The sequence below is a fragment of the Phalacrocorax carbo genome, chromosome 1, assembly GCF_963921805.1.
Source record: "Phalacrocorax carbo chromosome 1, bPhaCar2.1, whole genome shotgun sequence".
Lineage (NCBI taxonomy): Eukaryota > Metazoa > Chordata > Aves > Suliformes > Phalacrocoracidae > Phalacrocorax > Phalacrocorax carbo.
The window spans coordinates 66,663,226-66,951,583 of record NC_087513.1 but is presented as its reverse complement, the minus strand read 5'-3'; the positions used below and the strand labels follow the sequence as shown (position 1 = coordinate 66,951,583).

The 288,358-nt window shown below is 43.4% G+C and overlaps 6 protein-coding genes across 19 annotated transcripts; 2 read left to right on the top strand and 4 right to left on the bottom strand.

Annotated features, from left to right (window-relative positions):
- Window positions 1-3,559: 3,559 nt before the first annotated feature.
- CAPRIN2 (caprin family member 2) lies at window positions 3,560-38,617 on the bottom strand. 4 transcript variants are annotated; one of them, XM_064457992.1, is made up of 20 exons: window positions 38,555-38,617; window positions 37,095-37,357; window positions 35,077-35,139; window positions 31,312-31,398; window positions 28,560-28,798; window positions 26,030-26,112; window positions 23,905-24,066; window positions 23,353-23,396; window positions 21,123-21,968; window positions 16,792-16,923; window positions 16,510-16,594; window positions 15,738-15,793; window positions 15,001-15,111; window positions 13,205-13,315; window positions 12,421-12,573; window positions 9,275-9,458; window positions 8,032-8,217; window positions 6,744-6,844; window positions 5,937-6,003; window positions 3,560-4,477 (listed from the first exon to the last, which is right to left on the bottom strand). In XM_064457992.1, exons 2-20 carry the CDS (start codon window positions 37,341-37,343, stop codon window positions 3,909-3,911), a joined length of 3,528 nt encoding a protein of 1,175 aa, XP_064314062.1. In that variant the 5' UTR covers window positions 37,344-37,357; window positions 38,555-38,617; the 3' UTR covers window positions 3,560-3,908. The 4 variants fall into 4 exon arrangements, with proteins under 4 accessions (XP_064314062.1, XP_064314073.1, XP_064314078.1 ...); XM_064458003.1 differs by having other exon boundaries at window positions 8,032-8,214; XM_064458008.1 differs by lacking the exon at window positions 13,205-13,315.
- A 25,190-nt stretch (window positions 38,618-63,807) lies between these two features.
- SINHCAF (SIN3-HDAC complex associated factor) lies at window positions 63,808-82,927 on the bottom strand. 5 transcript variants are annotated; one of them, XM_064457952.1, is made up of 8 exons: window positions 82,662-82,721; window positions 78,092-78,191; window positions 76,277-76,353; window positions 72,022-72,169; window positions 69,764-69,863; window positions 68,676-68,802; window positions 67,123-67,273; window positions 63,808-66,250 (listed from the first exon to the last, which is right to left on the bottom strand). In XM_064457952.1, the coding sequence occupies exons 4-8, from the start codon at window positions 72,147-72,149 to the stop codon at window positions 66,088-66,090; spliced, it is 669 nt and encodes a 222-aa protein (XP_064314022.1). In that variant the 5' UTR covers window positions 72,150-72,169; window positions 76,277-76,353; window positions 78,092-78,191; window positions 82,662-82,721; the 3' UTR covers window positions 63,808-66,087. The 5 variants fall into 5 exon arrangements, with proteins under 5 accessions (XP_064314022.1, XP_064314031.1, XP_064314050.1 ...); XM_064457961.1 differs by lacking the exon at window positions 78,092-78,191 and having other exon boundaries at window positions 82,662-82,728; XM_064457980.1 differs by lacking the exon at window positions 76,277-76,353 and having other exon boundaries at window positions 82,662-82,722.
- On the top strand, window positions 81,129-81,863 carry LOC135315143 (proline-rich protein 2-like). Its single transcript, XM_064461771.1, has one exon. The coding sequence runs from the start codon at window positions 81,129-81,131 to the stop codon at window positions 81,861-81,863; it is 735 nt and encodes a 244-aa protein (XP_064317841.1).
- Window positions 82,928-101,445: 18,518 nt separating the features above from the next.
- Window positions 101,446-217,067, bottom strand: DENND5B (DENN domain containing 5B). 2 transcript variants are annotated; one of them, XM_064457924.1, is made up of 22 exons: window positions 216,725-217,067; window positions 169,296-169,361; window positions 164,075-164,184; window positions 158,227-158,893; window positions 145,794-145,981; window positions 141,856-142,389; window positions 140,202-140,433; window positions 137,934-138,084; window positions 127,256-127,349; window positions 123,842-123,973; window positions 122,857-123,009; window positions 122,288-122,366; window positions 120,775-120,856; window positions 115,629-115,757; window positions 114,183-114,304; window positions 112,445-112,590; window positions 110,569-110,687; window positions 109,209-109,396; window positions 107,508-107,590; window positions 107,216-107,342; window positions 106,228-106,402; window positions 101,446-105,362 (listed from the first exon to the last, which is right to left on the bottom strand). In XM_064457924.1, the coding sequence occupies exons 1-22, from the start codon at window positions 216,834-216,836 to the stop codon at window positions 105,179-105,181; spliced, it is 3,873 nt and encodes a 1,290-aa protein (XP_064313994.1). In that variant the 5' UTR covers window positions 216,837-217,067; the 3' UTR covers window positions 101,446-105,178. The 2 variants fall into 2 exon arrangements, with proteins under 2 accessions (XP_064313994.1, XP_064314003.1); XM_064457933.1 differs by lacking the exon at window positions 169,296-169,361.
- Window positions 217,068-231,604: 14,537 nt separating this feature from the next.
- Window positions 231,605-239,766, top strand: ETFBKMT (electron transfer flavoprotein subunit beta lysine methyltransferase). Of its 2 annotated transcripts, none has more exons than XM_064457860.1 (4): window positions 231,605-231,700; window positions 234,459-234,907; window positions 237,991-238,121; window positions 238,853-239,766. In XM_064457860.1, the coding sequence occupies exons 2-4, from the start codon at window positions 234,591-234,593 to the stop codon at window positions 239,215-239,217; spliced, it is 813 nt and encodes a 270-aa protein (XP_064313930.1). In that variant the 5' UTR covers window positions 231,605-231,700; window positions 234,459-234,590; the 3' UTR covers window positions 239,218-239,766. The 2 variants fall into 2 exon arrangements, with proteins under 2 accessions (XP_064313930.1, XP_064313938.1); XM_064457868.1 differs by lacking the exon at window positions 231,605-231,700 and adding an exon at window positions 232,929-233,119.
- A 720-nt stretch (window positions 239,767-240,486) lies between these two features.
- On the bottom strand, window positions 240,487-260,955 carry AMN1 (antagonist of mitotic exit network 1 homolog). Of its 5 annotated transcripts, none has more exons than XM_064457905.1 (7): window positions 260,735-260,955; window positions 256,197-256,329; window positions 252,393-252,537; window positions 249,986-250,203; window positions 247,023-247,079; window positions 244,291-244,402; window positions 240,487-243,641 (listed from the first exon to the last, which is right to left on the bottom strand). In XM_064457905.1, exons 2-7 carry the CDS (start codon window positions 256,236-256,238, stop codon window positions 243,568-243,570), a joined length of 648 nt encoding a protein of 215 aa, XP_064313975.1. In that variant the 5' UTR covers window positions 256,239-256,329; window positions 260,735-260,955; the 3' UTR covers window positions 240,487-243,567. The 5 variants fall into 5 exon arrangements, with proteins under 5 accessions (XP_064313975.1, XP_064313949.1, XP_064313958.1 ...); XM_064457879.1 differs by having other exon boundaries at window positions 260,797-260,946; XM_064457888.1 differs by having other exon boundaries at window positions 260,740-260,857.
- Window positions 260,956-288,358: the final 27,403 nt, after the last annotated feature.

The window sequence follows — 288,358 nt, the reverse complement described above, 5'->3', positions numbered from 1 at the left end:
AACAGCAAGTTAGAAGAACTACAATGCCCTTTGTAAGTATTAATTAGATCTGATTATCATCTCTATATAGTGAATGCACGCAACTTCATGTAACTACTACAGAGGCAAAAAGTATTGGCAGACAGTATTTACGTGAAGGCTATACTGGTCTTACCTCAAATATTTTCAAGTTTTGAAATTCACCTGTTAAATGCTTCACCCAGAAGTAGAATATGGATCTAGGTCCTTAGTCTGGACATACTGAGGTAGTCTAAACTGTATCAGTTCATAATAATACACTGAAGTACTTTGAGAAGCTTTCAAAACAAGTGTTAACCTAGAAACATAAAGAAAGAGGATTGAAGTTTCAATATCCTAGTGTTTATCATTATGGGAAACCACATGAAGTCATATTTCTAGTTATTTTGAAGATCAGAACAGCAATTTTCTACCAGTGGATTTTGGCCAGCTATTGGCGTGAAAAACAGGTGTTTTGCTTGGTCTTTTGCACTATTTTTTTTTAAATGTAGCTTTATCGTTGAAGGTTCAGTTACTAGCCTTTTGAGTCACATCTAGTCCGAAAACTTTTTTATGACAGCACCTGCTCAATTGTACCCGTGTTCCTTTTTGTACCAGGTTAGCGAGAGCTGTGTTCACAGCTCCAACTAGAAACGCAGTGAAAGCCAACAGTTCTGGCTAAGGAGGTGCTAATCGAGAACGCTACAGGGTAAAATTGATCATATATTCAGTTACTGTATGGAAGAGACTTGTCCAGTTGTGTTTTTTTAAATAACAAATATCAGGGGAAAACCAGATATTTTAAAGTAGCTGGTACTGTAGAAGTGATTCCAATTCAGGCTCATAAAGCTTATAAAAGTATGACGTCTTTTAAAGCCATCCTGTCCTGGTTTTGGCTGGGATAGTGTTAATTTTCTTCCTAGTAGCCAGTATAGTGCTGCGCTTTTGATTTAGCCTGAGAATAATGTTGATGACACACTGGTGTTTTAGTCATTGCTCAGTAGCGCTCACACTAGTCAAGGACTTTTTCAGCTCCCCACGCTCTGCTGGGTGCACAAGAAGCTGGGAGGGGGCACAGCCAGGACAGCTGACCCCAACTGACCAGCGGGATATCCCACACCATATATCGGCATGTTCAGTGTATAAACTGGGGGAGTTGGCCGGGGAACAATCACAGCTCAAGGACAGGCTGGGCATCAGTTGGCAGATGGTGAAGAGTTGCATCGTTCATTTTTCCTGAGTTTTGTTTTTCTCTTATTTTAATTACAATTTATTATTATTAAATTATTTAAATTATTAAACTGTTCTTATCTCAACCCACAAGTTTTCTTACTTTTGCTCTTCTGATTCTCTCCCCCATCCCATTGCAGGGGGAGGGTAAGCAAGCAGCTGTGTAGTGCCTGGTTGCTGACAGGGGTTAAACCACAACACATCCATCCATTACATAATTTACATTTAAGTTTACTATCAAGAAATGGTGTAATGATTAGATTGCATGCTTCATCATATCTTCATGCTTCTTGCTGTGACAGTGTGTATTCCTTTAGCCGGGAACTTAAGAAATCCATCTTATACAGATAGGCAACCAGCTCTGAAATTGAGATGCGCTTACCTCGTATCTTAAACACACGCAAGCTAGAGATACATGAAAGCTTTGCTAGATCTGCCAGTAAGTAATGAGGTGAGTCTCAACCAAATGTGTCCACCAAGCAATTGTCCAAACTTGATTGAACTAGAGCATTAGAAAGCAACATGCGCACAACAATCACATCAGAGGTTGCCAAAGGCCAAGCTTATTAGCAACGCTTAGAAGTACCAGTAACAACTTCTTAAAACTAAGAAATCCCCCATACAAATACATAAAATAAAACTACGTAGGAGAAGCTGTATGGTAAATGAAGCAGCCTGCACTACGGCAGCGTGAAGCACAAGGGATACCCTGCTACTACACACAGAATAAGGCTCATTTATTTACTAGTCCCTACACAGACAGCATGCAAGGAGTGACGGGGTCAGTGCTCTAAGCATCTAAAAATCAGAAGTGGCAGCTTTGTCAGAAAAGCTATTAAGTCTGTTTGTCCACAACTGCAGAGCTACCGCAAGCTGAAAATTATCCTAGCTCTTAGGCCTATCTACTGTATTCCCATATTAATACAGGAGAAGAGTGAACAGTTTAAGCAAAAAAGTGCTAGTCAAACACCTGCCACTTAGCCTTTGAGTGATCTAGAAATAAGCCTCTTCATTGGCAAAAGTCAGAATTAGCATGTTTAAAAACACAAAATACAGGCTTAGTATTCAATGGTTAAGGCTTGATATTTTTTTCCATAGTGGTAAAAAACATAGGTTTCCTAAAGCTTTATCTTATGTCTCATCTTGGAACTTGCAAAAGGAATTAAACCAAGACTTGAAGTACAATCACCCTCTAGAAATCTGTATGCAAAAGAAATCTGAGCTTGGAATAAAACTAAAGATCTTTATGGCAGTAACTTCATGAAGTCATGCCAGACAACTTTTGGCATCTGCATGGTAGCAGGGGAGAACTGTTTAAAGTTGGAAGTTGTGAAACCAGTCACCAAGATGCAGCAGATTTATATGGGGTCTGAAGTATATTCCATTCAAGTTCTTACTTCAATCTAAATACGCAGATAGCTGAACTGCATTTACTTTGCATAGTACTAGTTCAGCCTTAGATACACCAGTCAGGTTTTTGCACTAGCTACCTTAGCATGCTCAGATACTGAGTACTTCCTATGCTAAAACAAGCTCTCGAAGCTTTTAAAAGTAGGAAGACCCAGTGACCTACAGTCTTACTAGTTCATACCTCCATGTTAAATATTGAAACGCTTTACAGTATTTGACATGCTGCAGCTTAAACAAGGACATAGATCACAGCTTTTCAGTTCTCTGGCCACAAGAGATTGCCAAAGGCCAGTCACACAGCCCTTTAGCTGTAAGAAAGGAATTTCATAAATGCTTCCTAGCATTTGTATTCAGGTTTGATTTAAAATGAAAGCAGCAGGCTTCAACTACAAATACAAAGTTTTACAGCAGTTCTCTAAAAGAAGGGGATAACTTGCATTACAATCCATCTTATGGGGGAAGAAGCCATCCATGTTTGTGCCTCACAGGGTTTAAGTTTTAACTTAATATATTGCAGCTAAGTAGCAGTGTGAACCAGCCCTTCAGTGACTGCTTTGAGGTTTAAGAATTTCAACTACATGACTACTGAAGGACAGGTAATGTGACAAACCTAGACTTTGCCCAGATGTAAATTTAAAATAATTAGTCCTAATGAAGTATGTAGCATTTCACTAACTTCTTGATCTTTCAGGTAAGGAAGCAGGTAGGTAACTAAATCTTGACTGTGTTTTGATCAAGGGCACACTCTTGACAATGGCATCAAGCAAGAACTGAACAAACAAGTAATTCCATTTAAACTACACAGTTTACCCTGAATTATTGAAACTCGAAGACCAGTTCTATGTAATAGCATGCAGGTACTCCCCACATCAGGAATAAACTCTGATGTATTTTAAAAAATAAAGACCACTGGCAAGATTAATACTAAAATGCATATTAACTTGTTTTATTGAGGCACAACAAGGCATTGTGAATAGCCCATACTTGAGGCAATCAATAGTGTAGTAAGCTGGACATTAATACAGTTTAGGGTAAGTGCAAACAATATACATTCACAGCTTTACTAGCAAGGCTACATCACAACTGATAAAGTGCCAAATTAGTGCTGATTCAGTACCCCAACTCCATGATTTCACCTTGCACCACAGGACCATCATTTCCCCCAATAATAATGGAACCACATATCTTCTATAAAGTCAGAAGTGCAAAGCTAGTCCCACCCCCCTCCACCAAGGTGTTTGGAGCAGCTCTTGTAAACATCGCACTGGATTTTAGTCCTGATAAAGGAGGTATCCCGAAAAGGTCGAGTATTTCCAGCTACTTCCATAGATGGCTCCACGATGCAGACGCAACCAGATCTGATCTCCCTGGAACAGCTGCAGGACCGCATGGTTACTAGCGGTTTCATGATCGGGAGCCCCATCATTTGCATACGCTGACACTAGGACCTCTTCATTCTTCATGAGATTCACATACAGGGGAACATTTACAGCCAGTTTCAGCATGTGGAAGATGAAGACATATGTACCATTCACTGGACAGTTGAACCTACCAAGCTGGATATCAAAAGTTTCTCCAAGGTTGTTCAGCAACAGATCAAACACAATTGGCTGGTCAAGAGTTCCAGGGGCCAAGTTAGATGTTCTAGCAGCAGAGAAGGCAACTCTCATCTGCTGCGGAAGGGGGTAGACATGCACTGGTAGTATGGTGGCAGCTTGGCTCGTCACTGGCATATCAACAGGGGTGATGCTGCGGGAGTCTCCCTGTCCAGAGTCCCCACTGTTAAAGGTTTCATTGTCTCGTTCTGGACTGCTCACCTGAGAGGAATCACTCCACCCTGCTGTTAAAGATCATTAGCAGTGATACATAATTATTACAACAGAAGGAGACCCTTAAACCCGCAGGCATAATCTTAAGCAGCAAACATATAAGCTTTGCAACAGATTTGTCCTTCAGCTACAGGAAGCTGTCAGAGGACCCCTGTGAGAACAGAACTTTGAAGCTGGTTTAAATTCACCACACTTGCAGCATTCAGCAGGATAGACCATAATTTACTTATGAGCAATGACTTTTCATACTTTTAAGTAAGAGAGGGCACTAGCTTGGAATAGTTTTAGCTTTAGTATTTACCACATACATCTATTACCATAAAAAAGCATGTGCTAGCTTCTGAGCTGAGATAAATAATTTCTGGAAAAAACTGGCAGGATTACCAAGACCCAAGTAGTCATTTAGTCACCATCAAGACCCGAATTTGCACTTCAAGCTACCTCATTTCTGTTCTTCTGGAGCTGCATTCTCAGTAGGTCATATCAACTTATGATGCTAGAATATTTTAAGTTTGAAAAACTAGAATTGCTTTTAAGCTTGCTGCACCCCACTCCCTAAAATGAAGCTGTTTATCTTTTCATTCTAGACCCTTTGAACTTGGATATTTGAAAACATTAACAGATGTAAGAAATTTAAAGCAGTCACCTTCAAGTTTCAAAGGCGCTATTATTTCCGCTGGAAAGGAATACCTTAGGATATAAAACAAAACTAAAGTTGCTACTGATGTCTTACTGATATCTACTGTTAACTTGCCACAATCTCACATTTCTTTTAATTCTCTTTTGAAGTATATTCTATGAGTCCTGACAAAGCAGACCTGCTTTATCCTAAAACAGTTTCCGTGATATGCCATAATTTCCTTTTGTTCTTCAAAGTAGTGATCTGTAGTTACTGTTCATCTTTCTTTTCACCTATAGCACTGCAAGTCCAGCTTTTTTCCCCAGCAGATTTTCCAGGATTAAATCATCTTGTTTACAACTTTTCAAAACACATGCCTGTTCATGTTTGGACCGAAACAGCTAGTCTTATGTATTTCTTTCAGCATGGAAGTACAAAGTAAACCTGTATTCCCAAACAAAATTTTCTATGAAGAATAGTATCTTAAAGTTTCTGGGATCTGGTAGCTCACCCAGAGTCAGGGAGACCACACAATTAAGGGATGAAGCCAAATGCAACAAGGGAAGCAGCCTGTGCTTATTTCCTGGTCAGCGTATTTGTGAAGCAAGTTCAGTAAGGTACTGTTGCGTCAAAACTTTGGCATGTGAAGACACTAAATTGAAAGTGACATTAAATCTGCTGCTATGCAATGCTGAATGTCTAAGAACAGTACTTAAGCTTTCACCTATCTTGGTTAATTTATACCAATTTTGATCTATGATAGCATGCTGCTTCTCGCTATTAACAATAACACTTCACTTCAGATGCCCAACCACATACATATACCACTGGAAACCTGATGTTAGCCTTACCTCTTGAATTTGCTCGAGGGCCAGTAGTTATCCCACCTCGTTTATAGCACTGCTGGTAATTAACATCCTAAAAAGAACATAAGTATTAGTAAGATTGCTATGAGCTGAAGACAAGTGGGACTACCAAATACAGTATTTTTTCATTTGCACAATTCAAGCTCTAGACTAGACAATGATGAGTTCAGAACTAAGATGCAGATAAATCTTCTACTAAGGCTGTTTAATTTCATACAAGCTATTGTAAAAGTAAGAGCTATTTCAATGCTAGTTCTAGCAAGTTAGTTTCTGAACTATACATTGTTCAGTTCATTAAGCATTACCACAAATCTGAGGTCTGTTACAAGTCTGAGTCTGTACAAAATAATATATTTCATTTCAGAGCTGAAAACCCTCCTCTCACCAGGAACCTTTGCTTTCTTACACATTGGTTTTTTGGATTCACCACCACCCCCACCCCCCAGTAATCCATTTAGAGTTCCTTATTTTATACTACAGAGGCATTGAGGACTAGCTTTAAAATCCACAGTAAAATGGACTCATTATGCCACATCTTATTTGACATGTTTGTATTTGGAGATTCCCTTCAGACTAAAATCAGCCTGTGATACAGATATGCTAGCTGTCTGAACCGAGTTCCTATTTCAACTGCTGTCTACTGTCCCAAAAAAGGGTTTCATCTAGGAAACAAAACTAAACTCTAGCTTTTAAAGAAAAATGCACCTGTTAAGATAATGAAGAGCTACCGTATTCAAAAAATTTTCCCATACAGTGCTCAAGAAGGCTCCTGGAAACAAAGTCAATGCTTACCCTCTGAGAATATGGCATTCCAGCATAGTCTCTACCCGGGAACTGCAGCTGGCCATAGCTGCCATTAGTTATTGAAGGTGAGCCTCTGTAGGCATCAAAACCTGTTCAAATAAGGTTGATTATTCTATATTATTTATGGTTTGGTTTACAAGTACAAGTCCAGAATACAACTAGAGCTCGTTTTGGCAATTATCACATGTATTATGTCATGAATTACACATCTCTTCCTTATTTCAGAGTATCACTACTCCTAAAAAGAATGCATTTCATTAGCTACTCTGAACTACCCAGTGTATGCATCAAAATTACATCTTCAGAAGTATTACCAGACCTTAACAATTGCATGTTTGATATTAATGGGACTTCACAGAACAGCTGAGAAACTTGCTAGATCCAGAGACAGGATTTAGCAGAACTAAGAAATGCTTTCTTTTGCTATTACAGATGCTTAGCTAGGACTGTTACACATTTAAGTACTCTAATATTTAATATCTTTGCTACTAAACTACCAAACCCTTAACTGCTGGTAAGTTAAAACTACATAACTCACTTTCCGGTACGTGTTCCTACTAGGCATTGAACAGTCTGAGCTCAGTAACTGAAACTTCTATCACAGACTAAGCGCCCTTCCACTTCAAAGTGGAACAGATCTTGGCTATCAACAATCTTCAGCTGGTATCTGCTGAGAGTCAGCTGAAGCTTTCCATAGTACTTCAGCTAGCAGCAGAATAGCAACTGATTTGCAGAGACCAGACAACCCTTCTCTTAAAACCCTTCAGTTCGTTATTAATCCAGAAGGGTTCTCCACTACTGAGAACCTCTCCCCCAGACCCAGTTTCTGCTCCTAATATTAAAGCCAGGAGTGCTAAGCAAAGGATATCTTGTTTTGGGCAAATACTGCAAGTGACATCTGAAGAGATAATACCTGCTCAGAATATTCACAAGACAGATGCTAAGAGGAAGAATAAAGGGGGTAAAAAGTCCAGAAAGGTAAATGAAATAGGAAGGAGAAAAGTTTATACAAGTCAGTAATTTAACAACCTATTAGTGGAAGTTTCTACTTTATTTCAGAAGGCTGTGAAATTACTCTGCCAGTTCACCTGACACCCAAAGTACAAATAAAAAGTCAGAATGAACTTGCTGAAGTTCTACAGAGAAAAGCCTCACTCTCCTAAAGTCTTGCTTTTAGGTTTCACCTATAGAACCTAAATCTGATATCACGTGTTAAATCCTGTTCTAGTGTTACTACATTAGACTTTTTTTTAGGTGGTAGTAGACACATACATACCTTTGTACCCACTAGGGGAACGATAGGAATTAGCCAGTGACCTTCCACCTCTAGCAGATCCTCTGACAGACCCACGACTGTTAAGGTAAGGCTGAGGGGGTCTGGGAATAACATTAGTCTGTGCTGGGTAAAAGGCAAGGCTACCATTGCTAACAGGAACAGCTCCATCAGGTTGATAATTCACTGCTTAAAATAGAAGGTACAGATGAATCAAAAGCTGTTATAACTGTAATAAGTTACCACACCTAGAAGCAAGGGCAACATTAGGAAGTTCAGAGACTGATTAAGCTGCTCTGAATATCCTGTTCCTGTGCCCCTTCATTACTCCAGATAAGTGGGGATCCTCCCCTTTGTTCTGTAGAGTGTAACGCTTGTTCAAGCATAGTGTAGGTAGCCCAGGCTGTCAGTGTCAGCCTCTAATGCATTCAACAAGATTCAGTTGCCTAGGTCAAAAAAAGCTTGTTAGCAGCATCGAGAAAATAACCATGCTAGGAAAAAAAGTCAAGTAACACCTGATTAAGAATTTTCACTTAGAACCAACAGTTCTACTACAATGCCCTTGAGTAACTTGATTAGCCTTATAAATCCAGATCCCTAGTTTTCAGCTTCCTTTCATCCTGGAACCTGTATCAGGCGTATTTAGGGGCTAGTTTCATTTCAGATTTAGTGTCAGCTATATAGATTTACCTGGTACAGTATCTGAATGTCAAGCAGGTCAGTTTTGTGTTGAATAAGGCAACTCAAGACCCCACTTATCAGAAATTTAGTTTTCCTCAGGTCAGACTGAAAACTTATCCCAACTTTCTTATTTAGTATTCAGCAACTCCCATCACTGGATGACACTAGTGCCTATTACTAGAGACCAAGTTAATGGTCCTAAATAAGGGTATTTCATCATTGCTTCAATTCCAAGCAAACAACTGACTGACAAGTACCACTGCGTACTTGAATTTCCCACCTTCTGGAAAATTCAGGCAGTAAGTGACACTGTCTAAGCAACTAGTATAAAAACTAGTTTGAAGCAGCTTTTCATGCTGCTAGCAGTTTTGAAATTAAGTTTCTATACCATACAATCAACTAGATTAGAGTTGATGTAACCCTAATGTTAACAGGTGCTACGTAAGTGTTTAAGAATTTCACTAAGTAAAAAGAACTCACAGCACATGTTAATGAATTAAAGTACCACTATAACCTGAAGATCTTTAAAGACTACTTGAAATACAGATACAAGTACAGTTCTCACCTGAAGACACAGGTTCTTGTGAAAGAGAGGTTTGTTCTGCAACATGTGAAGATTGCAGTTGACATTGAGGAGGAGTCTGCGTACTTGCTGTAGAGAAACTCTGGTTATATCCTGCCGAATACGAAGAATCCTCTTTAATCTCCTGGTCTTTACGTGGAGGCAGTGGTGCATTCACTTTAAATACCTACAACGTATTTCAAGACAAGTGCTTAACACTACCAGCTAAAGCCTCTGCCTAATGCCACCACCCTTCTCTGCCACAGTTTAAATCCATATGCCTAGATCAGTTTCTAGAACACCAACTGTTTCTTAGAAATAATCAAGAACATGCTCTTTAAGCCATCCTCTTCCCTCTCAGTAAACTTAAAAAACTTACTCCTGTTTATGTAGTTGCTACCCAAGATACATAGCTTGACGGACCACAGCTACCATATTTGATCAACAGAACAGCCACCGTACAATAAGCTAAATCTGTTAAATTCATTGACTGCCTGTCCTACAGCTTTTGACCTGAAGCTGGGACAGCCTATACCAAGAAGAGATATTCACACTTGGGAAGAATTTGGGTCTTTATACGTGTCTTGGAACCTGATGCAACACTACTATCCGCTCAAATACCATATTAGACAGCCTTCACCCCCTTTGGTAAATTGAGCCTCAACTTTTCTACTCATTTTAAGTTCCTTCAGAGTAAACATGCAACCTAAGTAACAGTCTTGTAATTCAAATTTTAATGTTATAGCCTGGACAGTAGGGTGGTGTGCAGACATTGCTGCTAGTTAAATCTAATCAGCCAGAGTTCAGTCACTCCAGTGACCATATTGCTTTCAGCCAATAACCCAAAATTAACACAACTGATGCCATCAAAAGTGACTAGTATCAAGACAAAATTGGAGTCTATTTTGAGTAAGAGGATCTAAATTTCACATAAAGAGCTGTCAGCAGTACTGCTACTGAGTCGAGGCATATCTGAATTTTCCAAGACTAAAACAGTCTTAAGATAGACCAGGGCAAAACTACAGCTAGATACAAGGAACAGCTTCACAGCTTGATAATTCTTGTCATTTGCAGAAGCCTCTAAAATTAAAACAGGAAGTGAACACTTTTTCCAGGGTCAAGAAACCAAGTGCTGCCTCTAAATGGAAGCCAGCACAGAAACACCTCGATACTTAAGTGTTGAGTATAAATTTTGAACAATTATAAAATAAACCCAACACCTGAACTTGTGTTAATTTTACCAGATGAACTGATCAAAGTGATCCAAAGCAATCCTCTTTCTAGAAGAAACTTGAGGATGCTGTGCTGTCAGGCTGTCAACACACACATCCTGAAGTATTTGTAGGAAGTGGCCTACTTTTTCCTACAGTGAGGGTTACCAGTGGAATTCTAATAAAAACTAGGGCTACAGGCAGGATCTGCCCTTAAGCTTCCATGAGTACAATGGCAGCAACAGGATGCTCAGACATCTGAGGACATGTAATCAGATGCTTCCATTACTGTCACTCTACTACCACTATTTGGCAAGGAACCATCTGACTCCTGGCTGTCTACTGAAATCCAATGGCTGTGTTTTCCTGGCAGCAATGAGAATCTAAGCAATACAGGGAAGAAGAAAACCCTACACTGCAGAGTTAAAGATTGCTACCACTATAAGAGGAATTAACATTCTAGCAATAGTGACAGATGCTTGCCAGTTTGATCCAAAAAATACAAAATCTCAGAACATTTAACATCTCTGAAAACACCACAGTATTAATTCAAGTGAACTTTCAGTAGTATCATTATGATCAAAAGCACTCTGAACACAGGCACTAGGCTCAGATATGATCAGAATGACTGAGCCAAGACTCTATATTGATATCATGACAAATGTTTATCTCAGACTGGGTTCCCAGAAAGACTCTGGATTCCTTGCATAACATGCCGCTATTTCTCCACTTCTGTGAAAAAACCACCACCTAGTCACTTTGCATAATTTAAATAATCTGGCTTAGAAAGAACTACCTCCTACCACCACTTGTAAGGCATATTAGAATTCTGTACCTTTGAGGAAGGTTCTACTTGAACTTTTCCAAATACAGAAAACAAAGGAAAAAAATAACAGTAGTGATTTATTACAGACCAAACCAGGATGTCATAGATATTTTAGTCATTAATTCCTGTGCTTTGGAAGGCTATTAGCTACCTTCTTCCACCAAATCCTACTAAGTAGGTCTCAATACTGCAAGATGTAGACTGTTCAGCAAATTGTAGAACTGCACTGGTACATTTGTTGAAATGAACAACGCCTTTGGAGAATCTCAGTGACCTCTTTCCTAAGCTTGCTTTTGAGCAGAAACATTAAATGAAAGTTTCCAGCATCTTCTGAAGAAGGTATCAGAGGAGTAAATATGACCAAGTACAGGGAAGGGAATACTAAAAACTAGATGGAGACCTTTCCTCTGAGACCCTCTAAGCTTGCACTGCAGATTACCAGACAGTAGCAACATTAGTAACATTGCAGACCATTAGTAATGAACAGCCTTAAAAAATAGTATCTATTTACAAGAACCACCACTCAGTCTGTGCAGACTGCTCCCTACACATCTATATTGACGACTTGTTAACAAGGTAGGATAATGAGCTACACCAGTCTTTGTCAAGGACACATTTTCCATGATTCTAGTGGACTGAGTTTTACTCCACTACAGCAAACACTAAAAAGCAACAAGACTGGTTCAGGCTTCAGAATGCTTTTAGTCCTAACAGCTATGTACTTCAAGATTCCTTCTCTCCTCTGCAGTCTTCGTTATTTGAAATCTAGGCATATGACCAGCTTAGAGTCAACTTTACCTTGGGGTACAGCTATAAGTCTGTTGATTCATGTCTGACTTTTCACTCTTAGTTCCTTGAGGCTTCTAAGATATCCCAGTATTAGGTTTTGGGACTATACAAAGCAAAACCAGGACCTCTGTTCTCAGATTATCTGTTTTAAGTTTTGAAGGCATTGGAGAAGCAGAGTTCTAATCTAGGTTTTTAACATTAAAACATCAAAATGATCTATCAGGTTCTCTTCTATATCAAGAGGAGCCAGTTCCCCAGTATTAGGGCAAAGTTGTTCGCATTATTGTCAGTTATTCTTCTGGGGCCTCAAGTTGCATACTTACAGTCTGCATAGCCTGAAAGGGAGCTGCTGTTATTGTGACAGAACTGCTACTTGCTGGAGGAGCCTGAAAGCTTTGCGCTGGTGGTACTGACGACATGGAGGTGCTTGAAGTAGGCAACGGTGCCTGTGGCTCACTTGGGAGAGGAATAGTTGCCTGAGGGAAGAACAAATGTAATGAAAGGTCACTTGATAGTTATCAGGCAGTAACAGAAGCAGTTAATTTGTTCTAAAGCCTAGACTGACAGAAGTCAGCAGTTTCTACAGGACGACATTTGGACATAGCGCTACAAAATAGCTTTTGCTTACAATTTCAAATCTTGCTGTGCATCCTCAGCAAACAGTACTTCTATTGCAGTCTCTGCTGATTAAGTGAAATGTGCCTATGAGCTACTATACATACCACTCATTGTAAAAATTTCACAATAAAGAGGAATTAGGTATTTTCCCTACCACTAAGGAAACAGAATGCCTTCTGTTCCATTTATTGGAAGGTGATTCTCTGGCTGATATTAAAAGTGATTTCTCTTTTCCAGAGGAACTCAGGAAGTTTAGGGGATTTGGTTTTTTCCCCTCCCAACTTAATCAGTTATGTTTCCGATTAGAAACAATGCTGAGTAGCCCAGACAAAGTATTAACCAGCATTAAGTCTCATCTGTGCAAATGGCAAAATGAAGTGTTGATTTAGAATACCAATATTTATAGGAATCAGAAGTCAAAAGGAATGCAAGGCTCTAGACACATTTCAGCAACCAATATATTTACCTTACCCATTTGTGATAGCTCACCTGGGCAATTTCAATCTTTTTAGTTATCAGTGGCTCAGAAATACGTGAACTTGTCTGATACAGTGGCTGGGAAGTATATTTCTCAGTATCTTGAGAAAGCGGTGCTGATGCCTAGAAGAAGCCATACATGCACCTGCTATTATATGAAGTATTGCAGAAAGCAGGAGGTTCTGGTAGAGCTATGAAACAGCAGGCTGAAACAAGAGGCTATTGAAAAACTATGACAAGCATTAAGTCCAAAGTAAATGTACTAAATAGTCATCTTAACCAAAAGCTTCAAGTAATTAGCTTTAGAGTTTCAGCCTTAGGTTACTGTTCTTACACAATGGGTTGTACAATAACCCCGCAAAGTCAGATAATTTTAAGAACTGTAGATTGCTTCAAGCAGTTATTTACTATCAAGTCTGTGATACACACCCATCTCATTGGATTAAATGGAAAGACATGTCTGATGTTAAACTTCCGGTAAACTCTGTCAAACGAGGCTTCAGAGGCAAACTTTGGTTTGCTTTTGCAAAACCTGTGTGTTCTATAGTTTGCTCATGCTTGTAATACTAAGCTTAGGAGTTGCTTATACTTAGATACACAGCCTAGGACTAAAGACTACCAGTCCCATTCTCACCATCACAGGCACAGACAGAACTGCACTGGCATACCAGAAGAGCACACTCACCATGGAGTGTATTCCTTGGTTGTGCTGGAACCAAACAAAGCTTATCTACTGCTTTCCATGAAAAGCAGGACTGGAAAAGACACCACACTTCAAGCCTAAGGGACTAGAGAGAAATGGGGCACAAGCAACCCTAATTCCAAACAGTAAGTTCGCAAAAAGCCTCAGAACATTCTACTAAATCAGATGTTCCACTTATGCTGTACTGTAATGTCTTTTGGATGCATATTACACAGCAAAATTATATAATCCTTGTCAGCACAAGAAGTGTTATGACACTGTAGAAGCAAGAGCAGGTGCCAAGAACCAGGCCAAAACTGCTGATTCAAGAGGCAGCAAGACTGTAACATCCCTGTCAAGACTGTTATATTCAACAGCACAGTATATTAAGGAGTAAAGTGACACGTGTGCAATATAGTGATAGCAAGTACATCAGCAAAAAAGCATTACAATTCCCCATTATAATCTTCACGCACTGTATTAGAGAGTCCAACAGGTAAGACCCAGCTGTGTTTCTGAACACAGGAACACTTAATGAGATCTTTAAGACAGTCATCTGCATAAATTTAAACACTATTTTGAGCTCTAAAGAATATTTGAATGCTAGTCAAAGATTTAACTGCACATAAATAAAATTAAAACAAAGTTTGAGGCCTTGGCTTAACATCACAAAGTCAGATTCCCAGCATTTCTTCCGTTAGCACTCAAGAGAACACATCTCAGTCTTCAGCTTACACAGAAGTCTGCTGTTTCATGACAATATCCGTCCCAATCAATGCATCCTCTATATTTTCATTAGAGGGAATATTCTACACTGTAACCAAAGCAAATATTTATGCTGCTCCTATGTTCCCACAAGAATATGCACAACACTTTCTAGCCCACTTTCATCCCACACCCTTCCCATCTCAAGAGACTGTTCACCTTGCATTCATGCAGTATTAGGAAGACTTTTTCAACCATCTTTAAGTATTCCAGAACATAGACTATAATATTGCTGCTATTTGCATTCTATCCCTGTATGTTGTTCAAAAATAGTTATTCAGGAGAGGCCCCACCACAGCTTTCTGTTAGGGATGGCTATCGCACAAATCTTTGAATGCCAGAGAACCCCAGGATATATTACCTGTGGTGTCACCAAGTCCTCAGTTTCAGAGCCAGAAAGAGTCTGATCAGCAGATGCTAGGGAAGTATTTGAACCATGCAGCGTCATGGATGAAGAAGCAGCAGCAGCAGCCTGGCAAGAAGAGAAAACTGAAATAAGGTTTTGAAAGATTATCTTAAACATTTGGTTTCACTGAAACTCACTCTGGGCTTTTCCAAGCAAACTTCAGATGAAGCAGAAGCCCAAGTGCTTTGACCACTTAGTCCAAGTTTCCTAGGAATTCTTGTTAGTGGCAAGAAAACCAAAGCCAAAGTAGCAAGACATGCAGGCACGGTAAGTGAATTTAAGGTTCACTTAACCATGGCTGCCAGAGCTTGAGACACTATCTTTAGCATAAGTGAGGATCTCAAAGATGAAGACATGCACTACCTAGTAAAGAAGCAGCATGTTCTCCTGCACACAATTACTGGCTATTACTTGAATCTGTGAGTTAAATATTCAAACTATTTCAGCATGCCTTCAACACACTGTTTTACTTCAAGAAAATTCAAATGTTTGTTGCTGCTTTTCAAGCACCAGAGCAGCCAACTTTGTCAGCATTGAAGTAATCTTAGACTTGCAAGCTGTAAGTTATATGAAATGTTACAAAGCTACTGACAAAGAGAAAAACAATTAAAACACTAATTCTAGTGAATAACCTCTATATCATTCCTGGGCTACAGCCCTGCCTCTTCAGGGCAGTCTTAACTTCAACTTACTTGAAGGGGCTGTTGAAGAAAATCACTCTGACTTGGCAGTTTCTGTTCTTTTGAAGCTGGAAAAAAGAATGCTTTAAGCAACATTTACTTTTAAATTCAAACACTACATATAGTTTCAGTGTTCAGTTCTACTTTTTGAAAACACTTGGTGTATGAAGATGCACACTATTTTTTAGTGTATGCACTGCAAATATTTAGACTTCGCATCAGTAAGCTACACCAAATTGAAAACTTCAGTTTCTTTTTTGTAAAAGAGGACAGGTAATGTCAGTGAAAAATATTTATACCACAATAGAGATACCCACTTTACAGGTTAAAAGCAGCACTTAAATATTTATTAAACTGGGTAATTGTGTTTTATAGCCCAAGAGCCACCCAAACTGTTTCTTGACATGGCCCATTATAGAAAGTTTCAGTTTTCCAAGTGTAGCTAGATAACTGCTCTGCATTCACAGCTTCTGTCTATATATACCACCTCTAGACAAGTTTGTTACAGAGATACAGCACATCAGTTCTGCAGCTGGGTTCAGATGCACATGGCAGTCAGTGATTATACAAGCATTCTATTTCTAAGCAGATGCACCAACTCAAGCCACCTCCAGCAACAAATAAGCAGGTTAAGTGGCTCAAGCTGCCTTTTTTTAAAGCCAGCCATTGGCATTCTTTATAACAAGACGAGCTGCTTTCACCACACCTATTGATCTACAGCCCAAGCAAACCCTGTTAGTGTTTGCAAAAGATACATACAATTTACACTTACAGCATTACCTACCTACGGGACTACTTGGAGTAACTGAAGGTGGTTGGGATGAACCAATGGCACTTGGTGAAGCTTTATCAAAATCCAGAATGGACTCCTTTTGAAAAAAAAAATCATCAGTTGACAGAAAAAATTAAACTCTAAGATACAAATGAAACATTCTCATTTGACAAGGTGCTGTTAGCTAGTTAGAGCTAGATTCCTTCATTCAGTGCAAACACACATTGTCAGCACAGTTTTCCCTAACTCGGTAGGAGTTGGAGCTTTGTGCTACAACAGCAGAGAAAAACATACTTGCATGAAGTTGTACGTCCCTTGTATCTGAGTCATCAGGTCCTGAAGTTTTTCCCTTCTCAATACTGGATCTTTTGGAAGAGTTGAAGTAGAGCAAAACTCTGCAGCAGACTGATGGACAGGTTTAGGCACCTAATAAGGAGAAGAGATATTAAATCTAATACAGGAAGCAAGACAAGCTGCCTTACCCAATATACTTCCAGAGCAAACTGTAAGTGTCAGACACCATGGGCCAAGGAATTCTGTGCTGTAATTGATATTTGCTGAATCAAGCTTTCACTTTGTTAAAAAAAATATCAGCTTACTGTTGCCACTAGTTAACTAGTTAAGCCACAGAATTAATTCACTTCATTCAGCTTTGTACAGTCAAATTACAGAAGTTGCCTGGATTTAATGCAAAATTCACACCACCATCTAAGGAAACCCACATATCTAAGTTGAAGGCCAGAACAAACTTAAAAGTAAAAGCTGTGTCACTCAAGGTTTGACACATGCTTCCTCACAGTAGAGCCCCTGTTAGTGAATACAGATCTTATTAGGATGGCATTTCCAAACATTTTGAAGAAACTGCACCTAGGAGATGCCTTAGAAGTAGGTTGCTCAGGATTAGACCAAAGTGCTTCCACTAATGAGCCAGGTACTCTTACTGCACCAGCTCCTGCAGAAAATATTACATTAAACTTTTCAAAGTTTGGCATGAAAAATACACTTGTGTTCCCACATAGGAGCCTAACCTTGTACCTAAATAAGGACCTCTGCAGGGCCTTAACTCCTTGACTGTTTCAGATGGTCTCTTTACAGTTCATCACAACTGGTTCTCACTTCACTTTGGAAGAGGGAAATTCATGAGAGAATAGGCAAGTCTAAGGTATCAGAAAAGTCATGATAGTGAACACCTTAAATAGCAGAAGCCCTGTTATTCAGAGTGACAATAATATTAGACTGTCTAGATAGTCTAACACATCTTTGGAAAGCAGCTTGACGAAGAGGTAGGCTTGTTTTAAAACTGTAAATTTAAAAAAAATCATATTTTGAAGTTTTTTAGTAATTCTGTAAAGCTTTATTGTTCTTATGTTTATCTACACAGCTAGAGGCAAATCTGAAGACATTAAGTAGTTTCATTACTTCAAATGGCTGAAATGTTGAGAGACAGAGGAACACATGAAAGCCTTTATTTTCCTACTGTACAAACATTTGTCTTTTAATAGGAGGTTACTACTTGCATACACTGTATGGCAGTATAGTTGAGTATTTGTATAAAGTCATTAGAAGACATACATTTCTGCCATATAATGTCATGACATTGACTTGTCACACTAAATTAAAAACAAGTTGATGAAATGCTCTTTATCCAGTTTTAGGACAAAAAGCCCAAATACACTCTTGCATTTCCTTTTCAATAGTTACCTGAAACTGATCACTAGCATTTGCAGAAATTCCAATAGCATGCACAGGGAAGAAGCTTGCAGGGTTTAGTGAGTTTCACAAAGAAACACAGGAGGTACCTGACATCCTTAAGATGGTTTTAAACCAAGTTTTCTTTCTAGCCTACAGTTAAATGCTGTTTCTAGAAGTCATTACAAGCTGGGAGCAGATTGAGTTTAGTAGATTCTGACCTGCTAGGCCAGCTCACACCAAATTTACAGATGCCGAGATCACTTAACACTGGTGGTTCAAGCAACATTTGGTTAGTTTTACAGAGCACCAACAAGTCCAGGGTCTAATTTGTCATAACAATGTTTCTGAATGTTTCTGAAACACAACACTACTTATACACTCAGCAAAAACTGTTTTGACATATCCAGAGAACTAACTAGAAATGCAGTTGAAAAACCTAGAATTTGTTTTAGGATCAGTTAACCATTGCAAATAAACCAATGTAAAGGCACACTGACCACTCTGGAGTTTTACTAGTCAAAGTGCCAATATACTAGGTACTCCTAGTAAAGCTTGGTTTTTTTTTAAGAGACTGAAGGTCTACTTATACATAACACTAACACACATTTCAACCAGCTCATATACTTGTAATACTCCATCCTATTACACACGACCTCAATTCCAATTCAGGTTTGTTAGCCATGGAGTACTAAATGAGCTGGAGCAGTGATACCTAAGCTGTAATCACAACAGTGATCACCAGCTGGTGCCATGTAGATATACAATTAGCATTTGTTTTCTACTCAGAGCAGCATTCACAGCAGTTATTAATTAAATGGCACTGGATGACAGCAAAAGCCAAACTGTTTTGCTTTCACATAGCAGGCCACAAAGTCAGCTCTAACCACATTTGCTAGTCCACAGGTTGCACAAACATTTACATACAGTAGCAGTTTTAACAGGCTTGCACATCAGCTCACTGCTGCCTTAGGCCCAACTTAGGTATTGCACCTTATAGTACCATAAGTTAAATAAGCATATTTTAAGATCTTAGGACCAAGCTATTTATTGAAAAAGTCTCAGAGCTCTAACAGGTATTTCAGGGAGTAAAGAAAGGTTAATTTCAGCTCCAGAAAGCAGCAGTGACATACACATTTTATCTACCATGCCCAGATCCTTGCACACGGTCATTTATAGGTTCCCCCTGGGAGTGAAGTGGATCCAGCTATAGCATTGCATTGCCTCTTCTTTCTTCATATAAAGAAAGGCAAGGCAAGTTTCATTATCTAGTAAGTTTAAAATATAATTTTAATTTTTCTTTATATGCATCTCAAATCAAATTAAGACCTTTTTTTAAAAGTGGTTATGGAAGCTAGCTAGGTTGACAGTACACTATTTTTAGTCATTCAATATACTTTTGATATTAGGGTTTGTCAACAGCTACTAAGCAGAAATAGAGCCAGCTGGTGTTTCACTATGGTCTGCTATGTAAATCAAAGTTTGAATACTTTAAAAATACACTTTGTATACTTATTTCAGGAATCCAGCTTAAGCAAGCTTACATTCCAACATTCAGTTTAGTTTAGTCTGACACACACACCTGCACATTACTCTGAAGATTTCTAGGCTGTTTGCAAGTTTCTCCAACTGACTGGAGACCCTCCTTTTTCCTTACTGCATCTAAGTTTTGTCCACCACTTAAGCCATCCATCTTTCCATCCTACACAAAAATAAAAGCCCCATCTCATTAGGAAGCATCTTGCCTTCAAGCTTCAAGTTAATCTGACACCAGAAATTCCAAGGCACCTTGAAGTGCTTGAGACTATTCCAGTACATGATGTTTCAGTTACAGTAATACTATGTGTAGTTGGGTGCACAACACCTACTTGTGCTCAGAGCTACTTACTGTGAGGCAACCAGGTTTTGTACTTGTACCACCACCACCAGTGGATGCAACATTCTACTCAGCTTGAGTGTAAAGATGAATCAAGTTAGAACACCTTAATCCCATTTTGTTACCCAGTGCTGCATGTTACCTACTCTTTTAATTTCATGTTCAACCTTCAGTTTGCGCTCCCGCCTCTAGGCACAAAAAATTTTCAGTTATGCCAAGTCTACTGACAAAATTTAAGCTTAATCATTTGCTATGAGTAATATGGAATGAATTGACTTCTCCTTTCTTGGAGAAACAAGGTCGTAGTGCTAACAACATTGTGTACAAAAGACAAAAGTCTAACTCTAAATTAAACACTGCTCTTAATGACATAATTGAACTCTGCTCTGCCTACCATCTTAGCTATTTTCACAGTATCAGATTTGTTACTACCCAAGCACAGGTGAGAAAAAGTAATGTAACCAGAGGCTAGCAGCCTGCTCAGCTGTAAGCACTGCAATAACTTCCATTTTATATTTCTACAATAAACTATGCAATTGCTAGACTCTCCAGGACAGCTGTATGGCTTATGCATTCATCTGAAAATACATATTTAAGTCCCCGTGCAGTTGGTATTGCTTGATCTAGATGTTAGATCTCTCTTGAATCGGCAGCTATTTTAATCAAAAGCCTAAAAAAATTACTAAAGTGCTATTTGTGTGCAGCCACACACAAAGTATTTGAACCCTCAATGAGTCATACCTGCTTTTTGTACTGTTAACAGTGGACAGAGCCAATAGCTGGGGACAAACTAGGTTAATTCTTCTGTCTTATGCCTAAAGCAGTTATTCAAGGCTCAATCACAGCAATACTGTGTTGATGTAAAAAGCAAAGCAGACCATCTTGCTATTCACATATAAACTTTAATTGCCAGAATTATTTCCCCCAAGAAAGAATAAAATAGGAGTCTAAATAGAGGTCTACAAAATGCATGTTATAAAGCCTCTTCTAGCAGGTAGCTTTAGTCCAATACACTAGCGTGGAAAGCTTATGACAGGTAATACTACATATGCCAACTCACTTCTTTGGGTTCCATATCAAACTTCTTTGGCCCCATCTGCTCCTTTGGCCCAACACTTGCAGCTCCCCAGGGCTTCGGAGGGTTCTGTAACTGCTGTGATGAGACTTGCTGCTGCCTGTCAGCTTTTTCCCAAGCCTCTCGAGTCTCCTGCTTCTTTTGTTCTGGCTCCTCCCTAACATGTGCAGCCCAAGCCTTCACAGGCTCCTGCTTCTTTTGCTCTGGCTCTTCCCTAACAGGCATTTCCCATGACTTCACAGGCTCTGGCTTCTTTTGTTCTGGTTGCTCCCTAGTCTGGGTTACCCAAGGTTTTGGAGATTCCTGCTTTTGTTCTGGTTCTTCCTTAACCTTTGTTACCCAAGGTTTCGGGGACTCCTGCTTTTTCTGTTCCTGCTCTTCCCTAACTTTTGCTACCCATGGCTTAGGTGATTCCTGTTTCTTCTGGTCCTGCTCTTCCCTAACCTTTGCTACCCAAGGTTTGGGGGACTCCTGCTCCTCTCGGACACGTGCTACCCAGGCCTTTGGAGCTTCTTGCTTCTTCTGTTCTTCCTCCTCAGCACGGGTCTCCCAGGGCTTTGTAGACTCACGCTTCTGTTCCTCCTCTTTAACACGAGCTTCCCAAGGCTTTGGAGAATCTGGTCTTTTTGGTTCTTGCTGCCTAACACGAGCTTCCCAAGGCTTTAAGGTTTCTCTTTTCTGCTTCTGTTCCTGCTCTTCAACATCAACAAGCATTTCCCAGGACTTTGGAGGTTCTTGCTTTCTAGTACACTCAGCTTCCCAAGATTTGGGCTCTTCTGGCTTCTTCTTGACAGAGTATTCTGCTTCAGGCAAATAACGCCTGTTGAGAAACTATATAGACCAAAGAAACTTAATGGCTCCCAAGAAAACATTTTGCCACTACAGTTCAGGTCAGATAAGTTAGGTCACGCAGCTACTGAAAGTATCTCACTAGAAGCAGAACGTAAACAGTTTACACACTAGCCACAAAAACTACGTGGGCAGCTTTACCCTACAACACTGCAGACTAGCTTTGCTTGGCATGCCACAGAGAAGCATGAAACAGTCCTGAACAGCACAAGTGAAACATACTTGAGCTGAGTGAATCTATTACCCTTATCCTCAGTGCTCACTATGTTCCTAGGCAGTGACAATATCAAGGTCAATTATGATTTTTATAAAGGCACCTCTCCCCCTAAGCATCTAAAATGCTATGGTACTGTATTAGCAGACATTCCGCTAAGTGTAGCGGCACCATCTCCCCCAAAATTTTTGACCCTTTCAAACTCCAGTAACCAAGGATAACCATCGTTCTTAATGGAGTTTAAATACTAAGAAGCCACCAGATTCTCAGTTTTAGTACCACTGGACTTCAGCTCCAGGCTGTGTTTACTGTCAGTAAGTCTGAGAGTTCAATGGAGATGTCCTAAAGTTTTCCCAAGTTACTACTTTGTCATAAACAGGAAGTAAATATGAAGCAAAGAATGTGCAAGGCTCAGTGGCTGAGATTTTTCCTGATAAGTCACCAGAAAAGCTTTAGAGTCAGGTAACAGTGTTACCAGTAGGTTACAAAAACTTGATCTACACTACACCCTTTAGCGGGGTACCTGGGAAATAGGGATTCAGCATTTTAAGAACCATAATTTTCACTTACAAAAGGACACCCCTCCCCATCTTTTGGACCAAGTCTAATTGTTTTTATGCTACTGCCAGTTGAAGCTTGAATATTTCACTCAAGTCTGAAGGGCTGTTGAAACAGATCTACACACCCCTGTCCCCACAAGTCTGTCTTGGGATCCCTACTTTTCTGTCAAATCAGAGCAAGGCCTACATCATTCTCAACCCCACCAACATCAAGTCTACTTGAATAAACTTATCCTTCAGAGACAGCTTTAGTAGATGTATATTTTCTCTATCCTGTAGTACACAAAAAAAAAAAATCAGTGTGTTTCCATTCTAAAGGCTGATGCTTCGGTTTATTCAGGAAAGTGCCAGAGCATTAAAGTACTATACTGCTTCATGTAATCCTGCCCCATTTATCCCAAAATACCCCAGAGAAGCTATGAATTTGGGGTTAGAAACAGAAATGCAACCAGCCTTTAATGCTTCCTACATAAAGCAACACCTAAGTTGCTGTTCAGACTCCCTTTTTAAGTTAAAAGGGCTGCAGAAGTGCAGTTATGTTTCTGGTAAATCACAATACTAAAGGAAAGCAATTAGTGGTGGAGTATCTTACCTCCTGTGGCTGTATTTCAGACTTCATAAGCTCCATAATGGATTCTAGAGAAAGGATGTTAATTTGTTTCAACTGATCAAATGCAGAAAGGCAGACCAAATAGTAGCAAGTCTTTAATGATATTTAAAGAGTAGTGCCAACTGCTAAACCAGATATTCTGAAAGCTCAGGTTGACCTCCAACATGCAATTTTTAGACAAGCTTTTACTTTCTGATTTGGTTTTACATTTGCAGAAATTTAGAGTTAAGCAAGAAACATTTTATGGTATCCATAATTTTGTTATTGTAATACGTAGCGTTCCCTACACCAGACAATTATCACATCTTCAGCCTGGAGGCTTGCTCAGAATGCAAAAACGCATTATAAATTAGGGGTTTTTCTACAACACTAACCAGAAGAGGGCTGCAAGCCTTGCAGGTTCCATTTTAGTTACTATACTGCAAGTAAGCTATAGCAGAGGATTAGATTTCACATGAAGCTATGCAAAGTCAGTGCTCAGTTCAAACTTATCCCAACATTATGCTACAGAAATTGAACCCTCTAATATTCCACCTGGTTCTTTGACAGACTCTCCCTTTGACATCTGTCTTGTTCTCTCAGAGTTTCTATTTACTTCTTCCAATTCTTTTACTGGCACAGTGGTGCGAGGAGTCGGAATACTTTCAAAGTACCCAGAGTCTAGAAGTTTGGATAACAGGTCCTTCATGTGTTTATCTGAAGAGAAAAAACCATAAAGAGATGAAAATCTGAAATTGAGTATTTAGATTATTTAGGTTACAGATCAAGACTCCTTACTTTCTCCCTTTATATAAATTGCAACTTCTCCAAGTTCATGTATCTTACTGAGTTACAGCAATAAAATGCTTTAGTAAAAGAAAGTATGTTAAACTGCTTTACATATTACAGCTGAAAACATCTTTGCAATCCAGAGGTAAGACTGCAGTTTGTGTTTAAATGCACACAAGGAAACACTGAGCCACCTGGTCTCCCACATGCTTAGAAAGGGTTTTGTTTACTGTTATAAATTAGCCAACATTGATACTGAAATCACATTGTGCAGACTCTAGCATAGGTAAAGCTAAAAAATTCACTATGGAACTACCCTACAAGATTCTCCTCCCAGTGTAGGATGGTAAATCTCAGAAGGAAAAGTTAAGAACTGCAAAAACAAGTGGGGAGAAGACAGCAAGAGATTGTTTCAGAGTGAACTTCATCCTCTGAAGTTCCGGGGTGGGGTGGGGGGGAATCTGACATGGTTTAAGAAAAACTTCACTATGTACTCTTTCTAATGAGCATTGTCCAGTGCCCTTTACACAAAAAAAAAACCCCAGACAGCAGCTTAGAGTAGAAAGGCCTCAGAAGTAGCAGTGATACTAGAAGTTGTTTCAGAGGAGCTAGAGACAAGGCAGCCTTGAGGACAGGAAGAACATTCAGCGAAAGATTACTCCTACAAGTGACAACCATATAAACAAGAACAATAGCTAAAACTTAAAGATATTTAAAAAATGCCACCCAAGGCAATGAATGTTAATGAGAAGTCATAACAGCTTTATCTGAACTTTAGCTTGCACATAAAAGGATGGAAGACTGACACAAAAGGGATATAGACACTGACAAAATAGTCAAAGTTTAGATGATAGCCAAAAAAGCTACAGAAATTTGAAGTCCAAGGTAGCCAGGCAGCTATCAGTTCACATCAACTGATAACAAGGCTGAAGTTACCAGCTTGTAGCTCTACAAGGCCAGCTTGCACTTCGTCCACAACTATGAAAGGAGTTAACAGTTATCAGTTCAACAGTGGAAGTTAGGGTACATTAGTACTCTCGTCTTACAGTTTCAACAACATTGTTGTCAATGACAAAAAAGATCACTGCCACACAGCCATTACAAGACTGGAGTAAATGGGACAAGCAAGGTCTGTTTGCAATAAGAAAGATACTACAGCTTCAGTAAGGACAGTGCCCTCATAAGCAAATTCTAAACAGGAACACAGAACATATGTTAGCTTACAACCAGGGTTTCTGAAACTAAAAGCCACAAAAAAAGAAAATATGTGCAGTCCCACAGATTGTGTGCTTGAAAATGAGGACATCTGCCACAGGTTAAAGCAAGACCACGCTGTGCATGATTAGAGATCACAGGAAGTTCCATTAACGACTATCCTTCCTCAGTGTGGTATCCTGCAGTGTAGTCAGGCAGTGAGTATGAGTCTGGAATTCCTACAAGAAGAACGAACCTTCAATGCTGTGGGACTTCAGCCTGGGGCAACAGAAAATCTGTAATACACATCAGGATACCCAACTAAGCATTTCATGACTGGGAACAGTGTTCCAACCATAATCCATTTGCATGTAACTATCCAAAAGCTTCCCACTGCTGGTTCTATAAGGTACCCGTGCATCGCCTTTTGAATTTCTACCTTCGTTGTTCCTCAGAAAGGTGCTAGTACATTGGTAGGAGAACATGCTTTCTTTTTCCAGGGGAAGATTTATTTTATCATTTTAATCTGTACCTAAAGACAGAACTTGAACAAACAGCAGTTCATCTTTGGATAACTGTGTTAACACACAGCACCTGAAAGTGCCTAATTTAGTAGCCTTCCATGTATATTCATTTGAGATGTTTAAACAACACATGAATTTCAGATGTAGGTTATTTCTCTAGATGAGACACTTACATGTTGTTCCAACCACAGGTTTCTCACTTCCTTCTAGAAGGTCCCAGAAGTAGAGAGATGATTGTTCCATCTGGTCTTCCACACTAAAACAAGTGACATTTACCAGGTAGACTCATAGCCAACATCAAGTCTTGTAGTATCCAAATACCCCTCATTTTAAGACCCTGACTAATGTTTAGCCTTCCAAATTAAGGCTGTATACACAGAGTGAATCCTAAGCCCATTATCCACTACTGAAAGTGATTCATCTGTATCTGTTTATACATCACCTAATCTAGCAAACGTAAACTCTTCTGTTAGTAATTAAGACAGATTAGACAGTCTAGCACTATCCCACAAGACAATATGGCTGGTCTTCATTCCAAGCCCAGATTCACAGACAGGAAAACGAGTGCTGTTTAACCAGCTGATCATCTTGTTTATTGGATGCACATGTGCAGGGGCAACTACCAACACCTCCTGCCACTCTGCTAGTTATGAGAAACTCTGATATAGGTCCATTATCCACCCACCCCCTCCAGACAATCAGTTTTAAAGTCCACCATGATGAAATTTAGTATCCCAAAGGAAAGGATTATGCTTCCTGTAGAAGTGTAATAAAATGATACAAATATAAGCTAGAAATAAAGTTCTTTCACTGGGATAAGAGACTCCTATTGTGTGGCTTTTTGTAAGCAACTGTTCAACCATGATCAACAGAGCAGAATCTGGATAGAGGCCTGTAACTAGCAGTGTTCCCCAGGGGTCTGTGCCGATCCAGTCCTGTTCAATATATTAATCAATGACCTGGACAATAGGATGGAGTGTAACCTCAGCAAGTTCACTGATGATACCAAGCTGGGAAGAGTGGCTGGTACACCAGAAAGCTGTGCTGCCATCCAATGAGACCTAGACAGGCTGGAGACCTGAGCCTAGGGGAACCTCATGAAACTTAACAAAAGCAAGTGCAAGGTCCTGCACCTGGGGAGGAACAACCCCCTGCACCAGTACAGGCTTGGGGGCTGAACTACTGGAAAGAAGCTCTGTTGAGAAGGACCTGGGAGTGCTGGTAGACAACAAGCTGACCCTGAACCAGCAAAGTGCCCTTGGGGCCAAGAAGGCCAATGCTGTCCTGGGCTGCATAAAGAGGAGCGTGACCAGCAGGTTGAGAGATGTTATCCTCCCCCTCTACTCAGCCCTAGTGAGACCACATCTGGAGTACTGTGTCCAATTTTGGGCCCCCCAGTTTAAGGACAGGGAACTCCTCGAGCAAGTCCAGTGGAGAGCTACAAAGACGATCAGGGGCTGGAGCATCTCCCATATGAGGAAAGGCTGAGAGACTTGGGTCTGTTCAGCCTGGAGAAGAAAAGACTAAGGGGGAATCTCATCAATACCTATAAATATCTAAAGGGTAGGTGTCAGGACAATGGGACTAGACTCTTTTCAATAGTGCCCAATGACAGGACAAGGGGCAATGGGCACAAGTTGGAACACAGGAAGTTCCACCTCAATATGAGAAAAAACTTCTTTACTGTGAAGGTGATAGTGCAGTGGAACAGGCTGCCCAGAGAGGTTGTAGAGTCTCCTTCCCATGTCCAGGTGGGTTTTGTGGAGTCTCAAAACCCACCTGGACTTGGTCCTGTGCACCCTGTTCTAGGTATACCTGCTCAAGCAGGCAGGGTTGGAGAAGATGACCTTCAGAGGTCCCTTCCAACTCCTACCATTCTGTGATTCTGCTCTTTAGAAGTTAACTTAAGAGCAAAGATTAGTCAAGGTTAGTATATGACAAGTGAATCAAAGTTTTAGGAACTTAAGTCATGTTTGAATATGGAAATAATTACTCTTATGCATAGTGTTTCATGTTACTACCTAATAAATAAGTACTTTTACCATATTTAAATATAATTCTTACTACATGATCTTAACAGGTAGGCTGTCATGCTAAACATAAGCCATCATAGTACAAGCACAATCCCAAGTTAGTACTGACATACATTATATCTGTTGACAACCTGTTACCTAAAAGTGTATGACATTTAGTGTAGAGGTATAAAAACCTTCACATTTTTAAAACTACTTTGAAGCTAATAGCAAGAAAGCCTCAGGACTACTCTTACATTCCTCTGGAATAAAGCAGCACGAGGATCATCCATGCGATCCATGATCCAGCACACCCATGTGACCAGAATATAGAAGTTCTGCGTTTACTGCACTTTTTTCATTTCATGAACAGTGAGACCTCAGGGAAGCAGCACACCACCACCCTCCCCGCTTATGGTGGTATTGGACTATCTCCCCATAACACACAGGGAGACATAAGATGGCAGGGCTTGCGTGTAACTTGCACAACTGAGGCTTTAATTACTGCAGCTTTCCTTTAATGTTCATTGAGCTAAATCTGCTACATTCCTAGTCTCAGACTACAGCAAGTGTACCGAATAAAATTTTAATTAGTGTCCCAAAACATATTTCAAGACATGGCAGTGTCAAACAGAGGACATTTACTATAATGAATGAAGCGTACCAATTAAGACAAAAATCTTCAACTTACCTCAAGTTCTCATTTCTTTCTGGACATGTCAGTTTTGCAAATCTTATGAGGTAGTCTAGTTCTTTAGAAGGCAAGTATATTGCACCATTCATACCACCTTTGAAATCTTTCTGAACATGCTCTTGAGTGAAGTTCTGCAGCACATATTGGACTTGAAGTATTGTGCGCAGTTTCTTCTTCTCTGCTTCAAGCTTCAGTAGACTCTCTCTTCGCTGAGCCTTCCTCTGTGCTTTCAGCAGCTATTTCAATACATGAATTCAGTTAAACACAGTGGTTTAGTAACAGGATTTAGGCTAAAACACTCTGAGTTCTAGTACTGATCATCCCACATTGATCAAAACAACCATTAATTTTGGTTAGATAACAGAAGCTCCTAATTATCCCCACAGATTTCCAGAGGAGGAGCTTGAAAGATCTTGGGTGAGTTCTCCATTTATCTACTGTACACATCTAGCTTTTAGTCAAACCGGATACTGGTAGCTTCACTTGTGATATGCCTTTATGATACTTAGATCCTGATTATGCCTGTTAGTTGCTTTATTATAACAACTTCTGCAACTGAATATAAGGAATTTATACCAATGCACAAATCCAAGCCTAGCTGACCTTCAACATCAATCACATGAAGTTAGTAATGTAGAAGATGTCTCAAATTCCTCCTAGTAAGACAACTGCCTCTTCACTTTTGAATACTCCAATTTAAATGATACAGCAGAATCCTACAGTTACTCTTACTTCTGTTGGCAGAAGACTGAAGCACTCATTAGATAAGCAATACAAGTCACAGAACATACACAGCATTTGAGGAGAAAATTCTCATCATGTACTAATAGAATTATGCAGCAAAAGCTATCCAAGTAACTGCAGAATTTAAAATGCCTCAGTATGGGGTATCTTAAGTTTCTTTGCAAGATCTATGAAAATTTAGTATACTAGAACACACTGTAAAGGATATAAGGAAGTTGCTGCCAGAATGTCCCCTAGTGTCCCAGTAATGTGTATTGGCTGTAGAATTCATACTGGTAGAAGTAGAGCCAAGGAAAAACCGAAGTGGGTTAGCCTTCAAATATAGCATAAGTTCAAGAACAAACATGAACTGGTAGAAGTTAATGCTGGATTATTAAAAACACCTACAGAAGTATACACTGGGTCACAATGCTTCATTTCTGATATTATGGGCAGCTACACAGAGGAAAGCAATAGGAAGCAATCCAAGTTTTGACATTCAGCACAGTAGTTTGTATGTTCAACATACAATGACTGAGGGAACCCAAAGCAGCAACACTGATGAAAAGGCTCTTATATCTCTGCTCATAGTGCTTTGAGAAATGTACTGCACTAGCTGGAAATACTACATATACAAGAAAAGCTTCTCTAGCAAAATTGTTTGGGTCCCAGCAAGCACCAAGACAAGCTATTTTACCAGTCCTTCAGCATTCTGTAAGAGACAGAGAAATAATGCCAGAGCAGTGACTAATCATGTTTAGCATACCCAGCACTACCTTGGATCAGATCTTTTCATAAGGATAGTATTTGCTTGAGCCAAGAGACCAGTTTTTCCTAAGATAAAACACTTGCTTACAGAAAAATTCTGTAGTGCTTTAAACTCTGAATAAAGACCTAAATAAAGCACTAAACTTGTGACTTGACATAATTAGAGGCAACTACAGCAGAATAAGTTGTAATCTCCACAAGCTTCAGTAAAATTATACTGAGAGCTGTACTTCCCACTGAAACCAAAGTGATTTAACCCCAGCACTTTCCCTCACTGGAAACATCAGAACATTCAGTTTGTAAGGGACATCACCTAGCCCAGCCTCCAGGACAAAGGCTACACTGAATCAAGGCCAGACTGCTTAAAGCTTTGTGCATTCAGGTCGTGAAAAGATCCAATGACAGACTTTACTACTTCTCCAGGAGCCCACCCTAGTGCTCAGTTATGCTCAGAGTGACCATTTTCCTCCTATCTAGGTAGAAACTATTATTTCAACTTACAATCATTCCTTCCTCTACTACATCTCTCGGCAAAAAGCCTGGCTCCATCCTTTCAGTAATTGCTTTGGTATTTGAAAGCCAATATTGCACTTCCCGCCAAGCCTTCACTTCATCAGGCCCAACAAGCCCAGTTCTTCCAGGCTCTCCTCACAGGTCTCGTTCCCCAGCCCCCAGCCATGCAGAGGCCCACCACTGGACTCACTGAAATTTACCTACAGCCTTTGTGTACCAAGTGACCAATAGACACAACTGGTTAACAAGGACGAAATAATCAGTTCTTCTTAAGGTAGTGGCCCTCAGCCTAAGTCTAACCTTCACTGGTCCAGAGGTGCACTTAATTTACTTTGCCTCCTGCCCACAAGGACCTGCATGACCTTTCCAGTAGAGCTGCTCCCCCACCAGTCTGCAGCTATGCAGGGGATGAGTCCACCTCAGCCAGACAGTTAACAGTTTCAAACCTAAACAAACTGGAGCCATCTCAGATAGCTGAGTTCCAGTGACTCAATTTACTTAAGCACAAACTCTTACAGCAGTACACAGTGAATAACTATATTGTGGAGGTGAGTGGTAGACAAAATTGTCAACATTTACTCTGCTCTACTCACTACTCCAGACAGTTTAAGCACATTGTTCCCCCAAGTACCAAGGCAGAAACTTCCTAGTATTCTGTGTATTGGCATAAGTGTGGCCATTAGAAGAGTAGCACAAACCTTCCAATTACCTCCTGACAATAACAGGAAAAGCATTTTATACTTACATCTTGGCTAAGTCCTGAAAAAGTCTTCTGAAGCTCCTTGGCAAATTCTAAGTTGTGTACTACTTCATCATATTTCTCTACTGCCTCCTACAAAGAAATAGATTTTTTTAAATGTGGTTTTTATGTTTAAGACTACTGGTTGCATCTCAATCCCCTTGTACTCAACTTCTCATTGAGGACTAGTCATTCAATGTGTACTTCTCTGAAGTTGTAACTTTTTTTAAAGATACTATGCCTGTAACAGGTGCTTTAAATTAGTCATGAATATCATTCACCCATGACTGTCTGAGATGCAGTAGAAAGCCAGTGCACACTACACAGATATCCTATAAGTTTGTCTGGATTAGACTTTCCAGGCAACATCTTGTTCAATACTTGGTACACTAATGTTGAAATAGGAAAGCCTCTATAGAAGTTATTTCATTCCCCCCCCTCCCCGCCATAAGTCTCAGCAATCAGAGGTAAACAGCCACTTAAAACCAGATACTGTTGTGAAAGCCTGGAAAGAATACAGGAGACAGACAAGTTCAGCACAAATCTTTTACCCTGATGCTCAGCTGAATGCCCCAACAGGTAGTTTGTACAAACTTCAGAAAGAAAACAACATAGAAAGCAAGTCATGCTTTCAGAAAAGTCTTTCAGATTTAGTTTCCACAAATAACAGTGTTTGTCTTCACTAATGACTTTAACCAATATTGTCTAGCCAGTCTTCAAAAAGACTACTTAAAATAGATTAATTGCATTTTGATATACCCTATTTTTTATGAGTTCTTCCCCACTAAGGAGACAGATGTCTCTGACAGCTCTGAAGATCACAAAATGCTGTAGTTAAAACATGCTGCCCATATCCTCATACCATAAGACATGCCTGGGAAGTAACAAGTTAAGTTTAATTTCAGTGTTCACATGTGCTTTACACCCAGATTGGTTTGTGCTCATGACATGGTATCAGAAGTTTTTCTAGAATGGGCCCATCAGTCTAATATAAAGCTCTTTCAAAGTAGTATTAGTAGTGTTTCATTGGTGCAGTGACAAAAGCTTAATCTACTGTCCCAATAAGATCTGGGACTTGTGCCAATTCCATATGTGTTCCTAAGCAACTGGAAAACAAGTTACACATTCATTTGTTCAATCACTTGTATTCACTGATTTGTAGTATACTGGACATGATTAGGCCTAAATGTTATTCATCACAGCAAAGTGCAGGAGTTACTGTAAAGCACTCATCTGGTAGTTTGAGTTGTCCTCAAACAATTTATCAAGCAACTTAGAACTAATTAGCAAGATCACTTAGCACTTGGGAGAACAACTTCTAAGACTAACGCCCACACATCTGACACGTGGGGAAGACCCACAGTTTAACACCAGCAACTTACTAGGCAGATTGCAGTAATCATGTTCTTAACCATGCAAATCCTAGAGTAAAACTCCCCACCTGAAAACACCAAGAACAGTTACCACTGCTCTGATGACAAGCTATAACTTAGCCTGCAGAAAAGCGATAGCTTTCTCCTGTCACACCTGTTATTAACATTCATTAACAGTATGTTGTAGTAACTGTACTGAAGAAAGTTTGCTCAGCTTATGAAACAGCACAATGTTGCCAGTGAGAGTATTTAACTTGCCAGAAGCTCCTCATTTTTGAAGCAAGTGTTTCCTAAAGTAAGGCTAGCACACATGGTAGCTCTGGCAGCCATGCACCGTAAGTAACTACAGTTGAATCCAAATTGCCTGCAAAACAAGTTCATCACCAGATGTGCACTTCTTCCTCTGTGTGAGAAACAATGCAAAATGTAGATGACATCAAGTCACACTAGAGCTCCACTGTGTTACAGGCAGTTAGATTTCTTTAGACAAGTGTCCAAACTATTAAGCTCCACTCTAACTTCAATCACCAGGTCCCAGTATTTGTATATACATTTGGAAATGCAGTATTTCTGTATCTTAAACACTGAAATAGGGGTCTTGACTAGACCATTAGGTGTATACTGGGTTGATATGTACTTCTACAATAGCCCTCTGACCAGTTTGACTACCACTGGTCAGTTCAGTAGCAAGACTGAATCTAATTTCCCATTTTAGACGCCTGAGATATCCCAGAAACTGCACTAAAAATACTAATACTTAAAAAGTTAAGCTCAGCTGGGAATACTGAAAGCCAGTAACTCCCAAGTGCTAAGTTGCCTATATATTTTCCAAAGTTAGTGCTGCTGGATGCATTTGCAAGAAAAACATCTACAGAATCCTTTACCTCTTTAGTTCCCAACATCTTAATTTCACTTTCACCTAACAGCTCTCCACAGGCCAGGGTGTATACAAACAGTCAAATTTAGAAGTAGCTTTAAAACATGTTCAAGACTAATCAAACTTACACAGAATGCTGTTCAATAGCCTCACTGTTAGTAACAGAAGAAAACTGATCGTATTTAACATCTATGATCTAAATGCAAAAGACTCTCGCCCACCCAATTCCAGATTGAGTTTCAAGGTACTAAAAGGTCATCAACTACTTCAAACCAGCAGATTTTATTCGCTTACTTCTGCACTTGGGATGGCAAGAGACTACATCACATTTTGTAGTAAGTGCTAAATGATCATGCACTCCAATACCTCTAAGTAGCAAGTTAACATTTCCCCTCTCACCTGATTTTTGTCTAGTTCTCATTTACAAATGATTTGGAACAAGGAAATAGTATTTGTGTTCTCATACCACTGCACTGTGATAGGGCTAACTGTCAATTGAGTATTTTTCCAACTGGTTCGTTAGCAGGATCAGCACTACCACTGAAGTGCCAGTGCCCTTTACCACACAATTGTTCCTTTGGCATGTGTATGAAGTACATTTTAGAAATGTGATTCCTAGATGATTAGAGCAATAAACCCTTTGGATTATTTGGATTAGGTGACACTGCATAAGATTTGATAGCTTTTGTGTTACAGAAACCTGGTTTCAGTCCTAGAATCCATTCTAGTCCAAGACAGAAAAAAGCCAGAACTGCTGTTTTAACATCAGGGAAGTTTAAGCCAGCCCCACAAAGTGGATCACATTTGTTGATCAGTGATCTTGCATCCTGGTATTCCAGACTCTAGCAACCTTAGGTACAATATAGACATATTGTTCTAACAGCATTTGAGAGTGCTGGCAACTCCCAGCCATCTAAGAGCAGCACTAAAAGGACAGGAGAGTATTCCCAACTAATTCAGTAACTCATTGCTAGATTCCTATATTATGGAAGCCTTTAGATCCCATGCAAGTTAAACCAGTGTCTTCCTCAGTACCATCAGGGACTGTTGGTCAGTTGTACTTTAACAGCTACTTGTAACCAACAGCACTGTGCAGCCAACAGGCAATTTTAAGTAACACCTGTTAATGAAGAAGTCATGAGGATTAATTAGCTACCCCAGAAGTCTTGAGGTTTCTGTTTGAACACTGCAATGCCTTGTAGGTAAGCTGCATGCAGGCACCTCATCAAGAAATAAAGGTGCAGGAGCACTGAATCTGAAAGTCTACAGAGCAAAAATAAACGAGGACCTTCTGTTACTCCAGTACACAACATGAAGCTTAAAGTCAGAGACTTAAAGCTTGTAGGCTCACCATTCAGCTTAATTACCAACATTTGTCCGTTTGGTTTTGTGAAAAACTACTAATGCAAGCCTGCAGGCATGACTTCTGTAAAGCTACACCATGACCTCCGCCAGCAACCTATCCCTTCTGACATGTTTGAAGATTTTGAGGCCACCTACTCCTGCATAAAGCAAACTTACCAACTGGTCTTGATTGAGGGCTTCTCCCTTCTTCAGGCGATCTTTGTAGTCTTCTAGTTTGAGCTGTAGGAAAATCCAAAGTAAGCTTTTTTATATTGATTTCTGTCTAATTTGGAATATGGAGTACAAGAGATATTACATATTCTTTCCATATTTAAAGTTATCCACATACTGCAACAGAACCAGAATTTTACTACTTCCTCTCATTTTCAAGAGAAAAGAACACAGAAAGTTTTGCTATACCTTTGATTTGCCAATCTCAGACTGCAGGACTGCCTACTTCCCTTTCTCATATTTGATCTTTCATTTCTTACTTGCTATCTTTGTTTCATTTAAGAAATACTAACGCATTGACCCTAGATCTTTAAGGGGCTCCAAACACATCCAGTGTCCTCATTTTAAATTAGGCTCTTTTAGCTTTTCCCAGTTAACACTGGAATTTAGTTATCTTATCCTTGAATAATCCTTAGTTTTCCAGAGCATGTCTTTCAAAATCTGGCTTCAGTTATGTCAACAAGATTTTATAGCACTAGTTCCTAAGAAAGTGAACTAATGTCTTCAGGAATGAAATAAGATTTATTTCTAATATACTGAAACAGCCCTTAAAAGCTGATGTAAGCTATACAAAACTGAACTATTAGTTATTACAAGGTTCTTTATACACACAGGGAAAAGAAAGGTGAGTTCACTGCTATGAAGTTGAATACTTCATTTGTATATCTACCCACATAGTGTTTACTGACACAGCAGTACCTATAGGAGCCTAGGACTAGGAATACTTTCTACTCATTCTAGTAAGTCACACTTTCACTTGCTGGTGAGGCCATATTGTCATTTGTGTGAAAGAATCAAAGATACTTGAGAAATTAACAGTAAGCTTCCCTGGACAGAATTAAAATACAACACGAAGCTGGTAAGTCACACAAGGAAAACATGCTTATCTTACATTATTCAGAATTAGAGCATGATGCATGACATGAGACAGCAGTTACACTGCATTTCCTGCAGGTGGATCAAGTCCCCTGGCCACATGGCCAGAAGTCTGATCTATTCCCTCTTCTCCCCCCCAAGACATAACACAAAGCTTTTCAGACATTTAGAGAAGCACCACATATTCATACATTTGCTTTACTTGTAATCCTGACCCAGTACCAAAAGCAACAGCACCATTACTTCTTTGATCTTACAGAAAACAGCGTTCTCCCCAATTAAAAAAAATCATGCACATAGCCTTCAGTCACCTGCCTATCAACCGAAAGTCTCAGAATGCAAAAGCCTGACCAGCTATAACCACAGCATTTTAGGTGTATCATTACGTCAGTTCTTATTAACACTGTTCTGTCCCCTCCCATGCCAGAAAAGCACAGTTCAAAGCCAAAGAGCAGGCTTCGGATGCTTTTAAACAGAAAGCTTTCTGGCGAGTAACATTTGCCTACATTTAAAATGTAAAAGTCAAAGATTTATGCATTGCACTTCACTTTGCATATGTAACACAACTTGACACTTCCATGGGTCAGAGGAAACACTGTTCCTAATTTCAATTTTATATACACCTCTAAATTCTAACATTAGATGCATGTAATAAATACAAGAAATATGAAGATTTCCACAAGACTATAAACCATCTCCAAATCAGTTTCAAGTTACTTTGGAACTGATTGAGTCTATTAGAGAAGCATCCCCAGTTTTCATCAGCATTCAATTACTTTTGCTAACCATTGGACATGCACTGTAAAGAACAGGTTTACAGTTAGCTGCATTCCTGATTGCCTGAAACAGTAACATTATGCTCACACAATGTCAAATGCAAGTAGCCCATTTCAGAACATTAAAGAATACCATTCTCTACCATACAGGGGTTATAAGTTATAAAAAACCCACTAACAAATCCACATTTAGGTCTTTTCAACAGTTATCTAAAAAAATGCAATGATTACTCTCTATAAATATGCACATCCTTATTCCAGTTATTTTAAAATAGGCACAGACTTTCACAATTAGCAATTAAAACAAGGTACCTTCTTTTTCTCAATGTTCCTGATCTTGTGTTTGAGGCAGATAAGCCCGTTATCAATGTAAGTCTCATATGCCTGGGAAGGAGAGGCTGCCGAGTTCAGCGCAGACTGCAGGGGGCTGGAGGCAGGTTGGCTCTCCCCAGACGGGTTCACCTGCTGCTTGGCAGCCTTCATGCTCTTGTCCTCCCCCTCCTCTGACCGGCCTGAAGGTGATGATGGACGACAGAAAGGGGCTTGGGAAAGCTGCACCATTGAAATGGATGGAGCTGGAAAGAAAGTCCTTTTATTTAGCTCTCTCCCCCCCCACCCCCACCCTTTAAGTTACATCTTTTCTTATCACACATTCCGAAAGTGTAGCCACAGAATTGAGCCTCAGTAAGAATTTATCACCGTGTCTCACTCTTCTCCCTCCCCCTTTCAAAATATCTGAAGCAGGAATTTCAAAGCAAGGCAAACTTTGTATTGTTCAAGTCTCCCCACCCACCCAGACACCAGAAATCCTTTACATAGGCAGAATCAGACAGCACAGGGGATGATTCCAGAAACCCAATATAGTGTCCATATAAAACTAGGCGGGTTTCCTGCACACATCACCCACAAGGGAAAAAACTGCAAGCAAGCAATTGCAAATCACGCCACCAGCCTCGCATCCAGGCTGCAGCCTGAATGAAGATTTGGAAGTGGCATGCCTGAAGGTATAGCCCTCCTTCTAACCCGTTAAATCAGTTCTATCCCTTCATGACCTTTGCAGCAATCCAACGGGAGATTTAAACTAAAAATATTTCAATTGGAAAAAGCGGAGACAAAAAAATCGCTTAAAATGGCTTCATAAAGCAAGCAGCAATGCTCAGTTACAACAGCATCATTCTTCATGAGGAGCTGGTCTCTGCCCACACCCACCCAAAAGATGTGCTTGTGCCATGGCAAGACACCAGCTTTGATGGGAGGGGCTGGGCTTTAACCTTGAACAGGGAATTTCTGCAAGAGATGCTCCACCACCCCCATCCTCAACTACTCACACCTGCTCCTGGAAAGCAATGACACCACATTTCTGCCTCCCGGCCCGCCGGGAAGGCCCGCAGCGCATGACCCCGCCGGGCACCGGTCGCCCGCGGCGAGGAAAGCCGGCATCTCCCCAGGGAGCCCGCTCAGCCCTTACCGCAGCCCCCACTGGGGGCGGGGAGCCCCCTGCGCACCCCACCGGCCCCCGGGGGCAGCCCCTCATCACGCCCTTGCCGGGGACAGCGAGGAAACACGTCCCGGGGAGGGGAGGGCACGGCCGCCCCGCGCGCCGCGCCGCAGCTCCCTCAGCGCGGCGGCGGAGGAGGGAGGAGAGAGCAGCGGCGGGCTCCGTCCTGCGGCGTCACCGTCCCGGGGATTCACCCCCACCTCCTCCTGCGCCTGCTCCCGCTGCGGGGGCCGCAGCCGGCCCCGCACCGCCTCGCTCCCGCCTCCCCGCTCACCTCGGTGCCCGCACACGCTCAGGCCCGCCCCGCCGCCCGCCCCCCGCCTAATATAGCGGCGGCGGCGGGGTGGGGCGGGGCGGGGCGGGGCCGGCGCGGAGCTCACCGCCCGCCTCCCAATGGCGCGCGCCGCCGCACCTGCCCGTCCGCCTTCCCGCGCCGCGCCGCCGCGCCTCACGTGACGCGGGGAGGGGCGGGAGCCGTTACCCGTCAGCGTGCGCGCGCGGCGCGGCGTCGCCCCGTGAAGGTCAAGGTACCCCGCCCGGGGGCCGCCCTTGCAGCGGGCTGTGGGGGCTGAGGTGTCAGACCCCGTCCCTCCGGCAAGGCCGGGAGCTTCTCCGGTGTGGCGTGATATCGCCCCGTGCCGCGCCCTGGCCGCGGGGCAGGGGTTGGCGCGGGTACCCGGTGGGCCGCGAGACGCTCTCTCGTCGCCCGTATCCCAACGGCCTCTTAAAGCAGGTGGCCCGGGTCAGGCTGGCCTCGGGCTCCCGGCAGCCCTGAGGAAAGGGCCTCGTCACCCCTGTGCGAGGGACCCCTGACCCCACCAATTCACAACATGAGGCCCAGTCGCTCCCTTCTGCTGGCATGGGTTGGGCACCCGTGGGACAAGAAGAAATGTTGGTCTGTGCCTGTTTAACCCAGGAGAACGGTTCCTCCGGGCCGGTACAGACCCTCTTGAGGACGCTTATAGGACTGTGGGTCATCGTATGTAACAAAAGATGTGTATGTCCTCTATAAAATATAACCCAACCATGAGGACGCTTGATAGCTGGTAAAAGCACTTAAGTCCATTGAACACAGATGTTGAAATTATCACAAACTTTTAACTTCTGCTATCAGCACCGCACAAGGTATCAAAGGTTGGAAGACGTGAGAAAGCAGACCTTCCAAAGACGAGAAGACTAAGTGGAACGATGTTTTCTGTGTTTCTCTATTGTGGCCATTACCTCAAAAAGCAATAAAATAGCAAGTTCAGAGACATTCTGAAAGTTGTGGAAGTTATGAAAATAGAGGCATTTTGAAAGAGACAAAAACGAGTAAGGAAGGAGTGTGAAGAGAGGTTTTACAGAACAGGGAAGGTGCTCGTGCAGCACACAGCTATATCCACGTAGCCGTGGATGAGACAACTGGAAAGGAAGTGCTCATACAAAAGGAAGATCACATTTAAAAGTAAAACCAAGCAAATGATAAGTGATTCAAACAATAAAGAGAATTCACAAGAGTATTGCAGAATCATATTCAGCCCGGTGGAACCACCTGTAGCATCCACAACCTTGCCACTTCTTCTGGTTAACCACAAGTCTCAAAATACTTTATTTTTCTTAAAGCCCTAACTCCCAGAATAAGGTCACTTTGTGAGGCTAGTTTTCATGACTGAGAAGAAATGCTAATGAATAAGACACAGCTTGTGTCCAGGATCAGCAACGTATGCTGAAAGTCCTTCCAGTAGATTTCTGTTCTTTGCATGGTTTTGTTCAAAGCTAGCACTGATGGGCTAGATCCGTGCAAAGTAATTATACAATGAATGATCAATTAATGCATATATTAATAAGTCATAATTAATGTGCAGACACTTGGGACTATTCTATAAATCATAATTACGGCCGGCAATCTTCTTTATAGTGCACTTCCACAATTATATATATAATGTATAAAAGATGAAAAAATTTAAAGGCAGATTCATACAACCAAATCCATATTTCAAATTGGGATATTTGAACTTCATTTTAAAACAAATACAGAGTAACTATTAGAGACTGATGCTTTATACATTTATAGTATATGTGTGTAGTCTCTAGAGTACTGTAGCGAGCATTATTAATGTGGCAAGGTCAAACACACCAAAATTAGGAAATGCCAGGATTAAGAGCAGCCTAAATTAATTAGTTTAATGCCATTTTGCGATCCACTGTGAGATCATCTTTAAGTAGATGGTTGTAGCTTACCACAGTCTAGCCACCCATCGATCACAGCCACGGAGTCCTAGACTCTCAGTATTCCTAACCCTGCGCTCTGGGCTCTTTACTCCAGGATCAGGAGGGGACTGCACTCAAATGGCTGAAGAAAAACATGCTGTTCATTTTTTCATATTTGTCTGATTCTATTTATCCCCTCCAACTGGGACAGCCCTCATTTTTTTCCCAGTCCCAGAAGTTTATCCCACTCTTACTTTTCTTGTATTCCTATTTCCACTCCTGGACTCCAGACTTGGTCTTTCTGCCCCAGTCTGCATGCTGTCCAAGTCACAGGCTGCTCTGAGAAGCAGCATCTCCTTTGCACACAATTCCATCCCTTCGCCCATCCCTGTGCCCAACCACTTCCAGTTTTCCACGCCTGACTCTTCATCCAGCCTACGAAATCCCTTCCTACTGCCAGTAACAGCCAGGGTCAGCCTGCCTCCCTCCAGCGACGGCAGGCCAACCCCCCAGCTGGCTGTGGTGAACACTGAGACCAAGTTCCCACTTTCATTCTCTGCTATCCCTTTTATTATTGTATTGTGAGACACCAGAAAGTAAATAGATGTGTAGAATAAGATTGGCTGCTTGTTAACTTTGAGAGAGTAGTAAATGTGCTGCAAAGGTTGCACAGTGATGGACTAGAGAAGCCTGCTTCAGTCATGGAATGTCTCTCAGAAAGGAAGGCTGAAGAATTCTGGAACCAGCAACAGATGAGTAAATTAGATTTCACAAGAAGGAATAAATCAGTCAGAATTGCACCCAAATTATTGGAAGAACCTGGAGGGTCTTAGGAAATATGTTGCTGCAAGGCTATGCTATGCTGCAGTCATTTTTTTTTCATGTACACCCTGTGGCTACCTGTCTGCTGTTCAGAAGTCAAAGCCAAGGAGTCTGGTGAAAGGGTGCTTCAGTCAGTGTCCAGCATTGCCTTACACAAGCTGCTGCACACCATGATGACTTTGAACTAGCTTTTGCAAATGCTTCTTAAAGACACAGTTCTCCCTTTACACTCCAGCTCCTTGTTTTCTGTGTTTTCTTCACAGGATCCCAGTTTCAGTTTCCTTGTATAGAAGCTTTTCCTCCTTCCTTTTTAATTCCATATTCAATCCTGCCTAGCAAACTGGTTCACGTTCCTGCTCTTCTCGTACAACAAGTGCCAGGCGCCCTTTCCAATTCCCAGCCAGTTTTAATGTACTCACTCCTCACCTCACCAGAGTTCTTGATTCTATTGACTTCCTTCCATTCCCCTCATTTTGCTTTTTTTCTCTCCCTGCTTTCTGCATTCTCATCAGACATTTTATTCTTCCGTAATTTTCAAGGGAAAGAGAGCCATGAAAGTAGACAGAAATAGTTACTGTGCCTGGGAGCAGCCATTACAAGCTTAGGCAAATTTCACCTACGTAGCTCCAGGCCAAAGTATGTTTCATTAAAGCCCATGTTAACACCTATAAGATCTGCGAGGGAACAGAGTTATGCTCCCTGGTAGAAGCATCTTTGCAGAATTTACAGGTTCAGCTGAAAGAGCTCTCTGTGGTGTATGTGCCGGCTGCCTGCATATAAGCATATTGCACAAAAGCCACTCCTTGACAGCAAAGTTGAAATTCCTGTTGCCAGGCTGTGGGTTTATGGAATTTCAGTGAAAGCGCAGAATGGACTCCGTGAACTGCTTGTTTCTTCAGTCCCAGCCTTGAAAATGGTTCACACAGTGGGTCTTAAACTCAGTTTGAGGCAGACAGCTAGAATGGAAGATTTCAACTGGAACTGAAAAAGCTGTTAAAGCAAAATAAAATTAAAAAAAAAAAAAAAAAAGGGAAATGCTGGGCAACCTTAGTAGTAAGAGGGGCCAGCTGAGGAGAAAGATGTGGTCCGAGCAGTGCAAGTAGCAACACCTGTTTCTGTTACTTTCTCTGTCCTCCCTTAGGAACTCATCAAACCTCAGCCACAAAAGGTGAAACATTGCAGAGCTGGCATTCATATGGCACGTGAGTGAAAACTTCAAAAGAAATCCACTAATTTCCAAGAGTGAGATTAAAGGGAACATTTGGCCATAAATGCTTTGCAATAGGAACTGGCAGGTGAACATGGATTTGTTATTTGTCTCAGAAGCATTTCTTTCATTGACTCCCGTGAAAAAAGTTTGCCTGCTCATAAGTCTTGGAGGCTGCATCTCACATCTGTGCTTGTTAAGTTTTTTTGGCAGCTAAACTCTCTCCAGAGTTTATGTGCAGAGGACATGCAGATTATAAATCTTTGAACGGCTGCTGTGAGGACTGCCCTCGTTTTCGGATGGGAATCATACTCCTACGTTTTCTATGTTTCTGCTACTGGGTACATGGGCAAGAAGATGCTTAACTCAGATGCAGAGGAGACAAAGGGAGATAATGTATGAGACAGAAGAGTAGACTGATTAATAGACTATTGGGGAAACCTTGGAAATTTGATGTTGTATTGGGTTTGCATGGCAAGGTGTTGGTAGCGGGGGGGGCCACAGGGGTGGCTTCTGTGAGAAGCTGCCAGAAGCTTCCCCCATGTCTGACAGAGCCAGTGCCAGCTGGCTCCAAGATGGACCCACTGCTGGCTGAGGCTGAGCCCATCAGTGATGGTGGTGGCACCTCTGAGATAAGATATTTAAGAAGGGTGACAAAAAAAAAACAACTGCACAATTACAGCCGGAGGGAGGGCTGGGAATATGTGAGAGGAACAACCCTGCAGACACAAGGTCAGCGAAGAAGGAGGGGGAGGAGGTGGTGCAGGCACTGGAACAGAGATTCCCCTGCAGCCTGTGGTGAAGACCATGGTGAGGCAGGCTGTCCCCTGACAGTCTGTGGAGGTTATCAGTGGAGCAGATAGCCACCTGCAGCCCGTGGAGGACCCCACGGGCTGATGCCTGAAGGAGGCAGTGGTCCTGCGGGAAGCCTGTGCTGGAGCAGGCTCCTGGCAAGACCTGTGGACCCATGGAGAGAGGAGCCCAGGCTGGAGCAGGTTTGCTGGCAGGACTTGTGATGCCATGGCGGACGCACGCTGGAGCAGTTCATGAAGAACTGTAGCCCGTGGGAAGGAGTCGTGTTGGAGAAGTGTGTGGAGGACTGCCTCCCAGGGGAGGGACCTCACGCTGGAGCAGGGGAAGAGTGTGAGGAGTCCTCCCCCTGAGGAAGGAGCAGCAGAAATAACATGTGATGAACTGACCGCAATCCCCATTCACTGTTCCCCTGCACCACTCTGGGGGAGGACGTAAAGAAATCAGGAGTGAAGTTGAGCCTGGGAAGAAGGGAGGGGTGGTGGGAGGGTGTTTTAAGATTTATTTTTTATTTCTTGTTATCCTACTCTGATTTGATTGTTAATAAATTAAATCAATTTCCTCAAGTCAAGTCTGTTTTACCTGTGATGGTAATTGGTGAGTGATCCCTCCCTGTCCTTATCTTGACCCACGAGCCTTTCATTGTATTTTCTCTCCTCTGCCCAGCTGAGGAGGGGGAGTGATAGCACGGCTTGGTGGGCACCTGGCATCCAGCCAGGGTTAACTCACCAGAAACATTAAAATACTAATATAGTAAGTTTGTAAAATTAAGCACTCAAAGATTAGAAAATAGTAAAGGTAAATTTTCCTCTAAAACCAACATTAATTCGGTTCATTTTGTGTCTGTCTGGTGGAATTTTGATAAATTGATAAATTAACACAGAGTGTTATCGTCTCCATGAACCCCCTCCCTTCCCCCTCTTTTGTTCTGTGCCTGGCATGGATGTGGCCTTAGAACAAAACTGGATTGTGCATTAAAACTGTTGATGAGTTCAGGACTCGTATCTATTTTTTTGCAGGATTTAGAAGACTTACAGTGAATGAGCGAAATAACTGCAGGAAAAGATGTTTTTATGAATAATGCAGGTGAACACTGACCTTTAAGCTAAATTTATCCCTATGTCTGCTACAGAATTCTGAAGAACTGTATATGGGTATGATCTTCATTTTCTAGAAGGCTTAGGATTGCGTTGTAGATACACAGCATTCACAGTTACAACTAACATAAACAGGGGATGCTTTGCGTATAAGGTAGTCCTTTGCATACAAAGTGTTCTGGAGAACGTGGCATGTATCTCATTACACACAAAGTAGCATGTCACAATTTCTCCACCTCTCAACTTTTGCCTGTAGAAAAGGGCAATAATCCCACCTCCGCCATGCAGAGGTATGCTGATAAAAAGCTGCCCAGTGTATTTCCCCATTCAAAACCAACCCTGTTTCCAAAACAGACCTTTTTATTTAGTTTTGGTAGTCAGTGGAAAAAATGGTTTCTTCTTCCTAAATGTAAATGAGAGTTCTGCGATGGGAAGAGTTTATTGCAAATAGGAACTGTAGAACCGCACATGCTCACTGTTCTGCATGGGGATTAATTACATGATACTGTGAGGTAAGTGTGCTGCCTTCATCTGCTCCTCCGGCAGAGCCCAGAGAGTCCAGTGCTTCTTTGCTTTCCAAGAAGTGGCTATAAATTGCTCAGTGACCCTGTCCTTCCATCGCAGCCCTGAAGGGCCCTTCGATGCTGCAGGTCTGCATTAAAACATTATTCTGTTATGGTGTATTTCTCTGTTAGAGCACGTTTTTGCTAAGGCTTTCATCTCCATTAAAGTAGCTTCCCAGTTGTTCTTTTTAAAACCTTCCTCAAACATCTGCAGTCCTTCTTTTTCAGATTCCTGAGTTCTTACATGAACACATTTTCTTCTCGCAGCATTTGATTTGCTTGCTTGTCCAGCGACTCAGCTGTAGGATCCTGAATTACTAATGGCTCCAGTCTCTGTGTAGCAGAGGATGTCCTAGCGTCTCACAGGCATGAATCTCTGGCTGGCTGTACCCTTATGACCACAGGTGCATGGCTCAAAAATGTTTAAGTCAAAAAGATCTTAGAAATATAACAGCCCGACTTGTTTTCTTTATCCAGTTGGTCATCTGAGGTTTAGATAGTAATGATTTGGACAGATTAGAGGCTATCATGCCTTCCATCCTATGACCTATAACCCAAACTCCTCCAGAGAGCCTAACGGATTTTTATTATTCCCAGGGAAATACTAACGACAGCTTTATTTGTTTCTTATTGCCACCTAAACACCTTTGATCTCAGGCTTTTCAAGTGGTCCTGTAGAAAATATTTTCACTTGTGTTTCCCTTTGAATCTTACTATGTCACAGTTGCATTCTGGGACTCAATTAAACTTAAAGTCTCATTTCAGACCATTGCAGACTATCTCTGCAATCAGCACCTTTCTCTGCATCATTACCCAATAAGTTGTAAGGAAAGAAAAAAATAGGTCCCACTTTCTGACTTTTTCTCATTAGAAGGAAAGGATGAGTGGCAGACAAACTGACATTCCTGAAGTCTGCCTGTCACCTGAACTCAGGACTCCATTTCTGTGGCTTCATGTTTTTCTTCTCCAAGTTCTGAGTAATTTCACATGCAAAATGTTATGCACCTGTATGTAATTGAATAAAGAGAGGGGCAGAATTTGGCAGCTTCACAAAGTGCTATTATGAGATTCAGTCATGAGGGAAAAAGCAGCCAAAATGATCAGTGAAGAGAGCTTGAAGACTGTAGATATTTTTATTTTCAATTAGCTTATTTCATGAGCTTATGTTCCTGTAAAAGCTTACAATTTGCATGAAATAATACAGTATTTATTTGGGGAAGATGTTAACAGTAGTTTAAGATGTACGGTAAGTAAGAAGTGATAGAAAAAAAGACAATAGAGACCCAAAACATCCTTCTGACAGCTTTAATAAAGTGGAGAGGTGTCTTCTAAAAATGTACATGTGTGTGCTTAATTTTATGTTGCCCATTTTCCCACAAAATAAAACAATACTGATTGCATGAATGCAAATAAACACAGTATAAATAATTATAGGATAGTGCATCTGTTTCTTGAAGACCTCCAATGATTTCTTGTAGTATTCAAAGTATGAAAGCCAATTTTTATCAGAGTCCTTCATTTTCTTACCTTTTAATAACATCCAGGCTCTTTATTCATTTGCATTCTAAAAAGATCTTATTTCTATTGCAACCATGATTTTCTTAGACTCACTAGCAAATAAATTGCTTAAATCTATATCTTTAAAGAAATAGAAATTGACTTTATCAGGCACAGGAAGACCATTGACAATATCTTACAAGGCTGAAACCACCCCATCAATTTCATAAAACTCTTAGCTAGCAGGATGTGTTTATCCAGGAATCCTGACAACGTAGGCCTTGATATTTTTTATGCTATTACAATGAATTAAATATTGGACATGGTTTTAATCACCCTCCCCACCTAACTCCCATTTCCATTTACTCTCCATATTTGTTACGAACAGTAGCCGAAATGTTCCCTCTTAAAATGTCTGCATAGAAACTAATCTGTTTTTCTCTTACCTTATTAAGTTTTGCCACAAGAAGCAAGCTTTTACTTGGAACAATTTGATTAAGTACTTTGCATTCTTATGTTGGCTGTGTTCATATGAGCGCAGCCATTCACACCAGTGTCAGAACGTGGCAGCCCAGAGCCACAGGGAGCATAAACTGCAGGTGAGCCCGCAAATTATTTTGTTGTTGAGGACCCTGGCTAAACATGTGCGTAAGCCCATGCTTAACTTTGAGCATTTGACTAGTCCCACTGACTTCATTAAGACAATATACTCTACAAGTTTCATGTTTATTAAACATTCGTATTGAAAAGCACAGGTTTGGGGTTGGGATTTTTTTGCATTTACTGTTTTCCTGCTCACAAGAATTGTGATCTTAATGGGACTGTTGACTTCTTAAGAGGAGCAGTAAGTGCTTTGTTGAGATAAAAACCTTGACAGCTTTTCAGCACAGTATTTGTATGCTAATGGAAAAGTGACATGAAAGAACTTAAAGTGTTTATGAATAATTGAATGAATAAAAACAAATAGTGTTTACTCTCTATTATTAATTTAATTCAGATACATATGTATTATTATATTTTAAAAGTTATGAATACTGCTCAGTTGAGAGATCCTGGTTTAAAAAAGGGACACCAAAAACCTAGTATTTCTGCAGCACTTGGAACATGCAGAACTGTAGTTACAAAAAAGCAATGAATAATGTTGTCAAAAGCATACCACCGACATTCCTCCCCGAGCCCATGGAATATGAGGAATATTTTCTGGTAACAAAAACCAGAAGCAGCTCTGAAGCTTGCCAGAATATAGGAGAATAATTTCTCTAAATTATTTTAAATTTTCCTGTTTTTCAGCACTAGCACAACTGAAGACAAAAACCTGTGACATAATCAGAGCCTTCAGTCAAGTTAATGGCAGCAGAGTGTTTTCAGAATCTCAGTAAAGCAGACCAACATTAAACCCCGGCAGCACGACCACTGCTGATTAAGAAAACAAAGAGCCAGGGGTGAGACTGGGAGAGAGACAGAGATTTAGTGACCATCTCACAGCTTGGAAGGAAAACTATAAAAACCACATTGAAGCACAACCTTGAAATCTCTTACAGTAAGGCTGAAAGGCAGCATGAACAGAAGTGGTTATCATCATGTTTCAGTGATAAATAAATATGCATTCATTTACAGACTAAAATGGCCTAAATTGACTCAAGAGTCAACAGCATAATAATCAGGATTGTTAGCACAATTTGAAAAAAAAAAGAAAAAAATTCCTTTTTTGAATGCTGCCCTGTCTTACACGCCTGGGTTATGGCCACGTTGTCCTTGCCACCAGCATGTCAACAAGAACACAAAATCCTGTGCACAAAATCGTGTCCACCCTTCCCAGGCCCCAGAGTCCTTTGGAAGCACTTGAATTATTCAGTGTTACACATACGGAGGTGAGCTGATGAACGCTAGCCTGTTTTGCACTCGAGTTTCCTCCTGAGATAGGCAGTTGCACATGCCAGGGCAGAGGCTGGGCGCACCCCAGTGCAGGCTGGGTGACTGGTGAGTGGATCAGATCTCACGTTAGAACCAGGACCCAGTCCAGCTGAACACCCTTCAAGTCCCCCGGGGCAGGTAGGACGCCTGGTAGCCCTAGACCAAGCAGACAACTCCGTAGCTAAAAGCTTCTACTTCCAGAAATGCTGAGCCACCTACAGCTCCCTCTGACATCTGTGGTAACCACAAATGCTCAGCCATTCTGAAAATAAAACCAAAAGCCCCACGGTCTGTAAATATTTATTCACAGGTTTATCTTGATGTACATAAGTAATCCTGCAAGACAGCATCCAGCTGTCATTGAAGCCATTGGAATTATTGCCACTGGCTTCTCAGAGGTCAGTATTTTACTCCTCACTCCTACTGGGCTTCTCATGTATTGAGAGCAGGCCTAAATTTGACTTACGTACTCACAAAAAAACCCCAAAACCCAAACCTGAATATTAGGATATATTTTATGAGAGAGATCTTAAATTTAAAACTGCCACATTCCCCCTTAGCTTGCCCTAATGCCTACCCATGATGCTGCTGTTAATTTCACACTGCCAAAGGTTTACTAGTTTCAGCTTTGCATTTTAGTTTGCTCCTGTCAAAAGCTTCTTTTGCTGTGTAGCTCAAGTATATTATGCTTGAGGTCCCTAAAACAGTGGCTGGCTGCAGTTAGGTGGATATTTCTGCTCTCTGCAGAGAAACAGAATAGAGAAACATAGTGTAAAAACTCAGAGGGTCTTAAAAGTCCATTAGAAACTGCGTTACTCACCTTGATTTTATAAAGAAGATATTCAGATATCATGGCCATATAAAATGCCAATATAATTTATAACTTCTATTTTTTATTTATTTGTCTTTCTTCAGTGTCTCACAGGCTGAGTCTCAGTCTCTCCTATTTAATAGCTGTGGGTTGTTTGGTTTTTTTCCCAAATGACACAGGGGATTCACAGACCTGGCACATCCCCAAGTATAAAAGGGCTCCACACAGGGCAATACAGTGCCACTCGGCTCCTCTTCTGCTCTTTGCTTTACATGGTGGGATGTAGCAGAGAAAACACAACATGTCAAACCCCAACAATTATGAATGACCCTCAAGGTGGAACCTAAATTAGTTATCTAAATTTCAACTGCAAATTAAAATATTTTTATGAAGCTTCCTCTCCCCAGCCTTGCAGCAAATGACCTTTCTCACAGCTAATCAAGATATGCCTGTTTATTCTGAAATCCTATAAACAGACTTCAAGTAGAAAAAAATATAGCATTTTAATGGACTACAAAACACTTCTAACCTTTTTTCTTTATATTTCGCTGATGTTACTGTTGCGGTTAGAACACTATTCAAGCCTGCAGTTGGGGTTGAACAGAACTTTACATGGGAATTTCCCTTGAAAATTGGTGTCAAGGATAAAAAGTTATGTAAAGTAGCAGATTGAACTTTAGCAAATCGACCAGATGCCTTCTCAGACTTCCAGACAGCCTGCCCCTCCAAATATACTGAAGAAGTTGCTGATCTTTTACATTGCAATTACCAGAAGAGGAACGTGTGCTTCAGAGCGCGTGTGTGCGTGGCAGGGGACCACTCACATCTGGTAGACTGAGAAGAAATGCGGGTATTTCCAAGTAGGTGCATTTTATGTGATTACCATGTTGCCAGTCCAGCAAAGCACGTACTTAAGCGCACAAGAAATTCAATGGACTCCAATTTAAACACCCTTTTTGTGAATTTTTAGTTTCTTTAGACTTTTAAAAAGTATACTGGTCAGCTAATAAGTGGTTTGTTAGGCTCACTTTAAGTATTGTTCCAGCAAATCCTGTAAATGCAGCATTCCACACACAGAGCTCAGTTAATTTTATCCAGCACTTTCTATGGGAATCTCATGGTTGTCCGGAAGTTTCCCACCCTAGGAGAGAACACTTGTGGTGACAGGTAGCATCCTAATGAGGGAGGGAAGTTAAACTGCTTTTTTAAATAATCTGTTGATTAGTTTAATCTTGTTTCCTTTTCTATCCTTTGTCCTTAGGGGTAACACCTGTGTCCAACATTTTTTCATTGACGCTGCTTCTTTTTAATAGCCCTGGGCTACCTGCTTCCCTTCTTCATCAGACAATTACACAATATGAAGTGTGTAGCATGCAGATGAAGTGTTGTGAAGGAAAGGATGTCTTGAACTCATTATTTGGAGAGATATGTAACAATGAACTATTTGTGATGCTGTTGGAATAACATATGAAATAAATTAAGAGGAACTGACTTTGCCATTTTGCATATAATAATGGAGAGTTTAAAAGCAATGTCTTAAAAAATTATTAAGTTGATTGGAATTATTATACATTTATTTTCTACCTCATACGTTAATAAGAGAGTTGTGACAGTGATTTCTAAATAGATAATAGAAAGAGCGAGCTAACACACATGCTTTAAAACCATGATTTGAAAATTTCCCACTTTGTTGCATAGTCATGAGGCCTGTTACTTGCACATTTAATTTCCTTTGAATACTTTTAGCCCAGTGAATGATAATTATTAAATGAATGTACGGAAGACTGAATCATTTTTTATTTTTATTCCTATCTAGATACTAAGGCAGGTAGAAGTGATGATGAATGTGTGGGGTTTTTTTAAAGCCAAACATTTTATTTATTCTGTTGGTCAAAAGTATTCAACTAATTTGAAAATTTACATGAATGAAAATGTAAATGAATTTACAGATGACAGAAAGACAGTCTTAAAAACAGAAATCTCATTTTCCATTGTGTCGGGTTGCTCACAACCAATGTATTTAAAAGAGCTGTGGCTGAAAGCATGCAGTAGTGGTCAGCTAATTTCCACAATTAATCAATTAATTTGCATGTTTATTTTGTTGTTTGTTTGTTTGTTTCTTTGGGTTTTGGGTTGGTTTTTTGTTTGGGTTTGTTTTTTTTAATGTTAAAAGATCCAAGCTTTTAGAAAACCTGAAATAAAAACCAAATTTTGAAATTAGGTAGAAATTCCAAGGGTTCCAGAGGATCTCAAGTACTGGATAATCCTTTCCTATTTAATCTCACACTACTACCAATAGCCCCTACTGACAAGCCGTTTTACTTATGTTGATTTTAAGACATTTCCATAAATATTTTAAAGCCCTGTGCTAGACAGCTCCAATTCTAAAGGGTATGTGGCCTGATCCACCCCCCAAATGGCTACACATGGGGGCTATGATGTGCTTCCAGATCCACATCCTAAATTTGGTGGCTTCAAAGTTACTTGCTGTAACAAGCAAAACACTGGAAAAGACAGAGTAGAAGGGACAGTACAGCATCAGTCCTGTGATTACCAAGCCAGAACGGGGACGGGACCTTCTGCATGCGCTGCCGTCGCTGGGTTTCCCTCCTACAGCCCTCCCTTCAGTAGCCTCACCTCTGACACGTAAACCATGACAAATAGCTTGTAATGAGCTAGTAGTGACTTCTGAGACAGTAACGTCTCAGACAATTCATCGTTCATCAGTGCACAGGCATCTAAGCCCAACAAATTTGTAAAAGTAAAAATAGGTAGTTAGAGTGTACAACCCACCGAGTACCTGCTTCCGGTGTTTCAGTGGGCTTTATTTGTGTGTATGTTATGGACGTGATTAAGACAAACTGAAATAACTCATTGTTGTAACACAGCAAGAATGCTCTTTCAGTGGGAAATGTGATATTGTTATAACTCTATTGTATTTTTAGATATATTCTCCTAGCCCTTGAATATCTCATGCTTTCAGACATAGGACCAATCAAGGGCAAAGGAACTAATGAGGAAAGAGAAGAGAAAGACAGTTTGAAGTCAAGGGGGACAGCTTTAAAGTTAGCAAGGGCCCTGAGTAAACACCCCATCCCATGCACATATGCATATAACTTACACTATTGCTGCATTGCAATAGTGGGCCCTGCGCACATAAATACTGATTTACTATCTGTAAATTTAACATGTATATTTACAGCCAGTTTAAAGGCCATTTGTACAGCATATTGTGATCTGAGTGTAAACAGAAATCAGGTTCTTGGTCTTTCTTAATTTTTCAAATAGCTGCTTATCTTCAAAGACTATGAAAGGAGAGAAAAATGTGAAACAGAAGCAATTTTCACTTTGTTCCAGTTCAGACAAAAGCAGAGCCGACAGCATAATTTTTGAACTCTCTTCTCACTAGGTTTGGCCAATAACCTGACAGTAACTGGCAAAACCACTCTAAACATGAGACAGGCAACAATTTACACAGTTTAAAACCCCATCTCCATTCTCATTACAGAATATAGAGCTGGGAGGGATGTCCTGGCTCATGGAGCAGGTTTCCCTGTGGCCACAGGCAGCCAGAAAGCATAATCCCTCATATAAACACTGCCCTTTTATTTTGGCCAACTCATAGGTACATCATCTCCAAGTTAGAAAACTAAGAGAAATCTCCCTCATGGTTCACAGCTTGCAGACATTGCTGCTTTTAACCTAATTCAAGCAATGTAGGAAACAATAAAGAACTGAAGTGAAAGGGAGAGACTTGACTTTCCTGAGATTTTTGTATTAGAAAATCAAATCTAATCTAGCTACATATCAAACTGCCAGAATCATCTTCCAAACTCTGTGGCAGAAACTTCACATCCATAACATCCCCCTTGCCCCTCAAAGCCTACAAAAGTCTGAATTACACTTTCCTGCATGTTTATTAAATTCCTATTCAGTTTTAGTTTCTTTTCTGTTTTCCCTGCAGGTAAAACGTGCTTTGAGGACTCTACACAGATCACTGTGGATGAAGATTTTGCTCAAGGGAGGACATGTGGGAAGCCAGCTACCTTCACGCTGTTACTCCAGCGGACCTCTGCTCGGCTGCATGCCTTCTCCGCAGCCCCACGCTGTCACCGCGCAGCCATCTGCAGCTCACAAGCTTCCCATCTAAGCCTCGGAGCCATACATTGTGTTGTACAGAGCACGGTTCACATAGGCACAAACAATAGCTGAGGGTTAGCTTGTATAAACGATGAGAGGGGATGGGCTCTTCACTCACCCACCTTCAAAAGAGGAGAAAGTGCCTGCCGAGCAAACAGCCTGTCTCACATGGAAAGCTGGTAATACAGATGAGGTGAAGCTCCTGCTTCCTGTCTGCTGACAAAGGCCTTCCAGAAGCAAAAGAGACAACACATGGTTACTGTATGCTAACACCACTGAAAATCTGTTCAGGTCCTGATATTTCTCAGATCTCCCTGTGTTCCATGTTCCCACATATCTCCATACTCACTTAGACCTTTCCTCACCTGCAATAGGAACCTGCATTATATGAGTGCCACCACTTACATTTAGAAAAATCATCTTTTCCTTCACTTAGAAAACTTACTCCTTTCCATTTCTTCCTTAAGAGCCACATTTTCTCAGTCTTCCTGTACTGAAATCCACTTGGATACTGTCTGTTCCCATTTTAATTTGATCTTTGTCTTAAACATTCAACTCGTATCAGGACTCCTGCCTGCTCCCAAAGGTGCAGAGTCAGCAACAAAAACATTAGGATTAGTTATCACTCAGACTTCAAAAGCATATCCAACAGGCTAGAATAAATGACAGAAACAACAGAAACATTAAAAGAGACAAAGTTGAGAGAGAAAGAGAAAGGGCGGGGGGGGTCAAACAAGGAAGGTGATGTTACTTAGGGGAGCTAGTATATAACATAATTAGATTTTACTCAGTTTTTCCTCCTAGGGTACGCTGACCTCTGTTCATGACTATTTTAAAATTTATAGAAGCTCTGGAACTTCTGAAGATTAACAGAAAAAGGAGCAAAGAGGTTCCTATATGCCCAATTTATTTGTATCCAGTGTAAAGGAGGAAAATAAATCTGCTGCCCCTTCAGGACATAAAATAGCATGTTAACTCCAGTAGTCTCTGTGCTACAGCAGCTTCAAGAGCAATTGCCCGTCTTGTTTCCTCCCCTGGCATTTCCGTCCCTATGGCTGCTTCAGCAGGAGCCCATGGATGGGCTGCGTGGCACTCGGGGCACGCATGGCACTGCTGCGCCCCAGGCACACACAGAGCGTGCACACACAGAGCACGCTCCCGTGGCTATACCCTATCACACTCATACGCTTGCCAGCTGCAAGGCGGCCATCCTGTCCAGCGCTGCACTGCAACCCCTGCCAACTCCCCCAGCGTGGTTCTTTGGCACAGAGTCCCCTGACCCCCAGGGGTGCGAAGGGATCGGACTGTGGGGATTTTGATAAATCAGAGATAAAAAGGAGGCTGCGTTCACCATTGGTTATTTACATAGATCTAATTAGCTCCTTGTGAATTCACCCTGTGCCACCATTACAAGGTGGCAGCCTTTCTGTAAAGGATTCTGGCCGTGATTTTCTCTCTGATTCCTCACAAGGTGGCCTTGCCATGAAAGCAATCCTTCCACGGAGACATTAATGACTGATCTGTGACGCTTCACCTGGATTAGATCCGCAGTGTTTTTCCCATTACTTAGTAAGGTTTCTCAAGAGGTGGAAGACCTCGTCATACTAGATCAAATTTCTGCTTCAGTACCAAACTGCTGTGGAATGCCGTGGCCTAATTAAGGCAATGTTAACAAGCAGCAGCAGCACACAGCTGTGAAATCTCATTGGAGTGGAACAAAAGTTGTTGATCCTAGTTATGTCGTGTCTGAGAATCAGCTGTAAAATTCACACCCATTTAATTTGCATCTGTTCTCAGATGAAAGAACAGGGTCTTTTGACTCAATTGAAATGGTCTGCATCCTTGAGCAGGATTTGGCCCTTGATACTTAATGGACTCCACAAGTGATAGATGCTGTGCGTGCCTCCTGCATGCCCTACACGTTCACTTCTTGAAGATAAAAACCTCAGAAGGTATACCAGTGGCTTAGGGGCAGTGAAGAATGCCAGAGCCTCTTGATCTAGCAGCAAGGCCCACCTACCTATTTATGGCCCGATGTGTACCCTCCCTAAAGCAGAATTGAAAAAAGGCTGTAGGTGGGTACGAGATCTGTTTCTCTCACTGTCACAGAAGGTGGGAAAGAGGTCATGGTCCCTGGTCAGCTCCCTTTCAGGCATCAGGGGAGCCCAAAGGTCATCTCTTAGAGACAAATACCAAGGGTTAAGCTCCACCAGATGAGGCAGAGTCATCAGGAAGCAATTACTTTCCTAGATGTCAGATGGTGAAACACTCATCATTTGCAGCGTTGCCGATCACTAAGGCATCATTCTGTCTCACAGTTTAAATACTTGGGAACAGACCTGGCAGCAGGGAAGCATCTCTAGCCCGGCTTCTAAGAAAATTGCCCGCCGCATGTACCCTTTGCAGCGGCACTGGGACCGTGGCATATTTTGCTGTGGAGGATGGCCAAGTGGAGCACTGCTCCCACAACCTTGCAGGGCCACCACATACTGAGAACAAACGCACCGGGGGCCAGTATTACCATGAGCATAGCTACAGCTCTCACATCACGACACTCCAGCAGTGATGAGGCAAGGCAGACATGAGCATCACCCACTGAGATTCTTTCTCTGCTAAATGATCCTACTAGCAGTAATTCCTCTGCACCTCTTCTAGTCTCCAACTACTTTTAGTGGGCCAAATCTTCAACTGGTGCCACCTGGCTTGGATGAGACAATGACACTAATTTACAGTGACTGACAACCAAGCCCATCACATCTGTATTTTGAATCTGTATCATATTCTGGGGCTTGATGGTTTGCTAGCTGCCTGCTGGGGGAGCATGTGTACTGTTCAGGAGGAGTGCAGCCCCTGTGGTGCTTTAATCTCTGCACTCTGGAAGCATTGGAGAAGCGTGTGTTAAACCACGCTCTGCTTCAGGGTGAATTACTGTTTTGAGTTTTTCTGTAGTAATTATTTTCTAGCAATAAAGAATCTACCCCTGGGAATAGTAAGAGTCCTTTTTATCACTCTGGTAGTGTAAGGTTCCTCAAGATCAATGCACAGGGAACATACACCCTAAGTTCTGTAAAGTAGCCTAGAGCAGCTGAAAGTTCAGGCACCTCCATAGATTTACTTAACCACAGTCTGTCTTTTTTCTTTCTCTTCCTTTTCATCATATACTAGTAAACTCTTAGGACTAAATCCTGACTGATTTTGTCCATCAGCACATTTGGGATGTGATTCCTCTGACTGGTTTAGATTACAGGGTAATTCAGGTTGGGAGAGATCTCGGGTGATCTCTAGTCCAGGGTCAGTTATGAAGTCAGACCAGATTATTCAAAGCTTTGTCCAGTCTTATCCTGAAAATCTCTAGAGGCAGAGACTGCCTAGCTGTCCTTGTGGTGAAACAGCTTCATCTTACTCACAGCTTGTTTCAGTTTATGCATCTTGGTTTTTATGCTCCTGTCACAGACCACTGGGAAGGGCCTGGCTCCGTCTTCTTGCTAACCACAGGAAGGCTGCTGCTAGGTCTCCCCTAACACTTCTCCAGGCTAAACAAGTCTAGTTTTCTCAGTCTTTCCTCTCAAGGAAAGTGCTCAAGCTCCTTGACCATCTTATCCCTCCACTGAATTTGCTCCAGTTTATTCATGTTTTTTCTCATATTGGAGGGCTCATAACTGCACATGATATTCAAGTACTTAGACAGGAACCCTTGAGACCGTAGGCAGAGGTCTTGTGTGCTGCCTCTGGGCAGGACTGCCCAGGCCCAGGGGGATAGCTGCCCTTCCCAGCCCCACCTGAAGCTGCCAGTCTTGGGGTGCGCACAGGTGGGCACCAGCCCAGCCCAAAGGAAACCAACTCGAGAGGTCTGTTCTTCAGGATCAGAGGACCAGACCACAGAAGAAGCAATGGCAAGGAAGGGACTGGGATGTACAATCGGTGTTGCTGGTTATTTTTCAAAAAGATCCTTTTTTATTTAGATAACACCCCATACCATCTCTCCAACCTCCCCCCAGCATAACATCATCTCTTTTAAACCTGTCCCCTGTGCTATTTCTCAAACCCTTGTGGTGCCTGATGGATTCAAGCCAGTTTTGTGGCTGGATCCAAGAGGAAGTTATAAAGTGAAGAGTTATTTCTTGACTGTTTTCATTAAAGCCTCACTTCTGGACACTGAAACGTTTTCAAACTACCACAGAAAGAATTATAAGTGATGTGTATAAGTGTCTGTGCTAGCCCTGTAGGGCTGTCTGTCCCATCTCCATCCCCTTCCTCACCTAAAAAGGCTTTCCTATCATCTTCGAAACAAGAAGCCGGGCTTCTGATGGGTCCTCAGCACCCATCAGGATTAGACCTGCCTTAAGGCAAAAAAAAATTAAGGTACCAAATCAAATATACTAGTTGATCATTTGCATTTAATTTGGAAACCTATAGAGTGTGCACATTATAAATAATTTCACTCAACCACTCTGTACTTTAAAGTGCAGACTGTAAAAAAGAAAATTCAAATTAGAATATGTAGGAGGATTTTTAGGACTTTAACCGGAAATTTGATTGACTGAACTGCTGATAGTCTTAAACCTAAAGTGTCTGGTGTCAGCAAGGACATGAACTTTATGGCTGAGTTTTACAATCTGAAAATAAGAGTTTATGTGAAAACATGTGAGAGGTCCTTAATGAAATTGTTGTTACCAGGCACTGCTATAGTAATACTAATGCTTCTGTGTTCTTACCTTTGACCGCCCTCCTCCCCTGGCACCTTTATGTCTAACTAGAAGATTTGCTACAGTACAGAAATTTTGGATGATGACTCTCAAAGATAATGGATTTAAAAATTATTTTATAATAGTGCCTCTGGGCCCTCCAATTTAAAAAAATAAATAAAAATCTGTGTATTTCTGTCTTTTATCGATCATCTCATACACTTTAAAAGCTAGATTGTAGTTAGGGACAGAGTGTGCAACAGGGGCACCAGCCTCTTCAACAGCTTACCTCTGGCCAGGTTACAATCAGGGAACCGTGTCCAGGGGAAGGAAGAGACTGTCCAGCTCGTGCCCTGTAAAGGGTAACAGCCCGGCAAGGGTGCCAACCCAAGAGCAATCATGCAGATGACATGGGGAACAAAAATGGAGGGAGAATTTAGATCCAAAGGAAAGGGAGTCCTTGTGCCTAGCAGGGTGGGGAGGGTACGCAGAATGGTGCTTGGAGAGTTTCAGCTGGTTTGCTTTTCTTGGTTCTCAAGTGGTCATTTAAAAGACAACGTGTGATACCCAAGCAAAGGGTCTGCAAAGGCCTTAAGTCTGGAATTTTACTCTTCCTCTCCACAGCGGAGAAACAACCAATCATTTAACACTCCTTCCTTCAGGAAGGCATTTAATGATGGGCATCTCCATTTCCATACAAACATTAACCCCCTCACCTTAATGTGTTTTTAAGCCTGTCTCATTTTGCCTCAGGCTGCCCTCTAGACGTGGCAGGCAGCTCTGGGAAGGTGGCAGGGAGAGATGGAGAGGGAGTGAGGAGAAGCTGCTCCATAATCCACCACACAGGCCAGCTGAAGTCATCCCGAGAAAATATCCAGCCACTTCCTTCCCTACCACACAAGCTTTTCACAATCTTTTCAACAGACTGGGAGCACTGCTCCTTTCCTTACCCCCTCACCATGTTATAGTTCTTAAGATGTGGGAAAGGGATGAAAGACAGAGACAAGACCAGGCCAGCAGCGTGCTCGAGAAAGCATGGTAGCTCCCCAACCTGCTTACCACTGCTCCAAACAGCTGCACATTGAGAAGTCAGAGGACACAACACTGAGCCTGATGGAACAGTCAGCATCTTGTGGTGTCCAAAATCATGCTGGCTAACTGGGATCAGCCCTTGATTTGTGCTGAGCACTACCTGGCCCCATAATGCTTCCTGCTCCCTCTTCACCTCTTCTCAAAAGCCTAGGAGCCAATGTGATGCTCACAATAAAACCCACATAAGGAACAACTGACCATCACTAAAACAGAATACAAACAAATAAATAATTAAACCAGATCCTGAACAGTTGCTTTATTCTGCTGATGCCAGGTAAAAATCTCTAGGCAACAAAGAAGCATCTCCCATAGCCCTGAAGCTGCTGTCAGAGCTTCTTAATAGCAGTCACAGGTGTACCTGTGACTGTGACAATATTACCTGTAGCCACAGTGGAGCCTTTCCCAGCCAGGCTGGCACTCTTGGTTATACAAGTGGTCTGAAACTCCCGGTGGCCAGAGAGACACAAATGCTGCCTCTTCCTTGGCCTCTTGCCCTCGCTCCTTGTGTACCCAGAGCTCCGTCTGGCTGCTCCTCCTCAGAAACCAGCCCCACATCCAGTACTCCCCCCAAACTCCCCTCGGTTTAAGCACACCAAGTGGCTATTCTTCACAGGCAAGAGATTACCGAGACAGATTAAATACTTTGCTGAGGCACACTGATCCAAGCAGAATAAGAGATGCCTGTTACCTACATGATGCTCTGCCTCCATTTCCCTTCCTCAGGGTTTGGCGCACAGCCTTTCCAGGATGCACTCTGCATGCTTTCCTTAACCTGGCCAGCGAGGAAGAGCTACAAATGGCCAAGTTCAGCTTTCTGCAACTTCCTGCCCCATCTGCCAGCTGATTTGCCTGGTTGGTTTCAAACCACGACCAGGTGGTCAGAACCCCACATGGGTATGATCTGTCAGCCAGTTACAAGTCCCGCCATTAGGTTTTCCCAGGTAAAAACATTTTTTTTCTTATTTATCTGCTAACTCATCACTGAGATGGAAAGCAATTAAAGAATCAGCCTGGTGCGCTTCTGCCGCAGCAGAAAACTGGCTCCTGCCTGTGCGCATGAGGAGGAGAAGATTTATGCTCTTTTTTTGTGTCTTGAGAGCAGAGCTGGCGGGCTGCGTAGGTGCAGCACGGAGAGCCGAATACTCTGGGGTGACTCAGCTTTCGCCAGTGCCTGACGAGCAAAGGTGCCGTGACCGGACGAGGGTCCCGTGGCTTGAGGAGGGTCCTCCCGCCAGGCGCCGTGACTGCCATCGGGGAAAGGGACCCTGCGTGTGAAACCCCTACCGCCGCAGCGCGATGGTGCCGGACGGCGGAGGCCGCCCGCCGACGGCTGCAAGCGCCGCTTTCCGCCCCTCACCGAACACTCCGCCGCCCCCGGCCGGGCCGGCGCCACCTCGCGGCCACCGGCGGGGTCCCGGTCCGGGCCCGCCCTCGCCCTCAGCCCTGGGCCTCGGCCTGGCCCTGCCGCCGCGGCGGCCCCTGGCGGGAGGAGGAGCCGCTGCCCCGCGCGCGCCCCCTCGCAGCGGCACTGGTGGCGGGCCGCTTTCGCGCCCCACGGCCAGGCCTGGCGGCTTTCCCGGCTGGGGCACAGTCAAAACTTTTACTTACCCGGTCTACTAAGAGCTCCCAGCAGTCACGTACTTGGTGGGGCAAGGCCCGGGTGAGGCGGCTACCAGCCATGGGGGTGTATGGCCTCAACAAAACCTACGACGGCATGACAAAAGTTAGCAGCACTGGCAGCTTCGCCAGGAATAAATTGTTTGTGGCATTGTAAAGGACATAACTGCACTAGCAAGTTCTGAGCTCCTTGCTCCTGACGGGTCAGCTGTTTGACAGCACGTGCTTGCACCCATGCCTCCTGCAGTGCCCTCGGGTACTGAGGCTTTTACGCCTCCTCATAAACATTTTCCCCAGTATCATCAGGCCACATTGTAAAGGTCGGCAATAAAAGCCACCTGCACTCCACCTCTCTGCAGCCCCCAAAGGTCTCTATTCCCCCATCTCTTTCTAAGAAGCCTCACCCATGGCAAGCACAGTTCCCAGTCCATTTCCAGCTCTCCCAGTACTGTGCTGGGCTTCAGCAGAGACCCGAGGCCAGGTCCTCACTGAGGCTGAGACTGCTTGAAACAGCATCTGTGGTGAAGTCTGCAACCAACAGCCAGGGCAAGGGCTGAGCCAGATCACGAGTGGTCCCTTGCTGTGCCCAGAACTGAAGGCTTAGGACACTTGAGCAGTCTGTCCCTTTCCAGTCAATCTTCTAGTGGGCAGGAGGCTGGGGCAAAGCAGGTGTCAGTCACCTGTAGCAATAACCTCTCTCCCTCGGGTACATTAGAAAATATCCTCCAAATAACTCTCACTAATGAATATAAAAGAACAACAGAGCTTAAATTCTTTATGATAGATGGCATGAAATGTTACTGCCACGTTCCCTTCAGATATATTCAGGATTTGGAAGTCCACAAGTGTTTTGCATGCTATTTTTTACTCCCAGAGTATGTCACTCCCTCTTCTCTGTAAGCCCGTAACCATGTGACTTACCTGTTCTTACCTTACAGGATTCGAAGCTATCGCAGGTTAAGGCAAATGTGGACTTCCTAATACAAATACCAACTGCAGCCTCTCCTCCAAACAGCAAAATGGGGCTTGCTGAAAAGGCAGGATTTGCTACCTGATGCCCATCACGACCAAACAGGTACCTCAACAGCTTACAAACCCTATGTATAATTATCCTGCAAGGGAGCACAGGTTTTGTGTTTGTTTATTGTAGACTGCTTACATGGAGGAAGCCAGCAGCATTTCCCTGGTGCCACTTCCAGTGTCTGAAAAAGGGGACCTGGACATGCACTCCCTTTCCCCCTTGTGGCCACATTCCCACGGGAAGGAAACAGAAAACAAGAGCCAAAAGGGAGCTTCGTCTCTGATGTTGGCAATCACAGGACCAACCAGGTCTGCAGAATACATGGCAGACTGCTCCTACTCCTCATCTGGACAACCTAAAAATGACATTATGGGCTACAAGAACCATTTAGGAGGAGTTTCCCTTTTTCTTACACATCATATTGAAACAAAATTTTTATACAATTTCACAAGAGTTGTAACTGTTAGTCACTAGGGCTGGGTGGCACACGGCCATCTGCTCAGAAAGCAGGTTATAGGCTCAGCCTTGTAGAAGTCACAGAGGAAGAAATTTCCCCATTGTACAAATCAGAATAAAATTACTCCTCATGCGACACCATACAAAAGCAAACAGAACCTGCCATTCCATGCTTCAGCAGCAGCACTGGGCACTCAGCTCAGGCTTTGGAAATCATGGATCTGCTCCCTGTCCTTGGTGACCTCCAGCAAAATACCTTCTTGTCACATCTTGTTTTTCTCATCTTCTGAGTATAATACAATCTTCTGTAAAGCATCTTTATAATGCTTGCACTGGAAGGTATTTAGCAGCCGCCACACTTGTCATTGCGACAGCTGGTTCAGGTGAAGCACAGGAGGGGTTTACCCAGGATTTTGCCTCTTGATTTCATTCCATGTTGCTCTGAAGATGGCAAGTCCTGCCTCCCCAGTGTTCCTATAGGAGCTTCTGCCACAGCTGTGGCCCTCCATCAGGTTATCTGCCCCACAAAAGAAAAATAAAAATAAGGCCTCTTGTCCATCAACATTGATGTTCTTGGCCCCCAGAGGTTACCCAGGCAGTACCTGTAGTCACTGGCACGCAGCAACAGTGTAAAAGAGAGAAGGAAAAGGCATTCATTATTTGAAAAAGGGTGGAAGTTGCAAAAAGTGGGACACATACTAAGTTTACCTGCTTTAAACTACCTTTTGGTGCATCTGCTTCTCTTAAGTGACTTTACATAGACCTTTTCATTTTAGGTGAATCAAATCATGCCCAAGGTATGTTTAGGCATCTACAGCAGATAATGTAAATACATCTAGAATAGATGCTATTGTACCAAAATCACAGTCTTGCAGTTTATGCAAAGCTTTCAGTGAAATTCTTTCTAGATTAATCTTTGGATATTGTTGTGCTCAATTCATAAGAAACCAGCCAGCATATCAGCAGGAATACATCAGTGTCTCCACTGAAGCCCAAAGTAGTCTCTTGCACCAAGCCATCATGCTTAAGATTGCATGTTTTCCCCATTATCAGTGAATAGCCTCCTCTTCTGAACTCAGTTACCCACTGCCATCTTCTGCTGGAGACCTTACTCCGACCAGTCTGCAGGAGCTTATCCAGCTGACTACGCCTGTCATGGGAAGAAGCGCTCTGGGCTCCAACTTCAGTAGAGGAGCACTAGTCTCTTCCGCCGACTCTGATGGGTCCAGAATGGGATGTTTCCACATGCTGTCAGCTCAACGCTTTAACGCTTGCTTCAGCTGGCCTTTGCTGAATTCCAGTGAGCTGGGCAGAGAGCAAGCCCCTGGGGAACCCCAAATGTCAGCACCACCCATTGCCAGTAAAGGAATGCCTGACATACAGGCAGTGCCAAGGGAAAGCTCTGTGATTCTGCCCTACAACAGATGTCTATCATAATAAACAGCATCTCCTTCCCTTGCTCTGCTCTTCTTTCCAAATTAAATAGGAAGAGAATTATCTCACACACAACCACACGCCCCTGAAAAAGTCTTGAAGTATTTTTCAAATCGAAACACGGGTTGCCTGGGCTGGTTCCAACACTAAGGCTAATTAACAGAACAAAGCTGAAGTAAACAGTGGAAAAGTTGTTTATTTTCTAAATAAGTCTAAATTTATTCATTATTCTAGTAAAAAAAGTTTGGATTACAAGTGTCTGAACAGTATAAAAGTACAAAACAGGTTCAATAGATTTCTAATACATTAATACAAAGTGCATGACTACATACAGTTCATTTTGCATTACTACTGGGAATGGAAGAGGTGGGAGGGAGTAGGGGAAGCAGTTGGCAGTTGAAATCTAGCAATAAATAAATAAATACAGAAGAGATGATCCATATCAGAGCACATCCTACCACCAATACTGCAGCCTTAGGTGTACAGAATTACTGATGCTGAAAATACAAATTCAGATGAAAGCAGGTGTCTGCAAGAACAGCTAGGACTCTTGCTCAAGCCCTTGTTAGACATGACCAACCTAGTTATGCCGTTATACAAGCAAGTGTCCTTATATCTATGGTTGGAACTCAATGATCTTAAAGGTCTTCCAACCAAAATGATTCTATGGTTCTATTTGGTTGCAGATGAAAGCAAGGCAGGCAGCTTTGTCCTCCCTTTAGAATCTCAGGGAGTCTAGGAAAAGCAAACTAAGACCAATGAAAGCTCTAAGCTGTAAGGCTGTGATAAGTCAAAGCCCTGTTTCCCCTGATGTTCTCTCCAGACGTTCGCTTACCCAACGGAAGGAGGGGAAAAAAAGAAAGAAAAAAGCTTTGAGGGTAGAGGCTCCTCTTAAAACCTGCATATCTTTCCCTACCTATATTTTCATTTGCTAAGCATTCCCATTTCAGGAAGTGAGATTATATGGAAAACCAGTCCTAAGCCCTACCCACCACAGTATTATGCTGATGACTCTCACAAGAAGGAAAGCTTCTAGCAATGCACTGCAGAATATACCAAGAGTAATAGTAAGAAAAGTCCCCCCTCCCCCTTGGAAACAGAAACAAAAAAAAAGCAGAATTCCCAACTTATACAAGTTAAACCTTCATAAAAGGAACATGAAGCAAGTGGGAGCTAGAACTGCAGCACACTCTTCTGGGAAGCTGCTTCCACCCTACAGTCAAAGAGGAGTTTGAAAGAGCGTCACAATTGTTTGCACACAAGTTTGTCTGGGAATCCATGTAAGAAATACTACCTTTTGACCGTGTATGCAAACAGAGCTGCCTTGATTCAGTACAGCACCCTTCTTAACAGAACTTTTTATATTCAGTATTCACAAAAAGCATTGATCTGGTGGTTGTTTAAACAAACAAACAAAAAACCAAAACCCAAACACAGAGAAGCACTGCAGGGAAAGGGTTCCAAAACAGCAATCGTGAATCCAGACCCCAGGCTGCAATCAGATTTTGTCCCTGGACCAGAGCCTGATTTGCTTAGCAAGGGGTTTGGTTCTACCTCAGGTCCAAAACAAGCAGGAAGTCTGGTCTGTGGTCACATGTCAGCTGCACTTGGCCAACAGATAGCAGCTACTCAGTTTTGGCCATCATCGATGTTTTCTTGGTCCATCTCTAATCACCAGTCAGTTACTACATGAAGCCCGGGGTGTCTGCTGCTGCATTAAAAAAAAAAAGTAGCCTCCCATTTGTGTTCAATTCTTCAGTAAATCTTCCTCCTTAGCCAAGGAGGGCAGCTCTCCCAACCCTTCTGAAGAGCATTTCATGTTGGGGGCCTTCTCTGATAACTACCACTTGTAGTAGAGATGTCTGCAGTTTACCAGTCTGTGTCACATAGGAGGGGCAAAATATTTGTTACGTCAGTAGTATAGGGTGAGATCTCCACACCTTTAAAAAATATATATTTATATAACTAGAGAGGTGACTTATAACATTTCTATGTATTAGTTTATCTTATTGACTCATACATGTCTAAGAATGAGATATTTTCTTGGGGATTTAAGGGAGGTTACCAATCAACTTAAAAAAAAAACAAATGCCTTACACCACTGCTTCTTTCAATACAGAAAGATGAACTACATATACTTTAATATACAAAACCCCACCTCATTCACTTGTGAAGCGAGTGGCAGGGGGAGAAGGGGAGAAGATTAGACAACCTTGCAGCAGCATTCAGCTTCGCCAAGTGTTCCATAGCATCTTAAATATTATGTACAGTCTTTCTGAAAGGATACAAACTGGCTTCAGAGTTTGTGGAATTGTAGCAGTAGAACCCAAAACAGTTCTAGGGAATAGTCTTTTGGCAGCATAGCAGGTGTCCAAAGTGAACAGTCACTTTTCTAGTATTTTTCCAGAGAATAGGAGGATCTGTATAACCTTCTGCAGCTATCCAAGGAAGTCACCACTCCTCTTGGGTGGAGATTGCTGGAGATTGTGGTCCTTCTTGTTCTGGCTTTTCAGTGGCAGACTTTTTATTGCTACAGCAAGGTTTGAAGAGATGAGTGTCTATGAGGACTTCACCAAAACGCCCTTTGTAAATAATTCCACAGCAGACCTTTTGCCTGGAAGAAACAGCAGGGAGAGAGACAAGATAGTTTGTGTGTTTAGAATATACAGAATTTACAGAAATGCCATAAATCAGTTTGACCAAAACACTACTTTTCTGAGTCTCCAGCTCAGAGGATAGGAGGGAAAAGGCTGCTCAGGAAGAAAAAACAAGTCTCTGTCTAAATCCACAACACCACTTTGAGAAAAGGAAGAAAAAAAAAAAAATACCCAAACACACCCAGGTCTATACATAACTAAGTCTCCCATTTTGCTCCCCAGAGAAGTTTCAGATACACAATCATCTGGGCTGAACTAACCTTGACTACAATGCACTTGCAAACAGTATTTGAGAGGAGGCAGCAAAGTCACAACAATTTCAACAGAGCAATTAGCTAAACAAGGGATTACTGTGTCACAACAGGCAATAAAAGATAAAAAGTTCATCAGCTCCCAGAAAATCTGTGAGTTTCCTTCTGCTCCAGATTTTTTTTTAAAAAATGACTACCATCACAGGTCAAACAAATTAAATGCTGTGTTTTGCTGGCAAGCTGAGAGCACTGTTGTGCTGGGAAACACATCACATCTATGGAGCACAGCTTTAAGACAAGGTAATGAGAGTATTATCTGTTACTCCCCAAAACTGGAAAATATTTTCCAGCAACTCTATTAGTATTTAGGGAACTGGAGAGAGATAGGGGAGAACGTCTCAAACTCATGGCACTTCTTTCCAAAGACAGACAGATATTGTATAATGCTTTGTGAGTTAAATTATATCCTTAAACAAATTAAGTTCAGCGGCAGCAAATTCCTGAAGAAGCAGAATCAAGCACTGTGTGCGTGAAGTGAATTGCTATCTGCACAGAACACACGTTCTGTTGCTTTTTACCTTTTCCAATATGTGAGATCTAAAAAGGAGAAAACTGGCGTTCTGCTGGACCCAGCGCTCATCTCTGTGTCAGAGCCATCGTCAGATTGGTTACTGTAACAGGGCGACTGAGCTGGGGAGGCACTCGAAGTGGTGCTGTGGGCATCGGAATCTGTAGGGGAAAAAATAAATGCAAGAATCAGGACGTGCATCTGACAACTTATACTCTTCCTGACTTGTAAAAGGTCACATGTGGATTGGGAACAGAGAGACAGACTTTTTTTTAATTAACAAGAAAAACTTCACAACGACAACCCATTTTCCACTTGCCCCTGCCAATTTCAATAGAGAGACTATCTGCCAGCATTTGGGAGACAGACCTTGGAACTAGAAGGGGTTCTTGTACATGGGGGACTGGAAGGAGGTTCAGGATCAGGCTTCTGTTCCTGGCTCTCAAACATAGCCTGTGCATGCCATGCTTTGGACAAGATTGTAGTCCCACTCTGGAATCACTGGAAGATCCTTGGAGATGAAGGGGATCTGCCCTTCAGGCTTAGTACTTCCTCTCACACTGTAAGTCTTCTTTCTTACCCATTCAGTTAAAGTCTTGCAAAGCTTTTCTCACTAGTGCAATGGGTTAGGTAGTATTGAGCTTTTGCTGGATTGAGACTACGAACTATTGACTCTGTGCAGATGCACACCTTAACAGGATATACTAGCCTTTTAGTTATCATCTCTAGCACCTACAGTAACACCATTAGATTAATTACAGCACACTAAATGAGGACATACAAGTTGTTTGGGTCAGGGCCTTTACCGGTTCATTGGAGAACTTTTCCTTCAGGCCAGGTAGGATAATTGAAAGTGAGAAGACCAAGTCAGCAACCGTTAAGAAGCTGGAAGGTTTGCTTTAGATGAAAAACCTAAAGTACCAACATATATTTATAGCATAACTGGCAGATGGCTTTGTTGGAAAGCTATGAAGAGCCTGAGCGTTAGTGGAAAGAAGTTGCCAAGACCCACAGAGGAAGGTGTAAGGAAACTATAAATTCCTAGCATGTTTCCTCTGTAAAGGGAGGCGGGGGGGAACCCTAGGCTAAAGAGAAAGCCTGGGCTGAAAAACATGCATGGAAGAAAAAGACTGATAGTGATAGCAACAGAACAATGCTCCAGGGGAAGAAAGCACTGAAAGTGGCCATAGTACATTACTGAGAGCAGGGGGAAACCTCTTCCAACTTCCGTTTCAATGAGGGTCTTGCCCAAGAAGTTCTTCTTAGAGACATATCATTTAAGCATGGGACATAAGCTACAACTGCCTACACTTTCAAGCCAGGCTCTCCTGCTCCCTCTCGCTGCTTTCCCACCTGTCTCACACCCCGCTCAGCAAACAGCTCTTTCTCTTTATTCCACCCCCTCCCCAAGCCCATGGAGGATGAGGGGCTATGAAAACAGGGAGTACCCAAATGTGTGAACTTACAATTGAATCTACATGGTGATTCAGCTTGGCCAGTTAACAGTAAGCTATGTTAGGGAAGGCCAAAGTTTATATCCCAAATCTCTTTGGATCCACTTACTGTGCCGCTTGAATTCCTTTTGCAGTTTGCTGATTTGATTGCTCTTTATTCTGCTTCCAGAAAGGGTTTTCATTTTCTTTGGTTTCAATGTTGTTTTAAGACTGGGTCCAGCCCTGGCATCTACCACCTAGAACACAGAAAATACATGCATAATACTTCTGCATCATGCCCAGATACTGCCCTAGTCATGGTACCGGTACTGACTTAGCTAAAAGTGTTCAAAACCAATTTAGTTAAACCAGGGCAGCTCTGTGCACAGGCACTCTTATGTTTCATTTAAATCTGGTTTGTAAGAGGCTGAGTCTGCAGGAAAATGCAGCAATTAGTTTAAAAAGCACATTCAGTTCAACTTTTGCATTCTTCCTATTTTTGACAAATTCAGTTTAGTCAATGACCGTTGTTTAAACCAATACAAGTTCAGGGAAGAGTGTCTGGCAAGAATTTGCCTGGGATTTTTTTTTCTTAAAAATCATCAATTTAGCTTTTGAATAAAGTTAGTGGTAGTAATAACCATAGTTCTGGCTCCCATTACCATCAAGGCTTCCTGAATAAAGATTATAACATACACAAAGAATCCTGATCATCCTCCCACCCCTAAGCCTAAAACTGAATTAGATGTATCAAAACAGAATACATGAGTGGGAATAGCTGCAAGATGTTCGCCACTGTAATTATCTGACTAAATGACATTGATTTATGTGTTGCTTAAGCAAGTCGCCTTGCTTGTTCAAACTATCAAAAAAAAAAAAGGCAACCAATTTTGGGTAGAGGCCAAGTTTGAAATGTTTTCAGTGTCATAAGAGACTTTTGGACAAAGTTATAAGCTTGTGAAAACAAGGAATTACAAGGTAAGTTAGTCTGTGACTCCATCCCGGGCTTGTATAATCACCATTTGCACGTAAGCCAAATGAAGACAGGTAAGAACCATGTAACAGGAAACACTCCAGGAAGGATTTAGAGGTGCCGAGGGTGGGAAGGGAGAGTGAGGGGGAAATAGCAAATCCCAAATCCTTGCCAGCACCTCCCCTCTCTAGCAGGATGGACTAAAGCAAGTTAGTTTTAGGGTAGAGGAAAAATAAATAACTAACGTGATTCCAGTTTTTTTTGGATCCTGCTGGCAATTTTTTCCATCTTTTCACCAAAAGGACACAGGCATTGCAAATATCTCCTGAGCGGGCCTCATGGAGCCTAGTAAAAAAAAAAAAAGCAACAGTTTTTATTAACAGTTAACAACAGTTAATAAAAGCACCCCCCTGCACTTGATAACAGCAAGAAGCATGAAAATTGATGGAAAATAATGGTTCTCAAGTTCTGTTTTTGAGGCATTACAATTCATCCAGGGCGCTCAAACATTGCCATTTAAAGACCAGGTCTTACTTTCAGAAAACACTCTTCCATATAGAAATAAAAGGTGTTGTAACCTGCCTCCAGAGGCACTAAAAACAGTCCCATCACCTTCAGTTGGTTTGGTTTTTTTTGTTTTGTTTTGTGGTTGGTTTTTTTTTTTAAAAGCAACAAACAAAACTAAACAAAACCCCCACCAAACAAAACCACCAAAAACCCCAACAACACACAGTTCTAGCAGGCTGACTGGTTTGATTTCAGAGGGAGGGAGGAGGAATAATCATACTCCTTGAATGTATATTTGGGAACAGAACTCGGAGATCCAACAAAAGCTTACTCAGCTCTTAACTTTCTCACAGAGCTCCAAGGTTGAGTAACAAATACCACCTAACACACTCCTGCATACGCACAGAATAAGGTTTCAGAAACAGCATTCACTGGAATGACAGCAATATTCAATTCCCTTTAACGAGCTTTCTTCAGAAATCATCTCTACTGCTAATCCATGCTACAAGAAATATGAAGGGGATACACTGTATAATTTTTCAGCTTTTTAAATGGAAAGACTTTGAAGCATTTGTAGATGAATGGGGGAGGCTCAGATAAGCCATTATTTGCTTAGTGTTAAGACTGCATTTTTACCTTGGCAAACATATTTCAGATAGCACAAGACCAAAGGCCCCGATATAATGTAAGCTGCTTTATGGCAGTTAAAAAAAAACCCAACCAAAAAACCAAAAGAAACCCAACAACAACCCACAAACATGATGGACCTTCACAGAGTCTTCCCACTGCCAAGGACAGTAGCCAAGAAATATGACATGGAAAATGGTCAGCACCATATTTATGTACAAAAATCTGTGGTAAATACAAAGCAGTATAAAGTTTCGGTTTTCTCCTTTCAACACTTGATAGGAGTGTTTCTAAAAAAAGGGAAGGAGAGGGAAATATTTCTGAAGATTGCAAAGATTTACACATATGAAGTTAAGCACTTGAGACGAGAGCAGCAATACTGATATGTATCTATAGCTTTTAGTATGATGCATGGAATTTCCACTTGGACCTAAGGTTTTGATGAGAGGTAATCCAACAAGACCAGAAAGAAAAAGCAAAATAATATCTACTGACAACACACTTTTTTCCAAGGGAAAAAAATTTCATGGAAACCTAAAGCATGAACAGGAGCAATTCTTATTGCCTCAGAAAAAAAAAATTAAAAATAAACAAATTAAAAATAATTTCAAGCTATCACAAAAGAATTTGTTTTGCTGCCAATTCAGGGGCACAAACGGAAACAGAATTTCAAAGTTCTTTGGAATTATTTCAAAAAAGTTAAAGGTCCCAGCAGCTGGTACAAGAAATCAGTTTATAATTTTGCTTACCAATGCTTTCAAGTAACATTACGTGCAACATTACCTCATTGGAAAGAGAATTACTTGATGCTCATTTTCCAATGAGAAGTTTTAATAACATCTTGATATGCCCTATTTGAACAAAGGCACCACTACCTGAAACAAGGTACTGCGCATAAACCCTGCTGGAACTGCTAAATATTTACCCATCAAGTTCTGCTTAACATTCTTGAATCTTTGGAGCCACAGAAAACCTCCATGGACCCGTGCTATTTACTATCTTGTGTGGGAGTTTACACATCTAAAGAGCAAGTGCAAAACGCACAGTCTGAGAAGGGTCTAAATCCCTGCACGTGCTGTGAGGTGGGAGAGGCACGAGCCTGACCCTTCACTGCTATGAACTATAGCAGCTCTCCATTGGCAGCAACAGCAGACTGACAAAGAAATGGTACCGTACACAGCAGCCGAAGACCCAATCCTTCCTGGCCTGGCCAGGAATGTTGTGAGGAAACTGAAGACAGCCTTCCCCCAGCCACCCACCTGTGCTAGCCTAATCTTTCAGTCTCTCAGAGCAAGAGGGACAGCACATCAGGTTCACAGCCCCAGGATCACCACCATGACTGACCACAATGTTGACTAAAGAATCTTACCCAAAACAATTCTGGAAATCCTTTTCGTAACGTTTGCTGTCAGTGAAACGAGAACTGGAAGACTTAGCTCTGCAAATACAGCAGCCCTCTATACTCCGATACATCTTCGGTTTGTGAAAGCCAAACATCTTTTCCTCCTAGCTGTAGCCTGTGAAAACAAACAGGAACTGGTGTTACTTACCACTGTTAGATACTGAAAGAAAAATCAGGGCAATTCACTGGGCAAACCAGAAGTAAATTGTAATTCAGGATGGGAAACTGCTAGATTAGGCCACTCCCTATCCTGTGTTGCCCCAGAAGAGCAGATGCACCTAGAAAAAACACTTTCTTCCAAACAAAAAAAAAAAAAAAAGAAAACAACAGCTGGAATATTAAGCAATACCCAGCAGGACTCATGACAAGCTCATTTACTGCACAGTTCTACTCTAAGGGCACATCTACAAGAGCACAACCCAGAGCTGTGAACACAGCTGACTTGGCTAATGAAAGCCCTATGTATGTGGCAAAACAGGCTGCAGGACAGGCTGCGTCAACCTGCCCGAGCCCCTGGATAAGTAGTTGGCAGCTGAACCCTGGGTCACTGGAATTACCTTGTCATCATCATCAGTGTTTGCTGGAAACATCCCTGCCAAACTTTGTTGAAAGTGAGTAGGAGTCATTTTAAATGAGCTACAGTCATACCTCTAGGCTGTAGGGCAGACATACCTGAAAAGCCGCTCTAAAGAAAGCAGGGTGGAGTCCCACCCAGCCCTCGATGGCCCTGTCTGCGCTGCAGGACCCAGGGGCACTTCTTGACTCTCAGGCCTGTGTGAGCATCCCAGCTCCATGTCAGCTCCGTGTCAGCACAGGCTCAGTTCTCACCCGCCTGCCTTCCTCACCCTGCTTTCCATGGGAAGGAAACCCAGCTAGAGAAAGGCCGGGGAGCAGGACCCTGGGGCACGTTTCAGCATGCGCCTACCACACATCCCAGCCACCTCCAATGACGCCGGAGCAAAAGGTACTCCATTTACAGGGAAATTGTTTCTTCTTAACCACCGGCTCTGCAAACTCAGCACCAGCTCAAAAAGCCAAAAGCCATGCTGCTCTTAGAGGTCTGCCTATCCTTTTCAGTACACCTGGGCTGGGATTTGCTGTCGCAGCAGGTAATGTACAGTGGAGGTGTTTTCCAGGTAGAAACTTTTAAAGTTAGTTGCAAGTGGATTTACAGCAACATTTAGTCGCCACAACAAAGACCCCTTCAACATATGATGTCCCCTCCACCAATTCTCCCCAGGCACCAGTTACCCCCCAGGGCAGACTCCTGTTAGGCACTGTCTGACATGGCATGAGAGGCTGTCAGAGCAAACAGAGCTCCCACAGCACTTCAAAAAAAACCAACCAAACCAACAACTAAGCAAAGCCCATGCTTTCCTGGCGCTGGGCCTGGACACACAGCAAGTCCTCACAGGCCACACAGCATCTGTCTTATACAGGTGGGGACCATTCCAAGAGGTTCTGCTTTGAACAGACTATGGTGCAAGATTTGCCTCAACCACCTGCTGCAGGGAGCGAGCAGCCACCTCTGCTGCTGCTTATCACACACAAATTGCTCAGAGAAGGGAAGAGCAGGAAGCTCCACGAGAAGAGGTACCCACTGGTGAGAACTTCTGCTTTTACAAAATTAAATCAGATGGAGCCATGCAAATAACAAGATTTCTCCCCTCTTCCCTTAACAAAAGGCCAAGTCATTATATTCTTGTAGAAGCTAACAGAAAACTACCTCCCCCCCCCAATACTACTGAAAGACACAGCAGTCAGAACTTTTGGGAGAGCAGAATCTCCATCACTTATGGGCAAGTCTGGTGAGAGGGAACTCCTGGTCACTTTGCAGTCCCAGGGACTGCCAAGTCCCAGCAACCCAGCTTGGGTTACTGGTGAATGTACGTGGCATCGGGATCTGTCCCCAAATCTTCCACCTGCAGGAAGGTAAGGGATGATAATTCTAATACCCTCCAGGGGGAGCTAGAAAATTAACCTGAAATCTTCAATCTACAGCACCAAGACTTGCCACATCATTACAGCAATAAAATAATTTGAACAGCAACTGCAGGCGAGGTCAAAAATAGGTGTTCACAAAATGGCCATACCTAGCATTGTGCTTACCGTACCGATGACAGAAATTGCATGTGAAGCAAAAAGATCCTGTGCATTTGCGCAGGACCAGAGCAAAAGCTAGTGAGGCACCCAGGCCTAGTCACAGTCCTCCACACAGATGTAAAAATACAACCCCCCACCTCAGAGGGGAAGATCGGAGCATGGTGGCTATGAAAAATAAACACACACGGTTCCACGAAAGGTTCCCAGGCTCCTGAGAACAACAGAAGAGCTAAGATTCTATCTAATATTGTTGGTTAACACTCTTACACTAAATCCATTAGGGAGCCCATATCCAGCTGAAGGTGCACGTTTACATTTCAGTCTAGCATATTTAATACAAGACCACTTGGTGCCCACTGAGGTTGTGCCTGTGGCAATTACTACTACACAAACATGTAGAAATACATAAATCAACTCTCCAAACAGCTTGTCTTTAACAAACCCCTTGCAGAGCCTGTTGACGGCAAGAGACTTAGAGATCGAGGGGATAGGTCTTTCCTTCCCTCCTGTCCCAACTCATGCTGTTTGCCACAGTGCCGTATTTCTTCCTTCTTCATGTACATTTACAGCACAAGGCGCTCACCTAGGGCTGGGTTCTCGCAAAGATGATTTGTGCAAACACCCAGCAAAGTCACCCCAAATGCTGCCAGGCTTCTTAGCAGGCTCATTGCCCCCTCTATTAGCACAGCATTGGCCTGAAGGCCGGGAACAGCTGTATGAAGTAAAATAAGGTATCCCACTAGTGACCTGCTGAATGGGTTTTTTGACGGATAGTTAGACTCAGAACTACTCTCTGCTTAGGTATGTTTTTAGGGACAGGTAGCAAGTGAACTTGAATGTACAGCCAAAGCAGGTTAGTATCCCATGACTGTCAAGACAAATAAACAACAGAGTGTCCAGGCAAACACTCAGGAGCATGTATTTTGTTTCTTACCATCCCATGTGCTCTTTCAAGAGGCAGTCTCTTGAGGACACTGTGTTTAACAAGTCTCTGGAGATCCAACAGCACGTTCACCTGGGAATTTCCAACTACCAAACAGCTATTTCAGATTTTGCTTGACTTCCCCAACATTAAGTTTGTGGTCTGGTGCTTTTCTTTAGAAAGTCAAAGACTAACTGCAGGCACAAAACTTAAGCAGCAAGAACATCTTGACTGTTACAGGGCAAGGCACAGAACTGATCTCAACAATTTGATTCAGTTTCTAAGCCAGTTTCTCCCAGAAATCCAGACACTGATGAGATGATCTCTGTCACCAGCTGGTATTTACACCACAGGAGAACAAGATGCATGTTTTACAATTAATGTTCTGGCAAAGGCTGGCACCAGAACATGTATATTCTGAAAATATTTTGTTTTGCATCATTACTGCCATTCTCACAGAAGCAGCCTTTCAACACAATCTTTTCAATAGAAGGGAAACTAGTGCCATCTGTTTCCCACTTGATGAATGGTCAGCAACGGTATTACCATATATCATGCCTGAATGGGGAAGAGCTAGTAGCAAAACCACAAGTAAAACAGATTTCTCTGACAACTGCATCGAAGTGCAGTTATAAATGGAAGGCGTCAGTCCAGTTACACATTTAATCCTAAACAGTTGCCATTTGACCATTACACACTAAATATTCTGTCAGCTGGAGAGCTTAACAGGTAATGTAGAGGCATTTTGAGTCTAGAAGTACTTATCAGCACTGCTAAACTTAAAGTTCCGTCTTGGCTTCCATTCTAAACCATATTTTTGCATCTAGTGCTGGTGTTGACACTACATTTCCATAGACTTAAGTGTACTTAGAAGTACATATGACCAGGCCCTTGAAAAGGTTTAACTTGAAAGCTTTGCAATTTATATCTCAAATTAGAACCAGGGAGTTGGACTGCCAGCTACTGTACCACACCACGTAAAATTTGGGACAGATAAAAAGATAGCGAGTAGGAACACAGCTCCACAGAAGTTATGAAGCATCACAAAAGATAATTTTGCTAAATTTAAGCATGTTATTGAAATCTATGACATCTTTTAAAGCAGCAGTGGCACGGAAGTGAAAGGGACAGCTCACCAGCAAAGAATCAGAAATTCTACTGAAGCATATTTGTCATTCTGCAGAAACAGAGATTTACCTGCACTAGTAGGAGAGCAGTATTTCTCCAAGTCAGGGGAAAAGTCCTCCTCCTCCTCCTCCTCCTCCCTGGTCTCCCTGCAAAAGGAGAAGTTGCTATTCCCCCAAGTTCCGCTTTGAACAACTGCTTTAGCAACTTGAATGGACTCAGGAAAGACTGGAGGAACAAGTTCTCTCCATCTTTCTGCCCTCTTACTTTTGGAAAAGCAGCACCAAAAATAGAGACTTGTATTGGAAAAAAAATTTGGAGTCAAGCAGAGAACAGCAAAGTAGGTGGGGAATAAAAAACCCACAACCTGCTTATTACATTTGTGAAAGGCTGCTACAAAGCAGCATGCATCATACCCGTGTGAAAACAGTTTCATGCTTTCATTACCTGTCGGGACTAGAATTTGGTGCTTAGTTTTCTTCACGAAATTGAATCTGATGAGCTAATTTAAAAGGAGGTATTGCTTCAGATGCTCATTAAGTTTTCAAGTTAGGGAAGAACTTCTGAACTCTCTTAGATTTTTAAAGTAAGAAAAGCTGAGCCACTTTCGTTTGTCTTTCCAGATTCCTTTTGCATTCTTTCTGATCACTCAAGAATGAAAACCTTTTATAATAGGAAGGAATTCCTAGAAGGCAGGCATGTCTCCCTTTGTAACACAATTATCAGGCCAGTCGGAAGGAACTTGCTCACCTGCTTCTTGCAAAGCTGAAAGAGAAACATTCCCTGGGGTTATGGGAGAGCAGAGAGATGCCAGTCTAGCTGCTCAATACCTTCCTCTCTTCCCACCTCCTCACTCTGACCCTAGAGCATTCACCTTTTGTACAACCCAAAACTGCCAGTACTTTATCAGAGAGGAGGAGAACTGCAAATAATCTGATTTCCCCTTCTGTGTACAAAACAGCCTTGGCACAGCCTCCCTGAAGTTAGGCTACAGAAAAATACGATCTAGCCTACATACGTTGATGCAGCGGGTTCCTGTCCATAAAAAAAATCTCACAATATTCACATCTACAGCATTTCACTGGAACTAAGAAACACAGCTAAAATGGTATGTTGTTTTTTCCTCTTTTAAAGGAAAAGAAACAAATGCCTTAATATAGAAAGAATATACATGCTCTGGCTCCTACATCTGCAAGTGCATACACCCAGGCACGTGCACACACACGAAAAACGCTTCCAGAGCTGTCTATGGCGCCAGAAGCAGAGCTGCTTGTCTCGCTAATAAATTCTTGGGCCTGTCCCTCTGCTGAAATAAATTGCAATACCTCTACTGAAAAGTCAACTGTAGGACGGAGAATTGTACGTGAACAGAGGAGCTGATCTATATCAGAGACTCAATGTAAACATACCTCCCCCCTGAGTTTACATGCTGCAAAAAGCAGCTTTGGAATAGAAGATAAAATTGGACCCCAGAAGGGCGTATTTTGACATGCCCAAAGCCAGAATGTTCCAAAGAAATAAGAAACCAAGCTAAGTGGAGTCATCTGAAAATGTAACTTCAGTATTTGTAAAAACATTTTTTCACCATCGTCTGTTCTTATACCTCAGAACAGAGTGACTAATTTCCAACAACCATAACCTTAGAATTGTGCGTACCGTACACTCTTCTGGTCCCCTATACCCTCAGATTTTCCTTCCACTTCCCTCCCTTTCTCTACCCTTAACAACTTTACTTGGAGGAAAGCTGTATTTGGGCACTACAGCCCAGGCACATCTGAATGAAACAGCATCCTGCAGAGCTTTCACTTGATGAGCTGAGCAAGACTAGTAAAAGGTCAAAACTACATCTTCAGGAATCCTTCCTCTGCCAAAGCAAGTAAAACTCACTCTTTTGCTGGTAGTCGTCAGCAGCTACTGTTGTGCGCTCAGTGCTGCAGTGAAATCTTAGCACACCAAATGCAACTGGCAGCAGCCATCAAGCACATATCTAAAAAAAAAAAAATCAAACTAGACATTTCTTTCCCATGTTTGAGCCTCCACAACATCCTGGCTGGGTCACAAGCTGTTCTAAGTGAAGCTTTCAGAAGCAGTCAGGTCACAAATGAGCCTACTTACCACTGAACTTCAGTGGGAAATACACACCTAACCCATTTAGACAGGAGAAGTGAAAGGCTAAGCCACTTGGGTGTTCCTCTAAATTGCCATGCGGTTAGTGCTCCAGAAGGGATAGGCCAAAGCATGAAAACAGTAATCAGTAAGATTTGCATAGGGGAAGGAAAAAAAAAAATCCCAAACCTGTCCCACCTGCAGACATTCCATCTTGAAAGAGGACTTCTCCCCCCCCAAAACTCCTGTTGCATAACTAACACCATGCTCAGCCCGATCAGGAGCCCTACATGGAAAGCCTGGGATGTTCTCAAGCAAGTGCTGGAGTTCAGCCTGCGATGATGCTGCTCGCAACCACCTGCTACTGAAAAAGCATCACAGACACTTGAGATCATGAGACATTGAACAATATTTTGGGGGGTTTTTTGTTTGCTTGTTTTACAAAGAAGGTGACATACCTGATGGGGACTTGAACAGAAGTAGTAGTGAATAGCTGAAGTGACTTAATGAAAAAGGATACCTTTCCACATCCTTAAGTAACATTACTGGTCATTTTACTTGGACTTTGGACTGAGCACGTTCCACAGAAATGCAAAAGCTTGAGTCATGAAATGGAGTCCTGCCCATGCGTTCTGCATAACCACTCAGTTTTCAAGCCCCAGCTCACTAGCTTCTTTCTGTTAAAAAGCAAGTGCTACAAGGGGTGCCAATCTGGAGGAGAATTTGGTTGTCAAGTAGGACTGTGCGTGGCATGTCGTTCATCTGATTGTGAAAGATGTACAAAGCATCAGGCGTTAAGAATCAGAGCAAAGCAGAGTTTGGTGACACAGAAAGAGCTGTTCAGCATGAGTAAGACAACAGACGCTCACAGTTTTAATGTTTATTTTTAACCCGTGCAAGTCTGTCAGCTCTTTTAACATCATCTTCTACTGATAAGTCAGTGATGTTTTCTTTTTAAAGGAAAGACTGCAAGTGTAGGCAATTAGCTCCTCTTTGAGAATCTCTGGGCTGGGAAAGAAGCAAGGAAGAATTTTTCCCAGAGGCTCTGGCACTCAATCCCACCTACTTTCAGTGGGAACTGGATGCTGCATGCCTGTGGGTGTGTTTGAAAAATCCCACGACTTGTTAGTTGCTGATTCTCTACCACGGACCACAGATCCCAAGAAACCTGGAATTCACCTGGGTGCCAAAGGAGTTCAGTGTCCACCGGTGCCAGCAGAAAGGCCTCCAGTTCACTGTCTGAGTTCGTGCAATCTTTTTCTCTTTATTTAAAAAAAGCCACAAACTACGCAGAGAATCTGGCTGTGCGCAGACTGGGGAGAAGGGGGTTTCCACAGCACACACCCTGCACACAGCTGACAAACGGTCTCACCTTTGGAAGCAAGCACACAGCAGTAAAGGGGTTCGCTAAGGGACCGCCACCCTCCCGGTTTGCCTTGTGAAGTAGTTAAAAACTGATGTCTCCACGGCTGTCAACCTGCCACCTTCCAGCAGCGCTGAATTAAAACTCAAAATGAAGATGACAGCGTTACAGTTAGGTTGTGCTCAGGTACATTACTCAGTCTCCACCACAGCTGCGATGCTGTTGACGTTCTGGGCTCAGTGCAGGGCACCGGGCCTACCCCTCTCCTCTCCCCTCCCCAGCCGAGCGGGGACAGGGCAGGGGCCCTGCTTTCAGCCCAGCCGAGACACACGTGCTTTTAGCACAGCAGCAGGTTGAGGGGCAGCATCCCGCACCAGCTGCCTACGGAACTAGAGCGCTGAGGCGCAGCTCCGAACTGTTTTGGTTTTTTTTAACAATTGTAATGATTATTTAATGATTTAGTCCAAAGGACTGCCCGGGACTGGTAGGGACAAGGCTTTTTGTAGGAAGAAGCGGGGCCGTTCCCGCCAGGAGAGCCGCCGGGGCAGGCGGGATCCAGCCCTCCTCGCTGCGCTAAGGCACGGCCAAGTAAACAGCAGGTTTAGCAGGTCCCTTTAAATCCCTTTAGCTACAGGCATCCGGAGATGGGTGTACGAGAGGAGACGGCGACTTTTATCTGGTGGAAGTGCGAGAGCGACTAGGAGAATTTCCCTGGCCCCAAACTGCAAGTTTCAAAAAAAGGTAACAGTGATGAAGTGATAAAAGATGCCCGAAAAGGCAGAGTCCGGCCGCGCCGCTGCCGCAGCCCCCCGGGACAGGCGCGGAGCGGGAGGCGGCCGCTGTCGGCCGAGCACCGCGTGGCGCGGGTGAAGCGCCGGCCACGGACACGGCGCCCCGCTCCGCTCCCGCCCCTCACGGCCGGCGGCTGGGGGCCGCGGAGGCGCGGCAGAGCCGGGAACAAAGACACCCCCCTCCACCCCACCCCACCCCACCCCCCACGGACGACCTACTTTCGCGGGCGGCCCCGCCGGTCAGGTGGAGCCGCGGGAGCACACGGCCGCCGCCGCCCGCCCCCCCCCCCCCCCACCCCGGGGCTGCCAAGCGTTCAACTCGGCGAAAGACGACTGAAATTAAAAATAAATGAGACCAGCAGAGGAAGGGGAAGGCGGCGCGCCGGGGAGGAAAGCCCCGAGCTCGGAGGTGGGCGCTGCGAGGCGGCCCCCGGCGCTGCAAACGCCGCCCCACCACGCGGTCTCGGTGCAGCCGCCCCATCCGGCCCGGGGAAACTGGGGGGGGGGGGGGAGCGGCGGGAAGCGGGGCTCGAGCCGCAGCACCCCGCCGGGCACCCCGACCCCTGCCCCGGCAGGGTGGCGGTACCCTCCCGCCGCCCCCGGGTCCCGTCCCCCCGCCGCCACGCGCTGGTTCCTCATGGCTCGGCCCTGACGTAATTCAAACATGGCAACAGTTGCACTTCAAAAAGGCCGTCGCAAACCTCCCGGCAACGCGGACACGCCGCGGCGGGGGCGGCACGGGTCCCCCCCACCCCACCGGGACCCCGACCCTGCGGCAGTCCCGGGGCGGCCGGCGGGGCTCGCCCACCCGCGCCGTGCGCGCAGCGTGGTACTAAGGGGAGCGCGTGTGCATCCCAAGTTTCACCACCCCTCCAAAGTCCTCCAAAAAACCGGCAGCCGGCCGCTAAAGCACCACCGTCCCCCGCGGGACAAGTTTTACCCCCACGTCCCGCTCCGCGGGGCCGAGCCCCCCCCCCACGCCGTGCGGACAAGCGCTTTCCCCCGGCGCCCGCAGCACATGCGAGCCCTTTGTTTTCCCCGCAGCCGGGCGCTGCCTACGTGCGGCGGCGGGGGCACGCCGCCCGCCCGCCCGCCCCGCTCGGCTCCGCCGCCCCGCAAACCCCGCGGAAGGCAGGAGCTGAAACTTGTTGGCGCCGGGCGCGGGCAGAGGCGGACGGGGCCGGGAGCGACCCTCACCCGCGCTGCGCTGCGCGGGCGGCAGGGCGCCATCGCCGCACCGTCCCCACGCCGCGCACCGGGGCGCCCGCCCGCCGAGGCCCCACGCCGCGAGAGCCGTGCGACCGGCAGCACGTGCCACGGCAGCTCGCAGCCGCGCGTTCCCCACCCCCCACCCCCTCCCAGGGCGCGCACGGACCCCGACCCCCTCCACCGATGCTAGCGATAGCCAGAAATAAAACCGATTGCCCCGCTTTCCCCCCGTGAAACCCCGGCGCGGGGAGGGAGGGGTCGCGGCCACCACCGAGCCCCCCCCCCCCCCCCCCACCGGCACCAACCTGTGGGCGCCCGCGCTACAGGTGTGCGGTGCGTGGCCGCACCTGCGCCACGCGCTCCGCGGGAGGGGGGGAGGGGGGGAGGGAGACAGACGCTCGGCCGGTGGGGCCGCGCCGCCCTCCCCGGGGGCTGGGGGGGGGCTCAGCGGTGCCTCCTGCCCGCGTGGCGCGGCTGGGCAGCCGCGGCCCGGGAAGGCGCCCTGCAGGGCGGCATCGCCGGGCAGCCCCGTTCCCCTGACCCGCTCCGCAGCCCGGGACCGCTTTTGGAGTCAAACCGCCGGGAACGCGGCTGCGCTTCCTCCTTAAGACTTGGGGATTTAATCGTAGGTTTTTTTTAAGGGGTGGGGTGGGGTGTCAGAGCTCTCGGGACGCGTTTCTCCCCGCCAGCACATCCTTCAAATTCCACTAACTGAAGGAAAGAGGGAAAACGCCGCGCGCAGGAGCCACGCGTGTCAAACTGTTTCAGGCGGCAAAGTCTCTTCGCCGCGGCAGAACTGAAGGCAGGCTTCGGGATTCACCTGCACTTAACAGAAACCACCGGCTGCTGCTGCTGCTGCTGCAGGAAAAAACACCAACCCCAACAACGCAAAAACAAACAAACAGCCCCGGTTTAAACCTCCCGTCCCCTCTCGGCTGCACTTTTCCTCCCGGCCCCCCCTAAGGAGAAGGAGAAAGGAGTCACTCACCGCTGCGCTGCGCCCGCCAACAAACGTGCCGCGCCGCGCCGCGCCGCGCCCCCCACCGCCGCGCGCCCTCCCCGCGCTCTGCCGGCCAGCCCGGGCGGGCGCGCGAGCCCGCACCCCCCTTCACTCCTCCCACCTCGGCGTCCGCCGCTCTGCGCATGCGCCGTTCCCACGGCTCCATTCTCCTCAATCGAGCCCTCTCTGCTTTGCGCGCCCCATTGTCCTTTTAAGGGAGAAAGGCCGCGCGGGAAGCCTGGGAGGAGGGAGGTGCTGCCCATTGTGACGGCGGAGGTGACTTCACGCACGCGGCCCGCTCCCCCGCCCCGCCCCCGGCCGGCCGGTGGGCGGGCCTCGGCCCCAGCACCGGCCCCCGCGGGCCCGCCCCGGGCACCTGCCTGCGCGGCGGCCCCGCGGGACGGGACGGGGCGGGGCGGCGCTGCGGAGGGGCCGCTCCTCCGAGCGTGGCGTAACGCCGCTCCTCAGCCGCTGACGGCGGCGGCCGGCGCCTCTCCGTGCAAAGCCCGGCTGGGTTTGCACCGGAGGCACCGGCGCTAAACCTCCGTGCGCTCGCGGGAGGAGGGTCACGACCTCCGGGAGTCGCGGGGAAGGCCTTTTGCTGGTCTGGGGTTGGTTTTCTCCACGTAGGGTTCGTTTTAGCGTGCTTTAAAATACCGTCAGTGGCTCATGCAATTTTTCCTCCTGCGTCAGAATGACTGACTGAAAAATTTGCATCATCACAGCCTTTGGTTCATGCTCTTTGCACAATATAGGAAGAGCTGCATCACAAAACAGGTGGTGGGTGATGCTGAAATAGATTTCCTTTAAAAACTAACTCTGTCAGAAGGAGTAGCATGTGACATACAAGGTAACGCTTAGGCAGTTCTGACTTAGCACTGCTGCAGCCTATAACTAGAATAAAACCATAAGCCTGCTTAGACCCTGCCAGGCTTTTCACTCGAACGGAGCTTGAATGATGAATGCCTTCCTTTGAACTATTTAAAAGATAAAAAGTTTCCCAGAGAATGGACATTCGCTCAGGCATGGTGGGCAGTTGTTGGTTAATACTAAAAAACGTTAAAATAATGGGGGATGAGTGTTTTTATAACAAAGTGATTTTATCCCGATAGTGACCTCTCCGGTCTGATCCTAACTTAGGCGCAGATTTCGCAGCCCACCGAGAACGCTTGCTGAAATGATCCTTTTGCTTCCAGCAGCGTCAGGAGCTAACCGTGGGGGATTTCCAGGAGAGCAGGTCAGCCTGCTTTTCCTTAGTCTGAACACTTCACATAATCTCTACTTGCTTGTAAATCCTTGGTAATTCTACACCCTCTCCTTCCTCAGTGCTGCAAAACCAGTTGATTTGGCCACGGAAGGCAGGAGGATTTCTCATAAGGAAGTCTCAAGGTTTATTTGTGACGTGGGTTTTGGGTTTGTTTTTTTTTTTGTGAATGATCATAGCGTGCTGCCTTTGTTACCAGCTCTTCCTTCTAGACACAGCTAAACCAAATCACATTCAACTTGCAAGACACAAGTGTAGTTAATGCTGAAGAATTTCTTAAAATACGTATACAATTTTACTGGTTTTAACTAGTCTAGGGAACTCTACCAGCTCTTTTAGCAGCTTTCATTTGCATATAACATGTCTGGTTTTATCTCCCTCTTCTTTTTCATTTGAGGGAGCAATTCTCCCAGATTTTCTCCCATTTTTTTCCTATTTCAGCTTCTTCACCCTCTCAGGGCCTCTCAGTGACATTCGTTTTAGTCCAGCGCCATCTAGTACAGCATTTAAACGACCAAACAAGAATGAAATGGCATTTTCAAGGAGAATCCTCATAGGTATCAAGCCACGTGCTGCCTCTCGGCACCCAGTTGAATAAAACTGATCTCTTGGTGCCTATCATTCGCTGCCCTCCCTTACCGCCATGCTGAACGTTAAGGGAGTGGCTCAGGGTAGGCTTTGGTTGCATACAAACCAGGGCCAGGGCAACTGATTTCACGCCTTTATGCCCTTATGCTCCAAATCTCACGCAAGCCCCAAAACTCAGTGGAGAACGGAGGCTTCTAACTTACAATAATGATAACAGTTGATGCTGTAACCTGGGAAGGACGTGAGTTGCCAAACACTCTACTGCTCTGGCCTGCGAACAGCTTGGCTGTTCCCGCCCTCGCAGAGGAAAACAACTTCTATCCACGGAAGTCCAAATGGCAATGCAGAGATGAAAATCGTGGTCAAAACCTTCATTTCTGAAATGTCTCCGGTTCCCTTGAAGATTTGCTGATGACGTTTCAGGGCTACCGTACAACTTGACGGTGGTTTGAGTTCCCTTTTTTGGCTGATAGCCAGCTTGCAAATAAATAAAAGGCACTTAAATAGCTAACGAGCTTTCATCAAGGTTCCTCTAGACCCTTCCCTTTGAGCAAGCCACTTGTTCTCCCCACCCCATCAGAGGGATGCCTCGTCTGACCTCACTGCATGGGAAAGAGGGTGATGAAAAATAGCCCCAAACTTGGAAAACAAGCCTAAGGAGATTAATTTGGAAAATGCAGGCGTCTGAAACAACGCATGCACCTTTAAGCTCGAGGTAAAGCCTCATTTGACAAGGCTGTTTTAAAAAATTGAGCATCTTCCTTTCCGCTCAGAGCTTGGTATAAAGGAGGAATATGGGCTTTCATGGAGATCACAGGTGGCCTGTGATACGAGCTTTAGACCAGAGGATTTGTTCTCATCCAGGTCAGTTCTAAAAAAACATTTCCTTTAAGAAAGCATGTGGTCTCTGGAAAACTAATGGGACCGTTGCTGCTTTCCAGTTAAACTGGTACCTTTCCTGGGTGGAATCAATGATTTTATCTGGGAAGCTGAATTATGTCGATTGTGTAATAATAAAGCCAACTGCAAGGGTTTTTTAAATATAAAAGATACGTGTATCATGAATGCTGAGGCAGAGGCGCTCACACAGAGGAAAAGTAGGGCGTTTGCCAGCTAAGACATCTGATCCTATTGTGTTATTTCTCAATATTAATAAGTAAACACAAATAGGCTACTTGTTGTTAGGTGAAGAGCAGCTGTCAAAACCAAACCCAGGCAGCTGTTCCTGCTTTGAGATTTTACTGTAAAATGTATTTTTTACAACTTGAGTAATTTAAAATTTTGCTTTATTGGCTAAATGCCTGGCCAAAAGATTTTGAAAAAATTAGCAGGAGTTCTTTGAGGGGAAAAAAAAAAAGTGTTGCTTGACTTACAACTGTAAATACGATTTTGCTGAGGAGTACAATTTCAGAGGGAGATACCATCAATAGATCAGTTCTCTAGCTCCTGCTTACACCAGTTGTCCGTATAAGTAAGAGCACATTAATTTTTCAAAGGTGCAAATGCTCACAGAGCTGGTAGCTTAAAGCAAGCAGGTTAAAAAAGAAATGTGATTTTCCCCTCTGCTTTATGTTTTAGGCCAAATGACAGATGGCTACAAATAAACAGTGACAGCAAAGTTTGATGATAATAAAAATAGATGTTTTGGTATTCATGCTGCCAGAATGATGTACTCCAGCTTTGTGGCTCAGCGAGACAGGACCCTGAACTGGTTTACTCCTAGGGACAAGGCAGATAATTTGTAGCCCAGCCTAAGTAAGAAAGCCATCAGGGCTTAACAGAGAATAATAATCTTTCTGAAGAGTTTTAAATTGATATTTCATATTCCTTAAGAGGAAGATAATTCTCTTACATTCTTAAGGATTGCTCACAATCTATAGGAAAATGATCGTTTCCCATTGCTGCCTAAACGCCTTCAGTGCAGCGTCTCAAGTGCTACTCATTTCTTTGCAGCGCTATTGCTTTCATCCCTGTTAAAGCCAATAAGACTATTCTATGAGGATTTATATTAAGGCGATTTGAAGATGCCCATAAGAAGATCAGCACTCTCTGCCTGCCAGGCTGTTTCCTGTCAAGAAAGTTGTCCCCCCTCACCCTGTCATTTGGGGCAGTTCTGAAAATGGAGACCAAATATTTGGAAACCCAAGAAAGATATCCCCTCTGAACCAAGACCTTCATCTTTCTGAGCAGCCTGGGGAGAAGTTCCAGACGTTATGCTGACAATTTCAGAGTAACCCTTAGGGAAGAGAAAGTTATGAAGTGCTTTGGAGAGCATTGTGTAGGCTTGGTCTCGCACGGGATCATTTAGGGAACAGAATTTGCTCTTTGAAGCTTCATACTGAACCTAAGACTCCTGACCAAGCGCATCCATCTCCTTAACCCTGTCTGCCACTGCATGGCCTTGAACACAGCCGTAGCTGGCTGGGAAAGAGAGAAAAGCAAGGGTAGGTGGTTGGGCGAGCATCCATGGTGGATAGAAAGCAATGCTTCAGTGTGACAGGCTTTTTTTCAACCTCTCAACCGCTTTCTCAACCAGAATCAAACAGGTAAATAGGAATGCCTGGGAATAGAAAGACCTACAGAAGTTAAATGATTTTTGTCATGTCTCAGGAACAAGATCATATCCTGATGCCTGAAATCCTTTGCTAGGGAATAGCCAGCATGGTCAGCATGGGGGGCAACACGGGGCTCCTGGGGGAGCTGCCAGAAGGGATTTTCTTACAGGTGTAGGTGCTCCAGGTTCATACCCAGAACTCTGCTAAATAAAAACAAGCAACCCGAGGTGTTAGCTTTCCAGGTTAAAGTCTTCACCCATCACCATCCTTTCCTTGGAGATTTTCTAGCCTACAGGTCTGTTCTCAGTGACACTGCCTTTTAATCTACAGTACCAGCAGCCAGAACAAAGGTCCAAAGGTTCTGTTTTTGGGGGAGAAGGAAAAAAAAAAAAAAAAAAAAAGCTGTTCCCAGGTCAAGGAGGAGCTAACTGAGGAATGAGATCAACCTAACACTGAGATAGGCCTAGGAAAGGAAAAAGGCACTTTCTGGAGGTGAGAGAGTTTCATATTTAAGACTTTGACTGCAGGGAGCCACAGAAACTATGGAGAAAACACTGTGGGCAGAGGTTTGCTCAGCCAAAGCAAGGCAGAGGATAGTGATACCTCACTGAGCTCAAGTACAAATTACTAGTCTCATGGGGGGGATAGCATCTTGCTGACCTTATTGCCAAGCTGCTGAAGACGGACACAGTACAAGTCTTCTGGCAAGAAAGAAGAGCTGTGGGCAGACCTGGTTAGCCAGGGAAGGAGGCAGTGGGAGGAGATGGTCCCTGCAGGAAATCTTCAGAACCTGGAGCCCTGATCACAAGCTTTGAACAAGCAGCCAGGAACCAAGTAGAAATCTACCACCGAGATCTGGAGGGAGGAGCCGGGGGTAAAATTTTTTGCAAGCGTAAGAGGGAACAGAGTTGGCTAACAAAACCACCATATTACACAGATAACTTCAGATAGCTTAATTGTATTGAATCAGCTAATTGGACTGCAACAAATCAACCAAATTTGACGCTTAACATCCTCTAAAAAACAAGCCAAGGGCAGATAGAGGAAAAGGGCAGGCAGGGAGAAAGCAGCGTGAAGGGAAGAGGCAGTGGGGAGGATGTAGGATACACCCCTCCTCTTCAGGGCAGAGGCATTCCATTCTGAAAGTGAAAAGAAGATAAGGAAAGGTGAAAGACTTTCCAGGAGGAAAGTCTCTCACAAAACCATGTAGATAAGGGGAGAGCAGAAGCAGGATGTGCAAGCTTCAGGCAAAATTTGAGTAGATGTTGATCACAGGGATCCCCAAAAGGAAGTTGATCCCATAATGGATGGTTATGGTCAGGAATTAGCTCTACAGGGTGATGAAAGAGGCTTAAATAAAGCAAAACCAGGACACACATCTGACCTTAGTGACTTCCCTCAGGTCTGACTGCCTGTTCATATTGCAAATTACAGCATGCAGGGGAGTCAAGGGACCCAGATGCCTCCAAGGCAGAAGTGGCAGAGCCTGAGCCACAGAGCTAGTGTGCAGCATGAGCCCTGTGCTACATAGGCGCAGAGTGATCTGATAGACATCTCGGGGCCAGCGGGAAAGTTCCTCTGTCTTCACTAACCCCACAATGCAGACACACCAAGAAAGCTAGCACCAGTGCCACATGGGTATGGGAGAGAAGGGATGCAAAAGGGTACTGGCCCTGCAGGGCTAGAGGAGGTATTTTGCAACTTATCTACATCTCTGGAAAAGATGTATGAAGCCTCTCAGAAGGAGAGGACAGCTTTTGAAGCAGGAAGGTTTAGGACTTCAATGCCATGTACCTTTCAGCTTCCAAAGAATCACTTTAAAGAGTGATTATAGACACACTTGGGCTTTTCTCTTTCCCTCTGGCCTGGATTGGCATGACTAGGCTTATATGAGAGGTGTTAAAGCTGAGTAGGTGCTGTGGCAGGGGACATACCATGGCTGGGACTGAGGTCACCTGAGCAGGTTGGGGCACCAGCCAAGCAGCAGTGCCCTGAGTGTGTAGGAATCCCAGCCTTACAGGGGAAGGCGGGTGAGCACATGTGGAGTGGCTCCTTGGGTGATGGCATCCCCAAATGAGTTCCCACTCCTCTTACGAGCCCCCAGGGGCTCCTGGGGAAGCTGAATGCCCAATCTGCAGGGATGGCCAGGTCATGAAGAGATGCCCTGAGATGGCATCGTCCTTCAGGCATGAGCACTCCTCAAAAAAACCAGCTAAACAAAGTGATTGCTATTTACAGAGTAGTGAGCTGACCGGTCAGCGACACTTCAAAAACGGGCCTTTCTAAAACCAGCTAGCAGTGTGTTTTCTGAGATGCTATTTTCAGCATGCTGTCAGAACAAATCTCTATCCATAGCTGAACTGACTGACTCTTCTTGTCAGGACAACTACCCTTAGCAGTGGCTGAACCAGTCCTAACACAAGGTTTCAAAACAAAGAGCAATATTTACTGGTTGATTTGTGTTATCTGTAGGAGGGAAGAGGGCAAATTGGATAGCTATGAAAGTAACCTCTTGAGCTGATCCTTCTTTGCCCTGTGAATGCCAGGGCTGAGTACGCGCACTCAGCATTGCTTGGGGAATTATGAACATCTAATTCACACCATGTAATAAAGAAAAAAGGAAAAGTTTGAGCGAGGAGCTAAATCCCTCCTGCTTAGGCCAATTGCTAACTGCTTGATGGCAAGCAAAACAGTTCAAGGATTTAGCCACTTTTCTCTGTGACATCTAGTACCAGCCACAGTCCCAGATGTACCTGAGACTGCAGGTCTGACTGGCCTGGTGTTTCCTCTACTTCTAGATCCTCAAGCTGTTTCAGAACAGAGAGGCCCAACACATTTAGACACAAAAAGGAGGCAGGAGGAGTGGCTCAACTGCAGCCTTCAGGTGTAAAGATGTTGGTACCCATCGAGCAGAGATACATATGCGTGCTGTGAAGGTCCAGGTCTTTCCCTGTTTTTTGGGTGTGTGTGTAAGCATTCAAATGTTTCTTACTTAAATAGTTGGGTCAAGTTTACCCTGTTATAAAACACATCCTGCTGTAAATTAGAATAAGTAGTCATTCATAGGAGGCCTGCAAAACAGGAGGGGTTTTCTATGTGCCATTCTTTAAGGCAGCAGCAGCCCTTTAAAGCCTCTTTTATAAGCAGTGGCAAATGAGCTCCCAGCATGCTCCTTATGCTGAGTCAGCATGTAGGTGCTGAAACAACCTTTTGAGGGTGTGCTGGGAGGCTTCGGGGACAGATACCAATTGCTAAACTCAAAAGTCCACTTCAAATCGGTAGCACCTTTCTATCTATCCCTAGACAGACCAGGATGTCAAGTGTGAACATTGTGCAGGCACAGCATGCCAGAGACTCAGCTTCTTGGGGACCGGCTCTGGAATAGGTCAGTGCCATAGTCCACTTTCCTTCAAGCCTGCTGTGTACGTCCCCCTGTCCTTAACAGAAGACTGTTTAGCTCTGGTACATACCGTGTTGCTTTGTAATCTCTCTGCCATGACAGTCCCCTTCTACGCTCATGGTCCCAGGCTCTCACTGCTTCTTGTCTTAAGGCTGCGATGCTCCTGTGCTGGCCTTTACCCTCATCCTACCTTCTGGGGAACAGCAGGGCTCAGCGATGCCTCCACAACTTTTTGCCTTCCAAATATTTTGGTGTGTCTTCATGCTGGCCAGCTTCTGTTCTACAACAGTACACCTCCCTGCTAGGTTTATATAGTCTACCATCATTACTGCTTCCTGCTCCACATGTTTTTAATGCTTTAAATGCACAGAGGAAGGCACAAATGCCCCTCCAACTTGTAGATGCAGACATGTTTCAGACCAGCCATACTCTAAATGATTCAGGTCCCTATATAGGGCAACTGTTACGAGAGCAGTTATTAATTTTCCATTCTCCAAATCTCAAATGTCATGGTAAGTAGACAGGAACAGAAAATGTCATTTGCCTTTGTGAAATTCATATAGGGTCCTTGCGAAAACATTGACAGCAGCCAGCTACAGCATCTTAACTACATTCCTCATAGAAATTTAGACTTTGCTGCTGGAGTGCAATCTGTTACCATCAGTGTGGAAGCCCTACTAAGTGGTTAGTCTGACAAGGCGGGGTAGCAGCTGCTTTAGACTTGAAAACATCCATAAACCTCTTGAAGAAGCATGACACGTTCCCTTCACTGCTAGTTATCTGTTGGCATTGAGGGCTTCTAAAACTCACCTATATTCTATGTATGGTCCTAAGAAAGCAGGTGTTTTCCTCTCCATAAAGGAAATGGGAGTAGCCAACTTCCCTGAGATCACTCAATAACCTGTTGCTAGAAAAACTCCTGTTTCTCTCTCAGGTAGGATTGATAATGCCCATAATAACAGCAGTCACAGGACATTAGAAATAGTACTCAGATCTAAGCAATTGTATAGTATATGTATCATAAAATGATCTCACAACAGAACACCTTCCAAAGTATTCATCAAGTGAGTGACAGCATCCAGTCCACACAATTGTCAAAAGAGCTATAGGACCACACGTGGTGTCTGAAGCAGAGCAGAGAATCTCCTGTCCTGGGAAAGTAAACCGCATCATTGTGTCCAGAAAAAAACCCTGGTCTCCCATCAGAAAGCTGGGGCTGGCACAGAGACCATCCCTTGTCCTCAGGTTGTGAGGTGTCTCTGACCAGCATGACCATGTCTAGGGTGGCTAAAGTCAACAGGGATTAGCTTTTGAAGACAGAAGAAAGCAGTACGTGTACTTGTGCAGATCGGTTCTAGTGCAGAGTGAGATAAGCACATTCCAGTTATTCTCTGTTAAGGAACTGGAGGCTGCTCTCACGGGATGAAAAGCACCTGGTCTAGATTGTATTGGATGTAGCTTAGTAGGAAGGGCATAAAATACTTGCCAGCTTTTACATCTCATATTGTTCACCAACACTGGATGTTCAGGGCCTGACAGAAAGCAAGACTGATAGAATAAAACTAACGGATAACTACTACCTGATATCGCTTCTGGACTGTGCAGCTTGTAGCTCCATGAGCAGCTTACTCTGCATGGACTCATGTTGGTTGTAGTGCAAAATCTGAGCACTAGGCAAGGCTGGATTCAGACCAAAAAGCAACATCTTGGACCAAAGTTTTTCTCTATACACAGAGGTAGAATCTTCTTCCAACACTAAAACAAGACAGAAACTGTGATTCTTGATTTGCCAAAGGAATACAATGATATCTTTGGCCCCGGTCTGCTTGCAAGATAGCAAAGATATTGACGCAGTAGGATATTTGTGCCTGTAGATCAGATACTTTGGGACACGTAACTTAAACTGAGGTCATATGATAGGATGAACTCCTAGATGATTCAAAGAAAACAAGTTTTAGAATATCTGTTCTCATTTTTAATTTTTACGTACCCTTTATGAATTGTTTCCAAAAGCTTGCCAACCACAGGAGTATATAGGCTCACATTTACCTGCCTGCAGAAATCCTGCAAGACTGTTCAAAACAGAGAAAACAGAATTTGCCTCTTAAATAAGCACATAGGGTTAATGTTTTTTAATGACACAGAGGTTGATGCTAGCTGTCTGCTACTGGTTTGGAGACTTCAGTGCTTCAGGTGAATAAATGCTTCCTGTTCAAACTAAATTATATGAAGTTGAATGAGCCTATGAGGGCAGTAACAGAAGCCTAACCCAAGAAGCCCAGAACTGGAGGTCTGCCAGTCTTCTCTCACCTCCCAACTGGTAGCAGGTGTCAGAGCAGCACCTTCCTCACTGATAACGTGACTACCGTTTAAAAGAAATAACCTACACGAGCTGTCTATACTGAAGGGTTTTGACACTGGCCTTTCAGCAGAGAACAGATCTGGACTATGTTATTGAGCCGAAGTGCACAAGATTCCTACTTAGTCATCTAGCATCTTGACGGACTTTTAGGTCTGGTTTATCTTTGCATTTCAAAGGTTTCACTTACATGCTGTTCCACTGCTCATCTGTTCGGAAAGAAATATAACAGTATATCCTCGCTCCAGCTCACACCTCGGAGGAGGAGGGGCCACCCCCACCTCTGCTGACGTGCTGTTGCTTTCTCTGCCGTGCTGTTGCAGCTCTCGGCGGTACTGCAGCACAACAGCAGCACCAGGGGTGCCGCGACAGACCTTCCTTCCCCGCAGCCAGGCCTCTGGCTTCTCCTCCAGCTGCCCCTGCCTTCACCGAGGTCTCTGACTCATGCTCCAGCACAGTAGCAGGGAACGAGCACTGACGTTTTGCCTACTCTCCAAGCACTGCTTTGTTGCCCCTTGCCTTTTCCGCCTTAAAAACATTGTGGTAGAGTGCTGACTGTCCACCTGCGAGCCTCGGCCCTCTACAAGCCCCGGCCTCATCCACGCAGGCCACCCCAGGGCTGGCGGCCATGTTGATCTCCAGGCTGCACCATGAGGTTCACAGCGCGGTTCACCTATCCCACTATAACATGAGATGCGGGACCTTTTATTAAATGGGAAAGGTTTTGTTTCAGCTTGACAGGGCAGTTTGCTGGCAGCCTCAGTTGGTGGTTTCTTCAGGCTGGCACAGGGCCCAGCTGCCCCAGCGGCTCATGGTTCATCAAGGCCATGGCCCCTTTGCTACCTTGAAGAGGTTATGGCTCTGCTTTCCCCCAGGCATTTGCATAGTCCCCGTCATGGCTCTCTAGAAGCCCTGCAGGTGTCCGCCGGCTTCCTGCGGGCACTGGCTGAGGTGGGCCAGTGGAGCACAGAGGCCTCACAAAGTGGCAGCCAAGGAAGAGGCAGCAAATTCTTCGTGCTCAGTTTGTGGTTTTGTTTATGGATCCAGACCTGCTGCCCCTGAGCCTGTGTGGTCCTCTCTAGCCCTGGCTTCCTCAGCTCTCCTTCTCTTACTAGTTATTTTGATCCTGCATTGTCCTCCTGCTTTTTTTTCCCCCATTTATTTTTCATTTGATTTTACACCTTCCATAACTGCTTGGCCATCCTGCTTATTTTGTGCTCCTTCCTCAGCGTAGCAGCTCTGGTCAGATTCCTCCACGGTGCAGCTGCCAGGATCAGCCAGGATGGCTCTACCTGTAACATGGATGCTTTAGCTCCAGCAGATTCTCTGGGCGGACCAGGACAGCCAATCCTCACTTCCTACACAGAGCTAAAAAGCAGAAAACGTAATCTGTTAGAGCACAGCTGGATTGATTGCAAACACTGAAATATAAATTTGAGCATGTTTTAGGACTGAGAGTTTGGCATTGCCCATGCTGAGTGAAAGCTAAAATCTGCAAACCTAAGAAGCCAACAAGAATAAGGCAACATATTAATATGTGACTTTGTTGGTGAGCCATAATTATCTGTATAGATTTGCATAAAAGCAAAACCACCTCTCTGGATGTCTCCATGATTTCCGCTTAAGGAATGGGGGTTTAGGCTTGCCGTGCTCCAGCCCATTCTGTTCAGCTCAGCAAGGCTAGAACATGCACTTGGCTTTACACGCTTATGTAATTTCAGAGTTCTTTAGTTATCTTTAAAGTCACTTTTAAAGGTTTCATAGACTCAGATTAAAGTGCTCAGAAGTTGGATCAAATCCTTTCAAGCAAGTCTGGCATTGCTACGACTGGAGAAGAATTAAATCAGGCCTGTTCCGTAACGTCTTTATCAGGGGCAGGGAAGAACTAAGAAGTTTCACATGCTTGCTTTTGCATCAAGGGTTCACTTTGTGCTCGTACAAAACATGTTTGGGTTTTGATATAAATGTGAATACACAGGAGCTGTTTGTCCTTATATTGGCCTCAACTTTGGTCTTGGCTTCACATTCACATTTTGTCCTTTTATTTTACATTATGGCAAATCTGCTGTTGAACACACATTGTGCCTTGAGCCAGAGATTCAAGAACAAACTCCTGTTTCATCAAAACTTTTTTCTCCTGCTTCAATGTGTTTTTTCTTTCAATTTCCTTGCTACTTGTGCTAAGAACACAGTGCCCTTGGAAAAATCTTGTTTCGCTGCATGTACCACACCCTTTATATCTGTGCTAACTCTAGAGACAGGCAAAGCACAATGCAAAGGTGTTCAGACAGCTTTGGCCTCTGCCAGCTGTTTGTCTTTGTGCATTTCATACATTTTTAATTGTACACACTTCTGTTTGTCCCCAGCTTCATGCTTTCATGAAGAAAGCCTGGTATTCACTTGGTTTGCAGCCATCCACTTCTTCGCAAGTAAATTCTGTTTCATAACAGCCTTTCTGTAAATTGGGTGCTGGTTTTACCACAGAACAATGTTTTAATAAATGTTATTTACATTTTTCAGGGTAGCTAGAGGGGGTTTGGTTTTAATTAGCTGAGTAAGAGAGCAATGAGTGATTATACAGACACAAACAGAGCTGCTACCATCATCTCCCAGCTCCTTACCCAAGGTTCCTGTGCCAACACAGCTAAAACAAGGAAAAAAACTAGTGCAGGCCCTTGCAGGCAAATATTTTTTGGAAGGGGGGAGGGGAAAATCGATTAAGATGTTGCAGTGTATATCATGCCTGGAGTCCTCAATAGTTTTTCCTTACCTGATTAATTGCCTAAGCCAGAGGCAGAATGTGTCTTTTAGATTTGGGAGGAGCAAAGAGAGTGCGAGCCTTCTTGCCATCCTCCCCCAAGCAGTAATTTGGCAGGGGGACAGTCAGAGAGGTCCTTGTATGGAAACACTGCCTGCTGAGAAACAGTTTAATGAACTATGGGCTCCTTCCTCCCTCATTTTGCTGCTGCTTATGTCTCCTTTCCTCCCTAACACTTCATCTCAGCACAAGTGTCACTCAGAATCCCCCTGCTTATGAAACCTGAAAGGAGCAAGGTCCAAGGGAGAGAGGGGCATCCCAGGAAGCTCTTTGAGGAGGGACCTCACTCAGTGGCTCAGCCTAGGCCATCTCCAGGAACGTGGCCAGCTTGGAGGGTAGTAGAACCAGGCAAGGCATTAGGCTTGCAGTGCTTGGGAAAAGTTGCTAGTAGCCTTGCATCATTTTTTGGATGAAAGCTTCTTGACATTTTGGACACTTGCAGGAGCTGGCCCCACTGGAAACAGCTTTAACTTCCAATGTCAAAGGAAAGCTTCATTCGGCTACAGGCCAAGAGTGAGTAAAGGACTGATGCATGCAGGCTCTAGCTGGCAAAGTGCTTCTGGTAACTACAGCCTGGAGTGGCTGTGGAGGGGAGAAAAGGGGCATGCCTCTACTGTTGCTTGGTACTGCTAGGTTCTGCTCTACCATGGAGAATGGGGGCTCAGATTTGCCCACAAACATAATCTGTGGTACTGGGCTGGGTGAGATCTGTCCAGGACACCCTGCACTTAGTGGTAAGACAAACCATGCTGTTCGCAGCCCTACCCGGAGTAAACACTGGCAAGTCTTCACAGTTAATCTCCTGCTTGTCAGACACTGCGTATTGCCACTACTGTCTTCTAGGCTATCTTAACCAAAAAGGTGAACACAAGGCTTTTGAATATCTTCATTAGCACAAGCCTGGCCCTTCACAGAGATAAGCATTTCTACTTAAAGTGCTGAGATCACCTAGAAGCAAACTCTTATGTGTAAGAGTGGGACTGGCTTAATAAACATTGTGTGTCGAAAGCTGCAACAATAGTCACTTTATTAGTTTCCCAAAAGAGAGTTGCTTCTCTTCTGTACACAAACTAGTAGGTTAGCAGACTACAAGGCTCATGATTGCCTGTCTCAGCTGATCATTTTTAGGAACTTCCACTGACTTCAGCAAGCCATGTTGGATTAACTTGTATTTGCACTTTCTAGGACACACGTTTGAATTGAAGATCAGCTAGTTCATTCCTCACTTCTCAGAATTGTGCCAGTTAACAGAAATGCCTAAGCCCACACTACAAATTCCTGCTGACATCTGAAATTCTCTTCTAACAAAGTCCACGCAGAGGATGAACTAAATAGCTTTTCTGGTCTGCAAGTTTTTCCTGGTTCTCCTGTGTTCCTGTTACCATGGATGGAAACCTTTCCCACAGCTTTAAGATGAAAGCTGGGTAGAGCCATGGGGTGATGTTTCCACTTATGTTCCCTGAATGCAGTTTTTCTGAAAGTCATTTGTGGGGGGAGCGGAGGGGGGCAGGGGGAGAATGGGAAATGTCCAGTGCACCACACCCACTTTCAGCCAGCTTCACACTATTGATACAGTCAGGAACCACAGACCATCTGCAAGAGGTTTAGATCTCAGGGCAAGCCAACAGCCACACTAATTCCAAGCTGGTGGGTTCATATTATGTGGTCCGATGTAGAGCACATCCTATTCATCTCATGGGGTAATGGCAGTTCAAAAGCTGCATGTGTGCAAGCAGGTAAACTTAATTCAGGTAAGAGCATTGAGTAGCAAGAAACAGGCTAAGGACACTTAATGGAAGAGTTTGCAGCTATCTCAGGTCCAGGAGCACAGTCTTTGGGCTGGCTTTCCAGTTAATTTGAAATTAATTCCATGCCTTTTAAAAAGAAAACAACCAACCAGCAAGAACAACAAAGATGACTCTCGGCTCTACTGCCTATTTCTGAGTACCATTGGAAATCTGTTGCTAGCACTTCATATGTCTTCCACCATGCATTTTCTGGTATGGGTGATGATCTATTTGGGCTTGCAGTGAGCAGGGACAGGTTGTGGGGCAGAGAGGAGATAAGACTAACTTGAGGTTAATGGATGGCTGTACCTCCTAGAAGAGCTTTGGACTCAGGATGAAAAGCCAGGGAGACTTGCTCTTGCAAAGCCTCTGTTTTCTCTTCCTCCCTTTTGGTAGGGAATTGGTTGCCATCATAGAATCATAGAATGCCCTGAGTTGGAAGGGACACAACAAGGATCATCAAGTCCAACTTCTTTCCCTGCACAGGACAACCCCAAATTCACACCCTCACACAACAGACAAGCAAGTATTTGTATGCATTTCTGTAGCACTTACAAATGTATCTACATTGCAGATAGTAACCATAATCACTGTATTGTAGCTGAGTATGAAGAAAGCCGGTTCTTCTGCCCTAATGATTACAAAACTCTCTAACCATACACAGCTAGACAGACTTGCACATGCCCACACCACCACGAATCAACAGGTTTTACCAATGCCTTTAAACTGGAATTAACCACAGATGAGACCTCAGGGTATTCCTGTCACAGTAGTATTGAAAAGCTGCTCTCAGTCACACACCAACAGATGCTGGATGAGCAGTAGCTAACCCCAAGGCTGAACAGCCCAGATTGGCAAGGCAGAGACGGCTGAAGCGACAGTCCCACCACTCTGTACCTCAGCTCCCTAGATGCAAAATGGGATATGCTGTAATCAGATTGCTTAGAGGTCTTGGTGGAAGTCAGGGAGACCTAGGAATTGAAGCCACATTTTCTGGTCTCTGTCCCGTGCCTCTGTAAGACAAGTAAGGAATTTGTTGTCATATCTACATTATTAATTTATTGTAAAAAATACAGCTACCTCAGTCTATCACCCTTAGATTTCAGTCTTGTGAACTCTATATTTTTGATGTGTAAAGAACATGCTAGCATATCACTTGGATGCCTTTGAAGAAATGAAGTCAGTATGGGAGGACAGTGCTGGGAGGGATATTAATAAAGATTAATGCTAGCTTAGCCTCCACAAGCTGCCTCTGCTGGATTTCTCTAGGCATAATTAAAAGCAGCCAAGTGAGGTTTCTCCTCACTAAGCCTACTGAAGGAGCCTACCTCTTCCCTCTGGCTGCAGAGGCAAGGTAAGGAAAATGGCTTCCACAGGCTAACACCAGCCTTTGTGAAAACCTCTTGTTGAAAGCAGAAGAATGCAAGGATTGCAGAGCAGCAAACCCAACATCTGTCTGCTATTGAAGGAGGAGTTCAATTTTGTTTTAGTTTAGGCTTGCTATCAGCTGGCCGTGGGAGCGGGAGAGAATCTGGCACTGAATGTGCTGTGCAAAGATTGGGATGTCTCTTGCATTCTCCATGCCTGCCTCTCGCTGAGCGAATAGATGCCCTGTGATAAGCGTTTGAACTGCTCGGGAGTTACATCTGCTGCACAGTCCTGCCAAATGCACTTTGCAAAGGAAACTCAATTGTTCATTCGCCACGTTCACTTGTTTAGCACTTCACCCTGCAGCAGGGCTTGAACACCCAAGGCTGGGTGAACAGGCCACTCTGCGATTCACCCATTTTAACTTGCTGCTCTGGCCAGGTCTAAAAGTAAATGGATCATTCAAAGGGTTCATATAAAACTACGGGGTCCACGCTGGGCAAAACAGTTATTTTCCACGAAGAGAATGAATTGTGTTGGCTATCTTCTACGTTTACCCCTTGTGCAAGACAAGTAGACTTGCACAAGTCTTGGGTAACCGCTACGAGCGGGAGGAACAATATCTTACAGTTTATTACTCAGAGTAACTGATGTGAATACTTGAGCCTCTCTGGCACAAACTACAATTAGTTTACATTTATGGATCCCACTGAATTAATTATTGAATGATAACAAGGTTGTCACTAGATCACACAGCAATGAGGTCTTTCACAGGAATGTCTTTTGAAAAATATGCTGTGGGTAAGGATCAGGGGGTTTTGGCTGTGCTTTTTTTTTACCCACCCTTCTCCCCCCTTCCCTTCCCTGAGACAAAGGTGGACTTGGTTAAAGGAGAAAATTATTTGTCTGGTCACATCCTTGTCTGACAGAAGAAGTTCTTCCAGAAGAGCTCAGATGCCCTGTGAGGTCTGCAGAGAATACAGATGGGCCCATTAAGATGTCAAGCTTTCCTGCAGAACTACAGCTTTCCACTGACAAATCGGCTCTGCAGTGGCTTTGGCAGATAGCTTACCTTAACCAGCCACTCGTTAGGAGACCTGTACAGAAATTTTCCCATTCTCTTCACATCCTGTGCCAAGCTCAAACCAGCTTATAACGATAAATGTCTGATGGAATAGCAGGAGAGAAAACAGGAATGTCAGCAATGAAATGCTCCCTGCCTGCAATGACAGGAGCCTCAACCTCTGAGCTGACGGGGTGACAGACAGGTAGCGGCTTCTTAATTTGAGCACAATTTGTTCCAACAGCTTACCTGAAATGCTAGGAAGGAACAAACGAGATCGGTGAGCTATTTCAACTCCTACCCATGCAAGTTTTCTCAGACAGTTTCCTTCTACTTGCCCTTTGCAGAAAACATAGTGTTCCCAGACTGCATCAATGACATCGCAGTGGAGAGGAAGTTATTCGCACTTCCTCATCTGGACAAGTTTAGTCCTGCTTTACTTCAGGTACTTACCGCCTTTAAGATGTCAGATCCCACTATCTCTAATTTACATACTTAAGCCTAACACATTTAGTAAGGAGGTGTATGAGGTATGGCCACTCCTCCTATTGAAATTTGACCACAATCAGCTCTATTGATTTTATTCACATCTATGGGATCCTATAACTTTGCTGCTACACTGTTGATAAACATCACTATCATGAAACGATGTATTTCAGGATTCCCACATATAAGGTGGGAGTATATAAGGCTTTGAGACTTCCAGTCCCCTCCTGAGAGTCTCTGCCTTTTCAAAAGCAAGAGTTAAAATGAATGATCAGACATGCCCCACCTCACACGAACCATGCACACACACATGCAGGGAGCTGCATTTCAGCTACGCGGTTTTCAAAAATTCTCATATTTTTTCCAATTCTAGCAGAGCGAGAGCTGGGAGGGACAGGGTGGGTGGAATTTCTGAAAATCCAGCCCAACTTAGAATTACTAAGCAGGGTGTTTCACTATCATTCTTTTGCACCATTTTTCTTGAAGGCACCCATCTCTCTCTCTATCAAACTCTCTTCTTATGGGACATGCTACCTGACAGACTGGGGGGCATGAGTTTCATTCCAGCTTTTTAAACCTGTGTTCAAGTATCAGAGCAACCCATGCCACAAGAGGAAAGAGACCCTCCACTGCAGTTAATCCCACACTTCCCATTTTGCTGCCAACAGGATCCCACCCGCCTTCTCCCCACTCTTCCCCATGCGCTCCAGATATTAAGGGAGAGCAACCCAGGCTGCCTAGCAAATGCCACCCTGGTAAGAGCTAAACTTCACTACGGTCCCATTTCTTCCCTTCAATCAGCCATGCTTTCCACTTAAGCCTTGAAAATGAAGAGCTGGTCAGGCTCGGCACCGTCAGACTTTGGCGTCAGGGGAGGCAAAAGGGCAGGTTTTGAGAGTGGACCCTCGCACCCCCTGTCCCCATCTTTGCTCCCGCGTGTTCCCAGTACCAGGAGTCGTTATCAGCTGAATCACTTTGTTCGACTTGTTGCCTTTACAAAACATGCCCTCCATGTTCACATCAGCTCTTCAACTTGAGACTCGAATCTCTCAGTTCCTCTGCAAGGAGAATGTGACACCAACCATTATTGTCACAGTTTTATTTGTAAAGGACATAGCATGAAAAGCTGTATTTCAATGTACTTCAAAACCTGAAAAACCCATATCGGTTTGTGGTATGTATGTTAAAGTGCTTGATATAACAATACTTTTACTAATGTCGTCTTGAAAATAATCCAGTTCTTATTCAGTTAGTAATAATGTAAAGACAAAATATACTTAATGGAGACATTTAAGGATCATTTTAAGCTATACAGGGCACATTTGTACATTTCAAGTGTAACATACAATATTTCCCCTTAAGATGTGCACCTTCATTTGACTGAAAGAAGGAATTTTCTCAAATATGCCATTGCGCAACTATTCTAAAAAGACAATGATACCTAATTACACAAACCAACTCGGAATAAACATGAGTAAATTATTCACTAAACAGTAAAATTTCATTCGTTTCAGAGAATTACAAATACACATTTTTTACATAGTGAGGCATTTGATTCTCTGACTCCCTCAAGTTACCATGCTGGATGTAACAGGACTATGCAAACTCAGACATCTGCAGACGGGTGTTGGATAGGAAGGTGTTTTTTTAAAAAAAGCAGATACCAGAGAGCTTTGGTCTTTTCCAAGATTCCCTTTCTCAACCAAAGAAGGTGCTTTAACACTGAAATTAGCTTAGAAGAATCCTGATGGGTTTCTCACCATTCTAGTGGGAAGAATGATTTCTGTAAACCTTACAGAAAAAACCTCACAGTTTTCAATAAACAAAAGTAGTCTATTAAAAAAAAATCATAAGTGGTAGAATAAAAATTCACTATAAAGAACCGTACTCCCAAGGTTGTCAAATAACCAGTCTTCTAGGAATCTGAGGCACTCAGCTGTGCCCCTTTCCACACATCTTAGGGTGTTTTATTGCCTACAAGGAAATATTAGACATACATAATTTTTATTGTATTATTATAAATATGATGTGAAACCTGACAACACCAAACAAGTCAACACTTGCTGAAAAAGCTGACGTGAAGTTGTGTTGAAGTTAAGTGCTAAAGATTCCTTAATGTAGTTTGAAATGGGGGAAGGCCCTGTTTTGAATTTTAAAATTTCTCAGGTTTTGACTTATTTTAACTTAAGAAAGACTTTGTGTAGTTATTGCCCTTTCCTCTGTGTGTGTTTTACTCATCTATGCCTGACCTTTAGAGGTGCCCACATTTCTACTTTATCCTGCTTGCACTTAACCCGTGTCATGTCAGATGAATGTTACGACTGCTTGAGTCATAAATAGTCTTTGGAAAAGTATGCAGCAGTATACTTCTGAGAAGTATCCAGCTAGCAAATGCAGATGATGCTGCGAAGAAATCCAAGGACTAAAGAGGTTATTATTTCAGTAAAATGAAAGTCACTTAGACTGGGTTGGGCGTGAAAAAAATCATGTATAGCAGTCATTAGACATAAAAGGCCTGAGCTGTAATAGAAATCAAAACATCCTAAGCAGTCATTACTGAATAATGCTGCCACATGGTTTCTGGTGCTAAATGTATAATTTATTGATAGAGTTAAGTACTGGGGATGCTGCATTCTCAATTGCTGCTGAAGGGTTGTCTTGCATTTTCTGCTGACTGTAAGCAGACTTGCCTGGCCACACAGAAAACCCTAACACCCCAAATTTCACATTTCTGGAAATTAAGAGAGATGTCACACAGCCACGGGCTCTGCCTACTAACTCATGACACCATTCTCAACCTTTACATTAGTTACTCACACCCACAGTAGTGACATGGCAGTGCTGCCTACAGTATTTGGGATGAGCTTAGTCAGTTTAAGGAAGTACAAGCCCAGGAGGAAACAACAGTTATTAAAAGCTGGAACCCTCAATAAAGTCAGTGACTCCCTGACAGTGCTATTTTACTTCTTTCTTAGAAACAAAAAAAGCTTCTTTAACATAAAACTCTCCCTTCTAATGAAACGAAGTCACACAAAGAGTTTTCTTCTGGCTGGGAACATGATGTGAAACTCTGACACTAATGTGAGTGCTGCTATAAGAACTGGACAGCAGAAGGACCACAGGAAAGTAAGGTGAGAAAGCAAACCCTGATTTTAATCCTCTTTCCTTTTCCTTGGCTGTCATCCCTCTCTCCACCACGTGCACACTATACCGAGACCTGCTACTGCCCACCATTCATTCCCAGTCCCTCCTAATGCCACTTGAGAGCACAGTGCAGGGCAATACACTTACAGTCCCCGTTAGGGGCCTTTCCCAAGCCACAGCTGACAGTGAGACAGCCACAGAAATCCACTGATGAAATGGCCATGATCATAGGGAATAAACAAGTGGAAACAAACACCTATATTTAAACTAACCTCCTAAAACTAAAACCAGATGAAGCTAACTATGTCCTCAGATTCTTCCAACTCCCATCCACGAGAATGGAAAATACACTCTGTATTTGCTGCATGGTATCCACAAGATGATTTTAATGTAATCTCTTGTTAAATTTTTAGCATACAGGATTTCAGTTGCTCCCAGTTCCTCTTCAAGAGCTGTATCTATATATACACACTGTATTACTAACACATTAACTGGAAAGAGTATAGGAAGGAGCCTCAAAATACCAAAGTGAGAGTCTTTTTTTCCTCCTTTTGCTTAATTTTTTTTTTTAAGCTGGATAATTAAAAAAAAAAGAGTAATCAAAGATCCTGTACTTCCTAGGAACACTCATTCTGCAGGATAAAGGAAGACTCATAACCTGTCAGCATTTCAAAACCAGCTGATACAGTTCAGTAGCACAGCAACATCGGTGTTTGTGGCTCTACAGCAATGATTCTTCTCAAGTACAGCAAGAATTTGGTATGAACCAAATTCCTCAACATGAAAAAAAAAAAGGTCATCCACAACACAAACTAGCTGAGGGCAAGGGGGAATCATCAGAACATCTAGACAGGCAAGGGACACACCGAGCGAGTCAAACAAGCCATCATTCCCCATCTGAGGCTGCAGCAGCACCACTTAAACAGGTCTCATACCCTCAGAGCTCCAAGGCTGACAGCAGTCCTCTTCTCCAGTGTTTAAACATTTCAACACTTGTCTCCCCTTCTGAGATCAACAGAAGTGACACAAAAGACCTTACATAAAAAAAAAATGATGACGCACAACTTCCGTGCATGAAAAGGGTTGAGTCTCCAAACAAAACAAAAAACTAACATGTACAGTAGGGTAAAACAGCATATGCTTACAACATTTCCAAGAGTAAGACAATCACAATGGCTACGTAAGGATATTTGCTGTATTAATTTGCAATACCTGAAAAAAGCCCTGCTGAGTTTGCGCTGTATTTACACATTGATTGGCTTCTTCCTTGCAAGCAAGTAGCAGCGTCCCTTCCCACCTTGGTCCTTCCCTCCCCCCGTCCTTCCCCTGGGTTTAAGCTACTCATAGTCGGAACGAAAACATTCAGTCTAAGAAAAACTTCTTAGAGTAATATAATTTCTTAAAGAAGATAGCATATTTACACACATCTAACACATGAAAATACTCTATTTTATACTAAATTTCTGTTTCAAATAAACTACAATACTGCATCTTAGCTTTCTGCAGCTTTAGAGGACAGTCCCCATCGGGCACAAACTGGGCTTCTCACGCCTGCTCAGAGCGGCAGCTTTGCCTTACAGTGGTGCACTACCATCGCGTTCGAGTCCTGACAGGTCTCCAATTGTGGTTTGCTTGCTTGGGAAAGGAATAACGAAGTTCTCAGCAAAGCCATGCTAAACATCCACTCCTTTAATGAGCAATCCTTCTAGGATGATGTTGAAATCTTGCAATGTCTGTAGGACTCGGATAAGGGAGTTGACAGTCATGCGGTCCCGCAGGAGAGCGTTCTCCTCGTACATCCTTGTAATGGGCGGGCACTCTGCCAGCAATGGGATCCAGTGAGAAAGCAAGTGGTCCCTGCAAAGGGGATGAAATGAATTACTTCAGCACCAAATACAACAGATCTCAAACTGAAATTCTTCTGCAAGAACACAAACCAAAACATGCAGTTTCTTTTTGCAAGTGATGCATGTTGTTCGCACACACAAGTTTCCCGTGTAATCATAACCCTTGATTTTGTTAGTAAAATACAGGTAACAACATACTGTAGGAAAGAAGATGGAAAGATCTCAGCAGAATTGGACAACTGACTTCGGAAGAACTCAGCAACATTTCCAGATCAGGAACAGGGAAAGTAAAACTCAGGAAAAACCAATAGACTCTTTCCCAAGTGATTTTCCATGTGACCAGACAGACAAGACAAAAATGGTACTTATTTCTAGACATACCAACTTCCACCCTCCAAAATACAACTAAGTCCCCCCCATCCCTCCCCAGGTGCAAGACAGAAAGCATCCTGTTAGGAAAGAAAGATTCATCTAGAATAGTTTTGTCAAAATTATAGCAGGCATCCCATTTTCATAGGCAAAGTGATTCAATGAGGATTTAGAAATGCACCAGCTCTTGCAAAAGAACTCTGCATTCCCAAAGCCAGCACTTCATCAAAAATACAATTTCAAGACAGATTTCATACATATGACTGTTAAGCTAGCAGTTATAAAAAAGCTCAAAACGTTTTTAGCAGTTTAGACACTAGCCATGTATCATTACTGCTTCTTTGCCCCCATTTTTCATGTAGTATTAAAGTTGCCTAAAATGGGTACTGGATAATAGATAGGTAGGAGATGTCTTAAAATGGAAAACTAAAGGTAATAACAATGGTGTAGAAATATTCTTCTAGTCTAATGCAAGAGGACACATAAAATGAAGAGCAGTTAGGTACCTTGTCCCCAGGCAAACCAGAATTTGGAATTTGCCGTCCTTTCCAATGTTCCTTGGAGCTGTATTGATGGCATTCACATAGTGACAGAAGGTTTTGCATGAAGATCTCTGAAGCAAAAGGGCCTCCTCATTGTCTCCAATCTGGTCACTGGTTTCAAAATAAGCAACAGCTTTCTCTGTGGTAGGGAGAAAATCAGAACCCAGTGAGCGGAAGTACTTCATTGTGACATAGAATTACACAAGAGAATCCTTAAAAAAAACAACCCGCTGAGAGCTCTTGCACAGTTTATATAAGGATTCCTCACTCTGAAGACCATAGGTAGGCGGTGATCTCCACCTTTGCCACATAGCAGTGGTCAGCAGACTGGCTGATGTCTAATACAGTTAGGTAACATCAAGGAGCCGCACCAGAGTACCTATCAATGGTTTCATTGTAAGCGATACCATCAGCTTTGATTTTTCACCTTTTCTGAGTAAGCACTTACCCTTAGGCTAAGTATCTCAACTTGTGAGCGTGTTTTAAGGGAGTAAGTACATCTTAAGTTACTGCAGCATAGGCCCACAGAGAAGCATCACCAGAAGACCAGTGCAGTGATTAGGAGAGTTCTCATAAACAACTAGAAATACAAACCTTTCACTCCCTGCCCTTTCCCAACTCTCCCCCTAACATGGATTGCTACTCTACCCCAACTTCCAGCCTACTTTCCTTCTGGGTAGAAAAGCAGCTGTTTGAACATTCATCTATGAATAAATGACCAGAATCTGAAGTGCTCTTAAATCTCTGCACAGATTCACACTCATCCCTTATATAGAGTTTAGTATTTCTCATCTTCCATCTTGTTTTTCATTGACTTTAAGCAACCTGGAGCAGGTGCTAGGCAGGAACTAATGGCACCCTAGCTGACAAGAATCCGAGGTCTATGCATGAGTAGTCATTTAGCTCTGTAATCTTTCTCCTCCTCCTGCCTCCAAAGCACATACCAGCTTACCTATGAAATCCCAGATGAAGACATTCTTATGAAAAATGCGAGCTGACTTGAATCCATGGTGGAAGACTTGCTCCAGTGCTGCGACCAGGCCGTTTTCTCCACACAACAGAATGGTAAGGCTCCCTCTCTGTGGGAAAGGGAGAGTCTGTAAGTACAACTTGCCTTGTTTGTATGCCAGAAGCTTCAAATCTAAAGGTTAACAGTCTGTACCAGTACTTCAGCTCCATTTCTGTTTACAAAAATATTTACATGCATTGTAGATAGCAGGCAAGTAATGAAAAGTAGGTAGTACCTCTTTCTCTGGCTTGTGAAAGTGTTTCACAATATTGTTCACGGCTTCCCCGATTCCCTCTTGGATCTGTCCTGCATTAGGCTCTGCGAAATGATGGAGAGCACAGTAGCTGAAGATACCAACTTTAAAACATTCATCAAATTCTCATGATGACATAGCTTGAACTGCAGGAATTATTCTGTATCTTTAACAGAGTTCAGGCAATCATTTGCCTTGGGTAAACCTAAACCTTAATTACAAGCAGCTGATGAGCAACACTGGAATAGTCCAATAAATCTCCCTACTTAAAAATGTACTACCCAAGGATCCGAGTAGAGCAACCTTCACACAGCAAGGCACGGGCTGAAAGGTTGTAGCCCAGTCATTTGACTCACTTCTACGTGACAGAGGCCAGAAAACCCAGCACTCGTTAATTCCTGACTTGAACCCACAATGTTTTATGAGCCAAAACATGCATCTATTTTAGGTGCATGTCTAGTCATTGTACCAGTGTGAGGGGCCACAGGCAGAGAATATTCCTGATTAATGGTTCTAAGAGTAAGTTATCTTGTGTGTTAAAACATGCCAGGCTTCTGCTCTGAATCTGTTTAGCTGTATGCCTCTGCTACTGAGTCATGCTATGCCTCCATCTGCTGCCACCTCATCTTCCTATGCAGGTATCTGCAGAAAATTATCTAGTCCCTCATACACTCTGATTAAAACAGACTGAACTTTTCAAACTCCATTTTAAACAGGTGTTTTCCAGACTTCAGTCATTTTCATGGTTCTTCTATGAGTCCTCTCTAGTTTTCCAGACATATGCAGGTTGCTAGTAGCTTGTCCTACAACTGTTTTTTCAGAAGCATGGAGTAATTCAGTATTATTTTAGTACATGATGACCTCCGCAGTCTTTGGCAGGTCTAACACAGAGCCTCATGTAGCTCACAAGACAAATGAATTATTGGGCCTTAGTGTTCCCAGGCCTAAGGAAATGTTCTGCAAGTAGCTCTGGTGCCCACTCCCCCAGCTAATGTGGACTCACACATTTGAAGAGCTGCAATGGTCCCATGGTGGTTTTTAAATGCTGAATTACTCTTGGAGGCTAACCTTGACGTTTCAGCAGTTTTGTCCTCTAATTTTACAGGAGCTAGACAGATTTATGAACAGCATCTACGCTGTGCTCATCCGTATGCTTTAGCAGAGAATGCCTCATGTGGCCCTTACAGTCCCATGCCCCGCTGTAGCCAGGTGCAGTTACTCATAAAGGCTAATTTTAGGGACATGAAGCTGATGTCCCCTAGGGTCCCTCTGGAGATGTGCTCCTCCAGAAGGCAGTTTGCAGCATCCACATCAGGCTCTGAACTGCCCTTCAGAGAGGACTGTCTTCCCAGTGACTGCAAAGCGAGCCAGGAAGCTGACCAGCATCAGCTCCTGCAAACTCTGCTGCTGCCGCCTCCTCCTCCCTCATCTCCTATTGCCATGCTCCAAGGAAAGAGATTATTATCTCTCAACTGTCAAATGGGAACACTGAAAGAGGCAATGTGTACAGTCCCAGAGCAAGCTGCAGCCAAACAAACCGGGGCAGGAAAAACTCATCAGCTCGCAGCTGTTCCCCTGCACCAAGCCTAGCTTCAGCAGGAGCTCTCCTGTTCAGATGAGCTTTATTTCTCAGCAGTTGTTGCCCCCTTCTCTAGGGCCCTGGGGAGAAAGGAAAGGACTTACTGGTGTTCTTCCCTGTGAGGGAAGTGATGCTCAGTCGTCGAGCCGTGGTAGGAGATTTCTGCTGGGGTGGGGTACGGCACTGCTTTCCCAGCTCTTCGTCAGATGTGGAGGACACCAGCTCCCCAATGAGTATTCGCTCCAAACTGCCATCATCGACGCCCTTTCCCAGCCATCGCCCGCAGGGAAACCTGCCACGCAGCCAGCACAGGCACAGGTCAGCCACACAGGCAGTCCAGCTTGATCTCAAAGTTAGAGGGACAGCTAGCACCCATGAACGCTGCTAAAGGGCAGGGAATACTCAGCAGCCAGAAACTTTTCACAAACCAGAACTCAGCAGGGAGCATCCCCTGCACCACAACTGATAGAACCAAACATTCACCTCCATCCTTAGGAAAAGGGAAATACGCAAAGCTTGCATGAGAGCACGGGACAACAGAAAGTGTTATACACATTTCATGGGCCACATCTTGATTTCTGCTGTTATTTTTCACTTGCAACCACAACTGATATTCAGCCTTTTAAAATATTTGATGATTAACAATTAAATTCCCACACAGAGCTCCCACCCAGCTGAAGCTGTGACATCTCCTCATACTCAAACCTCACCTCATATTTTATTGCTGTACTTTTTGACCCCACCCACAGTCCTAATGAAATCCATGCACATCTCCATACCCCCAGTCCTTGTATCCCATTTCTTCCTACTTTCCCCCATACACTGTGGCCAACCCTGAGCTCTGGATTATAGTTTTCCAAGACCACATGTAGGAAAAAAAAAAATTAAGTCTGCTTAGTCAGACGTTTTGTGAAACCAATGATGAGTTAGGAGATCATTTCAACACAAGAGGTAGGTACTCAAAAGACGACTAAGAAATCACCAAAACCTTTTATTTTCTTGTAATTTGAGTTTCTGTGCATTTGTTACAGTACTTAGATGTTTGAATATTTTTTAAAAGAAAAAGAAACCAAAGATTTGCCCTAAACTATCATTCCAGTTCCTGGGGGTTTGAGGAGTTCATTTGTGCACAATTTTACCACATTACTTTAAATCAAGAGGTTTAATTAGTAGACACAAACATATGAATCATTTCAGAAGTATCCATACTGTCTGTCCTGTCTCAGAGAGATGGAAAGAAAATCCTACATTCAAGTCCCATTTAATATTTATCAGATTATTTGACTTCAACTTGGGCTTCTGAAATGAGGGAACCGGCGGTGGGAGAGACCAACCCAACCCTACTGATTACCCAAATCAGCCCACAGCGCTCCACCAACAGAGGAGGAGACAAATGCCTTCTTGCTTTCTCTAGATTTAACAAGTACGAATTTCAGACAAAGAAAATTAAAACTTGTTGCTTACTTGTACGTGTGTCCTGTTATTTCATTTCTGACCATGACACAATCAACCAGCCACTTGGCTAGTAGCCCTGAGTTGTCATGACCAATCTGAACGGTCGTCAGCTTCCCTAAATTCTGGCACTGAAATGAGTAACAGTTTTCACTTAATTTAAAACACAACAGACAACATACACCCCCACCACATGCACACATATGGTCTCAAATGTGTGTTTTTGTTCAGCTTCCTTTGATTTACTCAGCAAGTATTTTCAACCAAACGTGCAGAACGTTTTGAAAAGCAGAATAACTATTTTAACACAGGAGAAAATAAATACCTTGAAATAGAACTATTAAAAAGCTTGTGAAGAGATTACATTCTTTGTTGTGAGCACTCACTCCGAATACTTCTGAGAAGTGTTAATTACAAATTTCGGAGATAAGGTGATAAAAAGGGGTGCTTTTGTAGAAGAAATAGATCTTCAGTACAAACAGCTTTTAAAAAAATGCATTTTGAGCATACTGACCTTCAGCCGACTCGCTCTACACTATGAAGCCGTCCCTAGATCTTTTATTATTTTCAAAGATTGATTTGCTTAATGTTGGGCAAGACAAAAATCACTAACATGAGATTCTTAACATCACAAAGAGTCAGAACAAGGAAAAAAAGGAAAACTGTGAATTCCAGTGCAATATGTAATTGTAGGTGGGGCTGGCAGCAACATCTATTAACGTCACCTAAACATTTCCTTTGCAGGACCTTGGTTTTCATTGCTTCTAGTACTGCCAAACAAGCAGCTTGGGCTGACATTTTCCGTAGTGGGTGGCTACCCAAGTTGATATTTTAGGAAAGCTTCAGCCAAAGGAGTATTCCAGAACAGTGTTAGTCTGGTCCTTAGAAATGTCCAAATATGTTATTTTGCTTGTTAGAAGCCTGCAGATCTTTTCTACAAAATACTTGTATCTGAAGGAGAGCCAGCCATTCATGAAAATATCCTCTCTGTCTCTGTCAAAATCCACCTATATTTGGCAAGAGGTTTGGGTTTTTTTTACTGTTGTTGTTGAAGATCAGTTTGCATATGCTCAATGGATGCAACTTTAACTTTAGTAGCAGATTTTCCTACGAAATCACTCCTTACTGGATATGGTACAGCCTGGAGCTACAGGAGCCTGACGGGGCTTCCCCTGCAATTCCTGCTACCAGCTGCTTTTGGGTGGCACCAAGCCGACCTGTAACTGATGGGTGGGAAAGCAGAGGGGAACACCGGGCAGTCAAACACAAACAGAAAACCACAGCAAGCACGGAGGAAAAAGCCTGATGGGGGTGGTGGCTCTGCGGTTTGCTGGGGGTAGCACATGGAGCTGGGAAGTTGAAGAACACAGGAGTTAGGCTGGCTGGTTGAAAGGAAAGCAACGTCAGACAAGGAGCTGGAGTGGGAAGAGAAGAAATTTGGGACTGGCCAGAAGAAAGAAAGAGGAGAAGAAATTTGGGACGCGGGTGGTGGTAAGTGGAAGTGGCAGTGGAAGACAAACTGAAAGAAGGAAAAAGACACTAGGAAGGGAAATGAGTTAGAAATGAGAAGATTAGGATAGCTGGCAAGGAGATGTGGAAGGGAATGAGACATGGAAACAGATTGGCTAGGTGTGAAAAGAGGAGCCCTGCAGCTGGGAGAGGGACAGCAGTGAAGCCCATGGTTGCAAGTGGTACGTGCTCACAGGAAACTTTCATCTCGCACAGGAGGGGCCGGCAGCACTGTCTTCCAGATTTTGAATGTACAAGGACCCTGAACACCTGGACAGAATCTGAAATGCTGTGATCTTAAGTCAATAAACCCTCCCCAAATATAATATTTATTTGGAAGCACGTTTCAAATTGAAAGGTAAAAAGAGCATGTACTCACCTCAAATGTCATTTCTAGGTGGTTTTTAGGAATCTGCATTACACCTGTGTCTCCTAGTTCTCCTGACACACAAATCCATGGGTTTGATGTGGTTATTGCATTGCTTAGTTTTTTGATGGGAATTATCACTGACCTGTAGGGGATCACTGAGAACAGAAGAGGAAAAATAAATGAGTCTTGACTTTTTTTCCCCTCACAGTAGACAATTTCTGAAGTAAGCCACGCCTCTCCCTTGAAGATAAGCTCTTGTCCCACGTCTCAGCAGCCTAAAACCCTGGTCTGCCTCTCAAGGGTGAGCCAAACCTGCAGAGCGCTGCAGCGGCAGCGAATCTCCTCCCAGGGACGGTCGCATCAGCGCTCACGGCTCCAGCCAGCCCTAAACCAGAAGCAGCTGGCTCTGCAGCGCAGCTTTGGGGGATCTCCCACCCACGTTGGTTACTTCAAGCAGCCTTGTGCAGCGGCTCCTCCAGCCGCTCCGGGTCAGGCTGGGGGCTCGGTGCCGCGCGGTGGAGCTGCAGCCCCGCCGCTCAAGCGGCGCAAACCCGCATCACCCCCGGCTGCGGCGAGGCACCCGCAGCCTGCAAGGATAAAAGGGGCAGACGGAAGGTTATAGGGGAAAAGGGGATGTCAGAAATACTGGCGTGGCTGGTAACGGCATAGCCGAAGTCTCAAGCCTCTGTGGATATTTCCCCCCTTAATAAATATTTTTATTTTTCTTTTATGTGCTTAAGACAACGACTGCCACCCACCCTGATTTGGATTTGACTCAGATACTGCATGCTAGCACTGCAAGACTCTCCTTACGTTTCACGAGCTGCCTTTTTGACTGGGTAAGATAAGCCAGCCTTTTTTTACTTTTGGCGTGCCATACAATGATATTGCGCTCAAAAAACCCAACAACCTCAAATTCCAAGCGCTTGTCTTACAGGGGAAAGCTATCAAGCGGGATGCCCTGCAGAAGTAAGGTAATCAAGGATGAATAAATCTCTTTGCGCTGTGCTAGTTCTCAGGGGATTTATTGCTTTAAGCGGAGAAAAAGTAGAATGAGTGCCTGTTTTGACAGCCACGTAAAACTTGCCGCACGTCACTCTGAACAGGCAGGAAAATGAAGACTAGGGGCTGCCAAGGTGAATAATTAGGCCCTCTCATGGGGTCCTGCTTTCTCTGCATTGCCCAGTGCTGCAGAGACAAAGATTGATTTTCAGATTTTGATCCGACCTCTGCTCTTCATCTTACAAGAGAGGAAGGGAGAGGGAATCTCTTTGGCATTTAAGGAGTGACAAAAAGAGATTTAAAATATACAGCAGAGCACAAATACACAAAGTGCCTTGTACTTCATCCTCCAAGGCTTCCATTCCCTTCTCAGTCTGCAGAGAGCAGGCTGTTAGGATGCACACTTAGCAGACTGGGAAGAAGCATTAGGACGTAGAGGTCTTGTCTGGGGGGAAAGATGAAAGACACTAAATAACTCAGTGAGGAAAACCAAGTATTACAGCAGCACACTCTGCTGATTACTCTCCTTTGTGCAATGCTTTTCTCCAGAGCGCTCCCACACAACCTTGGCTCTCCAGCGTGTTTCCCAGAGCAACACCCAGCACCCGTGAGCCTGGCAGCAACAACCAAGGTTCCCAGATAAGGGCTCAGCTACTCAGACACCACCACCAACATCATCATCTCTTACAAATCATGGCAGCAACTAATTTTTATTCAGGGAGAAAAAAATTATTCTCCAACTCACTGATTGTGGTGAAGACGCTTGTGAAGCAGAAGTAATCCACAGCGTTGAGTGACAGCAGGTGATAGAGAAACTGTTCCCGTTCTTCTTCACAGCGCAGGAAAGCATAACGCTTGTAAAGTTTCCTGGTAGAAACAAATACATTGCTTTCTTGTGGAAAAAGCACCATGTATCTTAAAAGGTGTTTGAATCTCAAAACACCAAATGAAGAGTGTTCATACCTTCGTGGGAGGTATGAACAGTGAGATTCTGCAGCTAACACAAGCTGCTAGAAACCCATAGGGGGCATTTACCCTCTATGCTACACATGCTTTACAGACCACTCTCAGCTCCATGCTACCATAGAAAGGCTATAGAGTTCATCTCATTACAGGATCAGTTTTGGTTTTGCTGCAAGGCACAGATGTAAACTAACGCTGCTCACAACAGCAGACCTGAGCCAACATACAGCAACCTCGTTTCTTCCCTGTATCTTCCCACTGCAGAACAGCCTTGCCTAACAACCTAATCTTACTTAGAAAACTAACCAGAAGGTACCAAACCACGGAAGGCACCAAGCAGCAGCAGGGGTCCTCCGGCCACTCTTACATTTCCACAAACCCAGTGTACGTCGCTAGCTGCCCAAAGGCACACCAGGAGTTAACCTGGGCCTGCTCGGAGAAAGCACAGAGCTTGCGACACCACCTGCAGTCTGAAGGCAGCAGACTCCCAAAAAGCTGCTAAGGTAGACAGATGTAGATGAAACTTCAGGAAGAGACAGGTCTGCCACCGTGCCTTCAGCTGATCACCCAAGGGGTGACTGTCTCCAGCTACTCCCCTTTCTTCCCTTTAGCAGACTGGAGTATTTGTTAGCTTCTGGCACAATCACGCGTGTAGCATCACAGACCCAGTTCTGCTAAGAACTGCATGCAATAGCTACGATGTTTTCATAAGGTTTGGGTTTTTTTTCCTGAATTCATTGCTTTGAGAAAATTAAGTCAGGGAACATCTACACAGGCAGATCCTTAAGTGCCTGTGCTTGCAAAAGGAGGCAAAGCTGGGGAAGCTGCTAAGTGGCTGTGAGGACTGGCCTCTAACCCAGCCCATCGGCAGTCAGGATGGGGGCCTCTGTTTGGCTTGAATCAACATAATGCAGGGCTGCTGTGAGAAACAGGGCATTCCGGCCCCTGCTGCTTCATTTGCACAAGATACAGCGATTGTAGGGTTGCAAAGTGGCTTGGATCAATGCACTGATCTGACCAAAACCTAATGCCTCCTTCCTGAAAATTGTGATTTGTTTTTCCAGGCAGATGAGCAGACTTTTTTTGCTGCTGGATGTGCAGTACCTCCTCCCCCAGCTACCTGCTGCCCTTCAATCACTTCTAGCTGGAAACCACGGTACCCGAACAGGGTGCCTAGCTGTGCGCCCTCAGCCTGTGCAGCATCTTGACACAAAAAGAGCCAGCTTACTTGGCAAGTGGCTGATTGGAAAGCAGCTGCTTCAGGTGCTGAGACAAAAGCTTCTTCTCCAGAGAAAGCCTTATCCAGGCTCGGGCTCGCCCCACATCAGTCTTTATCTCACTCATGTTCTGAACGTGCCTGAAACGGGGGGGGGGGGGGGGGGGGGAGGAAAATAATAGATGAATCATAAAAATCCTGCATGCTTCAAACAGTAACATCCAGTGTGATGCAGCAGCTGAACAGGAAAACGTCTTCTGACATCATTTCTAGAGAAAGAGACCCCCAGCAGGGCCCCGCTCTATGGCGCTGAGACCCCTGGCAGCCCCAGGCTGGCGCAGGGACGTGGGGCAGCCCTTCCTGGGCACGGCAGGTTGCAACTCAGATGCAGTACAGCCTGCATTAGCTGCTCTGTGTCCCGGCATTTGCTTGGCCAAGGTGAGCAGGGGTAGATCTGCTCATCCCTGCATTGCCTGAGGTAGACGTCCTCATAGACACTGCTAACACTAAAAAAAAGCAGCCACCTTGTGAGACCCAGTTATATTACAGCTTGTCAAGCTGCTGACAGGAATGGGTATGTCTGGAAGGGCAGAGGACAGTACACACCTTAAGGAGTTTCTCTAAACCACAACCTACTCTGAAGGTTCTAACAAACCTCTTGGTGGCAGCAGCAATGGGACATCTTAGAAAAAAGAGGATTGTTGCACGAAAAACAGCGGCAGGCAGTCACAAGTAGAATCAGTTTTTGAGGGATATGAGGCCCTCATATAAGTGATAATCTGAACAGCCTTCCACGTGCTTGGTCTGTAGGAAAGCACAACTGCTCCATAGGGGCTTTCTTCTATGGTTTTGCTTTTCTTTTCTTTTTAAATTTCCCATATTTCAGTTTGGAGAATGCCAGAAACTCTAGTTTTAGAGCACAGGGAGCTTTAGAAGAGGAAGAGAACTGCCATGCCAGGGCAAGGCTGCTTCCAAAAAACCCCCACTTGGTTAAATAAACAAGAAAAATGAGTAACAGTTTCCAGCAGGGGAAATAAAAGGCTGCAATTTCTTAATTTTCGCACAGTTTGCATGTTAAGTGCACAAGTAATTCAGCCCTTTGTGGCAGGCTCCGAGTATCGCCAGCTGAGTCTGAACCGATCTCTGTTGTGATTTACTTTCCAACTCCTGCATCTTCCTTGAAGGCCCTCCACGCATTGCTGAGCATTAGGGAATGTGGCAATATTTACTCCAAAGAAGATCCAACAAAGTCATGCTGTGACTGATGCTTTTTACGTTGACTAGTATAGTCTCACTGTCTCGTGCTTTCCCCCATCTGTTATACCCAAGCGCGTGCTTTGCATTATATTTAGACACAGCATTATTTGAGAAAAATACTCACTTGTTGATAGAGCTTCTAACGTAACAGGGCTACGGCCTTAAGGGCAAATTTGCAAAGTACAACTTAGTGCTGTCCAGAAATATGGTTCGCTCTGCCCAAGTGCAGTAGATACCAGACGTAGCTCAGAAGCACCCTTCTCCACCAGGCTGACCTACCGGAATTCTCAAGATACAGGTCTACCTTTGCAGTCCAAGCTGAGGGGTTTATGTCACCCAGCTCTGTACTGCATGTAAATATCTGAAGCACCATCAGGAAGAAACAGTCAGTAGGAGCAATAGTAGCTTGCCAATGGCAAAGTCTAGGTTACTTAAAACCCCTTTAAAAAAAAAAAACCCAAGAAAATAAAAGGAAAAAAAAGATATATTTTTAGAAAATAAAAAGAAACTTTCCTCCTGTTTCCTAATGTGACACATGGATAGTTCTCTGATGGAGCAGGTGAGAAGTACTAACTCTCAGTGAGTTGTAAAACAAACCCAGGAGGGCACATTACACTCATGTATAAGTCCTTGCCTTTTATAAGCAAGCTCAGCAGCCTCCCTCCGTCAGCAGCAATGCCTGCTGGCTGAATCACTGCCGAGAGCCTTGCTCCTGGCATTGGAAAGCCCTTCCTGCTCGGTGTGTGGCAGCCAGCATTAGACCTTCCAGCCCAGACAGCTGGGCACGTGATCCGCAGTCCTTGAGAAACAGGATGCGCACTACGCTCAACTCCATCGAGTTGAGCGACTCTCCTCAGACACTTCATGTCTCTTGAAATGAGAAGATCAAAGCACAGACTATCATCTCCCTCCCTCCCCTTCCCCCTAGTGCTCAGCTTGAATTACATCTAATACAAAACACTGAGTAGATGATGTTATTTTACTGTGAGAAGATTCAAGTACAGACGGACTCAACCTTATTCCATGCATGCTCTGTACCTCCTCATTACCTGTTTCTGGTTCAGACCAGATTGGCATTAATTGTGCATTTGGGAAAAATAAGGATCTGCAACCACACAGCTTGCCATAAACATTAAAAAGATTCAGTAATCAGTCTTGCTGTCAGCAAAAGCAGAGTGTAACAGAACAGAGCATTCAGGAACTCAAATTTATTTCGCTCTCAGTCATGAGAGTTAGAACAGCTCTATTTTTATCAGTGACCTAAGTGTAAGCACTGTATGCTCAACACCACACAGCAAACTCTTCTTGTCAGGGCACTGAACAGCAATTTCAATGCAACTCCCTAGGTTGGGACTTGCTTTTAATCCCATTAGTAATAAAGAAAAATCTATTTTCCCTGTCAAATGTGAGCCTGGGGTATGGTGAGACATACCCTCTGCAAATAGCTGTGCTGACAGAAGAGGTTACAGCTGCTCAGTGTCACCATGCCCCTGAGGATGGTGTGACTGCTCCTGATCCCAGTGCAGTCAGAAACGAGCCATACTAGCTTGTCCCATGTAGGTGGCAGGTCTTTGCGAACCCAGCTTCTTTTGACTGCAGCAGGTTAAGCATCACTCCGTGGGCGCAGCGCCCAGGGCTCGCATCCTCTGCTGCAAGCTCCCTGCAGGAGGGGAGGCATGACATGAGCGAGGCATGACATGAGCATGAAAGCAAGCGCTGGTAGCAAGGGAGAGCTTGCCTGAACCCAGCTGGACCAAAGGTTTCGGGGAGTTGCCTTGGCACTGACTGGTCCGGCTGGATGTGCAGTGATGTGCCCCAGGGATGAGGCCATGGAGGAGGCAGGCTGCAGCAGGACTCTGCCAGGGAGCTGGAAGCGGGGTGGGAGAGATGCTGCAGATCCTCGCCCAGGGAAAAAGCTGAAGGGCATACCCCCAAACACTTGTGCAGAGACTCTCCGTGCAGAGAACCAAAGTAAACATCTTGAGCATCTTCCTGACCACATCTAAGATGCTGGGCTTTGTGAGGGAGGCAGAGGACATATGTTATCTGTAGCACAGGCTCATCGCACATTCAGAGCGTGACGGTGATTCAGCCGTGCTTTTAAAGTTGTTTACATAACCTTGCATGAGCCATCAAAAATAAGCCGTGCTTAAGGCAATGCTTAATCCTCTAGCCATTAGTTCAGTTAGCACCGCAGCACCAGCAATTAACAATTACCTATCCTCCTAACTTCACCATAAATTTGTGTGTGCAAACAAATATTAAGCAGCATTTCTTCCAAGCAGGAGAAAGTATGCCACGAGATTACGGATGACAAAGTCAACTCACCATCCGCCCAGCATTTTCTATGACCAGACATGTTTGTGGACAATCATGAATACCCAAGGCATTACAAAAGGTAGTGTTCTGCTTCTGTACTTTCTCTGAAAAGCAGCAGAAACACTCTTGTGATTCAAGCAAGAGAGCTCAGATCTGTGCTGGGCTTTCACTACTCAAGTAGAAGTATGCGGAAGATGAAACCCATGCACGCAGCAGCGAGCTCACGCAGCCTCCTCTGTCGGCAATCCCCCCCAGCACGTGAGTTTCCGCTCCAGATCCTCCTTCATCCTTTCCTCAGACTGACCCCCTACATGCCCATCAGCCTCACAGGACTGAATTAAGTAAATAGCTGCCACGTCCCATGAGAGGGATGCTAAAATGACGACACGTGTTCAAAACGACCTCTTGGCATTATATTCCTAATTACACTGTATATATTCTCCCTCCCTCTTTCGCATGTTGTTTTAGCCTTATGTGGCGTGTCATATTCTTTGAAATCAGAGCACAAAACTCAGACTACATCGCATCAAACAAAAAGATTGCACGCTGCAGGTGGGAAGTGCAGTCATTTTCTTTCAGAAAAGTCTGACTAATCTGTGTGATCTCACATCAGAAAAAAAATCTGTAATAATACACAAGATAAAAATCACATCACTGTAATCATGTTTTTGTGAACTAACTACAATTAATCTTATTTTTACCATAAGATTTTTTGCCATATTTTTACATGGAAGAAGGGCATGGTATTACAAGAAACAATACTCATGTTATCTCACACACTGAATTGCTAGCGGCTCTTTAGAGATGAGCATTATTGCATTGATCCTCCCCTCTTTTCATGGCACTTTTACCCCACTGCAATCCTTAGCCATGGCAAGTGAAGTGTCAAAACAGTGGCCTGACCTGACAGTGGCTCGATCAAGGAGATGCCCTGAAGAACTTCTGCCTGGTGGTGTCACATCAACCTCCACCTCGTCTTTCTCTCTAATCCTTCCATTTCACAACCAATGCTGCTTAAAAAGCCCTCCAGAGCCAGGCTGTGGTCTCCTACAGAGCACCTCCCCTTACTTCACGTTCCAATTTTAAGCTCACCCAAATGCTAGGTTTGATTATGTTTCTAAATTTGTACATTTATTACTATCTGCCGCAAAATGCTAATTGAAAAGAAAGAATATTGCTCAGGCATTGTGAGCACGTTTCTTTGTCCCTTTGCTTTGCCTATCAACTGCACTTGCTTGGTCAGTAATTTAAAACAAAAAGAAACAAACTCAAAGTACCAAGGAATTCAACATATCTGCTGTTATCTGTAGAAACAGACTTCACTGTTAGAAGAAACCCCCCCAGGAAAACAAAAACCCTGGTAAAAATTGTGTGGCTTTCATTGTCTTTTAGCTCAAATAAATCAAGTAAACATGCAAATAATTTTTGTAAAACAAAAAGGAAACACTTTGTGGATTTGAAGATGGGATAAGGATAAGGTTTAATTCTCCTTAGCCTTTGTAAACCCAAGGCCAGTGAGGACCTTTACCTTATGCTACACAATTAAACCCACAATTAATGCTTTAGGAAACAAATTGTGTACCTCATATCTTGTATCAGGGAAACTCTCAAAGTAGGCAGAGTAATTCCTGTATCAGACTTTCGTCTTTCTGTTCCAACAGCAACTACAGTAGAGAAAATATATGAAGTTAATACAAAATTACAGTAATCGTCTGCCATGCATTTGTTTTACATACAGCTGAAAACAATCTTAAGTGGCTGGTAACTGCCATGTTTCTGTGCATTATCATTAACTCTACCCTGGAAATGTAGAAGCAGACAAAAATCAAAACTGCTTAATACATTAACTATTCCTTCCTTAATCCAGCACTGAACTCAGAGTTTTAGCTTCCTTTTTAGTATGTGAAAAACATTAACATAAGTCTGTATGGCAATGAGTTTTATTAGTCATGTGTTTTTATGGAAAGCTCACAAATGAGAAGGACGGGATAAAATTAAGCTACAGTAGCATATTTGATGCTAAGAATGCCATGCATTTCTGTGTTCCGCTACTCTGATCAAACTGCTTTGTGGTGACACATTTTGCTCTCAGGAATTTGTGCCTGCCAGCCAGATTGCTTAGTGCATTACTCATTGAAGCTTTTTAATAAAGTCTTTTCATGAGTGAGACTAGTTTGTCCATAGATGTGTCTTTGAGGACTGATCATACAACTTCCCATCTGCAGGATTTGGAGGATTGCAGAGTCCTTGGAAGGTGACCCACTAAAGTTCAGAGACTTTTACTATAATAGCCAGCAGCAGCCTTCGCGCAGGGAGGGCTCAAGATCATCAGAAAACCAACCTCTCTCACAACACAGAAGTAATTTAGTGATTGTAAAGGGCCAAACCAAAGCATAAACTGAGCACCTGGACTGATGGATAGAGATTAATTACACAACCTCTGAATCATACAGTCCACCAGTATAAATATTTATTGAACATGGAGTTATTCACATTAGGATTTACGAGACAGATTATGCTCATGAACGAAAAATGTCAGCTGTCTTAGCCACAGCTTCACACCTTCAGTTACTTCATAGAATCACAGAATTGTTAAGGTTGGAAAAGACCCTTAAGATCATCGAGTCAAACCACTAACCTATCACTGCCAAGTCCACCACTAAACCATATCCTCAAGCACCATGTCTACCCTCTTTTAAATACCTCTAGGGATGGATACTCAACCACCTCCCTGGGCAGCCTGTTCCAATGCTTGACAACCCAAAAACTCAGAAATCATCTCTTGCGGAAGCACTGCTTCTCACACCTCACCCAATGCTGATTAAAAGGGAATGAAGGTAGTGAACAGTCATCGCGTGATTTTCTGGACAGGGATAATAAGTATGTTGATATGCCTCCAAAGATGTCAATCTTTTTTGTCCAGACATCAAGGCATCTTCATAATGATTATGAAAGATCTCAAAATGTGAATGTGATATTAGCAAGCAAATCCATCGAAAATCCTGCACGGGTTTCGTGTGGTTAGACTGTTCCTCCCAGGCCTGAGTTCATTCGCTGTGATGGACCCTTCATGGAGTAAACTGCTGAGTACTCACCTGGGGACTCTGCACTATGTTCCTGCTTCTCTTCTCTTTCCTGGTACTGAAGTAAATGGGACCACAAAGCTGATTTCCCCTGAAAATTGAATATGAAGTACGTAGCTTTAAATAAATGAGGCAAAAGAGGCCAGTGAACATAGCAAAATAATGGGATGGCATTTCAGTGGGCCAAAAGTTCAGTGGTGACAGTCAATCCTCCTCTCTTGGCCCATGAGACCTCAGGAAGAGGAGAGGACCATCCCACTGACCTAGCACTCACACCACCCACATTGTTTCTTTGTCCTCTCCCTGGGTTTCCCTTTTGAAGGTTAGAAGAGAAGAAACCAAACACCTATTTGACGTCATCATTGTTATTCCCAGAGACACCTCTCAAAAAAAACCCCAACAAACCAACCAACCCCACAAAACACCCCCAAGCCCTCAAAAGATATGACCCAGGGACTCTGATCCCAAAGACACGTCCCACTTAATGTTGGAATGACACCACTGAGTAGCCACAGTAGAGATGGCATTCAGTATCTGCTAGAGTGCTGTACGCACATAGTCCTGAGTTTCCAGTTACCAACCTGCTTAACCTGCAGACCATGGCTCCAGATTCTTTCTAGCAGATCACAGAGGCTAGCAATCAATGTATTTTCCTCCAGACCTGTTATGTTGGCTTCTCCATGCCCCAGTTCAACTGCTTCATGGCCCATCTTCTCTACCAACATGCGTTTAGTCTTTAAAAAAAAAAATTCCCAAAGTTTTCTAAGAATGTTATCCAACAACAGATGGAATTTTTAGCTGAGTTTACTTAAATGCTTAAGCTAGAGACCATCACTAATGGACTGACCAGAGAAACTTCAAATCTCTTTATAGATACTGTAAATAAAAAAAAAATAATTGTAGGATTACTTCATACTGGCCTATTCTATACCCTTTATCTATTGTCCTATTCCTACACAGCTGATCTATTACCGACCCATATCAAAAACAGAGTACAGAGCTAGATACATTTTCAGTCTTATTCAACATCTGGTTGTCTTCTTGGAATAGTTATTGAAGTTTAAAACTCAGGTAATACAGTATACCACCAACTGCAACCAACACAAAGACACAAAGAAATTATTATTTCCATGGCTATAAAAGCTTGCTTAATATAAGAAACTGCTGTACTTCCTTTGCTGTGCATAAACAACATGCACAGCAGTCAGACATGCTGAACACTTCGGTTTTTGACCGTAGGTCTCGCCCGTTAGGTTTAGGCTACATTTACGTATGAATGATTAAAGGAAATCCTCCCTGAGGTGTCTGATCATGCTGATTCTCCTTTCTGTCCTTTTTACTCATTTCACCAACTTTTGACTTGATAAACAGAAGAGCAATAATATGTTTCTTTTCTAGTGGTTGAAAAATGTAACACTAAAGGGACATCCACCCTGCAATAGCCTGGTACAGCATCAGATGAATGCCATTCCAGCTGTGAAGGACTTTCAGGACACCATCTACAGACGCTGTTTAGGCTCAGTGTAAGCAAGGGGAGAGCAGGTGGCGGGGAGGAGGAAGACTTACCTTCATGCGACATTCCTTCAGTAACCCTTCCACAAATTTCCAGTTGGTCTGCGCAATCACAGCTGGAGAGAGATCTGAGAGCTTGGGCTGCCTTAAATTTTTTCCTAAACTCCTCGCCTCCTGCATGTATTTCTAAAAATAAAGAGAATAATTTTAGATGTTAGAGGCCAGAGGGATTCTCCTCATCCTAATCCTAGGCAAGCAAATGCTGGTGAAAAGGAATGAGCTAGTGTTAATCTAGGAACAACATCATGACTTGTATGATGCTTAGGTGTCGGGCTGGAGAAGCGGAACACTCCCTTTTGATAACAAAAAAAGCAAGATATTTTCCTGTGTGGAATCAAAACAGTCAAGTTAGCTAGTGAACTGTGCTGTTAGCCACTAGCATGAAGTTAGCCACAGCAAGTGAATCACAGTGCGATACCTTCATTCAGCAATAAAGTAAAAATACCAAGTAAAGTTTCTTTCCATTGTTATTTGAGTCTCACTTTAAAAATAATAAAAAAATTAAAAGCCATTTGCCTAATTTGTGACCAAGCTATATGAGAATTGAAAAAAATCCTTTAAAAATAAATTACAAGAAGCAGAAATACACTTAGTGAAGGAGAACGATTTCATCCATTACTTTTCATCTGGATAGTTTATGTGGGAAAAATCAGACTTGATTTTATTTTCAATTAACTTCTTCATTACAAGTGAAGCTTGTTGTAAACAAAACTGACATTTAGGATCACTCATGTTTTTACTGTGGGGTGATAATTGAGACGTATGGACAAAAATTGGTGTGCTCTTTAAAAAAAAGGATCCAAGTTATAACAGAAGACTTGTAAACCTTTCTGCTCCCTTGCCTTCTTGTTCAGGGCTTTTTTATTGTTAGGTTTTTTTTGTTAAGCAAAAAACCCCAAACCAATCAAAGTGTCACCTGCCCCCATCATCAGTGAGAGGGCCACATGCTTCGCAAAGCTACAAAGTGGACCACATTTAGGTGTGCAAATATGAAGCCTATTTAAAAGTTGCCCAAGTATTATTCATACAGTTTTTGTTAAAGAGTAAAATAATAGGATGTTGCCAAATAAAACAGGTCTTGAAGCACAGCGCTCATAGCCTCATGTGGGAATGCTCTATTTCCAAAGTGTGTTTTTATCCAGTCAATGCTGCCTCTTTGGCGGACGGTTGTGACAACGACCACTCTTCCCCCGAGAGGAGCAGATCACACTCCTCCAGTGACTTAGCACAGCTGCTGGCTGGGTTTTGGGGGAACTGAGAGGACACTGTGGCTGCTACTTTCTCAGAGCTTTCTATATGGGGAGAAAATAGTTTATTTAGCAAAAGCAAAATCCAAACACATTGAAGTTTCTTGAAATTGCTCACTACTTGTTCCTTTTTTTCTTTTTCAATGGGCGAGTAGTTTTTCTGATACATTTGGGTTTTTCAATACAAAATTTGGACATGAACCACTCAACATCCCTCCCACGGGCCAGACAAGAAAGTCGGGTTCTGGCATGGAAAGCTGTGTTCAACAAAAGTGCTCTGCTAGGTAGTCACAGTTTCACTGATACTGTAAGGACTCTAAAAATAGCTGAAAAACTACAAGTGTGAATTAAAAAAAAAAAAAAAAAATCACAGAGGATGAAAGCGTGTTGTTCAGCAAGCAATCTCACAAGTGACTTCCATCTAACTCAGTGCAAAAATTAGCAATGAAAACAGTGAAAAAGTAATACAGGGAATATATAATTAGGAAATCTAATACTTCTTTTTAAATGTAAAGCGATAAATAAAATGCAAAGCGTGGTTATAGTCTGAAGAGTACAAAACATGGATAACCTTACTTTATGCGTTCTATGTCTTGTTATTATGATAAAAAATTATTAGCTCTTGTAAGTTCAAGAGAAGAATAAGGGTGGGATGAAAGATCCAAATGATTGCCCTTTGCCTCTTCATCAGCATCCACACACCACCACCCTCTTCCACACTGGCATGGGACGATCCAGCAGTCAGAAAGCAATGCCTTTGGGTTTGACACCCTCAGCTAAATTGCCAGGCGAGCAACATGGGAAACAATGAAGCAAAACAAAATTCTCGTCTTTCAGCCTTGGAGCCGTCACGTTTGCCAGGGAGCTGGCGTGGGAGCCTAGGGCTGATTTCCAGCTACTTTTCTGATTATAACCACACTTCCAAGCACTACAGGGACGTTTTCATACTCTACGAGAAAGGGAGAGGTTTGAGACGCAGCGAAGACAGCAGTTCCTCACGCTAACAACATCTCAAAAGCAGCTTTCAACAAGAAAAACTAAAACATACCAGGCAGCATTCAGAGAAGGATTTTTTAGGAGGCCGTGCAGGAGGGGGTGGTCCCTGATCCCACTCCCAGAAGGCCATTGAGTTCTGACGAAGCAAAAGCTCCTCCGATGGCTAAGAGGAGGCAGATGCCCCAATGGCAGAATAGCCAGGAAGAAAGAGGAGACAAAGCAAAAGAAGCATGCATATGATCCACAGCCAAAAAAAGAAGAAAGTAAATACATGACAAAGTATTGAAAAGGCTCTGCTGAGATATACATCTGAGGCAACATTTAAAATATACTTGCAAAGCCACGCTAGCAAAAATAGCAACAAATATGTACAAGTGCTGTTTTGCTGTGTTTCCATGAAACATCGTTCGAAGCTGCGGTTCAAGAGTCCACTCATCCATTCGGGGTCTTTCAGAGTACAAATGCCAAGGCTGGCCAACATTATTCAGCAAGATTTACCACAAAACAGCACGACTGTTTTATTTTTGCTAGTGACATACAAAAGAAACACATGGACATCAATGGAAAAATATGGGAGAAAGTATTTAATGAAGGACAAGAAACTGAAAAGATGGGAAAGAAATGTGTGTGACTGACATTTATAAGATGCATGGGAGTTTCCAAGCTTTAGGCATAAAAAGGCCCCAAAGTCTTAACCTTTCAAAGAGGCTTACTCATGTCAGGAATCTACGTAAGAGAGAGAGGAAAAAAAATTCCTTTAAAGAAGTCCTGCCTCATTCGCCTCTACAGCACTGACATTTATTCAAGGACTTGACTTTTGCAGAGACCTTCACCCTTGCCAAAGCTTGGCAGTTGCACCCAGGCATGCACCAGGGCTCTGCCCTCTGCATGTGGTTACGTGACTGGGGTCTATATCAGCAAATAAGGTGTTTTACTGATGACAAGGGGGCTACCTTATTCCAAAATTTTATTTCTGTTGCGTGCTTTGAAGTTGTACAACGTATATAGGCGTCTGTAACAAGCAGTGTCCAAATGAAATGGCTGCAGAGACTCACACCAACCTTATGGTAGCCACAAAACTGCCCAAAGTAACAAGGCATTGTTTGTCTAAGTTGCACCTCCTGGATCACAAAAGCTCGTGCCGCCTGCAGATGATGCCACCTACCTCCCTCAAATCATTGTCCAGTCCAATGTGCTCTGAGTGCTGCCGCAGGCGGTCTTTTCTCCGCTGTGTGGTCGTGCTGCGACTGGCCCAGCGGCTGGAAAGTCAGAGAGGGAGGAAACACGTGAGTGGAAAATATTGGGAAGGAAAGCCTGGGTTGGGAGCCAGAGGACATTGACAGGTCTGCAGTGGGAGAAGCCAAAGTGCTTGGACGTTGCAATGGGCACGGGTGCAAGCTGGTGCCTGACCTCCCCGAGGGAAGCTGCCTGGCAGGTGACAGGCCAGCATGCACCCAAGGGATGAAAGCCCTGATGGAAACGCCTGCTGCCTGCCAGGGTCGCCAGTAAGAGCTTCTGTGTTACCCAAAATGCAGATCATTGATGCCACCACCAGGAAAATCATTGTACTTGGTTACCCAAGACCACCGTTGTTTGCTGCATTTGCTGAAGTTTGGTAAAAATGGTGTCTGTAGGAAGAAAGAAAATACAATGGCATATTTTAAGTAACAACATCTAAAATCTTCCTCTTTTGTGAGAGATGGTACTTCTCCTTTCTCCACTTTCTGTGGTACTTCCAGGAATTACTTCAGAGAACCTCGTCATTGCAATAGTAACTACTGTGATATTGGCTGTACCTATATTTAAAGGTTATAAACAATGTTGACTTCCTGCGATTAATCATATTGCTTTCATCACCGTATCTTTTTTGGCACTGGGTTTCCAAATACCACAGAAAGCCTGTATTTTTTGCTACATGTTCATATATGTCCAGCTGAATTTTTTCCTGGCTCCTGAAAGCAGCCACTTGGTAACAGGTTTGAAACTGAGCAACCTTGAAGCTCCCAAGTGTCTAAACTCCTTTATGCCAGATACTATAACAAAACACAAAACAAGATAACTCTGTCCCAAGGAATTTCTAGTCTTACTGCAGGGTTTCTAATAATAGCCTTCTGCCAAATCCTTGAAAACAAAAATGCTCAACTGGTGCAGAGAGTAAATAAGTTAATATGCTATTTATAAAAGAAAGTTGAAATAACACTGAATAAAGAAACCTATCAAGCATTAAAAATAATTATCTTAATGCACATGAAGGCTACATCTTCAGAATGATATTACTTAATTACTGTGGTTGTGTTTATTAAAATTTAAAATATCTTCAAATACAGTAAAAAACAGAAAAAACCCTTTAAGTGCACAGCCTTTTGGTTGCTTCATTAAGTCATCTGTTCTGCCCCTCTCTTGCTCTCAGAAGTTAAAGAGCAAAACCAAGGTGAAGCAGAACACAAAGCCAGCTCAGAGCAGTGCTCCAGCTCCAGAGCCTGGTGGAATGCATGAATATGTCTGAATGTCTGTCTATGGGAGGAAACTGCCTGGCAGAATTTGAAGAGGGAAAAAAGGGAAAAGAGGGAAAAGAGGGAAAAAAGGGAGAGAAGAGAAAGAAAACCACCATGAAAACAAGATCCCACACTCCCCAGCCTCAGTACTTGAGTCAAAGGGACTTTCCAAAACCTGTCTCCATCCTGGCCCCTCTACTCCAGACTGAAGTGTCCATGCCAGGCACCATGCCAGAATGACTGCTGTGAGATGGATTTTCCTACAGGAGATGTGATCAACAGGCAGAGCCCCTGGGGATTTGGCTTCTCTGCTTTTGATAGATCTATGCGGAGGGAAACCTAGAGGTGCCCACACTAGAGAGAGGTGTGTGTGCTTGGTGAGCCTCTCCACACAGGTGGTATTGGCAGGGACAATAGTCTCCAGATCCCAAACCCACCCATTTCTGTGTGCACCCCCAACAGGAGCAAATACAAATAGGATCTGGGATCTGAACTATTTGATCAGGGAGTTTCAGCTGGCGACGCATAGGCAGATGCATGCCTGGAGGAGGAGATCCTTGCACTGAGCTGGACTTGGGTCCTGACACGTCCAGCAAGCTGTCAGGGATGTGCAGGGAGAGGAACCTGACCCAAGAGAAGTGCAGGGACGTGATCCCAGGTAACCAAACCCTCCTGCTTCCAGAGAGAAAGACTTTGCATACATATACCTAACTATCTCTACCAATTCCTCCAGCGAGGTGACCAAAGACTGAATTTTGGCTAAATGCACAGGTAAAAAGCACCAAAAAAAGAGTCACAGGAACTACAGTTTTTATGGTCAGAATCAAAGACCCTTCCTATCTTCCAAATAATGTCAAGAAAAAAACTCAAAGGAGGAAATAAACATCTGAGTCTGCATGTAATTATGGTTCAGCACCTTGCCATCCCATGAGACAAGAAATTTATTTTTAAAGCCATGTAGCCTCAAGTCTCTAGTAACTAAACAAAACAGCCCAATAGGTGCCTGCACAGCAAATGCTGATACCTTCTCAGAGGAATACATTACTGACATAAGTGTCTTTGCACCTCCTCAGAAGTCTTAAAAATATACAGCCCATGAGTTTAAATAAGTGACCACCTTTTTTTTTTCCCAGATGCAACACCCAACACCTCATTAGACGACTGCGAGGGGGGAAATAAAGCGCTACATTTTATAAATCTCAACAAGTAGAAATGCAGCAGAAAAAACAACCCCTCAAGTGGAGGATAGCAGATGTAAAAGTGACCTTCATTACCTGGTTTTGGAGACCTTCCATTTATTGCAAGTTAGTACCATGCTTACATTTCACATGATACAATGCCAGTAATACATTGGAAAGTTAAGTTATAGGTCAACTATTATCCACATCATATTTTTCTGCATCAATTTATATGACATCTTCTGAATTACAGACAAAGCTTTGATCCCTTTCCACCTGCATTTCTGCAGTTACTAGAAGATTCAAGGATCGCTGTAAGTGTCCTTTGAGGGAACACATCTCACTGAAGGTGAAAATCAAATAAAAGCCACAGAATAATTACAAGTAATACACCATCATTAAAGTGTTTTCAGTTAATTCTAGCCCCGTACTCCATCTGGGAGAAGGCACAGACCATTCTCCAGATTATTAATCAGAACTATTTGAACATTTTCAGCATGCTAACGTAAAGATGATTGGCCATTTATGAAAAAAAGACCACTGCTTGTTAGCTGGAGCAATGACAGATGCAGCAAGCTGCACGCTCTCTCTTCCCCAACCTCTAAGCTAGGGAAGAGGGGAGCTGCTGGGGTGCCGGGTGAGGTCTGTGCGTTCGGGTGCTGCTCTGAATCTCTCCAGGAGATTTTGAGAAGATCTAACAGCAGATAAGCAGGATTAAGCAGCTAAATCTTCTAAAGCCTCTTCTTTCCTGGGCCACATAGATTTTTCCCAAAATAATAGGAAATTATTTTTTATATATAATATATTATATTAAAAAATAATACAGTAACCATTTCCTCTCCCCCTCATTAGCAGAGATTTCATTTTAAATGATTCCTCCTCTGCCTTTGGTCACTCAAAGTGATTCTAAAGGGGTCAAAGTCCTCCCCAGTGGCTACACTACCTGCCTTGCATTGCAGAAATCCCATGGGGTGCCTCTCCTGGCCCTGCCATCAGCTGCTTGTCTTATTCACACCTCAGCCCTAGCGCTGCTGAAGCAGCAAGGAAAGCTGTGCTCACAAGGGCTAACACCTGCTTGTTTCCAGCCCTTACTCATGGGCTTTTCAGCTAAACCACTACTGCCCGTGCCCCTGTGGAGTGGGTGCCAGAGGAGACAAAGCCCTCCTGGCTGGTCCCTGCCTTGGGATGATGAGTCCTGAGCTGCCTGGCACCTGGGAGCACACACAGAGTGCTGCTGCCCTGCCTAGATGTTGCCCGAGTACTCCTTGACCCCAAAAAATGCCCTCTCCCCTTTATTTTTTTGCTTGTAGAGCCACAAGCATGGACTACTGGCATATTTCATTTATTCCTCACAGCGGAGGCATTGCTACAGGCACCAAGTCTCTGGGGATGACGCTGCTGCAGCTTGGGCACTGTGCTGCAGAGAGCCCAGGGACAAACTGCTTACCTGGAGAAGGGAGAAAAGGCTCATTTCAGTAGTCTACCTGTATCTAACTCCCACATCCAAAGACTGATACTCTTCACCTCCAGGAACCGCAAAAAAGCAGTGACATTTCAGAGGAGGGACCAGGGAAGACCACGCTCTGCTCAATATAGAGAAATGAAATGAAGACACCACCAACTAAGACCCTTTTAACATGAAGGCAGTGAAGTCAGTATTGTTTAATATCAAATTAGACCCAACAAGCACAGGAATACATTTGCAGAAGTTGGAAGAAATGTAAAGATGACACTTGGAAAATATGACACTTAACCTGTGATACTTAATTTCTGTAATAAAAATGGTAAGATAGCATCAAATCTGTCATTGATGTCAGAGGCAAATCTAGCAAAACAGCAGCCTCACACCTGGGACTGGCCATGCTGTACTGCAACTATATGTACATATCTCTCTCTCTCCCCCTACCTCCCCCCCCGCTCCACCCATCTTTTTAAAGCTCCATAGAGAAATGAAGAGATTATGTCTACCCAAACCAGACACGGGTGTAATGGGCAGGATATATACTGCAGTACTGCTGCTAAAGAACAAGAACACAAGACAGCTTGATTCACAGACTGATTTAACCAATATTGCCATCACCAGGAAAGTCACTGTCGTAATTTACAATCCATTTACAGTGATAGCAAAGAACAAAGGAAGGAGAAAAATGCATTTGTCTAATAGGACAGAACCTAGATCTCCTCATATAGATAATTTCCTGAGGCAGTCTGCTATTTAGGTCTGCAAATCACAACAATACCCCTTTTACCTCTACATTTCCATCAAAAGAGTTATCTGTGTTTCTGTGCCTCCAACAAATCCCCCTAAAGCATGCACGCAGCCTGCACACATTAAATACACACAGTCTGCACATGTAATCTGCTCGGGTTCAGGAGCAGTCTGACACAGAGATTCCAAGTCAAATACATGTTGGACCGAACAAAATAAAAGGAAGGTCGAAAGCAAGCTCCACCTGATCACGGATGGGATGATGGGAGATGGATCCTGCACTGTGAATCTGCTCTGCACACACTGCTCCATGGTAAGGAAGACGAAGGCTCCAATAGAGACTAATGCACCTTTTCCACCTCCGTTGCTGGGCTGAACAGGAAAGCTTTTAAACTGCTGACTGGGTGGACAACAATGAGCAAGATGCCTTGCAGGGAGTGGTCTTGCACTGACAGGCAGTCTCATCAGTTTATATGGAAAGAAGTGATTTAGAAGGGTGGTACCCGCAACCACCATCCTCTGCAAGGAACAGCGGCAGCAATTTACCAGCATCACCCCCTAAGCCATGATGACCCCCGGTCCTAAGTGGTATTTAATTTGCAGGCTCCCTTGAGACAGTAACACTGTTCAGGGGTGAGTAAATAGAATAGAGGATGCAAGAATTTGGCACACATTTTTCCCTCTGAACTTTAATTCTGCATAGCTCTCTTAAAATTATATATTAACGAAAAGAAGTTAATTGCCCTTTCACCACCTTGCACCAGCTGAGCAGATGATCAGTACTCAGGAGACTCACCCATCAGGTTCCAAGTCCCCATAGCACAGAGTTTCTATTTCAGAAACCATTTTTAAGCACAGATTGTCAATCATGCTTTATTCCTGAAAATGAATGTATTTGAACACAAGTGGTTAATATTTTCATTGCACCTGTCAGTGGGTTGCTGTATTAGGTTACCTAATGTATAGTAACTGCTTGTTCCAGATTTTCATACGTAAAAGGTGAGCTTCTAATACTTGCAAAGTTTATATAACATCAGTGTTGTGTGTGGATAGCCCATTGCTGACTCATTTCTCTTTCATTTAGATGCACTGCAGAGATGCTACTTTATACTACTTGAAAATGCAATTGTTTGGCTTGATTTTAAAAAAAAAAAAGCTTAATTGAAGACAGCCAGCCTTAAAATAGTACCCAACAAATAGAGAGGTAGAAAAAGTCTATCCAATATGAAGCACTCAGTACAAAAGACAGACTATTTCCCATAGAAAAAATAATTTAGTTGAAACTAGAATGAATTCTATCATCATACAGAGATTCAGCAACCACTTTGCATTATATATATATCATACTTTCTTTAAAAACATTAACCGATGTTAATGTTAGTGGATAAGCGAACAGTTACCCTATTTTAAAATGAGAACCAGAGCACCAGGTAGACAAACCCTGGGCAGTTCACAACTTGAAGCAGGGGGGACAGTGATGGAAGCAACAGGGCGGTGCCCACACAAGTCGTGCCATAAACTGGAGCACAAAAATGAACCAATTTTGTACGTTCCTAATGCATGGTTTTTACAAAGGAATACCGACACAGTGGTGAGGTCGGCAGAACACAACACAGGAACAAATGCCTGGAGAAAGCAAACAAATACTTTCGAAATCTGCTTCATGGGTAAGAGCAACACATCACGTAGCTGAAGTGGGGCTCAGATAAAGAAGGTGGAAAAACCAGGGCTAAATAGAGAGAAAGGCAATAAAGGATAATTTCAGCCATTTTGTAAATGTGCAACAAAGCAAAACCTTCCTTTGAAAACAAAAAGAAATGAAGGGGGTGGGGGGTGGGGAATCAGTTTAGCTGATCTTTGCAGGCATTCACTACAAATTGCCAGAATATAATTATATTCCCATGCTTGGTGTGCAATCAGTGTTTTTCCTCTGCAATATTTAATCTCATTTATCAAGCTTCTTAGTATCAATTAAGTTACAAGGTAATCAATTAGATTCAAAACACAGCTTGTTTCATTGTTTTAATTTTGCACTGTGAGCATATTCACCCTAATTTAACAATTAGCTAATCAAAAACCGTTAAGTTTTTATGTAGCTTGGCTTTTTGTCATTCAAATTCTTCTCCTGGATGACTGCAAATGCATCAGCCAGTGGAGTCCCAGCAATTTTAAATTTTAAAAGCCTGGCAGAAAATGCACACGGGGAAGGAAGAGGGGAAGATGTAGAAACCACAATGTGGTGCTGGGGTTTGAAAAATGAAAGGACGACTCCGGAAACTGCTGCTCATTTCCAGATAAACAGACAAACTGCCTAAGGGACTGCAGCCTGCTTTCTCCTGGGATGCTTTCTAGGGGGACTTCTGCAGAAGCCACTGCTCTACAAGGTTAGGGCAGCATGTATGGGCCATTTCTGAACCCAGAGGAAGCTGCAGCTGCTCTCTGCAGATTCAGAAAGCTTTCCCATGAAGTGGGGGAATGTATTGAAGGCAACGAGTGCAGAGGATGTCCCTCAAGTGGGACATTGATGCCTGATGGAAAAGAGGACAGAACTGGATGGGGTGGGTTTTGGTTTTTTGGTTGTGTTGGGTTTTTTGTGGTTGGTTTTTTTTTTGGGGGGGGGGGGGGGGGGTGGGGGGATGGATGGGGTGGGTTTAATTGCTGTTAGCTGGGATGAATTGCTCTTTACAGAAAAATAATGTTTCTTTTAAAAACATTAGAAATATTCTAGAATATTGGGTACAATAGTTATAATCTTTTGCTTAAGTTTAGGTCTGCATATTCTGCAGTTAATGCCTTTTCATGTTCTGGCAGTTTTGGTCAAAAAGATGATTAGGGAAACTGTACACCTGGGAGCTGCCCCTTCAGCTTTACAGAGGTGAGGGTTTAGGGTGGGTTTTTTTTTGTTTGTTTGGGCTTTTTCTTGTTCGGTTTTTTATTTGTTTGTTTTTAAAGTTTCCATTTCTTTTCAGTAAAGTGCAGTTGGGGAGTTATTTTCAGTAAAGTTCTTGCTTAGCTGAAGAAGTCAACATTTCCTTACCGCCACAAGGGAGGAGGTAAAGACAAGCCCTGCTGACACCAAGCATGCACCTGCAGTCTGGCCAGAATAGGAGCAAATGTAAAAGGAGGCTCTCCCAATCCACAAAAGACGAAGCAGATGAGAGAAAGCAGCAAGCAGTGTCTCTCTGGCTGGGGCCAGAGAAGCACAGGTTCACCTGTGTCCAGTCTTTTAGACAACATCTTGAGGGGAAGCGAGAGGAGGCAGTAGAGCGACAGAAGTGGGGCAAAGCATGCTGCTGAGCATGGCCGCGGGCTGACAGAGGAAACATTATTAGACTTTGCTTCTATGACAGACTTCGGTGTTTTAACACTTACACATGGTAATGTGATCTACACTTGCTTCCAGCTGCGTTTAGGTGGAAGTGATCCAATATGACTGCCAACCCCCTCTCTGTCCCCAAGCCCTGCTCTCCGTGCCCAGCAAACAAGAGCCAGACACCTCCTCTTCCAAGCACAATTTCTGCCTGTCTAGGCAACGTGGTTTTCTGGGATCACATACAGGATCAAGGGCTAAATGATCTAAAAGTGCTTGGTCTTTGCATTATATTGCTGATTTAGATATATTATACGCATTACAGCCCTGTAACAGTAAGGCAGTGGTCTGCCTGGCTACAGGAAGGGAATAGCTAGATAGCATTACGAGCTAGAGTTTTTGTTAGTTTATCCGTCCAGAAAGGGAAGCAATAAAAATCTGATTGCTGACCAGTGAGGACAGGTGTTCATTAGAAGAGCTTTGAATTGGTTTATTTGCTATTGTCCAACAACAATTGATTGTAACATGGGAAGGATCTCCCCCACCGCCGACAAATACACTTCCTTACAACATTCAGGACAATATTTGCTATGTAGAACTGAAGTCTGCAAAAATCATTCTGATCAACATAGCAATATCCTTTGCATTAACTTTATGAACACACAAATAGCTACATGTGAAGTGCCTGGGAATGTAGCTGAAATGTTCTCTTCCACCATCCCCACATACAAAGGCCCAGTCCCGTATGCAAGTCTAACACACCCCCAAGAAGCACACGCTGGGAAATTCAAATTAATGGAAGGCTATACTTCAATTGATTTTGTGGTCAAAAGAATTATGATGTATTTGCAGAGAGCATGAAAAGGCTATCTTTTTTATACGTGGGTGTAAATTCAGCAGAATTACATGTCTTAAATGAGAGAGAGAGTCCTCTCAGCTGCTCACATAAAAAGCCAGGAACCAGAAAGATATAAACAGATGGTCCTGAGTTTTTCCAATTACAAACCTTTTTGGCAATATACAGCTGGAGGAATTCCAAGCATTTGTCACTCTGACACCGCTCTGCGGTAAGTAATGGGATTTTGGTATTTACAAATTCTGAAGCATGCTGCAATCTGAAGACCAAAACCAGCTATCTGAATCAAAATTAGCACTCAAGGAGTTAAAGTCACGTTTTAGAATAGGTACCAATCTAACAGAAGCATCTCAAAAGGCATAAGGAAAACTATTTTTAATTTGATGCTTATTCATGGATTCAATAAGATTCTGCAATTGAGCCAGAAGATATAGGCACCTTCAAGCAGCCTGGGCACGCTCATACTGTTGCTGACACTGTAAAACTGAAACCCACCATAAGAATAAGAGGCAGACTGCTAAACACAGCCTCCCGCAAATGAAGAAATCCTCCATTCCTCAAGGGACCATTACCCATAAACTTTTGCCTCAGTTTGCAAGAAGACTGCAAACAAAAGAACTTGGAAATACGCATTCCTCCTTTTATTTGTTTTTTTAAATTGCTTTTAAAGAATTGCAATTCTTTAAGTGTTTAATGCTTAAGGCTATCTTATTTTATCATTTGAGTCTTATGCCTTGTAGGTTATTAAAAAGGGATTAGCTAGCAGTGGGGTGCACAAAAGGTCTATAAATAGAATTGAGTGGGTACCTCACACAGGAGCTCAGAGCAGCCTGTATGCATGCACTTGCCTAAAACAAGAGCTAGCTTTAACATTTGGACAATCTTAGCTTTGGAGCTCTCAGATTTATCTCTGCTCCCGTTTTTACCTACCACAGAAACTGGAAGCAAGGGCCTGAGCTAATAATTTCATGAAGCAGTAGTGATTGATGTGCAAAACTTCCATTTCTGAAGGGGGAGAAAAACGCCCTCTTTCCATGGTTTTGAGGGAATTTAAAAAAGTAACTTAGAACTCCTACTCTATATTATAACTGTATAAATTTAAAGTATTAGCTGCTCCAGGTTCTCATTTTACATTAGGCAAATTAACCATGTAACGACACGGTCAGTTCCACAGCTATAGGTACCCCTACCTTCATATGAAAGTGCACTACAGAACCCTACCAGACTGAGAATAGTAATCCAAGGTATAGAACCACACACTTTCTACCCTCGCCAGGTTACAATTCCAGGTTATTCCAACATGGAAAATGAAAGAGAGCTATACAAATCTCTGTGGCATGTAATAACAATTAAAGAAAAGGGAGGAAGAGAGTGGGCATTAATTTCATTCTTCATGATCATGTGGAAGCATCAATACTAAAATTTCTTTCAGGATCTGAATTTTGGCTTGTGTTTCCAAGTTAGCCCATTCAGTGCAAAACATTGAGGAAATGAATTTTAAATTTATTACAGCAATGACAAAATTAAAAATATGTATGAGAAGACGCAGTACTTCCCACTTAACAGAAAACAGTACTGAGAGATCTTCCCAAAACCAGAGCTAACACTTTCTAACATAACCCAAACTATGGCTGTAATTTCAAAATCACAGCCTGAACAAATCAGAAACAGGAAGAGTTGCTAGGGTTCGTTACACTGTCTGGAACCCATCCAAAATTAGGACTACTGTCCAATTACGTGAATCTTTTATATTAGAAACCTGCTTTCAAATCCAGAAAATAAAACCTGTGCTTACTTGTTATTGGTAGGTCCCGTTGCCAAGACATCTGATTGCAACTTTGGGAAAAATCCTTGTTCGTATTTCCCTTGACCGATCTTCATATCAAGCAAATGCGGGTGGATGGCTGTGTGATCGATCTTCATCAACCGCTGCTCGATGGACTGGGCTGCAAGTTACAGTCACAGGAGAACCACCATGTTAGCGAACCACCTGAAGGCACCATGCTAAAACAATATTAGTGGTCATGCTCCGATCCCTGAAAACGCTCTAAGTTAAACGGTGACTTTAGACCCAGAAATCGGTCACTTACAGAAGTGATGAAACATCTGTGCAGTTATTTTGTTATTTTGCTTTTAGTTTCTTCACCCAGCACAACTAGCATTGTCACAAGCAAGTTAGCTGTTAAGCAGGCAGGTCTTTACGGGAGCCTACGAGATGGGTTATGAATTGGCAAGAGCTGGGCAAACTTTCCCTGCAATTCGGTGTTTGGCTTTAACGCTCCTTCGGTAGAATGGAGGAGATCTCTGAGGCGGGCCGCAACTCTCTGCAGGGTCAGGCACTTCGCTTTGCCCCGGACATGTCTCCTTGGGTAGATGCACGGGGGGGCGATACCAGAGTTTTGCAAACATCTGGTACCTATAAAGATCCTGCTCCTGAAATTAGGTATGCCAGCACGGGATGACAGGCCTTCAAAGAACATAGCTAACTGTAGCAAGGCCTGAGCAGCATCACAAAGATGAACAGATGCTTGGAAACAGGGGAGGCTACAGCAAGACCAGAGAGGGCTCCCTGGGAATCTCGGCTCCGCTGAGGCTAATGCGGTTCAGTGGTTTGCTTCAAGGATGTGAGGATTTCGTCTCAAAACCCGAGCAGGATGTCAATAAAATCTGGCACCCTCTCAACATTGAGTCAGATGCACTGTGAAGGAGAGGGGAAAGGAGGTGTATGGGGGAAATCAGCATTTAATTAGCAACTTTAATATTCAAGTCTCTATAGCCCATCCATTAACGGGCAGGCCCCTTCTTTTCAGTATATCACGACTAGTGAATAAATATGCAAAATGTGGACGCTAAATCCGTTTTCCATTTGCCAAGAACAACACAGAACTCATTTCCTACTTTATAAAACTGTGATGGGAAAGAAGCTGTCATAAGATTTACATACATTACCATTAGAAACTCAGCAGCTTTTTTTTCCCCTCTTAAAAAAAGAAATTTCATATGGTTTTATTTTGGAGAAAAGGACTGGGTAGCGTGGGGTCAGAGGGTTTGAAGGGTTCCAAAAATAGTAGATTAAACAAACAGGTGCTGGATCGGTGCTAGGGTTGCATCCGCTGTGAATGGTAAATATGAAGGAAAGTTGGTATTACTATCAGTTTGCTCCTTTTCACAAGACAGAAAATGAGGTTCCGGTGCCACAATATCTACCAAAATTAGACGCTGAATAAACAGTTGACCTGCAGATTAGAATTGGTTTTAGATAGAAAAAAATAAGCAGACAGGATTTCTATTTCTGCCACATTTTTAACAAGTAAAACACTCTGAAGGAATTAAACAAGCAAAAAACCCCAAAAACCTAATAAAAACCATGAGAAACATGTTTGCCCCAGTTCATTAATTTGTCCCAAAAAATTTAAGATTATGATTTCCCTGTATTACTTGGAAATGAAATAAATACTTGCACAGTAAGAAACTCAAGTATAGTTTGAAAATGCACCCTGTGACTGTAATGGAAGAAAATCCAAGTCTTCAGTACTCGGCATATTGTTCATTACCACTGAGCATCTATTGCCAGAACTACTAAATCTGCCACACAGGATTACGTCCCCGGCATCCCCCGTTGCTCTAACCAAACGGTGTAAGGCAAAAAAAGGTCTTTTTATGGGAAGGGGGAGACAAGGCCAGTGGAGCAGACACCAGGGCTCAGCTCCTCAGTGTGGCTGACATTGGTTGGTCCCACACCCACGGTGTAAAAAAGCTCTCCTGGCAATGGAACAGGAGCTGCCTGAAATGAGAAATGGTGAGCCCAGCTCCATGGTTTGGTTTGTGTTTATTAAAGGCACCAGTCTAGGAGAGCCTGAAGGGAAGGTAAAGGCTTCTACTGGTTTTGGTGTTTCAAAGCACGCTGAAGATTTTGCCTAGGGAAAATAACGACACCACTGAGTCCTCCTGAGGTAGCTCTAGGGCTTCCTCATCAGCTGCAACACTCACATGACTGAGGGCCTATATTTCTTTGTGGCTGACATTGTACTTCTGAATATTTTACTAGCCCATCAGAACGTACCTGCTTCTTTCAAAGTGCTGCATTTCTGGTAGTTGGATGTCCGCAGTGCAGGAGCCCTTACATTATATAGCCTTATTTTCTCAATTCGGGAGTCAAAAACTCGTAGAAAAGGGTCCTTCTCTTCCCACTGGGAGATTATCTTATTGTCTATGAAGGTTGCAAACATCTGTGTTTCGATGAAGTGTGAAAGGAATGGGAGGTAAGGCTCAGGTTGGTCCGAAAGAAAGGAAGCCTGAAATACAGAACAGCTCATTAGTGCCACGTTCCCGCCCGGCGCTGACACGATGAGCTGTCCTGTGTCAGAGAACCGATCCAGCAGCCAGCGGGAAGGCTTGGACAAGGCTTCCCCACCACAGAAACACCTCTCAGAGAGGTGCGAATCCATCTGTGAAGGGGTTTGGTTCACAGGTCACCTCTTCGGTCACAACTGTGAGAAATAAGCAGTTGGGAAGGCTTCGTGACAGATGGAGTGAAGGGAATACGGAGTTACTGAAGCAGTGCCCACGCTGCCGCTTTTTCAAGCTACCACCCGCAGGAATGAGCCCTGTGCAACCCATGGCTGACCCCCGCCATATGTGCCCACTTGGGACCTCTGGTCTGTGCATCCCTGCTTGGCACCGGATCACTTATTAAGGTGTCATACGTATCAAGGGGTGAACAGTGCTCTCCAGCTAATGCTCTTTTGTGAAGCTACACAGGGCAATTAATCATGACTTTCCAATTAAAACTGAGTGTGTTTATCGAACCTAAGAGAAACCTCTAGTCTCTTCTCTAGAGAACCTAAGTCTCTGAGCTTTGAAAACCCTAACCTTAACAGCCCATTTTATTGTAGAAGTACTAACACAGATTGCCTAAACAACCCCCTCCTTTTAAATGCTGCACTGTTCAACGCCTGAATACAAACAAGACCAATAAAAGGCATGGCAGCAATTTCTGAGCAAAAACTGACTCAGATCAATATTTAGTCTATTCCTGACTGTTTATCCTTCTATCATTCTCCTTAGAGAAGGACTTTATCTGAAAAAGCTGATGGCTAAGAGCCCTATCTACTTTGGAAATTAACGCTGAAAAATAACAACTGTGGAAGCTTCCCAACATTTCTCATTCCTTTTGCTAGACTACAGCCTCTTTATTTCCCCATTTCTAAGCTCAGCTTCCTTTTCACTCTTGCGTACACACTACAATCGAGTCATAACAGTACTCTTCTCCCATAACAGTGTGATAACCTTCTACAGAACAACACTACCCATTAACAAAAAGCTCTGCTGTGAGATTAGGAAACAAGGAGGACTGGATTTGTTTTTTGGCCTGTGTGTGCACCTCTCCTCTCAGCAAACAAAAAAGAAAGTAAGAAAAGTCACTTTCTGTTGCTACCTTTCCAACAAACCCACCGGAGAAGCCCCATCAGCTGGGCAGAAGCCTGCCAGCTTGGTTCACACAAGCCAGGATGGCTCTGACCGGCTCAGCAGATCTGCACTGATTTACTTTGGCAGGTGATCTGGCCCTGTGTAATCAGAATGGACAAATCTCTCAGTGAGGCAGATGAAGAATGGCAGATTAGAGAGTACCTAGTCTACATATACATAATATGGCTATTCTTCCTCCCTCCCAAAAGCACTTTCAGATGGAAAAATGAATACACGGCTATCTTTACTTTGTCAAAGTTTTGCATTTGTTCTCTGTTTGTCAGCCACGACTCCATATCGGGGGCAGCCTGAATGACGAAAGCCTCATAGTCTGCGAACATCTGTGTGAAGCGGTTGGCGAAAACCTCGCGAAGCTGCACGTTCAGTTTGTAGTCTCTCAGCTCCACCTCCTCACACGGCAAGTTCCCGTCCTTCTCCTTCTCCGCGAGGGGAGCTGTGATGGTCATTTTTTCCATTGTCACACCTGTTCTCTTGGCGAGGGCTTGCAGACGGGCAATTGTCTCGTTGCCTTTCAGCAGCTCATACATGTTGAGGGCATTGCCAGGGATGTTCCCGTTCTTGTCATTCACCAAGTCACTAAGAACCAGGTTCTTGAGTTTGGTGGCACTGTCACTGCAGTGCAGGTTACCTTCTGGTGGGATCCCGAACTGCAGGAGAACCTCGGAGATTTCCTGGATAAACTCCAGCTTGTTGGGGAATTGGGGGAATTCCTCTGGCAGTTCGATGAAATGGTTATCGATGTCTACAAAGCACAAGTTTGCCTGAAATAAAAAGAAACTTTTCAGAATGGATGCTCAGCACTGGAGTTGGCTCCTCTAGTAAGTAGCCCTATTTTCCCAGGGTGCTTCCAGGCAGAAGGATAAGAGCGCATATATGCGGAAGACTTTAGCTGTGTTGTCTAGCCTGTGATATTTCAGACTTCAGTAAAGCTGAGGGCCAACTGGAAGGCAATGATTTACTGAATAAATAAAGTCCCTGCCCTCTCCTGTTCCACCATGATTTGCAGATCCCAAACTTCCCACTACAAAGATTTGATATCCCCTCCCAGACCAGCCAAGGACACACCAGTGCGCAGGGTGTGCAGCACTGCTTCTTAGCCCACGTAAATACTATTTGTGTGAATTACTGCATCTCAAGGGCATGTTTATTTTACCAGGATCCAACTGCAAGAAGCCTCTGTAGCTGTGCTACCAAGGAATGAGATGTTCAGTGAGAAAGAAAATGCTGCTATGAGCAAAGCTACAAAAGAGGGTCCCATGCAAATCCTTTGGGATCATGTCTAAGTATAGCTTGTCCACTGGAGGTCAAGCCGTATTTCCCCCCTACCCCCTCTTTCCATGGAGGCTTTTAATCTTGACAATTCCTCTGCCCAAGATTTAAACAGAGTGCTCTTAGACAGCTTTGCTATGAATGGAGATAGATCTCAGCCCATAAGATTAAAGCTAAGTGAAGACATGAATCTAGCAGAGCAGATACTTTTACTAGGAAAGTGTCAATGGGGGGATGGAAGAACCCTACATAAAAATTAATTACATTGCAAATGCACCCTCAGGAATAATAGCAGAATGAAAAACAGTAATTGATCTTCTGAACTGTGGCTTACATCGGAAATTCTCTGAGTGCACTGTGCTGAATCAAATCTTAAACCAGGTCAGATTCCCAAGGTGCTGAGCTCCGAAGGGTTTTACCCTGGCATAAAGCTGCAGAATGAGAGATGCAGGAACCCACAGGGCAACAGGAGCAGCAGCAGCAGCAGGTCTTTGTTAGCCTGACTTGGCCGCTACCACAGCTCCTCCACCTTCTCCAAGGCACTTTTACTGTTCTTTACTTCTCACCAAACACTGTAGACTAATCTTCAGATTATGTGAACAGAATGGATTTATTTTCCTCCTTTTCTGAAAAGGTTAATTGTCAGTAGGACAATACATTCCACAGCAAACATGGTTGTAACATATTGGATATTTCAGGGCATGCTTGAGATTAATCACCTTTCACATAGATACTTTAAAGGGTATTAGGATTCATTTGGTAAAGCAGAAGCGTCCCTTCAGCTCACTTTTTCATAATAAATTTGGACTGTACAAAGAAAAGCATTTCTTCACACAAAACAATTTGCTTTACTTAACTATACAGCTATTAAAGAGTTGTGGTATGCATCAGTATGGTTCTTTAGCTCAGAGACTGTCTTCTTATCTATCAATATTTCATTTCAAAGGCTTTTTAATTTCAGCTCTGCATATCATTTACAAAATTTGAAAAATGAGATTTGGATTCAGAAAACCCTTGGGGAATTGGTCTCGCTTCGCTCTTCAAAAACATCTGATGATTAAAGTTAATGCAGAGAGATTAGTAACCTTAAGACAGTATGATGGCCAGTTGTTAGAATTTTTATCTCTAACAAACAAATGGTTTATATTTAGACCAAGAGCTTGAAAAGCTAGCCCCTGGCCTGAATAATAAAGGAATGCTAAAGCGAATAGCACTTAATCACTGCTCGCATGTTGAAGGATTTTCTATTTTTTATTGCCTAGAGGAATCTGAGATTCAAGATCTTCCCTGTTCAGTATCCCTTCTTTCTTTTCCTTTCCCACAGATACTGGACCTGTGGTGTTCATAAATGTTGCACTGATATTTTTCATTCATTTGTTAAACGTTGTAATGGGAGTCTGGGGTGTGTTTTCCACCCCACTGTTACACTTCCCTCACTGGCAATATTTAACTTGTTATTCCAGCAATACTGCAAGCCCATCACATCAAAATCTTAAATTAAGGAAAATGACAGTTTAATCTGCTAACTAAAAGCATATGACTAATAGTTTTAAAAATCGCAGTAATTATGTAATATTAGCATGGTTTTACTGAAAAGCCTAGCTAGATAACAGCTTCATTTCCACACCAGTGCAAATTTCATGCGACTGGGCCATTGTATCCATGAGGCAAGATTTGATTTGCACTGTTACGTGCCACCAAAGCTAAGAATCAGTCACCTCCACCTAATACTTAACACAGACCTTTATTAAAAACCATATTATCCTTGCCTTGTTTTTATTCCTGCACTTCCACGTACAAGCTCCCCCTCCTGCATATTCTCCGCTGTTGCTGCTCCCATCTGCCTTCTTAGTAAAAGCACCTATTCGCAAGCCTTCGGGACTCTGCCCCCGGGGGAGGTCCCCGCATGGAGCTGGGCACAGTGGTGCCACCGTCACGAGATGTTACAGCCATGCAAACAGTTATTCTTAGGGTTCCTACTGATTTTAAGAAGAAACCCAAGTTAAAATGCATGGCAGGCTCAAGAGATGGGTCCATCACCATCTCGAATGCAGACAGGCTAGCCGTATCCCAAAGACTCTGCAGTATGGAGGGTGATCAGCGGCCAGGTTAAAACGCAAACCAGTTTTAATCATCCTGGTCAAATTTTGAGGAGAAAAATCTCCATTTCACTCTCTACTACCAGCAATTTTAACACCTGAATTAGGAGGGCAACGTTTCCTTCCTGTTTTTCCTCTGGGAAAATGTGATATACCAGGCAAAGTTTTCACTTCCCATTGCATGGGAGAACAGAAGACAATAATTGGAGTGGGTCAATATTTTAAAAGCATATATGTGTGTATGCCTCTAAGTGGTTCACAGGCATGGTATTAATGCAAATCTGGCTTGTTTGAGGCAAGGATGCTGGTCTAGTAACAGACCTCGACCTAACCAGGAACACGTGGGCTCACCCATGGGTGGGATGAGGCTGGCAGGAGGGGGCACCCTTCTCATCAACAGCGGGTGGACAGGTTTATACCATCTAGCAACTGCACCTGAAACGCAGTTTCATAAAGACCATCACCAAATGAAATGCTCTTTAGCCCTCTATTGATAGGAGCATGACACAGAGAGTGACAAAACCCAGTGAAATGTGTGGTGTAGGGAAAGTAGAGAATCTTTCAGCATCACAGCAAGAAGCAGAAGCATTTAGAATTATAATTAGCAGCACTCATTAAATCCAGAAGTGGACCGAGAAAGACTGCAGAGACCTCCCCCACTACCTCACTCCAGCTGGCAAACAATCTTCACAGTGCCAGAGAAGCCTCTTAACACCAGGCATGGCATTTTCCAGCAGGGATTCACACAAATATTAATAACGTGTTTCAGGATAGCAACCCCAAGGGCAGAGACTGACCTCCTGAGGCAGCTCCAGCTTGGAGCGGTCAGTTCCCTCCTTGGACTGCAGCCCCATCAGGTAGGGAACGGGAGCATCCAGAAAATGCAGGAGAGAGGCAGGAAGGATGGGGACGTACACGTGCTGCCACTGAAATGGGAACAGCAGCGTCGTGATTCCCTCTGCCACCGTCATCAGACGCTGATAATCTAGACAGGGAGAGAGAGAGAATAAACTATCTTTCAGTGTTTTGGTTTTGAAATGTGGTTGGCAAGGACATCAGTGACAAAACAAGACAGAAACCATGTTTATACAGTAAGATGTTATTTTGAAAATAAGAAAGTACATAAAAGCCTTAAACATTATTTAATTCGTCAAAACTCATTACCCCCAGGAAGAAACTGCTGACCATAAATATTCATATCTTGTCTAGATATATTCCATCATTAAATTCATTTATTAAAAGTATACTAGAAGTTCTCTCTAAAGTACAGGATAATAATACTCTGATTCTATATAAAACATGTATTTTTACACGGGAAAAGGAGGAGAAAGAAGTGAACTTCAAGAAAACATTGTGGTAAGACTTTCTCGCTTGCTCCTGCCTGCCTGCTTCTGCTCCTCTTGCTACTACTTCTAAGGCTGAGTGTATTTTCCAGGAGATTTGCCTTGGTCACACACCAGAAGTAGTTTATAGTCTGTAAGTGTTTAAAAGTATTTTTAAAAAGTAAAATCCAAACAGAAGCCTAACAGAAATTTAGTTCTCAAAAATATTCTGTATAGTTAGCATATTTCTATTGTATTTTTTCCCAAATTTGTATTTAATCCATTAGTTTATTGGGGTTTTTTTTGCAATGTTTTGGTTCAAGTAAACACATTATTTTTTAAATTAAAATTTCATTTGATCCAGCTGAGCTGCAAGAATATTTCAGAATTTGGATAAGAGTACATTATTTCTCAAATATCCAGCTGGCATGATACAATACCACAACCTAGTTATTAATATAAATGAGGGAATCTGAATTTGACAACACATGTTTAAAAAAAAACAAATCACACGTTGGTATTAAAGAGATGGTCATCCTTAGAGCAAATCTCAGGCTGCAAACAATTTGTCAGGATATAGGTAAAGACCCTGGGTCTTGTAAGCTGCTGGTGAATGTGAAACCAGATGGTTGCTTCTATTCCGTATCACAGCAGCTTCTGCATCGCACAGACAAGCAGGGAAGTCAGTTCCAATTCCTGTCCTGAGGCTCCGCCACTTGTGAAAGCCGCTCTGTTATTTGCAAAAGGAGTCGTTGCCCCCAGCTTCAGTGCACGGGTACGTCAACAGTAACTGGCAAGAGTGGCAGATGGGATGTCTCCACTACAGCTGTATCCAAAACCAGTTCTCATCAGTGCCAGGCAAGTCTCACGAGCTTTGGCTTCAGCAACCAAAAGATTTTCAACCTCACCAAGACCAGATCCTTGGTAACACTTGGGCTGTTGCCCATGTCTCCTAGCCCCTCTGCCCCACTCCATGAAATTAAAGATACATGTATAAACACTCTGGTTTTGAGTAGGGTGAGAAGGCTTTTTTCCTATAGCCCCACTGACTGCTTTTGCATAGATAAGAATGCAGCCTGGCCCCTCCCGTCCCCTGAACAAGCCAGCCTGATGCCCTGGCAGACATCAGCAACAGCAAAAGCACTGTCATCTGACACTGTTCAGCTATTAGGAGGTCACTGGGAAGATGCACTTGAATAAATATGCAAATTAAAACAACAAATCGTGTAACTCATTCTCCTTCTTGCTACCACCTCTCTGTGGAAAACCAGCCTCAATCTGCAGGAGGTCAGCGGGCAGAGCAAAACCATTTTTCATCTTGTCTTACTAATAGCTACTCACTCAGTCTTCACAATGGTTTTCACGCATACAAGTCAGTCCCAAGGTTACACCTCAAAACCATTCCTAGCTACAGATCAGCCATTTATGAATCTCTCCCATGCAATGGCCTGTAATTATACATGTCCATTGGCTGTCTTGTTGAGGAGCACTTAGAGAGAATCAACTTACATATACTGGTGAAGCTGAGGCGTCTCATGACACTTCATAACTCTGAAAGCTTTAAAGGTTAAAAAAAAATCTCATACAGAAAGCAGTGCATCTTAGTATGCACGAGACGATTTCAAAGTCTGTTCTGATTTACACAGCCATGTGAAATAACAGGTTTTCACAGCAAAGTTGCAAGTATCTTTTTGGATAAGGGCATTCAACTCTGGAAATGTGTGCTCTCTCTTCTTTGATGGTACTGATAATATTTAACATAGTCACTAGCACAAGTTTTGTAACCAACTTAACTATGGGAAAAGCTGTTTAAAAAAAAAATAGTGATGACCATATTATTAGGCTAATTGTTACCATTTAGCAATGTTTGTTAGCAGTTAGCAGAGATAAAAACAATCCTCTACCCAGCAGTTTTTACTGAAGAGAAAGACATTCCCAGGTTCCTTCAGAAAAACAATTCTAAAAAAAACACCTGGAAATGGTTCTTTTGGTACTTGTTTACTTGGTACTTGTTTAATGAAGTAAGAAACTCTAGTTACTTTGTATTTACTTTTAAGCCTGCACAAGGTTAGACACCTATGCTGTAAGGCATAAAGTCTTTTTTGACGGAGAGATTCTTGTAGCTTACCTGGTTAATGAGGACAACCTGGAAACAAGTGACTCCTACATTTCCCCAGACCAGAGGGAGAAAAAGGGGCAGCAGAACAAACAAACAAACAAAAAGAAGCAGGGAAAGAATGGAAGTGGATGGGAAAACCAGGGTTTGTATAGAATGCATGTGCTTGTGTCAAGGAGGACAGCATTTCCAGATCCTATCCCACCATCGCTACTAGACTTTGATAACAATCTCCAACTGCAAGCCAAGTTTTGTCTGTTATTTTATGAATGAGAGGCTCAGGTAGGAAAACTATTCTCTGATCCTGCTCCAACCTTTAGAACTAGAATAGGGGATTAGATAGTATTCACCAGTTGAGGAAGTATCTTTTGAGAAAGGACTGTTTGTTGAGCAGAGCAAAGACAAAACAGTCCCATTTCCCACCCATCTGACATCAAGCAACATCCAGAAAAGATAGAAAAAGTAAAAATTCTGTCTGGGTGATATCCACAGAAGGTCACAAACTCAGAGTGACGAATGGCTCAAATCAAAGGAGTTTCCAGAGATCAGTGAAACAAATCCCTTCCTATTCTTGGGGCTCACCCACCTCATGCGGTATACACCATGCTGGATGCAGTGAAAGGCCCTGAGATGCCAACAAGGCTACTACTGGTTGCTTTAAATGCATAAGCAGAAGGTCACAGCCCACAGTGATGGCCCACAGCAGAAGCTGCTGCCATCAAAGACACGATCTGATCTGAGCAAAAACATCCCTGGGTACAGGCATAAGTAGTAGACAGTGGAGACCTAAGCTTGGGGCTTTCCCTTCTCTTTGTTGAGCAGCCCAGGCCAGTGGGGAAAGGGCCCAGAAGGTCTGGAGACTTATTGAATGTCCCAACTACCAGAGGTGTTTCTCTGCAGTGTGCAGATGGGCTTTTAGCTTTAAATTTCTCTTATCCTGGATCTCCTTTTCATTTGATTGCTCCACCTCTCTTACTTGCATTGATATATCCCTCTCTTCCTTTCAGTTTTCATTTCTCCCCACTCCCAAAGTGACTATAGTTTATACCACAGTATTTATTTTGCTTGGCAGCTATACCTGCATCCCTTGCCCTGCCTTCTTGGGACAGGGAACTATCCTGCCTTCTCCAGCACAGAGAACATCATCGAGCACAGCCCCTACAGCAAGTTCTTCATGTTCAGATCTAAATCTCTAATTTGCACACAGGATGTTTTCCAAGACAAACTGCTCAGGAAGGATAATCCCAAGGCAAAGTGGCCCCTAAGGCTTCTATTGTAACTACTATGTCCTAATAACCGCATAGCTGGATTTGGCACGGGTCTCTCTCTCACACTTATCCTTCTCCCTAAGCGAAGAAGAGAGCAAGAGTCAAGTTCAAAGACTCTGGATCCAACCCCTTGTTCTGGCAACATCAGCCGGGGGCCCTTGGCCAAGTCCCTGCATCTCATTCCCCTGTGCAGGACAAGTAACCGCAGCGGGGACCCGCTCTGCCATGGGTCAGCAGCTCTGCTGCAAGAGCACCATGTTTGAGCCACACTTTACTAAGGTCTGGAAATACTCACATGGCTCACAAGATACAATGTAATGCTTAAAATGCAAACCCTGCCAGATTCCTGTATAATTACGAATCACTATTTTGTGGTAGAGACGGAAAGGGTTTCAGTATTTGAACATGAACTCACTATAAATATTTTTCTGAAAGAGGACAAAATTTGACAAACGTTTGTCTTGATGTTGATTCTCCATAATACAATAACAGGACAATAACCCATCAGCATGGTATTGCAACAGATACTGTGCATGCAGAAATATCTATTCCAAAGAGCTTAAAGTCCAAACACAGGCAGTGACTGAGACAATAAATTAAAATAATCCTTCTCCTTTCATTTTACAGATTGGGTATAGAAGCTCTGAGATGTTAAGCAATTCACAGAGCTCAAAATAAAATTTGCTTTTCCTGCTACAAAAAAGTCTGATATCTCAAAATCCTTCCCGTGCTGCAGCAAAGCAAAACCAAGATACTTTGAGAGGGGAAAGGGACATCAATGTCACCCCTGCCCAGAACAGCTAAGACCTCCCTCGTTCAGGTGCTACCTCCAAAACAGGTTCAAATCTTTAGTTGTAATCAAACAGAGGATAATTTCACCTGGGACCTTCTCAGCAAACACCCAACCACAGGATTTGTGAGTATAAGGCATGCGTAAGAGCACACACACGCTCATTCAAACCAGAAACTGTGTTCTTGCTGTGATCAGTACGGTGTTATCCCTGTTTCAACACACCCAACCTTCCGGATGAAAGAACAATTTGGCAGTTTTCCAACTCTCTGTTCCAGTAACCTACCAAAGGTAAGGTAGAAAACCTACCACTGAGCTCGAGTCTCAGCCTCGATCTGCTAAATCCAGTATGATGCTTTAAAAATAGACCATCCTTCCTCTTTCTTTTCCTTTTTAAGTCCTGATTTACACACATTTTGAAAGCACTTGGAAACATTTGAAAAGATGGGTTACCTGGACACCACTTCCTTTCCTCTACTGCTTTTTGAGCTTGCATAAAGTATAACCATAGCTTTGCAAAGCCACATATTTAAATATGTATCCTGGAAGATGATAATCAGATGATGTTCTCAAAGCATACCTTATCAAAAGGAAAAAAATTATTCCAAGCAATAGTTTGAAACAAAACAAAGCCAACAACAGAGAAAATAAAATCAAATAAAAAAAAAAAAATCAATGAATCTTAATGAATAAGAGCTAATTCTTCAGAGGGAAACACCTGAACAAGCTTTAAAACGTTCTTGTGACTAATAGATTTTCCACATGCTACCTCTTCAGTCGAAGTATTATAAGCAATTGTTGTTCAACAGGTACTTTTTGTAACAAGGTATGGATTAGCCGAGCCAGCCAAATTGGAAAAACTGGAAAACAAAAATTAATATTTTGCTTTGAGCTCTGAGCGTGAGTCAGGAACGGTGCACGGCAGTTACGAGACCTGTCTCGCGGCTCGGTACCTTCAGATCTGTAATGTTTATACATAGCACAGCACAGATGAAAAAGGATATCTGAGATTCACATCTCAGACAAAAATTGTTTATGAAAGCAAAGGTTTTCAAATCAGATCTCAACAGTTCCACAGAAGCAACGCATGTAAGTCTCACTGACTTAAAGCGCCCTGGATCTTTCATCTGGTTTGTATACCTACAGCTGCAATGACTGGCAAGCCAGGCCAGGTGATTTTCAAGAGATGTTCAGATAAAATGCACAAAAATGCTTCAGGAATTGTTTATTTGCCATAGAAATCACCTTGCACCGGTGCTGCCTTCAGGGCACTTGGACAGGTGGGTGACTCAGGGCTGTAACCAGCAGACCATCCTGGGGAATGACCCACAGCATCTCAGCATCCTTTAACCCCGAAAGAAGAGGGGATTTACCAATGAGTGACACAGCACATGAATTACAAGATAAAAGCAGAGCAGCAATTTATGCAAATCTGAAAATGCATATTTTCTTAAACAGGATGATCAAGACTAGCCTGCTTGTAATTGCCTGAACAAAGAATGAGCCTCTCAGCCTGGGGGTCAGCTGTGCCCAAGGGAAACATCCCAAGGCTGATATTCACCGAGGCCAATTCTTCCCATTTTTGCTCATTGGCAAACACTTAATGGAAAAAAAAACCAGAACAAAACACTTCCACTTCAATAAATTTAAATTTATACGATTTATCCATGTTACAGCCTGCCATCAGTGGTTGAGCATAAATTAATTTATGATTGAGAGCCACCTTAAGAACTAGTTCAGGGAAAATCCTGAATTAGCTCCCATTACTGGCATTACTTTGCCCTTCAATAGCCAGGCAAAAGCCTGTGACAAGCCAACACAGTAGCGGTAGGACACAGGAAGATGCACCTGACGACACAGGGAGCCCCTAGGTCGTCCTTGAGGCTGCTGGGGCAGAGCAGCCTCCCCGGCAGGCAGCAGCTGTGGGCCAGGGCAGCAGGGTGGTGGCGAGGGCACCGACTCAAGCAAGCAACAACTTTGCTCAAGACCACTTTTGACTGCCATGTTATTTATCTGGCATTTGCCATAGCTGGAATGCAAAGGCCTAATTTAACTTCTCCTTGCCCCATTCTTAAAAGGTAAAGATGTTTTATAACAGAAAAATGCTAAGATACAACTAGAAAAAGATGGAGAGGGGACAGAGTGCATGTGTGCAAAGTGATAAAAACAGTTGCCAAATCTTCCTCTACCCCTCACTATTAGTACAAACAGGAGTGGGGATGTGGTATGGACCTGTGCTAGCTCCTTCTCCTTGTTTCCAGCTGCTTTAAAAACTTGACCTTTTGAGCCATATTGACTTCAGCTAACAAAATTGAGCAACTTCAAGTAAAAACCAGTTTTGTATTTCCACCTAAGTTTAAAAGCAAGAGAATATTTGATTCTTTGATTATTCTGTCCAATTACTTGTCTCTTTTCCATGGGAACACGTGCTGCAGCCTCCTCTGACTGTGGTGCTGTTGAGACCCCAAACTCAGGTCTCTATCACAAGCACAGACACATTTTGTCCCCGTGTAAATTGTTCACCATTAGCTCAGCAATAGCTTCCCATTGGTTTTGATTAATACCTGTGTGGAGTGCAACTATTTAGATAGGGAGCAGAGGACAGCAAATGTTTTCCACGTAACTATTTGGTGTAAAAATGCTTTCAAAGGCAAACACATGATGCATGTATTCGTTTTAAAAAGTCTCCCCCAAAATAGACTTTGTAAGAAAGATCTTTCAGACACCACCTTTCTCTAGGCGATGACTATATATATGCATAGTCATTTGTATTATAACTTCTAAGATTGAAAACTAAATAATGCAAAGAATATTTCAATCTTTGAGAAGCAATTACTCAAGCCCTTTGAAAAACAACTTGGGAAATGCTCAAAATTATAATGAATAGAAATAGCCTAAGCTCTAAGAAGTTTATCTTTGTCTCAGCCACATGTTCTTTCTCATGTTTAAATCCCTAGAAAGGCAGACATACAAAATGGATTGCCGAGGTTTCCACAGAGCCCACAGTTTAATTCATCTCTCTCCAGCATACATCTCACGCCAGTGGTGTTTTGTTACCGATCCTTGGGAAATTGTAGCAGCTATTGCAGAGCATTATTAACTTAGACACTGCTGGAAGCCTGGACATTCACAATAACCTTAGATCTCCACAGTCGCACAGGAAAGCTGTGCTCTGAAAAAAATAAAGGACACTTGCGTATTACTTTTCTACAATTGAATAAACTATAATAACACTAAAACAGCAAGTCCGTTTCATAAATGGAAGTCTGTAAGCCCCAAGCTTACATGTTAGATGTGTGCTATACCATGTGCCTTGTTTAGTCATAACAAGTATATGACTCTATATCAGTTCTTTCTGCTTTATTGGAAGTCTCGTAGTTCTTATGTCCTTCCCTTGAAAGTCACAGGAACACATCATAATCCAAGCTTTGATTTTTAGAGGATGCAGTTTATAAGGCTGCAGTCCAAAGGCTGCACCCTGAAGATCTGCGGGGAAAAAACTATCTAATCCCTCCCTTTGGTTTTCAAAGCCCAATTGTTAAAATTTACCCCTAATTAAACTTTAAAGTATTCTCTACATGCAGGAAGATGTAACCTGAAGCCACAGGGGTTCTGCTTCTAGTGCCTTCACGTACAGCTTTCTGTATCACCTCTGCAGGCCGAAGTCGGCACTTGGAGCAGTCTATTACATCTACCCTCCAACAGAGATTTTGATTAACTCTCTGCAAGTCCACACTGTCTCCATTAACAGTAAGGACTTGTCTTTTCAGCCTGCCCATTTAGGCTCAAGCACAGGTCTTACCCAGCTATCCTTGCATTGTTCAGTGTTTTGCCCTAACGCTGCCACACCACCATTTGCTGCTCCCAAGCTGCACAGATGTTTCACATCCTCAGACTGAAATGCTTTGGTCATAGTGGCTTTTGGCCAAGAAAGACACAATTATCCACACCAGCAGCTCCCAAACTGTGGTTTGTAAAGCCACACTGATAGCTCCTTAGCACCAGGCTGCTTTAAAGTTTAAACTGTAAACTTGGGAGAAATTGAGGATTAAGGTATTTGCCAGCAGCCCAAAACATTTGGGAATGAAATAGCTTAAAAAATCAGCCCATCATTCTTTTACATCAGCCTCTCCACCCCTCTGCTTGACCACCACAGCTACCAAGTGAAGTTACAGTGTACTACAATCCTTTCATTTTCCCAAGTGATGGGATACCACTCACCCGTAAAACACCATAAACAGAGCAACTAGATACCTAAAGTTGACAGCAGCAGCCATGGTACAAACAGCTCCCAATTGGTCCTGTCCCCGCCAGAGAGTTGTGCCAGACACTCTTATGTCGTGCTGGGAACACGTCCAGGGCAAGCTGGGTAAAGTCACCCAACACCCTCGCCTTTTCATTTAGTTAGGTGCCTTTGTTCAGGCTACTGGAAACATTATGCCTCAGCTACATGGTTAAAAATAAACTTTTTTGTCATCAACTCCTAGTTCATTAGAGAAAAGCCACTCTAGAAAAGCCAGTACAGTCTCTGTGCTACCTTCCTGCCAGCCTGCTGCTGCTGGTGTTACCAACTCTGTCAGTAGCCAGGTGCAACTCTACTTGACCACCAACCTTCCCACAGGCAGCCCACTGCCCGTGCTTGCCTACAAAGTTCGGAACTAAAGCTGTTTGACCAGTTGCTCCCAGTGTTTGCAGTTTTCATATTCCTCCTGCTCTTTCTTGGCCTCAAAAAGTAATATGCCTTTAGTGAACAGATGTTTAGTGAGAACTTTAAGGCTCTCAGTAGGCAGCCAGCAGACTCATTGTATGGTCAGGGTTGTGCAACAATTTATATTTTCACTCAACTTTCCAAAAGAAGTCTTTATTCTTTAAAAAAAGGAACATATTTTTTTGGCAAGCTGGAATGAAAAGCTTCATTCCAACAGGGCTAGGAGAACCACAAAAAAAGTCATCTTACTTTTCCCACATGTGTTATTAGCAGCTCTCTCACTGAAATAGTTTGGTGAACTGAAGTAGGTCTTGGTCCAGTACTCTGATTTCTTGAGTATTGCAGCATTTCAGTAAACTCTGACTTTGGGTGAATAATGCTGTCTTGCTTGAAATTGCACCCTGTGGATGCAAGACCATCTTCTGTTAATCTTTGTTGAGTTTGGTGAGGCTGCAGCAAGACCAGGCCACTGGAAACACAGCCCAGTGAGTCCAACCTCTTTAAAGTAGGAAGGGAAGGAAGGACAAATTTGCAAAATCACTCTCATTTGTCACTTTGGAACAAGCATTACATAAGCCAAAATCATCTTTTCATCTTTTGCCTTGAAAGAACTTGCAGTTAAGAAATTGCTTCTCCCTGATGGATCTCAAAGCTTAGAAAGGAGATTTCAGTAGTATCTAGCCTGGTTATATCCCAAATAGGAGAAGAGCTGCTTTGTCTTCTCTTTCAGGAATCGCAAGACTGACATTTAAAAGAAGCCGCAGTGCACTCAGCTATCAGGATATGCCAAAACTGAGGCTTTGCACTTGACCTTCACTCCACATTCCTCACCTCTGGGAACCAGCATTACGATGCTATTTACATAATCACAATATTTCCCTAATACAGCTGTATGCTTTTCCCCTTAAGCCATCAAGTTGCGCCTATATTAGGGAAGTAAAGGTCATGTCAAGGACATCCCTAGATTCACCAATAATAGAGGGAGAGGGGAAAAAAGATCTGAGTTTTGTAGTGTGGAGAGGATTAATTCTCACTATCTCATTTTTCTTAAAAAAAAAACACACACAGTGAAAACAAAACAAACAAGTAAACCCTTAAATTATAGCCAGTAATTGGAAGAAAAACAGTTATTTATCTAACTTCTGGTGGCGCTGAAAACTGAGTCAAAATTATGTAGTGGATATTTTGTATCTGTCTCAAGGACTATTACAAAAGTAATGCATAGGCAGGTTGCTCTCCATCTGCACAAAATATTACTAAAATGTAATCTGACAAGCAGATTTTTCCTAGTGCTACTAGCTTACAGTAATAATAATAATTTTTTAAAAATCTCAGTTTTCAGTGAGTCCATAAGCAGGGACGGGGAGGCATTTCAGTGGTGTTGCTGCTCGATGCTGAACCCCAGTGTCAAGTGGCAAAGGCAGCATGATTCAAACTGAGGAATAAAGGAGTAAGCACACACACACAGAAGCAGAAGGGAGGGGACAACTAGTCTAATCAAAACTAACAGCAGGATTTCTGCTCACACTTCAAACTGAGAGCAGATAAAGCCCTTCATTTTCGCTCCTTAAAAGCAAACCCCTGGAGTCCATGTGGAGAAGTGCTCTGCAAAGAACCAGCAATCCTTTGAATTCAGTCATCTGCAGAAGAACTACCCTCCTTCCACTGCCCTGAACATTCTTCCCCATTCTCAGTCATTTATTCATTAGTATTACCATTATATGCTTACTGACCTTTTCTTTTATATGACAAACCCAAGCATTCACTTTTGGAGCCTAAAGGTTCATTACCCATACTCATGTTAGATTACTGCCCATCCTCTCCTCTGCATTTCAAGCTGTCTGTTCCCTGAACCACATCTCTTGAGAAGTCTAGGTATTCAGCACTTCTTATACTTTTTGTTAAAAAGTATGTGTACCTCCTGGCTTCACGTTGTTCAATCTAGTCCGAATGAAACCAGCCCCCACAAACTTTTTCCCTGAGGCACTTTTTACTAATTTAGGGTCAGCATCACAGAAGCCATTTGAGAACCCAGATAATATGGACAGGCATCCAGTAAGACTTAGAGCAACCTCCAGAAAGTCTGGACAACCCCCTGAAAGTCAGCAGGAAACCTGAACTTGACTTGTTGGGGCACTCTGGTGCATTCCCACAGTTGCAGCACATACCTTTTGGTACGCAGATATCACCAGGGCCAGACTCACAGCAACCAAAATCATGCCGGGTTTAAAACCTCAGAGCATGCCCAGCGCTAAGTCAAGATTCCCAAAACTTGTAGCAGAGTATTGCACTATTGCAGAAAGACACAAGCAGAAGTGAAAAGCTACAGGCCAGATTTTCAAAAGCTTGCTGGCATACTTCAACACGGACAGGCTCTGTGCAAGCAACTTCTGCCAACATAGCTAGCCTTTGCCAATTGCAATCAAGTGTCTCAAAAAGAAGTACCAGCATCCTTGTCAGAAAAGTTCCCAAATATCTCAAGTGGGACTACGTAGGGGTGCTCTGTAACTCCACTCAATTCCAACCCAGCCCTAAAACTTCAGCCTGTAGGTGCTAAAAAACTCTCAGTGCTTTAGCCAGAACATATCCATCATATGGGACGGGGGAAATCTCACCAAACTTCAATATGCTGCTGAAATTTGAAAAAGAAAGTAGCAAGAGTGTTTTCTGCAAGATGTATTACTTTCTGCTGGTATTTTTGCAGGTGATAGGATTAGTTTCATGCTGTCTTGCAGCATGATCAAGGGCAACGTAAGGAAAAATAATTAAGTGAATTCTATTGCTGACTGTCACAAGTGATAAATACAATGCATAATTAAACAAGCGGCATCTAGACTGCCTGGAGGAAACAATTATTTAGTGCTTTCATTAAGACAGACTAATTTCTCTCACATTTTTTCACTACACACTCACATTTCACAAATCCACAGAAAATCAAGAGCTTTATATTAGCTCCTGTGGCTGCAGCTGCCCAGGAACTGCCCACTGGGAGCAGACCCAACATGCATCACCAGACAAGTGCCCACCTTGTGAGTACAGAAGGATCTGCATCTCCAGAAGAACGCAGGTGAAAACCTGGACCAGGTTCTCCAGGCCCAGCAACTCAAAGACCTCCCGCAGCGGGTAGTCAGAGAGCGGCAGCTCGTTGGGCCCAGGTCTCTGGCACACGATGGGCTCGTAGACCCCATAAAACTTCAGCGACCTGCCCGGGGGTGGCAGGGGCACCTCGTAAAGGATGTTGTGGATGTAGCTCTCCAGAGGCAGAGGTGGCGGCTGCTGGGAGGTCACTGCCCTATAGAGCTGGATCAGGAACTTCTTGCAGGCTTGCATGAAGGGCAGAGGGGTGATGAGGCATATGCATTTGGAGACGTACAGCGTGTCTCTGCTGATGTCGTAGGAGTTGTACCGCTGGAGCTTGGCAAGGGAAGTGGCATCGCCCTCGTCGATGCTGCTGGCCAGGGAGTCCATGCTGCATGAGGAGGAGGCACAGACGCTGCTGTATTGCTCTGCATTGTGCATCTGGTAGAGCGTTTGCATGGCTGTGCAGATCTGCTTGCTCGTGACCTCCTCGTAGAATGTGAGCACAAATCCATACGTACGAGAGCCATCTTCTCTGGTGATAATGAATGAATGGAGCTGTGGATCTCTGTTATCTGCCTGCGTCCTGAAAGACAGCCCTTTGGGCATACACAGCTAAAAAAAGACAAAAAAAATAGATATAGTTATCTATGCTACAATTTTATTTTGTTACTTTTGCTTTACAGGCACATTCCTTTTTTCCTACTGCATCATAAAAAGCCATTAATCATTAAACATAATCCCCCTGAAAAGTAGCCCAAGAACCAACAGCCTAAAACTGATGCTACTTAAAAGAAGAGATAGGCATGACTGAAAAAAGGAAAACACCCTCCAAAATCACCCATCTATTAGGTAATTATGACTTATTTTCATTACTTTGTAAAATTATTTTCACTACTGAATAGCCTTTGTGTCGTCTACTTAAGCATCAAATAAAAACATCCCGTTTTTTCTCATTTGCATATATTGTTCCCACAGTACTCTAAAATCAGAGAGCCAAGGGAGCATCTTATACCACTGAATTAAAATTAGAGACTTCTTTAAATTCTTTGATCTTCCTTAATTTTCTTAAAAGAAAGCAAAACAATTGACTGATAGCTATTACACTTATTTTCTTCCTTAAGTGCTACAAAATAGCTTACATTGGAAGAAGGGGGTGGGGGGAAGCATCCAAAAATCTATGAAAGCCTCGTTTTTGATATACCACTCAGCAAAATCTTTTGCAGTGATTCTACTACAATGGGTGTTTCCCTGAAACATAGCCCTAGTGAGAACTCCAGGCATTTTTCCAGGCATTCCTCAGGAATTCTATCAGCCATCTAATACAAAATAACAAACATCCAGCAAATCTTGTTTGAATGTGCATCAGCATGAAACTCTTTATATTCTAGCTAAATCAGGATGTTTATACATGAAGAACTAAAGCTTCCTTTGTACCTTCCATCTGAAGAAATAAGAGGAAAGGAGAGAGGGAGACCCTTCGAAGTGCCCCTCCCATTCCCAAAGGCAAAACTAGAAGCCAGCTTTCCCAAGCGATGTGAACCTACACACAACTGAGTGCATCCCCTAACGTCTCACCTTGACCAGGAGTAAATTATTCTGATGATGGAAGAGGTCAAGAGAAATAATTATGATTTTTCAGGCATACCCTATCCGGAACTTCACTGGTGCACCTTGCAGAGACCGTTCGACAGCCTGATAAACTTACTACCAGCCCAGCTGGGATTTAGGCAAGCGGTCCAGACTCACATCACAACATGCTAGCAAGCCCCTAAGTTATCTAGGACAGCTCTTCTGTATTCCTCTAAAAGGTAATGTATAGGGAAATAAGTAGCCTGGAGATGGTAGAAGACTTTAATTCAATTGATGGGCTTTGCTGACATAAACCATGAAATTGCAGCTTGAACCATTTTTGAACAGCAGCCTCGTTTTCATTCAAAAGGTTTATCGTTTTTACTGAGGCATTAACAGCAGTGGCATGGTTAAGGCTTCTCCAATAAAGAAGTAGTAAAAAACCCTTGTTCCACACTTTATTGAAATTTATTCTGCACAATAAATATCTCTTAACCTTATTTTTTGGCAGGCTTGCTTAATGAAACTGCGTTTCTAGAGCGTGGGCATTCAATGGCAGCTATAGCCTTATCAAATCCAATCAGGCCAAAATCAGAGGTTTTAATCTCAAAGATGATATTTTCTTCACTTTACAGAAAAATACTTGGATAAGCAAGTTATACGTACTGGTACAATCCAGAGCAGATGAACATCGCAGAAATTCAGAGGAGCTGCTGAGACAGTTTCAGAACGCTGTATTAAATAAATCTCCTCCAAGCCTTAATTATTATTCCCTTGTCCGTTATACACTGAGTATACACACACAAAGGGACACCCACCTACTAAGTTTTAGCCACAGCCCAACATATGCAGAATATTGACATTTTAAGACCCTGGCTGCAAACCCTGGCACAGAGACTGACACTATCATTAGAAATACATGAAGACACAGGAAAAGGTAGAGGAAGAAAGAAGATGGGAAAGCACTGAGGCAGGGAAGAACGACCAAGTGTCACTTAAGAAGCTAAGATCAAAAGGAAGATCCTGTGCTCATTTTCCAGCAACACAGAAAGCTTCAAATTTGCAGTTAATGCATGAAAACTTTCATCTTAGTGCTTTGGACATCAATCACTTCCCAACTCATCTGTGTTTTGTCACATGTGGCACAGGAGAGTGTTGGAGAAGAGCAGCTTGGGATGTGTTGGGTGGTGGGGGGGATGAAAGCTTTGCCTGCTGGTGAAGCTGGCTGCCTAATGGTGAGAAGGCAGGCAGTCACCTTTATTGCATCTGTATATAAACACAGAAAACTATCCAAGATTACTGATCAAAGGATAGAATTTTGGTTTTCAGAGCATTGTACTATTTATATTTAAACCTATCTATCAGCAGAAAAACATGGAATTAAATCCTACTTGCAATAATGCTTATAATCAACATGGTTTGTAAAAACAAAAGGAAGCTGCACAAAGACAGAAAAGAAGATATCAACTAATCCACACCACATGTCTAGAAGTGGTGAGTAGGAGATACCCTTTTCCTAAACACTGAGGCAGGACACACACGCACGCTGTAATCCCTCCTTCCTTCCAGCCATCATCAGTTGCAGATATCTCTGAACCATTGGTCCCCTCTGGACCACTGCCCATCAGCACCAGTTCACCTCTTCTCCATTAGATCCTCTGTTTCACTTTTTAAGCCCCTGCATATTTTTCACGTTGACAACATGCTGCGGCAGCAAGCTCCGTACTCAAATTGAGCCATGGGTGAGAGGGTGGAGAGAAAGACACTTTTGTGTCAAAGCCTGCTCCTTCAGATTACACTGGGAAACCTTTAATTCTTTTATCTCAGTACACAACACATGAAACAAACAATGCTTCCTTGGACTTCAGAAATACAGGCAAAGATTTATGTACCTTGATGAACCAGAGGGCTAAAATAGGAGGTTTATTTCCTAAAAATTTCACTTTCCTCTCTACTGAGAACTTCAGTTTGGTACAACACATGACTTGCAGAATGGCCACAGAAGACAGTATGTGACGTTAGGCAGGGATAATCACAAAAAGCAGTGGGAGAAAATTAATACTTCCTTATTAAAGAGAACTCTATATAATTTGAAAGGGAGAGAAAACATGACTCGTAGGCACAGTGATTTCTTGGGACTTCAGGGGGTTATTTTTAAAGTGACAGGACATTTTCAGAAGGCAATTGAAATTCCTTAGGCATCCAGCAAAGCCAGAGTTCTCAGAAGTTAACCTTCAAGGATTTATGCATTTTCTTCTCTGAGGAAAATTGCTTCTGGAAGCTCACATAAAGCAAACACATAGGCAGAACTAATACAGCAAGGCAAGATCAGAAAGGCCAATAATTGCCTCAAGGGATTCTGTGGAGGTGGATATTACCTTAAATGATGTTTCGGATCAAAACAATAAAGAAGTTTTCCAAAAGATGATTTAAAAGACCATTAAATACTGCTGCTGTTAGTAAATGCTTTTTTTTTTTTTCCTCTCCAAGACACATTGCAAATGAAAGATGTGTTCTTCAGCTATTTGATTTCAGCTGGATGCAGCTCAGTTCAATTATTTTATTTCAGTAGGTCTCTTGCTGGTTTTGGTATTCCATTGTCATCCAATAATATGATCACACTTCATGAATACTAGGTATTTTCAACTGTAACATGAGACACAAATAATGTAGCGATTCCAGCTATTACCTCTTGCTGCCATATTTCTGCTGCACACCCACAATCACTCCTCTGAACACCCCCAATTCAAAGGCAGAACTAAAAGGCATAAGTAGCCTTGGTAGCTGAGTTATTACCATCTTAACTGTGCTGATGAAGCATCGTTCTGAGTCCTTCGTGCCTTCTGTTTATGCACCGTCTCCACCAATGCATGTTTGGAAGCAGAGGACAGAAATCCCCAGCTGCCAGTGGGCAAAGTGACCGATACTGGTAGTAGGCTCTTCTCTGCTTTTCTATGGATGTGCAATGCCAGAGTATCAGCCCTCAGTGTCACTGCTACTTCCAGCTCCTGGCTTTTCAGGTTAAACATTTGGCACAATGTTAAAAAATAAAATTTAGTGGAAATGGAGATGAACTTTGGAGATTTCTACACCTTCACGGTTGTAGAGAAATTTCAAGCGTGAACTAAACTTAATTCAGACTGCATTTACAAAAGCCGTGTTATTGTGGTTTTCATGTGTTCTCTGTTTCTCCATCAGAGTGAGGGCCAGGAGATTCTCGTGACTTCATACCCGCACCATATGCTAAGGTTAGTTCTGGTTTGAAGTAGCTAGTTTGTAGTCCTACCCTCCTCAAATGTGAAGCACATCTAAACTAGACTGGGCGGAAGGGGTCCCCTAATTTTCCAGTTTTGAGTTAGATCAAATACACAGTTCTGAGAACAGCTGAATTGGTAATATTGCTTTAATGTTATTATTACAACAACTGTTTACTTTTAAGTTATAAAGCAAATAGCATTTTCTGTACTGGGAAGCTCAAATACCACTAATCTGTTGTCTTTGTCAGGACACGTTCTTAACAAGTGCTTTGGTGATTTCAGAAACACCCTTTGAATATCAGCTTTTGGGGAAAATTTCCAGTGGATCATCGGTCTTTTAGTTGTCACTGCCCCCAGCTTCTCCTCTTGTTTTCTCCTCCCTCCCCTGTTCATGGGATTTGGCCACACAGATGAATGAACTCACACCAAGTTTAGCTGAGAGGAAGGAGATGTATGGAAGATGCATTGGTGCAGAGGTACCATTAAAAGTGACCACCCAAAAAAAGCCGTGGTTTAGGTAAGTTCCAGCTTCTTCGTTAAGATTCCTCTCTCCCTTGCTATTTGCAGCATCAAGGTTTTTTGTACTCAAACTTCACATGGATATTAGTATCTTAAATAATTCCCCTGTTTGCCTCCTTCCCACCTGCAGATACATAACCCAAGTGACTGCACCCCTCCTCGGCCAGTCACTGAGCTGGTGGTTAGGCTTGTGTCATCACACAGTAGGCTTAACTAGAACTAACGAGGGAAATGCAGCATTTTGATTTTGTTGTGCCTGAAAGTATTCTGTATTTTCACAATACCTCTTCCTCTACAGCTTTTCAACCAGCATGCCTAGTGGATGCACTTAGTCCCAGCAGGAGCACCTTATTCATCACTCCGCAAGGGCTGGTTGTAAACAACCCAGCAACCACTTGAGAGTTGAAGTTGTTAGAAAACAGCTTGAGAAGACAGTTTCTCTACCTACCATGTTGACAGCATCCTGGTCAAAGGGGTTCCACTCGATGTTCTGAGGATAATGGGCCAAAACTTTGGACTTGAAGGTTCTTCTTAAGGGACTCTGGTCGAAATTCTCTCCTGCAACAAATGAAGACATAATGACTTGTCACAGCAGTGAGGCTTCAGAGAGAGCTGACCTGGGCAGCTTACTTTCACCTGGGGGTTGTTTTGCTTTTTTGTGGATTTTTTTTTTCTTTTTTTTTTTAAGTCTGAAGGGCATTTTCACTCCCAACATCAATGCCAGCCGCCTGCTTGGTTGGGAAGGGAAAGCAGAGGCTTATGCCAGAGCTCCCCTCCACAAGTATGCATGTAGACAGGCAGAAATTCCTCAAGACACACAAGTCAGCTTTGCTGGGACTGCACTGTGCCTTCTTGTAAGAGCTGCTGCACTGAGTGAGCTGGGGAGCCAGGTGGAGGAGAGCTAACCAGCTATTCCAACTGCACTCACATTTAAATGCATCCAGAGAATGGGTTTAAAAATCCTTTCCTTCCTAGGAGATCTCACAGATTTTTAAGGCTATGTGTATTTTTATACAATGGCTTATTTTTAACACATTATTTAGGCATATTGCAGCATTATATTTCCTACTATTATGTCCGTCTCATTGATTTTGGTCGATAACTGTGGGGGAGAAAAGCAAATAAGCTTCTACAAGGATATTTTGTACTTGAGAGGAGAAAAGGTCCAAGCTGGTGCACTGCTGCAGCCATATTTCCTGGGGCAGGAATAAATGCAATGGTAAGATGTGAGGAGCTCTGGCAGGGGGATCCAGCCTGCTTCTGGAATTGCTCAAGGCAAACCAGAAATCCAGCAAAGCGTATGCATCATAGAAATAAAGAAAACTGAAGGTATCAGCTAAACGGGATCAAATTAAAAGATATGTTGGGGTTTAGATGATTAGCTCATCACAACTGCCAAGCTGGACCAGGCTTGCCACTAGCTGATAAGGCAGTCCAGAGCACAAGCTCTGTGAAGATCCTCTCCATGCTTGGTTACAAAACTCAGACTGAAATACACAAAACCAGAGACCATTACTCTATTATAGAGTAAAATAACATCTTATTTTGGCCCAGAAGTTCCTTGAAGAGGCATTAAAGATGTGATGTCATCCACTGATTCCCGAGGTTTCACAAAATAAAAATCCCAATAAGCAAAACCAGTAAAATTTCTCGCTCCAGGTATGCACTTAAACATACTTGGCAACATTTTTAATTCTTAGTATCAAACAGTAATTAATGTGCTTGCATAATCAAATAAATATGCATGAGGTTATTTCCTAATTAGATCTTCCATCTACATATCTGATGTAGTTTACCTTACCACTGTGAATTAGCAGAAAGGCAGATATTTGATGCTAAATTTGTTTGGTTGCTTCTACTAAAAGTTCTCTACCGCTAACAGAAAGTCATTGCTGGAGTCCAAATTTTTTTAAAGGTTTCCTTTTTCATGACCAAAAAACATTAATGTAACCTGATCGATGCTAATTGGGTAATTTGCATGGTTCAGAGGCACTCGTCACCTCTGCAGTTCACCCACTGGTGGAGCCCTTTGCAGGTTCTTTGGGCGCCACTTTTCCAATCTACATTGTACAGGTGTTTTAAAAACACCTTTTGCTTGAAAAATAGCCCACAATGATGACAGTCAACAACTAAATCTATTAATCAACTGGTATTAGCACAAAACTGTAAATGGAAGTCCAGCAGCAATGCACATTAATCACATCATTTACTGTTTCTAATGTTTGTGCTCACTTATAGGCACCACAAAATTGGGGTGGGCTTCGCCCGGGCTCCCTGCGTGCTGGGCGTGCTCAGGTGAGCCCCACTTGCAGCACACCTAGGACATGTGGCATCTCAGGGTCACGGCTCTGTGCCCTTAGACTGAGGGGAAGGCAAAGCACCTGGCTTTCACCAAAATAACTTCCATGTGCACCCCGAAGCAGAGCGTTACATACACGGTAGCTTTACCTATCTGTTTTGGTAGCACAGTTTGAGCTTGTGGTGAGGCAGAGAGGGCAGCTGCCGCATGGTGCCACATGCTGTCTTGCCTTTAACCTGTCCTCCGGCAACAGAGTGGCATTGACAGACTCTGAAAGCGTGCAAGACTGCTCTGAGATATTTGGGAAGTGATCCTGGAAGGCTTCTCCGTGGGAAAATAGCCTCCTCTCCTAGTTTGGTGGCTCAGTTACTAACTAACCCCACCAGATAAAGCTGTACTTATTTCCGAGATAGACCAAAAATTACATCACTGGGTATATAAGAGGGGGAAGGCCCTGATTTTTTGCTCTTCTTGTTATTGAACATCCTATGTCTCGTTTTCCCTATAAACCACCCCCTGATCTTAACAGGCAATACTCTGGCAGCATCTGGAACCAGTGGAGAAGAACAAGGCATACTTGCAAATAAACCACTGTAATAATGAAAAACTGAGGGTTTCAGTCAGCTTTTGGAAACGGCCAATAATTTGTATGCTGCTGCACATACTCATGCAGTCATTTAGGCATCAGAGATGTCTAAAATGTTTTGTTTATGAAGCACAAGTGTTGCTTTAAGAAATCCAGCTTTCCGAGCCCAGTGTAACCATGTTGCAGTAGGCTGACAACATGGATTCATTTCATCCAGGAAAGTAAATGGCACAAATAACTTACCTTTGCAGGGTCCCTGCAGGATTTGCACTTTACTACTATGGTAGTTTTAAAAAACAGAAATTAAAGGTAAAACAGATACACAGAAAATACAATTTTCTCAATCAGTGATCACGAGACAAAAGAGCCGAGAAACCACACTAGAGTGAATCAAAGGACACAACATCACACCCTCCATACAAAGCTGCCCCTGGGAAGCCAGGCAGGGCAAGCTTTTAAAGGAGATTTTAGGAAAGAAACAGTACAAGGACATGACAGAAAGCAGCCCACATGTCAGGGTGAAATGTCATCATTTGGCCAAACTAGCAGGACTCTCACCAAAATGAGATGAGAGACATGGACTGTGACAGCCAGCTCCACACTGACAAGCAGCTGGAAGAAAACCACAGGAAGCAAAACCTTCTTGGCAAACATGAGGGAAGGGATCTGGACCAAAGGGTACCTGGTATCATCAACTCTTAGCATTGGTAGTTCTGAACTGCTGAGTCACACATGACAACATCTTTTTAGCTGTTTTTCCAGGCAAACAGTGAATTTTCATTGAATCTACCATGTGCTCTTAAGTGTTTGCTTGCTAACTTCCCAAACAGGATTAGCAAGGCACATTAAAAATGAAGCAAGTATCAAATGTGAATTGAATCCGTATTCTAAAATATTAACGGCCAGATAACAGTACTATAAGCACAGACAGAAACATTGTATTTGATGCGTGGTGTGTATTTGTATGGTATGCAAAAAGCACATTTCATGGGGCAAGCTGCCTCTCAGAGGGAAATTAAAAATTTTGTTTTGACTCCTTTTGCTTTCAGGATATTAAAAAAAAAAAAATCATTCAAGTATTTTTCAAAATTGCATAAAATGTGTCAGATTCAAGTTCCATTTCAACTGGATACTACATCCTATGTAATGGTACTTTTAAGCAACTTGCACTTTCCCTTAAAGGCGCTCATTTTTAAAGGGACCTTTAGCTTCAAATTAAAATCAAATGTTGAAGTGATGGGTGGTAGATCAAGAAAAACCATGCTAATTTCATTTCAAAATGAAAAAAATTCTCAAAATTAGAAAACAAGCATCCTCCGTGTTTTGCATGAAGGATAAAATTACAAGGGAAATGCAGCTATAGTTGTGAGGTTGTCAGTCATGATGGCTTTCATACGAGCGATTGTATTTAAAAATGTAGCAATCTTAAGGTTTACGCAGATCTGTTTTAATTATCACAGCTATAGAGGCATACAAAAATACGTACTAAATAGGCAGAGGCATCCTCCACCCACACTCTCTGGTCCAGGGAACGCGAGCTATCTGTCACTCCGTCCAAGCTCTGGAATGTAGACAGGAATCCTTGTGACCACAGAAATAAAAATATCTTTTATTCCTTTAGAGGAATGTACTGGGAGCATGACTACGCACCGTACTGCACTTCATGGTGACAACCTCTTTGATAGCTATTTCTAATTAAAAGTGTTCAGCACATCCAGCTATGGTCTTTCCCTGCAGATGGAACTTCGTTAAGTATTGGATAACTGGGTGACCCTGCAAGAGACGCAAGTAATGGACAACGTGAGAGTGAGAAAAGAAAAACGTTGGGTCAGGAATAATAGTGCTTGGCTGGGGAGCAACTAAGCTGTTAATTGTCAGGTCAGGAGACTTGTTAGTTTAAGTAGTGCAGAAATTGCGCTCTGGTGCTTTTCTTCTGTGCCTCACCATGACACCAAAGTGACTGTGGTAGGCTAGGCAGTGTTCACGGACATTAACTCAAAGGCACTATTTCTGAACACATATTCTCATAATCTTACAGCAGAGGAGGGAAATGATATGAAAGGGAGGACTGGGACAAGGCAGACAAAACAGTTTTAATTCCAGAATTTTAATATCTGTGTTGTCTTTAAGACGTTGGTGGCTTTTTTGGAGGGCAGAAGGGGGTGAGCAGGGTCTAACCCACCTCTTACATGTCAATGTGTAAAGGAATTGATGGATCACATTTAAGCAAGAAGCCATAGTGCGTTGTGTACCCTATCAATATGTCTACATGATTTAGCTTTTTTGGGGGGCATGTGTGCCTGTGTGGACCTCACTAATATTGCTATTTAAACTTAGACTGCAAAACATGCTTCCTTCAGGTCTCAGGAAACTTTGGGTCTGTTTAGCAGAAATTGGTAGAGCTAAACATTCCAGTACTGTTTGTCCACAAATCTACATAACTATGCCCAGTCAGATTTCTTGATAAGGATCCTTTAATACGGCCTCACGCAAGTTATTGTTCAGCCTTTACCAAGCACACTAAGATCTAGGAATTTGTATATCCACCAATGTACCTGACACCACTAGTGGCATTTCGTTAGAGCGGGGAAGCATATCTGCCAAGAGATCTTCAAGAAAAAGACTAAAATTTATCAGATATTGATTCAAGTTAGGTAAAAGAATGAAAAAGTTGATTTTTTGTTTCGTTTTTGAACTCCAATCCTTAATTTGATTCAAGGGGAGTTGGAAGACAGAAAATAGAGAGAGGGCCTGGTGATTGTTTTGTCCTTAACGCCTCTTTACCTGAGGTTTTGTCTGCGGTATCTGAGCTCTTGCCATGGAGATCTGCTTCTAGCCATTTGTACAAGACTACACAACATAACAAACAGAGATAAAAAAAAAGCAAGTATGAACAAAATGAAGATATACAGACGTACTGGGGAAAGGAAAAATGTGAAGCAGACATTAAACACTCCCCGTTGCAACCTCTCTTCCCCCCCACTACTGCCAAAGGGAAAATCCATGTGATAAATAAAACCCTCCACAACTGTATTACCATAAAGGTGTTGAACGCATTGACCGACATTGTAGAAATACTTGTCAAAATTAGTAACAAGATTAAATTCTCAGTACTTCAAATAGCATGCTACTGTACAACTTCCCTATTATGAAAGACAGCTTTGTTCATATATTGAGCCTGTGAAACTCAGGGGGGAAACCCACAGTTCTTTAACTGGTTCTGAACTAAACCTGAGAGGTTTTCTTTAGTATAATACTGTTAGCCATGCCATTATACTTTCAGTGCTCTACTGCATGCCATTTTCAGGACAAGTTACCTACTAGTTCTGTTCATCATTTCTGTCTCATAATAGGGTGTTTTTAGACAAGGATTTTAATAAATAACCTATGTTTATGACTTTAATGAACAATTTTAATCTCTCCCAGTAACAGCTACCCTAGTAGGCACTGGTAATGGAAGAGCTTCCTGCTGGCATGTCTAACTGAAGTTTCTTCCAACTGGTTTGCTCATCTCCTGCAGAAAAACAAAAATGTTTTCACAAACACCATGGCACTCCTTCGTCAAAAAAGTCCCATTTGTACACTACACAAAGGCATTATGCAATCCTCCTCATGTTAAATCTATTTTTATAAACCCGGAGTGGATATTAAAGTCGCAATACCGTTGACCTCTCTGGTCATTCAGTTTCTAGGTGTAAATTCAGAGTATTTCCACCACGACCTCCTACTTGAGCTGTTAATCCAGGCACCAGTTCAGAGGACCCAGACAATTCTGCCAAGGCTGTATTTTCTGGGAAGGCAGCCCTCGACAGAGGGCACAGGAGCACTTTCAATAAAGATTTTTAGATTTGAATTTGTACTTTACAATAATTTTCTTGTTTCTTTAGGAGGCACTTGTAGATAACCCATAATCAAGTGTGCAGGACAATGTTTTTCCAACTCCAGGTGTCTTAAGCTATTTCATTCTACTTTTGAGCTGTTTGAACTACAAAGTTATATAAATATTTAAATTAAAGGAAACAAACCAAGCAATCGCCTACTGATTTTCTGGGAACATGTTGTCAGAGCATTTGTTTAATATGCTAGTCCAGAAGACCACAATCTCTGCCACCATCAGGACTCCAAACTCTCCCAGTTAACAGCGATGAGCTAAAGCTGGCAACTTCCCCATACCCACAGTGCCTTTACAAGCCTCTCTGCCAGGCTGCCCTCACAGCTCTCCCCAAAAGTCCTTTACAACATTATAACTGAAAGGGAATTTGGCACCAAGCTTCCACCGACTTAAGTCACCACCTCTGCAATAGGAATAGTGTAAAGGAAAGACTTAACACCTTGTGAAGGGCTGCATAGCCTGATGTGCCAGGACAGGTTCTGGCTTTGCTACCCCTTTCAGTATTTTGACCATTTATCATCTTAATCATATGGCTAAACAGTCGCAGAATTTACATGAACTCCTGCACAAGAAATTGCAGAAGATCTTTGACAACAGCGATACAAATACAGAGCTACAAACACTGTTGTACGGCCTAATTCTTTACACAAACAAAACGCAATGGAATAAGAGTATTGCCACAGACTAGTTACACTTAGAAAAGGCTCGGGATTTCAACAATCCTTTTTAAAAGATTTGTTTCACCTAAGAGTTATTGCACAACTATAAATAAAGAGAAAAAGGCTAAAACGTAACATGAGCAGTTTAGTTTGCCATCACCCCTTCCTCCTGACCTTGATTAAAATACTTCCTCTCAGCCTATGGAGTAACACTATACAGCACCAATATTGTCAGCTTCTTAAAATAGCCCCAGTCCCAGCTGCCAACACACCACAGACATCCTGCTACACTAGCAAACAAGTATGAATTACACCACTCCTTTGACATAGTATTGCATCATAATCTTGTCAAATCCAAAAAGTCATGGCTTAAATTATGTCAGTTTGGGTGATTTTTTGCAGTGGGGTAGGGGAGTTTAATAAACATGTACCAGAGGCACAGTGCTGCTACACAATTACCTTGGGGGCCTGTCCCCAGGGGCAGGAACGGATTAGGAAGAAATAGTGGAGCAGGTATAAAACTGGACATATATTTATAGGAAATCATTTATGCCTTGGGCCTTTATGGTCTCTAGAAATCAAGGTGTGTGGAATTCACTCATTCTGTTCATGCTGCCACGCTGCCTTTCCAAGCACGGGCTCCTCATCCACTGCTGGGCATTACGGGGAAAGTGTGCCCCTGAGACCCTTGGTCTATCCTGTTTATATACAGCAAGTGGCATATTTTCTTTTTTATTGCATTTTTATATTCAAATCTGTTGTTCATTTTGAATACTCGATATAGAATGAAGAGCATTTTTACTAATAGGGAAAACAATTTGAGCAATAATTAAAAGTTCATTTAGATTTAAGTTTAATATATTATTCTTAAACTGCCTGCTAACCCTTCTGTTAGTTACACAGCAAGTGAGCAATATATGTAACAATAAGAAATTGGAGGGTCTGAAATCCATCTCTCAGTTCCCAGAAGAGCATTAACAATGGCAGAGTAAAAAAAATGTTTGAGCAAGAGCAAAGCACCTGCTCAGGTCCTTAAACACAGCAGGACGCCAAAGCCCGTACGGCGAGGGGATCCCTGGCGTTGGAGCAAGAGGCACCTGCCTGCAGGCTTGGGCTGAACTGCCAAGGAAGGAAAAGCATTTTTAGATGCCATCACGTTCTCTGTGAGGTTTGGATGGCATCCTGCCCAGTGGAACACCCATTTCACATGTTCACCTCCCTCCGTGGGCTAAATGCAGAGTTAGGTATCCTGTTGCGCCTTTTGCACAGGACTCCTTTCACGCTTGTGCTTCCTACTCATTTACAAGGGCAGGACTGAGTTCAAATGTACCCAACTTCTGTGTTAAAACACGATGCCACATTCTTAGACTGGTTTTGGAAACGCAAAAACATAATTTTCAATTCAAATCTTAAAACAAGGTTTGTCCTCTACTCCCATTAGGACAGAAGAGGCTTGTGTTAAGCTCTGCTTTACTACAGTTGGTATTTCTGGAGATAAGAAAAGGGAAAAAATAACCCCAAGTGACAAACAACCAGAACGTGTCATCCTAAAAAATCCCTGTACTATTACTGTGGCGGTTTGTGCACAAGAATGCAGGAAAAAAAGGGGAATTTTTCAGTAAGTTTTGCTTTGGGGCTTTTTTAAGTACAAGAACAAGCAGGTTTATTTTCATTCTTTATTTTTATAATTACAATACATTCATTTATCTTTTAAATTGGGCTGTATTAAGATAGATTTCTTTTTTAAACCACTTTGCAACGCACGTAATATCATGCACCGATATTAGTCACCCCCTTGACTCATCTGGATGGCAAGTTTCAGGTGTTTTGTTACTTGAAGTTAGAAGCAATTTCACCAAAGCTGCATTTACACAACAGCAGAGTGTGAATAAATTCACTGATAACACCTTCTGCCACCGAAATTAAGCTTGGTTTGCAAATCAGTACAAGAAAAGCAAGAAGCTTAATTTGGCCTGGACCATTTTCAGCACTAATCCACTTTGACATAAACAGAGCATGAAGATGCCCATCCTGCAGCTCGAATAGTCAGCTATGCCTGATTTGGGATTTTACTTTTTGGTGACTTTCTTTTTGCCCATCTCACACAAGCTTGAGGCCTCAGTTGCCTGAACTTAGCATCATTACGCTGAGCAATAGACTTTTCCGGTTTAAAGGAAGCCCTTGCTTTCTGATGTCCCCAAGAGCAGTCCCTTGATGTGCTGCGCCACAAAGAGGATCCAAAGGCCCTGTGGTTGGTTTTCTATAGGCCACACAGAACCCAGCCTGCAAAAGTCAGTCTTCTACATCCATCAGCACTCTCTAGAAGGAACCTATTCCCAGTTTCTGAAGAAGATTTTTCTTCTTCAAACAGCACAATCCACAACCCAACAGTGGCACACAAGCTAACAACTTAAAACACCCTGGGCAGGGACAGCCTCTTCACGCTCCTTGAAGAGCTGGCCCACAATTAACTCCTCACTGTACTGAGTTACTTTTTTCGCATACCCTTTACAAGGACAGGGTTACAGCAAGACAATGCTTGCTTGTCAAAGTTGCAGCTGCTAAGCTTTATGAAAACTTAGTTATGTGTGGTTATGATGGGAAGGGGGTCTAGCAAGGAAAGAACTTTGCTTCGTGTAGTCAGGAAAGCTCTTTCATCAGCATGAAGTAGAAACACTCCCTTGTGTTGCACAAACTGATTTTGTTTAGGGGTTTTTGAGAAACTCCTGTTTAAACTGCTGCCAACAATTAATTGTCCTTATAACAGTCTCCCAGAGCCGGTCTTCCGCCAGTTTTCAACAACTGAATCACTTTAGAAAAAGAAAAGGCAAAAACTTTCCACACACTGAAAAGTCACAAGCATCCTCAGGCAAGGTTTGATGTTATCAGAGCTCCCGGGTGGACAATAGTGGTAAGCAGGAATGAAGACGCGGGCAAGACGAGGATCTGCTGCCTACACAGCTGTATTAGTCCTTAATGCTGATACTTCCACTTAAGAGCTACCCGAGAAACCATTTCAACTTGGAGATTGCTCTCAGATGCTTCAAGCCAGGTGTGCTAAAATAACTGGAGATCAGCATATTGCTGCAAATGCTTCTCCTGTGGGCAAACCTGCCACCAAAGGAGCAAGACATTTATACAATGTCCTGGATGATGCTGTTCTTATTAGCTCTTGGAAAAACAACACTGGAATTTTGTCAACTAAGAGTGGTAGAACATTGTTAAGAGGCAAATATATCATCATACGTAAAGAAAGATCAGTTCTTTTAACTATTCAGTTAAAATACCTCTTCTGCCACCAACATCTTTGCAAGAACCTACATGTCTTGGTCAACACCACCTGCATTTAGAAACTGTTTGAAGATCGGGCTGCTGCCAGTGAGTTTACACAAGCGATCATGAAGAAGCTATCAGTACACAGTAACTGCACATCTAACCCACACGAAAAATATTATCTATGCTTAAGTAAACCATGACTAGTTAGACACAGCTTTAGGTTTTTTCCACTGCAGCAGAGCTCTATACTTCTCAGACAAAGCATAAACAACCAGATTTATGCTTTATCACTGCTGACCATTTTGTGGCCAGTTTCCAAGTCTGCTGAAAATACAGAAAGCTGAAACCAGGACTCAATCACCATGCCACAGTGAAGTGTCAGGATTCAAATCCAAAGGTGTGGACCAATACTAATTTCTGGGTCTGAACTAGACTCCAGATGGGAAACTACATGCACAGCAGTGTTTCTACCATGCCTCTAGATTTAGTTCAGATCCCTACAAAGGGGAGCCCAGAAGCAAAATCCTTTGGCTTCCCTTAATGGCTTGGGGAATATTAGGTGCCAAAGCATCTTTCTAAAGGTCGATCTCCATTGAGAAGGCCAGAAAAATAATTGTCGTTGGGCTCCGCTTGCAAATGCCCCTGCACCTCAAACCCTTTCTTCCCTTGTCCCACTTGTTCCCACAAACGTCTGGAAATGGAGACAATTCTGCAGATGCGTTCCTAACCTTCATGCACCCCAAAAATACCACTTTAAGGCTTCTATCAAATTTAATCTCCAGTCTATTTTGGGGTTGCCATCTCTCCCAACAATCCAGCCTTAAACTCCAGGATACACCTTCCACTATCATCAACAAAATATCTTAAAAAACACAGGTAACATCCCACAAAACAGGCAAAAAGGGTCAGTACAAAGGGCTCTGTATCTTAAAAGTATCTCCTTTGCCAAAGCCCAGCAATGAAAACCAGTGTCTTACTCCCTTTTCCCCTCAAATTTCCACTGCCACTCCAGTAAAAAGCCCCCTGTAGAGCAACAGATACCTATGTAAAACCAACAAACATTTCTGGGATGTTTTCAGACCATAAAGGTAAAAAGACTGTGGAGAGCGACAAAAGGACACAGTGCACATTTCCTGCCCTGAAACAGGGTTGAAAAGAGCTGGTGGGACTCTGAAAGGGGAGCTGGAGAGATGCTCAAACAGGTGAGAAATTGGAGTCCACTTTCACCCCAAGTGCATATTTTGCCTGCTATTTTAATGCCCTGCTAGTAAAGATGGAAGCAGCAGAGAACAGAGATCTAAATAACCCTAAAATTACCTGGCATTTAAGCAAATGTTTCCTCTTTACCACTAATCCACTAATCTTTTAGTGCCTGGATCCCAGGTTGATTGGCACATTAAGAATACATATGTAGAAGGCACGTAATTGCCGCTGTCATTTTTAAATAAGCTTGAGTTGCCACCAACTACAGAGAGGCTAATTCTAAAGCAAACCATTTAGAGCCACCCCAAACAGACACAAGAGCTCTCCTGGCCAGTGTTATGACATTTTACATTTTCCTTTTGCATAAAGGGGAATTTGTGGAGTTAAATAGAATGCTGCACGTAATGAAGCAAGCCATACCATGCTGTTTTGGAGACCTCAGTAACTGTTCCAGCATACATACATTAGAAATGACATACTTCATACTGAGCCGATCAAGGCTGGATTAGGCACAGACCACATCATAGCTGAACACACTTTAGTAGCTACAATCTCTGTGAGTGTAGTAAGGTCTGTGAGGTCTAATAAATACAGGGAAGTGCATGCAAAAGGAAACAGAATTAACAAAATGTATGGGTATAGCAACATGACTCTGAAAACAATGATGTCTCAGTGTGACAATGTGGGACAGCTACATCTAAGCATCCAATTACAGGAAACAAGAGCATAATCATTCTACATGGAGAAAGAAGTTGTCATTCCTTCAAATCAAGACAGGAGAAGTGCGTAAGGATGGGTTTCAACAGTCCCCACTCACATTCCCTATAAATCATAAGCCTACCAACTAAAAATCATTATTCCTTGTAAAAGAGAGCACATATATAATGTATTCACAACCACATACATGTGCATGCTCTCTCTTCCCAATGAGAGGGGACTGGCAGGAATGCTCCATTACAGAGTCAAAAGCTGCCCCCTGCACCTGGGGCTCTTCCCAGCTTGACCAAATGGCCCAAGCAACAATAAAGATGGTCCTCAAACCTGGACCCCAGCTGGCTCGTAATTCCTCACAGCACTGCGGTAGCGTCAGGAGTTCCTTCATCACTCCCATGAGATTAGAATTCCCATCTCAAATCAGGCAGGATACACACATGCTAGATTAAAGAGACTCAGGCATTTGCATATCTCTTCAGGGTTTGACAGGTTTCTGGTGATTTATTCTGCAACATGCAAATACAGCGAGAGCATCCCTGATGGGTACCTCCTCAATGCAAAGGTTAACAGGTCTATGTGCATTAGATTAAATATTTACATTAAGGACGCAATCTTTTTTTATACTTACATAGGAAGCACACACAAGAGGAAAGACTCAAACCATAAATATTTGTGACAACAAATGATGCCGATCTCAGCAGTTACACAGCTGTCAGCAATAAGCTGAGCAGAGGCTAGCTGAGCACAAGTATTCCTAGGTATTTGCTTAACTAAAGCCTGCAAGTTTATTATCAGGCTGAAAAAAAAATACCTTCTTGTAAAGGACTGTAAGATGATTCACTAGTATCAGACTACCACAGACTATAATGAATATTTCAAGGGCTTCACATGTATCCAGAGAATCAGTACAACAGGGCCAGTCTCCAAGTCATCACAAGAACAGGCGGTGCATGTGGGGAACAGAATTCCCCTTTGAAATCAAAAAGGGTATGTATGTACACCAGATTAAAGGAATCTGAGCACTCACAAACATCCTACAGCTGCAAATTCAAGGGTCATGAAAGAATTACACAGAATTCAAACTTCTAGCTAAGCTAATTTATAAGCCAAAACAACAAAGCTTCAAAAAGACACTCCTTTTGCCTCTGAAGAAGGCTGCTTGTTAAAGGAGGACTCCACCCTGGGCTTTGAATTCAGCAAGGTTTATTCTGTGTTTATACCAATGTATCAGCCTGAATGTGACTTATTTAATACAGAAATATGAAACTTCAACCTGATTCTGTATTTTGCAGCATCAGAGTATCAATTTATAAACAGCCTGAGGAACCAGGTATTTTAAGTCAGCCATAAAATTAGTGCAGTACCAGGTCTGGTTGTGCTTCTGGTTAACCCCTTCCCAAATGAATCCTTTCCCGAAGAAACATTCTTTTGCCACCTGTCCCAAAGATCTGAACTCTTTGGTGTTCTTATCCAGTCATCTCCCCCACCTTTCCTGCTCCTTTTCTTATACTGGTGCTTTCCAACAAAGCTAGTTTAGGTTGCAGGTTAGCGCTGAGCCCCATTTCATTCAGTAACTCTTTCCACTTTGCAGTGAGGGTGGAGGATGTCTTTGTAAAGCCTGGCAACAGCACTACCCCATATCACCTTCCCACCTCTCCATCGCTTCTTCTATGTCTAAAGAGACGATGGATTTTGATGCAGTCTGCAGGGGTAGATCCTGAGCAGATGGCTTAATGGCAGCAAAACCCAAGCCCTGTATGGATACAGCTCCTTCTCCAGTTTAGACCAAAGTGCAGTTCCCCAACACAAATGATAACACACACACTCAAATGGCTCTGCAACAGTCATCCACATGGACTCTCTGACAGAGGTTTGCACTTTCTCAGGCAAACGATAACACTGCTTCATCTCCCTGAGCTGTCAGGGCATGTCGAAGAAGCCATGCAATCAACATGGCTTAAAATAACTTATGTTTCCTAAGCCTTTTTAGTTTTTGCTTTGAAAATGTGTTTAATCACAACCTTGTGTCAACCTGTAGAAGCAAAAGCACTTATTTCAATACATGTTCTGTCCTGACAGAAGGTCAGCTTTTCCCTCTTCCTAACCTTTCTTTTACTTAATATTTTTGAAATTGTGCTCTTTTGAGAAAAATAATATCCTACTCAATCGTAGTTCAGTAAGCATGCTCCAGAAGCGTATTCCAATCACAAAATAACTCCAAATTTTTCAAAGGTACCCAACAGAAAACTTCTGCAGTGGCTTCTAAGAACAATCTACCTCTGCGCAATTGGCAGAAAAAGGGGGTGTGTGGGTGTGGAGAAAATTGCCTAAGTTCCTCTGCAGCTTTAACCCCAGTGGCTATACTAGAAAAAAAGCTGCAATTAATTATTTCTTAACATCAAGCCTGTGTCACCTCAGCCTCACACAATTCCCAGGCTGTAACTTGGTCATTGCTACTCATCTGCCACACGGCCTTTGGCAAGCCGCAGGCTGGCAGCCCACGGGGCAGGTTCTCCACAAAGCTTCAGGCACCCATCAGCAGCAGCAATGTTTCAGGCAACGCAAGCAGCTCCCAACCTCTCCTCTCACCTCTCCTTATTCCCAGCCCTGCATCCAAGCTTTTGGTTCATCAGCTCAGGTGTTTCTAACGGGGAACTGCACAGGTGAGCTGAGCCAGCTGAAGGATACCTGGGGGAGGGATGAAGAACAGAAGGGAAAGTGCTGCTTTCCATCCCCCAGCTGGATTCATCTTTCCATCCAGTTCACCACATCTGTACAAAAAACTGTCAGAGAGTGGGAAATGGTAGGTGAAGAAGAGCAGGAGGGATGAGGACTGTACATGCTGGTGCTACAACTCAGAACAAGGGAATACATTCAAAGTCCAACAAAACCCACAATGCCTCAAAACCTGAAAAAATGAGCTGCACATCTAAAAAATGAACTTCTAAGCACCAGCCCATCTAGCTCACAAAGACTACAGGAAAGCTGGGCAATACAATAGTCGTGCACTACTGCAGGAAGCATAAATGTGCATGTGTGTGTACTTTTTCTTTAGATTATATAATTTTAAGCATAAGTTTTTGATCACAGCTTTTTTTCCCCAGTATTACTCAGAAAGCACAACTTCCAAGTCAGATCACAAATTTGGAAGTTGCTGCACCTCTGGACATTTCAAGTCCAAGCTGTCCCTTTTCTTAAACGCCTGGTCTATGCAAGCTGTACACATCCAAAACTTGAAACCCACACATGGAGAAAGGAGATGCAGCAGGTCAAATTTTCCTGAAGAGCCCTCCTCGTCGAAGATGAATAATTAACTCCCTGACAACCAGAGCAGCTCTGCACTTCTCAAAGGATGCCCTGAGGCAGAAGAGGTGGCAATGCACTGCAGGCTGCTTCAGCTCCCCCAGGACCAGCTCAGGAGTTGCTGCGGGGTAACCCACACCTCACAGTGAAAAAGGGGGTTTCCCACTAAGGACATCATACAGACAGGCTCAACAGGATTTCAGGCTTGTTTCATCTAGTGCTTCCTTTACAGCTTCAGCTCTATCTAGAGCTTCAATGTACCTCTCTGGTCTACAAAGTAGACCTTTTCCTGGCTTAAAAATGCTACTGGTTATTTCCTCTCCCATCTTCCCACAGTTTCAAGAAGGTCACCAAATGCAAAAATCCTCTTTTAGTAGATGATCATGACATTTGGAGTTTTGTACAAGGGGGTGGAAAGAGAAAACCAAAATGCTGCAAAACTAAGAAGAGATCGGTTTAACGTTACATGTGCAAGCTCCATAAGAGCATTAGAAATCAAGAAATTGAGATCTAGACAGGAGGGGAGCCCTGGACATAACAATCAATCAGGAGAGCATGGGTAAGCAGGTAGGGCCTCAGACCACAGCACTAGTCATCAGAGGGAGCATCAAATCCTTTCCATGTTTGTCAGGGACACAGGATCTGTTCAAACAGATTTGCCGCTCTCTTCTGAAACGCAGCTTCTCATCACCAAGGTAGGAGTGAAATTGTTCCAGCATCCCTTTAGCTGCCATCTGTGCTTCCACAGGGAGGGGGCTCAAACTTGTAAAATGCTTTGAATTAAAAAGAACAACCTCTTGCATTAGAAACAGCAAGAGGTGGCAATTTCAGAGTAACAGCCCGAAGCCACTGGCCATCAGCAGAGCACATTGCATATGATTAAGCATTAAAAATAGGCCCCCAGAATCCAAGTGTAACACTGCATTTGAGGAAGTCGCTTTTGAAGATCCAGAGACTAATAGAGACACTCTGAAAATGCAGTAATTTGTTTAGGAAAAAAATACTAGTCTTTAAGGATAGAAGATAAAAAGGGGTTTGGGTTATAGCAAATCTAGTTTCTGTTACTGCCCTTCCCTCTTCTTAACAGCTATTTTTGATCACTTTTGTCAGGGAAAGAATGAGACACATGATTACATGAACATGGCAAGTAAGATGTAGCTAGAAGATGATTAGGAAAAAGGAAAAGGAGAAACCCAAGAGGAGACATGCTCTGCATGGCACAGTCCTGTTGCCCTGCAGTGTGGGAGGCGAGAGCGAGGAGGGACCAGATCCTCTCCAGCCCTCCCTCCCTCCCTGCCTGCTCTGCCCACCTGCAGTGGGGAGAGAGCTCCCACACCAGACAGGCTTCTCTCACCTGGGACTGGCAAAAAAACCCCCAAAACACCACCAATTAAAAAACCAAAAATCAGAGATACCAGAGTTGGAGAGGTTTATATATATTTTCACACACACACGGGTGGGACCAACCATTTCGGTGACTATTCAAGGATGTGCATCAGAGGCTCCTTTGAAAGCCCGTCCATTTCTGTTAGTGCCTAGCTGGAAATCAAGTTTTCAAAAATTAGGGTTTTTTTTGTTGGCTTGGGTTTTTTTAATCTTTTAGTCACTTTTAAGAGTACCCCCCAAACCATTTCCCCTCCCTTTAGAAAAGCGGTGTTTCAGAAAGCACTGCTGCTAGTCCATACTCTTCTGCCTAATAGCCTCGCACCCACCAAATGCTCCATGCCATCAGACACTGCCCACGGAGACCTCGGCAGAGGGTGTTCAGGCTTTACACGCAGGTAACACGGCACTGTATCTTGTCGCACCCTCACACCCAAAGCAGCCAGCGTCTCAGCAAGATCCCTGCTGGAGCTGTCTCACGTATGAGTAAGCACAGGGCAAGGCTGGGGACTTTGGTCCCTCTTCACCGACGCCTGATAGATTTTTCTAGCGATGACAGTGCTCAGAAAGCTGCTCTGCTCCTGAGTCTCTGTTCATTCATCTCAGACAGGTTTGTTGCTAATGATTGCTCCTTAAGAAGGAGAATATATTATGTTGCATAACTTATGTGGCATCTTAGACCAGAAGGTCTGCTTGCTCCCCCCTAAATGAGCTTCCTAAACAATGAAAACAGGCTTAACATGTGGCAGGGACATGGTTCAAAAGTTCATTTGGGCTTAGCTTTGTTCTAGAAAACAGTTTTGATGTGTAAATTTAGGCAGATGCAGATTTACCTAGAAGTTCAGGAGGACAAAAAAGCATTTAGACCACGGGTGTGCCCACTGTGGGTAATACAAAAGCATACCTATTTTATGTGGTTATACAATGAAGTGTTACAGCCACAGTCAGAGAGGGGATGACTCATGCTGAGGAGACACAGACAGACCCCTAACAGAGCCAGAGAGGAAGCTGGAGAGTGTTAGGCAGAGAGTCATCCAAAACACATACCTGTGAAAGCAGGGAAATCAAGACTGAGGGAATCAGAACAATCAGGTCAAAAAGGACTTCTGGAGGTCATCTGCTCCAAAGAATGGCTGACTTCAAAGCTAAATTATAGTGCTCAGGAGTGAGACAAGAATAAATTTCAAGATGAAAAAATGCAAAGACAATTCAATAGCTGTAGGGAGGGGACAGCAAAGTAAAACATCAACATTTCAACATCTTTGAAGCAAAAAGCATAAGTTGGGATCTCTCTGATTTAATGCTTTTAGTGCGAACCAGGAGGCACTCTTGAACCTGCAATGTAAGTACCAGGCAGGAAAACAGAGACTGAGGCATTAGAGCCTCGAATCATCCCTTGACAAGCCTCAGGTCTTCTCTCAGAAATATTTCCAACTCCAAGCCTTCATATTGTTTAGTACTAATGCATCTATTACTGTATAACATACAACTAGCAGCAGCAGCACTAGCATCATCTTTTGGCTAGAGACCACACACTGAAGTTATTCATTTCCCGCCGCCTTGCCTCTCCAGGAGAAGAAAGCCCAGCATGCCCAAAGGCACCACCTCTATCTCCTCGATATTATAGCTCCACGGACCCTGCACCTTCTCCTGCCTTTCACGTTTATGGACACATACTGCAAATCATGCTGATTTCTCACTGTGAAGCCACTTATTTTGGCAGGTGGCTAGAGACTTTCACAACAACAAGGCCCAAGAAAAATACTCCATACAGTTTCAGTGCCTTTCCTTGCACAGCTGCATCCCAGGCAGGGTTTAGGCTAATCCTTCCTGAACAGCCTTGCTGCTCTTGCCTTGCTACAGAGCAGCCTGCCGCAGCCCTCCTGACATTGGTTTAATGCTGATTAGTCCCGACACGATTCTGGTGCAGGCTTCCTGCCAGGCGAGGGAATGAACAAAATCGGTTTGTACACAGGCCAGACGACAGCTGCAGTCACTCCAGCTCAAATCTGTTGAATAAGGACCCTTTTCTTGTTTACCAAGATGAGGCTAAATTAGCCCAGCATGAGACAGAAGGACAGAGCAAATCCTAAAAGCCAGCGATGCCAACCTGCTCTGAAGGTACAAGATGTGACTTGGTCAGGCCCCATTGCTTGGGCTCAAATAAGCCATGGGGAAAGTATAAGTTTTTTGTAAAGTGAACCCTCCCCCAACCCAGGTGAGAGCTACAGTTTTAAAAAGAAAAGATCTGGGGGAGGAAGAGTATAAGCAGAATGCTCTCAGGTTTTTTATAGAGCCAGAGAGACAGCCAGCATGTACTTGGAGCATATTTTTCCCCATCTCTTTTCCTAGAGCTGGAGGAAAGAGAGAAGCCTCCAGCCTTCATAAGTCCCCCATCTCCCCAGTGCCTTTAAGGCAGCGGCAGCCCCTATTCTCACTACAGCTTTTTCCTACTGTTCCAATTTTCTCCTATTCTGAAAGGCTGGAATCAATCTGTGTTTATCCAGCTAACTTAAGATGCTTGTAGAACGGTATTGGGCAACACTATAAAGCTTATCAAGCAGACAGGCATCTCCAGACTGTTGCCAAAGGAAAACTCAACATGCTTTCTAAAATCATGCTGGTATATATTTAAGGACAGATGGTCTTTAGGTGCAAAACCATTAAGACTGACAATACACTGTTCAGGCTACAGAAAATAACTAAAATTAGGATGCATCAAGATTGTGAGAAGCAGTATAAGTGAAGACTCATTTAGATGATTGGTGGTCCTGGTTTAGAGATGGGGAAATAAAGCAAGACGGAAGAGTCGAGAAAGATTCAATCTGAAGAGAAAAAAAACAAGTCCTTTTTTGACAAGGAGCTTATATCTTCTCTGGTTCTCTGGTTTGGCTAAAACTGCATTATATGTAGCTGTGGAAGCTGCCTGAATAGCAAGATGTTATGGGTAGGCTTTTTGTTTGTTGGTGCAGTCTGAAGGGACATTTCCATCATCACTTAAGAATACACTTCCTTGTTCCCTTCCTTGGGGAGTACTTTGGGCTACTATGGCCCAGCTCTCCACGTGTGAAACATACTCATCAACCGCAGAGATGCTCTAAAGAGCATTTACACGGCTACCAAAGTTTCTAAAATAAGATGCCCTTATCAGCATGCTGTCAGTAAGTACCTGTACGCCAGTATTAGCTACAATGCTTGTTTTTAAAATGCAGAGAGTATCCTGTTTGGAAGGTTTCCTGTTCAGGAGTGATCTATTGATTTGATGTGACACATCACCTCTGCTAGCAGAATGACACACAGATCTCTTAACATGAATTACAGAATCCATCATTTTCCCAGAGGCAGCGCACACAGAGGCAACACTTGCACGTGAACTGCTTTCACAAGCTTACCTTCAGCAAGGCTGGTATGACTCAGACCCTTACAAAACGTATTTAATAGAAAAGTAACACTGCTGAGCTCTCTGGTCTTTGAAAAACTTAAAACACATATCCAAATGTGGATACAGCACCACAGGATTTTCCTTCCATATATATGAGAAGTCTGGCTTTTGGCACTTGCAGGGTTGACTGTTCATTGACTGGGGGTTTATGGAATCGTTAAGGAACTCCTCCTTTGGCCTGAAAATTCCTTGGGCACCTCCTGCTCTGCAGGATGCTCCTTCCCATCATGTTTCCTTCCTCAGCCGCCAGAGACACAGCTCCTGCCCACGTCAGCTACAGTTCAGGCACCATTTTGCCTGGTTTCCAGTCCCTGCATGGTCTGATCCAGCAAGCAAGCTTCAAGTGTTTCACAAGCATAGTATCCTCACAAAATGCTGCTATAGCTTCTTTCTAAGGGAACAGCTGGGGACTGCTTTAACATGGCATAAGGGGTGGAACACTTGCTTTCAGGCATGAAAGATTTGTTCAGTTTGGGAGCTTTCGCTTGCTGAAGTGAGAAGAGACTGGGTCTAAATTTCCCTCTCCCACCTCCCAGAAGAGGTGATATCAAGGAAAAAATGGCTTACTGAATAATAATAAAAAAAAGAAGTGCACCATTAATTTGTTGGAAGGAGACATGCAAGAAGGATCTCAAATGTAACCCAGTGGTCCAGATTTTCAGTCAGAGCATGAACTAGGGTCTTCTCCCAGCCCAGCTTCACATGCATGGGGATGCTCCTAATCAGCCCTTAAATAACAGCATGAGAGCAGGGACTGGCACCCAGACAGCTGTGGAGAAGGCTCTGGGTGGTATCTCCCAAGTGATGTGTCTAGCCAACAGAGGAGATCACAGCAACTAAAAAAAGATACTCCTTATTTTAGGCTTACTACATATGCCATCTACAACACTAACACAGCAATATGCCACCTTAATTATAAAGTCCATTAAAAAAATCTTTTTGCCTGTTTACAGGATTAGGGTCCCATATGTTCTTAAACAGCAGAAAGAACAAGGGAAAAAAATTCGTCTCTTCAGTTTGTTCTGTTGAAGACCACTGGAAGGAGGGCTGACGTAGGGGAAAGTAAATCGTGTCTTTGAAAGAGTAAAAGGAAATGCATCAAGTTAACCTTTCTTAGTTTATTAGAGGCAACAGAACTTCTGTTTCACATAAACTAACCAAACATAATCAGTCAAACATGAAGCTAAGTAAGTCTATTTTCTTGCATACTACTCATTTTAAAAAAGATGTCCTAGAACATGGGTGCCATAGCTGAGTGGAGAGGAGGGACAACTGTAGCACCTTGACTAAAAAGGTAGTGCCTTTCTCTACTCTATTAAGAGCAAATGAAGCACAGGCCTGAAGGACTATATAAAGGATATGCCTGGCAGCTATCTTTGGCAATAAACAGTATCTTCCAATTATTTGGGTACCTGCAGAGGAAGAAGGCACGTCACCCTTCGCAGGGCAGATTTGGGTTCAATATCACAACAAGGTTCCCAGAGCTACTAGCTGCTACTTCATCATCCCTGCAAGCAACTCCCATCGAAATCCTGCCAAAAGAAGGACTTTCACTCAGCTCTTTGCTGGCTCATCTTAGACTTAAATCTTGCCCAGTAGAAAGACAGAACGAATTGATATTTCTCACTAGTTCTCGGTGTCTAGGTGTAGACCAAAGGAACTTCGCATTTGAAGCCTGTTGGGGAACTCAGTGCTGAAGTACCTGGTCATGCAGAAACCAGCCTCAAGGACACAATCTAAACACCTTTCCATCACCAGCCCTTCAATAGATAGCTTTTACAAACAGGGAAAAGAAAAAGCCAGTCTAACTGATGATGCTGAGAAGAAAAAAAGAAACTTTGTTAAAAGACAAATACGACACAGAAGGGGAGGGGGAAGTACAAAGTGAACTTTATATGTCTATGCATTGACAAGACAGAAGTGTTACTAAGTTTAAATTCAGAATTTATTCATGCAGTTAACAGCTCTTCTGAAGTTCCCCATTTTATCTCCAAGACTTACTGTGTTTACATAAAGACCGTACCAAAGACTGAAGGAGATTTTAAGCATCTCAAGATGGACACCAATAAACCACTAGCTTATGGAACAATAATTTCACTTCTCTGAAAGCAGCAGAATGGGGAGAAATGCCAGTCTTTTATCAGCCAGCAACCCTCACTAAATGGTTCAGTAAATTTACCATGGCAGAGTTATTTACTGCACCAGTTCTGGAAATTCACCTCCGCTAAAACTTCATTATAGATGAAGCTTAGCAGAAGTCTGAGGTCCAGCACAGGACAAGCAGTGCATTCATTGTTCCATCATCCCTCAGAGAACAGGCAGTCAAACGAATTTTTGTTAATCACTTTGCTACGCTATCCCCTATGACTAAGTTGCAAAAGTCATCTTCAAATCGACCATCACTCGGAGTGACCGACCATCGCTCTGAGTGACTGACCACCGCCATTGCTGGTCTCAAGTGAAACTTCATATCGCGCAAGGTGCACTGATCACGGTTACACCCCAGATAAATGTATAAGGTTCTTATGGCAAATTCTAGTGATTTGCTATCAGACCCCTGGCAGATAAGGCTTAGCCAGGCACCAAACCAGCATGCAGCTGGCTGGCTTCTGGGGAGATCAGAGCAGTTAGAGATATACAAGGATCTCCAGAACAGGGAGGGACAGCCAGCTGTCTGACTGGCAGAAGGTAGTCCAAGAAACAATAGGTTTCATTTTCATTTAATGTCTGTTCATCTTTTTTTCTTCAACTTTGTGTTGTCTACATTTAAATCTTGTGATTTATTAAAAAAAAATAAAAATTTTTACCTCAAGCTGCTTCACAATAGAGATTTTGGGTCAAGTGACAGAAAAAAGACGCTCCCTTTCTTCAGGGTGGCTATCCCAGAAATGAGGGCACTGGAATACTGTCACTGTGCCAATCCTGCTGCCCTCTGGACATCGTGTGGCACTGAGGAGATGGCTGCTTGCAGGTGGCGTGTGGCAGGAGGCAGCCAGGCTGGCTCCCTGGCAGCAGCAGGATAGGGGGTGAGAGCACCCCAACCCGCAAGGATCCCCAATCCCAGTGCCAGGTAACATCTGCAGGGCAGGGTCCACCACCAAAAGCAATTAATTTTTCACAAAACGTGATTGGAAAATAGGTATATATTGCTACAGTTTGTTGCTTTGCTGCTTTCCCTCCCAGTGCCCCAAGAGCTTCTTGCTATTTCTAACCCCACTGACCCTAGGTACTCTTGACACTTTACCACTGAGATACAAGCAAGGATTGCTCCAGCAGGCACCATGCTACATAGTACAGCTTGAAATTTTTCAGAGCAGGAAGCGGATCCCTAATTCATAACTTGTAGTCCTGTCACTTTCCCTTCAGCCCCTTCCAAACCACCTCTGTTACTATTCAGTATTTCTTTACCCTGATTTTTTTCTTTGGTTTGACAACTCAGAAATTGCACGTGTCATGAGTCACAAACAGTATTATAAAAGAGAAAGCAAACTTGGGTTATATGATTATGGTCCGATTTTCTTTGCTCCTCTTTTATGATTGTCTTCTATCCATCCTTTACAATAATCTAAAAAGCAAGGCAAACTCACATATCCAGTGAGCAGCTAAAATAAACATTCTTCTGTTTTAATGTGTCCCCAAGTGCTATTTATATAGATGTCTAATTACCCTGGGCTTTTTGCAGTACAAAAGGTGACTTTAGCCTGCTCTCATGCCACAGGGCTTAAGGATGTATTCACAAGGGCAATGCTTTTCAACAGGAACCAGAATGAGCTCCAAGAGATCAGTTCCCAAGCAGGTATCTTCCCAAGCTGCCTTCCCACAGCTACTGCTCACCCTGCTCTCCAGTGGGAACTGTCTGCGTTCACCAGCGTTAGTGAGATAACAGAAGTGACATCTCAATCTGCTGCCCGAGGAAAGTTAGGCAGAGGAAGGGGCTCTCTGGGACAGGCAGCTAGACACAGACCCACAGCAGGCAGGAGCCTCAGGAGCAGCCAGCCATCTGCTTGGCACCACCCTGGAGAGATGGAGAGAGGCTGTCTCAGCTTCTCACTAATGTGGGGAGGGTCAAGAGGGACACGGGGCAGTCCCACTGCTGATTGCCAAGCATCTTCTCCCTTTCATCCCTCCAGCGGCCACCCAGGCCCTGCCATGTCCTCTCCAACCTCCATGCAAGAGCAGCCCAGTGCCCTAACCTCCCCACGTGCCTCTCCAGGGAGCGCAAGGGACGAGTACCCAGAGACTGCAGTGGTGACCCGATACGCTCTTGTTCTAGCAAAAGTAGATGGCAAAACTGGGTAAGTGGGGAGACCCCTCTGCTCCAACCCAAATGTGGGTGTAGGGTGGGGATGAGAGAAGGAGGAGGACACCATAGCTCCCACCAGCACTACAGTGTGTGCTTTCCCCCCAGAGACGTGACGTGAGGGAAACACCACAAAATGCCCCAGCTGTGAGGAAAGGCTCATCCTCATTCTCAGATGGTAAAAATCAATCATGCACAAGGCAAATCCACAGAAGACCTGGGCTCCATTTGTTTGAGCACTCAAGGAACTGCTGGTTGTTTGCTTTAAATATGTATTATTTCCGCACAATAACAGTTAACATACCACTTATTACTCCCACCATCTGATAGGAAGGTGTATGTTGGCACTGCTTTGTAGTTTGCATGCAGGTCACCTACAGCTAAGCCAGAATTGCACATAAAGAGCGCTTTGCAATTTAACTACGGGGGGGGGGGGGGGGGGGGGAATAAATCCTCTTGCAAGCAGGAAAAAAAAAACCTGTTTCCAGGGGTCTGTATCCATCATCTTCTGGCTACTGTTCTCCAACAGTAGCAGTCACTAATCTGCAGAAAGATACGCTCCCACTTAAAGAGAAAATATTGCCAAGAAAATGAAAGAATAAATTGGAAATTGTAAAGTTGCAATAATGATAGCAACTGCTACTAGAAGATTTTCTGTGCCCTTCTGGCTCCTATTTAGCAGGTTTCTGTTCCAGTGTAACCATAGGAACAGGAGTGAAGAGTCTCATTTAAAAGCCTTCACTTCAGCTGGTAGGTTAAGTTATGAGACTGCAGTGGGCTTGAATATTAAAAACATTCAAACGGCTCTAAAAAAAAAAAAGCTCAGTTTGAATGGGAACCGTATGACTGTATTGTAGGAGACAGACATCTGTGCTGTAAACAGACACAGTGCCCCGCCAATAAGTTGTCAAGGGGAAGCCAGACACAAGCCACTCTAGAACAAACAAACCCTACTGACAGAGGTTACTAAAAATTGGGCTCAATAAACAGGTTAAGAACACAAATCGTGAATTGCTTAACACACTGTGCCGCTAAAACTGAAACCATATGTTTCCTGTAGCTGCCGTTTTGTTTAACGGACCACAGAAAGACGACTAGATGAACAGTGACGGTCCGCAGTAATACTACAGTTTCACTGCAACATTCACCCAAACCAGTAAATTCAATATCCCAAATTTTACTTAATCCTTCAAAGTACAAAATGACTCAGTCCTGGCTCATCATCTTTCTTTCAAGAAATCTGAACAAACACAAGTCAGCTATCTTAAAAGAAACCCAGCCACAGGAACAAAGCCAACCAAATACATGCCCAAGTAGACCAGGGATGTTAAAGGGAGCACTCAGGAGCAAGTGATGGATCAAAAAGGTGTACCTAAGTGCCCTGTATTTACAGACTTACACCTTCTTCCTAAAGAACATTAAGATAGCCGCTACCCTGACGCATCTGTTACTTTTCACACATTAGGCTCATCTGAAAGCGTATTTGGAGACATATTCCTTTATCCAATAACAGCTATTTAAAACACTGTACTACAATAAACAACTGGACAAAAAAAGATGGGAACATGTTCATGTTGCGTTCGTTACAAGGGAAAGGCCTGTACACAATAGGAAAGCATAACATCCCTTTTTTTTATTAATTAGCAAAAATGATAACTTTTAGGCAATTATTATTTCCACAATCTAAAGGAAACGTAAATAATCTTTTCATACTTATCTGTACAATTTGCTGCCTTAATTCAGAAGGAGTCTTGAAATATTTCAAGCACTTAGAAGAATTACGGGATCTCCGCGAGGCCACATCAGAGATGAAGCAGAATATAAAATGAAGCTTCTGTTACCATCTACCTACATATATTTTAGGGAACAGGATCTGCTGTCCTTAAAGTGGCTGCAACCTTCTGCTTAATTTCTCATCCGTGTCTCTGCTTTGTAGGCTCCGGCCAGGGAGGAGGCAGGAAGAGACGAATGCTCTGTTCTCCAAGCTGCCTTAGCATCACTTGTCAAGTGTTTAGGAAGGACCAGACACATCCATATTCTTTCTCTTATTACTTTAATCTTTAGCACTTCACTGGCCCGTTTATGATTTTTTACCTATTGCTACTGCTCAAACACGCCCTCTGGTCTGTCTTACACGCATTCACTTTTAACTAACGCTGTGGGCTTTGTCCCCACAGGCCACTGTCTGCTTTGCCTGTAGTAATCACATTTTCAGGAGGGCTTGGGACCCCACAGGTCCCTGCAAAAGTACAGGTGATGTGGTAAGTAATGTGGAAAAACCTCAGTACTGATATGCTCTGTATAATGTTGGTTGCCTCTGCCTCAGAGCTGCCATCAGAGCTTCAGAGTTGTGATCTTTGTAGCATTAGAGAAACCGAGTAAAAACACAGGCTTGTGTCATTCCAATCTCCTCACATCTAACCCAGAGCCAGCAGCCTTTACTGCTGGACTGTTGTCAGGAGGAGACTACAGGTGGTCTACCAAAGATTATACTGGCTAGAAATAGGCACCACAACCTGTGCTGCTAGTTAGTTTTGTCTTTATTTTAAGAGACAAATCAAAGTTTTCTATTTCCTGTGTCCTTGTTTTTCTAAGCACCTGTGCAGCTGAGTGAATTTACTTTGCTACAGGTGCCACAAAAGGATCTCAGACATCTCCGTTTCAGATTTTCACATTTCTTTTGACTAACAAGTCTCATTATTATTGCAAAGCCCTGTCCTCGTTTTATTTACAGATGGTAAATGATGCTACATTCAGATCCATATATAAAATTTTCATGTTAAACATCTGAAAGTTAATTACGATACAAAAGTCTCCACAAGTTCCAGTGCATTGCATGGTAGGCTAGTGATGCCTCAGAGATGGTTTCAGTTTCTTCTGTTAAAAAGACACCTGGAGGAAGGGGAGGATATGGGGAAAAGGAAGTAAGCGGCACCAACTTTAAATAGTTCAGGGAAACTGTCTCTCGTTTCACAGGCAAGAGAGGTTTTAGATTTCTGAATAGTGGAAATTTTTATTTAAAGGAAGAAAGATTTCAACATGCATTGATTCAAAAAATAACAATAGAAGACAGACATTCATTCTAGCACTGGAGACTCCAAACTTGCAAAAGAAAACTCTTAGGACACAGAAGAAAGGAAGGGAAGAATGAAATACGTGAAAACTAACCTGAAATGTAGGATCATGAAAAATATTTAATTACCTCTTTTTTGAAAGAAGATTCCCATAGCTACCTTACCAAAAGGTGCGTTACAAAGGGGTAATTGTAGGGTTTTCCAAATGTGTAGCCAGCAACTTGCTTTCAGAAGGACACTGCTCATTCCTGCCCTCCCTCCCACTCTCTCCCACCACAGGCTACTGCAAGGCATTCCAATAATACACTGATATTCAACATGACAGCGTTTATAATTTACACCAAGGCAACTACTGCAGTGAGAGAAGCCTGCACCTGAAGAGCCCACGGCTCTTCACTGCTTTGGAATAGTCATCCCTGCAATGAGCTAGGGATACTTGTTTTATTTTAATGTATTCATTATTTTTAAATAAAGCATAAAATGAAGAGAACTACCAGTTTTACAGAACCACTGAACCATAACTGCTGCAACCAAGAACAAAAGGCCCTCTTAGAGATGTATGCAACATTGCCCAAGTTCTCCATATCAGAAACACAGACCACCTAGCTGCAAGTTGGTTGCTCCAAAGCACTGCTAGTCAATCACTACATACAGTCCCTCAGAGCCTACATTAAGGATTATGCACGACTTAAAATGGTGCCATGCCATTGACAACACTTTAGTAATGGAAAAACATCATGCCTGGCTTGTAAAGTGACCACAGACGAGACCCGTAAGGTGCCTGTGACTCCACAGTTCCCTGGTGGCACCACTCACCTGACTAGGATAAGCTCAATGTTGCCAAGTGAAATACCTGACTTGATCCTCAGCTGGATAAAATACAGGGACAAATCCCAGGAGGGTGGACAGGGACTTCCTCAATCTTATGCCGAATCTTGTAACTGCATTACAGAATCAAAGTTCCTCTTGTGCTCTGCAGCTTTCATTGAGTCAGAGAGATTTATGGGCCCCGTTAAGGAGAAGGTGATGAACAATTGTTTTTTACTTCCTGGGGCAAGCTGTTGTATGGATACAAACCTACTGATTTAAATCCATGCAGATTCCTGTAACTGGCACTGCTAATGTCATACTTTACTTGTGATGCTTCCTCCCTACTATTCTGAAGGAGAAGGGCAGGGAAAATCCTGTTTGCATGCATATTTCAGCATAATCTTCTCCTGCTTGAACTCACACACTGAACATCAAGTTCTAACATTTTAATGAGGTGTCTAAACCATGCTTGTTATAATTAAACTTTAACAAGTTTCTAAAGCAAGATTTTAAGTTCTACATTAACATTTCACAATGTGCTGCACTACCTTGTGCCATGCCATACCAAATAGTTTATGCAACCTGCAAAAGCTTTTTATTCAGCCAGGTACTGCAGCTCTCCAAGATGCAGCAAAGCAGTGACCTGTGTTCTGCCCTAGGGAAACACACTCCTCCACACAGCTGCTACTGGCCTTGCAATACAACTGAAAGGTTTGTCCTTGTAAACTGAAGCTGTGGTAGGACCTTGGAATATGAACTACAGGATGACATTGAAAAGATACTTCAAGTTATGTTTTATACCGTAAAGATATTTAATCTCACCAATGATGAATAGTCCAGGAGCATTTACTCAGAAGTCACACAGCATCCAGTCCTACCCATGCCAGGTGTTCACACAGTTTTCAAAGATGTTTTTCCCCACCACCCCCCTCTTTTCTTTCAGGAGAGATTTGTCATAGGCAACCACAATAAACAGTCAGACCTTAAGCTTTCCTTAAATAGCCAAAGTACTTAACATCCCCTTTGTGAGGAGAGTTTTAGCAAGATGCTGTGCATCAATTCTCATCAGAAGACAAGGTTTTAGTATCACTACTCTTGAGGGACATCTCAGGGATACTGCCTAGAAAGGAGGGGGGAGAAGGGAATGTCAGGGATGGGCATGCAGCCTGAGTGCAGGATTCTGGAGGGAACGACCCCCAGACCTCTTCTGTCAGCTTGTGCCACTGCTTCTCAGGTGCTCGGAGGTGCAGATCTGCTGAACCCTCAGCCAACCACAACATAAAAACACAAATTAAAATGGAACCTAGAAGCTGTCTTTTGCTCTTCCTAGAAGGATTCTGGGGGTCTCCCAGGAATTTTCCATAGGCAAGTCCAAACTTGAGGCCTACAAACAACTACCTGTATACTTCATTGGCAGACCTGCAGTGAGAAAACACGCTGATAAACTGAGTCTTGCCATAGCAAGTTGCCTCCTATGGAGGGCTGAGACTGTCTGGTGAGAAATAATAGCTACATAAAAAATGAACTGGATAAAATGAATACATCAAAGAGTGAAGTATTGATGGAATAATTTGCAAATGCATACTGCTGAGTCCATTACTTTGCTTCAACTGGTTTTGTGCTAAATAGCAGGGCAGGTTTGATTAACGCAGTGATTACATTGAACTTCAATCTGATTCACATTTTATTTCTTCATATTCATGCCTCTGTTTGAAGGACCATTGCTTGTTGAACATGAGTAACCCATACCCTGACAGGCTCCCGTACCATTTGAGACAGGTTTCCAAAATTGAAGGGTGCTCCGCCTCCCTTCCAGGGGCAATGCATGCACTGCTGCTGTAGCTTCTTGGCATACCGGAGGGGCGCAGCACCTTCCTGAGCTGGAAGAGTTTCTTGATATCAAATAAAAGAGCAGTAAGCATATTCTTCAAAAATGCCAGTTCTGCCTGCGCTAGTACAGTCTTCAGAAAGTCAATCTGGCAGCCTCAAGGAAGCAATCCAAATTGCTACATCCTCCTCTCTCACTTCCAAAAATATCATCATGTCTCAACAAGCTATGACTACCCCCACCACTACTGACTAAACCACTTTCCAACGCAAGGTTAAAAGTTGCAATAGAAATGTAATACAGTGATGGGGATAAATACCATCCATCAAGCAAACTCAACGAAGTTATACAGGCATCACCTGAATTATTTCACAGGCCGGGGATGCTCATGGAGAGATCAACTCGGTACATAGGAAGCAGCAGAACAGAAACTCCCTTTGACATCTGCAAAGGATGAAAAGCTGGCTGGCCATTGCCCACGTCCACCCATCATGGCACAATGGGCTCAGCAGAAGGATGGCATGTGCACACACACAAGCTCCCTACTATTTCTCCATGTGAATCAACCTTTCCAAATGGTAACCAAGAAGATGTGCCCTCTTAGGAAAGTTCTTTTATAACATTGTTGATGAATCATACACCATAGCAACAGCATATATCAGCTATTAGACAAGATGGACAGCACATCTGACCAGGACAGGAATTGCCATATATGAGTTATCCACCATTATTGGGTAACAGGAAACACTCTGAATCCTCTCTGGCATTAGGTTGACCCTTTGGCGATCTAGGCAGACATTGATACACAGCATGGAACAGCATTTGCAGCTCAAGCTACTTAATCAACACATGGGATTGCCTGAATGAGGCAACCTAGTTTTTAGTTCAGCCTTCCAACTAAATTTAACCCAGTAATACAACATATGGCAACAACTACAATTAGTCATTTTATATCAAATTGGTACATTCCAAAAAGCAAACTACTTTTCTTTGGAGATGTAGCTAGGTAAGACAGAAGGCAAGGAGAGTTTTAAAACCTTTTTACTACTAGACGGGTTAAGTACTGTGGAGAAAGACAAAGCTTGCAGAGCAGAGGACTCTTGAAGGGTATCTACTTCTGTCAGAGCAAGTCCTCAGAGGCTTCTTCCACCACACTCCCTCTTGCAAAAAAAAAAAAAGCTTACAGACCCTCAGATAACCCTCTCCCTTTTGTTAATACTCCAAGAGTCAAAGATTGAAGAATAAGAAAACTTGTTTTGAAAATTGTTTTTGAAGGAAAGAATTTCAGATATCAGTGAATGGACTTCATTCTTTGAAAACTCTCAATATCTGTTCCATGCTCCCACCAATGATATTTTTAGCATGATAGTTCAGCAAAGTCTTTTTGTGCGGTTAAGTGTCACCAGACAGGCCAGTCCCAAGCAAGTTACGCATCTCCCTCAAATTTGCCATAAACAGTTGCAACTCTCCTCTTCCTCCAGTCACTGCTTTGCCAGTGCTGCGGTAATCATCACCACCACACCAGAACAGCTAACTCAGTCCTCATTCACTGCTCCAATAGCAGGACAACTTTTGCAGCCTATTTCAGAGCCACCCATCACCTTGCAGAATTATGTGGTACCTGCACTGCAGGGACAAAAACAATGCAGCCCTGAAAAGCACCACCTTGGCTGATGACACACCGCCTGCTAGCTTCAAAAGGAAAGAAAAAAAAAAGACAGCTGTCAGCCATTAGTTGCTTCTAAGACCACTGAATATTTTGGTGAACATGGATGTAACGAGCTTGTGCTTTCACAGCACAAACCAAGCCTTCTGGATAAGCTTGTGGTAAATGACTCTGCATCAGAGCCATATTGCAAGAAAAATGTAAATGCTGTACCCATTTAAGAAATACTGTGATTTGGTCTGTCAGAGGTTTAACATTAGTTCATCTTGTAGTACGAAAATCTGTACAACATACGTAGTGTACTACTATATATATAGGGTAATCCCTGTAACATCACCTATCTCAGCAAATCCTTTTAGAAACATTTACCAAAAGTACTCCCACTTATGTCTTTTTACTTCTTACCTCATAGATTTTGAAATATGGATTTTATATTCAGAGTCCTAAGGAAGCTAAGGACATTGTCTTGACTTATCATGAACACACACATACACAAAAAAACCCACCCCAAAAAAACAAAAGATTGATCTCTTGTTTCCTGTGTCTACAACTTTCTGTTAGTGAACTGAGGGATGGAGTGAGGGAATGAGGTCTCAAAATTTCTACTGTTAATATAAGTGAAAAGTTTGAAGAGATTTAGAAGACCAGTCCTGGTATAATGATAGGACTTGTGGAATAACGAGGCTCTTGAACAAGCATTAGTTTAAGTTGTCATGTACCATAAAAAAAAGCCATTGCATATTCTTCATCTGCAAGGGCCCCGGCACCAAATGAAATAGGCTTCTTTGCTCAGATCACTGACTGGACAGCCCCTGCAGAAGATTATTATAGTTATTTAATTCTCAGATGTGGTACAGAAAACACATACACAAGAAGCCATCAAGTTTCCATGATTCCTCTTGAAGCTGTACCTGTTGGCCATCGAGGTCATTGTCTTTCATTTAGGACTATTAGAGAACTCCGCTGAATTCTCATCTAGTGCAGGGAAAAGGGTCACAGAGAGTTGTGAGCCTGCAGAAACTCTTTTTCTAACACCTGGGTTATTTAGGGTCCCTTCAACTGTGATGGAAGAGGTGAACTTGATCTGCATGTGTATACACACACACACTTCCCCACATCTGGAGAAAGAACAGATACCACCACCCTCACCCTCCTAGGCATTGTGCATTTTTGCTTTAAGGATTTTTGACAGTGTTGTAAAACTATTTGACTTTCAGCATCACCAACTCATCACTCTTCTGTTTGATAATCTTTTTTCCCTTATAACCTGGAAAAACTATCAGGTGTCTTATTGGTTTTGCCTATTTCTTATTCTACAGACATCTCCTCTACAAACTTCTGCAAGTTCGCTTTTCTAAACAGCAGCCTGTGTTCAAGTTTTAGTGTGCTTTTTAACCTCAAGCTTTGTATCCAGGCTATTTTAAAGCAGTGCAACAAGCCTAAAAGATAACCTTAAATTCGAAATAGGCTTGTGTCCATTGTCTCCCATTGTTCACTCACCCCCTCAACCCCACCCCCATTCATTGCACTTAAAGTCATTTCCTCTGGGTCCAAAAGAAACACACACTATCTCCCTTAATCCAGGGCAGGAATCTCACACACCCACAGAGGGCACACCCATGCCCACAGATAAACTACATCACTCTTCCCCGACTGCATTAAATTCCTTCTTTTTGCCAGCACATCTTACTAATCAGTATTTTGGATAGCACAAACAGAAAGCTCTCATTCTAGGGCTGAGAACACAAACCCAGCAGAAAGCCTGCCTGTTTTCACAAGGAAGTTACAAGGTCTTCTGTCTTGCTCTGTTGGTTGAAATGTGGCTTGCTTCTCAGAGGCATCTCAAATATATTCAAATATACCTAAACAACTTGAGGTCTCTGTCTTTACCTTAAAACCTTTGAAGAGTTGGCATTCATCCTGAACCAAAGCAATGTGCATTTTACAAGGTTATTAAAACAACCTTCCTGCTCAGGCTTGCGCCTGCCCCCTCCAATTTCCTTCTCCACCTCAATTTATCTTCCTCCAATTGAAATCACTGTTACAGCAGATGAGGTTTATCAAGTTTATCAAACAAAAACAGCAGCCCCTACATCCACAGCTCCAAATGAACTCACATGGAAGGCATTCATTTGCACACCGCTCCTCTCCTTCCCAATTAAAGTAACAACTAGTTTGGTAGGGTGTTAGTCCCCTGCCATCCCACTAGGCAGGCTGAAACCACTCATCACTAAACTGGTTCAGAACCGTCCATATGTATGTGTAAATAACCACAGCTTTCACAGCCAATGCTTTCATTGCCCTGTACAAATAACAAATTTTTACCAATAGACTTCAGGAAAGATAGAACACAAAGCTCCTTGGGAGCTACAGTCAATGCCACATCAGAATTAAAATTTAGGATTTAGACACCTCTACTATACCCTTATTCTTCCAGGCACAAATAATGCTCTTACGTAATGGGATGTGAAAACTCTTGGCATCCTATTGCAGCTCTTAAGTAATCTCTGTTTTCCTTCTCCACAAGGGTTTGATCAGGTCAGACGTACTCTCCAGAGCACAGCTTGTGCAGGCACCCGCCCGGACCGTGCTGAGCGCACACACAGACCTCCGCAAGGAAGAAAATCCCTGCAGTGACAACCCATGCTGCCTGCAGCAAGCGATTCATTTTTGTACGTTGGACACGGGCCCAAATGTCCCAAACTGCCTCAGAAGTAGTAAATGACCCACCATCACGACCAGGTCAAGAAGGCATTTCAGTGCTGACTCTCCCGTTCACACAGCATTTGCTCAGCATTTTCATCACCTCTCTGCAGCTTTGCATGCTGCTGACTAGCAAAGGCAGGGGTTGAAACTGCTATGCCAGGGCTTGTTCCAGCTTGGCAAATCCAATTAAGCACAGCAGAAAAGTTCTCTGATAGAGCCAAAGCTTCTTTGGCTAAACCAGCTCAATCAATTGCTGTTTCTACAAATTATGTTTCCACCATTTTCGTCCTCACTCTTCAAAAAAAAAGAGGGTGGGGGTAAACTACTTAATTTATTTTTTTAAGGTGTAGAAGATGCAAAGACCACCCAAAAAGAGAAGATACAGAGGATCGTACAGGTACAGCTCCAGCAAGTTCAACATCTCCCAAGGAGCAGTATATACACATGTTGCCAAAAGCCTGGAGACCACAAATGGACCTTAAAGAGTGTGTAGTCTTCTTAAATTCACCGCTCATTTTATAGTGATAACACAACCACTTGATGTACAAGTGCGCAAGTACTTGATGCATCATCATTGACTACTGCATCCCATTATGAATATTTTTCTTAAACTTTCACTTTTAATCTGCTCCTTTTAAGCTAATGAAGACACTTCTGTGAAGCTTGTTGTATCACCCTGTATTTTAGTGGAAGACAGCCAAGAGATTCTCAGCTTTGGCAATTTAAAGTTAACTGCATGAAAATGTTGGGCTTCCTCAAGCGTATTTCCAAAGGTCCCATGTAGGTGTTAGGACTCAACCTCAGGGCACTGTTGCACCCAAAAGGAGACCTTAGATTTTTCTGCTGTTTGAAAGGAGTTAGAGCAAGCTGGATGGTCTCACTCCTGAGGCATATATTTGATGGCTGAACCATCATGTCTCCAAAGAAAATCACCAGCATCAGCTATCCTAAGATGGCTAGGTTACATGGGAGGACCTGACAAGCCATTCCTTGGCAAAATATTTAAACTCCACAAAATAGCCAGATAGAACACCTTGGAACTTGTGCTAGTAGAAGCAGCCTGTGATCAGACTGCCTACTACGTATCAGCTCTGGTCTTTATGGAAAAGCTGGGTACACTCTCATTTAAGTCAACCCCATTGACCACAAATGCCACTTCTCCAAGGCCTCAGGTCTTTATCTGGAGAGTTTCCCAGGCTTGTTGTGTCATCCTCTGGACCTTGAAGACCTCAGCTCCTAAGAAGTGAGACAGGGACTTCTGTTGCAAGCGGCCTTCCCTCAGCACAAGCGCTCCACATCAGCTACAGAACCACCTCTGACAAAAATATTCCTGACACATTTGAGATGGGATCTCCAAGGAATATAGATGTTGTATTCACTTCTCAAGATGAAGCCTGAAGAGTCCCACCCTTGAGAAATAAACACAGAGACTGGGAAGAGGAGGAAGAATTGACCCTGGCAAAGCCACACCACTGGCGTGGTTTCCACAGGCAGTCAGGGGCCGCTCTGCAGGAGCCATTAACAGACTTCGGAGGAAAATCTAGCGAAGGAGCAGGCAATCACCTCTTGCAGCAGAAAATTTGGTACAGAACCAGGCCACCACATCAAAGAAAGTAATTTTATTAATTTCATTTCCTCAAAAAAAAAATCTTCCTCTCTTCACAGCTGCCTGCACAGAAAAGCCCTCCTTGCTCAAGAACTGGCGGCTCAGGTGCAGAGCTGCGAGGACAGCCAGGGCAGGGAATCAGAGCTGGCTGTGCTGCTCACCAGCTGATGGCTGTGTTTCCATCTGCCCAGCAGCGGACAGGACAGGGCAGGGCAGGCAAGCCAGCAGTCCCCTCTCTCGCACCAGCCCCCAGCACCACACCGCTCGCCAGGGCTGGGAGCAAGTTTGGAGAAAAGGTTAATTCCAGGAACGGCCAGAAATATAGTACTACGGCAACGAGAGCACGAGTCCCCACATGGCTTGCCAGCTTTCTGCTGTCAGCTGGCAATTGGCAGAAACAAAGAAAAAAGTGTTGGTGGCAAACACTGGTTCGCAGGAGGGTGCTGAGGCACCCAGGATGGCTATGGCGGCAGGCCCTTCTGGCACAGCCATGGGCTGCTGTATTTGGGGGCAAGTGGAAGGTGCCGGTTTCTTTTGGCTGCCACCACAGTCTTAATGTGACATTCATTAGCAGCATATTAACCCAATTGCCGCAATGAGGGGGAGATTGCACTTTCAGCCCCATATTCAGTGGTGCACATGTGTACCTGCACAGCTCAGCAGCCACACCAGTCACTCCCCATAATAGAAAAGAAAAATGCACCTTAAAAGTGTTAGGTAGGACTGGATCAATTCCCTCCCACTCCCCCAGTCGCATCAGGAGAGCAACCAGCTAATTAAATGGGCAGGACAGGATTGTGAGCCAGGACCTCTTTATCAGTGCTGGCAGCCCTGTTCATCTCCAGCTGGAAAGAAGAAAACTGCCAAGGCTTTACTCATTATTTTTGCTACGTCCTGCAGCAGGATGTTTTCCTGCCCTCCAGATCTGGACTGTGCAGCTCTGTGCTACTTCCAGTAGTTATACATAGAAGCAATCCATTAATGGTCAGGTTAACACATGGTACATATATAGATTGTACTTATCAGCATGTCTAAGCCCTACAGGTTGGCTGGCCATTTTATTTAAGAGTGGAATCACTGCAGGAAAGCAGACCTTTCCAGTCTTTCCAGTCTGGATTATAGGGGCAGAGTATGATCAATGTTTTTCTCTGTTGTTTTTAAGAAAGCACAAGAGAAAACTTCAGCACAAGTGAAAAATCAAATGAAAGCTGAACATTATTTCTTCTCCAACCTGGGCCTTATATGCTTATGCATCAGAATAAATGCAAACAACCTGAAATAAAATGTCTGGCTGCATTCAGAGAGCTTGGTTGGGTGCTGGAGAAAAGAATAGAACACACTTGTGGGATGAGTACGTGTATTCTAAAATAGAAGTATTTTAGAAGACATCAACCCATCACTAATGAGATTTGGATGTCCAGCTTGACTGAGGGAGGGCAAAAGGGAAGTCCTGCTATTAATAAACTGTGCTTAGTTTTGGAATTAAAAGCTCAAATACAAAGACTCAGCAGTTCTCAAGAAAAAACTCAACTTTTTCAGCATGCATGCTGCATCCCTTCTCCACAAAAACTTGCTTTTTTGAAACAGATGGCAGCCTGCAAGACCTACAAATCCTTTGTCTGGAGTGGCAAACTAGGCCCTATTGCCCATCAAAGTCAACCGTCACATTATGAAGCACTGACCCTAACAAATCCATTATGTGTCTTTCTACCACAACGCTAAAGCAGACAAAATGAGTCAGACTTAATAGGAAACGGTGAGGGATTTTAAATCCCCTTTCCCCCCCCATACCCACAAAAATAATGACAAGGGGGAGTCTGCACTGACCCTTCACTTATGAGCCCTGCCAAACCCTGCCGTTAGGGCAGCCCATTTGGGCCAGGCTGCCCAAAAGAAGATGGATTTGGGTTTGAAGCATTTACGCAGTGCTGTGCAATGGCTTTGAAGTCAGCACACTATGTCAGTCAAACTACCCACACAGTCAAGAGCAAATATCCTGAGCAGGATAGAAAGGCCCTTATGCTAGCTGAATAATTAGGTCTGATATGCTTTGTAGTTTGTCAGCCCTCCCTTCCCAGCTCTGCTGAAGCACTGTGCAGATACACAGCACAGAGGCGGAGAAAGCTCTTCACAGGTAGCTGCAGGGAAGAGAATACAATGCTTTCTCTCCTGTGTCAGCTGAACCCAGGCAATGAAAAGAGAAATGTGAAGAAATAGGAGCTCATATCAAAGAGCTGCTGCCTTCAGTCAAAGGAGGAAACAACAGAGAAGCCTGCTGAGGAGGTGACAGACAGGGCAATGGTGTGGAAAGGATTGAGAAGCCTTTTCCCCCCCGCAATGGGTATTTGGTGCATCTTGACACACAAAAGGAAACACCCATCACTGGTACTGTCAACAGACACCTCACAGCAAGGAATAATTCTGTCAAAGAGGAAGTGTCTCTCAATAACAGTGGGTCCAGTGTATGAACGATCCAACTGCTTTCATCTTGCATATTTAGAAATGAGTTATAACAAAAAAGTCAACATCCTCAGAGCAACAGATTAGTTGGATTCTTCACACTCTCATAGAAATTGCCCCCCATCCCCCTTTACTGATCTTCCTTGGCATTAAAAAATCTCACAAGGACATGGCAACGACGACGCTGAAATTCAAAGCTTTGAGATCAAACACATGAATCTGACGCTCATTACAGCTAAATTATGTCACCTATCTGAAGGCTCAAGCTTATTATTTAAGACAATATAATAGTCATTAATCACAGACATTGTGCATTGCTCAAAAGGCGTCTAGAAAGCTAAAGAATACAACAGAGATTTATTATACTACAGTGCCAGATTTAATTACATGCCTTTCTTCTCAGTATCTCGCTGCTTGCAGTTCACCACCTGTTTGCACCAGAGGACCTGAAATAAAGACATGCCGGCCCTTGAGGCTAGTGATGCAAGAGAGAGCTTGTGCTGAGCTTCTGCTATGACCGTTGTACCAGAAGACCAGTGGGCAAAGAGAACAGAACATTTCGGGGGCAGCTAGCTGGCAAATCACTTGCGTAGAGCTATTGTTTTTCTTCTTAAGTTTTAAACTTCTAGTTCATTTTCATATATATTTCTGTGCAGAAAAGGTACACAATTGGGCCTGTGCACAAGCAGAAACAGCTTGCTGTCTTCTTAAAGCTGCTGTGTGAAGATTGATGCCCAACCAACACAACAATGTATTTAAGCAGTACGTCTGTCTGCTGGCAGCCTTCTGAGTTTGCATTTTCTTCTATAAATATTTAACATAGAAGAACTGTTCATGTTACCCACTTTGCCCAAAGTGTTTTGACAGCCATGCTTACCACATGACAATGATGCTCTATTTAACACTGCAGCTGCAGACAGAAGGACTTAGTTTCAGTTTTATACAATATTGTGAAACCAATGACCTCCTACAAAATAAACCAGATAATACATTTTTAGGGAGTAGAATTAAAATGCATTAGCAAGACAATTACCAGTAAGTCACTGTAAGAAATGAAAACAGAAATTTAAGTCCTGAATGCAAGAGTTTGCTAAATTTAGGCAACAATCCCTTTTTTATTAAACATAATCAGAAAGTGAAAATAAACTACAATCAACCCTGCAAAAGCTAGGTAGACTCCTGAAACAGTTTCTCTTCAGGCTAGAATAATTTCCAAACTTTCTGGACCGCAAATTATCGTCAGCCCTCAGAGACCTCGACACACTTTTACCAACCAGTTAATTGAATCCACTCAAAAGAAGATGGCTCAGCGGACCACTTGGCTGGCCCCGAGGGAAGTTTGGCTTCAACCTCCCTCTAACGTACTAAGACTCAGCATAGTCTAGCAGCAACTAACCAAGAGTCAGTCTTTCACATCTGAAGATCACAATACTTTTCAGGCAGAGCAAGTTCAGGGAAACAAAGCAAAAAGGCTTAAATAACCCAGCCACTCAAACCCACACAAAACAGCTCTGCTAGCATTAGTGACACAGAGAAGCATTTTTAAATGCTCACTTCAACATGGGATCACTTAAGAACTGCTTGAAAAAAAATATGTAGAGGTAGCATGAGAAAGAGAGACTGAGTCAGCAACATTTATCCTTTCTGGTTTCCCCCCTGGCCCCCGAGAGTAGTCTTGGTTATCCAGGGGCTCATTAATGCATTCATCTATTACAAACTTGCTGGAAGCACGGAGCGACGCCACTTTGGTATGAGCAGATTAATCAGGCGTGGATTGCCAACCTTCCACTGCACTTCAACGCAATACCATCCCCTTCTAGGCTGTTTCAGTGGACAGATTGAGCTGAATATTGCCATTTACTTCCAAGACAACTCAAAGGCAGAGTGATTAGCCATCCCTTGCAGTGCTTTTTACTGGAGTTACTCAAAATTTAATGCACTTAATGCAGTTTTATGACTCTTTATGCATCATTAGCACTTTAATACATCAGAATACAGTTCTTGGTTCTTAACAGTATCATCAGAAAGGTCAGAATAGCTTCTTAAAACAATAAAACATGAGGAAGAGCTTATCTGTTTTTAAATGTTTTTAAAAGGGAAGGGGAAGATGAAGAAGGGAAAAGGTGGAGAACTCCCTTCCCCAGCACATTCTGCTGCTGTATCTCCCATTCAGTGTATTTGGGGGAGGAAAAAAAGCCCCAAAACAACAAAAAAGGTGCTTTTCCACAGACACATCTCTTGCATGCAAGCGGACCAACACAGCCAAGCTCCTACATCCCTTTCACTGAGCTTGAGGAAGGACTTGGAGCAGCAAACAACCATCCTTGCATTGCTATTTATTGCCAAACATAGCTTTGCTCCCACCACCTGTTATCACATTGTAGGGGAGGAATTCTGCTACAGCTCCTAACAAACCTCTTCACTTGAGACTGAGAAGGAAAGACTAAGGAAGATGACAGTAACACAGCTGCATGATTTCCCAGGACTGGGTGAAGAGCGCTAGGAGTTACGCACCCGGACGCCAGGACAGAAATCACAGCCCTCTCATCAGCAGTTCCTTTTGCTCACACAAGCCTGTTAGCTCTGATCTTCCCTCCTTCCCCCTCAGTACCACGAGATACCCTCCATTCCCTGACCCACCAGATGGGCAGAAGGCAAGGAGGCAATGCATGCTCTGCTCCTACATATCTCAGCTATGTGGCTCCCAATTAGCCTGCAGGATACCCACCTGGAGGGGCCTCTCTTGCTTTAGAAAGCGCTGTTGCTTTTCCCACAGCCTTTGTATTATTGGCAAATTAATTAGGATCTCTGCTCTAGGTGCAGGGACTTCAGCAAAAAAAAACCCTATACCTTTTCAATTTCATTTCTGACAAAATCAAATTGACCTATGGGCTCAGAAGTTGTTAGATAAGGATACAGACTGTTTGGGGGGTTTGGTTTTTTGAGAAAAGGAAACAGGTCTAGTGTGATCACCTTACGGATCACACAAGCCTGAGCGTTGAGTGTGATAATACTACACTATTAACAACACAGATGGTCTCCTGCTCGGCGTCAACTTCCCTTTTGAGCTATTCAGTGCAGCACGAGCAATGCTGGGACAGAAGTCATTGTCAAAGTGCTGACAAAATACTAACCAGTATCTGAAACCAAAGACAGATTTTAATTGCAAATAGTTTTCAGATCTTCACCACTATCAAATATGATATATCTTGGCGCTCCACTGTGATAATTGCTCTGAGCAACTCAATCTCAGCTTTAGGACAGACCTCAATCTGTGCCTAAGACGGGCTCCTGGACAAATGACTCTTCCAGACATAGCACAGACCTGCAGGCGAGGAGCATGAATACATCCAGGCCCCAAGACAAGATGTTTTCTCATTCTTATTCCCACCAAAAGCACAAGAGCTGAACTAATCGGGGCCCTGAGCCCCTGGGTCACAGCCAGGGCACCCGCACTGGGGACCTCAGCTCTTTCTCACCTGCTGACCGGGACAAAGCAGGGCTGAGGGGTCTGAGCTCATTAAGGCAGAGTTTTCATGGGAAGTTCAGCCCACATTAAGCTGGGGGGTGGGGGGTGGTTGTTGGGGTTTTTGTTTTTTTGGGTTTTTTTTTAACTGTGTTAGACTGAGCAAATTTCAACAGAGCTCCCTCTTTCCTCTCCCAACTCACCACCCATCCAGGCAGCTCCAAGAAGAAAGCAAGCGAAGACACAGGCTTAGAAATTATAGTAAGTTATTAACTAGAACTGCTATTGTGAAAGTTAACATATCCCATCACCATTCCCATTTTGCTAAGTACAACGGCAGACCACATCTACAGCTGCCTCACCCTATGCAGATGTTCACATTTATACAGGAAAAAATTATTACTTAATAGCATTCCTTACACTGGAATTCTTTAGTTCTTAGTCATTCCTCAGTTTGAGATAGAAACACTAGACTACACATCCCTGCTTGAATTAGGAGAGTCAAACAACATCTGCCATCACACTCCTAAAGCCAGAAAGAATCAATGTATTTGCAAATGCTAATCAGACAAACCTATCTTGAATAGCATCATCTTGGGAAAAGGCTAAACGCCTACTTCATCTGTGCTGAATAGCTGCTATCCTGATTTCCAGAGATAAATATTCTCCCTTAATAGATTCATAACAATAGTCATTAAAGACAAAGGTTGACAACTCAGAAGGGGTGCATTAGGGACACGGTAGTACCATTCCTCCTGGTCTTGATGTTCTTGAAGTGTTTACAAGGCAAAACATACAGCATAATACACCCTTCAAAGCTCTGTGACAGCGCCTACATCCACCACCAGTCATTTACAAGGCACCTGGCAGTTTTTAAGCATTGTGAGTCATGACCTGCCATTTCATCTTCATATGATTACACAAAATTTTAGGGGTTTGGTGTTTTTGATGTTTTGTTCAGTTTGCTTGGGTTTGTTTGTTTGTTTTTTTAAATAAAATGTGAGAATCCTGCCTCAAATACTTGGTGCTGTGTACTTGCAAATTGTTATACTGGAAGAATAAACAACATCTACATTACAAAATGTCCCATCCTAGAAACTGCAACAGTCCTTCATCTCTCCCACCCCAGCCAGCATCACAGCTGAGGGAACATCTACATTAACAGAGCGGCTGTTTTGTTTTTAAGCACAAAATTGTTCTTAATTTTAAATTCATGTCAGAGTATTGCACAGCATAAAGCAAACAAGAATACCAAGTGGGAATACTGATGGAAAAATAGCATTGTGTGAATAACTAACTAATCCTCCCCTCCCTCAACAATGAAAAGCCAAATATTTACTCAATCATATATTGCATTCTTTGCTCATAACTTCATAGTTTGAATTTAAAAAATAAATCTCTTTCCTTTTTCCCAGAACATCTCATGGGAACCCAGAGGGCCCACCAGAAGGTATTTACACCATCTGACTGGATCCATCTCAGCAGCCACTTGAAAAAAAAAAAAGCAGGAGAGGTACGCTCCTATATCAGGGATTTGGACCCTCCAGACAGTCTCCAGGCCAGTGAGAACCTGGGCTCCAGAACTCAGACCCCTAAAGTGTAAGCAATACCTGTTTGGACTGTGGCAGCATCCTCCTCTCCCAGCAGGCTCCAGCTACATCCCAAATGTCAGTCAGTCCCAAACAGACTGCTTGGCCCATTTAATCAATATCTCATTGAGAAATTACCAGTTACGTGGTCATTTGGTTTCACCATTTCATTACAAAGAGCTCAGCCCTCTTGTCTTTCAGTCACAAGAGACTCAAAGTACCTCCTTTACCTGGGCAGCCTCATGTAAGTAGCATCCGTGCTGACACTTGCTTTTTCCTTGTAACTATAGTTACTGCTAACACAGGTAACATTGCATTACATCGCATGCCACCACTTGTCAATCAGTTTGTACGTGAAAATAGCTATGCATGGAAATGAGCATAGGTTTATATAGAAGCTAAGGGGAAAATGCAAATTTATACAAATAATTTCAGTCATCCATGAAAAGCAGCAGCCACTACACACCCACAACAGTTGAGCTTTGCTTTTTATTTTTAATCCTGTCATTGTTTACACAGAATGGTGTTTCAGATTAAGCCCCCTTACCCTTCCACACGTTCGTCTTTAACATGACAAGAGAATACCAAGAAGGGGGTGGAGAGAAGATTCTTCTAGCTTTCATGCTGTTCAACCTACCGCTCACACAGCTTCAAAGCATGATTTGACTCCACTTGATATAAAACTTGTTTTTTAAAAACACATTGCTACTAGGTTCCGGAATTATTATTGCAATTTGATTAATTAAATGACTGTAAAGCAAAACCAAGTTCATGCTCACTGTCCAAAAGTGACATGTTTAAAAATTACCTCTGAACACGAAACAAGAACTGCTGACAGTTTTGTATGAAATTTTTCTCTCACTGGAGAGCAACCTTCAAATGTTTTCTTTGTAGATCCCCCAGAACAAGACACCTTCCCACCCTGCCATATTATAGTCTACTAAGAGTTAATTTTCATACTATCACTCAAAGCATGTCACTGAGATCTAGCAAAGTCCTTCAAGATCTAGCAAAGTCCTTCAAGACTACTCTACACTCTTTCCATTTCACCCTTTAAGCATCTGTTTGGAAGTTTTGATGTTATTTTTCATGGATTGGGTTGGTAGGTGGAGGAAGGAGGATGAAGCAAAACCCCACGCCTTGAAGGTTATTTGCACCCCCAAATTACGTGAATGTTCCTATATTTTGACTGATGCAGTTCCTCTCCATATGCACAAGATATGGCTGAACAAGCTACATGTAGTCTTCTTCCCACATATGTAAGTGGTCCTACATGATCTCAAGTAGCACCAGCCAAGCACCACAGCATTAACTGGATCAAAGTGCACATCCTGTTTTTTTCCCTGCTTCATTCACATTTCTCATTGACTCCAACCCTCATTGCAGCATATCAGCAACTGCAGCAGGGAGCAGCGTGCCAGCCACATATCCAGTGTCAGCCTACGCAGGGGCTTTGTGGGTTGTACGTTTGCCAGCATGTTTCAGGGAGCTGGCATTAAGGACAACTTGATTAGTCCGTGACAAGCAGGTGAAAGAAGGCAGGCAACAGAGCCCTGACACCCTTGTCCTACTGGCTTGCGTGCATCTCAACCTCTCTCTCCTGAAGCAGCCCGTTTTGGAGGTATTCCTACGGCAAGCTCCATACTGGCGTAGGAGTGCCGTGGGCACAGTGTCAGGGTGCTGGCACAGCTCCTGCAGCACTGGTAAATCGCTCTGGCGAGGACAGAAAGGCTTCACAGGCAAACAGCTGAGCAGAGAAATCAATACTACAGTCGCAGACTGCCTTGAGCAATTCTGACATATTTACAGTTTCTGTTCTCCTGTTTTCAGAAGGACGGGTATCGCGTTCCCCCAGATGCCGCCATCCTTCGGCGCCACGAGGACCGCCACAGACATGGACATTGACACAGGAGCCTCTCTGCTGGCAAGAGGGACCTCCACCCTCAATGCAGGCTCAAAAGCACCATCTCTCCTCACACTCCCTACCAACACCCAGCACGAGGCCTGATCTGGCATTGCCATGTTCTGCAGGACATTTGCACATTTGCCTTTCACCCAAGGCAGGTCCTGGGCTCCACCAGCCCCCAAGGCAGGCGGCTGCGCTCCTGGGCAGGTCCTGGGCTCTCCCTGGCCTCTGCACCACTAAGCCATCAGGATGGGGCCAGCAGTGACTTCAAGCCCAACGTGCAGGAACAAGATTAGGGTTGGATTTAGGTCATTCTTATAAAGGACAGCAGCTCAGCCACTCTGCCTGCCAGCACTTAGATTATACTGCAGTTTATACTATGTGAAGGAAAAAGGCTACCTACTGCAACATTAACAGACCAGTTACTAGGATTTTCACTAAAAAAACCCTCACGTACACAGTCACACCGCCTCCTTCTGTGCTACTGCAACAGCCACTGGCAGCGAAACAGCCTCTGAGAGTGCAAGAGGGTTTAGTCTTTCTAAGTGGGAATTAAAACAGCAGCTTATCTGGCAAAAAAAAGTACAAGAAATTCTCTTTGGTTTAGCATTAGTGAATCAGTGCTATTGATAGGAATAATGATGTTTTTCCAACCCAATCAATACCTTATTTTCAAAGGAATACTGTACAAGAAACTTAGATGAAGGCAAACGTTTAACAGAATAGTCACACCAGCGTTGGGGGAGCATTTAAATCCAATGTCTTTCTGGCATACATAAAGATAGAGAATGAAAGCGCTATTAGTAAAGCATAATAATAAGCCACATCCATTAGCAATTCCACAACTGGTTTGTTATCCATGTAAGCAAGAGGGTTACTCCTTTTTGAAGGTTATTGTAACGGGAGATGATACTTGTCAATAATATTGACAATTCTTTATAAAAAGCACTGTTTCTTTTGGCTGCAGAAATCCTCCTACAGGAGCTAAGTCTTTAATGTGTAATTCAGAAATCTATTGAAAAAAAATCTGTGTGGTGTTACAATGGAATTTGTTTTTCCCCAGTAGCAAAAAAAAAAAACCAACCCACAATATTTAAGAATAAACGATTACAGCAACTATCCATGCCACCACCTTTAAAGACATAAAAGAGAGCAGAAACATTATTTCTATTTCAGCATTGAGTTGAGATTGCACGGAAGCAGGGATTACCTCCATACCCACTTTAACTAGAAATGCTGCACTTCACTTATGCAGACTAAGATCAAATGATTTGTTTTCATATGAACAAAATATTAACCGAGCTTAGATTTTTATCAAACAGGTTTTCTAAATGTATACCCAGTGTTTCCTTGTTTATTCTGACAAATTACAAAAAACAACAGTTACTTCAATAAGGCAGCTCTTCCATCCAACCCCTCATCCACGAGACTTGCTTATTCCAGCCGTGAAGTCAGAAGTTTTAGTGCTGCATTTGAGCATCATTTCTTAAGAGGGGCATTTCTCCTGCCCCTCTCACATCCCTGTAACATCCTGTCCCTCTCACAAGCCCTGTAACAATCAGAAATCTTAAACAATCCACTCCAATTGCTTCTGAGGAACAAGTTAAGTTTTGTTAGGTAGTACAGCATAAGCCATCTTCTCTACCCATACCACTCTCATCCACATCCAGGTTACTTAACTGGAACAATCCCTCAGAAAATGCTTTGCACAACTCTGGACTGTACTTAAAAATGAAAAGCAGAACTCCTGTAGCCAGCTTTTCATTTGTGGCAACTGAGTAAGTCATGAACAGGAACTGCAACTGTTTAGATATTCCCTGGTCAAGGGAAATTTCTCAGTCTATTTCCACTAAACTAGGAAAAAACCCAATTACTTATTTTCAGAAAAGCCATGTACACGGGAAGTTGCATCGCTGTAGTAATGACACCAGGTTTTCTGGCACTGCAGGGTGACTTGGCAAGAAGGAAGCATGATGGAGAACCGCGCTGGCTGCGGGGAGATGCTGCAAGGCACGAGCGCGCAGGTGCCAAGCACACACAAGGACTAAAAAGTCTTTTAGCTTTCTAAAAATAACAGCCTACTAGATAAGAAGCAGAGTTAGCCAGACTGCAACACACCCTGTTTGGTTTTCAACATTATGAACTGAGGTAACATTTTATTGATGGGGGAAATCAGTTACCAATATCTAGATATTTATAGGGAAGCAACATGAGGTAGAAGCAGTGTTTATTTTCCCCAAGATGCTAAATGTTTCCGACAAGCACTCTCAGCTTTGCTGGTCATGAAGAAATAAAAAAAAAAATTAAAATTCAATTTTAAAAGTAGAGTAATGAAGCTCTCTACAGCTTTAAAGTATACTTTGAACCAGGACAATAAGATAGTGAATCTTTACGCAGTAGCCCAAACTAGCCCAAACTTCTGAGCTGCAGAAGGCATCATCCAACATGGTCCTTCAGGCCACAGCTCCCGTGCTGGCTTATCGCATCCCCTCTCCCTCCAAACCGCTCCGGCAGCAGCATCCTCAGTGGAGCACAGACCAGTCCTTCCACTTGGGAACAACACACCCGTCCGCAATTCTCTCTCTACTTTCCTCCAGAGCAAATAATTACTTTCCCAATAAAAGAGATTTCATTTTCTTTTTAACTGAGCCATATGCATTCTGGATTTTTTAAACTGTAGTTTGTGACACTCTGGAACAAGATACTACAAAATTTAATATGCTGTCAAAGCAAAACACAAAAGCCGCTACAGTCAGAAAACTCTCATGCCTTGCACACACACTTATAAAGTTGATACAGTATGACAAAATATGTAATAGAAACAATTTAATGAACAATTAGGTCTTTTTGTTTAAGGTAATGTTAAATAGTTACTATAACGAGTTCATTTAAGCACATGCAATTCCAAGGCTGATAGTCTCAAAATGGCTTTACCCAAAAGAAGTAGGCATGAAGATGAAAGTGAACTGAAATGTATTTTCCATCAGCCCCGAGCATGAGAGAAAAGCTCCCTTCATCCTATTTTACTGGAGTTCAACAGGGCACAGAAACCAATACTGAAATTTTCATGCTTTTCAAGATATTTCACATCAAATACACTGCTTTTCTTTTCTGACCTCTCCACCTATGAAGGGCCAAGAAATCCTTAGTTTCCTTTCCTCCATCAAGTCCCTAGAAAGATTTTTTTTTTTCCTTCCATCCTTTACTGACAGCTTTGTGATAGTGCAACCAGTGTTTGGACAGCATTATAAACCACACACTTCTTTGCTGTGTGCCTGGATATGCTACCAATTGGAACAACAGGTAATCAGCTTTTTACTTTTCAAAATTGTTTCACTTAAAAAACCAAAATGAGACCTTTTGAAAAGCCAGGTGTGGAGCAATTTCCTATTTAAAAAAAAAAAAAAAAAAGGACAATCTGTACCAGAAAATGCCATACATGCAAAAGAAGGAAAAAAAAAAAAGGGGGGGGGGGGGGGGGGCACAAAATGAAACATTTACATGGTGGAAAATTCTCATCTACCAAATAAATTTTGAGTACTGAGCATCCAAACCAACACGAACTATAAAGCAAATCACTCTTCCCTAAAAGCATGTCAAGACTCTATACAATTTTAAAACCTTGATTTTATTTAATTTTGTGAACAGACCTACCAACCCTACAGTAAGGGTTAAAAAGGTAGGTCTTTGCCCTGCCTCCAAGAGCATCACTGAAACATTTCACTTCATGCCTGATGCATTAGACAATGGGGTTTTTGGTGTATTGGGTTTTGTTCATTGTTTTTGTTTGTTTGTTTAGGTTTTTTTGTAGGGGATTTTTTTTTGTGGTTTTTGTTTTGGTTTGGTTTTTTACCACAGAGGCTTTGTGCAGTAAGAGATTTTGGGCTTAAATCATCAGGCAAGGAAAGCTTTCACAGAGGGAACGGTCCCAGGCTGTTGCCAGCAAAGGTAGGGTGCAGGCTGGGGAGCTCCAGATGACGCCAGAGCTGACTCACCAGCAGCTCCCTAGCATGCCACGTGCCTCGCTGAGGTCTCTGTGCCTCTGCTGATCACCAGTGAGTCTATCTGGAAGCTGAAGATGCCTCAAGGATTTTGTAACTTCTGCTTGGCTCAGAGGAGAAGCCCTGGTGCCTCCGGGGCAGCAGAGCTCCTCTCGTCCTCCCCTGCGCAGCCCTAGCGCAGCTCTGTTCAGTCAGACCTCACTTGAGGAAGGTGCTTTTGCCAGTACTAGCTGCTAAGGGAGTCACAAGTTTGGAGATAAGCAGGTTCTTAATTACTTTTTTGCTAAACTGGGGATGACCTGTGTGGTGGCTTAAGTCCCAGCAACTTTTCACTGATGCCATGACTCACCTCAACAACCTCTTTAAGCGCAAGGATAGTAAGATGGAAAGCTATCACAGCTGCATAATTCAATCCTGAAAGAACAGGATCGTTTCTTTCTACAAAACATTGTAAGAGCTTTTTTAGAAAGAAATAGCCTTCATTTGTGGGTTTCCTGTGATACAGCAGACTTTCTGTTCCCTCAAGCATCTTTCTCCCCACCTATTCTGGTAATGAATTTAATCCCAGTAGCTCAGTTTTTGAAACCTGTAACACATATTTCTAGATGGGATCTCACCACTGCCTGCCTACAGTGGCACTAATACTCCTCAAGCTTTAGCAGAAATGTTTTCTCAGCTATGTCTATAACCAGAGTTAATTTTTCCATGGCTGCATTATATTTGTGGCTTACAGCACTCCCTGTTCCTCCCTAACATTTCCAACTGCTGAACTCCCAGCTGATAGCAGAAAGCTCTTGTCACGAGTCCCTAAAAATATAACATTGCTCAGTGGCAATATTAAGCCCCATCATATTTTTGTTACTCCACTTCTTCCTCTATCATATCCCAACCCTCCTAGGTCTTAAGAACGCCTCCTGAATTGGCATTACCAACAATTTTTATATGCTCAAACCATACTGCTGGACCTTGCCTAGTTCAAACCAGTTGCAAAGACATTTCGACTTGTTATTTCCTATTGGGGGGGGGCAAGGAGAAAATAAAAAAGAAGCCCTACTTGTTTTAAAAACAACTACTTGTGGTGATTTCTCTCTGAAATTATTCATGGCTGCATTATATTTTATAAATGGGCATATCCTAGATGTGCCAAAATGTCTTCTACTGAAAAACGTTTCATAGTGAGAGACTTTCTTTAGCTTTGAAATCTGATTAGTATTGCTGGAAGAACAGCTCAGCTAAACCTACTGAATGACCATAGAAGTTGAGCCCCGTAGCTGAGCCACTACCCTGCATGAACCCACCGCACTCAGCCTGCCCTTGCATGGCGCTCCCCAAGAACACGCCTGCACATCCTGCACATCTCAGCAGGAGACGGAGCAGAAATCAGCAAAAGACAAGTTTGAAAGTCTGGATACTCATCAGGGAAGGCACAGCCTGCCAGCCAACACTGCTTTAAAAATAGTTCCTTTTCAGATAGAAGAGTTAGAGATGACTCAAAGTTTAAGTAGCTGAAACCCCAATAGGTGATATTATGCAAATCAAGCCCCGTACGCCATCAGCTGGGAGATGGCTCATGAGCCAGGAGTCTTCTACTGAAGCAGCAAAACTGAAAACATACAGTTGCAGTCACGGGTACGTGTGAAAAAACAAACACAGATTAAAGCACATTTGGCTAATGCTTCAACTTGGAGACCCTAGGGCTACCTCCAGCGCGTGCTTGCTGCGAAGGGAAAAGACGTAGGTACCCCGCGTTAAGATAAAGCTCCTTGGAACATCAGGTGTATCCACCCCTGTTACAGGTGACAAAAATATGAACTTCAACCAGGGTGCGTGGATCAGTGATGTAGATCATCAAGTCCGTCTCTTACACAACCCGAAGGCGAGGTACTTCGTGACGCAATAGCAGCGGGGACCTCGCCAGGATCCTGTCACCGGGCTGAGGTGCCCATCGTGGCAGCTGCAGCTGCCTTCAGCCTCGGTCACACACAGCTCCTGCGCAGCGCGAGCACAGAGGAACGGTCAAGCCTACGCGCCCAAGCGCTTTCAAACTCGTAACTCAGTGAGGAAATGCTTCGCTTCCATGCAATTAAGCCCCATTATTAAGCTTACAGTCGATCTAATTTTATGTGTGAAAACGGGCTTACACAGTTCCTTTTATTTAAACGCAAGTGACACTTAGGAAGGAAAACTGCCGTTTCCCAAGATAATCAGCTCAAATCCAGTCACGAACCCTCCAAAAAAAAAATATTTTAGAGAAAATTCGAACTAATTTTCCAAATTACGGTAACAATTTTTTTCTTTGATTCTGTAGCATTTTGGGGGTGGAGGGGAAGGAAGGATGCAGGAAGACTCTTTCTGAAGAGACATAAGATGTGAATAAAGCAGCATAATTAAAGATGCGATTCCATTAATTTATGCAGTTCTTCCCAGATCCCTCCCCCCCCCAGCTCTCCAGTGCAAACAGGGAAGAAAATGCACCTGCCCCGACAGAAGGCTCGGCCGTTCGGCTCCCTTCGACCCCGTGACCCTCCGTACCTCCTCCCGGCACTCGCACCCCGCCGGCCCCGGCTCCCCCCCGCCGGGCCGGGGCGGGCGAGGGCTGCCGCTCCCCCTGCAGCCCTCGGGCCCGGGGCCAGCGGCGGCCCGGCGGAGCCCGGCCTGCGGGGCAGGGCGCATCCCGGCGGCCGGCAGCCAAGCGCCCCCCGCCGCCGGGCGGGAGCTGCCCCTCGGGGGGTGCTTTATCCTTCCCTCCCTGCGGTTTGTGCCGGCTCGGCGACCCCCGCCTCCAGGGGGAAGGGCCGGAGGTGGAGGGGGGGGGAGCAGACATTTTGAAGCAGCGGATCCCAAAAGCCCGCCGGGCCGCGGCGCGCCGCAGCCGTGGGGGTGCGGGCGAGGCCTCCGCGCCGCGCCGGGCCCCGGCGGGGCCGCTCACCTGCCAGCTCGTCGGGCTCCAGCCCGCTCTCCGCGTCGATGCCGCACAGCACGAAGTAGTGGGCGAAGCGGCAGGGCGCCGCGCCGGGCCCGGGGGCGCCGCTCCCGCTCATCCCGCCGGCGGCGGCGGCTCCCGGTGGCGGCGGCTCCCTGCGGCAGCGCGGCTCTGCGCGGCGGCGACGGGGGCGCGCCCGCGGGCCGGTCACAGCGCGCCGCCGCTCCCCATCCCCGGCGGGGGCGCGCAGGCCGCGGCGGGCGGGCACCGAGCAGCGAACGGCGGCTCACGGCGAGCGAGCACCGAGCACCGGAGACCGGGCGGCGGCGGCGGCGGCGGCGGCGGCTCCGGCGGGCGGCCCCGCTGTCAGCTGAGCGGGGCGGGGGGGGGGGGGGGCGGGGCGGGGCGGGCGGTGCCGGCCCGCCCCCGCGGGGCATTTAAACCCCGGGCGGCCGCGGCGGTGCCTCCCCCCGGCCCGCTCCGCTGCGGGGCCTTGGTGGGGTGTCCCCGGCCCTTATCGGCCTTTCGGGTGCGAGGGGTGCGGGAGAGCCCCGGGCGGCCCGGCGCCGCCTCTTTGCCACGCGGTTTTGCCACAATAGGTGACTAAAGCTTCTCCCGTCTCGCCCCCATCACCCCGGGGTGTGAGCAGGGGAGGTTGGCTTTTATTTATGTTAAATATATATATAAAATGTTGCCACCGGGCGGCCGGGGGGGAGCGCCGCAGCCAGAACGGGCCGGGAAGCACCCGGGATTCCTGCGGGAATCCTGCTGGGGGAAATGGTTTCTCCTTCCCACCACCTGAATGTCGAAAGCACCCCCCTAATCCCCATCCATCCATCCATCCATCCATCCATCCATCCATCCATCCATCCATCCATCCATCCCTGCCCGGGAGGGTCGGCTGCCAGAGGTGGGGGGCTGACGGATGGCTTTTGTGTGGGCTCCATCCCAGCGCCGCGATGGATGGTAATTGCATGGCATTAACTTGCAGGACAGAGGAGTATTTCTTTGCTTCGTGCACACCGTTTCAGAGCAAAATCTAAAATGTTTCTTCATTCCCGGTTTATTTAAGATTTGACAATCGTTCTGCCACGTCCAGGAGGAAAACAGTATTGTTGTATCCTTGTTTCTAAAAGCCCTCCCATTTTTGTTACCCGGTGCCAAAGGACTGGCACCTACTTCTAAAGGGGCAGAGACGCTTCTTTTGAGGTCTTGAGATTTTTTTTCCCCGCCACTGGTGAGATCCCTGCTCGTGTCAGACAATCCTGCCATCTGTATATTTTAAGAAGGTTGTTTGCAGAATTCGATACGTGCTTTCATCCTTCTGTCTCGTTTACTAGTCTTGGTCCATGCAGCATGTCATAATTACAGTCTCATCCTTTGCTTGCTGTGGACCCTTATGACCTCTTTCAGTTATCTCTCAGCAGCGTGAGCCACATTTTTTTTTTATGTCTATGATTTATGTTTGTCTTTATTCAACAAGGGCCTTTGATAAGGAAATGCCTTCAGGAACTTGATATTTCATCCAGCATGGGTCATTTTATGGAGGTACGTGGAGTAACTGTTCCTTCCTATCTGGAGGCAACCTAGATCAGCATCTCTCTTCTTCCCTTTGAATTAACAAGTTTTATGCCCTTTTACTTCTCAGCTTCCTGTAGTAGTAGTGCTCTGCTGAAAGTGGAGCTAAACCACTTTCCTCGCTTCCCAGTATTCCCAATATCCAACAAAAAAAGATGATGAGTCCTCTATCATGATCACTGATTCTGGTGGTTGCAGCACGTGGTATAACAAGCTGAACCTTGCTAGATCCACATAGGAATTTGCCAGGAGACCAGTTATTCTCTCGACTTTGCACTGAGAGCTGGGTTATTTTATTTAGTTTGGTTTGTTTATTAACTTGTATGTATTTGCTTATTCAGCTCTAGATCAGACGATAAGAGTTGTCGCCTCATTCAAAACTAATTGCTCTTACTGTGGAGAAGTACCGTCTTGCGCTCTTATTGTAGGCTTCTCTTTTGGAGGCCTGATGGCATGGGTGTCTCCAGGCAGTCCAAGATAAAGGATTCATCAGCCTCTCTAAAGGATGAATGAGTTAGGACTGCTTCTAAGATTAACCCAGCATTTAACACCAGGGTCCTGACCCTTTTTCCTTGTTCAGCACGTGGTTCTAGATTGCTTTGGTTTAGCTGTCTTCTGTACAGGATGGTATTTTTTTTGCTTGAATAAAGTTCAGTGTGCAGACACTTCAATCTCAGTAAAATCAGTAATACATATAGCGTTAAACAAGGGGATGAAGCACCTGCATGAAATTGCAGGTTTAAAATCTAATAAACTCACTCCCCTTCCTGGAACAGCTGTGAGGTTGAGCTCCCACAGGCACTCTTGTTGGAATTTCATGGGGACATTGGTTTCTTCTTCTAAGATGACTGATCTTCTGGTCACAAACGTCATCCCAAGGAGGCCACTCAGCTCCCTTGCAGTGCCAGCAGACCTGCCTGTACCAAGTGTTTCTGGGCTCAGGTGAGTCATGTTATGTCCATGGGCCTGGATTTTTATCCAAGTGCCTCTGTCTAAGTGTTCCAGTCTTTCCCTCCAAGCCGGTCTAGCTTTAGACATGCATGCTGCCTTTGGGTAGCTCTCCTTCACTCATGTTTTTTTCTTCCATCCTGGCTCTCATCCCAGGGAATCAGTAACTTTTAGATTTTAACAGTGAAAGTAGGCTTGAAAGTTAGCTCACTGGACAGCAACATCAATTATAATAAAAAATTTCAGAGCTCAACTGTGGGATTTTAGTTACATCAAGACCCTTTTCTTCCTGCCCAGTGGCAATACTTTCCTCCACTCCAGGAGGTGGACTGGATGACCATTTACAGCTAATTTTTCATCTGCCTTCTTTCACTCTTCAGCTACGTTTATGCTAGCACAAAACGGATAGGAACACAGCCAAGTCAGTTGCAAGCCACTTCCTCCTCCTATCTGGGTATAAACAACTGCTCCCTGGAAAAGGCAGCAGAGGCCTTTGCCTTTGGCTGGAGCAGGCCTGCACAGCAGAGCAGAATCGGCTGAGTTGTGTTGTCTTGCAGCACCCAGGAGTGCTTTGCGCCCACCCCGTGCTCTGTTGTGCCATGAAGTCTTCCCACACCAAGACTGCGAGCAAAATGCAATGGCACCTCACTGTATCACATGCCGTCACCTGATGCATGCTATCTTATGATGTACAGCACAGGAAAGCACTGAGGTGTTCCCTCAATGTCCATAATAGTCTTTTCTCCATACTGAGATTTTCTGTGCTACTTTTTTCCAGAATCTAGGCATTTTGGTTGCCTTTTTGCCATCCAAATTCACCCTGCACTGGTCACCAGTGCCTCTCTAGTGGGGCTGCCCTGCTTTAGAGATAGACCAAACACTTCTGCTCTATTTGCAACAGCAATTGCTTAAATTTCACAGCAGTCACAGGCAGGTCTGCAAAGAGGCTGTGGAGCGTCTTGCGAGAGTGAGAAGATACTGAAGATGAGGCCCCAAAGCATCACGAATTGCTGCACATACTCACTAATCAGCTAAATGCCATGGAAAAGCATTTGTACAGCCTGGGAAGAGGCAGTGTCTGACAGGATTGTGCTGCAAGGCACCTCTGGGATGATTAGAGGTAAACTAGGTGGGGTTACGAGTACATTTTCCTTTCAGTAGCAAAGGGTGTTAAAGCTTCACAAGGGGCATGGATGGGCTGGATGTCCCCTATTCAAAGCATATTAACAATAATCCTGGGGAGATAAGGCTTGTCCCTCGCACAGGAGAGCACAAAGCAGTGTCAGAACACTAGGATCTTCTTGCATGTTCCTCCAAGGAACAGGGATAAGGTAGGATTGTGAATTTCAGACTGGGACGAGCACAAAAAACCCCTTATTGTCATAGACCAGATCTGCCTGGGATCTTTTGCTTTGATCTGCTCTCCTGTGGCAGCAGCTTTGTCCCATCACCAGCTGGATTGCCAGCGGTGCAACACAGCAAGGGAAAGTTTTTGGCTGGCAGATTTATTCTTCCTTAGGTATTTGCATCTTCAGTTTCAGTGAATATTTCTCTTAATATCAAGTTGGTTCAGCTTCCCCTCTCCTTAACCTCTCAGCGAGTCTTTGTGTCTCAGAACCTGTTAGTTTAAACTGATTCAAATGCTAACAAGCATGGCAGCCCCCCTGCCCTTAGGATCTGCCATAAAAGATCAGACTTCAGGCCCTTCAAGCTTTGTGTCCTAATTCTGCAAGGAGCCAATGCCTGATGCTTCAGAGAGGTGGAAAAAGCCTGCTTTTAAATGTTACATCCCTTCTCCTTGCTGTGATGCTGTTGCTTCGCTTTTTATTTTCTTCAGCGTTCTTCAATGAATTGGAAATCGTGCTGCCGGTGATGGATTGCTCAACTCCTTCACACAGCTCTACGCTTCCCTGTAGAAGGTCTTTCACCAGCTGCCAAGCCACATTGATTTTCCATTGAAAGCCTCTCCTGTTTTGCTCTAATATATACGTGGTCATGAGATCCCGTAGGGTGGAAGAGAGGGAAAACAACTAAGATGCAATACAGATGTTTGTAATGCTCAGAAGAACAGTTCTCTACTTCTGGCTGACTTTCAGATGAGCAGTTCACAGTGCTGTGAGCTACTTCGTGAGAAGCTAGGTGTGAATAGTCAGCTGAAAGAAATAGAATAAGGATGGACTATAAGAGCGAAATTGAAATCATTCTATCACATAACGGAGAAAAGCATATAGCAGAAGTGGGAAGAAAAAAATCAGCAGAAGATTTTATAGCAAGGTTCATAAAGAAAGCAATTTTTATTCTCTAAGCTTATGCAAGAAAACTACTTAAAGCATTGGAAAGGTATTGGCTGCCTTAGGGTTTTGAACCAAATAAACAAGATCACTAGCCATAAGACATAAAGCAAAGAACATTTCCTCCAGCGCAATTCATCGTTGCTTAGAAAGTAGATACTACAGGCACATATTCTAATACTAAACCAAATTATAATGCCATTAAAGCAAGTAGCTCATTTTCTACACTGGCTTTGTATCTATAAAGATTAAGCTTGAACAAAAGCAGACAGCTTTCCTCTGTCACATTGTGAAAATATTATTCATACAGCAGAATTATAGATAACAAAGTAAAAGATGACTACTTTCTTGCATCTCTGCCATAAGATCTCTGAAGCTTCTCTTATTTAAAATTTTAAGGTTTAAATCTCTAATCCCCAGTTGTAGCTCATTGCATTTGATTAATTTCTATGTACATCCATCATATGCATACCCTTGCATTGCAAACACAAATAGGCACATTCCACTTTTATCTGCTTTCAGAGAGGATCCTTGGGGTAGAGGGTTCACAAGGCACCTGAAATGATTTAATAGCTAGTTGTACCTTCTGCCCCCTCCCTCCCAGGCTATATGTTCTTGCTCCTTCCTTCACAAAAAACCTGTGGCCTTGTCTGCCTCCTTGGTGAGCACATCCAGTTCACAATCAGAAAACTTACACTTATCCTACAACATGGGCAAGGATGGAAATATGTTGCCTGCCTTCATTTGTGTGGTGGTTGTGCTGCAAGCCAGGTTTCACAGTGTGCAGCTCAGCCCTCTGCTGAGGAAGCACCTCCTTTCCAGGGCTGGCCTCATCTCCTGTGCTTCAAACCTCCCCTCCCAGCCTGAATCAGCCTTCTCAGGGGTTCGGATCTCAGAGGGGAAGTGTCAATGACATCCCAAGCAGATAGGGCATGCGGACTTTGAACACCGCCTCAGAAACAACTCCTAGGCAAGTCCAGCAGTTGCCGTGCCCAGTTTGTGGAGGTTCGTGTCCTTTACCACCCTGCCCTTTCCTCTCCACGTATTCAGTGGCACAGACTGGTGAAAACCTGTGGTGACTCCTGTCATTTCGCTTCACTTATTTGATTTTTTACTGAGCTTGCGAGATACGCCTCCTCCTGCTGAGCAACTGATTAGTTGGGATTTCCTTCCCCCTTGCCATGAAGTCAGGAGTAGGATTGTATGCAACCATTACCTTTGGTACGATTCAGTGCCAAGACCCAGAGGTCAAAGACCATATTTTGCTCGGAGTGAGTTACGCCTTCTGCTCTTTGGTTGTAGAAGACACACAGACTGTTCCAGCCGCTACTGAGATAAAACCTAATCAGCAAAGTATGCTGCTTGGATAAATCACCAGCATGTCACACTCTAATGGAGGTGTTGTGCTGGAAGCATCAAGCTAAAGCACCGACACAGAGATTTCCATCCATCTCTGACAGCATCACTCACTCGCTGCATGACCTTGGCCAAATCGCTCATAGCCTGACTTGCAGAAGCACCAGCCTCCTGAAAATCAGGTCAGTGCGCTCCCTACGCTTCAACTGCCCCCAGGAAAAGAAAGCAAATGCTGCTTCTCCTTTGCTGAAGCATCTGTCAGGCACAAAGCTCTATTGTTCCCAAAGCAGGCCCTGTCGGCGTCGCACCAGGAGACAGATGCACCTCTACATGGGCAAAAGGCCCGACGCTGAGTCCTTCCAGCCCACGCGTCCCAACGCCGTCATCTGCTGCCAGATGCCTTTCACACCAGGCCTGAGACAAGGCATGTATTCGGTGTGGACAGCAAACCTCTGTTCTACATTTTGAAATAATTTTTGCTCTCTGCTGAGGGTGTCTGTTTCCCTGCCTCTAGACTCTGATTCCTCCATTTTCAGTGCTCCAGGATCCCAGTATCTTACAAGACCCAAGGAGGCGAAAGAGTCTTGCAACATAATATATCTGCCCACATAAAGCATGAGGAAAGAGCTGTGGCCTTTTTTTTGAAAACACTAATGCTTCATAGGTACATCTTGTGGCAAGGAAAGGCAGGAGGAGATCCTGGCGAGCTCCTTGGACCACACACCCACAGTGATATTGTCTGTGGTGGCAAGGGTTTGGGCACAGCTGTGCCAGTGGTCTGTGCTCCCAGAGAGCTGATCTGTGGCACTGGGAAAGCTCCCAGAGGAGATGCACTCAAGCTGTCACCTACACCTTAGTAACGGTGTGGTGTTCAAAGCCTAGTCACAAATATTGTTTTCCTTTATCTCGGTTTCCAACAATCAGACCAGCCCCATGTCTGCCCATACCAGTGGGCAAAATCTGTCCATGAATAGGAGGTAAGCTTTTTGTCAAAATGCCTTTGGCCTATGTACAAATGTAATTAGAGTCTGATTTCAACTTCCCTGATTTCAATTTCCCTCCTTCCCTTTGAAGCCTTGTTCAGTAAGAAGTGCCAGACACCCCGCATCTACATTACAATGCATCCTAGCGCACTTGAAAGCCCAAGGGCACGCCAAAGAAATCCAAATCCACCGAATCCATAGCCGATATACAACATGAGATCAAGGACAGATGAAAAGTATTTCCTGCAATGAATATGCATTGTGAATTGTTTTGTCATTTAGGAAGGACTGCTGCTTTGCCACATGCTCTGTTATAATACATGTTTGCATCGTTGCAGGGATGTTAGATTATGAACCTAAAAGCAGTTCCTGCTAACCAAAGCACTAAAAGGTCTGTTTCCATTTTCATAGGAGTGTTTTTAGCAGAATTCTAAACATTTATGTCCATAGGCTCAACCATATCTCTCTGCCACTTATTTTTCATGCCTGATAACAGCACATTGCCTTGAAGTACCTGCTGCTTAGGAGACTTACTACTGACAACAGCCAGATCGTAGGTTTTCTGTGTGGGCTTACTGCACTCCTGCTTTAGCTTAGAAATACTGGAAATCAGCTCTGAGCTCACATCAAACAGAAGGACAGAGATCAAAGCGATTCACTTCTCCCTGAGGATCATGTTTCTTGGCGACTTCCTTGCAAACCAATAGCCACAACTTATTGAAGCCTGGATCCATGCTGGGCGATTCCAGCAGTTCCCGCCAGGCACATCCTTTGGGGGTGGGAGCATTTGACACTGTCTGATGTGTCAAAGGGCTAGCTCAATGCCTCCCTTGAGACTGAAATGCTTGGGCTACTACTGAGCAATCACAGCAAACAGTATTTCCCAGGCTAAATCAGAGCCGTTGGCTTCATAGCGCTCAGCACTACCAGGCAGGTGTGAAGGCAAGAGAGCAGCAATAGTCTTTGTCACCAGGCATTATCAGTGTGTCTGGCTGCTCCGACACTCATGTCATCCCATGAGTGGGGGTCAGGATTAGGCCTACTGAGGGTAACCAGGCTGGGAACACGGCCCCAGGATGGCCATGGGGAGGGGTATGATTTGGTGGGGCCCACAGATTGGTAGGGCAGGGCTGGAGACCATCCTTATTGCAGTGTCACTGGGGCAGGGACTGGCAGCTCCGGGGGCTGAAATGGGCCATGGGCAGGGTGGGGTGAGCCCTGGGTTGGGCAGGGGGAGCAGGGCCAGCAAGGCCTATTGCTGCACTCAGCGCCCTGACACCCAGCACATACAGCTGAGATTTCAGTTGTGGAAGTGCTTAGTTTCTTGCTTGGAAGATGACAGACCCTGTCTGCTCTGTTATCTTGGGCTACATATTCAGACTGAGGATTAGCCTGCCTGCAGATGCTCCTGCCCTGGATCCCCCAGAGCTGGTTCACGGTGCCACAGCCCAAGAGCTGTGCTGCACAGTCACAGCAACACTGCTGCTTCCACTTGGAGATGGATGCAGCTGCTTGCATGAAGCCTGACTCATTGGCTGATAAAATTGGAGATGCGAGATCACACAGGGCAGGGTCAGGGGACTCACAGGCTGTCCTCACTATTAGGAGCCCTGGGGTTGCAGTAAGGGGGTATCCAAGCACCTCCACATGCAACCTACCCAGCCCTGCAGGCAACAGGTCCAGCTGGAAACAAGCCCGCTCCCAATAAGCCATTTGGGTGCCACTGCACTGTGTCTTCTGCTGCTGTGAAGGAAGTTGTGGTATACTGCTAATGCACCGAGCTTGGAGAAGCTTAAAATACACAAAGATATACATGGGCTAATGTCAGTTTAACTTGTTCTGTAAACAAACCCCATGGATCTAGTCATGTATATTTGAAACCTGTTGATTCAAAAGTGACAGAGTTGTCTGTATCCTAAAGAAGAGGTGTGCCAAACACCCCTTTGGAGGGTATGCTGCATAAGTATGGATCGGAAAGAGTGGAACTAACAGTTTGTAAGATAGATACCACTGAAAACTGATAAGAGGTCCAAAGTCTGAGTCCTTTTCTAGGCTCTTGTGACCTTCCCATGCCCCCATATGCATACCTAGTAACTATTCTGTCCTTGGTCACACTGAACTTAAGCTCCAGCCTGTTCATCATGCGAGGGAGCTGGCTGGTGTTGTAGAGGAACCATGTTTCCATTCCTCTGGGCATCCTTACAGTGGTATCACATTTTTTTCCCCGTGTCCTCTGGATACTAGTACAAAATGGTGAAAAGCAGAGGTCCTGACATACCATGACAGGATCATACTCAACAATTCAGTTGCTTGAGGACCCCAAAAACCCTTCCAAGATGCAATAGCAAATGTCAGCCAAAAGAAGAGGCATATTGTATCTAGTCCTTGACAAACAACTTCCCCTAGGAGCTCTAGAGAGTAAGCACCACCTGTGTGTCTTGTGTCTGTCTCAGATCATCATCTTTTCCTCTGTCACCAGGTCCCTGGAAGAGTGCAAATGTTTGGCAGACTACCATGTGGAAGGTGAAAGGAAGAGTTCAGCTGGTGCCAGGCTCTGAGCACCAGCAGGAAACTGAGAAATTTGAATTACAAAATCAACTGGCTGCTGTGAATTGATGCAGCTCCTTGAAAACTTTGTTTGTTTACCTTATCCCTGGCACCAATGGCTGTTATCATGATCCTTAAAAATCAGATGACGAAACATACTATGGCTTCAGGCTTTATTTCTGGAGAAATCTGGAGCAATTGCTCTGCCTAGAGAAAAAACAAATAATTAGTCATAGGTTTAAACACAGTAGTGAATTCAGCCTACCTGGCAACAGAAAGCACTAAGCTTGGGACTCATCACTTGCATTAGGGCCCCAACTTGTGGTCATGGTCTTGTGCTCCAGACTAAATGGTGGCTTAGCTCTGTTGTTTGATGTTGTTTCTGCCTGTCTAGGAAAAGCGATGGTCTAAGAAATATACTGAAGTCATGAGACTTGTGTATCACCCTTGGTAGGTCACGTATGGAAGGCAGACAGGATGGAATTTCCTGTTACAGGAGGCCAGGAGGGATGAGAACATGGAGAGTGTCTTCACTTCATTCATGAAAACTTAGGGGCAGCTACAGGTTTTTCTGAAAACTAGATTAGTATATAAGCAGCCCGTTTCCCTGGCTGCCCATTTTCACTCAGGTTCCATCACCTTTCTCTCTCAGGGCTTTGCAGAGAAGCACAGAAAAAAAAACCAACACAAAACAACAGGAAGAAACCCCAAATAAGTGCTGTGACACCAGGCACAGCCATTGCTCATTTCTATTTATAGTCCCTCCTTCTTCCCCCTACAGCTGTATCCTACCTTGGGCTGGCTCAGACCTTAGGGTTACTCAAAGCTTCTTGCAGACTTCTGTGACCCCAGATCCCTGGCTGCCCAAAACAGGGCACTGGCATCCAGAAAGCTACTACAGACAAGCACAGTAGCATCACTACAGTTCAAGAAGTACCACAGGGGTAGGTCAGTTTGTGGAAGACTGAAGGGAGCCATGAACAAAGCCCACTGCAAACAGCCCACCACCTCTTTCAGTGTACTAATACAGGTGGCTGTATCACCAGAAGTGGCTGTGCCAGCATGGTGGCTGCTTCCTCTTCATTGCTGCCTGGGCTGCAATCTTCTTGCTGTGCAGCTAAAACCACCAGAGCAGCTGTTTTTACGGGACACATCTCTGCATATGTCCATTAGCTACAAACATGTTCATCAGGCTGGATTGCTTTCTGTCTCATTTTCCTCCACAATATTGATGAGACCTGAAACTTAGGAGTCCAAGTATTATTATTTAAGAGATATATGGGAGTCAAAATCCCAGTATCCCAAGGAGGCTTCAGCCATTCAAAACCAGGGCTTATAAATACATATGCTCTGGTTTTAACATCAAAACAAATACCCAAAGAATACCCACGAAGCAGCACAAACCACCAGACTCTGTGTGCCTTTCCAGGCTTTCTGTGTGCTACAAAAATGCTCCCATGTCTGACTGGGTGTTAACACGAGCAACCAGCTGAAACCAAACACACTTTAAGTCCACACAAAGACAAAGACAAAATCAAGAACTATCTCAGAGATGAAAGTTTTCAACTTCTTCGTCTTACCATCAAGGCTCTGGTAGGGACTCCTCATGTCAGGAAGACTGAGTCTGTATTGGTACAAGGGTCAAATTAATACAGCTTCTCTTAATTTCATTACCCCCTTCTCCCTGAAAAAAAAAACCAAAACAACACAAACAAAAAAGCCAAGCTGCATCTTGCAGATTCCCCTTCTTGCACCCACTGCCAGAAGATACTTGATGCCTTCATCTCTGCCAGCTGCTGCACCTTCCTGCTCCTGACCTAATGCAGCTGGCAAAGGCAGTGGGGAAGGTAATCCTATGAAAAACACATCTAATGCTTTTGGGACATATTACAGGTAGTGTGTGATTTGTTTTGTAATGATATCTATTCTTCAACTGCAAAAGATGTACTGTTATTCTGAAATGAGTAGGTGTGGATTGTAGCTGAAGGCACAACAGAATAATTGAATTGCCTTTCCCTTACCTAGCCAGAGCTCTCATACTCAATTTTACCTCAGCTACTAGCTAATTTGCTAGCTACATTTTGATAATGACTTGCTTCCACAGCCTCTGGGTAATCACAAATTGATCCTGATGTGCAAAAACCCTGACTGTTGATATTGAGTAGTTGGGATGGTTTTTACAAATCAACAGGGCTCTGAATCCATCTATCTCCCCTTCTGTGAATTTCCACTGAAGTCCTTTTGTTGCAGCAAATTGCGGAAAAAAAAAAAAAAAAAGAGGTCTGGAAATTGGGGCTGAGCTTCAGCTGTAACAGCTAGAAGAGAAGGAATGAATCGGGGTGATCACCTGGCTACTGAACTGCAGGCCTGCCTTTGAGTTTAACCTTTCTATCTGTGAAGATTCACGAGTTGTGGGCTTGCTGATGTGAAGGTAGCTCCCCTCTGCTTTGCCCTTCTTTCTGTCCTTGTGCGTTCCATTTCTTTGTTTTTAATTGGCTCAAAAAAGGTTTCCTCAGAGACTTGGGCAGTTGTATCATCAGCCAGTAATCCGCTAATTCCCTGGGACATGCAGTAGTCCCTCGTGTGCTACCCTACAACTGCATTTTGCAAGGGTTGCATTCCTCCATGATGCACCAAATTGATGCTATGCTGTGATCAAAGATGTCCTTGTCCTCAGAGCAAATTCCAGCACAGTTATGGTAGTTGGGTGCATAGTATAGCACACATTTGTGCAGCAGAAATTCTCAAGATGTCACCGCCTATAGCAAAAGGCCTTTGGAAGTTAAATATTTTTTCTCACGGGGACAGACTTTGATACTTTGGAGAAGTAATGAGCACAAATTATGTCTTGAAAGTCAAAGTGGTTTACCTAGATGTTCACAAGAGGGATGGCAGCTACCATTGGTATGAGAGATTTCTTATGCCATGCTAGGAGTCTATACAATAATAACTAAATACTTATAGTTAAATAAGAAAGAGTAGATTTCTGGTTTTAGCATCCCAACAATGTTACTGGGAAGCAAGGACTTCACCCCTCCTCTTTCACCTAGGCAATCCCTAAGCTGGGAGCAGGCAGGGAAGACCTTTTTTTCACTACCCCAGTGTGATGTTGGTCTGTATTAGACAGCAGTGACTTCACTGAGGTTCACAGAGCTACCTAGTAATATATCAGAAGTTCAGAAAACCTAGGCCTGAGGAGTTACTTGTTAAAACACCCAACCAAAGAGGCTGAAGATCCAAGTGAAAAAGCTTTCCTGTCAGATTTCTTTGAGGACCTGCTCAGGCATAAAATAAAATGTGCAAGGTAGGGGTGTATCATCACCTGTCAGCATGTTTAAAGCTGTTACCACATCTTAAATGGCATCCTGAGCCGACACTAAGATTCTGCTGTTACATTACCAGGTTCGTTATTCCTAGCATGGTGGTGAGTACCTAGAGGGCACAAAGACCTCTGTCCTGAATTGCACATTTTATTCACAGTTTTGGGTATTATGAGTGTTTTCAGCATCTCCCTCCTTGGAGAGGACCAGCAACAGCAGCTGAAAGTCTCAAGACCTTTGAAACTTCATGGTTTCCCTAAGGGCTTCAAGAAGTAGTGTCCTTCCTGATCCTAAACCACAAAGGCCCACACTTTTATATAAATTTGGGGGATCATTTCTAAGACGACTGAGAGCGAGTCCTGATTTACAAGACCTTAATGTGTCTGTGGATGTCAAGGGTCCTTCTTGCGGTGGGTGGACACCAGCTTCTGGATGGGCGCTGGCCTCCTCCCACTTGCACTGCCTCTGTCCTGGCTTCTCTGCAGCCCAGCATGGAGGGGCTCCCTTCTCTCCAGACACTGGGGATCATAAAGGTCCTGCTTTATAAGAAGTTTTCACACCCCGGAGAGCACATTTTAATTGTACTAAGCTAGCAGATCACTAGATGGCCTCATAACCTCAGCGATTCGGGCAGATCCAGGCTTAGGCTGTGTAGCTGCCAGATTTATTTTTAAAAACCTGGCACCCTGAGTGCTGCAGGACTGGGGATCATCACCTCAGGCAATGCACAAGAGCCTTTTCAAAACACAGCGTGTGAAATTTGGGACACTTTGTCCCGTAGGGAAGCTAGAGCAAACCACATTTGCCACTCTTGTCAGAAGCTGCTTGTATTCCCTAAATCCCAGCAGAGGGGACTGGAGATGGGGCAGAGACCTGGTGGGAGCTGTTGGGGAGCCACTAATCGACACAGCAAAAACAGCTCTTGCAGGAAGGATGGCCACAGGATCACAGCAGCAGACCAGCCAGCTGGGAATCCAGGAACTACCTTGAGCCCCATCCTGGCCTGGCTGGCCCCTCCGGAGGGGCTTGGCGCTGACCCTGGCCCTGGACCCACCTGAGAGGGAGACGAGCCCCATCTAGGGGGATCCCTCTGTGGAGGGCAGTGACTGGGGAAGGAGGGAGACGCAGGAGGGTTTGGTTCCTTCTCCAGCCACCGGTTCATCGCAGTTGCTGCCTGGTGAAAATGCACTTCGTGGCCTCAGAGGACCCACCACTGTTTGCAGGTTGCTGCGTGCTTACCTGCAGCAGATCTGCGCCCTCGTGAAAAACAGCAACAAAATAGTGCTTTAAGGGACGACCCCTCCTCACGACCACACCAGAGAGCGCCTGGGGAGGAGAGAAGCAAAGGGATCTTTAGGGCAGCAGAAATAATAACGGGAGGGATGGAGCACGGGGTAGAGAAACACGCAGAGGGGGAGACAGAGGTCCCGCTTGCCCGAGGGGCAGACCTGGCACTGGAGCACCAGCAGCCACTCTTTCCGTGGCCAGAGCCTTCGATAGCTGTCACTGTTACAAAGAGATTGGGAAACCTTGGTTAGGCCGCACCGCATTTGACAGTGGCCTTGGTCTGCTGTGCAAAGGAAGAAAAAGAAGAAAAAAAAAAATTTCATTTTCACTGCTGTCAAATTTAGGTGTGTGCTATTAATCCTTTTCCCGTGTGGATTTTTATTACGATTTTAAAATGCAGAGCTCGTTTACATTGACACAAGTCTTTTAAAAAGTATTTTAAATGAAGCAGGAACCGAGCAAGCACCCAGTGCCGGTCAGCGACCTGGGTGTGGAGCGGGGCCGCTGCCCGGTAGCGCGGCCCTATGAGAAAAACCGGCCGCGGGCGCAGCGGCGGAGCCCGGCCGGGGCCGCACGCCCCGCCCCGCCCCGCCCCGCCGCCGCTTTACGGGCGGGCGGGGACCCGGCCCTCCTCGGCCGCGGCGGGGGCGGTGGCGGCGTCCGGAGCAGCAGGTAGGTGTGGGCTGGGCCGGGCCGGGTAGGGTAGGGCAGCGCCGCGCCGCCCCGTGTAGGCCTGGCCGGGCCGAGCCGTGCCCGGCCTGGCCTAGCTCGGCCCAGGCGGTGCCGGCGGCGCCGGTGCCGGCCTTCCCCTCCCTCGCCGGGATGGCCCGTGCCACCCGAGGCTATCGGCAGCGGGGCTGGCGGGCTGGAAGCGGCGGGTGCCCCGGCGGGTCGCCCCGGGGGCGGGCAGGGGTCGCAGGGCTGTGTGAGGGCCGGCCTTCCCCCCCTGAAGCGAGCAGCCTTCGGCCTCGGTGAGGTCTGGCTCCCTCCGCGGGGAACCGTGGGTTCGGTGCGGTTCTGCTTTGAAAGGCGCCTGCTGCTTTCCAAGCAAACATTTAAAAAAAAGCTTAAATTGCACAGGAATCGTTTCTGGGGTCTCTTTTTCGTGTGTGTGTGGGTTGATTTTTTTATTTTTTTTTTTTTGGTGGAGTTTGCTTGGTTATGGTTCTGTCCCCTTTTCCAAGCTCTGCTCACCCACCGGTTCTATTCCCAACAAGATGGGAAGGCCAGGCATGTCAAACACAAGGATGTCTGTCCTGACGCCTTCCTGTGCTAAATGCTTAAGCTCGGTTTGGCATTTTGAGCACAGAGCTCTTGGCAGGTATTTCTCCACAGACAATTAATTTAAAAAGAGTAACCATCATGACAGGCAATGCAAAGTATACGCCACCGAATCTCAGCCCTGCTGATTTGCAGCAGCAATTCATGGGGAAAAAAACAGAATATAGCGCTAGCTGACAAGATTTATATCTCTGATTGATTTCAGTTAACTTCACGTTTCCCTTAGGCAGATGGGGATTATATAGCTCTGCCTTCGAGAAGGAAGGCATTCGTTAATTGCATTCATTAATTACATGGACTTTGCTGAACGGCGTTCTCAAATGTAGAAAATTACAAAATGGTCAGTCACATGTATTTATTTGTAATAAAAATACAAAGCCTTTAGCCAACGATTTGAACAAAGACTTAACTGGACTATCAGCTTCAGTTGCAAAGGCTTACAGGAGGGAAGTTCGCAGTTTAACATTTCAGTAAGCAATCAAACTAAACCCAGTACCTAAAGTAAAGGGCAGCACACAACAAAAATGCTGCTAAACACATATGAACTTTTAGTAAAGGTGCAAACGAATAAAAACTCAAGTAATGAAATATGAAGTGTTAAGGCTCTGTTTTACTAGTGAATTTTTCCTATTTTCCCTTTTGTCTACTTTTTTTAGGGACAACCTGCACAGCTTTAGATGGCAAAGCTGGCCACAATTCTTCTGTTGTGGAAAATTGGCAGGGGTGGGCTGAAGTTGATTTTCTTTGTGCATCATTCTGCTTTTTCATGAAAACTGCTGTGGAAGACAGAAAACAATTGCAAAATAGAGAGTGAGTTTCCTTTGTGACTGTTCGTACTTGCAGTCTTGCTGTTGTGGAGGCACAGGCCTTAAATGCTTCTTTGGTCGCCAGCTTAGGGGGAGGTTCAGAAGTTGTGCCCTGAAACAACTAAGTCTTGAGTTATTGAAAGAAATTAGAAAGCAAGATCAGGAAGGAAAAAAGACATGGAAATAGTAAAAGATGGATGAAGGAGGCAATCTGAGCAGGAAGGCAGGAAAACAGTTGCTCTCTCTCCAGGCCACTGCTTGGTAACGATCAGTGTAACAAAAACCCAGGGTCTGCAAGAGGTGGTGGATGAGAAGAGTATGGTGATGAAGAGCTGAGAGGCTCTTTTTCATTCACCTCTCAGCTGAGTGCTGTGTCTCTTCACTCTCCATTCTCCTGATTCTTAAATGAGTCTAAACTCTGACACCAGTCTTCCATTCTCCTTTTCTTCACTGCTTATGACCTGAAAACTGGTGGTGAGTGGTGTCAGAAGGCCTTTGAGTGTGAGCTCATCTAGTCTGAATGTCTTGGCTTGTAAAAACTTAACATTTTGAAATGTGTTGGATTCAGTTTCTCTCTCTTCAGACAGCTTGGAGCATGTTTATAGAGTTTCTCATGGGGAGTGGGTTACACTGATGGAGGCCTGCTTTCTTCTACAGCTGAGATCATCCCTGTGAGACTATTGCACCATAAGACTAACTGATCCTTTAAAATACAGACTGAAATGCAGCAGATTGGGAGTGTTCTGATTAAGGGCAGTTCTTGGGGATTTTTTTTTACATGTTGGGGTTGGCAGCCTGAAAAATCTGTGGGAGACAGAGGAAAATCTTTTGAGGAAATCCCTTTATTCCTTGACTTTAAAAAGAGGCTTTCATATAAAAGACACATCACCATTATAAAACTTGGAATTAACAGCGTCTCTCAAGCAACCTACTGATGACCTTTGCTACGTCTGTAGGCCCTGCATTGCCAGAGCCCTACCGCAAATCTCAAGATTCAACAGAAAAACCTTAAACAGGAGTAGCTTGCCGTGTGTATATCCTCAAGGCAGAGGGGGGAGAAGCTGTTAAAAGGCTGCACATCTAATAATTAGCTCTATCAGCTGTACTGCTAACTGGTTGTTTTTTACGGGATAAGTTTGTAGTACTCTCCTAAATGAGTCTCTTGATATCTTCTTCCTTAAGTACCACTTCTTTCAGACTTCAAAGGCTCTTTGGGCAGGGGCAAGGCACATGTTCATGGTCCCAAAACAGCACATCAACCTCCTCTTCCTAAAGCCCTGGTAGTGCATAGCCTTGACATCACTGAAGAAACATCACTTAACATAGCATTGTTCTGCTTTCAGGAATTGTCACCCTTCACTATGAAAAAGAACATCCTGTGAGCTTGTTTCAAGCTTTCTGCCTCATCACCTGCTGTGCTGATCAGATAAGCTGTGCTCCGAGCTCTCCTGGGGAGGGTTTGTCCTTGGGGAGACATGGCCTTCCGCAGCTGGAAGCGGCTCCTCTTGGGCAGGCAGAACACCTTTGCCAAGGCTTGGAGGAGCAGGAGGGGAGGCTTCTCTCTGCGCTGGAAGCGCTGCTGCCATTGGAGCGCCGGCAAGTCTCTGGACCCTGAGGTGAAAGCATTTTTGGAGGAGAACACGGAGGTCACCAGCAGCGGGCACCTCACGCCAGAGATACGACTGCGCCTCCTCACCCCTCGCTGCAGATTCTGGAGGGAAAAACCCGACCTGTGGCCTTATGGGGACCCATTCTGGGCAATTTACTGGCCAGGAGGCCAAGCCCTCTCCAGGTACGCAGCATGCATCACCAAAGTTGCTAAGTCCAGTCTGCTGTGGGCCAGGATGTCAGACCTGGCTCTGCAGTGATTCCTAGAGATGTGTGTTTGCCTTGTATGACAGCGCGTTATCCATACTCCTCCCTGCTTATACAGGAGAGGTGCAACCTCTGCTGGCTGGCAGTGAAGTTTCAGCAACTGATGCATATGGAATAACTTACGGCTCTTAAGTTGAAATCTGTTGTCTTCAGTGGTGATGCGTGTTGTTGATAATGGGGCTGAATTTGGATCTGTGGAAGGGCTGTGCGGTTGCCATCAAAACCTAGTGAGGTGTTTAATTCTATCACCCATTGTTGCTCCAAACAGGAGGATTGCTATTTTGTCGTAACAAAAGGGACTTTTTTGTTTTGGGTTTTTTTTTCTTTTGTAGGAGACAGACAGGAGTGTGGATGTGTGTCTGGTCTGTTGAGAAAAGTGGGTTTATGCTAATGCACTTGGAGCGCTGCTTGGCCTGAATCACTCTCCTCATGTAGGATTTCAGCAGCCTCACTGTCAAGCCTTACTGCGTCTGTCTTTTAGTCACATCAGAAGCCATGTTTTGATTTTGGCCACTTACTGTCAAAATGTGTTTAATGTTCCTGATTCCCAGGAACTAGAGTTCTTTTATTCTGTACAATCAAATCTCTTGCTTTTATTAACTTTTTCTGCTGTTCATTGTTACAGCAAAGAACAAGCTGTCAGACATCCACCGCGTAGATGAAAGGGAAGGATCTGAAGCTGGGCTTTGCTGGTTTTCTGCAAGAAAGCATAAATAGGAAAGTGTTATTGACCAGGAAAAAGATGAGTCTTACAGTTAAATTGCGACTCAATTAGCCTCCCATGTAGATGAACTAGAGTGCTCCTAAACATTGTGTAATTAAATTAGGTAGGGTAATCTCTACATTTTGTTATCGTATGATTCATATGCCCAGATATTGGGGTAGCAATAATAATTATTTGGCATGTTGTCACTTTATTGACTTATTGTTTATGCACCTGTTTTGATGTATTGGGAATGTCAGCAATTAGCTGCATAATCTGGAAAAGTAAAAAGGGAGCATGAAAACACACTGCTTCCATAACTGTGCTTGTTTCACAGTTGGCATCAGGAGTTTCCCATTTCAAGCTATTCCTCTTGGTGTAACCTAAGATGCCTCCTTAACGCAGCGTGGCAGACTACAGTCTCCAACAGCAGCGTAACGCACTGCATGTGTGGCAGGGGATGCAGCTGGTTTCAGCTGTCCCAAGTCACCACAGCCATTAGCAGTAACTCGAGAACCGCTCAGCTGGAGACAAGGCACTTGTAGCTTTTGGCCAGATCACGCTCTATACAAGTTACTGATGGGAAGTCACTGCAAACCCAAGTGTAGCCCCTAGAAAGGGGAAACGGAGCGCTTTTTGTGGAGGTCCCACCACTGTTCTCCACCCTGTTGGTAAACTACAGGCTGTCCTTGGGGAAGTGGAGGCCACAGCGGGAGCGTTGCCAGACAGAGGAGCTGCTGAGCCTCTGCACCAGGGTCCTGCTGGGTGCCCTCAGAAAAGAGCATCTGTCCAGCTTCAAAGTAGTGAGCAATCCTGCAACATTATGGTAACACTGTAACAAAGCTGGATGCCAGACCTCACAGGAGAAGGTGATTTTCATTAAAACTGAGCCAGTTTCACTCATTGGATTCAGAACCCCACACTCACAAGCACCAACCTGTGCACGTCCAAGCTGTCTGGTAGGATTCCTTGTGATGAAATGTAGGACACGAGGCATGCGATGTCAGGTCCTCCTTATGTCTCCTAGGTTCCTGATCTGGGTCCGTTGTATCTTTAGTCCTGGTCTTGTCCTTCCTGCTGTGGTCTCTTCATGGCTTGAACTGTTTAGTTTGAGAGTATGTTGTCTTTTGTTCTCCCAGCTGGGGCTCCTAGGAATCTGTATACAGACATGTGGGATCTAGGTGCCATTAACACTTGACGCTCTTATTAGGCCTCCCCTGGCACTCCTGCTGGCGCCTCTAGGCCCAGAGATTTCCATCCATCTGTTCACCATTTACACCAATCTTAGCATTTCCATTACAGTTCTCTGCACTGGAACCCGTGTGCAAAAGCTGTGCTTACCAGCAGCCCTGCGTGAAGAGTCAGCCACCACCCTCCGTGCCAAAAGACAACACAAATGTAGAATCCTTTCCTCTTTCTACTTGAACAGACGTTACAGCAATGGATAGTGAATTTATGGCGATTTGCAGTAATTTATGTCACCTAAGGCTCTTCCCCGTTGCTTATGGCCTTCCCCTTTGCAAAAGGTTGAATTGCAATGCAACTGTTGAAGTTCTGAACCCTCAGTAATGGCTACGCGATTTGTAGTGTTTAACAGTAACTGCTGCTTTCCTTCTGTCAGTTCTCCTCCATGTCCAGCCCAGAGGTTTTTGTATGCTGATTCCTCTTGGCAGGTGCCAGCAACTAGATGAAGATGCTCCTTCTGCTCACTGCTGCTCTATTCTCATTTTCTTGTTGCTACTTAGGAACAACATTAAGCAGACTGGAATTATTTGCATCTGTATCTGCATGGCTCAGGAAAAGAAAGGCGAAATTACCCTTCTTCCAAGCAGCTGCTATACGCAGTATTTTAGGGCAGTGGCTGGGCCTTGTCTTTTGACGGGTGCGATATTCACTGCAAATGCATCTTCATGTTTCTTCACTCAGATTGCTTTTAATTTCTACAAACCCTTACTTTCCTGTTTCTGATGTCAAGCATTTTAGTCACCTTGCATCCATTTTACTGGAAAAGCTCACCTGTCAGAGAAGGAGCTGATGGAAATAAAATGTTGCTTACTCAGCTGGATTTCTTTTTTGTTTGGGGGGTGGGGGAGAAGTAAGGGAGAAGGATGATGGTTCTTGATTTTTTTACATCAGCAGAGACAAATAAGGAGGTATGGACCAGCTGCACGTGTGGAATAGTGTTTTTAAGATACTGTGCTTATTACATGTATGACACAGACTCTTATGCAGTGTAATGCAACACACTGGGAAATTTGCATAATCTTGTTGATTGCTTTAAGAGTCTGTCTTTTCAGGTATATTTTAGATAATCCGTGCATTGTTAAAGGACGATCGGTTTTGGATCTTGGAAGCGGATGTGGAGCAACAGCAATAGCCGCTATGATGAGTGGTGCATCCCAAGTCCTTGCTAATGACATCGATCCTAGTAAGGGCTTTTTTTTTTTTTTTAATCTCTGTGCAAAGATATTTATTAATCTTTAAAGCACATTTAACACAGACTTTTCCTTGCTCCATCTGGGAGAAATTCAGGTTCCAGACAGTTCTAAGAATGCTAAAAAGAGGAATGGATTTTGCCACTATTAGAAGCTGGGTTGTACCAGCCTCTCTTGCACCAAGTATATCTCTGTAGCTCCTTAGAATGAACAAACAGCAAAGGTTCTGTCGAGTGCTGCCTATACGCCATCACGGCTGGTTCAGAGGAGAACTCCAGGTGCAGGCAGCAAATTGGCTTCTCTGTAGGACCATCGCATTTTCCTGCACTTCCATATGTTAAGGCCTAGATTTTTTCTTTTTCCCCTAGGCTTTTTTCCCCCGTAACTGACTTATGAATTCAGTTTATTCATAATTTAATTACTCATTGGTTAGGGAGGAAGTATATCCATAGGTTAAGGCAGCCAGATATTCTGGTTTGATTCCATGATTGGCTTCCATTGTTATCGATTCCAGGAATCATTCTTTCCTGTGTCATGGTGCAATGAAGATTAAATTCCATTGCTTTATGTCAGATTTTGACCCATAATGAAAACTGTGGAAGCCCCTAGACTGGATAAATAAAAATACTTAAGAGATGAAATTGTAAGATGTGCCAAGGAAATATCTAAGGGGGGGCTGAATGGCAGAATCCTAAAATGTAACTTTCATTTTACTTGTCTTCAGTTGCAGGAATGGCAATGATCTTGAACTGTGAACTGAACCACCTCAATCCCTTCCCCATCGCCATTAAGAACATCATTAATTCAGAGGCTGGCAACTGGGACCTCATTGTTCTAGGAGATATGTTTTATGATGAACAACTTGCTGATAGCCTGTATCACTGGCTGAGGAAATGCATCAGGATACAGCAAACTGAAGTGCTGATCGGTGACCCTGGCAGGCATCAGTTTTTAAGCCACAGCATTCGCAGTCAATTGCACAAAGTTATAGAGTATTCCCTTCCCGAGTACACTAGACAAGAAAACAACGGATTAACATCAAGTAGCGTCTGGAGTTATCAGCCCTCAAATAGCTTAGGAAACTGTTGAAGCTGGCTTTCTAGTGAATTTTGTCTCACTTGGTTGGCTTTGTTTTTTTAAGTATGTAAAATGGGAATTAATCATGGAACATAGCTGTTGATGCAGAGTACATTACTGTATCTTCACTGCACTGATTTCAGTCATGCACACTGAGGCTTTTGCTCCATTTGAGGTAAAAACTACATGCAAACTGTGTTCAAAGGAGTGCACCGGAGTGCAAATCCAAAGACAAGTTACAGTTAAGGGTTTGCGTGCTTGATATTTTTCATGTATCTGCACATCTTCCTCTCTGGCACTATTGTGAAATGTTGTAGACATGCACTGTACTGCTATGGGGAGAAGGCAGTGGCTGAAAGACCACTGCACTGCTTTCACAGACTGTTGCTGCTTATTTACAGAGAGTTATTGCTGCCCTTCGTAAAACTCCCTGCTGTCAGCTCATACTATGCTCTACTTGAAGTGCCTTGCTCTTTTCCTGGATATCTCTTCTGAATGTCAAAGTAACTAATTTAAATCTCTCCCTTCCCCTCTACAATAAAAACCTACTCCTTCCTTGAAGCTGCCAGAGTGATTATTTAGGAGTTGCACACAAATCTAAACTATGCTTCTTGAACTCTCGCCAAAGTTTTTTGTAAGTGGAAAGTGACTAAATAGTAATATTGGGGTGACTATAGGGTGACTTTATCCCCTAGTAGAGAGTAGGGTTAAATAATCTGCATTCCCTAACTTTGCAGGGGTAAAAAAGGCAATTCAGCATCATGAGAAGCTGGTGAGGGATGAAGAAATCTTTCCTTCCATGATGTTTATGAACAGAAGGTAACTAAATAAAAACAGGGAATAAAAGCCAGATAGATTTTTTTTTTTTCTCTCTTCTCTTGAAGAGGTGCTGGACAACAAGCTCCACAATCACTCTCAGCTGTATCTGTGAAGGAAGAACACTCTGCAGGGTTAAAAATAAAATTGATCCACAGGTCAGAGGCTGTAACTGCAGCAATCTGAAGAAGAAACCAGTGTTTTCAGAGCAGTCTTGAATGAACTGTCACCTTTAGCAGTCAACTATTGAACAAGCAGTGATGGGGAATTAATAACTGCAGAATGGAACACAAGGCACCTACAATTATCCAAATCCCAGGTGATGTGATGGAAGCTTATAAAGATGAAAATGTATGTGCTACTCACTCAGAAAACTGTGGTGTTGGTGAAGCAGGAGGTTTAGGAGCACATTCAGATGTACGTGGTCATAAAATATAACAAGTTTTCAGAACTATCCAAACAGTATACTACTTACAAACTTTAATCTTCAGAACAACATGTAAATACCCTGCAGTGCTCACCCAACAATTTACAACAATAACAATATCAATATCCCAACAATACAGAATATGAAGTAATAAGTGCATACAGGATGTTCTCCCACTTCATCCAATGCTTGTAAACATTAGTTGAAAATAACAGTGATTTAACCTGAATCAAATATTCCAGTAGAGTTATGCTAGTAATAAACACATTGGAGAGCAGACTCAAGCTCTGTCAGTGAAGGATTTAACGTGCCTTACATTAAACTTTCAAACATAAATATACAATGTTAATTCATTGCAGTGTTGTACACATTTTTAACCACAAGTTGAGGATATACCACTAAGTTACATGTTTAGAAGACGCTATGGGAGAAGATGGTAAATCTACACGCATGTTTAAGGACACAGTATAAGCTGCATTTGCCTTCAACATGACAAATCCAAGTTTACATTAGCAAAGGGAAGGAGGACAGCCTTGCCAGTGAGGTTAGCAGTACCACTGCCCAACAGATAGAATTTTAAGGTGTCCTTTGCCATTACAGATTGGTGGTCTTCCACCTTTAGCTGCTTTACATTATCTTAATTTATAATTTCCTTTCTGGATACAGCACTTGAAATGAGAGTCTAGTGACCACGATTGCACTACGGTATAGTTACATGTCTTAAAATAACAGACTGAGGGACCTGGGCTTGTTCAGCTTGGAGGAGAAAAGGCTTCAGTGGACTTACAAGCAGCCTGCCCATACCTATGAGGGTGCTGGGATGACAGCCAGGCTCTCCCAGAAAGGGTATAAGCTGAAACAAAATAGGGCCAAACAGGATAGAAGGAAAAACTTTTTTCCACCATGAATACAGTCAAGCAGTGGAACAAGCTGCCTCAAAAGGTTGTGAAGGCTCTTTAGTTTTTACAAGACATGGCTGGATAAAGTTCTGACTAAGCTGGTCCTGCTTTGGGCAGGAAGTTAGATAAGAAACCTCCTGAGGCCCCTTCCCACTGGAGTTAGCTTATAATTCTTACCCTTTTTGTGGCACCCTTCCTGAAACCAGGGCTGGGAGCCTGATCCGTACGCTTTACTTATTTGGCACAATTACTGAGCGTGTCATTGCTGCTGCCTAATCAGCTAGGTGCATTAATACAAAAAGTAGCGCAAAACACATTTATTGCTAACTCACATCCAAGAGTTCAAGGGAATGATGGGCCCTGATTGATACCAGGGATTCCACAGGGCAAAACAATAAACTACTCTTTAGCCAATAAAGGGAATAAAACATAGTAGATTAGGTTTTTAGGCCTCTATCTGGTCCAAGGATTGCTGCAATTACAGCCTTCAGATGCTAGTTGCTGATGTAGCAGAACTAACTTGTTTGCAGGAATGGCTTGTACTGGCACAGCTATACCTGTAGGTGTCATAGGAATACATCCATCACTGCGAGCCACCGTACCACGTGCAACAACAGCTAGGGATTTAGGCACCAGAGTTTGAAAATTATGCCTTCAGTTACACTTGAACAAGTTTCTAAACGGATTTGCTCTTCCATAAATGAATCAACAGAAGAACAGAGACTATTGTCAAACATCGTAATATCCTTTAATATGACTGGACGCAACAGATATATTATCTTCCATGCAATTTGGCCTGAACTTTAAGTAGACTAGTAGAAGACTGGTTTACTTCTGCAACACTTAAAAATGAGTGTGGCTATGACAAGTGTTAAATTATAAAGTAAAGTTATAGTTTATGGTTGCCTAAACTCATGGGTTTCTAAGTGTCATCAGACCCATGTAAGACCACTCTGCTACTAAACCCTAAACTAAACCCTGCTACTGCCAGATGCAGAGTATCAATGCAGTGTGCTACCTACCTTGTATAATGCTAAAACTGCTAGCATTTTAAAACGTTTACTGTAGAAATCATAGAAGTCTCACTAAAAGTTATGCTGTTTCAAGAAAGCCAAGGAACATGGAATTATAATTGTGATGAGACCACTGCTCCATCATGTAATAAACTCACTTTACACTTCTGATTTTTTTCTTTAATATGACTACAATAGAATAACATATAAATGGTTGCTGTTTTCAGCTTCTGGAGGCCACTGGAGATACAATAAACCACATACAGCAGAACGCACACTCTGCTGAACTCTGCCATTCCGAGATTCTTGTTCTCAGACACTAAATTTGGTCCTATTTCACCCACAGCTATGCTTATGAAGAGCAAAGTTTTGTTCCCTAAAAGGATTTTCATGCAGGAACATAGGCAAAAGCCAGAGCAAGTAAGTATTTGCCCATATACAAGATTAGTTTGTTGGTCATAGATACTACACTGAAATTTGTTAAGTCACCACAACAACTTCAAAGCAAGTTTATGTTTACATGTTCACAGACTGCACTTCTGGATGTGTACATATCCAGCAAGTATTTGATGCTACATAAAAAGAGAAACCTGCAGCACCAGTTAACACCAAAAGAAAGGTACCTACAGTTTTTCTTCCAGACCTAGTAAAAGCACATGGTGAAAGGAGACTGTTACTGCTTAAAATACATTTGCATTGCTGTTACTGCCATCTCCATTCACCAGTTTTCTGTTGACTTTTGCCAGATTAAAGTCCCAACTTTACAGACACTTCTGTGTAAGTGTTAATACTACGTTTAGGCTTGGTGCTTCTAGTTGCAAGGGCTTTCTCAGACTACAATCTCAGAACAGTGACTTACTTAAATTGGCTTTGTATATGCAGCTAAGATGCTAAAAGATGGTAAGTAGTAGCCAGATCCAATACTTCAAGGAGTCTGAGCGATGACAGTGTAATATTAATTATAGTTTAACTTTCCTCTTAATGAAGTATGATCAGCGATGCAAAGACAGACAGGGCTCTCAGTAGAGACAATGGGGAAGGCCAGACTCACAGGCAAGGACTGGAATGGTGACGGAGACCTCTGGTGGGAACAAGGAGGGAAGCAATCTGGTGGCACAAAAGTCACCAGCTATTTCTCCAAGGTGCTTGTTTTCTGAAAGAGCTCTCCCATCTGTAAACTTTACACTCGTATGTACACGATAAATAATCAGTAAACAGTCCACGTGACTTGCTTGATTTTGTTTGATATGACTAGCTGCTCTAAAACATCTCGGGAACGATCTGCAAAAGAACCAAGGAATTTCTTGTTATTCATTCAGAATATATAAAGGTGGTGTTTAGAAATTGGGTCAACAGCAAAATAATTCAATTATATGTCTGCATTTATGCTTATCTTGCTATTACAGTATCACACTTCAGATATACCTATAGCAGTTCAAAACCACTTGGTTTTTTCTCCAATCATGTAACTAAAGCATCACCAATGAACCAAACTTAAAAAATACAAGATAGATCATAACCTCCCTTAAGTTTGGGTGTTTTTCAGGCTGAGCAGTCCTACTCCATTCCACTGTTTCTCGAATGGATGCTATTCCATACTTTTGGAATAGAGTAGTGTTTAAATATGCTAATGTAGTTTTCTGAAGTCTTATCATCAACTTCAGGTCTTCATCAGCACGTTGAGGGGGGCGAAAAAAGGGAAAGAAAAACCCCTAAACTCAAAACAACAAAAACATCCCTCCCTGAAGGTTGCATGTTTCAAAGCAAAACTCTCTCCTTGCTTTGAAATCTCAATGTATGATTATCATTTTATCTATTAAGTTATTATTTGTTTGGGATTATTTACAAAGTGTAGTGTGCTTTTCCAGACAGCAAGAAGATACCATCAGGAACTAATTACTCTTCTTACTCCCTGCACAATTTGACCTACCTGTCACCAGTGGGCATCCATGGAACAGAAAAATGTGTATCTTCGGACAACAAGTAAGGACTGCTTCCACGGCAACATCCGTCAGATTCACACAGCGTTCCATGTGGATCTCCTGTTATGAACAGAGTAGTAACAAAAGCCTGTCAGAGCACCCATAGTTTTGGAGGCAGGGTTTCTTTCCTTTGCCCAACCATTCTCAGAGATCCCTACCCAGAAGAAATTATGACCTACTCCTCCTCTGTGCATTGACCCCAGATGTGGTCCCATACAGACCAGGAAAATACCCTCAGGAAAAAATACAACAGCTTTTCTATGAAGAGCCGAAACTAAAAATATGAACCTGAGTTTTTCTAGAACACCTATCATTCAAGACAACTGAAAAAAAAACTCTTCAGTGAGATTCTACAGTGTTTGAGTCCCATCAGTATTCCTATAACCCACATTCTCCTAGCAATTTGTTGTCCAGGAGAACAGAACCCGAACAGAATTCTGGGGTTCCCCAAAGCAGGCAGGATTCATGAGTCTTTGCTGAAGTTCCTAATATCTATCTTTCTATATGTCTATATGGCTCCTAAAAGGAGTCTAAGAACTTCCAAGACTAGACTAAAACCTGCTCTCTTCTTCATTTCTGTACAGTTGTATAACTAGTACCTGTTAAATGTGCTAGAGAAAGAATAAATTCAGAATACATTAACAGATTATTACCAACTTTTTTTCCCCTCTGAACTGCCTTATATATCAATAAACATAACATACAAGAAGAAATGCAGAAAAGAGACTATCAAATCTAATGAAAACAGGATTTAGGAAAATATACTTTGGGGACCCTAGGGTAAAAACAAAAACCCCATGTTTTATTGTGAAAGAGTGTCTTTCCAAATGATAAACTCCAAGGATCTTTAAAGAGCAGAGAAATGAAAGGGACCTTTTGTAATAAATGCAACTTTGTACAGAATGATGACACAGAAAACAAGAACTATATTCAGAGAAGCAAGATATACAAAAGCTGTTATTTGTACAGTTTTTAGTTAATTTTGACAAGTGAAATGTGGAATCTGAATGCCTCTGAATGAAGCAAAAAGATCTAGAAATCTGATGGCTGGTTACAGTTTAAGAATTTTAAGACACTAATTTTTTCACTGTGTACCTGACACTAGATCGCTGCCTATAAATTTGCACTTTGATGACATAAAACAGAGGTATGAGGATAGTGACAAAGACAAGGAAGAGTTAGAAGAAGATATTGTAGCAAATAATTCCATATTCTCTACTAAATTTCTTTTTCTTACTGTTTGTAAACCAAGACACCTAAACCATTCTAGCGTTTTATACTGATAGAACACAAGTTGTTTTTAAAATTGTCATTCCACAGAAAAACAATAAATTTTGCCTTACTAAAACTGCACAGACTGCCCCCCCGAACAAATCCCACCCACCCAAAAAATAATACACATGGCTTTTAAGAAAGTGGAAATAAGTATTGAGCACAGGAAAACGAAGAAGCAAAATCCATACTACTATTCAGTCTGGCATGACTGAAATTTCCCATTAGTTCCTCTGAAATCAAAGCTCACTACCTCAACATTACTGTCTTGAACACTTACAGATGAAGCAGGTCTGATGTAAGCTACCTAATGTGTTCTTCCTGATCTAGTACAGCTTCCACCAGTATCCATGCGAAGAATCATCCACAAAAGAAAGCCTGTGCACTTTCAGAGAAATAGTAACTACAGCAATGTGACCAGGAAACAGAAAAGGCCACATTTTGTAAGCTGGAAATTTTTATTAAAAACTAAATGGAACTGCGTTTCTATGGTTCAAAGAAAAAGCGCTTACACACAAGAATATAGTTCTCTGTAAACTATGGACAGTTATAATAGAGAAGAGGGAAGGTAATACTGACAGACTAATTACACCAACACTGCTGGAAAATAGGTCAAAACCCTCTAAACCCAAAACCAAATCTAACTATTTGCCCTCCAAATAAAACAATAACAGTTCTTTTTTTTTCCCACGTTATTAATACTGTCAGTTGACTCAGATTTAGTATTTTGTTTAGGGATTTTTTTTTTTTATTAAACACTATAAACTAGCAGAAGTATGACTTGTTTCCCATCTTAGTTTCTAGATGAGTAGCTTGGGTTCAGAACCAGCCTTTACAAAAGCAAAAACACACACAGAGGTAAGAAATGTACTATCTAGAAAAGCAGATGATCATTTATGGTAAAAGGTATGGGATGCCTCTTATTACCGTCTCAGTGCCCAGAGAATCTTTATGCAAAGAGAACTTCATTTTCACTGTTGCTTTCATGAGGTAGAGATTTACCTATGCAGAGGTGCTAACTGATTTCTTAAATCCATGAGATTATCTGCATCACAAATTCTGCCTCAGTGTTCAAGAAATAACTCCAAAGAAACCAAGGAAAAAAAATTATGCATTCATTCGCATTTATTATACAGCTCTCTAAACTAACATGAGTTAAAATATGCATACTACATTCAACAGAAGAAAACTAATTTTGAAAAGACTGAGGTTCTCAAAAAGCTGGTCTGGGGTACTGCAACAGAGAGAGAATATAGTCAATCTATAAGCAAAATCAGGGCAAATGTGTATACAAGCAAAGGCAAAAGTCAGTCAATAAAAACCATCCCTCAGAAGTAGTACTGATAATAATTAAAAATGCACGTATTTGCTTTTGTTCATTTCTTTGTTGTTAGGTTAAGCAAGTTACCTTTAAATTCTTTGAACATGTTCCACTCACTAGTGCTGTAACGCCATCATCTGTTACCTAGAGAAAAAACCCCACATTGTTATTGACACAATGGGTTAAAGCTCGATCTTTTCAAACAAAGCTATTTGGGGGCAGGGGGATATTAATTTATTCACCCCCTGCAGTCATTGAATACATTTAACATTACAATATTTTCTTCCCAATTAAGCTTGCAAAGAAAACAATCCCAGTATGGTTTTTTTTCAGTCTATTAAACACTTGCATTTCGCTGCCACATGATCCAGCCTGGCTTTCTACCGGGTTATTTCCAACTGTGTAACTGCTATTTCTGCAGCTTCCTCGTCTGATTTAACAGCAGGTACACTATTACAGTCAGAGCATGGCACTTCCAATTTATAAGGTTTAAACCACTTCTGCTCTACCTAAACCATTTTTTCTCCTGTTTTCAAGACTGCTGGAGATGTTCCTGAAGGAAGTTTCTTGGGCTGGGGGAGAGGGGAAAAAAAGAAGTAATCACAGCAGTCTAATCTGGTGTCTCACTCTTTCTTTTCTTGAAGCGAACCATCTACGTAAGACAAAAATCCCTCAACCAAGCAGTCTTACAGCAGTCGTCATACACTTGCACTAAAAGTGATTGGCTACAGACAGCCACAAAGCAACGATTACCTGCAAGAGAGAGGAGAGAGACAAAAGATATTCCTTTCCTTAGAAAGGCCAGAAAGGCCGATTCATTCATTTGCTTCCAGGAACCAAATTCATTAAACTTCCTCCCCACTTCAAAAGCTGGTTGGATATTAGATCTGTCACACAGGTTTTTTCATACAGCTTATATTAGATGGCAGGAATAGTAGTCATCAAATATACACAGTAAGGCTGAACCAAATTTGACAGCTAGAATCCAGAGACCACAAGCTTGGTTTCCATTTAAAGATCTGATTGTTCCCGCTGCACAAATTGTCTTACTGCCTTCTAGCTCTCTATTGCAAGTCTACTGTACAAAACTTCAATAGAAAGGGTCAGATCGTTGTCCAAAAAGTGAATTTGTCACCTGGTGTGCAATGAGTCAATAATTGCACACTCAGGAGAGACATTCTTGTTGATTTCAGGGTTGTACAAGCCTGGGTGCTTGGTGATTTTCCACAAATCAAGCACCCTGCACCTGGCTCCTTCATTATATTTATACAATAAATTCATACATATCCCACCTATCTAATACATTTTCATTCTAATCTACATAGGTTGTGTAATGGCATTAAATCACTCCTCTTGGCTCCACTTCACATCCTTCTGCACATGTCTTCCTCTCTTTGAGGGTCCTCAGTGGTCTCTGTCATCTTCACAGATGAAGCACCCTAACCCTTTTTATCCATATAAGGTCATGTGTCACCTAAGGACAACTCAAGGCTATATTCTCTTGCCAACTCTCCTTTATTTTCTTCCAAAAGGAACTTTTGTCCTTGATTAAATGGATAATGCTGATGGCCAAGATATCCTGCCTTTAAGCTTAGGTTAAATATTAAAACATTAAATGCTACATAAGCAACGCTTGATCAAAAAGGAGTTTAGATTCACGCTAATTAAACATAGACAATACCTCTTCTTTCCAAGGGGGGTTGTTCCCTTACAAGATCAGTGTGAATGGGAAATGGACAGGAATGTCCCAGCACTGAGGCACATAAAGGTCTCTAAGTGTGGCAGGTATTGTCAAGAAGGGCAGGTACTGTAAGTACATAGCTAAGCAGGTCACCAGGATGACAGCACATTTAGCTCCTGAAGACACCCAGACCAGGAGACAAAGGGCAGTGAATGAATTCTAATAACTCCCATAGGTGAGGCAGAATGGAGAGAGTAATAATCACTGTCAGTTCCTCAAGGGGGTAAAACAGCACAGCCAGAACCAGTGCATGGTCACCAACCTAAGACCAACCCCAGTACAGTGATGATGATTTCACAGGCTGTGTCCCTTATCCTCCATGCCATCGAAACAAACCTGATCCAGACTGCTGGTTGGTGCCTGAACACTGTAGAAACCATCTGAATGCTACTGTCTTCATGTTTTTGAGTATATGGTTATGACAGCATGAGAGCATGCAACCAGTTTTGTATTACAACAAAGTCCCCTCACTTCCCTGTATGAGCTCACAGTAATCACCGCTGTACTGTTACTCCAGCGTTGCAGTATTGTTTCCTACTCTACTGAATGTCTATGTGCCATTATAGGCAATGCACATCTGCCTCCCCTCTTCAAGGGACACACTCTTATACTGGGGATAAACCACATGCAGTCAGTACAAAGCCACAAATACTTCAGCTTCTTGGTACAGACCAGTTGCCACCAAACTCTGTACTCATCTGTAGCAAAGGCTTACATAGCCCAGTACCAGCAGTTAAGTACATTAGCCATCCAGCTCAGTTCTACATGAGAAGCATCTGGACAGATAAAACTGCTAACCTGCAACGTTCCTGCTTTAGCCAATACATTTTGCAGAGAAATACACTTTCCCCCAGTTACCTTGCTTCACCCTTCTGGGACAAGATGTTCCCTTTAATCACGGATGACTTCAAATTTGTGGCCTTCCCTTATCTTCACACCCTTCTTTGTGGCAGGATGTCTCCACTATCAGTCCTTGAAGTTCTACTGATCTGTATTCTTTTAGGAGGTTCTGGTTAGTGAGGCATGCATTGCTAATACCCTCTTATCTGGCCTAAGCATTATTTGCTATCTTGAATATTCTGAATTCATCAAGCATTAGTTTCCACTCCTAATAGTGATCCTTTCTTAACTACTAGTAACTCCTGTACTCTTCCATTTCATCCAAGAAGAATATATACACTTTTGAGACAACAAACTGTGGTTCTACATCTTGTCAAGAGTAGAGCTAAAAAGATCCCTTTTCAATTTTATCATGACAGTTTTAAAAAATAAATGAACAGAAGTCAATTAGCCAATAGCCACCAGTTACCTGAGTAGATGAAAAGTCCACACTGTGAAGAAATTTGCAGTTTTCTCCTAATGCCTGCAGAGATGCATCCATGATGCCTGAACAGCTGCCCAAGTTCACTATTTGTAGGAACTGGCAGTTGAGCGCAAGAGCAAGAACTCCACTGTCAGTTATATCGCAGCACCTTTTAAAAGATGCTTCACGCAAGTAAGGACAGGATAAGGCCAGTGCTATGACACCTGTCAAAAAACCAGAAGAATTTAAAGAATTATTCATCTTTTAACATAATCACCATGCTGAATCCAATATGCTGTCCCCTGGTCATTGACTGTACAACTTCCATCTCATGCTATGCCAGCAAGACTCTGTATGAGGAAATAATTTTGTGGTTGGTTTCTTTTAATTCCAGGATGAGAAAAAAGGAAGATGACAATGAACAATGCTAGAGCTGATAAAAATTTATAAATGCTGAATTCCCTTCTATACTGCAGAGGGATGCCTGAGGGATATTAGATACGCCTCAGTGAGTGCATAGAAAAAGCCAATGGTTTGAAAGCAGATTGATGATACTGTTAGGTCCCACTGATGGTGCAATGAACATCAGGCAAACAGCAAGGTCAGAGGTCATGTCTGAGGACAGTTCAAGAAATCAAAACAAGAGCTCAGAAGCAGGACAGGAACCAGTTACACCTGCGACACTGCTCAGGCCAGGACTGAAGGTCCATGGGCAGCTAGTGTAGGTGGGCACGGCAGGTGAGACCAGTCATGGCCATTAGGGTCTGTCAGTGCCCTCAGGGCCCTGACAGTTAGTAATAACCCAAATATTTGCCCAGAAGTGTCAGGAGGTAGCCAATAAAATAGAAGTACATGCACTACAGATGCAATGTGAAAGGAATTTATTTCAAGGATAATGGAAGCATGATGATTACAGTGGTACAGAAAATTACATCACTTCTGGATAGATAGAAATAAAGAGTCAAATGTCATTAAGATATGTCACTATGTAAGAACTTCAAAGAAACATGAATAAAATAGTACTTGCTTGGGTCAGAACCACTTTGCAAAGAATGACAGAAGAGAGAGTAGTGGGAGTTGAATTTGACAGAGAAGTACTATGAGTATTTATTAAAGGACACTAAACCTTCCACATGCAACTTACAGATCAAATGTTTCCCAGTAATGACAGGGCTCAAATATTTCTGAATAGGGTAGCCAGCACGCTTCTTAAAACAAACAAAAAACCCAAACAAACCAACTAACCAAACCCCCACCTGTTACTGAATTAGTAAAAGGCAACGCTGGTTTAAAACAGGGTGGTCTGGGGTCTTTTTTTCCTGTATGTAATTGAGATAAGTAATAAAGAACTGTTCCAGCTTACTTTAAAGTCTTTGTAATTGATTCTCAGTTTAAAAAGGGCTCAGTTTATAAGTTTATAAGTAGGAAAGTTAGAAAAGTTGGATGGACTAGGAACTTGCCAATAAAGAGCTAGACTTTCCAGTTTTAACTGCAAAGTAGTCAGGAATCTCTATCCAAATAGATGAAAAGTATACATAAAGAGCTCTAGGCTTAACTGGTACCTTAACAACCACGCTAGATATCAGAGGACAGATGAAGGCATGGAGGGAAGACCATTGCAAATTGTATCTTAGTTATACTTATCAAAAAGTGTAACAATGAGGTGACAGTGAAAATAAATAAATTTTAAAGAGTTTAACCAATTACTTAAGTAAAAAGACAAACTCGTCACTATGCAGTGGTAAGAAAATACAAACCAAGACTGACCTAAAGTACTATATATATTAGCTCAATACTAAAGTAATATTTTGCCTCACTTTTCACTAAGGATGAGTTAATGATGGAACAAAGGAGTGTAATCAAAAGACAGAACAAAACTTGTGTGAAATAAAACTCAGCAAGCTTAATTCTTTTAAGCTAATAGCTCCTGATACAACTTGAAACTGGAGGTTAAAAGTAACACCTGCAATCCTGAAGCCCTAAAGCAAGTCAAGTCTTCTAAGTCAGAGAAGATGCTATAACTTTATTTAGTAACAAACACATTTAATTAAAAAAGGGAAAAAAGGTAATTTAGGAAATCACAAGCTTGAAACTTCAAACCCAGTAGTACTGGTAAGGCTCTGGAACAAGTTTTGAGGAAAGAATAATTAAGATGAAGTGGAAAATATGATCAAATGTAGCAGTTTTACCAGAAACCTAGCATGACAGTAACCTGATAGCTCTCTTTCATAAGATAATCAGTGCTCTAGGTCTATAATTTACACCACTGAAGTGACTCTTAATTAGTATTGGTGTGGCATTGGGGATATTTTTAAGCAATATTTACCCTAGATATTTTTTTGCAATTACTCCAGTCTAACAAGAAAAATAAAACAGAAACAAGATCCCAGTTATCTGTGCACAGATAACATACCTTCTGAAGTGATTCCCAATCTGTTTTCTTTGCAAGAATTTAAGTTGATTTTTTTCAGTTGCTTGCAGTTATAAAGCTGCAATAATGCATTATCTGAAATATCACAGTCTCGGAGGTCTAGAGCCTCCACAGCAGGGTGCAACACCTGTAACAAAAACCTACCATTTCAGTCAAACTCTGCTATGTCATAGAACATGCATATTTTTAATTGAAATACTTGTTACGTTAGACATCACATAGAACTTTTAAAAATTATTCGCTAGAGAATGGGGTTTCCAGTCCTAGAAACTAAAAACTAAAGAAAATATAGTATATTTGCCGCAACAGTTCATCTCCTACAGCATGAATGCTCCGTTTCTGTGATCACATCTAGATGAGGAACACATTAACACTACCATTTAAAGAGTGGAAGTATTATTTTGATAGTACAGTTGCTAACATTGGCACTTCTGCCAGCATAGATATTTTTACTAAGGATAATACCCTCAAACTTACTAGCACAACTTTGATGGCAAAAGTCTGAAGTGTAAAAAAAATACTGACTGTTATCATAACTTAAATCCGCTGAACTGATAAGGGTAACATTTGAAAGATATTTTGCTCCAGAGTATTTTTTTCACCTACACATACATAGACTTTTTCTCATAAACAAGCAATCTCTATCATACCATCAAGAGGTACCAAATCCTCATTAAATAGGCTCTTTCACTCCCACAAGACCACAGATTCATTTTTGTGAAATATTCCCCAAGAGGATGTTTATGAAATTTAGACCCCAAGCAATGGAAGGCCTCAGATTTTGGTAACAACAGCCATATATCTTACCTCTAATTTAATTTTCAGGGACTCACTACTTTTTAATAAATACTGTTTATAGGCCACTCCGGTGCAAATGATCTACGCCTTTGCTGAGCTGTCCTTCAGACCAATAGGCAAGCATTAGATCAGGTTTTCACCTTACCTTATCTTACTCCCTTCAGCTTGTCATTCCCTTCCTTAACTCACAAGGATAAAAGCATATGGTAAATTTCCATACACAAACAGAGATAACAGCATAGCTGACAGGCTTGTTAAAGGCCTATTCCTTTCTCAGGTTCACCATTCTAACAGGTACAATAAAGACAGATATTACAAGGAATATTGTTTTTCTGTTTTGCAAATATACAAGATGCTAAAATCTTCACTAAGTCAAATAAGCCTTTAAAAAAAAAAAAAGCAGAAACTTCTAGTAGAATTGCAACCTTTCTGCAAAATGAATGGCAGACCTCAGACAGCTTTGACAGCTTTTTCTCCCCAAATGCAAGAAGCTTCAAATATGACTCTATGCCACAAAACCACCAACATATCCCACAATACACTTGTGAGTAGTTTTCACAAGATAACATTCAGCTCTTATTTCACTCATATTTCTGAATTCATATCTAAATAACTAAAACAGCCAAACCCAGAGCTACCGTGCTTAAAGCTGAAGTGACCATCAGCATTTATTCAAGATGCTTTCCCTGACCGTTGTCTTTCTTTCTCAATTCCAAATTGCCTAGGACACAACAAAAGTGAGCAAACTGCTGGTTTTGAAGCCACATGAGAAATCTTACGAGAAAAAGAATGATTAGATGCAAGGAAGTCTAAATGAGAAGCAACGATACTATCAGAATACCACCTATTTACAGTAGCTAGAGTATTAAGCTTCCCTAACCCATGATTCTTCTTCATACACTCAGGTATTACTTAGAGGTTTGCTTTCTATTGTTATTCACAGATTCATAGTCGCTGAATGTATAAACTAAAATCTCATCTGTCTCAAAGAAGATGAAATTTTAGACAGAGTAAGGATTGTTTGTATGCAGGAGTTTAAAGTATACATACTCAGCATGGGCACATGCTAAACGGCTTTATAGATCTTTATGGTAAAAGTGAGGCGGAATAAGGAGTTTAGCATGTGTGTCATGGAAGGCTGCTCCAAGCAAAAAGCAGAGTAAGGATAAAAAAATGCATGATAACACAAATCTGGACAAGGACAAGGAAGTAAGAGATGAAATAGAAGTTCATACATAAGTGCAGGGTAACAGAATTTCAACTGGAGGAAACTTAACATTAAGCAAAATGCTTAAACACCACCAAAGAAAAGAAATGCATAAAAAGTAAATGAGAAAGCATAACCTGGAAAATTCCAAGAGAATAGATCTAGCCACAATACTGTGGAGGCTATGAAAGAAAAGGGCAGGACGGAAGCAATAGCAAAGAAAAAAATTTCTTATCCATAGGGAAGGCTAATTGAGATGTTGCAAATGTGTCACATGTAGAGTACTTTGGTTATACGTGATGTAAGCAAGGAATATTAGAACTAAACAACATAGGCCATTTTTGCTATGCTGAGCAACGAGAATATCTGCAAGATGAAAGAACAGGAAAACAGAAGAGCGAAATTGTATGGAGAAACAGTATGAATTCAGAATCCAAGAAGTAGGTAGCATTTTTTTTAAAAATGCAAGTGAGATAAACCTGGAAACTTTCAAAGAAAGCTAAGGCATAACATGCCCAAGAAAAGTGATGACAGCTAAGGATAGAATAGCAGGAAACTGCAGGAAGAGAGAAAGGAAAAACAGCTGAGAAAAAGTACCAGAACAAAACATCCCAGCGTCAGATGGAAAACAGGCTCCAAGAGAAGGCACTAATCAATTGCTGAATGAAGACAGAGACAGATGAGATTTTACAAAGAGCTGAGGAAAAGACTGTAACTTAAACTCTCCAGTTTATTTCCAGACTAAAGCTATCCTAATAGGTTTTGTGCATTTATACACATGCAGTCATATGGTTTTAATTATATACATCTCTTAGGATGCTTAGAAAGGATTACTTACTGAAAAGATAGCCTAAACCAAATTTTATCAACTCAAATTTTCCAAAATAAGATAAAGAAATAAGGCTCTGATTTTTACTCGGAGACTTATTAGAATCAAAAAATGATACATACTAAAGCCAAACCTTTTTGTTCATATGTTTTCCACAGTAGTTCTGATTCTGCCTCTACTCTTGGCTTCGCTATTCTGACTCTGAGAAACTGATACTATTTGCCTCTTCCAAGTTACAGGAAGAGGTTACAGGTCAAAGCAGGAATGAGCTAGGAGTCATTAATTTTCTGTTTCACCAAGGCCAACCTTTAGCTTTCCTCAATTCTCATGCCTCCCTTTGAGGCTAAACAAGATAACAGTAGATAAATACCAAAATAGATGTGCCCCGGAGTTTAGAGCTAAAGAAAAGTCTTAACTGGTTTAATTTTGAAACACTGACACACATCAGTGAGCAAAAGGTACGACAGAATTTGAAATATCAACTTCTAGCCCTAGTATCATCGTATTTCAGAGAATCAAGATTTCAATAAATTATATGGAGAGCACGTGCATAATGTCAATAGAACATAACAGAAACCTAATAAATTCCTGAAATCTTTTAATTACTAAATTATGCACTAGCTTCATAAAACATACTACATTCAGGAACAGAGACTGGTCTAGTTTCTACAGTCTAGTTTCCCATACTGCCAAGTGGGTAATATATGCCAGCTGATTACACAGAAGTCCATTATCACTGAAGGGAGAACATTACTTACTTGTTACTACAAACACAATCTTATTACCATAATACAGGACTATTAACATTATGAAGTTTAAGAAAAAGACCTGTAAAGACACGGACAGAGTAAGCAGGCCTGAATTTACCTGTTGCCTCATGTAAATAATTTTAGTTTAGTTCATCCCTGTGTATTAACTACCACAGACAGAATAGTTTTGAATGGGTTCTTACCTCACTGATATTTGAATCAGTTATTTGCCCTTGCCTACTCATCAATGTAATCAGTTTATCCTTTATGTTGGGTGGCAATGACTTAATATCTGCAGTATATCTGGAAAGGTTCTTTGTCAAACATTGAAGGCACCTGAAACAAAGGAAAGTTACAGTACAGTCAAAAATAGGTATTACACATTAGAACTAGAACAATCAAACCATAAGAGGTCATCTTCTGCATCCAGCTATGCTGCCTCCAAGCCTTATCAGTTCCAGCTGTTCCATGCTACCACCAATTCAGTTATTGCCCTTTGGGGTCATATGTTCTGTGCAACATATGTGCAAGTGTTCCCCAATCAACTGTAGGCAAAAATTGTAGCCTCATTCACTGCGATCACTGATCCAGCTGGCAAAATGGGTTTGCTGATGGTATATTCACAAGGTCAAAGAAATTTGTTTGCAAACAAATCTCAAAGAGCTTAAGCATTCATCTGAAAAGGAAGGACTAGGCAGAAATAAATATTAATGAGACTACTAACATCACAGAATGCTGGGTGAGGCTTTAAGACAGGATTTGAAATCCTAGAATTTTATCTATGTGAATGAAACAAAAAGGGATCATTTCAGTAAAAATACCTTGTTAAGAGATTCCGGATGGAACAGAGCTCTTTAAGAGAAAACATGAAGGACTTTACTTAAGCAAAATAAAAGAGAGAGATCAGTATTACCAGATATATGTGTAACACTCCCAGGTGGAACACCTGAAATAATGGTTTTCGAGGTCAAATACATGGAAGAGTATTTACCTATGCAATACTGAGTACTACAGAGGGACACTAATGCAATTCTGTTTTTTAAGATTCCTAAGGCATTTTAATGTATCAAAGGATACATAAGATGTTAATGTCCCAACATCTGCAACTTTAAATTACAATCACAGGCTTACTGAAACACCAGAGGCAACTCTGGGAAGAGTTTATGAATAGCTTCTAAGCATCCTGAGCACACTGACCTTCAGAGCCGTCACCACTCACTAATATGCTAAAAGACAACTGCTGGTTCTTATGGAAGGAATTGCAACTCTCTGAAGGGAGATTTTATTATCAAAAAACCAAAGTCCCTAGGTAAATGAGAAACATAAACTAGAGCAAAGCTAACCAACATCCAGAGATAACTGAAAAGGTAACACTGTCATCTAATTCAACAATAAGCCTAAGGGTTACCATAAGTAAGAAGCTTAAAGTCCAACCTGACATAAATAGATGGCCATTACCTGATTAGTGTAAGACAAGAAACAATACACAAAAATTACACACATTTGTTAAAAAGCTGTGTAATTATTAGTTTCAAGTATTAGTCTTACTGGTATAATAATTTTATTGTTATATTAATATAGAAAATTGCTGCAGCAGTACTAATAAAGTTGAGTAAAAAAAAAGATTAGTAACCAAAAGCAGAAATTGTTTATAGTATCAAGTGCTACTGCACACATAAAGAGAAATTACTAGGTCTGAGATCTAAAGTTAATCATGAGAACATAACCATATAGTGTAAGGCATGCCTTAAACATCATTTTAACAGATTAATCATGCACAACAAAAAAAGTATGGGTGCTATTCTAGCTTTGCAAAAAGAGAAAATTTACTAGCAAGACAGAACCCTTGAGACAAATTTCTATTAATAGTCCAGCTACCATTACACACCACTCCAACCAAATGCAAAGTCCAAATAGAGGTTGAAAAGGCTAGTTCCATTCCTCTTTGTCTCCCCAACACCTTCTACTGCATCTTCCCCATGCTGGCACTGAAATTCACAGTTGCACAGTGAGCTGTTCGGCATCTGAATGAAAATTTCCCATGACTAAAACTGTGAGGTCACAGAAATATACTGCCAAAACAAGTGGCTGAGGGCAGGGGGTGGCAGCAGCCTAGAGTTAAACCGAATTCCAGTTAACATATAGGCACAACTCTGGAGCACCTGTAAACTTTTTTGCAACTGAACCTCATCTGGCACCAGAATGCCACCAAAGCACAGCAAATTAAGTTCATACCAATTAAAAATTCTAGAGAAGTAAAAATATTAAGGCTTTATAATCTGAAGCGTAGCACAGATTTAAGCAAGGAAAGAAGCAAGATTTCCAATGTGGAAGGACATTAAAAAAGCTCTGAAGTTAGCACAGTGGAATAAGGGCACCTGTAGCAGGTCACTGCAGAAGACACTCTAACAAGGGGACAGCAATTTCAAGCAGAACCTGGGCAGAGTTCAGCCACAGGCCCTGGCTGCAGAGACCCATATATCAGCACCAGCGACCGTTACAGAACCTAAGCACACACCATGATCGCCTTTAACTTGTTCCTCTGGAGGTGTGTATGAACGGAATGTTTTCACCACACCTCAGTGACTGCTGGATGAACTTGGCCGCCTGACTAACAGAGAAGCCCGTACATGGCTCCAACTCAGTACAAGTAGATTAAACCATCCACATTCTTTGTCTTGTCTTGAGATTAAACAGTATATCTACACATAACATTCCTTCACTTGACTGCAGAAATGAAGACCGTTTGCTTACTTCTAAAAAAAAAAAACTCTTATCAAAGCTCTAAAGACCACAACGAGCGTGAACCTCACCACAGACAGGATCTGTGCAGCGTGCTGCACAATATGAAGGGGCTTGTCTCACACTATGATAGCTGGGGTCCTCAGCATCAGGAGGGACACAAGACTGCTATCACATTTTCTACCACTACTATTCTTTACGCAATAAACCGGTTAAATAGCCTTGAGAGCCCTTGCCTTTCTTTACTGAGATTCCAGGTGAATCAGCACCTCCCCCATGCAAAACAGCACCCTACCTTTGGCTAGGGTGAGTCAAATAGACTTTCTAAGCCTTTTGGGGAGCTACATGTGCACCTACAGTGTGACTGCTCCCTCTTCTACCACGAGGTCATGTGAACGGGCAAGCAGTCCTTTGTCATGCAGGGGCACACACTTCAGTTAAGTGCTAAATACGTATTTATCATGACACCTACATTTTGTCCACTAGGTAAACGAACTTTTCTGGCAATTCATCCTGAAGGAGGGAGATTGTCACCATTTACTGTAATACATAAAAACAGTTCTATCTAAACACTTAATACAAAATTAAGATTAATTCTTTTCTCTTGAAAATACTACAGCAGCTAATGCAGCCATGCTTGAATAGGGACCTGCAAATCCAGAGCAACTACTTAGTTCAAATTTGCAGAAAGTACTCCAAAACCAATGCAGATACATGGTAATCAATGTGAGCTATTTCAAATCTTCTAGTTACATTTAACTGTCCCTTGCCACAGACTTTTAAACTTAGCTTGAGGAAAAAGCTTATTAAGATTAATCACATTCCTTTCAAAAAGCTGGTGGATATTCTCAGAGTACATTACTGATCTGCAGTTTAAACAATCATTTAAATTATTTTTTCACTGTTATCATACTTTATAGAAAAACAATAAAGCACTTACAGGCTATACTAGGGCAACAATAACCATATCTTCAGTACTTTAAAATAATAAAAGTCTAAGACTAACTGTATTGTTTGCTAGCTATTTTTTTTCCTGTCAAATATTTCATCCCTATGCTGTCTCTAACTCCCTCCTAAACAAAAAGGAATTTGACATAATGAAAAAGTCAAAGCAAAACACCATTCAGTGGATTCACTGGGGCCAGGTGAAGCCAGGGATCCTCAGCTGTCCCTCCACAACCAGATCTGTCAGGGATCATCCTGTTATCTACCTGCCAAACCCTGTCAACCCTCACCAAACTCTGTCACTCCTGTCAAACCCTGCCACCTGTCCTGTAACTCCTCCCAAGCTGTCACCTCCACCAACCCTGTTGCCAACCCTGCCACCCCATCAAACCCTGTCACCTCTGCCAAACCCTGCCACCCCATCAAACCCTGTCACCTACCCTGCCAACCCATCAAACCCTGTCACCTCTGCCAAACCCTGCCACCCCATCAAACCCTGTCACCTCTGCCAAACCCTGCCACCCCATCAAACCCTGTCACCTACCCTGCCAACCCATCAAACCCTGTCACCTCTGCCAAACCCTGTCACCCCATCAAACCCTGTCACCTACCCTGCCACCCCATCAAACCCTGTCACCTACCCTGCCAACCCATCAAACCCTGTCACCTCTGCCAAACCCTGTCACCCCATCAAACCCTGTCACCTACCCTGCCAACCCATCAAACCCTGTCACCTCTGCCAAACCCTGCCATCCCATCGAACCCTGTCACCTCTCCTGTAGCTCCTGCTGAACTCTGCCAAACCCTGTCACCTGCCCTACCAGCACTACCAAACGCTGTCAACTACCCTGCCACCACTACCAAACGCTGTCACCCACTCTGCCATCCCTGCCAAAGGCCTGCCAAACCCTGCCCCCTGCCCGGGCAGACCTCTCCTCCGGGATGCCCCCTCGGGAGGGCCCCGCGGGTTGCCTCGGTGACGCTGCGTTTAGTCGAGGCCGCGGCCCCGCTGTGAGGGCAGCGGTCTGACCCGCCCGCCCGGCCCCGTACCCACCGCACCTCCCGGAGGGAGAGGGGGCCGGCGGGCACAGGGGGAGGGTGCGGGGCGGCACTCACAGGTCCAGGAGGAGCTGAACTTCCTCGCCGGCGCCGTCCCAACCGCCGCTGAGGCGGCTCATGACGGCGGCGGCGGCGGCGGGGAGCGGGGAACGCCGCGCCGCCCCGGCCCGGCCCAACGGCTCCGGGGGACGGCGCCGAAATGGCGGCAGCTCCCTCCGGGCGGCGGGCATGATGGGAGGTGTAGTCCTGCTCCCGGCCCGCCCTGCGAGCGCTTCAGGGCTTGGTGCGGAAAACGGCAGGAAAGCCCTATGAAGCGGCCTGAAATATCGTGAAAAATCCCAGACTCCGTACGAAGGCGCTGTCTCGCCCCACTGCTAGCTCTTAATATTTAGGGCAGAGTATCTTCCCAAACCTGGAAGAAGTGCAGGGGAGCTCAGGGAGTTTGGGAACCTTCAGGCAAGGGGCACAGTTGTTTTAACCGCCATCTCCCTTATCACTGCCAGCAGTGGAGTCATACCACAATGACTCCACCATGAATGGAGGCCTTTTCTCCATAAAAAGACTAATCTCCATTAATCTGCAGAGATGAGAGCCTGCTGTCTCCCAGATCTTTCTACCTGCGATTAATGTTCTCTTTTTTAGTGTGACATAAATTGAAATCACACAGGCCTTAGGAGCTGTGATAATTAATTTAGCCTTAAACAGAATTCCAATTAAAGTTTACAATTTATTGAACAGAGACAAGCAAGAAGCGCTGGATGCACGGGGGATCCTTCCACCTAGCGTGCATACTGTCATACAAAACCACAGGGTTTACATTCAGTTACTTAATAACAATTAGTAAAAACACACCTAAGTTTACACTCATTGGTCAGTGATAAGCATCCCACTTGCTGTTGGTCAGCCGTATTTAAATTAGCCACGCTTGCCATGTAGATTAGCACGCATGCTCTTTACGGGGCGGGGCGGGGCGGGGCGGGGGCAAGTCTTTTTGGTCCTGAATTGGGTCGGTGGTCACAATCTCCCCCTGCCGGAATTACCTTTCCCCCAGTTTCCATGTTTCAGCACCTTCTGAGCCAAGAAGTTCCCTGTTATCACTACTGGCTGATTTGTGGCCTTGCCTTATCTTGGCACTCTCCTTTGTAGCAGGATGTTTCCACTGTTAGTCCTTGAAGTTCTACTGAGTTGTATTCTTTTAGGAGGCTTCTTGTCAATGAAGCATTCATTGCTAATGCCCTCTTGTCTGGCCTAAGCATTATTTATTATCTTGTTAAAATTCTCAGGTGTTAGTTTCTACTCCTAACTAAAATTCTTTCTTAACAACTAACTTAACAATTCGCCAATCAATATTCCAACCATTAAGACAGTTAACAAGTCAATTGAATGGCCCTCAGTTACACAAGCACAAACAGAACGGTCAAATGTTAGAGGGTTACACTTCACCGTGTGGCCCTAGCATTGTTCCATATTGACACAAATCAGATGAACACATTTTACAGGAGCCAACATTAGCATACAATTATTACATCATCTTCAGACCCAAGACCCATCACCTACCCCTGCTAAAAAGAACAAGTGAGTGACTAAGACAAGGAAACCTCTGTTCTCACAAAATTAACAGAAGGATCCATATCTAAGAGAAACACGTGTTGCTGATGTCAATGACTGAAACATCTGGATTAACAGATAAAATGCAAGGATGCTGGTGGATGATGAGGCTGCAAGACCTACAAAATATACCTTTTTATGATTGGATAATTAGAAATATGCATTAGTAGGTAATTGGGTGATTCATGTCCTACCCTTATAGTGGAAGCTATAAAAGCCCCTAAAGAAAAAAAATCACTTGGATATACCCAGTTTGGCTGGGACACCCCATGCACATTAATAATTTACCTTTGTAACTATTCAGTCAGCAGAGGGGAGTTGTGAATTTCGTAACACGTGAAGCCAATAGAGCGAGCTTTGTTTTATCTTCCCTGTCAACCACACAAGTGAGATGTCCCTGAGGAGCCTGAGCACCAGGGAGGCTACAGCAGCATCCCAGCCTCAGCTGCCATGGAAGGATATTTGTCCCTAAGGAAAGGCAGGAGAGAGCCGAGTTTCCCCGAGTGGCTGGTGACTTGGAAGGCTAGTTTCCTGGCCTGGAAGGACATGGCATGGCCATGAACAAGAAGAAATATGATGCTTGTGAAAAAGGTGACAGGAAGGAAAAGTTTTATAGAGCACAAGTGCATGCTGTGGCTTTTTACTTTATTACATCAAAATCATTCATGGTATTCTTGACAGTTTAGACAAATGTTTTTTCCAACAAAACGTGTTTTCAAACAAACACTTTAAAAGAGTTATTTTAGCTTTGGGAAGGCAGAAACTGCCATGCCAGTGGGAGGCGCTGGGTTGAGCAGAAAGTGCTAGCAGGCCTCCCTGAAGATCCCTTTCCCGGGGTCATGAGGCATGATAAAGCTGCAGCAAACTGTGTGGTAGTGGCAAATTCTGTGTGCCTGCATGATGAACCTAACCAGCAGACACCCCTGGCTGACAAGCAATTGATTCTTTTGCTGTTTTTCACAAGATTCAGTTTACCACATTTGCTTCTCCCATCAGCTAGTCTGGCAGTGGGTAAGGGCTAGTGGGTAGTAATGAGGCTAGGGGTTGTGCTGAGGGTAGAGGTTTACTATTCCTCAGCTTGTGGGCTCGAAATAGTTACTAGCCCAGTGACAACCTTTAACTGTTTAACCTCAGGAGTTGCTTCTGAAGCATCTCACAAACTGCCAAACTTCACACACCTGTGCCATATCTCAAACTGAAGCTGGCACCAGGCTATCTCAGGGAGCAGTTACATGCTGCTTTTACACAGATTTGACTGCAGGCAGCTGCAGAAAGGTCATCAGTCACATCAGCCTAAACATGGTGAGAAACTGTACTGATAAAACACCAAGCTGTAACCAGTGATTCAGGAAGTGCTTGAACATAGTCTCTCTGCAAAGCTGCTTTTAGTAAGTGAGGCCTCAGCTTGTACTGGTACATGGGATTATACCTCCCCTGGTGCAGGACAGCGCTTCCCTTTGCTGAAATTCATGAGGTTCCTCTTTGTTGTGGTTTAGCGGCAGCTCAGCCCCACACAGTCACTCGCTCACTCCCCACCGGTAGATGGGGGAGAGAATCAGAAGGGTAACGCTCGTGGGTTGGGATAAGAACAGTTTAATAATTAAAATTAAAAGAAACAACAGTAGAAATGCAATGTAAAGGAGAACAACGAGAGGCGCAAAGCCCCGGGGGAGGGGGAAGGGAGGGGAGAGGGGGAATGAACCGCCGAAACAAACCGCACGCGCGCCGCAGCCGCTCACCGCCCGCCGACCCGACGCCGCGCCGCCTCCGTGCTGCCACTGCCCCCCCTCAATATACTGGTCATGGTGTCACATGGTATGGAATGAACCTGCCATTGGCCAGTCGGGGTCAGCCGTCCCCACCATGGCCCTGCCCCTCCCAGCCCCCCCGCCATGTGGCAGAGCGCGGGAAGCTGGAAAGGTAGCCGACCCCCACAGTGAGGAGAATTAACCCCTTCTCAGCCAAAACCAGCACATTCTCCACCCCTTATTCCATACCATTTACACCATGCCCAGGTCCCATATGATGCAATACAACTGTACCAACCACCACTCCTCCCCTTCCCATCCTTTAACATAATACACAGACATCATTCCCTTAGTTCATGGACCTTCCCTATAAAATGTCCATTAAAATGTCCATTGAGTTCACCCAGTCCATGACTCTGGGCTCCATCTGTTGTATCAGTCTTTCCGGGTGGGAGAGATGGTGTGTGGCATTGGGTCACTGCATACCGAGTCAGTCATCGTTCCATCACCGCTGCACGGCTTGTTTCATAGTTGATCTTCCATGGGTTGGGAGGCTCGTACTCTGATATCATTGATACAACACAGAGGTGACACACAGTATTATATAGCAGTTCACATTGTGCCATGCAGTTCATTGACTGTTTTCACCCAAAATCAAATCCCCTTGAGGCACACATCGGATTTCTCCATCCTCCCGCATCACCCACCAAGTGCACCCAGGTCCTCGAGCAAAAGCAATCCCACGAATGGGTTTGCCTTTGCCGGAGGCAGGAAGAACCCAGACTGTTTTGCCCAGCATACTTTTTGTGTGCACTACAGGGACTCTATCCCCTTCCACAGTATGTAGGATTTCTGACTGGGCAGGGCCAGCTCGCCTGGCAGATCCCCTCGTGTTGACTAACCATGTGGCTTTTGCTAAATGTGTATCCCAGTGCTTGAATGTTCCACCCCCCATTGCTCTCAGTGTAGTTTTTAACAGTCCATTGTACCGTTCAATTTTCCCAGAGGCTGGTGCGTGATAGGGGATGTGATACACCCACTCAATGCCATGCTCTTTGGCCCAGGTGTCTATGAGGCTATTTCGGAAATGAGTCCCGTTGTCTGACTCAATTCTCTCTGGGGTGCCATGTCGCCACAGGACTTGTTTCTCAAGACCCAGGATAGTGTTCCGGGCAGTGGCGTGGGGGACAGGATATGTTTCCAGCCAGCCAGTCGTTGTTTCTACCATTGTAAGCACATGGCACTTGCCTTGGCGGGTCTGTGGGAGTGTGATATAGTCAATTTGCCAGGCCTCCCCATATTTATATTTCAGCCATCGTCCCCCATACCACAGAGGCTTTACCCGCTTCGCTTGCTTGATTGCAGCGCATGTGTCACATTCATGGATAACCTGTGCAATAATATCCATGGTCAAGTCCACCCCTCGATCATGAGCCCACCTGTATGTTGCATCCCTCTCTTGATGGCCTGAGGTGTCATGGGCCCACCGAGCTAGAAATAGTTCACCCTTATGTTGCCAGTCCAGATCCACCTCAGCCGCTTCAATCTTGGCAGCCTGATCTACCTGCTGGTTGTTTCGATGTTCTTCAGTGGCCCGACTCTTGGGGACGTGAGCATCCACATGCCGTACCTTTACAACCAGTTTCTCTACCCGGGCAGCAATATCTTGCCACAATGTGGCAGCCCAGATGGGTTTGCCTCTGCGCTGCCAGTTGCTTTGCTTCCATTGCTGCAGCCAGCCCCACAAGGCATTTGCCACCATCCAGGAGTCAGTATAGAGATAGAGCACTGGCCACTTTTCCCGTTCAGCGATGTCTAAGGCCAGCTGGATGGCCTTTACCTCTGCAAACTGGCTCGATTCATCTTTTCCTTCAGCAGTTTCTGCTACTTGTCGTGTAGGACTCCATACAGCAGCCTTCCATCTCCGGTGCTTTCCCACAAGGCGACAGGACCCATCAGTGAACAGGGCATATTGCTTCTCATCTTCTGGCAGTTGGTTATACAGTGGGGCTTCTTCAGCACGTGTCACCTCCTCCTCTGGTGATAATCCAAAATCTTTGCCTTCTGGCCAGTCCATAATCACTTCCAAGATTCCTGGGCGACTGGGGTTTCCTACTCGAGCCTGCTGGGTGATCAGTGCAACCCATTTACTCCACGTAGCATCAGTTGCATGGTGTGTAGAGGGGATGTTTCCTTTGAACATCCAGCCCAGCACTGGCAGTCGGGGTGCCAGAAGCAACTGTGCTTCAGTACCAACCACTTCTGAAGCAGCTCGAACCCCTTCATATGCTGCCAATATCTCTTTTTCAGTTGGAGTATAGGGGCTTCGGACCCTCTGTATCCCCGACTCCAAAACCCTAGGGGTCGACCCCGGGTCTCCCCATGTGCTTTCTGCCAGAGGCTCCAGGTAGGGCCATTCTCCCCGGCTGCAGTGTAGAGCACATTTTTTACATCTTGTCCTGCCTGGACTGGCCCAAGAGCTACTGCATGGACTATTTCTCGTTTAATCTGTTCAAAGGCTTGTCATTGCTCAGGGCCCCATTTGAAATCATTCTTTTTCCGGGTCACTTGATAGAGAGGGCTTACGATCAGACTGCAATTTGGAATATGCATTCTCCAAAAACCCACAACGCCCAAGAAAGCTTGTGTTTCCTTTTTGCTAGTTGGTGGAGACATGGCTGCTATTTTGTTGATCACATCCACGGGGATCTGACGATGACCATCTTGCCATTTGATTCCTAAGAACTGGATTTCTCGTGCAGGTCCCTTCACCTTACTTTGTTTTATGGCAAAACCAGCTTTCAGAAGGATTTGGACTATTTTCTCTCCTTTCTCAAAAACTTCTTCTGCTGTGTTGCCCCACACAATGATGTCATCAATGTACTGAAGGTGTTCTGGAGCTTCTCCCTGTTCCAGTACAGTCTGAATCAGTCCATGGCAAATGGTAGGACTGTGTTTCCACCCCTGGGGCAGTCGATTCCAGGTGTACTGGACGCCCCTCCATGTGAAAGCAAACTGTGGCCTGCACTCTGCTGCCAGAGGGATTGAGAAGAATGCATTAGCAATATCAATTGTGGCATACCACTTGGCCACCTTTGACTCCAGTTCGTATTGAAGTTCTAGCATGTCTGGCACAGCAGCACTCAACGGTGGAGTGACTTCATTCAGGCCACGATAGTCTACTGTTAGTCTCCACTCTCCATTAGACTTCCAGACTGGCCATATGGGACTGTTAAAGGGTGAGTGGGTCTTACTGATGACTTCTTGGCTCCTCAGTTGGTGAATGAGTTTATGGATGGGGATCAGAAAGTCTCTGTTGGTGCGATATTGCCGCCGGTGCACTGTTGTGGTGGCGATTGGCACCTGTTGTTCTTTGACCTTCAGCAACCCCACCACAGAAGGGTCCTTTGAGAGACCAGGCAAGGTAGACAGCTGTTCAGTTTCCTCCGTCTCCAAGGCAGCTACACCAAAAGCCCACTTGTAACCTTTTGGGTCCTTGAAATACCCTCTCCTGAGGTAGTCTATGCCAAGGATGCACGGAGCCTCTGGGCCAGTCACAATGGGGTGCTTCTGCCACTCATTGCCAGTTAGGCTCACTTCGGCCTCCAATACAGTTAGCTCTTGGGATCCCCCTGTCACTCCAGCAATGCTAATGGGTTCTGCCCCTATATAGTTTGATGGCATTAAGGTGCACTGTGCGCCGGTGTCCACTAAAGCTTTATACTCCTGTGGGTCGGACGTGCCAGGTCATCGGATCCACACAGTCCAGTAAGCCCGGTTATCCCTTTCCTCCACCCGGCTGGAGGCAGGGCCCCTCTAGTCCTGATCATGGCAGTCACAACTCACTTCCTGCAAATGTGAATCAGGAGTCCCTCTATTACACTTAGAAATAAAATCTGCGCTTCTACTCCTCTGTCTGGGGACTTGCTCGCTGGAAACTGGAGCAGCAGCTTTCCTGGAAGAGCCTCCCTGAGTGACTGTTCTTCCTTGCAGTTCATGTACTCATGCCTGTAGGGTCGAAGTAGGCTTGCCATCCCACCTCATCATGGCCTCTCCGTGGTCAAGCATGTAGAACCATAGGGTGGCCCGTGGTGTGTATCCCCTTCTTTGAGCCAAAGGACGCTTATTCCTAACAGCTGAGACACTGCTCTGTCGAGGTGGGGAGCAGGACAGATCTTCTTTGAGTTGCTGGACCTCTTGGGATAGTTTCTCCACAGCAGAGACAAGCGAGGAAGAGATATTTGTGTCGTAATCCCGGAGTCTATCTATCACCTCTGCCACCGTTGGTGTCTCGTCATCTTTCCAGGACATCACTGCCAATGAGTTTGTATGCGAAGATGGTGCGCTCCGTACAAACTTCCGCCACATGGGTCGTGTGCACTCGGCTTCATCTGGATCTTTGGATGACTGTTGATCAGCCAGGTCACCATAAATCACCTCAAACACAGCTAATTCCCTTAGATACTGGATGCCTTTCTCCATAGTTGTCCATTTTCCTGGGAGATATGTAACATCTTCTTTAAAGGCATACCTTTCCTTCACTCCAGACAGGAGTCGCCTCCAGAGGCTGAGGGCTTGTGGTTTTTTTCCAATTGCTTTGTCAACGCCCCCTTCCCCAGAAAGGGATCCCAATTGTTTGGCTTCTTTTCCCTCTAGTTCCAGGCTACTGGCCCCATTATCCCAGCATCGGAGCAGCCAGGTGGTAATGTGCTCACCTGAACGACGGCTACAATATTTTCGCATATCTCGCAACTCGCTTAAGGACAGGGATCGGGTGGTCTCTATTTCATTTATCACTTCTCCCTCCTCTCCCCGCGATGGCCCTGGTTCTTCATCATCCCGTTCTAAACGAGTTGATGTCCGCTTCCAATATTTCGTCTTGTGTATGGGGGCAACTGATACTGGTACGGGTTTATTCTCTGGGCTAGCTCCGGTACTTGTTGTGGGGGTTTGAGTGGCTGCAGTGCCTGCCTGTTGTCAGGGCTGGATTGTCTACAGTGCCAGTCACTTTGCATTTCAATCCAGAGACATTCTCTTCCCCCTGGGGGCACTGAATACTGTTGTGAGAAACTATGGACTAGGGTATTGTTTATTAAGATTTATGTTAGGCAACAAACTAAACCGGACACCGCTTGTGCAAGATAACCGCCAGATGTCCAGGCTGACCGACAGAAACAGGAACCGACAGAGATAGGACAAGCAACCCCATATCACCAGGAAGCAGGAAACGACCCCCTAACAACAACTGAAGCATGCGAAGAGTACCTCCACTATTTCATTGAACACGGAAGTAAAGATGTATAAAGAGAGACTGTTTGAACTGCTCTGGACGGCAGTTGGCGGAGCGCAGACTCCCCTGCCGTCCAGCGCTGTATTTGCTCATATTCTACTTGCTATAATTAATAAAATTCTAATTGGATTATGATCCATTGTGGTCTCAATTTATAACAATTTCTGGTGCTGTGACTCGGATAAGGAACGGTGGGCTTCTGTCCTCCGGGGAGGCGCCCCGCGGCAATCCGCGGCCCCGCGACCGACAGCCTACCTCAACCTTACCTACTGAAAGAACTAAACCCCTGACAGTCCTTGACTTAGTCCTTATTGTAAGCATCCTTGTTCTCTTGTGGTTTCCTCCCTTGCAAAGATAGTTTCAGGGTTTTGAAGAATGCAGCTTGGTGCCAGACAGGATTAAAAAGATAGTGAATAAGCTCGTAAATTCGTTGATAACAGAGACTCAGGACATCAGTGCCGATAGTTTCAGGGTTTTGAAGAATGCAACTTGGTGCCAGACAGGATTAAATTCATTGATAACAGAGACCCAGGACATCAGTGCCGAGATAAGCACTCGAGGAACTAGTTTAAATAAACCCCAAGGCTAAAGGACCGAGGAGCTCATTCAATGACTATATATGGGCAAAGGAAACCCAAAGTTCAACCAGCGGATAGGTGAGGAAGACCATCAGAGACCACTGGAGGACTCCCAAAGACCACTAAAAGGACAACTATGCATGCAGCTTGAGCTTTTACATATGTTAATGAATCCTCGTGAATCTTATTAATATGTATGACTTTATGGTATATAATCTTTGGAGGTTTACCGAATCACTGGAGCACTTATGGTGGATCAATCCCCAGTGCTGCCCAGCGCTGTAATAAAGGATGCCTGCTTAATAGTGACTTTGTTGCTATTGAGTTTTATTTCGGGAACTTTCTGGATACTCCGCTTCCTCTTACGGGGAGGTTTGGACTTTGAAATATAGTATCCGCGAATTTTTGTATCAGTTTTGGCACCCCAGATGGGACCATCTCTGTCCGGCTGCAGGACCCCCTGAGTCGGAGACTCCCTTGGCCGGCCCCGGAGAATTCTCTGGAGGGACTCCCTGATTCGGCGGATCCGTGCGGGGGCAGACAAGGACCTCTGGTAAGAATAAGGCATTCTTTTTGGTTTTGGGGACCGGTCATTTGAAGCTACCCGTCAGTCGCAGTTCGTGAGAACCCCGCAGGGTAGCATACAATTGCATGTACGATTTGTATTAATCACTTGGTTACTACGTTGCATGGTTGTATTGATCAATTGATTGGTATGGTCGTTTGTTTGTGCATTTGTATTTGATTTTGGTTTACATATGCGTATGTGATATACGCTATATGTTTGGTATACGCGTATTTGCAAGTTTCTGACCAGCTTATGCTGGCATTTGTTATCAGTGGGAGGTAGTAGTGGCTATTGTGTCTGTGCTGTAATTGTTAATTGTGTGTGGTGTTTATGCCCTAGCCTTTGTCTTTGTGCAGTATAAGTTTAAGAATGGGGAACCAACAGGGTGGAGTTCTGAAAAAGAGCCCTTTGGGCTGCATTTTGGCCCACTGGAAAGATATCGGGGGAACACGTGGAGGTAGTGTGGATCGTAAAACCTTGATAAAATATTGTAATCAGTGGTGGCCTTTATATAAGCTAGATGAAGGAGAAAAATGGCCTTTTAATGGAACTTTAAAGTATAATACTTTGTTACAACTCATTTCATTTCTACGCCGTGAAGGAAAATGGGATGAAGTGGGCTATGCCGATATGTTTTTCACCCTGCGAAATCACCCTGAATGGCAGAAAGAATGTGGAATCAATCTAACACCCCAGGACCCTATGGTTCTGGCGATAGAAAAAGAGAAAAATAAGCAAAAAACAAAATTAAAGAGGTGTTGTTCGGCGTGTAGCATTGGACAGAGATGTTTAAAAGTTGGCTCACAGAATGAAAGGCTGGAGGATTATTTGCCTCCGCCAGAGAGAGAAGGTGATAGGGAAGGAGATGCTGGTGCAGTCGGGGTTAAAGAATCGGAGGCAGGAGTCCGGGAAGAAACTGATATCGGATTTTCTCCCATCACTGCCAGAACTCGGAGTAAAATGGGACCTATTATACAGGCCCCTCTAAGGCAGGCGATGGGAGTGGGAGGACCTGTTAGAATCAAAGTGCCTTTTACTTTAGCAGACTTGGACGGCTGGCGAATTACTGCAGGGAATTATCGGGACGATCCTGAAAAGGTTGCTAAAGGATTTGAATTGATTGTGAAAACTCAGGACCCTGATTGGGAGGATGTGGATGCAATGTTGGATGTGGTGTTTAGTGAGTCGGAGAAGCAGATGGTTGTGAGAGCAGCCAGAGCCCAGGTACAGGCTCTGGTTTTGGCTGGAACCCTGCCAGGAACGGTGGATAATCATGTTCCAGTTACCAATCCTGGCTGGGACCCCAACCAAACAGGAGCCAGGGAATTATTAGTGAGGTACAGGGAATGGATTGCTTATGGAATAAGAAATGCTGTCCCAAAACCAGTAAATTGGTCTAAATTGTACGAAATAGAACAAGATAAAAAGGAATCTCCTACTGATTTTTGAATCGGTTAAAAGAAGGAATGCAGAAATATACTCCTTTAGACCCTACCTCCCAGGAGGGAAAGGGTCAGTTGATATTCCTGTTTTTGGGACAGTCGGCGGATGATATCAGGAGAAAGTTACAGAAAGTGCAAGGAACAGATGCAAGAGATTTAGAAAAATTGCTGGAGACTGCTTGGCAAGTGTATCGGAACAGAGACAGTCAGAAGGAGAGAATGATGGGCAGAACAATTGCTAATGCTACAGTGGCTGCCTTGCGCACCACAGGGGGTCAGATAAACAACACTAATGAGGGGAGAGGAGTTGTAAGAAGTGGTGTAAGTGCCCCACCCAGAAGAAATCAACCCCTCTTGAGAGATCAATGCTCTTATTGTAAGCAAATGGGGCATTGGAAGAAGGATTGCCCAAGATTGAGCAAACTGGTGACAGTTGCCAGCACGGAAGAAAGTTGATGGAGACCAGGGGAATCTTCCCTAGCGGAACCCTTGGTAAAAATACAGCTAGGGAAAGAAGAAAAACCTGTAGAATTTCTAGTAGATACAGGTGCCACATTTTCAGTATTAAATCAGGAGTTACTGCCCATAAGTAAACAAAATGTTAATATTGTGGGAGCAACCGGACAGGTCGAGAAAGCTTTCTTTTTGAAACCCTTGAAATTCAAAATTGGGAAAAGTGTAGGGATTCACAAATTTCTCTACCTGCCTGAAGCTCCTAGACCACTTTTGGGAAGAGACTTATTAGAACAATTGAATGCTGAAATAAAATTTAATGAAGGGGAAATTGAATTTAAAATACCAGAAGAAAACCACATTGAAATTTTAAGTTTGACCCTCACTGAACCACAGGTTAGGGGACAGGAAATTATACAGGAAATAAAAGACCAGGTATATCCAGGAGTATGGGCATCAGGAATCCCTGGAAAGGCCAAAAATGCAGAATTGGTTGTTGTTAAACTCAAAGTGGGGACACAGCCTGTCAAAGTAAGGCAATATCCCCTGAAACTAGAGGACAGGCGAGGAGTGAAAAGTATTATAGAGGAATTCATAAGATTTGGATTATTGATTGAATGCTCTTCAGAGTATAACACTCCTATTTTGCCTATCAAAAAGCCTGATGGCAAAACATATCGATTGGTACAAGACCTGCGGGCAATAAATAAGATAGTTGAAGATCTATATCCGGTAGTGGCAAACCCATACACCTTACTAACTAATTTAAAAGAAACTTATGAATGGTTCACAGTATTAGATCTGAAAGATGCATTCTTTTGCCTCACCTTGGCCCCTGAAAGTCGCAATTTATTTGCCTTTGAATGGGAAAACCCTGACTCAGGACGAAAAACCCAACTAACCTGGACAGTGTTACCTCAAGGATTTAAGAACAGCCCCACGATCTTTGGAAATCAATTAGCTAAAGAATTAGAGGCCTGGGAAAGACCTCCAGGAAATGGTACTCTTTTACAGTATGTAGATGATATTTTGATAGCCACAGAAAAGGATGAAGAATGTAAAGAATGGACTGTGAGTTTGCTAAACTTCCTTGGACTAAGTGGTTACCGAGTCTCATTACAGAAAGCCCAGATCTTGAAGAAAGAAGTAATATACTTGGGATTCGTGATTTCTAAGGGACAGAGACAGCTCAGGAATGACCGGAAAGAAGCCATTTGCAGGACTCCAGAACCAACCACGGTAAAAGAACTTCGAACCTTTCTGGGAATGACAGGTTGGTGCCGATTATGGATCTATAATTATGGACTTCTGGTTAAACCTTTGTATGAACTGTTGAAAAATAGCTTGACACAATTAATATGGACAGATGAAGCCAGGCGGGCATTCAAAGAACTGAAATTGGAACTAATGAGGGCTCCAGCTTTGGGCCTGCCCGATGTAACTAAGCCCTTTTGGCTGTTCTCGTATGAAAGACAAGGAGTAGCTTTGGGAATTTTGGCCCAGAAATTGGGTCCTTATAAACGAGCTGTTGCATACTTCTCCAAACAATTGGATGAAGTAAGCAAAGGATGGCCAGGATGCCTTCGTGCAGTAGCTGCCGTGGTCTTGATTATCCAAGAAGCCCGAAAATTCACATTGGGACAGAAGATGATCGTGCACACTTCCCACACTGTAACCTCCGTTTTAGAACAAAAAGGGGGACACTGGCTCTCGCCATCAAGATTCTTGAAATATCAATCAGTTTTGATGGAACAGGATGATATAGAAATTGTCACATCCACTATTATCAATCCTGCTTCCTTTTTAACTGATAAACAGGAAATGGAGACTGTCGTGCATGACTGCATAGAAACCATTGAGACTGTGTATGCGAGTAGGCCCGACTTGAAGGAGGAGCCGCTGGAGGAAGCTGACCACACTTGGTATATTGATGGGAGCAGTTTTGTAAGGAATGGAGTTCGAATGGCAGGATATGCGGTGACCACCACAGACCAAGTAGTGGAAGCAAAGTCACTCCCTAAGGGCACATCTGCACAACGGGCCGAAATAATCGCTTTAGTAAGAGCATTAGAGCTTGCTGAAGGTTTGCGAGTAAATATCTGGACAGACTCAAAATATGCCTTTGGTGTAGTTCATGCCCATGGGGCAATTTGGAAAGAACGAGGACTTTTAACCGCTCAAGGGAAAGTCATAAAACATGCTGATATAATTTTGCGACTTCTAGATGCTGTACAACTTCCGTCGGCAGTAGCAATTATGCACTGCAAAGGACATCAGAAAGGTAACACTGACAGGGAAGTGGGAAATAAATTAGCTGATCATGAGGCAAGGCAAGCTGCGGAACAAGGTGAGGTATTAGGCCTAATTCCTGAAAAATCTTTGCCACTACCTGAGATAGTTGAATATGATAGAAAGGATCAGAAGTTAATTACTGATTTAAAGGCTGAAATTGGCCCGACAGGATGGGCAATGTTAAAAGATAACAAAATAGTAGTTCCCTTCAGAATATTATGGAAATTAATAAAACCAGAACATGATAAAACTCATTGGGGAACTGAAGCTTTGTACAATTCCCTCACCAAGCAGATGATAGCTAGAAATTTGTTTCAAACTATAAAAACTATAGTTGATAGATGCGAAATATGCTTAAAGAATAACCCAAAGGTAGAGAATCGGGTGAAATTTGGAAGTATTGATAAAGGGAATGTTCCAGGCCAGAACTGGCAGATAGACTTCACGGAACTCCCTAGAAAAGGGGGGTACAGATATCTATTAGTATTAACTGATACCTTTTCCGGATGGCCTGAAGCTTTCCCCTGCAGAACAAATAAAGCCCGAGAAGTAACAAAAGTCTTATTGAGAGAAATTATTCCCAGATTTGGCGTGCCAGAAGTGATCTCTGATAGGGGACCACACTTTGTGGCACAAGTAGTTCAACAAGTTAGTAAATTTTTAGAAATTAATTGGAAATTAGACACAACTTATCGCCCGCAAGCAAGTGGGCAAGTAGAAAAGATGAATCATTTAATAAAGACACAATTGAGCAAAATCTGCCAGGAGACGAATTTAAGGTGGGATCAAGCCCTCCCTATTGCGTTACTAAGGCTCCGAGTCAAGCCAAGAACTAAGGAAAAACTGAGTCCTTTTGAAATTCTATATGGGAGACCCTTTCAGACTAGATATCAAGGACAAGATCCCACCCAGGTAGGAGAGATTAATCTACAACAATATCTGATTGCATTGGGAAAACAATTACAAGAAGTAAATGGCTTAGTGATGTCTACTAGAGCAGGGGGGTTAGATTCCCCAGTGCATTTGTTCAAACCTGGAGATTGGGTTTATGTTAAAAATATTTCAGGTGATCCTCTCGAAGAGAAGTGGAGCGGCCCTTTTCAAGTTCTGCTTACGACTTACACTGCGGTCAAGCTTGAGAAGCACGCTGCTTGGATCCACTATTCCAGAATTAAAAAGGCACCTGAAGGACCATGGAAGTCCCAACCTGTAGGACCCACGTCTATAAGGCTGACCCGAAACTAACATTAATATTGCTATGTTGTTGTCTTGAATTAATAAGTGCATTTACTCCCAGATGGCCCCTGAAGAAAAGCGAATCTGTTGATAGTCTCTGGTGGATTTGGGGAAATAACACCAATACATTAGTTCAGTTTGCTGAAAACTGCTCTTTGTGGGAACCCTATACTAGGAGTGATAAATTGGTGGGATATCTTTTCAGGGTACTCACCCTCTGCAGAGAAAACTTTGAATATTTTAGTTCACCCGCTTTTGATATTGTTAGCATTTGTTATTATACTAAGTGTCGTCAATTACTGTTTGTGGTATAAGCTAAAGAAATTGGCAATAAGAGTTTGGGCTTTACCTAAGATAATGAAATATGAAAATTTAGAACCTTTGTAAAGGAATTTACAAAGCTTAAAGAAAAGGGGGGAATGAAAGAACTAAACCCCTGACAGTCCTTGACTTAGTCCTTATTGTAAGCATCCTTGTTCTCTTGTGGTTTCCTCCCTTGCAAAGATAGTTTCAGGGTTTTGAAGAATGCAGCTTGGTGCCAGACAGGATTAAAAAGATAGTGAATAAGCTCGTAAATTCGTTGATAACAGAGACTCAGGACATCAGTGCCGATAGTTTCAGGGTTTTGAAGAATGCAACTTGGTGCCAGACAGGATTGAATTCATTGATAACAGAGACTCAGGACATCAGTGCCGAGATAAGCACTCGAGGAACTAGTTTAAATAAACCCCAAGGCTAAAGGACCGAGGAGCTCATTCAATGACTATATATGGGCAAAGGAAACCCAAAGTTCAACCAGCGGATAGGTGAGGAAGACCATCAGAGACCACTGGAGGACTCCCAAAGACCACTAAAAGGACAACTATGCATGCAGCTTGAGCTTTTACATATGTTAATGAATCCTCGTGAATCTTATTAATATGTATGACTTTATGGTATATAATCTTTGGAAGTTTACTGAATCACTGGAGCACTTATGGTGGATCAATCCCCAGTGCTGCCCAGCGCTGTAATAAAGGATGCCTGCTTAATAGTGACTTTGTTGCTATTGAGTTTTATTTCGGGAACTTTCTGGATACTCCGCTTCCTCTTACGGGGAGGTTTGGACTTTGAAAGATAGTATCCGCGAATTTTTGTATCAGACGAACCTAAATTCTAGAATAATGAGCAAAGGAGAAACCGGTAAAATCCCATAAAATTCTGTGCACGGGAGTCCGGACGAAGACGCAGGGCGCGTAAGTATATTGCGAATTTGTTCGCGGGTTTGCCGTTCAGGCGGGATTGGGTTTCCTGGAATATAACGAGTGAGAGGTTCGCTATATTGAACCAAGCGAGTGTGGACTCTTAAGTACTGCGTTTCCCATCTCCCGCGAGGGACTGGGCCAGGAACAAGGGGAGCGAGTGAGTGTATGTTTGTGGATATTCCAGAAGATGGGGGCGAAGGGCAGCAAGCCTTCGACTCCCATGGGAAGGGTACCCACTGTACCTAAGAATACCCCTCTGGTATATATCCTACACAATTGGAGATATTTCCCTGGAACCCTAGGGAGAAATAAGCAGAAAATGATAGAATATTGTACTAAGATATGGGGAGGGAAGAAGATTTCTAAAGATGTCTTTTGGCCAGTCTATGGGTCAGAAGAAGATTGGGTCAGACAGCAATTAAACCTCTGGGTTAATAATAAAAAACCCCTTAACCCGGAAGAGAGTCAGTATGCGGAAGTGTGGCTAGAAAGACCGGGAGCTAGACTTTATCCACTGAATGAAGTAAAAACTAAACAAAAGAAAAAGAAGGAAGAGTTAGACGAAACCCTTCTAACCACCCCTCCTTACATTCCTCCTCCTGCTCCCGCAGCCCCTCCAGAGGTCCCCAGAGCGCCCACTCCCCCACCAGAATCGGAACAAGGGTCTCCCCCTCCTCCTAGACGCGTGACTAGGAGTCAAAAAGGGGCAGCTCAGATGTATCCTCTAAGGAAATGCCCATGGGGGGACCCCAACCTGTGATTGGATATATTTCTGTACCCCTAAGCTCGGCTGACCTACGAGATTTTAAAAGAACCGAGATGGGAAACCTAATTGAGGACCCACTCGGAGTGGCAGAAAGATTAGATCAATTTTTGGGACCAAACCTTTATTCTTGGGATGAGATACAATCTATCCTTGGTCAATTATTTACTACCGAGGAAAGAGATACGATTAGACGAGCAGGAATGAGACTGTGGGATGCTCAGCATGCCCAGGGACCCCAAGCAGATATTAAATGGCCACTCCAAAGACCTAATTGGGATAATCAGGATCCGGTGCATAGAACTCATATGCAGGACCTGAGAACTATAGTAATTCAAGGGATTAGAGAAGCAGTACCCCGTGGCCAGAATATCAATAAAGCATTTAATGAAATGCAAAAGAAAGATGAGAGCCCTACTGAGTGGCTGGAACGACTGAGGAAAGCCCTTCAGCTGTACTCTGGGGTAAATCCAGACGACCCTTTAGGGCAAGCGCTCCTCAAAACTCAGTTTGTGGCAAAATCATGGGAAGATATCAGAAAGAAGATTGAAAAGTTAGAAGACTGGCAGAATCTATTCTGGTTGGATGAATTATTGAGGGAAGAAGAGAGCAGCAAGCGACAAGTAAAAATGATGGTAGCAGCAGTCAGAGAGGATCGCAAAGGGCGGACTGGTGAACACAGATCTGCTGGAACGAAACAAGGGAACGTGGTAGTAAAGAAGGAACAGAGATGTTGTTTTTACTGTGGAAAGAAGGGACATATAAAGAAGAATTGCAGAGAAAGGATCAGGGATGAGGAAATATTGAAACCGGAATAGGAGAGTCAGGGGCTCTATATCTTAGGGGACCGGAGTCATCATGAGCCCTTGATAAAATTAAAAATAGGTCCCCATAAACAAGAGTTCACCTTTTTAGTAGACACTGGGGCTGAGAAATCGACTATTAGGCAAATACCTGAGGGATGTAAAGTTTCCCCTGAAAAAGTACAAGTAATTGGGGCAAAAGGAGAACCCTTTAAAGTAAGCAAAATCAAAAATGTGGTATTCGAAACTGAAAATAAATTTGGAATGGGTGAACTCTTGCTCGTCCCTGAAGCAGAATTTAATCTGTTAGGACGGGATTTAATTGTTGAATTGCAATTAGAAATTAAAGTAAAAAATCAAGAGCTAACGGTGTCTGCTTATCCTTTGACCGCGGATGATCAAAAACAAATTAACCCCGATGTCTGGTACTCTCCGGACACAATAAGTAAACTGGAAATCCCACCGATTAAAATTCAAATTTCCGAACCCCACATACCTGTGAGGGTAAGGCAATATCCCATATCCCTAGAAGGACGGAGAGAATTAAAACCAGAAATTGATCGATTGTCAGCACAAGGAATCTTAGAGCCTTGTATGTCACCCTTTAACACTCCCATTTTGCCTGTAAGAAAGCCAAATGGGAAATATCAGCTTGTACATGATTTAAGGGAAATAAACAAAAGAACTATCACCCGGTTCCCTGTAGTAGCAAATCCATACACACTGCTAAGCAACTAGGACCCCATAACTCCTGGTATAGTGTGGTTGATTTAAAGGATGCCTTTTGGGCCTGTCCACTGGCAGAAGAATGCCGTGATTATTTTGCCTTTGAATGGGAAGACATAGAGACAGGCCGTAGACAGCAATTGAGATGGACCGTGCTCCCCCAAGGGTTCACTGAGTCCCCTAATCTGTTTGGACAGGCCCTGGAAGAGCTCTTAAAAGAATACCGGGTACAAACGGGAAATGTGCTGCTACAGTATGTAGATGATCTGCTCATAGCAGGGAATAATAAGAAGGATGTAAGAAAAGAAAGCATTCGACTCCTAAACTTTCTTGCACAACAGGGACTACGGGTATCACAAGAAAAGTTACAATTTGTGGAGGAAAAAGTGAAATATTTGGGGCATTATTTGTTTAACGGCAAGAAGATATTGGATCCGGAGCGCATTAAGGGAATTCTAGAATTACCTATGCCTGTCACTAAGAGGCAAATTCGGCAAGCATTAGGGCTATTTGGGTATTGTAGGCAATGGATAGAGAATTACAGCTTTAAAGTTAAATTTTTATATGAACAACTGTCTAAAGACAAAATACCCAAGTGGACCCCTCAGGATCAAGAGCAGTTTACCAGCCTCAAAAGGGAGTTAAGTCAAGCACCGGTTTTAAGCCTCCCAGATCTAAAGCGGCCATTCCATTTATTCATTAACATACATGAAGGAACGGCATTCGGAGTATTAACTCAGGAATGGGCCGGACAAAAGAAACCGGTGGCATACTTATCAAAGCTGTTGGATCCTGTGAGCAGGGGTTGGCCAAGTTGTTTACAAATCATTGTTGCTGCTGCCTTATTACTTGAAGAAACGAATCGTATTACCTTCAATGGAGAAGTTGTCCTATATGCGCCTCATAACATAAGGGGGGTGCTTCAACAAAAAGCAGAAAAATGGCTTACAGATAGCCAACTACTAAAGTATGAGGGAATACTCATAGAATCTCCAAAACTGTCCCTAAGGACTGTCGGAGCAGTTAACCCTGCAGAATTTCTATACCCAGGGGAAAGTACTGAGTTAGTACATGATTGTCTTCAAACGATTGAACAACAAACACGAATTCGACCAGATCTAGAAGAAGAGGAATTACAACATGGAGAAATATTTTTCATAGATGGGTCATCTCGAATAGTGGAAGGTAAACGATTGTCCGGATATGCCATCGTTAAGTTGGAGAAAGGAGAATTTAAGACAATAGAATCGGGCCCCCTGAGTGCCAGCTGGTCGGCTCAAGCCTGTGAGCTGTACGCATTGTGGAAAGCCTTAGTGTCACTGAAGGGAAAGGATGGAACTATATATACAGACTCACGCTATGCGTTCGGAGTGGTACATACCTTTGGGAAAATATGGGAGGAAAGAGGATTTGTTAACTCACAGGGAAAAGAACTGATACACCCAGAATTAATTCGGCGAGTTCTGGGGGCATTGAAAATGCCAAATAAAATAGCAGTTGTACATATAAAGGGACACCAGCGAGGTACAAGTTATCAAGTTAGGGGAAATAATGCAGCTGATACAGAAGCAAAACGAGTAGCAGGCAATTATAGTACGATTTTGACTATGCAACAAGTACCTGTTAGTAAAAATTTGAGTTTTGAGTCTGCAGAAAAGGAAAAACTAGAACAAATGGGAGCTAAGGAACAAGATGGTAAGTACATATTGCCAGATGGGAGAGAAGTCTTGCCGAAGGGCATAGCACTCGAAATATTTTCAAAAATACACAGTAAAACACACTGGGGAACCCAGGCGTTAGTTGATCATTTCAATCAACAGTTTGCCTGTATAAGCGTATATAACGTAGCAAAGACAGTCACGGCAGCCTGCAAGACCTGTCAAAAGGTTAATCGAAACAACATGAGACAAAAACCTCTTGGAGGACATTCCCCAGCATACAGACCTTTCTCACACATACAAGTGGATTTTACTGAACTACCCAGGGTAGGGTGTTACAAATATTTATTAGTAATGGTGGATCATTTAACGCATTATGTTGAGGCTTTTCCTACCTCTAAGGCAACTGCTAACCAAGTTACTAAGGTATTACTTGAACATATTATACCTCGATATGGAGTACCTGATGTAATCGACTCGGACAGAGGAACACACTTTGTGTCAAAAATTGTTAGAGATCTAACAGGAAGTTTGGGTATTAAGTGGGAATACCATACACCATGGCATCCACAAAGCTCGGGAAAAGTTGAAAGGACGAATGGAGAAATCAAAACTATTTTGACTAAATTAATGATAGAAACCAAATTATCATGGGTTAAGTGCCTACCCATGGCACTATTAATTCTCAGAACCAGGCCCCGAGCAGATGTAAGAATATCAGCGTTTGAACTGGTGTATGGAATGCCCTATAGAATCGAAAGTCCACAAACAAATGTTTTAATTTGAGATCATGTGATTAATGAATATGTTTCACAATTAGCAGAACATCGTAACAAGCTTTGGGAACATGGACTGATTGTGCAACGACCCCCGTTGGACTTAAAAATTCACAATTTTAAACCTGGGGACTGGATATTGGTTAAAACGTGGAAAGAAGAAACCCTAAAACCCAATTGGGAGGGACCTTATCTTGTTTTGCTTACAACAGAAACAGCTGTCCGGACTGCTGAGCGTGGATGGACTCATGCCAGTCGCATTAAAGGCCCAGTGACGAGACCCCACTGGAAAGTAATCAGTACTCCAGGTGACACCAAGATAACTCTGAAAAGATAACGTAATGATAGGAACTTTAGTTGATTATTTTGCCGCATTACCTTTTGGTATAAAGTGTATATTGCTGTTTATATTTGCTATAATTATTTCTTTTTTTTATCTATTATATATGGAAGCGTACAAAGTGTGTTGAAGGCAATTGCTAAACTTATGCAGTCACACAATATTGAATATAGAGGAAAGGATGATTTAAGTAATATAAGCACTCTAGATATACGAATTAGATGCAATAATTTGAACTGCGATTGTTATCCATTTGCTTGTTTCAAAGGATAAATGGTGGACACACTGTGAATGTGGATACCCTCCGATAGGAGTTTGCACACAGTGTTGGAAAATCCAAAGAACTCTCACTGAGTGGAAATTAAAACAATTAGAGTCGGAACAAGAAATTATTCGAGGATCCCATGAATGGTGGGAAATTTTTGCCAAAGGAATAAACCCTCAGTATTATTGTTACCATTCCAATGAACCAGTCCCCTTTGTGGTTGAAATTTTGGCTACAAAGTGCAGAAGGGAAGTACTAGCTGTGTCTTGCTTTGTCCCATTAGTTAAAGCTGCAAAGTGAGAAGCCTATATAAACAGGCAGAAAGCCCGAAACAGCTGTTCTCCTGAAGATTTCCCTTGCTGCCGAGAAGATGGTACACCCCGTGGCTCGAAGCAACCGAGTCGACGGGCGAGGCAGAGGAGGAACAAACTGTGGAGAAAAGAACCAGAACAATGGGACGCAAAAGCAGCTATGGTCGAACTTCCCCAAGACTGGTAAAAGTGTAACTAAATTGGCAAAATTGACAGACACCCTTTTTCCTGGTATACCGTTAGTTTTATTAGCGATAATAGCCCAAGCAAATGGAAAAGGAAACCCTCATGAACCCATGAACTGGACAGTAACAAACATACAATATCCAAATAAGCCAATCCAAGCACAAATTATGGAGGGGGGAACAGTTAGTTTCAATATAAGTTTGCGTTACTTAATCGATGGAGAAACGGATAGGAATTGCAAGCCAATTTATATATGCCCAGCATCGAACCCTGGTAAATCATACTGTAATTCTCCAGGCCATTATTATTGTGCATACTGGGGATGCGAAACATGGGCCTCTGAGTGGTCTGCATCTGGAGATCAAAATCTAGAAATTAAATGGTCACCACAAATATGTCGAAAGAGAAATTGGAACTACGCAGATAGTTACTATAATGGTACATGTAATCATAAAGATATTGGATGTACAGGCATCAATATAACCATAAAAGATCCTAGTCAGGACTTCTGGCTTGTAGGAAAATTTTGGGGAATTAGATATTACGAACAAGGTGTAGATAGAGGGGGAATTTTTCAAATTATGAAGAAACCGATGCCCCACGATCCTTTGCCAATAGGACCAAATCTGGTCCTGAATCCGCCCACTTCCTCTGAAGAAAGGATGGCCCCCGTAATTGTCATAACCCCTTCCTCAGGCTCTCCTTTGAAAACAACTAATGACGCTGTGACTGAATTCTCTTTATCCAGAGATCTAGAGTTGTCAGAATCCAAGGACCCCTTATGGAATCTAATGCAAGCCTCTTATCGTGCCCTTAATGAAAGCAAACCAAATTTAACTGAAGAATGCTGGTTATGTTATAATATTAGACCACCATATTTTGAGGCAGTTGGAAAACCAGGTATGATTCGATGGTCTAATGGTTCAAACCCACGAGAATGTCCATGGGATGACCAGAGGAATCATACGCAAGGAATTACTATTCAATTAGTAACAGGTCAGGGAAAATGTATAGGCACGGTGCCCGAAAAGTATCAGCCTTTGTGCAGCCGAACAGTCACTAACACCAATATAGAGAAACACAAAAATAAAAAGGACAAATGGGCTATCCCGACACCAGGAGCTAAATGGGTTTGTTCAGACATCGGAATAACGCCTTGCCTATCCTTAAACGTGTTTAATGAATCTCAGTTTTGCATACAGGTGATTATTGTTCCTCGTCTAATCTATCACACCTCTGAGGAGGTGCTACGCCACTTTGAAGGAAACCTGAATAGACAAAAACGAGAGCCAATTATGGCGGTAACCCTAGCTACACTGCTAATAGCGGGTGGAGTTGGAGCAGGTACAGGCATAGCCTCCCTGGTGAAAGGTCAGGAATTACAAAGTTTGCAGATGGCTGTGGATGAGGATTTAGCAAAAATAGAGCAATCTATCCAAAATTTAGCCACTTCAGTAAAGTCTTTATCAGAAGTAGTGCTGCAAAATAGGAGAGGATTAGACCTATTGTTCTTAAAGGAAGGAGGGTTATGCATAGCTCTCAATGAAGAATGTTGTTCTTTTGCTGACCATACGGGAGTAGTCCAAGACACCATGTCTGAACTCCGGAAGAGGTTAGATCAACGTAAAAAAGGATCGTGAAGCAGGCAAGTTATGGTATGAAAACTGGTTTAATGCTTCACCTTGGCTAACCACTTTGTTGTCTGCTTTAGCAGGACCGCTTATTATGTTGATTCTGGGACTTATATTTGGACCTTGTATATTACGCTGTATTTTACATTTTATTAAAGAACGGTTTGACATAGCTAAATTGCTTATTTTGACTACGAGGTCTGAGGCAAAATATAAGAGTGTATCTATTAATGAAGATGACGATTGTTGTGAATGCGTTATGCCACATAAGAACTATGATTGTAATTGTGAGATATTACCTTGTGAGTGTTATGATAAATGTTGGAATTGTGGAAGAAGATTTGCCTGCAGTGCCAAAAATGAAAGTAGTGTCTAATAAACAATAATAGGATAAAAAGAAAAAAAGGGGGGATTGTGAGAAACTATGGACTAGGGTATTGTTTATTAAGATTTATGTTAGGCTCAATGTAAAGGTTAGGCAACAAACTAAACCGGATACCGCTTGTGCAAGATAACCGCCAGATGTCCAGGCTGACCGACAGAAACAGGAACCGACAGAGATAGGACAAGCAACCCCATATCACCAGGAAGCAGGAAACGACCCCCTAACAACAACTGAAGCATGCGAAGAGTACCTCCACTATTTCATTGAACACGGAAGTAAAGATGTATAAAGAGAGACTGTTTGAACTGCTCTGGACGGCAGTTGGCGGAGCGCAGACTCCCCTGCCGTCCAGCGCTGTATTTGCTCATATTCTACTTGCTATAATTAATAAAATTCTAATTGGATTATGATCCATTGTGGTCTCAATTTATAACACTGTTGAGCAGGGCTCGGTATGCATGGGCTGGGCCCCAACACGTTGCAGTTATCTGTGTCTCTCTGGAGTTCCCAGCGTAACAACATACTTTCTCCAAATAATCTACTAGTTTTTTAGGATTCTGCACTTGTTCGGGGGTGAAACTCCAAAACACTGGGGGTGCCCACTGCCCTAGGTATTTGCCCATGCTATCCCACATGCCCTGCCACTCGTAACTATCAAGCCTTGGGGCAGATTTCTGGGTGATATTCTTAAGTTGCTTAGTCAAAACCAAAACAACATGCCCAAAAACTAACAATAAGTGCACCTTAACCACCCAAGGATGTTCAAGATGCAAAAACGTTGTTGTAACAAAGGCACAGACATCATAGAACAAAGTTGCAAAGGTACTATTCTGTATTTCCTCCATATAAAATCTCTCAGGAGGAGATATAATTGCTAATTGCCTCAACAAGGTGGTATCCGAAGTACAGTAACGGTTTCAGCAAAAACCCCAAATACCAGATAAAGCTGAAAACGAGTGTTTGTATAACAAATCTTGTAGGCAAAACATTACTAATCACAGCAGAACACAGCAGACTCAACAAACCAACACCGATTTTTAACACCAACTGCAAAAAGAACAACATGGTGCTGTGACCAGCAGCTGTTGTTATCTCCAACTCTTGAGCCCCACGTTGGGCGCCAAAAAGACTGTTGTGGTTTAGCGGCAGCTCAGCCCCACACAGTCGCTCGCTCACTCCCCACCGGTAGATGGGGGAGAGAATCAGGAGGGTAACGCTCGTGGGTTGGGATAAGAACAGTTTAATAATTAAAATTAAAAGAAACAACAGTAGAAATGCAATGTAAAGGAGAACAACGAGAGGCGCAAAGCCCCGGGGCGGGGGGAAGGGAGGGGAGAGGGGGAACGAACCGCCGAAACAAACCGCACGCGCTGCAGCCGCTCGCCACCCGCCGACCCGACGCCGCGCCGCCTCCGCGCTGCCACTGCCCCCCCTCAATATACTGGTCATGGTGTCACATGGTATGGAATGAACCTGCCATTGGCCAGTTGGGGTCAGCCGTCCCCACCATGGCCCTGCCCCTCCCAGCCCCCCCTGCCACGTGGCAGAGCGCGGGAAGCTGGAAAGGTAGCCGACCCCCACAGTGAGGAGAATTAACCCCTTCTCAGCCAAAACCAGCACAGTCTCTGCCCATTTCTCCAACCTGTCAGCTCTGTCAGGTACATAATTGCTGTTCCCAGTTTTGGATCATCTGCAAAGTTGTGAGCATGCACTTTTCCCCAATGTCAAGGTCATTGATGAAGATGTTAAGTGGTATGACCCTACTATTGACCACAAGGGGGGCTGGCCTCCAGTTTGTCTTTGTGCTGCTGATCACAACCCTCTGAACCCAGAAGTTCAGGCTGTTTCCAATCTACCTTACTATCCAGTTATCCAGACCATACTAGGCTGGATAGCAACCTGATCTAGTTGAAGGTGTCCCTGGTCATTGCAAGGGGGATAGACTAAATGACCTTTAAAGGTCTGTGGTGGTTTAGCCTCAGTCAGCAACTAAGCCCCACACAGCTGCTCGCTCACTCCCCCACTGGCAGGATGGGGGGAGAGAATCAGAAGGGGTAAAAGTGAGAAAGCTTGTGGGTTGAGATAAGAACAGCTTAATTAAAATAACAACAACAACTATAATAAAGCAATGAAGAGGAAAACAACAAGAGGCATGAAACACAGGGAAGTGGGAATGAACAACCAAAATGAAGCACATGACACAGGTGCTCACCACCCACCAGTTAATATACTGGTCATGGCATCACATGATATGGAATATCCCTTTGGCCAGTCGGGGTCAGCTGTCTGGGCTGTGGCCCCTCCCCTCCCAACTTCTTGCCCACATGGCAGAGCATGGGAAGCTGAAAAGGTCCCTAACTAACATAGGCACTACTTAGCAACACTTAGCCACTACTGAACAACTAAAACATCAATGTGCCATTGGCACTATACCAGCTTACCAGCTACAGTGAAGAGAATTAACTTATCTGGCTCTTATCCCAGCGAAAACAAGCACAAGGTCTCTTCCAACCCAAACCATTCTATGATTCTATACTTCACCAGCTTACCTATGATGTTATCAGAGGCAGCCAAAAACCTTATTAAAATAGAGATAAACGTTTCCACTGTTCTACCCTCATCTACCCAATCAGTCATCTCATCACAGAAGGCTATGAAATTAGTAAAAGCACAGTTTCATCTTCATAAAAGCATGCTGACTACTCTCAGTGATCTTGTCTTTCATATGTCTGGCAATAGTTTTTGGGAGGATTTCCTCCATTTTCTTCCCAGGGATGGATGTGAGGCTGTATTTCCCTGAATCCTACTCATTGCTGCCTTCTCTCAGGAACTTCTTCTAGCATACCAAGGTCTTTCAAAGATAATCAAGACTCACAATGACATCAGCTGGCTCCCTCAGCTCTCATGGATACATTCCATCAGGTCACATGGACTTAAATAAGTCCAGTTTGGGCATTCCCTAACCTTATCCTGCTCCACCAAGACCAAGTCTTCCTTGCTCTAGACTTCCACCCTGGTCTCAGAGAACCAGGATTCCTCAATGCAGGTCTTACCAGTAAAGGCAGGACCACAAGGCAGGGACTGAGGGAGCAAAGTCTCTCCCACTGTAAGAGAAGATCAGGTTTGTGACCACCTGAGGAACCTGAACGTACATAGGTCCATGGGACCTGCCAAGATACATCCCAGCTTCCTGAGAAAATTGCCTGATACGGTTGCCAAGCCACTCTCCATGATATTTGAAAAGTCATGGCAGTCAGGTAAAGTCCCCAATTGACTGGAAAAAGGGAAACATTACACATATTTTTAAAAGGTGTAG

What these genes read in the sequence shown, in the direction of transcription:
- CAPRIN2 (XM_064457992.1), bottom strand. Translation starts at nt 37,343, where the DNA reads ATGGTGCAGCTTTCCCAAGCCCCTTTCTGTCGTCCATCATCACCTTCA. An exon ending in TTTCAGGACTTAGCCAAGAT is followed by an intron (nt 28,799 to 31,311) that starts GTAAGTATAAAA and finishes GTATTGAAATAG; the next exon opens with CTGCTGAAAGCACAGAGGAA. An exon ending in CTGAAATACAGCCACAGGAG is followed by an intron (nt 21,969 to 23,352) that starts GTAAGATACTCC and finishes TGGTCTATATAG; the next exon opens with TTTCTCAACAGGCGTTATTT.
- SINHCAF (XM_064457971.1), bottom strand. Translation starts at nt 72,149, where the DNA reads ATGTTTGGCTTTCACAAACCGAAGATGTATCGGAGTATAGAGGGCTGC. An exon ending in GATTTCCAGAATTGTTTTGG is followed by an intron (nt 69,864 to 72,021) that starts GTAAGATTCTTT and finishes TTTTTTTACTAG; the next exon opens with GCTCCATGAGGCCCGCTCAG. An exon ending in GATCTCACATATTGGAAAAG is followed by an intron (nt 66,251 to 67,122) that starts GTAAAAAGCAAC and finishes TGTTTCTTCCAG; the next exon opens with GCAAAAGGTCTGCTGTGGAA.
- LOC135315143 (XM_064461771.1), top strand. Translation starts at nt 81,129, where the DNA reads ATGGCAACAGTTGCACTTCAAAAAGGCCGTCGCAAACCTCCCGGCAAC.
- DENND5B (XM_064457924.1), bottom strand. Translation starts at nt 216,836, where the DNA reads ATGAGCGGGAGCGGCGCCCCCGGGCCCGGCGCGGCGCCCTGCCGCTTC. An exon ending in ACATAGTGCAGAGTCCCCAG is followed by an intron (nt 120,857 to 122,287) that starts GTGAGTACTCAG and finishes TCTCTACTGTAG; the next exon opens with TTGCTGTTGGAACAGAAAGA. An exon ending in TCCAATCAGCCACTTGCCAA is followed by an intron (nt 114,305 to 115,628) that starts GTAAGCTGGCTC and finishes TGTTTCTACCAG; the next exon opens with GAAACTTTACAAGCGTTATG.
- ETFBKMT (XM_064457860.1), top strand. Translation starts at nt 234,591, where the DNA reads ATGGCCTTCCGCAGCTGGAAGCGGCTCCTCTTGGGCAGGCAGAACACC. An exon ending in GGAGGCCAAGCCCTCTCCAG is followed by an intron (nt 234,908 to 237,990) that starts GTACGCAGCATG and finishes CTGTCTTTTCAG; the next exon opens with GTATATTTTAGATAATCCGT. An exon ending in TGCTAATGACATCGATCCTA is followed by an intron (nt 238,122 to 238,852) that starts GTAAGGGCTTTT and finishes ACTTGTCTTCAG; the next exon opens with TTGCAGGAATGGCAATGATC.
- AMN1 (XM_064457879.1), bottom strand. Translation starts at nt 260,858, where the DNA reads ATGAGCCGCCTCAGCGGCGGTTGGGACGGCGCCGGCGAGGAAGTTCAG. An exon ending in ATTGGGAATCACTTCAGAAG is followed by an intron (nt 250,204 to 252,392) that starts GTATGTTATCTG and finishes GTTTTTTGACAG; the next exon opens with GTGTCATAGCACTGGCCTTA. An exon ending in TGGACTTTTCATCTACTCAG is followed by an intron (nt 247,080 to 249,985) that starts GTAACTGGTGGC and finishes TTTTTTCTCTAG; the next exon opens with GTAACAGATGATGGCGTTAC.